Source organism: Bubalus bubalis, chromosome 6 (genome assembly GCF_019923935.1).
Source record: "Bubalus bubalis isolate 160015118507 breed Murrah chromosome 6, NDDB_SH_1, whole genome shotgun sequence".
Lineage (NCBI taxonomy): Eukaryota > Metazoa > Chordata > Mammalia > Artiodactyla > Bovidae > Bubalus > Bubalus bubalis.
This window is the reverse complement of record NC_059162.1, coordinates 9453226-9693673: the sequence shown is the minus strand read 5'-3', so window position 1 is coordinate 9693673 and position 240448 is coordinate 9453226. Positions and strand designations below refer to the sequence as shown.

Sequence of the window (240448 nt, the reverse complement as noted above, 5' to 3'; positions counted from 1 at the left end):
GCCCCGACCCCAGTCCGCGGGCGGGAGGCACAGGAGCTTGGCCAAGTCCCTACAAGCTCCGCAGAGTGCACAGGTGCCCTGCACCGTCTTGCTTTTCTCTGAGAGTTAGATGCTAGGGCCCTGGGATGGGCGAAGTGACTGTGCCTTCGCGTTTAGAACCTGGCTATTTGCTCTGGACCTCTAGTTCTCGCCGCAAATCCTGCTGAAACGGGAAAGGGCGGGATCTAGACGTTGCGGAACTAGGAGGATCTGAACTGAAGGGCACTACCGGCTCCACGGGGTCACTGAAGACCTGTTTGCCACCCCCTGGGGGCAGAACAAGAGGAAGAGAGTTAGGAGGCTGGGCCGTCGGTGCCGTCACTTCCTGGCTGGCAATCCTGGTCAAGTTGCTTAATTTTAACATCCCTCCACTTTTCTTGTTGGCAAATTGAAATGAATGATATCCACCCCAAAGGATTTTTGTGACAACTGAGATAATGTACAGAAGGTGTCTGGCACAGAATACACTAAATACGAGATGCTGCTGCTGCTGCTAAGGCACTGCAGTCGTGTCCGACTCTGTGCGACCCCATGGATGGCAGCCCACCAGGCTCCCCCGTCCCTGGGATTCTGCAGGGAAGAACACTGAAGTGGGTTGCCATTTCCTTCTCCTCTGAAAATGAAAAGTGAAAGTAAAGTCGCTCAGTCATATCTGACTCTTCATGACCCCATGGACTGCAGCCTACCAGGCTCCTCGGTCCATGGGATTTTCCAGGCAAGAGTACTGGAGTGGGGTGCCATTGCCTTCTCCGAAATAGGAGATGCGGGAGGGGTAAATTATTTAAAACGTTTGCTAAGAGATTTAGTTCAGACCTAAAGACGGGGTGATCCTGGGGTTTAGGTGAAGGAGTCTCTAGTTCCAGTGAGGGGAAATGGGTGCTGGAGAAGACTCTTGAGAGACTCTTGGACAGCAAGGAGATCAAACCAGTCAATCCTAGAGGAAATCAACCCTGAATATTCATTGGAAGGACTGATGCTGAAGCTGACACTCCAATACTTTGGCCACCTGATGCGAAGAGCCGACTTATTGAAAAAGACCCTGATGCTGGGAAAGATGGAGGGCAGGAGAAGGGGGCAACAGAGGATGAGATGGTTAGATGGCATCATCAACTCAATGGGAATAAGTTTGAACAAACTCTGGAAGATAATGAAGGACAGGGAAGCGTGGCACACTGCAGGTGCATGGAGTTGCAAAGAATCAGACTCAACTGAGCGACTGAACAACAACAAATACTGCACTGGGAGGGGTGGAGCCTGCCCAGAGGTGGGAGAGTGGGAAAGTCATCTTTCCCAGGTACTCTGTCTTTCTCTGCAGTGGAGAATGTGGGAAGTGGGGAGGAACAGGAAGGGTGGGGCCAGACCAGGAAAAGGGACAACCAGGCCTGCTAAGCTAAGGCTGTCAGAGTGGCCATCCATAGGGGGTGACCCCAAAGGTCATCTAGCACCTTCATCCTCAAACTTTCATCTGTTCCCACTCGTTCCCCCCAACCCTTCCTTTCACTCCTTACTCCCTTTTACAGAGGAGGAAATGGAGGCCCAGAGAGGGGAAGTGGCACAGGCCAGACAACCTTCCATGACTTTGTCTTCTCAGAGTCTGGCACAGAGTCTAGATCAGAGGAGGTGCTCAGTTGAAGCCACATCAGGAACCCTAGAGAGACTGGAGAAATTCTGAGGCAGAATCCTGGGGACCACTGAGGGAACCAGAGGTCCAGCCCCCTGCTCTCAGTACTTCCAGTTCTGCCCCAAGAATAGGGCAGCAGGGTGCCTTTTCCCTCACACTTTATCATATCTACAGCCTGATATCTCCAGACTCATTTTATCTAAACGCATCCACAGGCCAGATTGAGTTATGTGAAAACTGAAATGTGTCAGGAAGCTTTTGGAGAAAAGCCACACTCCCTTTACTTGGGAGTGGAGTGGACATGATGCCTTTCTGATGCTTGAGAGATGAGAGATGTTGCCAAACATCATTATCATCATAGTTGCAATTTATGGGACGTGTTGATCTTAAAGATAACAAGGTCTGAAGCTACAAAAATGAGTTTATCCAGGAATAGCAGAGGAATTACAATTCAAGAGACACAAACTATGCTGAACCATAGGCATGTTGGAGAAGACAAAGAGAAGCTCAGCTTTCATAAGGAAGAGCTTTCATTTTAAGGAGGAAACGAGAGGGCAGATTTCTTTTTCATTTTCTGCAAGTGGTGAACAGCTTGTCATTGCTGAGTCAGAAGGAAACCGTTTTTCCTGTTTGGGTGGGATCTGTAAGCTATAGTGAGTGTTATGTGTGTAAGAGCCCTCTCTTCATGGCTTCCTGACTCCATTTGGACTTAGGTTTCCTTTGTTCATTTTCACATTTTCCCCTTTCGATCAAAATATTTCCTTGAAAGTGTCGTGTTGAGTCAACATTCTATTTGGTGCTTTGTTTCTGCAGAGGTTGGACAGGCAACAGTTGCAAAATCTTTAAATTATACAAAGCAAAATTAAAAGTGGCTTTGTCTGTATGATGCTTTTAAATCATGACCCTAAAGTAGTCAACTGACAAGAGCAAGTATACTTCTTCCCTATCTTGTATAGTTGAGTTTCTCCTTCTCCAGAGGCATTTATCCATGGGCGACAGGTGGTATCTGCTAATGCCACCTTGTTTGGAGTCAAGGCTATTGATTGTCTACAATTACTTTAGCCAGGAATTCAAGTGATCATTGTTAGGCTGCAGAAGCAGCTAGCTCTCCTAACACTAGAAAGTGAAAGTGAAAGTGAAGTCACTCAGTCGTGTCCGACTCTTTGCGACCCCATGGACTGTAGCCTACCAGGCCTCTCTGTCCATGGGATTTTCCAGGCAATAATCCTGGAGTGGATTGCCATTTCCTTCTCTAGGGGATCTTCCCAACCCAGGGATCGAACCCAGGTCTCCCACATTGTAGACAGATGCTTTACCGTCTGAGCCACCAGGGAAGTCCTCCTAACATTAGGGAGAGATTTACATTCATATGCTCATTGGCATTTTGACCCAAGAGGGATAGGCTCTTGCTCAGGAGGTGGGCCCAGAGTCATGTATGGCCCACGTAGCTTCCACTGGAGATGCTTATGAAGGTTTAATGGGGAAAATCAGTAGGAAGCTTCAGATTTATTATAGATATTAAGAGGGATGATTAAATATCCCAATAAACTCTGGCCTCCCATTTACCAGCTGTCCAAATATTCACAAACTCATTGAGAGTTTCATTTACCACAGACAAAGCTAAAGGCAGGTGGTGCACATAAACTTATTAATAGTGCCAATAACTGGAATTTGTCAATTGGTCTTTTAGAGCCAAGAGTCAGTGTGTTTGGGGGATATTTAGGGAGAAACCATTCTGTTCGTAGATTTCATCACTAAAGGCTGCAGAAAAAGGAGGTTTGTTTTGTTACAGCAATCAGACTTAAGATAATACTAGAGGGTCACCACTGACATGGACACATTGAGGTTTCTGGTACAAATCTGACAACTAGAAAGTGTTTCCTCTTTGGCAATGGATTGGGAAGCATGGGTGAGAGCACTGTCTTTCCAAGAAAGAGAGGGAGAAGATAAGGCAAGAAGTAACAGTAGGGGAAAGATGTACAGGCTGGGCATATTGGGAAAGCTGTTCCCTTCATCTATTATATGCTTCAATTCTTGGAAATCTTTACCTTTAGGTAAAGTTGGGGTGTGGGTCCAGTCGGGGTTTGGTGCTTTCTTTAGATGTGACACATGGATCCAAGAGCCTATTCCTTGGGAGTTTCATGGCCCAAGGGTTTGTTAACAGTACTTGATAGTGGCCTTTCCAGTGGCGTTGAAGACAGTCTTTCTGGAGATGGCTTTTCCAGTAGACAGGTTCACCAGGTTGTAAAGTGTGGTGCTTAAGGTCTTCATGCCCCAGGAGCATGCCGTGATTGTTTTAATATATGGTTAACTATAGTTTGTGGGTTCCAAAAGGAGTGTCCCTAAGATTCAGAAGAACCAATGGCAATGCTTTTGGCCAGGGGTCTCTACAAATTTTTTCTTTTTTTGAAACAATTTTTAAATTTATTTGTTTATTATTAGCTGTGCTGGGACTTCATTGCTGCATGGGCTTTCTCTACTCGTGGCCAACAGGGGCTACTGTCTGGCTGCAGGGCCCGGGCTTCTCATTGCGGTGGCTTCTTGTTGCAGAGCAAGGGCTCTAGGGTGTTCGGGCTCAGTAGTTGTGGCTCCCGGGCTCTAGAGCACAGGCTCGGTAGTTGTGGTGCACAGGCTTAGCTGCTTTGCAGAATGTGGGATCCTCCCAGACCCGGGGTCACACCCACGTCTCCTGCATTGGCAGGAGGGGAGCCACCAGGGAAGCCCTCCTATTGTTTTTTTTTTTTTTTTTTTAATTTTTAAAAATTTATTTATTTTTGGTCGTGCTGGGTGTTTATTGCTGTGTGGGCTTTTCTCTATTTCGGGCAGCTACTCTAGTTGCGATTGTGTGGGCTTCTCATTGCGATGGTTTCTCTAGTTGCAGAGCTCTGGGGCGAGAGGGCTTCAATAGTTGTGGCACATGGGCTTAGTTGCTCCTCGGTAGGATCAAACCTGTGTCTCCTGCATTGGCAGGCAGTTTCTTTACCACTGAGCCACCAGGGAAGCCCCTCCTATTGGGTTCTGATGATGCCGTTGGTGCATTTGACTAGTCCTGAAGACTGGGGATGATAAGTGCAGTGAAAATGCTGCAGAACTGGTCAAACAGCACAGACTCCTTGTTGTACTTGACCAGTAAAGTGAGTTCAGCAGTACTAGCAAGTTTGGGGGTGGTTCCCTCAGATAGGAATGATCTTTTCCAATAGGATCTTAGCCACTGAGGAGTCAGAAGTTTATCTACATGGAAAAGCTTCAGTCCAATAAGAAAACATGCAAACCATTGCCAAGACATATTTACACCTGTGAGGTTAGGGTAGCTGTATGAAATCCATTTGCCAAATCTCAAATGGTCCATCAGGCAATTTAAAGTGCCTACAAGCAGTGAGGACATGTTTTTCCTGGATTGTATTTTAGGAATAAACATCAGCCCTGAATCCAACATCTTCCTAGGCAATGCTGCATAATATTGCTCTGATATCATCTGCTAAGAATTCATTACTTGGGAAAGCAACATTAAAGCCTGCCTACTGGTGTTAAAATCCACAATATGTAACACTTTAAACAGCATGTCAACCTGCTCCTTCATTTTGTCATCAGTAGCCTGTTTAAGCATTTTTGATTCAATTTTTTCTTGACTTGTTAAAGTTTATTAGAGTACCCCACTTCTTGAAATGGTTTAGCATTCTGAAGCAGGGGCTGTTTAATAGTAGCTCCAGTAGAAATTCATTTCCAGTCTGGAGAAGGGTTGGGGAAAGCCCCTGTGTTTTCTTAAGTCCCATCACTGGAATGTAGGAAGACACTGAAAAGATTGATTGGGTGACTGAAGACTCCTGAAGTGCTTATAGCAGTCTTTTTTTCAATGTCCTGGCTTCTTACAATAATGACAGGCCAGGAGGATTTTTACTTAAAGGCCTCCATCTGTTGAAGCTGGAGATTAAGGATGTTAATGGTTTTTTTCTTAATATGATCATCTAGGGTGCAGGCTAATCGGTTTGCCAATTTACGTCTGGAATAGACACGGTTTCCTGTTCTGTTCTGGTTCACTTCACCAAGAGAGAAAGGTCCTGGTTTAGCCTACTGATGAACACGGAGTTGAAGGCTACCCAAATGGATTCAACATCCAGAGGTAGATCAAAAATCTCAAAAACATTTGGTGTTGACTCTAAAGAGGGGCTTCCCTGGTAGCTCAGATGATAAAGAATCCTCCTGCAATGCAGGAAACCTGACTTCAATCTCTGGGTAGGGAAGATCCCCTGGAGAAGGAAGTGGCAATCCACACCAGTATTCTTCCCTGGGAAATCCCATGGACAGAGGAGCTTGGTCTACTGTAGCTTGGAGCTACAGTCCATGGGATCGCAGAGTCGGACATGACTTAGCAACCAACACTTTCACAAAGATGTGCATAGATTCATTTGTTTCTGAGTGTAAGCATGAGTCTTATTCCAATTAACAAGTTTGGGGGGCTGCCAAGTGAAGTCATCTAGCAACTGGTGAGTGTGATTCTATAAGGCAGGGGGTAGGTCTCTCTTTCGCAGTTCTAGAGCTTTTTCGGGGTTATTCCAATTAGCTGTGTTCATTTAGTGTTGGGCTTGGCCTTTGCCAACAAGCATGTGAACTAGCTGGCATAAATCTGAGGAACCTGATTGGTAAGTCCAGATAACTGTATTAAATACCTCTGCAAAATCTATAAGGATCTTCAGTAGCTCTAAGAAAATCCTTGACTATGGCTGTAGTTGGGCCTTAGTCTAGAAGACATGAGAAATTAGGGGCTAAGCATTGGGACCCTCAGAGGGACTGATTTTAAAAGAGCAGGTTCTAAGAGGTTCTGATGAGGAGAAAGTAAGAAAGAGTGAGGCTTGGAGTAAAAGGGAAATTCAGTGACAGGGTTGGAATGAGGATGTGGTAGGTACAAAGGAAGTGGGGTACATGCAGAAGAGGAAGAGGACGGAGTCTTCCAATGCCTTTTAATCTTCCTGTGATGGTTTATTCACCTCAGTCAGTTGAGAAAGGTTATTTTGTAAAGCTTCAAGATGTCAATTGAGGACTTTCCTGGTGATCCAGTGGTTAAGAATCCACCTGTCAATGCTGGGGACACAAGTTTGATCCCTGGTCGGGGAAGATCCCACATACTCTGGGGCAACTAACCCCATGCGCCACAACTACTGAGCCTGTGTGCCCTAGAGCCTGTGCTCTGCAACAAGGCAAGCCACCGGAATGAGAAGCTGGTGCACCTCAACCGGAAAGTAGCCCCTGCTCGCCACAACTAGCCCGCATGAGCTGCAGTGAAGACCCAGTGCAGCCTAAATAAATAAATAGGTGTCAACTGAGATAAGCATGCCATTCAGTTTGTTGTATTTCGGAGCCACAATCCTCAAGTTTCGTTCTGAGAGAAACAAACTGGGGAGACTGAAGCTTCGCCACTATGCAATTTGGATAGGTCAGTCCATTAGATTAAAAATGCAAACGCGGAGGGACCATAGTTTTTAAACGCAGAAGGGGCCAGGGTCCCAAAGGAAGGGCCATCCTCAGAGTGTTTTGAGGACTGGGATCCCATAACCTTAATTTAAAAGTTCAGGGGAAAAAAAAGAAAGAAAAAGTACTCACCAAAAGGACAAAAAAACAGATCCTGAATGAAGTCAGAGAATTCAACCAAAAAGAGGGAGCTTAAATCTGAGAAGAAACGTGTGAACCACAAGGAAGAAGGCAGCTCACAGGAGCAGAGAGCACGCTGTTCTAGGGGGCTCATCTCCTTTGGGTCCTTTAATGGTCGCTGTGAAATGTTGACCTTAAAAATGAAACATCAAAAGTGTGTTAGTTGCTCAGTCTTATCGGACTCTGTGACCCCGTGGACTGTAACCCATCAGGCTCCTCTGTCCATGGAATTCTCCAGGCAAGAATACTGGAGTGGGTTGCCATTTCCTTCCCCATGAAATAACAAGGTCTTAAGCTAATCAAATTAACTTTATCCATGAATAGCACAGGAATTGCAGTTCTGGTCATGCAAACTATGATGAACCACAGGCAAATCCAAACAGACAAAGGGAAACTTAAGTTTTACTAGGTTTTAGGAAGAAATGGAGGGCTTCCCAGGTGGCTCAGTGGGTAAAGAATCCAGCTGCAATGCAGGAGATGCAGGAGACTTAAGTTCGATCCCTGGGTCTGGGTCGGGAAGGTCCCCTGGAGGAGGATGTAGCAACCCACTCCAGTATTCTTGCCTGGAGGATCCCATGGACAGAGGAGTGTGGCAAGCTGAAGTCCATAGGCTTGCAAAGAGCTGGACACGGAGGCGACTGAGCATGCACACACACAGGAAGAAATCACAGGGGAGGAAGAGGCTGTGGGCAGGGGATTTTTATTGGCTCCAAGCAGTGGACAGCTTGTTGCTGAGTCAAACGGGAGACTTCCTTCTTGGTGCTGGGGTCTGTAAGCTGTGGTGAGCGATGAATGCATGAGAGCTCTCCCTTCATGGCATCCCGATTCCATTTTGATTCAGGTTTCCTTTGCTCATTTTCACAGATGCCTGCACACTAAAGCCCTTTTGGATATTACTTACAGCCTTTACAGTATGTTGTGCAGATGGTGTCATTTAACTGATGAGAAACCTGAGGTCCAGAGGGGTTAAGCGTTTTGCCCTAGGCCGCACAGCTTTTAAGTGGCTAAGGTGTAACAAGTTCGGGCCTATCTGCCAAAAGCCCCCAGGCAGTGCCCATGGTTGCTACTGCTGCTGTTTTCCCCACTGATCTAGGAGTGGTCATTTTTTATGAAGTCTACTGAAAGAGGAATTTACTGCTCCCTAAGTGGAAGAATCACGAAGGTATAGAATTGAACAGGTTAAAATTTAGGCTTAAGCAACAGAGATATCTGGAGAAGGCAATGGCGCCCCACTCCAGTACTCTTGCCTGGAAAATCCCACGGACGGAGGAGCTTGGTAGGCTGCAGTCCATGGGGTCGCTAAGAGTTGGACACAACTGAGCAACTTCACTTTCATTTTTCATTTTCATGCATTGGAGAAGGAAATGGCAACCCACTCCAGTGTTCTTGCCTGGAGAATCCCAGGGACGGGGGAGCCTGGTGGGCTTCTGTCTGTGGGGTCGCACAGAGTCGGACACGACTGAAGCGACTTCGCAGCAGCAACAGAGATATCAACAGCACCAAACTTTCATCTTATCTGAAACCTGTACATCCTTAGGACTTTGGACCTTTTTAAAGTCTCCCAAGTATTTTAAAACATGGACTTTTTAAAAGCTTAAAAAAAAAAAATCTTCCCATACCCCAGTGTCTTCCCAAGCCTCTCCACCCTATAAACTTTTCATTGAACAAATACCAATTGGAAATAGATAACTGTTAAGGACCTACTGTATAGCACAGGGAACTGTACTTAATACTCTGTAATGACCTAGATGGGGGAAAGAATCTTAAAATAGAGTGGATATATGTATACTTATTCACTTGGATTGATTCACTTTGCTATATAGCAGAAACTAACACAACATTGTAAATCAACTATACTCTAATTAAATTTTTTTCATGGGCATGCTGTGGAAGCATACACACACACACACACACACACACAAATACCAGTTGGGCGACACTTCTTGCTGGGCACTGGAGAGCAGTGGTAAACAGGTGGACATGTTTCCTTTACAGAACATACAGTCAGGCCACGGAGATGTACCATAGCAAGTGATAACCAACCCCCTAGTATGACTGTCACGAGAGGGACACTCAGAAGTAGAGAGCACCGCAGGGCTTGGGGCTGGGAAGAAGCTAAGGGCAGGCAGTCAGTGAGAACTGGGCGGGCCTCCCTGTGGGAACGCGGCCCTGGGAGACCCCCTCTTCTGAAGCCCCTCCCCAGGCTGCGAGTTCCAGAGGCTACCAGTAGGGGGAGCCCATTGCCCAGGCCTGAGTAGCCCCAGTTGCTTATGTAACCTGGAAACCTGGGGGAGGAGAACAAACCGCAGGCAGAGGCGCGTCACACATACAGACACACGCGTGTACCCGGAGAGGCTTCTTACAGAATGACGTCACGTTCCCAACAGAGCGATGCACAGACACGCAGCACGCGCACGTGCTGCAGAGGAGGGATATATCTCGGGGAGTGGAGAGCTTCCCATCTAGTCCATAAAAAATCCAACCAGGCGGACCCAGCACTGAGGCCGATGCCTGCAGTGGGTTGAGCAGAGCAAGGGGGAATGCGGCCTCTCTAGGAGTCTCAGGAGTCTTAAGGGAGGGAGCCAGGGGCTTCCCTGGTGGCTCAGACAGTAAATAATCCGCCTACAATGCGGGAGACCTGGATTCAATCCCTGGGTTGGGAAGATCCCCTGGAGAAGGGAATGGCAACCCGCTCCAGTGTTCTGGCCTGGAGAATTCCGTGGACAAAGGAGCCTGGTGGACTACAGTCCATGGGGTCACAAAGAGTCAGACACAACTGAGTGACTTTCACTTACGGAGGTTGCAGAGACATGAGTGAGCCGGGACACGGTGATCAGTGATCCTGGGGGGCTGTCCTCACTATGCCATCCCCAGCCCGCCAGCTCTCCTTGTACCACCAGGGGTGGGCATACTTCAGGTACCAGGCTCGTGTTTCCCAGGCTTATTTTATTCATTTCCCCTAAGATGAAATATGCACAGGGCACTGAGGCGGCACGGAAGTGTCCCGAGTCCTTGAAATAATTAAGACCCATGCTGTGTCCTGAAAGAGTGTGTTATAACCTTGCTCAGATGTCACACTTTACAGTCACAATTGTGGAGACAGGGTTCTCGGAGAGGCACATTCACGGACGGGGCTGCTGATGTATTTTGACCTCCATCAGGTATGTAATGTGATCTCACCTAATCGTCCCAGGACCCTGTGAGCTTACTGCTGTTATTATCCCCATGAGGAGACCGAGGCCTACAGGAGTTTAGGAACGTGTCTAGGGTTAATGGATTAGTTGCTGTCCAAACTCAGGTTTGAACCCTGGATTGTCTGGTGTGAGGAGTCCGTAACTCTTGTTACACGGCTTCTTTTATTTATTCATTTGGCCACACCACGTGGCAAGTGGAATCTTAGTTCTCCAACCAGGGATTGAGCCTGAGCCCCCTGCAGTGGAAGCACAAAGTCCCAACGATCGGACTGCCAGGGAAGCCTTGTTACGTGGCCTCTTAAAGGCAAACGTGAGGGAGGGAGGTTCAAGAGGGAGGGGACGTATGTATGTCTATGGCTGATTCATGTTGATGTATGGCCGAAAGCAACACCACACTGTAAAGCAATTATCCTTCAATTTAAAATAGATAAATTATATTTTTTTAAAAAAAAGGCAAACATGGAGCAGCATGTATGTGAAACATGTATTCTACTCTGGACCCAGACAGCAGCATGGGGACAGGGTGACAACCACACCCAAGCACAGAGCACACACCCTCCTCCCCCCAGACACTTAGCACACTTAGCCACCAGCACACTTAGCCCTCAGCTCCGTTTCTCTTAAGTGTGTATAAATCCCAGTTTGGTGGGGGCTAAGAATCACACACAAGAATGTCCTGTGATATGTGTGTGTTTATGAAAGCCTTGACCCATACTGCCCCGATGAGCCATGTTTTCCCCTCCTCCCAGAAGGGAACATTCTCTCTGCCCACTTGCTGAGAGGCTCAACTCAAAGAGAAAAGACAGAGATGCTGTCTAAAACCTATCTTTACACAGATGCCCAACTCGTGCAGAGATGAACCAAGACAGGTGTGCCAATCCAGGGACCTGGGTGCCCTGAAAGATAAGCACAGACATCATGCACACCCAAACCCACTCACTCCACCACAAAGCTGTTTCCCACAACCACGCACACTCACGCCAGACCCGCCTTCCTCCCAGCCAGGCATCTGCATCCTCATGGGGAATTGTGTGTGTATCTACTCCCTGTACCCTCCTCTAGCCCTGGCTGGGCCCACACTCCTTCTCAAGTTCTTAAACCCTATGCCAAGTGGGTGGCACATCTGTTCAAGAACAGAGAAGCCACAGCACCACTGCCAGCCTGGCCCTGACTCCTGAGGAGACCCTGCCATCTCACCCGGATTAGTGCCAGCTGCCCCCCACTCTGGAATGCCGTGGAAGGATCCCTCTCTGCTGGAATCCCCTTATCCTCCCCCCGCCCCCTGACAGTCCCTTGTTCCCTAGTCCCACAGGGCTGGGTGCCTGGGCTCCACCCCAAAGGCTCCCCCATCCCTCTACTCCATCCCTAACCAGCTAAGAGGGAGCTGGTGCTGCAGACATATGTCTAGAGGGTGGCACAGGGCTGAGGCAACCCCTGCTGTGTGAGATCACTTCTTCCCCACCCGAACAGCTGGCGTGGGGGAGTGGGGACTGAGTAAGGGCAGAAGATGGCAGCGGTCTGGCTAGACAGATCTGTGGGCTGCATGTTGTAGCTGAGCCTCCGGGGGTGGGGCAGGAGGTGGTTAACTCCAAGTGGCTGCCTCTGAGTCAGTGAGCGCAGATCAGATTTGGAGAACAGGTCGTTCCCAAGTGTGTCAACACCCGGCTCTGAGCAAGGTGAGGAGGAGGCACCAGGAACTGCTGATAGTGAACACCCACTGTGTGTCCGGCACTGCTCTGCAGACCCTGCACACGCGCGCTCTCTCCCTTGGCCCTCGCAACAACCCAGAGGGCTGAGTCCTATCGTTACCTATTTACAGATGGGAGCAGGAGGCCTGGGGAGGATACATCACTTCCCCAAGGTCACCAGGCTAGCAAATGGTAGCACCTGGATGCCAAAGCCAGCTGTTTAACTCCCGAGCTTAAGCCCGTAACATTCCTCTTGCTCCTGCTTTCTTCCTCACACACTTATTCATACACGCACATGTGCGTGCGTGCGTGCAACCACACACTCTCTCCTGGCGTCTGTGCAAACTTTTGAAATAATAGTCTTTTCCCACCAGTGTATTTCCAGCTCCTGACACACAGTGGGTGTTCAATAAATATCTGCTGGATGAATGGAGGCAGTGCTGAAGCTCGGGAAAAGAGGAATCAGTAAGAGGCAGGTGTGTATGTGTGCGGGGGTGGGGTGGGGAGAGAAGAAAGGGTGAGAAGAATTCCATGAGTGCACTTACACAGCCCTCTAGAACTGCTGATGGTATGGAAGGCTTGCGTCTACCTCCGAGGCCCGGCGTTTCCAAGCGCCCTGGATGGGGAAAGGGGATTGAAAGCGGGGTTCACAGGGTTCCCTGAGTGAACAAGGGGCCTTACCTCTTCCCCTCCAATCAGGACAGAGTTTGGGGGGGGTGAGGTAAGGTCTGGGAGGAGGGTAGGGAGCACACAGCCACTTGGGCCATTGCATCCCCTGCTTGTCACTATTCCCTGCCCCTGCGCTTCAAGCTTTCCCCAGTGCCCACCCCCCCCAAAGCCCTGGCCTCCCGCCATCCACACCTGGACTCTCCAGGAACCTGGCACCCCTTAGCTCTCCTGGCCAAAGAGTGGACAAGTCCCCTTTTCCCTAGTCCAACTGAAACAAGGGTGGAATTTTTCCAAAGGCTCTCTGTTGGGAAAGGAAAGGGAAAACAAAGCCAGAAATAAAGATTACAAAAACAAAGAAACAGATGGGTGCAGGATCTCGCCACGGGAGGGAGCGGGCCTGGAGCCCTGATGCCCGTGCAGCCTCCCCCGCTCTCCCAGCACCTGTTCTCAGCCCTTGGATGGTGTTCTCCACTCTGCATTGTCATCCCAGCCTTGGTTTATATCTGCCTCTGCGTCCTGGCTGTGAGCTGCTCAAGGCCACTGTTGGCTCTTCTTGGCTCTGCCCCCAGGCCTAGTACAGTGCCTGGCAAGGAGTAGAAGTGCCAAAGACATGTGCCAAGCAACTGAGGAAGCGAAGGAGCAAGGGGGTGAGTGAGAGAGAAGGAAGCCGGGTTGTTTCTCTCTGGTGACCAGATCGCCTCCATGGTGGGCACCGTTGACCCCTCTGGAGCTTGTCTCACACAGGACACTTCCATCCAGAGCTGACAGAAAGCTTCTCCTCCTATTTCAGAGCCCAAACCTGCCATCCCTCAGCAACAACCCAGCCTGGCTTCCCGGGCAGCCTGGGATGGGCCCAGCTCTGTCCTCTGGGGAGGGACGGGTCCTGCAGATCACATTCAGCTGAGGAACAAATTGCAGTCCTGAGACCAGGACATGGAAAAACAAGAGCAGGAAATCGTAGCAAACATGCATTGAGGATTTGGATTCACCAAACAGCCCTCTGAGTTAGAGCTGATGAGGAAATGAAAGCTCAGAAAAGTTAAACTTTTGGCCAGTGAGTGGTAGATCTAGAGTTTCTTTTCTTTTTTAGTTATGTGGTTTTATTGAGTATGGATTTGGTGGGGCTTCCCTGGTAGCTCAGCTAATAAAGAATCTGCCTGCAATGCAGGAGACCCCGGTTCGATTCCTGGGTTGGGAAGTTCCCCTGATGAAGGGATAGACTACCTACTCCAGTATTCTTGGGTTTCCCTGGTGGCTCAGACAGTAAGAATCCGCCTGCAATGTGGGAGACCTGGGTTCAATCCCTGGATTGGGAAGATCTCCTGGAGGAGGGCATGGCAACCCACTCTGGTATTCTTGTCTGGAGAATACCCCTGGACAGAGGAGCCTGGGGGTCTACAGTTCACGGGGTCAAAGAGTCCGACACGACTGAAGTGACCAAGCACAGCACAGCACTGTGCCCCGAGGCACGTGTGATCTTATTTTCTGTGATCAGATGTTGAATCGGCACCCCCTGCAGTGGGAGCGTGCATGGGTGCTAAGTTGCTTCAGTCGTGTCCAACTCTTTGCAACTCCATGAACTGTAGCCACCAGGCTCCTCTGTCCATGGGATTCTCCAGGAAAGAATACTGAAGTGGGTTGCCGTGGCCTTCTCCAGGAAATCTTCCCAACCCAGGGATCAAACCTGCGTCTCGTACGACTCCTGCATTGCCAGGCAGGCAGGTTCCTTACCACTAGCACCACCTCGGAAGCCTCTGCAGTGGGAGCATGAAGTCTTAACCATTGGACCAGCAGGGAAATCCCAGATCTAGGGTTTCTTATCCAGGCATTCTGACTGCACAGCAGTTCCTGACCGTGTTGCCATTCAGCCTCTGCATGGGACAAACCAGCACACTGAGAAGAGCTGACATCCAGGGGAATGACAGGGGAGCAGGTCCAGCCGGCTAGCAGGACAGGGTGGTAGGAGTCCAGATGTGCAGGACTACCTACTCCAGGGGGTAACAAGGCACTGAGCATGGGCACTTAGGATGCCAGCTCCTGAACCGGATATCCCTGGGGGAAGGCAACCGGACGGAACACACCCCCAAAGTGGGGGATCAAGCCAGTTAGTTACCTTCAGGAGTTCACACACATGAAATAGAACTTCTGTGTTCTCAACACAGTCAAAAATGTCAGGGCTGAGATTCCAGAATCAGACAACAGAGGCCTGGATGCGCCTGGATCTACCAGCTGTGTGGCTTCCATCCCATCCCTGAGTTTCTCTAGCCTTGATTTCACAGTGTGGAATAGGAGAATTAGTATGGTCTTGATCTCTTGTTTTTTTAAGGTTGTTCTGAAAATAAATGAGAATGTAGGAACCACAGTGCCTGGCTATGATCAAAGCTAGGGCTCCTGCGGCAGATCGAGGCAGGAGATTCTTCTTGGTGAACCGTGTCCTTCCCTGGCTCCCACCTACTCTGCTCTCTGTTCCCTGCTTTTTCCTTCCACTTCCTGGACTCCTCTTGAAGAGGGTAACCGCCACCCCTGCTTCAGTTTCCTCACCATGCACTCCTTGCTGCTGCTGCTGCTAAGTTGCTTCAGTCGTGTCTGACTCTGTGCGACCCCATAGACAGCAGCCCACCAGGCTCCCCTGTCCCTGGGATTCTCCAGGCAAGAACACCCTTCACAATTTTATTTGCAAACTCTACCCTCCTGGCTCAGACAGTAGAGAATCTGCCTGCAATGTGGGAGACCTGGGTTTGATCCCTGGGTCAGGAAGATCCCCTGGAGAAGGGAATGGCAACCCACTCCAATATTCTTGCCTGGAGAATTCCATGGACAGAGGAGCCTGGCAGGCAACAGTCCATGGAATTGCAAAGAGTCGGACATGACTGAGCGACTGACACACACACACACACCCTCCATGGAAATGGTTTTCTAAAGGTTACACCAGCAACTTCCAAGTTTCCCCAGTGTGGCCATCTTTCATTTCCCCCTGGCCTTCTGTAGCATCTGAAGCTGCTAGTTTCTTGCCCTTGAAACTTTTTCCTCTGTCGGTTTCCAGGCCTCCTCCTGGGTCTAGTTCCCCATCTCGCTGGCTTGTCTACTTCTCCGTCTTTGGATCCTCCTTCTCTGTGCTGGGTGTGACCCACGTGTCTGCCCACGACCGCTGGCGCTCTCCTCCGCCCTCCTGGTTCAGCGCTCACCTCTGTGCAGGTGACTTCCATGGCCTGTCCTCTCTCCCAAGCGCCAATCCTCATTTCACCACCCCCTGGGCACCTTCACCTGGAAAGCCTGCCAGCAGCATCTCACACTGAACACGCTCCAGGGCAAACATGCACCTTCTCTCCCACACAACCTTCTTTCAGCCATCCTCCGCCTTCTTTTTTGGCTGTACTGGGTCTTTGTTGCAGCACGTGGGCTTCTCAAGTTGTGGCACCAGTTTCTAGAGTGTGGGCTCAGTAGCCGTGGTGCACGGGCTTAGCTGCCCCATGGCATGTGGGATCTTGGTTCCCTGAGCGGGAATGGAACCTTGTCCCCTGCATTGAAAGGGTGGATTCTTTACCACTGGACCACCAGAGAAGTCCCCATAACCTTATGGTAGTTAATTCTGCACTAGCATCCACTTTCATCTTCAGCTCCTTCCTCCCATACAATCAATTGCCAAATCCTGAAATTCTACCTCCCAAAGTCCTTTTCTCTTCATTGTCATTGTGACTCTCTTGCTCCTGACCTTCATACCCCTTGGCTAAATTTTTGCCATAACCTCCTTTCTGTCTCTCCCAGCCCAAGACTCCAGTCCGTGCGCACACACCGCCTGCAATCATTGAACCATCTGAGAACATCCCTCCTCCCTGCTCAAACCTTTGAAGTGGCTCCATGTCGCTTATAATAATATTTTTCAAACTTGCTTGGTGGTAAAAATACTGAATCCCACTCCCCACCCCTGCCCTTATGGATCAGGATTTCTAAGAGATGTGCCTGCTTTTCTGTATTTGTAACAAGCACTCCAAGTGATTATTATCATCAGAGCCTTTAGAATGGCACCTAGCTGGTCTTCAAGGCCCCGCATGAAATGACCCCCACCTCCATTCCCAGTATCAGCTCCTGTGTTTCTTTTCTTTTTTAAAAACATATTTGTGAGCCAAGTCGCTTCAGTCATGTCCAACTCTGCAATCCTATGGACTGTAGCCCACCAGGCCCTTTTGTCCATAGGATTCTTCAGGCAAAAATACTGGAATGGATTGCCATGTTCTCCTCCAGGGGATCTTCCCAACCAAGGATCCAGCCTATGTCTCTTTTGTCTCCTGCATTGGCAGGCGCATTTTGTTTTTTGTTTGTTTTTTCTTCTTACACTAATGCCGTTATTTATTCGGCTGCTCTGTTCTGGGTTTTAGTTGCGGCATGCAAGATCTTTAGTGTGGCCTATGAACTCTTAGTTGCGGCATGTGGAATCCAGTTCCCTGACCCTGAACCCAGGCCCTCTGCATTGGGATCATGGAGTCTTAGCCGTTGGGCCACCATGGAAATCCCTTGGCTCCCATGTTTCTTGGCGCACTGGGAGTTCCAGGCCTGACCGTGGTGTTTCCTCTACTTGGAGCATGCTCTCTCTGGGTCTCTAAGCTAGACCCTACCCATCTGTTGAGGCCCAACTAGAATGCCACCTGCCCCCTGCAAGCCTCCTAATTCTTCCATCTGAGAACCATCTCTTCCTTCACCAAGCTGCCCTCGCCCTCTAAACAGAACAGTGTGCAGCCAGCTGTACTGTTCCTCTCCCGTGTCTTCTGGGGGCACTTCACTCTCACCACTGCAACCTAGAGGTTTCTGCACACATGCTCCTGGGGATAAGAACCCAGAGCAGATCCTTCTCTGCACCCCTGTACTGTGGAAATTACACATTCCGGTTCTAGAAACAAACTGCCTGGGTTTGAATCCCAGCTGCCCTGCTTGGGTTAGCATCTTGGGATCTTGGGGTTTCAGTTTTCCCATCAATAAAAGATTTGTTTGTAATTTAAAAGTTATTAAACTGAGGAACTCATGGAAAGTACACAAGCACTTAGCATGGTGCCTCATTAAGCTGTTAACTCTGATGAGCTAGAGTCCTTAGACATAGTTGGTTCCAACTCTGCCTGCACATTGAATCATCTGGGAGCTTTTAAAAGACACTAATGGCTGGGCCCCATCTCAGACCAGCTAAAACATGATCCTTGGGGTAAGGCCCAGGCATGGAACCTTAATATATGGCTAGGGGTGAGAACCTCTGCGTAGTCCACCCCCTCACTCTATTGATGGGAGGTAAAAGACTTATTCAGGTCCATACCGCTAGCTCATGGTGGAGTGAGTCCTATTCCGCAAGCCTCTGCCCTCCCTCTGGTCTAGCCTCAGTGATGTCTAGGGCTCTGTGGCCTAGCGTCTTTGGGATAGGGGAATTACCCAGGTGGGAAGCAGAGCCTAGGCCCACCCAGTCTCATTCAGCAGAAATGGAGGTGAAGAAGTATGAGGAGCTAGAGGAAATGAGGAGTCCCCAAGGGCTCAGAGCTGCCCTGGGAGCTCAGGTCAAGGGATGCCGTGGAGGGATTTGGAGGCTAAAAGGCCATGAGATTCTGACAAAAGGACCATGAGGTGGCGACCTTGTTCGCCTTGATTGCAACAGTCTATCTAGCACCTGTGTGCAGGGAGCCTGGCACATGGTCAGTGCTCCAGAAAAGCTGGGAGAGTCTGAAGGGGGCGGTGGCCTGACTGGGAACCCGCTCCACTGGCTGAGTCATCTATGGAGGCCTTCATGTTCCCCCAGGGGGAGGGCTGAGAACATCAAGAGAGAGCACAGGGTGAATGGGTCCAGGACTTGCAGAGAGACTGAGGCCCAGGAGAGGCCGAGCTCCATGAGGTCCCAAGGAGAGCTCGTTGTGCAGAGCGAGGCTGCTGCCCTGCGTCTCAGGTGTTTTCAGGGCCTCCTGGCCCATCTGGGAGTCTGGAACGCCTAAGGGGGCAGGAAGACAAACAGAGCTGTGTCCTGGGCCAAGTGGAGGGGGCCTGGTTAGGGGAGGAGGAGGCTGCGGGGGAACCAGGCTGCCTCTTGATAGGGGGAACGGAGAGGCGGGGAGCTCTGGGTCAGATCTCCAGCCAAACCAAACCTGCCCCAGGGGGCTGGGGGCCGCTCCCTCCCTACCCAGATGGAATCAAAGGCAAACAGGAACCCTAGCGGGCCCAGCTGTAACCCCTGCCCCCCACACTCAGCAGGGCCCATTAACCGCATCCTTCCCATTACCCCTCACAGACTTTGCCCAGCCCAAAGAAGCTCTGGAAACAGACCCATCTGGGTTTTATGGGTCAAACGCCAGCCAAGAAATGTTCGGTTTCTCCAACCTCACTCTCAACCTGGCTCTTCTCCCTCAAAGATAGCCAGACCCTTTCCCTTCTCACGAAGGTACTCTGTAAGAAATCAGGGTAGTCTTTGCTCAGACCCTGAGCCCTTCCTTCCCTCTATGCCAAGAGCTGAAGGGATCAGACTCATTTCCGAGAGTCATACTAGTGAACAAAATAGGAGTGCCTGCCCCTTGGATTTCCTTCTGAACCCTGGGCTCCAGGGTTGAACATACAAACACAGGTAATTTTTCCTGTTTACCTGGGTGGAGCCAAGTGCTAAGAAGGAAGTAGCCTGGAATTTGGGGGATCATCAGAGCTGTGAAGACACCTCAGAGATTTTCTAGCTCTGCTCATTATTCAGATGAAGGATGCCCCTTCCCTAAGGTCCCTTGAACGGTTCCACTGGCACCAGCCTCACTGGCCTGACGTGCAGACATGTCCCCTTTGCACTGGACCATGGTCGGGGCTGCAGGTAGGACTGTGCGAAGACAGGCCCGAGCAGATCTGGGCCATCGTGCTTAGCGGGGAGGTTGATGTGCATCTCCCAGACCACACTCTGATCCTTTCCTGCCCCTCCATCTGCCTTCCACCACACTTCCAGGACACAAACATGGAGCCATCCCCACCCAGAGAGCAGCAAAGAGAGCCAAAGAGGTGGGCAGGAGCAGAGGCGGAGAGATTGAGGAAAATTCCTCCAGGCGCTCTGTCTTCTTATCCATTTTCTGAATTCTGTACAATGTGGTTTTACCAATTAAAAGGATAGAATAATCCAGAGGAAAAATTTAAAATGACAGAAGCAAGGAGATGGAAGAGGTTTCTAAGCTGCTTTCTGAGTGGTTTCAAAAGACAAGAAAGAGCACAGAGGCACAGATGTAAACACACAGAGAGAGAGAGAAAACAAATCCAACACAGCCCTTGTGGTCCAGTGGGGGAACTGAGGCAGCAGCAGGGCCTGGACAGGCTCTTTGCAGCTCCGAGCCCAACCTGCCCACCACAAGATCACTGCAACCTGCGAGGAGAGAGGGCTGGAGAGGAGGAGGGAAAAGAGGCACCTTTCTGGGACAGCCCAGGCTTGCCCTGCTCCAGTTCATCCTGTCGCCCAAGACAGCCTCCCAGAGCCAGGAGAGCTTTTTCACTCACTCCCCCAAGAAGGCCCCAGAAGCCTGGCAGTGGTGACAAGACCCTGAAGAGCAATGGGGGGGAAGGAGAGCAGCGGGGAGGGGAGGGAATGACGGAAGGGAGAGGAGAGACTGCCTGGAGCGGGCTGACAGAGGGAGAGGAGGAAGAGCAAGCAGGACCGGCGAGCCAGGGAGGGACTGGGGCAGAGAAGTGGGGTGAGGGGTGGGCGCAGGGCCAGGGGCGGCAGTGACAGCGACTCCCAGTGCTTCCTGCCTCCCACTCGCCCTCCCTCGCGCTCTTTCATGATCTTGAAACAACCTTCAAGTCTGGGCTGGAGGCCCCAGGAGGCCAGTCACTTAGGAAACAAAACTGTTTCTTGGAGACCTTGAAAGCCCATCTGCAGCTGAGCGGCGTCCCCACCCCCTCCCCGTGCACACACACATTCTCCCATGGACTCTCACGTACACCCACCCGACTCCACACCAGCCACACACGCACACCAGGAACACCGGGGGCGGGGTGTTGCCACGCTGACGACACCCTCTCCTCAGGAGTTCACTCGGCTCCTTCCCACAGGCTCTTCCCCACACACAGCAGCCCTCCGTCACGGACTAGCACACGTCTGCACCCACACAAGAATATACCGTCCTCTGCCTGTCTCCTGTCTTGCTCTCACGCACACACCTCCTTCTCAGACCCTCCCATACCAACAGAACACTTGATTCAGGACCACACAGCCTCTCCTTCGTGGGTCTGCTTTCTGATCTAAGACTTTCTCTCAGATCCAGCCCCCGGCCCAGTCCCCCTGGACTTCCGACCTCCTACTTTCAAGTCTTTCTTGCTCTCTGCTTCCCTCTTCTTACCCCAAGGGCATTGGTCCATGCTGGCACCACTGGCTGTGTTCAAAGGAAGCAGGAGCCCAACCAGGCACCCCAGATCAAAAACCAGGTGGCAGCTATTCTGGTTGATGTCCTGGAGTCGGAGGTCTGCAGAAGAGGAGGACGAAGGGGTGACCTCCCAGAGCCTCCACACTGTCCTGGGCAGGGAGGGAGGCCAGGGACACCCTACACAGGTGAGGGACGGGCCCTGGGCCCTGTGCTCCTTTGCTTTGTCTGAGTCCCAGATATGCATGTAGCAGCGCCCTTAGGACTGCGTGTGTGTGTGCACACGCTAAGTTGCTTCAGTCGTGTCTGACTCTGTGCGACCCCGTGGACTGTAGCCTGCAAGGCTCCTCTGTCCATGGATTCGCCAGGCAAGAACGCTGGAGTGGGTGGCCATGCCCTCCTCCAGGGGATCTTTCCCACCCAAGGATCCAACCTACATCTCTTAGGTCTGCTGCATTCTTTACCACTAGCGGCTACAGACTCATCCAACTGCAGGGCTAGGCAGGGACCCTCCCCTCTTCACCAGGTTTGTGTGGGCAGAGAGGAAGGGCACAGCCCCTTCCGGTGTTGGGCCTGGCTACAGGGACCAGGACCTTGGAAGGACTGGGCAGTACTGGGAGGCGCCAGCAGGGATGAGGACGGGGTGTGAAAACCCTGAGAAACCAGTGCTGGAAGCCGGCATGGCCTATCTCACCTTGTGTCCTGCAGAAGATAACCGGGGCACTCTGACCCAGGAACCGATGAGTAGCTGCTTCCTAAATCCCAAGTCATCTCTTGTCCACCCAGGGCAAGGCTGCCCCCTACCTGTAGGTCTCTCTTTCACCGACTTCTTCAGGCGGTCCCTCCTGTTGTCTAACCATGAGCCTTCTTGCTGCATCTTCAATTACTTCTCTCACTCTCCTCTCTACACACCGAGGCTTGAACTTGGATCTGTTTTCTTCTTGTTGTTTCCTCCCACTACCTGATCTCCCCAGGTCCAAAATCAAGGTGGAGGGGCCGGTGCAGAGAAGGGAGTTGCCCCCTTCCACTCACCCTTCCTGCTGTAACCCAGGAAGAGAAGGAAGGCAGATGCTGGGCATGACCTACCGGATCCCTGTAATGGAAAATCCCAACCGCTGGCCCGGAGGGGGTCAGTTATTTGGGGAATTCAAACATGAACCCTGTGCTCTGAGAGTGGACTTGCTGGAGGAGAGGTCGATAATCCCTCTGTGGGGCATTCCCTCTGGGGCCAGCAAGGACCAGTCCCGCCAGCAGACACCTCAGGCCTCCGGCTGGAGGGCCCCACTCCCGCCCTCCTCTCCTAACTTCCTTTGACGCTTATTCGCCAGGGCTCAGACCTGACCCCAGCCCACTGGCTTCCCTCCACCAGGAGAACCCTGTCCTCTGGCAGCCTCCATGAGAAAGCAGGACTTTTTTTCTTTCTGTGCCCCTTCCGGTTTCCCTTTCCTCCTTTGGACCCCAGTTCTTTGGCTCTTTTGACAGATGAGCAGCGACACCACAGCATCCTGTCTTGGTCACCTCCCCTACCCCTGTTTCTGGCTGGTGTCAGCAACCAGAGCCCTCCCCCCTCCCCAGGCACTGCCTCAGTTTCTCCCAGGCTTCCCTGCAGAGAGGTCCCTGTGTGCTACCCGCCATCCTGCCTGCTGCAGACTCGCCTTCCTTTCCCCTCCACCCGCCCCCCAATAAGGAAGCAGCTGCCCTCCTTTCTAGTTCACAAGTCTGGTACTTGTTAGCATGCTGACCTCCACATACCTCTTTGAATCTCCCCATTTGCCTCTCTAGGGGCTTCTCCTCAGGTACCCAACAACCCCAGGCATAGCTTCAGCCCAGAGCTCTTGGTTAGTGACTAAGCGAGTAATGTGTCCCATCTGTAACCAGGGTGAAGGAAATCCAGAAAGACATCTTCTCTGGAAGGCCTACTGGTCTGTCCAGGAGGCCCAGCCTGCCCTTCCACCAGCCGCCTCCCAGATCCTGCGAGTTCTGATGCTCAAACTTTGGAAAGGTGCATCTGGAGGGCTTGGGGAGACTCTCTGTCCTCTGTCTCCAAGCAGACTCCATGCTGCTCCTGACACTGTCTCTGACTCTTGTATCTAAGGGCCGGCCTGGGGCTCCAACGCTACCTTCCCCTGGCTTCGGCCACCCCACCACCTAACAGTGCAGGAAAAAGTCTCCCTTTCTTACTCTGGGAGGTTAGATACAGACTCAGGAGACCTGGGTTCTGATTCTGTTTCATCAGCTCAAACTGTCAGTCTCCCTGGGCCTCAGTTTCCCCATCAGGAAATCAAGAGGAAGATGTCGCACTTCATGGGCTCCGGCCTCTACCAGGCTGAGAGGACTGGTCCCCCGCGCCTGTCCCGAGGGGCGCGTTCCCCTCGGAACACAGGGGCACAGCCTCACCCCCCCCCCCCCGCCCCCAGCCACCCCCCCCCACCCCGCTGCTCTCGGCGGTGGTGCCAGGCCTCGGAGGGTGAGGGGAGCCCAGGGGGAGCACCCAGCGGGACAAATGGACCTTCCACGGGCCAGTTGCTTAAGGGGCGGGAGGGGAGGAGTCCTCAGAGATCCTGTTTCAACAAACGTTTCTTTCCCGAGAAGTGGAAGGCGGGGGAGAGGGGGAGAGGGACCTATTTAAAGCTACCCTGTTGCTCACTGTCTCGGTCTGTCTGCCGGGGTCTCTGGCCACTGCCCCAGACTGGTGATCTGGGCTTGGGTTCCTCCTGGCGACCTCTCCCGTCTAGGTCCCTCAGCCACTCTGCCCCAAGATGGGCCGTGGGGTGAGTATCTCCAAAGAGCAGGGGTCACTCTGGAGGGAGCCGTAGGGCTCTCTGGATGTGAGGGAGGCTGGCGGGAAAGGACGAGGTCAGGATGGGATGTGGAGGGAGGAGCAGTGGAAGAACGAAGAGTCTTCCAGCTAGGCTGTGTGCACAGACCCGCAGCGTTCACCACCCGCTGTGCTCTCCTCCTCCTCCGCGGCAGCAGCCCCCAGCCCAGCCCCGCATCTCCTCCAGCGCTCCCGCCTCCCCGCCTCATCTTTGTCCCTGCGCCTCCCCACCACATCCCCATCATAACCCTCTGGCCTCCCAGCTGCAGGGATCTGTGCCACTGTCAATGCTCCCCACCTTCGCCCCCCGCTGAAACTATCTGTTCCTCTAGGAGTCTCAGCCTGGGGGATGGGGGTCCAAGGTGAGGTGGGAGAGAGGGACAGGGGCCGTCCACTCCTGAGTCACCAAGCAGTTGTGCACACCAGCCCCAGGGGCCCTGAGCTCCCAGGACAGCTGGGAGGAGTGTGTGGAGGAAAGCAAATGTGCCCTGAGTCCCCCTGTCCAGCACCCCTGGGCGTCTCAGGCAGCATTGTCCTCCAGCTCCAAGCCACATTCCCAGAGGCTGGTGAGAGCTGCCGGCACCCCCCTCAGTCCACCCCAGCCTGTGGCATTCTGCAGCACTGAGTATGCCAAGGGGAAGATTAACAACCACCAGGGCAGAGGGGGGCAGGGCCAGGGCTTTGAATTCTTGGAAATGAAATTTCCATATGGAGAAAAGGGATCCAGTCCCTTTACATCCTGCGCCTGGCGGCTTTCCTTTTGTGGAATGCTGGCCGAAGACAGCAGAGAGGGAAAGGGTCTGGGGAACGACAGGGATGGGAGGGTGCTGAGGAAAGAGGGTGCCAGGGGGAACTGTGGGGGCATCTCTGGGGCTGGGAGGGTCAAGCAAGGACGTGGTTTCGCACTAAGTTTAGCAGCTGGGAAAACTCTGAGCTTGGACACCAGGGTTCCTGAGCTGGGGTGGGAGCTATAAATAGAACTGGGGTGTGTGTGTGTGTGTGTGTGTGTGTGTGTGTGTGTGTGTGTGTTGGTGACTCATGCATTCTCCATAGACTGCGGTTGATACAGATATTCCTGGGTGAGCACCTGTGTTTGTGTCTCAGGAGACAATTTTGCAAACGTGCAGGTCTTCGAGCATGAGTGGGCATAGATGTCACCGTGTAGGGGCACGTGAGGGTCTGTGAAGAGCTGTCTCTGACGTGTGGGCTTCACAGAGGAAGAGCTCACAGCCGTGGGAAGATACACTGGGGACTCTCAGCTGCACCTTGACGTCTTTTGCTCCCCGCAGGGAGCGGGAGTCCCCAGCTGAGGCGCAGGATTGCTGACCTCTCCCCTCCTCTGCCTTAGCACAGGGTGGACCCAGCTCAAGAAGTCCTGCTTGAGAAGCGATTTGACCTTGACTTCTTCAGGGGCCTGTGCTTTTCCCCCAGCACCCACGAATTCCCTCCCATCCACCCCCAGTAGCAAGCCAGGGAGTAGGTCTGGTTCTGTTCAGTCTGAGGCTGGGGCCCCTTGGGGCTTGGAGCTTAGAATTCAACCAGCCTTGAGACCCCCGAAGAGGGAAGGCAACCCCATCCACATCCCCTGCTCCCTGCAGAGCAAGAGCTCACTGTCACCACCTCCCCCTGTGTCGTGGAAGGGCAGCGTGGGAGTTGGGGGGAGGGACAGCCGGGTGGGGAGGGAGCCTGCTCCAGCTGCCACGAAGGGCAGTGGTGGGGGGAGCGATGGCTGATTTCCAGCTGCCCCCACTGTGTCCTGGCCCGGGCTCTCTCAGAAAGAACTCTCTGTTCTCCTTCAGCATTCAAGGTCCAGAGAGGGGGACTTGTGGACTTGTGGATGGGGGAGGGAGAAAGGGGGGGTGGTCCTTGCTTCCTCTCTTTCTTTCTTGCCTGAGCAGCCCGCTGGCCCCAGATCTCCGCAGGCTCCTGGCTGCAGAGCCTGAGATCTCTGCCAGGATGGGAGAGGGGACAGGGTAGTGTGTCCCTAGCTCTGTGACCGCCTGCAAGAGAGCAGGGTGGGCACTTGGGGGTTGCTGCTCAGCCATCATCTGTACATGCCAGACGTGCATATGTGGGCTGGCAAATTTTTAAAGCCATACCTTTGATTCCAATTTTCACAAACTTTATTTCATATCTAAGTATGCAGAAATTCTCTAGGCTCTGCTCCTTGGCCCCCAGTCGTAGCCTAATCCTCTGCGCATGCTCAGGCCTCATCCTACCCTAGGAGCTATGGAGGGTCACAGAGAAGTTTGTTTAACCTCGTCTCTTGCCTCTTGGCTCTTCAATGCTTTTCAACCATTCTCAGCCCTGTCCCACCAAGGACAGGATCCAAAGAATTAGATTGGTGAATCAAGGACTTTTCAACACATTCAATTCAATGAGTCCCCCTAAGTCACTGGGGAAAGGAGAGGTACCACTCACAACCCTTCCCCACTCCTTCTGTTGAGCTGCTTCAGTCTCCCCAGGAAGAGAGCCTTCAGGACGCCAAAAGTAGCCCTGATTCATAGATGCTTCACATGAAAACAAATGCAAGATTTACCAGTCATCTTTGCTGAGAAGAGCATTTCTGAGCAACACAGCCTAGGAGAGCTCACATCCTTCTAAACAGATCATTAGGCATTATCTAGGCGATAACGGTGTCCACCTCTCACTGCACTGCTCCCACCCCAGTTCCTGATTTCACTGGTCAGACTTCTATTTCTTCTAATGCTAGAATCTAGGTGCTAGATGCATGATCTCTTGTGATCAGGGCAGCTGTCACATTCCTTGGATTGCTCCTCTTTGATGGGAAAAAATTGTATTATCCTTGAGCACAATGGATTTCTAGGGCAGTAAAACTGCTCTATATACTATAATAGTGGATATATGTCATTATAATGAAAGTGTTAGTCGCTCAATTGTGTCCGACTCTTTGTGACCCTATAGACTGTAGCCCACCAGACTCCTCTGTCCATGGAATTCTCCAGGTAAAAATACTGGAGTGGGTAGCCTTTCCAGGGGATCTTCCCAACCCAAGGATTAATGCCAGGTTCAATGGTGAAGAATTGCAGGTGGATCCTTTGCCTTCTGAGCCACCAGGGAAGCCCATATGTCACTACACATTCATCCAAACCCACAGAATGAGCCCTAATGTAAACTACGGACTTTGAGTGATAATGATATATCCATGTAGGTTCATCCATTGTAACAATGTACCACCGGTGCCAGATGTTGATGGTAGGGGAGGCCATGCACGTGGGGGCAGGAGATATATGGGAACCTGTAATTTCTGCTCAGCTTTGCTGTCAACCTAAAACTCCTCTAAAAGAAAAGGTCTTTTTTTTTTTTAAGCATTATCCTGAAAAAAAAGCGGAGGTGGGGGTGGGGGGACAAAGCCCTTGATGTAAATCCCACCCAAGTATCCTCTCTTTATGGAAAAGAGAGGAGTGTTTCTATACTAGTGTTTCTATAGAAACACTAGTATAGAAACACTAATCCCTGAAGCCTTGGCCCGGCACTTGGGGTCCAGGAGAAGTAGGCGCAGGACAGCAACTGAGCAGCGCCTCGGCGACAAGGACGCCACGGCCTGAAGGAGTTAGGAAAGGAGCCTGGGGAAGAGGGAGCGAGCAGTCACTGGCCACACCACGCCAGGCCTCCTCAGCCCCTCCTGTCCTATCACCCAAGACCCCTTGGAAGGAGAGCTTCCTCACCCTCTCCCCACAAAGTCCCCTGTGAGACCCTGGAAGCCTGGGGGCGATGAGGAGCCCACTGACCCGTAAGAGGAGGGGGAACTGGTGACCTTGGGAAACTCCAGTTAGAATGTCCACCTGACTTCACCAGAGGACCCAGGAATGTCTGGCCCTAAGAGTCCCATGCATCTTCAGTTTCAGATTTATCCTCAGAGATGATCTCTTCTCTATTTAGACAAATAGGGCCCGGTCCTCTCCTCACCCAGTTGTGCTTTGAGGCTTTGTGTCCTATGTATCGCCTTTTACCCCGTCACAGGCAGGCCTGCCCAACAGGACACTCTGAGTGCCCATTTCCTGGAGGCACTGACCCTCCAGCTACTGATTTCTCAGTCTGTGGGCCCTGCCCATCATTTCCACACTCCACCACAACACTAGGGCTCCCCCCTCCTCTAGACACTTCCCTGCCCTGATCCCTGACTCCCCAAAGACTCCTACCCCCCAAATTCCTAACTCTCTCTTCTCCCCTCTGAGTCAAGCAGTCACACGTTGAGACAAAGACATTCCCACAGGGTGCTTCTACCCCCTCGATGAACCCCCCCCAGCCAGTCCCTTCCAGAACTCCAAATAGTGTAAGATGGTGGTTTTTAGCTTTTTGTTTATTTTACTTTAAGGGTTCTTTCAACAAACAAAATCTTAGCAGAAGCCCAGCTACTAAACAGCTAAGGGTGGGCTCCTGAGTCCTGAGCCCCTCAGCCTTTCCTAAAGTTCAAACACAGAGCCCCAGGACTCTGCCAACACTTTGCAAACAGAGAGCCTGGGGTCCCTGCCACCCTGCACCCCCTCTCCTCCCCTGGGATGACCACTGACTTTGAATCCACTGGCCTCCACTCCCAGTGCCTGGGTTCCCAGTCCTTCAGTGGGAATAGAAGCTCCAGCCTCCCTGACTCCCCAGGTCCTCTCTTCCTCCTGCAGGCTGGCCGTGAGTACTCGCCTGCAGCCACCACTGCGGAAAATGGGGGCGGCAAGAAGAAACAGAAAGAGAAGGAGCTGGATGAGCTGAAGAAGGAAGTGGCCATGGTGAGCCCCAGCCTGCCCTGCCAGGCCATGGGAAAATCTCCCACGCTGGGTCTCCCACGTGGGAAAGTCTCCCACGTGGGAAAGTCTCCCATGCAGCCCGTGCACTCCTGGATGCCCGCGCCCAGCCTCGCATGCCCCTTGCTCCCCTGCTGTGCTCTGAGTGCCCTCAGATGCATTCTAGACATGCTCAGCCTTCTTCCTCAAAGCAACTTGCTTTCCCTTCCCCAGGATGACCACAAGCTGTCCTTGGATGAGCTGGGCCGCAAGTACCAAGTGGATCTGTCCAAGGTCAGTGAAGGGGTGTCTAGGGAAGCACCAAAGAGGTGAGACAACCTTTTCCCTGAGAGAGCCTGAGGGAAAAAAGAGCTTTAAAATTCAAATCCAACCCTCTTGATGGCTAAGGAAACCCAAGCCCAGAGATGAGGGACTAGTTGGTGGCAGAGCCAAAACTAGGGTGCAGATCCTCTGCGTCTTAGTCTATAGCTCCTTCCCTGGCTGCCTGGAAGCCAGGGCTCCTTACACCCCAAGGCCCCGGAGGGCCTCTGGGCAGCAGCTCAGCGACACCTCCCCTCGTGGAACTGACATACCTGTGGTGGTGAGGGGACCCAGGACCGCTGTCACAGTAAAGCCCTGGGTGCCCACTATGCACGTAGCACTGGGGTAAGATTACCTACTTTCCTGATTCTTACAACCAGCCAGGTGTGGAGCCCTGTTCATTAAAGCAAGGACACTCAGGGTAACTTTCCTTGATTACGTCAATAGTTGGTGGTACGTCACATTACCAAGCCCATCATTTTGAGAAGTAATAAGTCATTCATCAAAAATGTAGGGCTTCCCTAACTGCCTTTTTGAAAATTCTATGCCCCCTTCCTTTACCTTACCTTATTTTTTAGAATAACATTTTTCACTATTGGGCAGTAATGTCTGTTTATCGTGTATCCCCTCATGAGATCATCAGCTTCACAGGGCAGGGACTTGTGGCTCTTGTCCATCCCTGGAGCCCAGCTCTGACTCGATTGCCTGACGTGTAGGCACTCAGTACACATTTATTGAATAAGCAAGAGGACAGATAGAAAAATAGTTAAGAAATGGCTTCTGCCTTCAAGGAGCTCAAAGTCTAGCAGTCCAGTGCCTTGTGGTGAGTGCAGCCCTAGAATCATGCCTGGGATACAAGGGGACCAGAAAGGGGTTGTCTGGGCCAGCCTTGAGCTCAGGATAAAGGGCCAGGTGAAGCTTTCCGGGGAAAGTGATGAGTGTTGACCAAGCCTGTGTGACATTGATGGTCAATAATGTAGGACCTTCTTGAATCCTTGGTGAAGGGGAGAATCTGAAGGAAGAGAGAGATGAGGCAAGGTGGGGGGCGGGGCCAAGTGAGACGTCTTTTCAGAGAGCCTTATCCAGGCTGCCTCCAGAGGAGATTACTGGGGCCCTAACCAAAATGTGTCTCAACCCAAGGTTGACCAGAGTTGGGGGAGCCACAGCCCATATCCTCAGCCTTCAAAACCTCCAACACCCATTGCAAATGCCACCTCCTCCATGTGGCCTCTCCTGATGACCCCCACCCCTTCCAACCAGGCGGGATTTTTTCCTCCACCTGGACATTATGCCCTGTGAGGTTCCTGGCGGGAAATGGTGAAGGGCCAGGTTGGTTCTGGATGTGAGCTCAGCTCCCTCATCTCTCCTCACCTCCCTCAGGGCCTCACCAACCAGCGGGCCCAGGACATTCTGGCTCGGGATGGACCCAATGCCCTCACCCCACCCCCGACCACCCCTGAGTGGGTCAAGTTCTGTCGTCAGCTTTTCGGGGGCTTCTCCATCCTACTGTGGATTGGGGCCATCCTCTGCTTCCTGGCCTTCGGCATCCAGGCTGCCATGGAGGATGAACCATCCAACGACAATGTAAGCCAGCAAACCTGACCTCTGAACCAGCCTATGACTCTGCCCTGTAGCCCTAAATCTTCAGTACAGTGGGTCGGGGGGAGGCAGGGAGCAAGACCTCTTGTACAATCCTACAGCCCTTCAGCTCTTTGGACTGAAAAGGGGTGAGGCTTCTGAAAGTGAAAGTGTTACTTGCTCAGTCAGGTCTGACTCTGTGACCCCATGGACTGTAGCCTGCCAGGCTCCTCTGTCCATGGGATTCTCCAGGAAAAATACTCAAGTGGGTTGCTGGGACCTCCTCCAGGGGACCTTCCTGCCCAAAGATCAAACCCAGGTCTCCTGACCTCCAGGTGGATTCTTTACCGTTTCAGCCACCAGGAAGCCTTCTATACACATCTAGAAACACCCCCTCCAACACACATACTCATGGTGGAGACAGCCCCTCCCTGTTCCTTCACACTTAAGTGGACTTGTCTGCACCCCCACATCTTTCCCCCCTCAAGAAGCCCTAGACCTGGGAACTTCCTACAATTTCCCCATCCCCTCTAGTCTTAGGTGGCTGGGGATTAGCAGGTTGAGGGGGGGATGGGAGAGAAGGACTTTCTTCCACCACTCTCACTTTCAGACACAAACAAAGGGGGCACTAAACTCTCACCCTGAGTGGCAGCTGTCGCTCTAGGGCTGGGAAAAGTCAGGTCCTTCAAAGCCTGTCTCCTTACCAGCTTTATCTGGGCGTGGTGCTGGCAGCCGTGGTCATCGTCACTGGCTGCTTCTCCTACTACCAGGAGGCCAAGAGCTCCAAGATCATGGATTCCTTCAAGAACATGGTGCCTCAGGTAGATGGCTGGGGGCTGGGCTGTGGGCTGGGCCGTTAGGTTTCTGGGAGAGTCTGGCTTAGCTTTTCTCAAATCCTTGTGCTCAGAGAAGGAGGCTTGGGCAGAAAAGACCCTCCAGTTCTCCACACTGGAACCTATCTTGTTGCTAAGGGTGCCGGGTTTGTCCTTCTCCTTGGTGGGGTTGGAGGTGAGGGGGGGAGACTGGTGCAAGAGGAAGGTTGGGGTAGAGATGAGCACAACTTCCCCGCAGCAAGCCCTTGTGGTGCGAGAAGGAGAGAAGATGCAGATCAACGCGGAGGAGGTGGTGGTGGGCGACCTGGTGGAGGTGAAGGGTGGAGACCGCGTGCCTGCTGACCTCCGGATCATCTCTTCTCACGGCTGCAAGGTGAGAGCGCCATGTCAGAGCCACTGGCGGAGTCTAAAAAGCAAGCTGTCTAAGGCTGCGAGGGGCCAGCTAGAGGCTTAATGTTTGGGAGACTCGGGCCCAGGTGTCAACACCTGCCCCCACAGTGCCCAGCCCCACCTGGTCCTATACTAGAGCTTGCTTGTTGTTTGCTTGTATCTGTGTGCCATGAATGCTCTGCATCCCGGGTGTTTCTTTGAGTTTCTTTGATATCCACTTCATAGCAACAATTTATTGAGTATGTGTCAGGTGCTTTATAGACATTCACACAGGTTATCTAATTTAACTCTGCCAGAGTGGTGTAATCACCCAGGGATGTTACACGTGGCCACACAAGTCATGCCACACACAACCCTAGACAGTGCCATTTTCACAGACTACAGAGTTAGTGGCACCCCCTGTAGCTGTGCAGGGCAGACATTCTGCTTCCATGCCCCATTTAAAGGTGAGTAAAACAGAAGCACTGTTGGTTAAGTAACCAGCCCAAGGTCACAGAAGAAGTCAGTGAGCCCAGATTCCAAACCAGAGCAGGGACAATAGCTGAGTAACACTATAAATATGTGATGAGAGCAAGTGTAATTCTGTCTCCAGTGTCATGGTGACTGAGTGTGGCTGGAGTCAGGACACAGCTGTGTGTGCACGAGCATGTCTGCCCATCTGATGACCCCCACACTGCCTTCCTCCTCAGGTAGACAACTCCTCCCTGACAGGCGAGTCAGAACCCCAGACCCGCTCCCCCGAGTTCACCCACGAGAATCCCCTGGAGACCCGCAATATCTGTTTCTTCTCTACCAACTGCGTGGAAGGTGAGAGACCAGCCTGGTGGGGAGCCCCTGCTTCCAGCAGCAGCTGTGGGAGGAGCCTCAATCGTGGGTCCCCAGGCAGGACTGGGGGCTGTGGCCATGCTTGCTTGTCAAGAGCCTGGCTATGGAGAAGGGAATCAAAGGGTCTGGAGCCCTGAGTATTACAGGAATAATCTCTCCGAGGGCAGCAAATTGGCTGGGGCAGTGTGACCCCATGGAATAGTTACCTCCCCACAGTAAGAGCTCTGTTCTGTCCACCCCAGGACAGAGCGGGTTCCTAAGCCTTCAGATATGAGCCAAGACCACTATACACACGCACACACACACACACACACATTGCCCAAACCAGCCTCAACTCCTAGAAGACTTTGGTTTGACTGATGGCCCCCTTCACTCCTGGTTCTAGGGCTAGTTGCTTCATCTCCTGACTCTTGTTTGACCAGGACCCAGACTGGGGAAGGGGTAAGAAAGCATCCAGTCCAGGTGAACACTCAGGCCTTTCCTCAGGCCACCTCCAGGCCTGGGCTTCACCAAAGGAGCTGTTGATCATGCACAGGCTGCCCGGTGGGCCCTCAGCCCTGGCTTCTAGAGATGACCAAAGGCCAGGAAGAGGCCCCAGAGCTGTCACCGCCGAGTGGCTGGAGTCTAGGCCCACCCGAAACCCTACCCTCTGTGGTTGTGAGCGGTGTCGGGGGCTGAGTCGAGCTGGTGGGAAGAAGTGTCTGACTAGACAATGAGCCTCAGAAAGTGGGTCAAACGGGCCTTGTATCTGCCGCCTCCCCCTCCCCCCCACACACACCTCTCCCTTCTTGTATCTCATTTCTCTGCAGTGTGTTCTGTTTCTCTGGGCTTTTCCCTTCCTTCAGCAAGTTGGATTCACAGCAAAAAATATCACCACACATTGTTTCCTAAAGTTTTAATGTCCTGAGATTCTGAAAGTTGCTCTGCATTTCCCACAATTGATAAAAATGCCTCGTAAAACATGCCACTGATTACCCTGAACTGACTTTGGAGAGAGGAGAGGAAATGAATGGAACTAATGTTTTTGGAGTGCCTACTATGTGCCAGATGCTGCTTTAAGTATATCACAGCACTGTCTCATTTCATTATTAAAATCAGTAGGAAGGAATTCACACAAGGACGCAAACCCAGGTTTGGCAGGTTCCGATGTGCGCTCTTTCCACAACAGTGCACTTTCTCCCCTGAGTGCCCCTGGAATGTCTACCTAAGAGCTAATGGTTGCCTAGCTTCTTCTAGAGAGATTTGTACCTAGTGTCGAGAAACAAAAACTTATGCCTACATGGAAAATCCATAAGTGCTTTACTTACGAATTTACTTATGAACACAATATATTGTGTTCAAAAATATTGTTATATTTTAAAATGATAACAAATGTGAGATTAGGGCTTCCAGGGTGGTGCAGTGGTAGAGAACCTACCTGCCAATGCAACAGACGCAAGAGATGTGGGTTTGATCCTTGGGTCAGGAAGATCCCCTAGAGAAGGAAATGGCAGCTCACTCCGGTATTCTTTCCTGGGAAATCCTATGGACAGAGAAGCCTGGCGGGTGACAGTCCATGGAGTCACAAAGAGTCAGACACGACTGAGCACACACAAGATCTAAGAGATGAGATTGATTTTACTGAAATACCCACAGGCAATACTTTTATTTCATTCACTGAATCTCCTCAATGTGAACTTTGAGTTTATTTGCAAGGATTTGCCCCCCACCCCCATCCCAGGTCCAAGTATAAGAGAGAATAACGTGCTGTTGCACTGAGTTCTGGGATTGGCCATCTGTCCTGGGAGAGGAAGCCAAGGGAGGTAGTCTTCTGGAGGCACCCTCCAGGATGGGAGTCCTTGGCTTATGCACGCTGTGCTGGCTTTCCTTTCCCAGGAAGCAGGAAGGGACTTCAGTTCCTAGGATCCCCAAGGTACCCGACCTGGTATCCCTTCCTGTGTTGCAGGCACTGCCAGGGGCATCGTGATTGCCACGGGTGACCGGACGGTGATGGGGCGTATAGCCACTCTGGCCTCGGGCCTGGAGGTCGGGCGGACGCCTATAGCCATGGAGATTGAGCACTTCATCCAGCTGATCACAGGGGTGGCTGTGTTCCTGGGGGTCTCCTTCTTCGTGCTGTCCCTCATCCTGGGCTACAGCTGGCTGGAGGCGGTCATCTTCCTTATCGGCATCATTGTGGCCAACGTGCCTGAGGGCCTGCTGGCCACCGTCACCGTGAGTGGGTCAGGTTGAAAGGCTACCTGGGGAGGGCTCTACCCCCCTGCCTCAAAAGCAAGAGAGGCTTATAGCTTTTCTGCAGTTTCTTTCACTTCCAGCCCCTACAATCACACATTCAATTTCTCATTACTACATGGCTTAGAATGTGGGTCTGAAAAGGTCCACTTTAGGACCTTGCTCAGAGTTTAAGTAAGAAAAGTCTCAGGTTGGGCTGTGTGTTAGCACTCAGTTTTGCTCCCAGAGCTCTTGCTAGTCACCGTTCCTCACAACCCTCATATTAGTCATCTCTCCACTGCCATCTGGAGCTTGTCCTGGCCAACTCTCCTGTCAAGCCTCTCTCAAAGGTCACCAGTGACTGACTAGCAAATCCAGTGACCTTTCCTCAGCTCCCATCCTTCACTCTGCCGCTGAAATGGATACTGCTGTCCACCTCCCTAGCATTCTCTCCTTCGCGGATGGCTGCGACAGGTTGCCGCCCCGGTTCCCCTCTCCCCTGTTCCCTGCAGCGTCTCCTACTCCCTGCCCCACACTGGTCAGCAGGCCTCAGTGCTCTGTTCATCTCCTAATGCACCCGAGTGAGCTCTTCTCCTCCCAGTTCCTGGTGCCTGTTCCATGTTGATGACACGCACATACCTACACCCTGCTCTGGCCAAACATCTGCAACTCCTTACTGGACATTTCACCTAAATATACACTCATGATCTCAGCTCAACACGTCTAAAGTGGAACACATTCACGACTTACACCTAGGTCCCTCTCCATGTTCATGGAGTAGGATCAAGACAGGAGGGACAGAGCCATGGTCTGGGGTAAGAACAAGGTCATCTCCAGCTCCAGGTGGAGCCCTTTTTACTGCCCACTCTCTCTACCAGGTGTGTCTGACCCTGACAGCCAAGCGCATGGCTCGGAAGAACTGCCTGGTGAAGAACCTGGAGGCGGTGGAGACTCTGGGATCCACATCCACCATCTGCTCCGACAAGACTGGTACCCTCACCCAGAACCGCATGACCGTCGCCCACATGTGGTTCGACAATCAGATCCATGAGGCCGACACCACGGAAGATCAGTCTGGTGACTGGGGGCTCTACCCGAGCGGGGGGGAATGTTCAGAGCACCGGGGTTGGCAGGGCGGGTGTGATGAGATAAGGGCTCTGAAGGGGAGCCAACTTCCTTCTTCTCCCTCCTTTCCTCCCAGGGGCCACTTTTGACAAACGATCCCCGACCTGGACTGCCCTATCCCGGATTGCTGGTCTCTGTAACCGTGCTGTGTTCAAGGCAGGGCAGGAAAACATCTCTGTGTCTAAGGTAAGGTGGAGGGTCCCCGCAGTCTACCCCCTTTCCTGACACACAGCTTCCCCTTTCACACCTTGTGGCTGCCCAGAGGATGGTGTGCTTAGTCCTCCACTGTGACACTGAATTCTGCTTGTTGGCAGCGGGACACAGCAGGTGATGCCTCCGAGTCAGCTCTCCTCAAGTGCATTGAGCTGTCCTGCGGCTCCGTGAGGAAGATGAGGGATAGAAATCCTAAGGTGGCAGAGATCCCTTTCAACTCAACCAATAAGTACCAGGTGGGGTTTGGATGCCGGGTCGGGGGAGAGGAAGGGATGGGAGTGAGGGGCACACAAAGTCAAGGGGGAATCCTCAGGCAGAGAGAGGCCCTCTGAGCGTCAGTTCCTCTCACCCCTGCCTCATCCCCCTGGCAGCATGGATGACCAGACGTCTGGTTGCAACGAACTCCTGTCCCCAGCTCCCAAATCTTTGTTTCTTTACTATAAGCTGCCACCCTCTCAACTCTTCTCCACATCCTCTGGCTCCAGTCCCCCAACAGTTCCATTCCATTCAGTTGAATCATACTTTGGAAATATCCTTAGGGTATCCCCCAGTCTGTCCCTATTAAATGCCAGGAGAGCAGCCTCAGAACCATAGAGGTGGGGCTTCCTTGGTGGTCCAGTGGTTAAAAATCTGCCTGCCAATTCAGGGGACACGGGTTCAGTCCCTGGCCCGGAAGATCCCGCTTGCCTCAAGGCAACTAAGCCCAGGCACCATAACTACTGAGCCCGCCCTCTAAAGCCCAAGAGCTGCAAACTATTGAAGCCCATGTGCTTTAGAGCCCATGCTCCACAGGAGAAGCCACGGCAATGAGAAGCCCACACATCGCAACTAGAGAATAGACCTTGCTCACCGCAACTGGAGAAAGAGCTTGTGCAGCAGCGAAGACCCAGCGCAGCCAATAAATAAATAAATAAAATCTAAAAAGCCATATGGGTAAAGCCCCCTGAACCCAGTGTGGTGATGGGGCATGCTGATGACAGAGCCACTGTCGCCCCTAGCCCAGGGCCTGTCCTAAGTGATCAGAGTAAATATCTGCTGAGTGAATAAATGTCGTGTAGGAAAGTGACCGGCAGGTTGCAGGGTTATGACTATGAGGTCCAAACACCCATCCACACACAGAGACTCTCGCTATGTTGATAGTGGTCAATGGCTCAGGGGTTATCTTATTAAGGGAATTTTACCATCCTCTGCTCTTTCCCAGGCCCCGTGCTGGGCGCTGGAGCTTCTGAGACAAGTCTGGCCCCCTCTGTAACTGCCTATCCTCTCTCCAGCTGTCCATCCACGAGCGAGAAGACAGCCCCCAGAGCCACGTGCTGGTGATGAAGGGGGCCCCTGAGCGCATCCTGGACCGCTGCTCCTCCATCCTGGTGCAGGGCAAGGAGATCCCTCTGGACAAGGAGATGCAAGATGCCTTCCAGAATGCCTACCTGGAGCTGGGAGGGCTCGGGGAGCGCGTCCTGGGTGAGGGGACAGAAGCAGGGAGCAGGGCTCAGGAAGGCCTCCCTGGGATGAGGGGCGCAGGGGAACACCCAAGTGACCACCAGCCTGCTCTCACTCCTCCCATCCGCCCTCTTCAGGCTTCTGTCAACTGAATCTGCCCTCTGCAAAGTTTCCTCGGGGCTTCAAATTTGACACGGATGAACTGAACTTTCCCACGGAGAAGCTCTGCTTCGTGGGGCTCATGTCCATGATTGACCCTCCACGGGCTGCCGTGCCCGACGCTGTGGGCAAGTGCCGGAGTGCAGGCATCAAGGTACTGGCCTCGCTTCGTCCCTCCTCCCAAACACCAAAGGTCCAGGGGATGTGAGGGCTGCTGCCCTGGGGAGACCCGACCACGGGTGGCCTCCTTCCCACTGACCAAGAGGAGAAGTTGTCCATCTGCAAGGAAAGTTTCAGCCCTGCCTTAGACTCTCACTCTGGTCCTTCTGCTCAGAGTAACCAGTCTTCCATGCCCATCCTCTCTCTCTCCAAGGCACAGCTCCTTCCACTCTGATTTCAAGCTGATCAGGCACCCCTGTCTTGGAGATCTGGTTGTTTTCCCCTTCCCAGGCACTGCCCACTCCCTCTCTCTAGCTGTTTGGGATGAGATTAGACCTTCTCAACAACTACTCCCTCTTCTGTGCTACGTGTGTGCTTCATTCAACAAATATTTTATTGTTTACCAAGTATGTACCAGGCACTGTTCAAGGTGCTGGTGTTCAACAAACAAACAAAAGTCCCTTCCATCTTGGTTACTTTCTTGTTTCCAAGATACAGCTCTTTACCACTCTTAGCCTGTCCAGTTGCCAGTTCTGAGGCCATCATTTGTTCTTCCTTTTTCAACATCTCACCTACTCCCAAATCAGCTCAACTCAGTCTGTCTATTGAGGGCTGAACCGGGCACTGGGGATACAAAAACAAATAAGATACAGTGCCTGGCCTCCAGAGTTCATGATCCCTCTGGGGGAAAGATGCCTTAAAATTAATCACAGAGCAACAACAGCTAGGGTCTTTGCGCACCTGCTAAGGGGCAGATACTCTAACAATAAAAAGAGCCCATTGTTTTGTGAGGCTTTATATTGGCGCCAGTGGTAAAGAATCTGCCTGCCGAAGCAGGAGACTCAAGAGACGTGGGTTTGACCCTTGGGTCGGGGAGATTCCTGGAGTAGGAAATGGCAAGCCGCTTCAGTATTCTTGCCTGGAGAAACCCATGGACAGAGGAGCCTGGCGGGCTATAGTCCATGGGGTCGCAAAGAGTTGAATACAACTGAGCAACTAAACAGCAACCACCACCAGAATATGCATCAGGCACTATTCTAAGCACCAAATCAGCATGATCTCATTTGATCTTCACTACAACCCTATAAGTAGGCACTATTATTTTCCCTTTTTTTACAGAAGGGAAACTGAGGCTTAGAGTAACATGTCCAAGGCCTCAGAGTTAGTAAGTGGTAGAGCTGGGATTTGAACCAAGGCATCTGCTATTTTTTAACCATCACACTCAAGCACTTGTGTGTATATATGTACATATATGTGATTTCTGAACCCTGCCACCACTCTTTGTCTGTAAGGTAGGCATCACTACTCCCATTTAAAAATAAAACAAGCTGAGACTCAGAACAGTAAGTAGCTTTCCCAAAATAAAACTGCTATTAAGAGGGAGATTGGCTAGAGGAAGCCTGGCCAGCTCATCTGGAAACCCCATGCTCCCCTTGTCACCTGGCAGCCTGTTGCCACGATCAGAACTGTCGCCAGGCCTGGGAAGGCACGTCCGGGAAACTCAGAGCAGCAGTGAGCAATTAAGTCCACCTTGGAGAACTGGACAGTTTTACAGAGGGCATGATATTTGATCTGGTCTTCGAAGGGTGAAGAGCGTTTGGAAAGGAGGGAGAGAGCGGAAGGCAGGAGCAGGGAACAGCGTGTACCCTGCCGTGGTTGAGCTGTTCAGGGCACATGGGGGTGGCACTGGGAGGTGGCCGCGGAGTGGCTGGGATGGAGACTGGAGCCAAGGCCAGGGCCAGTTGGAAGGACTTGGCTTAAATGCCAGTCTTGGGCTTTATCCCGCGAGCCACTGGGAGTCACAGGTATCACAGGACAGAGCTAGCTCTTAGGAGGCTAGACCCAGATGGAGGAGGGGCTGCACTTGGAGAAGAGTTAACTCGAGTCAGGGAGACAGTGTAAGAAGGTGACACAGTAGCACAGGCAAGGAAATGGCCCAAATGAGGGCAGCGACAAAGGGAGAGGAGGAATTAACACTTGACAGATGTTTTGAGAACTTGGTGGGCAAACTCAAATCGAGAGGCAAGGAAGATCCAGAAAACAGAGGGACTGGATGAACAGAGGGACAGAATCTCAGGTGGGGAGCAAAGAGGGCGGCTCAGTGAGGGTGGTGGGAATAGATCACTAGTTCTACTTGCCCTGACATTGGAAGGGTCTGTAAGATGCCCAGGGGAGATGTTTCTGGGAAAGCAGGAATATGCCTACCAAGGAAGGACAGGGCTTCAAGGAGAGGGTGGTGGACAGTGTCAAACTCCTCAGGGGGTGAAGAAGGATGAGGACTGCAAAGATGCTTCTGTCTTTCAGTTGGGAGGCCCGTATGGCCTTTGGGGGTGGAAGAGAAGGCAGGGGGGCCTGAAGAAGCTTCCTTCTCAGATCTGTGGGTTTCACTCCAAAAACCCCCACATGCAAATGCTGTCCTAAGCCAGCTCTGATGCTTATAAAAGCCTCTTATCCAGCCTCTCAGATGCTAACCACCCACCTCATCCAACTGCATCCATTCTGCAACAGCAGCAATGAACATCATCGCTGTTGAGGCGGGGAACCCCATGGTGAAGGGATGGCAGAGGCAGAGGAGCATGAGACGGAAGGTAGAGGGAGGGCCAGAGGAGGTGTCCCCTTCAATCCCTGCCCAGTCCAGTCGGGATGCCAGCAGCCACCACATTGAGCAGTAAGAAAGCCATGTCCGTCCTGGCTCCTGGGACTTGCAGCAATGAAGGGGCTGCAACCGAAGGGGCTAAAACAGACAGCCGAAGCCTTTAGTTCCTCATCAGTGAGATGAAGGAGCTGTTAAGTCTTTCCAACTCTGACAACCTTGTATCCCATGGAATCCAAACTCCTAAACAATCCTAGAGGCTCCTCTTCCAGGGGACACACATTAACCTCGTTACTCTATCAGAGAGTCTTTCCTGCATTTAGGCAAATGTTCTCTGTATCTCCTGAACACAACCTGCCATCTCTCCCTCTCAAACACACACAGTTCAGTCATTTTGGCTGGGCCCACTTCCAGCCCCACTACCCACTATCCACTGGTCCCACTTCCAGCCCCACTGTCTAGTTGGAAGACTTTGGGGAAGGAATAAAAGGAGAAAAAAAACGTAATGCTGCTTGCCTTTTCTCTTTCCTTCTTCCCGCCAGGTGATCATGGTGACCGGTGACCACCCCATCACAGCCAAGGCCATTGCCAAAGGCGTGGGCATCATCTCAGAAGGCAACGAGACAGTGGAGGACATTGCCGCCCGGCTCAACATTCCTGTTAGCCAAGTCAACCCCAGGTGAGGCTCTGCAGGACCCCTCGCCATCAACTCAGCCTCTCCCACAGGACGCTCGAGCATCCCGGGCTATCTGGTCCTAACCTCTGGTTCCCTAGTCCTGAGTGGGTGACCAGGCTGTGCTGTGTAACCATGAAGACATCACTTTCCCTTCCTGAGCCTCCATTTCCTCAAGATGAGGGTGTCTCTGCGCTACCAGGTTGCTATGGGAGCGAGATACGTGTAACCAGCACATGGCCTGGCACACTGTGCTGATGACCACGGTGACGCCACACGGGGAAGACTGAGCGCCATCCCCTCTAAGAGAGAAGTGGGAAAGGCAGGGCACTGAGCTGTAGAAGGAGAGGAGGACTGAAGCTGTGGGGGAGTCCCTGCAGCAGCGAGGAGGGGCAGGGGGTGCTCTCAGGCTCCAGGGAATCAGTGGGCTCTGCCCCTGCCTCCAGAGAAGCCAAGGCGTGTGTGGTGCACGGCTCTGACCTGAAAGACATGACGTCGGAGCAGCTGGACGAGATCCTCAAGAATCACACGGAGATCGTCTTTGCCCGGACGTCTCCTCAGCAGAAGCTCATCATCGTGGAGGGCTGCCAGAGGCAGGTGGGTGTGGGGGGCAGGGGCCAGGGCCAGGGCCAGGCGTGTGCAAGGGCTGCACCCCCAGCTCTGGCTGTACCCTCTCCCCAGGGAGCCATTGTGGCAGTGACGGGGGATGGGGTGAATGACTCCCCGGCGCTAAAGAAGGCGGACATTGGCATCGCCATGGGCATCGCCGGCTCCGACGTGTCTAAGCAGGCCGCCGACATGATCCTGCTGGATGACAACTTTGCCTCCATCGTCACCGGCGTGGAGGAGGGTGAGGGACTGCACAGGCTGGGGTGGCACCCCGGATTCCGAGCTGGCACAGCTGCTTCCCTGCCTTTTACCTCAATTACAGACTCAACTCAGGGTTTCAGGCATCCGCCTTCTGATTTAGCTCCAATACAAAATCTCCCCCTACTGGGAAGATGGGCAGCCATGCTTGCAGGAGCCAGGGGTGGGCAGGGTCCCTCCAGCCTCCCTGATGCCCTCAGGACCTCCCCACAGGCCGCCTGATCTTTGACAACCTGAAGAAATCCATCGCCTACACCCTGACCAGTAACATCCCCGAGATCACCCCTTTCCTGCTGTTCATCATTGCCAACATCCCCCTGCCTCTGGGCACCGTGACCATCCTCTGCATTGACCTGGGCACTGATATGGTGAGGCCAGGGGTTGAAGGAGGTGGTGGGGCAAGGCAGTCGTGGGCTGCAGTGGGTAGGGATAGGCAGCAGAGGGAAGAAGAGGTGCAGCAGGGGCACCCGAGGAGGCTGGGAGGGTTGCAGAGAAGAGAAGCACAGGCCTGGAGGATGAGCGGGTTTGGGGAACTTACTAAGTGTTTGAATTGTGTCGAAGATTCTTCACTGCTGGTCGTCCTCTGCTCCCACCCCCTCCCTTCAAATGCCCTCCCCCCAACCCATGGCCCCCCTGCACAGGTCCCTGCCATCTCCTTGGCTTACGAGGCAGCTGAGAGTGACATCATGAAGCGGCAGCCGCGAAACCCGCAGACGGACAAGCTGGTGAACGAGAGGCTCATCAGCATGGCCTATGGACAGATCGGTGCGGCCAGACCCCGGGTTCAGGAGGGAACCCCAAGAGGATGCCTTTCCTGGCTTTTGAAGGGATGATCCCCCTGCAAAATTCCAGAACAAGGGCCACCTCCCCAAGGGTCAGCGATGTCCATCTCTGGCCCAGAGGGGCTGGCTCCACCCTGCTACCTGCTCTGACCCAGGCCCTGCCCTTTGTCCTTTGCCCACCTACAGGGATGATCCAGGCTCTGGGTGGCTTCTTCACCTACTTCGTGATCCTGGCAGAGAATGGTTTTCTGCCTTCGCGGCTTCTGGGAATCCGCCTGGACTGGGATGACCGGTCCATGAATGACTTGGAGGACAGCTACGGACAGGAGTGGGTGAGTGGGCCGCGTAAGTGCGGATGCATGTGCATAGGGTGGGGCTGAACGCCTGGCAGGAGTGGTCAGTCGGAGCTGGTGGGATTGGAGGCTAAGGCTGGTGCAGGTGCCCAGCGTTTAACATCCGCCCTGGAGCACAATGAACTCTGGTCCTCTCCTTTCCTCTCACTCTCTCACCTCTCTCTGCCTGCCCCCCGCAGACCTATGAACAGCGGAAGGTGGTGGAGTTCACATGCCACACGGCTTTCTTTGCCAGCATTGTGGTCGTGCAGTGGGCTGACCTCATCATCTGCAAGACCCGCCGCAACTCAGTCTTCCAGCAGGGCATGAAGTGAGCGCCGCCCACCACCTGTTGGCCCCGCCCACCAGCCCCGCCCACCGGGCAGAGCACACGTGGGGTGCACTCATCCACCCATACAGGCCCAGATCTGCTGGAGTCTCAGACGGCAGTTGCCCAGCTATATATCTGTAGCATTGTTGGAAATAGATGAGAGAAGAGGAAGGAGGGCTATGACCATTTCTGATGAGTTTCAATTTGCTTCTAAAATCTCCTTCACGATGGTCTTCCATCTTCCTTTTCATCTTCTCCCCATACCTCTTCTCTCCCTTCCTCCATTCCTTCCATCTTATACTCTGATCCTCACCCATCCTCACCCTTGGGCCAGCCCTAAATACAAGATCTCCTGTGCTCCCCTCCACTTGGCAGGTGGCTCCAGTTTGTAGCACTTGCCTTGTGATGGTGGTGGTATTCTTGCAGGGCAGAAAGTTACTTGGAGTCAAGTTCCGGGCCTTCTACTAGTGTGAGTTACAGGTGCCAGTCACTGTGCTAAGTGATTCACATACATCCTCTGACATGCCTGAGGTCACCCAGCTGGGAATGGCTGAGCCCGCAGCTGTTACACTGGGTGGCTCACCCATCCCAGAGCCTGGAATCCAGGGGGCACTCAGTGATTTCCTCTGCAATTCCAGCCTGGATGGTGATCAGTACTGAAGGTATCACCTCTATTTTCTTTCTTTCCTATTACTGCAAGCAATGGGCACAATCCCCGTGAGTTTTGTCACAATTTCTTACTTTTTTTTTTTTTTTTAATTTCTTACTTTAAGAAGAAAAAAAAGAAAAAAAAAAAAGATGCCAAAACTCTGGTGAAGTTAAGAGCATTAAGATCCTAGGGAGAAGAAGGGGAAGTGTCTGTTAGATAAAGAAAGGTAGCCCAAGAGAAAGAGATTCCACTGAGCTAAAATCACTAATGGGGACAAGGCAGGGAGGAGAGAACAAGGAGCAGAGAGTCCTTACTGTGCAGGGTGCAGCAAGCAGGGAACATAACCATTCTTCATTGAGTATCTACGACCAGCAGCTACCAGGGGCTGCAGAAGACACTGAGAAGGTATAAGACACCCATGGGTCCTGAACTGAAGGGGTTTCCAAAGCATCTTGCTGGGGAGACGACACTTTCAAAGGCCATGTGCCTGGAGCACTAACAAGATTATAAGATGCCTGAGGGCAGGCCCCCATTCTCCAGAAGGAAGCTTCTCCAGCACAGGGCTGTGTAGGCTGTGTATCACCCAACACATAGGAAACATTTCTTCAGTGAATAAACGTATGTGTTATAGACAACAATCGGTGGTGAAACCAGTAAGAAAAAAAAATAAAGACAATCTTTCTTTGGTTACACAGTACTCTTGCTGGGAAAATCCCATGGACGGAGGAGCCTGGTGGGCTGCAGTCCATGGGGTCGCTAAGAGTCGGACACGACTGAGCGACTTCACTTTCACTTTTCACTTTCATGCATTGGAGAAGGAAATGGCAACCCACTCCAGTGTTCTTGCCTGGAGAATCCCAGGGACAGCAGAGCCTGGTGGGCTGCCGTCTATGGGGTCGCACAGAGTTGGACACGACTGAAGCGACTTAGCAGCAGCAGCAGAAGGGAGAAGGCAATGGCACCCCACTCCAGTACTCTTGCCTGGAAAATCCCATGGATGGAGGAGCCTGGTAGGCTGCAGTCCATGGGGTCGCTAAGAGTCGGACACGACTGAGCGACTTCACTTTCACTTTTCACTTTCATGCATTGGAGAAGGAAATGGCAACCCACTCCAGAGTTCTTGCCTGGAGAATCCCAAGGACGGGGGAGCCTGGTGGGCTGCCGTCTATGGGGTCGCACAGAGTCGGACACGACTGAAGCGACTTAGCAGCAGCAGCAGCAGCATCAGAAGAGGGCGTTTGAAGAAGGAGAACATTGTTTGTAGCCTTTCCTCGGCATTTCTTCCCGCCTCTCTCCCTTCCACCACCAAGGGTCACCCTAGATCTCTGCCCCCGCTTCTCGCCCTCCCCTCAAACCCTATTTACCCTCCTTTCTTTGCCTTTCCAGAAACAAGATTCTGATTTTTGGGCTCCTGGAGGAGACAGCACTGGCGGCCTTTCTGTCTTACTGCCCGGGCATGGGTGTGGCTCTCCGAATGTACCCGCTCAAGTGAGTGTCCCCTCGGAAGGGCCCCCCTGCTAGGAGCCAAGTTCTGGAACCTCGGAAGCAACTTCTGATGCCCCTGACACTTCTGTTTCCTTCAGGGTCACCTGGTGGTTCTGCGCCTTCCCCTACAGTCTCCTTATCTTCATCTACGATGAGGTCCGGAAGCTGATCCTGCGGCGATATCCCGGTGGTAAGCACCCCCGTGCCTCACCCCGACCCCGCAAAGTGCAGCCCCCCACTGTCGGCTACCTACCCTCCAGGGCTCTGAACGCGGACTCCACCCTCAATACGGATCCTTGCGCCTTTCCCTCCGGGCCCTCCATCCTGGGCTCCCTGGGCCTTGGAGCCCTGACTCCGCGGAACCTCTTCCTCTCCGATTCCGGTCCCACCTAACTGGTCTCTGAGGCCCTCCACCTTCCACCTGGAATCACAGAACATCGGAACTAGAAGGGCCCTCCGAGGCCATCTAGTCCCACCTCCACATTTTACAGACAAAGAGAGGGGCAGAGGTGAATTGATTCGTTCAGGGTCAAAAACAGAGGAGCCGCAGAACTGGCCCTACAGCCCAGGCCTCCCAAGTCCCAGGCATCAACCAAGTGTTTTTTTTTCCCCCCAACAAGCATTTTTGGTCACTTAGTGGAGGTCGAAAATGGATGGCCTGCAAGCCAAATATGGTCCATAGATATTGTTTGGTTTGGCTGCCCTGTATGGGGCGGGTGTTTTTTGTTTGTTTGTTTTTCAATTGGCCTAATGTCTAAAACTTAGGGGCTTTCACATAAAACCTGAATTTCTGACTTCTCCTGAAAAATCACAGGTGCTGTTGACCCCAGGTCCCATTTCTGCACAGCAGCCATGGACAGCTGCCCTTAAGGAACTCACTTATTACTTGAACAGTCCCTGTTGGCATTTCTATTTTCACCCCCATCCCAGTCTGGGCCCACCGGCCCCTGTGCTAAGAGCGGGTCTCTCCTTCCCCCTAACCCACAGCCCCACTCACTGGAGTCCCCTTCTCCCTTTCCACCTTCCACAGCTGTTTTCCCCTCCCTCCAGGCTTCTGTCCCACCTGGCCTCAGCCACCCAAGCCCCTAGGACATTTATCTCTTGCCTCTTTTTAAGCTCATGCTGCAACCCCACCCCTCATCTCTCTAACAGGCTGGGTGGAGAAGGAGACCTACTACTGAGCCGGTCGGAAAGAAGGAGCAGGCACAGAGAAGATGGGGGGCCCTGGAGGTGTCACCAGGATGGCATTGGGTAGGGGTGGAAAACACTGGGGTGTATTTGGGGGGGAGGGTGAGAGAATGAGGCAACTCAGCAGGCCAAGTTGGGGGAGAGGGTAACTTAGCTTGGGTTGATTGCCCCAGAGGCCTAACTAGGAGCAAGCAGCTTAGACACTACATGTCAGGATCCCCTCCCCAGATCCTGCTTCATTCTACATGCTGTCTTTCTTATCCAAGGAACTGAGGGGTACCCCAACCCTCTGCAGTCCCTGCCCCTTCACCCCCACCTCCCACTAGATTGACACCGAAAGGCAGGGATCTGTCTAAACCGGGGGAGGGGAGCTGTCTCCGATCACCAAGGTCCCTTTATCGCCCCAGCCTCACCCTGCTTCCCACCTTTACCCCTCATTTGCTTCCTGCTCAACTCTGACCCCTGCTTCCCCTTCAGACCTGGAATCCACCTGGTGAGTGCTAGGACCTGAGGCCAGAAAGGGAACAGGTTGGAGAAGCTGGCCTGTCTGCCAGCCAAGGCCATTCAGGAAATGCTAGAGGAGAGCTTCTCGGACAGGTGGGAGGGTCGGGTATGGTGGAGGAGGTGGGCAGGAAGGGAGAGGGGTCGATGACAGGACCTCTGACATAGACATCCTGGCCCCAGCTCTGAGTCCTGCCCTTTAGAGTAGCCTGCCAGCAGACCAAATTCCAGGGTCGCAGAGGCAGAGGCAGGACCAGGAAGCAGTCTGGGGAGCTTCACTGAGGCTGCACGCTCAAGGTGCCCGTGGTGCTCCCCACAGACACTTGCTTTGTGGTCTGTTGGTCCCCAAGGCCCAGGTGTCACAGAAACTCCAGCTCTCTCTGTCAGCATCCTTGGTAATACCCTGGCCTTTAGAATGCCAAGTCCTCAGAAGTTCCACGTGGTGCTGAGAGGGGGAGCTGCCATTCCCCATCATGCCCACCCGGATGAACCTGCACCACTCCCAGGCACTGCCAAGCCAGCCCTGGAAAAGAAGGTCCCAGGCCATGAGCTGGAATTGAGGTGGAGAAGTTTCCAGAAACATCCTGTCTTCCAGGGACACACAGAATGAGCTTAGGTCATGGACGTGGTTAGAACCTCTGGACAACACGAGAGAAAGCATTAGGAGTCTTGCCTTGGTCTCTCAGACGGCAGGGCTGTCCCGCCCAGGCACACGCCCTTCACACTATGATCATTGTGCCCACTTTCCCTTGAGACAGGGAGGTGGTTTCAGGTCCCTACAGGAAGATGCTTTTCCTCCTCAACCTCCTCCCCACCTGCACTCTGCTCTGTTGGCAGCGCTGCCCGTTCTCTAAGCCTGGCTTAGATTAGAAGGCATTGGGAATATCCTGTAGAGAGACACCTAGGTGAACCAAGAGTGTGAGAGACACACCTAAGGAAAATGGAAGACCTAAAGCAGACAGGAAGGAAGCACAACAGATAAACATCAGGCCCGCAAACAACCTCCCAAGGGCTATTACTTCAATACACTGGAATTTTACTTTATCCGAAGTACCTTGAAATAACGAGTCATTGCCTGGGGCTTAGAAAATGAAACAGGAAACCATATTAATTTGGGCCTGATGAATTTGAGATGTATTGACCATGGACACAGGTTTATCTTGCACAATGAATAAAATGGCATTTGTTTAGCAAATTAAGAGCATAAACAATATTGCTAGGGGTGGCACATGTAGTCTCCTAAAACAGTACTTTTTGGACACTTTAGGAATATCCATTTAGAAATAGTGAATGCATGGGCTAATTATCATCTGCTGTGTTTGTTAAAGAAGCATCTGCAAGACCTTTACTTGGTGACCTTTTGCAAGACATTAGTTTGAGGCAGTATGTATGTACTTGAAAACAATAAAGTTGCATTTCTTTATGAAAGAAGTCCCTTCCACAAGTCTGATTTTTATACTTAGCACTTGCCTCCCTCCCAGACTGTGATGTTGAAGTGTGTGCTGTGGCAAGATTTGACTTGTAGAGGAGGCAGTAGGGAGGGCAGGAGGTAAGGATCAGAGGGAAGCAACCTGGGAGCAGATGATGTCAGTGGAGCAAGAGAGAAAGGAAGAAGTTAGGTTGCAGAATGATCCGGAAGAGAATAGAGTGGGGCCATCCTTCCTGATGGCTGAACCCACCCCAAGAGCCATCAAGGCTTTTCTAGGACAGGAAAGAGTCCATGACTCTATAGGCCCTAACCCTGAGGGCCACGTCTGCTTTTTCCATGCCAGACCACAAGCAGGCCACTCTTACTATGAGCAGCAGGGTCGGGATGGCGGGGAGGAGATGGTGGGCTGAAGGACCCTGATTGTCAACACCAGTCAACAGTCTATACTGTTCTAGTTGTTGTTTTGGAGGGGGAAGAATGGAGGGAGAAGCAGATACAATCCTTGAAATTCATCTAAGTAGCGGACATTGGAGGCTTCCCAGGTGGCTCAGTGGTAAAGAATCTGCCTGCAGGTGCAGGAGACACAGGGTCAGGAAAATCCGCTGGAGGAAGAAATGGCAACCCACTCCAGTATTCCTGCCTGGAGAATCCCATGGACAGAGGAGTCTAGTGGGCTACAGTCCATGGGGTCACAAATAGTCGGACACAACTGAGTGACTGAGCCGCAGCAGCGGACATCAGAAATCTTCTCGGACAGGGTGTGATGGGCAGTAAGGAGGGATGCTTCTGTGCTGGGGATGGAGGGGTGCATGGGAGGGTCTGTGTTTTCCCACGAGTCCCTAACAACAGGAGAGAGGAAGACACCAAACTCACAGCCCTGTGCCAGGATCTTGGGATAGCAGTCAGGAGTCAGCTCTTGGCCCCTTTATTGCAACGTAAGCAGTGGTGGTGATGGTGAGTATTGTGATAGAACTTGCAGGAGAACTTAGCGCAGCTCTCTCTGTGCTGTAAGTAGGCCTCACTTTTAGTTGTATGCACGCATGCATGAGGTCGCTCAGTCGTGTCCGACTCTGTGCAACCCCATGGACTGTAGCCTACCAGGCTCCTCCGTCCATGAGATTTTCCAGGCATGAATACTGGAGTGGGGTGCCACTTTAGTTGTATAGTCTCATTTAATCCTGCCTCAGGGCCTTTATTTTTGATGGTCCCTCTGCCAGGAATTGATTTCTCTAGTTCTTCACGTGACTGTCTGCCTCACTTTCTACAGATTGCCCCTTAAACATTACCTCTTCACAAGGTCCTCACAGACCACAGCAAATAAATTAACATTTTTGGCACCTCTTTCCCCATTCTCTCTGTTTTCATTCGTGAACACTACTTCAAATTTACATAGATAGGCGGATATAGGTAGTGTATAAAAATATATAAATATAATTCACACACACACATATATAGTTTTTTGTTTATACAAAAGCAAAAATGTTTGCCTGACTCCTCCAGAATTATTTCCATGTACACAGAAGTATTTCTCTCTTCACCACCTTTATTTATCACCTAAAAAAATGATGCCTGACATGTATTGGGCAATTAATAAATATTGGTTGGATGATGAAAAAAATCCTCTTAATCCAGTGAAATGGAAACTATTGTTTAATTTTCAGATGAGAAAATTAGGGCTTGGAAAGGCAAAATTATGTACTCCGTCTCAAAGATGGTAAGCATCTGAATCAGGATTCAAACCCGAGACCAGCTCCCTTAACCAGCATGCCATACTCATTGGCAACGGTGTGAACAGAAAACCCGTGGGCATGGAGGCAGCCTGATGAGTGCAATGGTTTAACGAACTGGGGAAGCTACAAAGGGATCCAGGAATGCGTGGACAGTGAACATTTGACCAGTAGGGGCTGGGCAGATCCAAGTGATTAGAACCCAAGAAGGGGAGAGGGCATGATGGGTAGGGAGTTAAGAGTCAACCATCTTAGAGGCTGTTACTGAGAAGATGAGAGACTCTTACTATGGGATGTAGTGTAAAAATTAAGGTCAACCTCTGACCCAGGCAGACAGGTTTTCCATGCCTTTTCCTTTTTCCCTACAGAAGAGTAAATATCAAGATTCATCAGAGACAGACAACAAACTAAATACTCATAATGCTAAGAATGCAACACGACATAGGGCAAATGATTAGATCATTTGGTGCTGGTTTCGTGGAATATCCTTCCTAGATTTTGAACGCAACCCCTCCCCCACACCTCTGGGGCACTTCATTAGGTGAAGCCGTGGGTCAGCTGTGTCTCTGATCCCTGATCCCACATTTATTTTAGGGATTAAAGAATGGGGGAAGTAGGAAATAAGGGGCACTCAAAACATTTTCCTAGATCTTTGGCCCCGGGTAGCATTAAAAACAACTGAATGCTGTACCGTCCATGGGGCCTGTGTCTATAAGCTTTCAGCCATCAGCCTGCTCAGAGCACTGAGGAGCAGATAAAATTGCCAACAATTAGAACTCAAAGAACACCCTTATATTATTTCAACTGTACTGCTGCTGCTGCTAAGTCGCTTCAGTCATGTCCGACTCTGTGCGACCCCATAGACAGCAGCCCACCAGGCTCCCCCGTCCCTGGGATTCTCCAGGCAAGAACACTGGAGTGGGTTGCCATTTCCTTCTCCAATGCATGAAAGTGCAAAGTGAAAGTGAAGTCACTCAGTCGTGTCCGACTTTTCGTGACCCCATGGACTACAGCCTACCAGGCTCCTTGGTCCATGGGATTTTTCAGACAAGAGTACTAGAGTGGGGTGCCATTGCCTTAAGACAGAAAAAACTTTTATATTGCTCAGCCTATTTTATGAAACAAATACAGTTTTGATAGAATTTAATAAAATAAACAAATATGTATATTTGTTAATGTATCATCAAATAGTAGATCATTTGACTATCATCAAATAGTAGAATTCAAGGACAGTATATTGTACAGAAACTAACCACTAACATTCACTAGAAAAATGCTTAAATAATTATTTCAAAAGATGTTAGAAGGTTATCAGTGAAATTTAACGTTTATTCCTGATTAAGATGTTTGAGGAAAAAGCATTAAGGAAGATATAATTATGTTCAGAGAAGCGGGGAAGGATGTATGAGTCTAGAAAACTATAATAATAACAACTATAACAAAAGCAATAGCAGCAACATTTGAAATCTTGGATAAGAAGTTTGTATTTATATGGTCTAAATAAAGGGACAAGCTGGAAGAAATAAAAACATAGTTTTTTGGTAACCAATATGGTTAAATACCTAAAAGTATCCAAGGAAGTCAACCAAAAGAAAGCTACAGCAACAACAAAAAAAGTCCTATAAGCAATGATTTCAAAATTAGAGGTACAAGACATTGGTTTTTTAAAAATAAAATTTATCTCTATGTATTAGAAAATACAGTAAAAGAGCTCTCTATTTACAACAGAACCAAAACAAATTACACTCAAGACTTAGCGTTTGTGACATAAGGTACTTATTAAAGAAAATTTAAAAACACAATGAGAATAATTTAAAAAAAATCATAAATGCACGGAAGGCTAAACTTGACTGTTGTTTGGGAAGACAGAATATAGTAAAGATAAAAATAAGTTGCTATAAAAAGCCAATATCATACCAATTAAAAGCCTCACTGTCTTTTTATAAAACATGACATGTTGGTTGTAACATTCAGCTGCAAGAGTCATCAGGTAAGAATATCAGAGGGTTTTTTTAATAAGTAATTTTTAATAAGTAATTATGAAGCAAATGTTCAAGCTGGTTTTAGAAAAGGCAGAGGAACCAGAGATCAAATTGCCAACATCCGCTGGATCATGGAAAAAGCAAGAGAGTTCCAGAAAAACATCTATTTCTGCTTTATTGACTATGCCAAAGCCTTTGACTGTGTGGATCACAATAAACTGTGGAAAATTCTTCAAGAGATGTGAATACCAGACCACCTGACCTGCCTCTTGAGAAACCTATATGCAGGTCAGGAAGCAACAGTTAGAACTGGACATGGAACAACAGACTGGTTCCAAAGGAGTACGTCAAGGCTGTATATTGTCACCCTGCTTATTTAACTTCTATGCAGAGTACATCATGAGAAACGCTCGGCTGGAAGAAGCACAAGCTGGAATCAAGATTGCCAGGAGAAATATCAATAACCTCAGATACGCAGATGACACCACCCTTATGGCAGAAAGTGAAGAGGAACTAAAAAGCTTCTTGATGAAAGTGAAAGAGGAAAGTGAAAAAGCTGGCTTAAAGCTTAACATTCAGAAAATGAAGATCATGGCATCTGGTCCCATCACTTCATGGGGAATAGATGGGGAAACAGTGGAAACAGTGTCAGATTTTATCTTTTTGGGCTCCAAAATCACTGCAGATGGTGATTGCAGCCATGAAATTAAAAGACGCTTACTCCTTGGAAGGAAAGTTATGACCAACCTAGATAGCATATTCAAAAGCAGAGACATTATTTTGCCAACAAAGGTCTGTCTAGTCAAGGCTATGGTTTTTCCAGTGGTCATGTATGGATGTGAGAGTTGGACCATGAAGAAACCTGAGCACCGAAGATGCGTTTGAACTGTGGTGTTGGAGAAGACTCTTGAAAGTCCCTTGGACTGCAAGGAGATCCAACCAGTCCATTCTAAAGGAGATCAGCCCTGGGTGTTCTTTGGAAGGAATGATGCTAAAGCTGAAACTCCAGTACTTTGGCCACCTCATGCAAAGAGTTGACTAATTGGAAGACCCTGATGCTGGGAGGGATTGGGGGAAGGAGGAGAAGGGGATGACAGACGATGAGATGGCTGGATGGCATCACCGACTCCATGGACCTGAGTTTGAGTGAACTCCCGGAGATGGTGATGGACAGGGAGGCATGGCGTGCTGCAGTTCATGGGGTCGCAAAGAATCAGACACAACTGAGCGATTGAACTGAACTGAACTGATGAAGCAAATGAGTAGATAACTGTAACGCTCCATATCAACCCTAACAGGTTTTAAAACATAACAGACAAAAATGATGGGTATCGAACCTTATAATATTTGGATAAAACCTGAAAATTCATTGTCATCAACTTATTTTTAGGAACTGTCTGGGGATGAACCACTCTGTGCTATTCTAGGGGCTTGGTACAGAGCCTAAATAAGCCCAGAAAGGTCCTCATTGTCATGGAGAAACAGAAAACTTAACAAGTCGATGGATAAGCGGCAGGATAATTTCAGAGGTTAAGAAGTGCAGTGAAGCCCACAAGTGATGGATTGAGGACTGCTTGTGAGAGCTGCTATTTTGGATTGGCAATTAGAAAAGGCCTCTCAGAAGAGGTAGACTTTTGAGCTGAGATCTGTGGGACAGAATGGGGTTTTCAAAAATAAATTCACTTGATTTTATTGTCAATAAAGTTGCCTTGAGGGACCTCCTATGTGCAAAGCTGGGCTAAGTGGTGTTGTTATATGGATGATGCCTAGATTAACTTAACAGTTTTAACTTTAATTCTAACCTTGCTCTTTGGGATTTATGATCTACATTAAACACAGAGACTGGGAGAAAATATTTGTAATGTATATGATAAGAGGTTGGAACCCCTTGGAACACATCAATAAGGAAAAGAACAATGGAAAATTGGGCAAATAATGACAATTTAGAAAAAGGAAAATGAAGTCCAGAAAGCCAATAAATATAAGAAAAAGCACTACCTAGAAAATAAAGAAATGGAAATTAAAACTGTAAGATATTAAAGTCTGACAGTTATGATAGAAAAAATGGTCAGGGTCATCCAGTGTAATCAAAGGTGTGGGAAGTGGACATTTCTGTATCTTGTTGGTGGAATATGGGTAAGACAAGCCCTTTTGAAGAGCAATCTGGTAGAAATTTTTTAAGATTTTAAATGAGAGTATCTTATGATTCAGAACAAGAATCAGTTCTATGTAAACTGAAGCTCAAAGGCCTAAAATTACTATATATAAGGATGCTGCTGCAGCAATGTTTTTAATAGTTAAAAAATTAAAAGGCAAATATCCTATAAATCAATTAGTAGTGGGAATGAGTGAATAGACCGCCATCAATACAGAATATGGTATGCCTTGTGGCCATTAAATAAAATCTTTACATAAATGAAAGGGGAGTTGAATGAGTCTGTAAAAAGTGAGAGTCCACCTCCTTATAGATACTATTAGTATAAATGTAGAAAAAAGACTGGAAGGACACACCAGAGCAATGACATCAGCGGCAGGGGGGGGTGTCTAAGTTTAGGGAGAGGGAAGGGGGACTCTCAGTTCCTATTTTGTATGCTTTTAGAAGAGAAGGAAATTTTCAGCCAATCTATTAAAGAAACAAACTATTACTTGTCCTAGCTGGGAAGGGAAAATTTCTATTTCTGAATACTAAAGGAATGTTACATCAGCCCCTAGGTGGATGTTTTCTGATCCAGTCATATTTTTGAAAAGCATGCCAAACCAAAATGCAATTAAATAAATATCCCACCTTAGAAAGGAAAAATGTATGTGACATGCATAACTGAAAAACGTATAAATAATATAAACATTTTGGCCACTTCAGATGGTTTTTTGGACGGGGGCACAACATAATTTTCCATGTAAAATATATATAAAGTTAATACAACCAAACAGCATACCAAGATGTCAATGAAGGTGAATAAAAGAGATAAATATGTCATGAGGAAATACAGGGTATTCACATGGAAAGGGTATTTTCGGTCTCACTGAAAAGAGCTGTACATTAAGCGACAGATAAGACTCATAACATTTAATTTAAGCTATATGTTGAGCACAGGGCTTCCCTGGTGGCTCAGCAGGTAAAGAATTTGCCTGCAATAGAGAAGACCAGGGTTTGATCCTTGCGTTGGGAAGATCCCCTGGAGAAGGAAATGGCAACCCACTCCAGTATTCTTGCCTGGAGAATCTCTTGGACAGAGGAGCCTGGCAGGCTACAGTCCATGGGGTCGCAAAGAGTCAGATACGAGTAGGTGACTTTCACTTCATTTCATTTGTTGAGCACATTCTATGTATATCAGATATGCTTTACATGAAGCACCCCACTTTAATCCTTACTCTTGCCAGCTTACAATGTAGATGGTATCCCCCTCTAGCGATGAGGAAAGAGAGGCACAAAGGGGTTAGGTGACTTAACCAAAGCCACACTCCTCTGGTAAGCAGAGGAGACAGGATTCAAAGCCAGAACTGACTCAAAAGTCCAAAGTCTGACCTAACCTGCTATCTGATCTCCTATAACCAAAAGCTCAAAGTCAATGTCAGTGGGAAGTGCGCTTCTGCAAAAGCACACTCACATACAGACTGCCTACTTTATTTTTTAAGTCAGCTATCTGGGGCACCTCTGAGTCCTGGAAGCTGGCAGGACCAGGCTGGGACCTGGCTCTAGTCTTGCCTTCAGATGACAATTGTCTCTGTGGCAGATCCTGCTCCAATTGTTGCCAAACCCAGAGACTAAGACTTGTGTATTCTGGGTTAGAACTTTGCAGAGGCCTTTGTGACCACTGGCCTGGGCGTTGCCTTGTTGCCACGGGGGCTGGGGCTGGGGGGCTTCCAGCATACCCTGAAGCCCACTGCACTTCCTACCTGCTCAGGGTCCTGTAGCATCTTCAGCACTGAGGCACATAACACCCTCCACGCTTCATTCCATCGGCTCCCTCGCCTCCCTCGCCTTACCCCTTCTCCTTCCTGTGACTTAGGCCTAGGCTCCTCTCACCCCTCCACACCTCCCCCCTCCCCATCCAGGGCTTCCCCACCGCTGCCCTCCCTGCCAGCCTCCCTTGGCCCCCCTTCCATGAGCCGTTCTTCCACTCTCCCCAGTCTCCTCCTTCCTCTGACCCCTCACACTCCTCACTGTCTTTGCTTTCTTCCCATCAGTTGATCTGGGGCAGCCATATCCAGGGAAAACCATGGGGCTTGGAGGGAAAAAAGGGGCCATGACACCTCATGAGCGGAATCCAAACCCAGGACCTACAAACAGTCCTAAGATGAGTAAAAAAAAAATGAAGAGGAAAAAAAAGAAGAAAGATATGGAGGAGCTGAAGAAGGAAGTAGTAATGGTGAGAAGAGCTGAAGAGGGTGCTGGCAAAGTGCCCTCCAAAGTCTCTGTCAACCCTCAGCCTTCTAACATCTTACCCTGAGAATTCATCATGCGGGCCAGAGCCTCCCCTCTTCCCCACAAACGTTTCCCCTGGAAATGACGTGTCACCACCTGACCCTCAGTGGCTCTACTGTCTCCTCAGGATGATCACAAATTAACCTTGGATGAGCTCAGCGCCAAGTACTCTGTGGACCTGACCAGGGTGAGTGGAGGAGTTCCCCGAGGGAGGCAGAGGCTCTCCATCCCCGACCCTGAGGCTCCCAGGACAAAGGCAGAGCTGGAAATCTAGCCGCTGACTTGAAGGTCAATGTTCTGACCCTTAACCTGCACCTAGCCAAGGACACACATTCCGAAAAAGATGATAATGATAACTACTCCAAAGAGAGCTCAGGATTAGAGCAAAGAATAGGATGGACTAGGGCAGCATGTCTCAACCTTTGTCCCGGGGACCCATTCACACTCTTACAGATTTTCAAGGACTCCAAGGACTTTGGCTTATGAGGGTTACATCTAGCAGGCTTCCCCGGTGGCTCAGCCGTAAAGAATACACCTGCAGTGCAGGTATCGCAGGAGACGAGAGTTGGATCCCTGGGTCAAGAAGATCCCCTGAAGGAGGGCATAGCAACCCAGTATTCTTTCCAGGAGAATCCCAGGAACAGAGGAGCCTGGTAGGCTGCAGTCCATGGGGTCGCAAAGAGTTGGACACGACTGAGCAACTAAGCACAGCACACATCTGTCATCTATATTTATCATATTAGAAATTAAAATTAAGATGATTAAAAAGTATTTCCTAATTCATTTGTAAGAGTAAAGCTATTATCTATTAGTACAAATATTTTTATGTCAACTGCTTTTCAAAGCAAAAAAATTCGTGGTATTTTACATTTTTGCAAATCTAACATCTAGCTTTTTAGGAGAAGACTGCTGGATTCTCACATAATTTCAGCATTAACTCTGTTGTAGTATCATGTGACCTGTAGCCTTGGGAAAATGCTACTATATACTCAAGAGAATGAGAGTGAAAAGACAGACAACAATTTAGTGTTATTATGAAAATTGTTTGAGAATTCCTTCATGGTCCAGTGGTTAGAACTCTACTTGTGGCCAAAAGAAAAAAAAAAAATTGTTTGGCTTTGTGGATCCCCTCTGCCCAGAAAGCATCTCAGGACCCTGTAGGTCCCCAGGCCACACTTTGAGAACTGCTGGTTTAACAGCTAAACAGTATATTACCACTGCCATCAATTCACTGCTGCTGCTTCTACTCTAACCACTAATACAATGATCACAAATAAACAAAAGCCCTGGAAATAAAAGTTCCTCTGAGCTCTAGAATCTCTTCATTGGAGGGTCTTAGGGTGACCATCTGGTAACCAGAGATGAGCGTGGGAGACGGGTCCTGTTTTTATTTAAATTGTATTTTTCCAGGGCAGGTTGGGGAGTGGCTGATGGATATTTAAGAGAAGCTGCTTTCTTCTTCTTCTTTTTATTACAATCCTCTAGCAGGTTTTTCTCTCACTGTCACTCAGAGGAAAAAGCACCCAAGCTTATGCACCAGGCTAGAGTGAGGATCTACTTTCATGTATCTAGCTGCTTGTTTGTTTTTTTCTATTTCCAAGTTAAAGAATCAAAGTGTGGATGTCTGTACGTTATAAGCATATGCTTTGTATCTCATCATTCCATTAGCCTGGCACACTGTATGATAAATCGTTTATATGCATCTCCTCACTGGAGGTGGAGTTCCATTAGGCCCAGCATCAGTCTTACTCACTTCAGTACTCTACCGTTGTACCCCTCCCAAGCCAGGGGTTCAAAAGGTTTGTGAATCAACCCATAAACTAAAAATCCTTTCTATGTAGGGAGGCTAAATAATATCCTTCTGTAATGCAAGGTTTAGAACCCCACTTAGGTAGGAAGAACTTCCAGGCTGACCTTCGGAGAACTTCACTGGTCTCTCAACTTATCCTGGGGCTATAAACGGAAGATCTGTGCTCTGAAGCCAGGTTCTCCTTTGTGACAGCTACTTTCTTCTCATGGTTCTCCCTTCCTCCCTATTCCTTCTCCACACAGGGCCATAGCCCTGAAAAGGCGCAGGAAATCCTGGCTCGAGATGGACCCAATGCACTGACTCCTCCCTCTACCACTCCAGAATGGGTCAAATTCTGCAAGCAGCTATTCAGCGGCTTCTCCCTCCTGCTGTGGACTGGTGCCATTCTTTGCTTCGTGGCCTTCGGCATCCAGTTGTATTTCAATGAGGACACCACCAAAGACAACGTGAGTCTGTTCAACCACGGCTGCCCAGTCTCTGCTCAGCCCCTGCTGCTCTTCTGCTCGGCAGCCTAGCACTCCTGAAGTCTTCAGGTCCAAATCAATATACTCCCAGGGGTTGCTAAGAGAGCTTTGGTCCTTCCTGGTTTCCCTTTTATCTAGAAAGCCTCTTTAAAAAAAAAAATCTTGGAAATGCCCTGCAGTCCAGTGGTCAGGACTCCGCTGCACTGCATTGCTTCCACTGCAGGGGGCACGAGTTTGATCCCTGGTCAAGAAACTAAGATCCTGCCAGCCATGTGGTGTGGCCCAAAAAAGAAAAAGAAAGCGTCTGACTCAGCTCCCTGAGATACAGAGTTCTCTCTAGAAACTTGTTCTCCTTTCATTATCCTCCCGACTGATCATCAAAGCACATTGCTATCCATTCTCTTTCGCAGAATTTTAATCTCTCTCCTTCCTGTCCATCTCCCTCACGAGCCCCCTCCCGCTGTGAGTAGCCTTTCTGGAGAGGAAAAGATGGCGCTTCTCGGATCTGGAGTTTTGCTGGCTCCAAACTGTAGCTCGGGGTTGAAGCTGAAAGAGCCAGGCTGTCTCAGACTCTGCTCAACCGTGTGCTCTGCCACCAAGTCCCATGGGTTCCTCCACTCAGTGAAATGGCTATTACCCTTGCAAACTGACTTTCTGAGGATGAAGAGGGAGGAAAGAACCTATTGACGAGCCCTTGGTTTCCCTACCCGCAGCTGTACCTGGGCGTTGTGCTAACTGTCGTGGTCATCATCACCGGCTGCTTCTCCTATTACCAGGACGCCAAGAGCTCCAAGATCATGGAATCTTTTAAGAACATGGTACCTCAGGTAGGATTCATATGGAAGGATCTAGTGAGAGAATGTGTTAGAATGTAACCGAATATATGACCTTTATGTCCCTTGAAGAATTGTACTCTACCATGAGTGGACTGTGTGAGGCTGATAATGACGGTGAATTCATTTAAATTTTGTCCTGTCTCAGCTTAAAAGTACCCTGAGAAAAACACATCACTTTTGAAGTTGTCTGGTCTGAAATGCATAATCTGAATCTTAATGAGCGTAATGAAAGTGAGAGTGTTAGTTACTCAGTGGTTTCTGACTCTGCGAACCCACGGGCTGCAGCCGGCCAGCTCCTCTGTCCATGGAATTCTCCAGGCCAGAATACTGGAGTGGGTTGCCATTCCCTTCTCCAGGAAATCTTCCCCACACAGGGATCTAATCTAGGTCTCCCTCATTGCAGGTGGATTCTTTACTGTCTGAGCCACCAGGGAAGTCCAATGAGCATAATACGAAACCTCAAATCTATTGGGTTCTATCCCCCCAAAAGTAAGGTGGAGGCACAGGGGATTGGGGAAGGCAGATTCTTCAAATGTCGATGTTTTTAAAGACAGAGAACAGATATGGAAGTGATGCAGATTGCTGCCGCTGCTAAGTCGCTTCAGTCGTGTCCGACTCTATGCGACCCCATAGACGGCAGCCCACCAGGCTCCCCCGTCCCTGAGATTCTCCAGGCAAGAGCACTGGAGTGGGTTGCCGTTTCCTTCTCCAATGCATGAAGGTGAAAAGTGAAAGTGAAGTTGCTCAGTCGTGTCCGACTCTTAGCGACCCCATGGACTGCAGCCCACCAGGCTCCTCCGTCCATGGGATTTTCCAGGCAAGAGTACTGGAGTGGGGTGCCATTGCCTTCTCCAGTGATGCAGATTAAAGGAGGCTAAATGGACATGACAGCTAAATGCAGTATCTGACCCTAGACCAAATCCTATGCTGGAGCAGAAAATAATGTCGTAAAGGATATGTTGGGCCAATTGATAAAATTGGAATGCAGACAGCAGATGAAAGTATTGTGTCTATGTGAAATTTACTGAGTTTGATGACCATTTTATGGTTATTTAACACCCTAATTCTTATGCTTGCATGCTTAGTCACTAAGTCATGTCTGGCTCTTTGCAAGCCCATGGACTACTGTAGCCCACCAGGCTCCTCTATCCATGGAATTTTCCAGGCAAGAATACTGGAGTGGGTTTCCATTTCCTTCACCTAATTCCTGGGAAATGCACCTTGAAGTATGTATGATAAAAGATCATGACTTATTGGGGACTTCCCTGGCAGTCAGTGGTTAAAACCTCAGCTTCCAGTGTAGGGGGTGTGGTTCGATCCCTGGTCAGCGAACTAAGATCCCACATGCATTACAGTCAAAAAAAACAAAATGTAAAACAGAAGCAATATTGTAACAAATTCAATAAAGACTTTAAAAATGGTCCACATCAAAAAAGATAATTTTTTTAAAAAAGATCATGATGTATGTAACTTGCCCTCAAATAGTTTGGGGGAAAAAAGAATGCACATACACACATGTAGAGACAGAGAACAAATCACAAAGCGGATAGGGTAAAATGTTAACAGATGAGTCTGGGTAAAGGTTATATAGGTGTTCTTGGTACAATTTTTATTCTTGCAACTCTTCTGAAAGTTTAGATTATTTTCAGATAAAACCTTTCTAGAGAACTTGGAAAACAGGACGGCAGAAGGACATTCCTAGGCACAGGGCTGGAAACTTGAAGAGGGACAGGCTCCAGATTTTCCCAATGACATGGTCATGTTCCAGGCTTTTAGCCCAGGATCTTCTCCCTTTGATGTCAACAGAACTTAATTCCTTCCTTGGGTAAGAGTGCAGGGGAGAATGTTTTGGTAGAAGGAAGTAGGAGTTTGGAGCCTATCAGTGTCTGCTGCCTAGCAAGCCACCCTAAAAACACCGTGGCTCAAAACGACAAATATCGTACTTCTCACTGTGGCTCGGCTGATCTGATCTGGGCTGAGCTTAGCTGGTGCTGGATGGTCTTAGATGACCTCATTCACGTATCTGGGGTCTCAGATGAGATGTCATGGACATCTGGACCTTTCTCCTTATAATCTCTCTTCCTCCAGGAGGCTAGCTTGAGCCTGTTCAATATGGTGACAGAGGGCAAGCCCCAGTGTGCAAGCATTTTTTAAGTATCTGCTTGCATTACATTTGCTAATGTCCTATGGGCCAAAGCAAGCCATATGTTCAAATCTAAGTATAGAAATTAAGAGATAAACCCCATTCCTACATGGGGTATAAGTGAGAGGAGCATCAAAGGGCCCTGCAGACAGTGATGGTAAGAATTTGCAATCTACCAAAGTGATCTGCACAAAGGATGTGGTAACCGTGGGAATCAGAGGACAGGAGACCAGGAACTGGATGGGAAAGAGAAAAGAGCTTTGGAAATGACCCTACACTGTCTTCCCACAGCAAGCTCTGGTCATTCGAGGTGGAGAGAAGTTTCAGATCCCTGTACACGAAGTGGTGGTAGGCGACCTGGTAGAAGTGAAGGCTGGGGACCGGATCCCCGCTGACATCCGGCTTATCTCTTCACAAGGATGTAAGGTGAGGGGTGTGAAACGCTGCGGAAGGAGGCCGAGTGCAGTCTTCGAGCACCTCGGTGACCTGGGCTCAGTTAATGAAATTACCATCTTATTCGGAACCGTGAGAAGTCACAAGAGCAATTTGAGGTTGCAGCGGTGTGCAAGTTTATGTTTCTGTCTGCGTGTCGATAATGATGCTGCTGCAGAAAAAGATATGTCATCTGTGTGAATCTTTTTTTCCATTCTCGATTTATGACCCTCCTCTCTCCCATCCCAGGTGGACAACTCATCCTTGACAGGAGAGTCAGAGCCCCAGTCCCGCTCCACTGAGTTCACCAATGAGAACCCTCTGGAGACCCAAAATATCTGCTTCTTCTCCACCAACTGTGTGGAAGGTGAATGTCGACTCATAAGTAGCCTAGATTCAAAAGTAAAGATTGATGGTGGTCACCTAGGGTGCTCCGGTGGTTAGGACTCCGACAGTCCACTGCAGGGGGCACAAGTTAGATCTCTAGTTGGGGAGTTAAGATCTTGTGTGCCAAAAAAAAGAAGCAAAGGTTGAAACAAAGATTTCTAGAACTCTCTATCATCTAAAGGTAGTAGGGAATGTAATAGCTAGTAAATAGGGTACCTTCTTTGTCACTCGTGAGCTGTACGATCTTAAATTAAAGGTCAAAGCCATCATTTCCACATTTGAACAATGACGATACTGAAAGTCACTGGTCCATAAATTTTTATGTGGGTTAAAGAAGATAATACATATAAAATGCTTAGCACAAGGCCTAACACATTTTAAGTGCCCTGTAATTGTAGCTATTTTTATTCTGTGTAGTGAATGGACTGTGCTCTATGAGCTGAAAATAGCATAGAAGGGAAGAAAATTATTCAGCCCTGCTAATTCATTCTTCTCCTGAAGTAAGCCCTAACTTCTCCTCAGCATTCCAAGAGAGGGTACTGACTTTAGAAATTTGAACTTGCCCCAGAGCAAACAGCTAATACGTTGACAAGTTGAACTTTCAGGCATGAGTCTTTCTGATTAAAAAATAAGAGCTATCTCTATAATATGTCGCTTTTCTGGGTGATTCTGACTGTAACTTTAATGGTAGGAATTTCAGTCATTGTGGTAAGGCAGGAAGAATTATTGTAAGCAAAGAACTTTGTGGGGCCCTTCATTTCAAGCCGCATGCCTGAGTGTTCTACATCCTGTGTGTGAAGTTTGCCTCCTGACTTAGGGCCCAGAAGCCCCACTTGTTATGGCCTGTGCCAGCCAGCAGGGGTCAGACTGGCTCCAGCCAGCAAAGCAGGGAGGGGGCTCCAGGCAGAGCGCTACTGCCACCTGGGCAGCGTTCTTGCTGGTAGGGGAAGGAGGGCTGTCCTCTGAGTGTCAGGATGTCTGGCAGCACCCTGCTTTCTGGCCATTAGGTGCCAGTAGCAACCCCTCCCATCTCGGTCTCAACTCAGATGCTGCCAGATGAGTCCTGGGGAGCAAATTGAGAAGCCCTGGGTTAGAGGATGGGGAGTTTGGGAACGCTGGATTCCAGCAGAAGGGTAACCACTATTCCTGGGGCTCAGGAAACTCTTCAGCTGCCGAGGACAAAATGAGAAACATGCAGGCAACAGGAGATATTTAGATTAAGTGCAACAAAGACGAAGATGGTGAAGGCGATTAGGCAATAAAATTGGCTATCTCTGGAGAACTGTGGAATCTGAGATTTTTCAGACTAGGAGCCCCTCACTTGTACAAACGAAACGTAAAGAGAGCAGAACGTAATAACCTCTCAGAGACCCTTGTTTTTGACCAGTGACAGTTTTCTCTGTGTAGGAACCAAATCCAACAGCCTTCTGGATTCAGACTTCCCCCTTCATCCACAGGCTCAGCCCAAGGTATCGTGATTGCCACCGGAGACTCCACCGTGATGGGCCGTATAGCCTCACTGACCTCCGGTCTGGCAGTGGGCAAGACCCCCATTGCTATTGAGCTCGAACACTTCATCCATCTGATCACAGGGGTGGCCGTCTTCCTGGGTGTCACTTTCTTTGGGCTCTCGCTTATCTTGGGCTACACCTGGCTGGAGGCTGTCATTTTCCTTATCGGCATCATTGTGGCCAACGTGCCTGAGGGACTGCTGGCCACCGTCACAGTGAGTAACCAGGGTGTTGGGTGGCTCCAAGGCAGACAAACTGCCCCCAAGGAAGTGAAATCACTTGTATGTTCTTTTGTGGCTAAGCCTCTCAAGTGCAGAGTACTCCAATGCATACACAGATGTCAAATCATTTAGTTCCCAGATTACGCTGACTTCCTCCACCCGTATTTTCTGGTGCCTTCTCTCTTTAATGAGAAAAGAAGTGAGTTATGATGCAGAAAGCATTAGATTATAAATCACCCGGAGTGAGTTCCAGTCCTGGGTGTACTGGCTGGTGAACCCGGCCAACTCGCTGCACCCCAGGGCCTCAATTTATTAGGATTATAGCATCTTACTGGTAAGGACTTCAGAGTTCACAGAAATTCAACCTTTCAACCAATGCCGAATATCCTGTATAAAATCTGCAGGAGATGATGATGATTTCTAGTAATGGGAAGCCCACCCCACTTTTATCTGACTTCATTTCATTGCTGAGTTGCTCTGCTGCTGCTGCTAAGTTGCTTCAGTTGTGTCCGACTCTGTGCGACCCCAGAGACGGCAGCTTGCCAGGCTCCCCCGGCCCTGGGATTCTCCAGGCAAGAACACTGGCGTGGGTTGCCATTTCCTTCTCCAACGCATGAAAGTGAAAAGTGAAAGTGAAGTCGCTCAGTCGTGTCTGACTCCCAGCAACCCCATGGACTGCAGCCTACCAGGCTCCTCCATCCATGGGATTTTCCAGGCAAGAGTACTGGAGTGGGGTGCCATTGCCTTTTCTGTGAGTTGCTCTAGTTAGATTTCATTATGTTGAATAGACATATGATTCTCTGTTTTATCCTAGTTTTCTTATCTGAAGGAACACAAAATAAGTCAATTCTCTCCTACAAATCTACCCTTTAATTTTTTTTGCAGTAGCCATTATATCCCCTCAAACTCTCCAAGTGGGGGAGGTCAAAGAATCCCTTTTCCCTTAGCCCTTCTTTCTGTGACATGATCTTCAGACACCTGTTTGGAGCATGTGCTTCTTTATCAATATCCTTCTTAAAATGGAAATGAGAACAATATCCAGGGAGTGGCTGGACTAGCACAGAAACATCAGGACTCATGATGTTATGTAAATAAAAGTTCCACAGTTCAAATTCTGTACATAACCACAGCCTACGAATTTATTTGCTTTTAAAATAACCTTGCCGCATGCCTGGTTTTCACTTGAATTATGGTTAACAAACATCTTCTGTTTTAAGTGATTTCTCAAGTCCTTTTCGGCGCTGCAACAGTCCTTCTCAGTTTCATCATTCTCTCCTCTTCATTCTTCCCTTAAACTATTGGGGCAACCCTCCTCCGCCCCCAGCATCTTATACCACAGTCAAAGGTTAGTCATCAACGTGGTCCTTGCAAAGACTGGGCTTGAGAAAGAGGTGTGGCCTGAACTTGAATGGAGAAGAGGCTGTGGAAGAAAAAAGATGAAAGGATCACGGGGGAGAGGAATATTCCAGAAGGAATAGGAGATCATTCTCTACAATACCCTGGTAAAGGAATGCACTCTTTTTTTGAAACTCTGCCATAAAGTACAAACCAAAATCATTTTCCTAATTTCCTTTACTGTGGCCACAGATGAGATTTCTAAAGACTAGGTGACAACAAAAGGGAAATAAGTGCCAAAAATTAAAAGAGCAATAAAAATGATCAGGTTTCCGAAACCACAGAGAGCTGTGAATAGCAGAGGTCTCCTCTTCATTTAAACCCCTCTCCCCTCCTCCTGGCCTTAGGTGTGCCTGACCCTGACAGCCAAGCGCATGGCTCGGAAGAACTGCCTGGTGAAGAACCTGGAGGCGGTGGAGACTCTGGGCTCCACCTCCACCATCTGCTCCGACAAGACGGGCACCCTCACCCAGAACCGCATGACCGTCGCCCACCTGTGGTTCGACAAGACCATCTATGAGGCGGACACCACTGAAGAACAGACTGGTGACTGGTGGTGTTGGTGGTCAGAGAGTGGAAGGATGTGGGAGATGTGATGGGTAGCTGAGAGGGCGTGCTAAGTCCAGACACTGAGGAGAGAGCTGGAGAGGGAGAGGAGAGCCAGGAGGCCTGGAGAAGAGGCGGCCTCTCTGAGGAGTGTCTGGATGCTGAACGGGAGGCAAATAACCCCCTGCTTCAAACTCTCCTGTCCCCCCACTCCCTGCTCACAATTCTGTTCTCTCCTCAGGGAATCCATTTGCCAAGGGCTCTGACACCTGGTTTATCCTGGCCCGAATCGCTGGCCTCTGCAACCGGGCTGATTTTAAGGCGAATGAGGAGAGCCTTCCCATAGCTAAGGTGTCAGGCCCAAGCGGGTAGAGGGGATTTCAGTGTCCAGCATATAAGCCTAAATCTGTCTTTCCTGGCCCCGGGTGATGCCCCCCAGCAGCCCTCCCCATTCTGCCCCTCTCCTTGTTACCGTCGGCAAACCCAGGTGCCATGCCTCCCAGGCTTATTACACCAACCCCATCCTGGCAGCGGGCAACAACAGGAGATGCTTCGGAGTCAGCGCTCCTCAAGTTCATCGAGCAGTCCTACAGCTCTGTGAAGGAGATGAGAGAGAAAAGCCCCAAGGTGGCAGAGATTCCCTTCAATTCTACCAACAAGTACCAGGTACAGAACCGACCAAAGTAGGAGATAGCGGTGGGGGACGGGCTCATCCTCTGCAGGACGGGGGAGCTTTACCTTTGCCTTTATGTCCGAGCTGCAGAACAAGATACAGTGTGTAACCGGCACCCCAGTTAGGAGGCAGGCTCACCCGAAGGGAAAGTGCGTGCATGTTAGCGTGCAAGTTGCTTCAGTCCTGTCCGACTCTGCGCCCCTGTGGACTGTAGCCCGCCAGGCTCCTCTGTGCACGCGATTCTCCAGGCAAGAATACTGGAGTGTGTTGCCAGGCCCTCCTCCAAGAGATCTTCTCAACCCTGGGATTGAACCCGAGTCTCCTGCGGCTCCTGCACTGCAGGCAGATTCTTTACCACTGAGCCACCAGGGAAGCCCAAGGGAAAGTGGTAAACAGAAAAAGGCAGACATAGATGATAAAGGAAGAGGCGTTCAGCCCTAAGCAGTCTTGAGGCTACATCACTATGCAGAGAGCTAGTCACGAAGTACTCTCTGAAATGTCCACAGGCAGCAAGGGCTGGCTGGGTGTCTCTGTGTTGCTGCTGCAGAATATGTTAGATCTGTCAGTCACTTCCTTGAGTACCTTATCTCACAAGTCATCAAATATTTCTTTTCGTTCCATGCCCGCAGTTCTAGCAGCTGCCATCAGGTAGGCGGTCAGGGCTCTCCTGACTGTTTGTGAAGCTGCTTTTCCAGGGTCATTTTGTGCGTGATCCAGGGAGATGTGACCAGAGGAGGAGAAATGCTGCGGCAGGGACAGTGGTGGCCCTCACAGTAAAATTCATGAGAGGGACAGGAAACCCAGTACTTCCCTCCTATGTGGGAAACACTGGCACACTTTTAGGAGGGGTTCTGGGGGAAAGGAGGGGACAGCGGCATTACTGTTGGGGTGGGAGCTCTAGCAGCTAAGGGTTGATTTGCTTAGAATAGTGAAATTCTCTAAATTCATACAATACCGAAAGGTCATTCAGGTGTGGATAACAGAAAAGAAATGAGACTCCCAAAAGTCAGTTTGGGTTTTGAGTCTTAAGAACACGTAACAGGGCTCACTTCACAACACATGTACTGAAACTAGAATAATACAGAGATTACTATAGCCCCCAGATGACAGGCAAATTCGTGAAGCGGTCCATACTTTTACATTTGAAAGTTGCTTAAAAGAATAGATCTTAAAAGTTTTCGTCACAAGAAAAACATTTTTGTAACTAAAAATAACAACAACATAATAAAAGCTATATAGATCTTTTTAAAACAAAATACCTACACTTTCACATTGAATGTTGAACAAGTGAAAGCTTAAGAAACAGACCTGAAGGTTTTTTGTCTCAACTGGCTTTTCGTCAGTGAAATAAGATAGGTCCCCTAGGCCCAGACTGCAAACCTATTTCCATTTTTTCCTGATGCTTAGTGGCCTCACTAACCAGACAGGAATTTTGTGCTTGGCAAGGCCCAATTAAAGCCTTCAACTGGAAAGAATTAGGTACCTCTCCTTCCACAAGATTCAAAATAAAAGCAAAACATAGTTATGATATTTGTTGGGATGTCCAAAAAAATAGCAATCTTTCCCCTAGATGACTGTTGGATGCCTTTTCTGAGCTATTGAATATCAAGTTCAAACAGCAAAATCCTCCTCTACACCAAGTGTGCTTGACCAGTCTGCAAGCCGCCAACTCTTGTGGGGCTTGCCTGGGGCCCCAAGAAAACCCCTCTGACTCATTTCTTTCCCTACCCATAAACAAGCTGCTTTATTGGCTTGCTCTCTGCTCTCGGGGCAGTCAGAGGCCCTGATATGCAAGGGACATACATCTTAGCCTGTTGATCGTTTGCAAGGCCTGGTCTCTCTCCCCTCTCTGAGACTGAAATGAAAGGAAGAAGCTTCTCAGTTCTGACATTTCCAGTTTCTTCCATCTTTTTCATCTGTAATTTTCTATCAAGGTGTGATTTGTGTGTGTGTGACTAAATTACCAGCTTAAGCAGGTAAGACTTGCTGTCATCTCCAATAATCTCCTATTGGAGATAGTCAGCAAAGGGGGTTTTTTAAGTGCTCAGAAAATTAAGCTTTTAAATTGTTTTTTACAGCTTTCTGCTTACGTGAGTTAAGGTTTTCCCTTTTAACTGCTTAAGCATATTTTGAATGAAATAGTTTTTGGAAAGTCTCCTGAGGAGCGGTTGTAACTACATTTTACACCCAGGTTTCGCATCTGGCTTCTCCCTGGGCCAGTGCGGTCTGGCTCCCTCAGCACCACAGGCTCAGTTCCTCCCAATGTGCTGATTTTGTTCCCCGACAGGTTATGTAGCAGGAATTTCCTGTCGATCATTAGAGGAACATCAGAAATAGCTCCTTTGCTCAGATCAGATCACAGAAAAATGAAAACTGAAACTGATCTTCTCTGTCCTTCAGGCTCCCTTCATGACTATGCCCTCTGCTCCACGACTGAGCCACAGGGATCCCCAGTCCCCTCTCAGGGGACTCGTCATGTTTCCAGGAGATTGGCCAGGGGGCTAGAATGGCTAACCATTGTACTTCACGGTTTTCAATATATTCTTTTTTTTTGGTTTGGAGATGTGTTCTGTTTATTGGTTAAAAAAAAATTCATAAACACAAAATAATAGTACATTCAACATATAAATAAAATTTCCAAAGATGCGATTATACAAATTTTACTGGCAACATGTGGAAATTAGTTTATCATTCCCAAAAATGAACATAAGAATAGTCTAAGCCACCACCCCTCACTAGATCTGACTCAGATTCATTCCTTCTTATGGCTGAGTAATATTCCATTGTATGTGTGTACACAGCTTCTTTATCCATTCATGTGTCGAGGGGCATCTAGGTTGCTTCCGCGTCCTGACTGTTGTGAATAGTCCTGCAGTGAACATTGAGGCACATATGCCTTTTAGAATGGTTTTCTCAGGATACATGCCCAGTAGTGGGGCTGTTGGGTCACGTGGTAGGTTTATTTCTAGTTTTTAAAGAAATCTCCATATTGTTTCGGAGAAGGCGATGGCACCCCACTCCAGTACTCTTGCCTGGAAAATCCCATGGACAGAGGAGCCTGGTAGGTTGCAGTCCATGGGGTCGCTAAGAGTCGGACATGACTGAGCGACTTCACTTTCACTTTTCACTTTCATGCATTGGAGAAGGCAATGGCACCCCACTCCAGTGTTCTTGCCTGGAGAATCCCAGGGACGGGGGAGCCTGGTGGGCTGCCGTCTCTGGGGTCGCACAGAGTCGGACACGACTGAAGCGACTTAGCAGCAAAAAAATCAGAATGCTTGAAGAGTTTGGTAACTCAAAGTGAATAGATACCCTTATTCTTTTAGGAAAAAAATAAAGATAGTATTAATAAAAATGAAGCCACAATCATAAATATTAAATAGACTATCACCAAATACGCGATGACAGAGTTAACAAAGAATTTAGAACATGGACTGGTTAAGAGAGCATGTTCTAAAGTCAGTCCACTTGGATTCTTCCCTTGATTGCTTCTACCTTCTAGCTATGTGAGTCTGGACACAGCTTAAGCTCAGTTTTGTCATCTATAAAACAAAGAACTTTATAGTGCCTACCTCAGAGGGAAGTAGCTGGAGGATTAAAATGACGATTCACGTAAAGCACTTGGAACAATGCCTGGCACATAGTACGTGCTCAATAAATGCTACTATTATTACTCACCCTAATCCCATCCTTCAGGCTCAACCAATCATGGTAAAGAACTGTCAATGCTTTTCAATATATTCTTCATTAATACTCTCTCTCTATAAAAGCCAAATGAAGTGGGCATCGCAGATCTTTGACATTTTCTCAAAGGAGCTAAGGTTTGCCGAGGTTAAATGGACAGACCCGAGGTCATAAAGCTAAGAAAGCCTTCCTGTTGCTCCTAGAACACAGGTATTCGACTCTAAGCTTTCTTTCTTGTTCACTCTGCTGTCTCTGCTCACTAGCCACTCAGGCAGAGAGGAAGCCAGGGGGACAAAGTGCCTGGGCTGCCCTTAGCTCCAAGTATGGCTAAGAAGATAGCAGAGATTTGTGTGCAACAGGCTGTGGGGTCCTACAAAGGAGGAAGGGGCTCGACCAAAGAGCAGATATGACTGCAGGGAGAAGGGCTGTGTTGGGTCAGGGAACAAAGGAAATGGAGGTAGACACAGCTTAACTTTGCTTCTCTGACCCAACCCTCGCGCTCTCCTCCTTCCATCGAAGCTTCCTTTCCTCTCCCTAGGTGTCCATCCACCTGCGGGAAGACAGCTCCCAGGCCCACGTCCTGATGATGAAGGGGGCACCCGAGAGGATCTTAGAGTTTTGCTCTACTTACCTTCTGAAAGGGCAGGAGTACCCAATAGATGATGAAATGAAGGACGCCTTCCAAAAATCCTACTTGAATCTGGGAGGTCTGGGGGAACGTGTGCTAGGTGAGGCGGCTGTGGGAGAAGCCTCTGCAGAGTGACGTCAAAACTGTCGTTATTTGCAGGGTGAAGGGTCTAGGAGGTTGGGGCAAGCGGGTAGAGATATAGTGGAATGACTACTGGTCCCCTCTTCTGTCCCTCTCCAGGGTTCTGCTTCTTGAATCTGCCTAACACTTATCCCAAGGGATTCAAGTTTAACACCGATGAAATCAACTTTCCCATAAATAACCTTTGTTTCGTGGGGCTCATCTCCATGATTGACCCTCCCCGAGCTGCCGTGCCCGATGCTGTGGGCAAGTGCCGGAGTGCTGGGATTAAGGTAAGTGCCTGAGCAATCCAGACACCCTTCACCTATCCTAACCTGGATCAACTGTAGGAAACCTTGGACAGAGTAGGTTCTTCATTTAATTGAGCTGATTTCTGCTTCCTTGAGCTTATAAGTTTTAGTCTAAAGAGAGAACTTTATACTGTGCCCTCTGTAGTTAGAATCCTGTCTTGAATTAGAATCACCAGGGGATGAACACAACATTGTAAATCAACTATACTTCAATAAAATTAAAAAATAAAATAAAATGGGATCCCCAGGGGAGCTTTAAAACTCTGACGCCTTGGCCACGTTCCAGACCCCTTCAAGTTTCTGATTGGGAGCCAGGTATCTATATTTTTCAAAAGTCTCCTAGAGATTCCAGTGTGCAAACAGGTTTGAGAACCTAAGCCCTAGGAGAGTGCTTCTCAAACTGATGTACACTTAATAGCCTGGGGCTTTTATTGGAATGCAAATCCGTTTTCAGTAAGTCCAGAGACCCCAAGATTCTGTATTTCTGACAAGCTCCCAGGTGATGCCATTGCTGCTGGTGCCAGGCCACACTGGAAATAGCGAAGTGCTAGAAGATGTCATAAAAATGTACTGCTGAGTGGGTTGTCAAAAGGGTGAAGCCAAGTGGGCTGGGGTCCTGGGGCAGCACTTGTGAGAATGAGAGACTGAGAGCTGGGGCCCTCGATGGGTCTGACTCAGGGTGAGCAGCTGCCATAACAGGTATATGTCCAGGGGCAAAGGCTAGAAGCTTAAAATGAAGTGGTCCGAGAGCAAACCCAGAAATGGGAACTTCCCTCCAGTCGGAAGAGGACTTTGGACTTCATGGAATAGCAGCAGTAAAATTCCTCTAATTCCGAGATGTGCTGTATTCCACTTTCCCAGGCCAGATTCTACCACTTGTTGCTGCTTGTTTGTTTGTTTTTGTATTTTGGCTGGCATGCGGGATGGTTCCCCGACCAGGGATCCAACCCAGGGCTCTGCAGTGCAAGTACCAAATCCTAACCAAGAGGCCACCAGGGAACTCCCTCCAAGGTCAAATTCTAAGACTCCTACACATCTTCATAGATTAGGTATTGTCAGCTCTCTGCTCACACTTGATATTCTGGAATATTTAGGACAGCAGGTTGCAGTTGGGTGGGGCTGGAAGTATTTAAGGAGAACTGGATGCTCTGTGTCAGAGTTGACTTCATCTTGACCTTTAACCATTGGCAGTTTTTCCCTGAGCAGTCGGGGTCACGCTAAGTACAATGATTGGTCACTATAGTGGGAACCGAGGAATGCATAGAGGAAACTATTCTGAGTGAATTCCCTGATTACTACAGGATGTTTTGGGGTGCAACAGTTCTTCATTATAACACATCTGCACAGGGTAACCATACATCTTGATAGTCCTCCACAGATCTACAACATCATGCTATGGTAGCTAAATGGAGAAGGGGTTCATTTGCATTTTCTCAGCTTCCAGGTGGGCTGCTGGGATGAGAAGTATAGATACTATGGAGGTAGTCGAAAGTTTACTTCATCGGGGAGTTTATGGATCTCTTTAGCAAGAAGGAGAGCTATAACTGTGTCCACAGGCGGGGAGGCCCACCCAGGAGACAAAGAAGTGATCTGAGTCAGGGTGCCTGCCGGCGCAGGACACGCTCATAGCCTGAGAGGCAGAGTGAGCTGTGATAAGTAACGGTCCGCAGGGCACTCGGGCGGGTCTGGAGCTGGCACCTGAAGCACAAAGGCTGGTGCTTCCTGGGCCTGTTCTTGTTCTGGGCACAGGTTTACACTTTAATTACTTACCTCTTCTGGACCTGAAGCTGACAGAAACTTGGCTGGCTTGGTGAGGAATTCTGCATCACTCCCTTTTTTCCCTACAGGGGAGTTTAAGATGTACACAGGAGGCCATCCTTCAAGGAGGATGAAGTGTAGTGGCTAAACAGGGGGTTGGGTTTCCCAGGTGACTCAGTGGTAAAGGAACTGACTGCCCATGCAGGAGACACAGCAGACTCAGGTTTGACCCCTGGGTCGAGAAGATCCTCTAGAGGAGGAAAGTGCAATCCAATCCAGTATTCTTGCCTGGAAAATCCCATGGACAGAGGAGCCCGACGGGCTACAGTCCATGGGGTTACAGGGGGTGGGACATGACTGAGCACACACATACAGAGCGTTGCCCCAGCAGTGAGAACCTTCCAAGGTTAACTCCAAAGTGGTGTTGATGCGGAGCTGACGGATGTGATGAAGCTGTTGAAAGAGGCTGGATAACAGCTGCGTGGCAGCAAAAATTTTTTTTTTACAATTGACAGTGGAACTGGTGTTTCTCAGATAGTCATGTGTTCAGGCCTTAGGAATGAATGATTTTAAAAAACTAAAAATAAGGGACTTCCTTGATGGTCCAATAGTTAAGACTCCACACTTCCAATGCAGGGGGTGTGGGTTCGATTCCTTGGGGAACTAAGATCCCACATGCTGTGTGTGGCATGGCCAAAAAAAAAAAGAAAACTGAAATGAAATTATCCCATTATGGCAGGGGAGTCAGCGGGGAATGGATACATGTATATATATGGCTGAGTCTCTTGGCTGTCCACCTGAAACTGTCAGAACATTATTAACTGGCTATGTTGTTCTTTAGTCGCTCAGTCCTGTCCAACTCTTTTGCAAGCCCATGGCCTGTGGCCTGCCAGGATCCTTTGTCCATGGGATTCTCCAGGCAAGAATACTGGAGTGGGTAACCATGCCCTTCTCCAGGAGATTTTCCTGACACAGGGATCAAACCCACATCTCTTATGTCTCCTGCATTGGCAGGCAGGTTCTTTACCACTGAGCTACCTGGGAAGCCAACTGGCTCTACTCCAATATAAAATGAAAAGTTTTTTTTTTTTAAATAAAGAATACCAAATCATTAAAAATAAAATTACCCCATCGTATTTGCCACTACCTGAGGCCCTTAGCAGTATGAGGCTACTTGGCCCTGGCTATGAATTCAGCGTCCTCTAAGAACTGCAGCTGAGCAGCAAGCACCTGAAGTTAAGGTCACCAGCTCTGGAAGCTCTCTCTCAATGGGTCTGATCTGGGAGAAGAGGGCCCAAAGGAACAAGGAAGGCAGCTTGCAAGAGTACGTGGGAACAGCAGAGGTACAGTCAGCATCAAGAAGTGAGACATGAAATTCCTTTAGTACTTGACGAATTCCAGAAACTACCAAATGCCTTTTATTTTGAAGGGAGCCATTCTCTTCTGTTATGTGAATGCATCTCAATGTTCTGTGAAATTGTGTCCTAGGAACTCACTCTTGGGGTGACTGACTTTGTTTTTATTTCTCCGGGCTGGCATGGAGGTGGTACTTCCAGAAACTGCTGTAGAACAGTAGTTCTGGTCCGGCAGGCCTAGGTACGACAACTGTCCTACATGTCATTATTAATGAGCTACTGGGAAATGTGCAGGGCATGGTAAGCCTAAAAAGCCATCGCTGAGGGCTCAGTCTGAACCACACCTGGAATCTTTGGTGCGGTTCCCTCCTAGATCCACAGGCCCAGCTTTGTGAGGCCCCAGCGCCCACAACCGAGCCAGGGCATTGGAGACCAATGATGGGGGGAACTGCTCATAGCACACCTTGCCTGAGTCCCTGGTAATCCCGGCTTAGTTAGCACTTCATCCAGCAAGCTAGCAGTGCCAGTATGGAATGAGGAGGGCTCATGGGAAAACCCCTTCAAGGCTTATTTCCACGCTCTGGGAGTGAACAGACTGACCTTTCCAGGACCTCTGTTCTTAGTTCAGCCACAGTCAGACAGTTCCCTTCTCCCTCCCACCAAAGCCTGAGAATTATGTGCTTAGAGGGCACTTGGGAACCATGGGCAGCGGTTCCCAGGAAGCGATCCTGCCTTCATTCTATAATTGCTTGTTGATGGATTACTCTGTGCTAGGAATTATGCTAAGCTGGAAACTTAACATGAATCACAGGCATGGCCCCATGCTTTCAGAGTTCTCAGTCCAGCAGAGGAGAGAGACAGACAAGCCATCACACACAGACAATGTGAGGAGGGTTAGGAGAACAGAAGGCTAGAAGACCACACACATGGGCACCTGATCTTTGGGGAGGAAAGGGATAGGTCTAGGGCTGGGCCCAGGTACCCGGAAAAGGGCCAGAACCCAGGGGCGCAAGGAGGCAGTGGGAAGAAGAGGGGTAGAGTGAGGATCAGAATGCACTTGGCTCTGGATGACATTTTGCTAGGCAGATGGATTCTTCCAGACGTTCCTTTACTGCCATTGTTCTAATGGTAGGTGCTTCTGTCTTTGAGCTTAAAAAGGCAGTATAGCACTATGGAGAATAGTATGGAGATTCCTTTAAAAACTAGGAGTAAAACCACCATATGACCCAGCAATCCTACTACTGGGCATATACCCTGAGAAAGCCATAATTCAAAAAGACACAGGTACGCCAAAGTTCGTTGCAGCACCATTTACAACAGGCGGGACATAGAAGCAACCGAGATGTCCATCACCAATGAATGGATAAAGAAGTTGTGGTCCATACATATAATGGAATATTACTCAGTCATTAAAAGGAGCAAATTTAAGTTAGTGCTAGTGAGGTGGATGAATCTAGAGCCTGTGATACCGAGTGAAGTAAGTCAGAAAGAGAAAAACAAATATTGCATATTAACACATACATTTGGAACCTAGAAACATGATACTGATGAACCTGTTTGCAGAACAAGAATAGAGACGCAGACACAGAGAACAGAATTAGAGACACAATAGGGGAAGGAAAGGGGGCAAATTGAGAGAGTGGCACTGAAGCAGCTACATCACCATACATAAAACTAGTGGGCAGCTGCTGTTTAACACAGGAAGCTCGACCTGGCGCTCCATGACAACCTGGAGGAGGGGGATGGGGTGGGAGGTGGGATGGAGATTCAAGAGGGAGGGAGTATACGTACACTTATGGCTGATTTGGGTTGTTGTAAGGCAAAAACCAACACAACATTGTAAAGCAATTATCCTCCAATTAAAAAGATAAAATAATATTTTTTTTAAAAAAAGAGGCAGAATAGCTTCTGGAGCGATACATGAAATTCTGAATATAGTGTGCTTGTGAGTGCCGAGTCACGTCAGACTCTTTGCAACCCCGTGGACTATAGCCTGCCAGGCTCCTCTGTCCATTGGCTTTTTCAGGCAGGAATGCAAGAGTGGGTTGCCATTTCCTTCTCCATCTGAATATAGTAAATACACTCAAATCCCTGATTTATTCATGGGCAACCAGAGTCCAATTTGTCCTATGTTTTATGGTCTGATGGCCTTGACCCCCTCCCAAGGGTTGAAGCTAGCATAGCAAGATTTTCGACTGACAGCCCAAGTTCTTGGGAGTGGAATGGCAGCAGTGATCTCTTAGCTCTTGGAGAGAGAGGTGAAGGACCGGGGACCTCTCTGAAGATGACTCTGCTCTCTTTCCCTCCCCTCCCAACCCAGGTGATTATGGTAACAGGGGATCATCCCATCACAGCCAAGGCCATTGCCAAGGGTGTGGGCATCATCTCAGAGGGCTCTGAGACAGCAGAGGACATTGCTGCCCGGCTCAAGATCCCTATCAGCAAGGTCAATCCTAGGTGAGACCCCCTAAAGAATTCAGATATACCATTTTTTCCCCTCCATCCTTAGCTTGCTCCACCAACTAAAGTTTTCGGAGGTTCTTTCTGTAGGTAGGACATGCATGGTTTACTTACTGAAAAGTAAAACATAATAGGAAATGACCAAGCGACTATGTCAGTAGGCTTTCAGATGAAGGTGGGCCGAAGAAGAAGGCAGAGAAGAGGGAGGAAGAGGTGGGGGGTGGGGATACAGTGTGCCAGTCATGGCTGGGGACAAGTTGAGGAGATGGGGGTGAAAGGAGAAACAAGCAGGTTATAGCAAAGATGAGTTTGAGGGTACCAGGATGCCTGGTGAATTCTCAATACCTGGAACTAACCTTTAGAAATTCCTCTTCCTCAGGGACGCCCAAGCCATTGTGGTGCATGGCTCTGAACTAAAGAATATGAACTCTGAGCAGCTTGATGAGATCCTCCAAAACCACACTGAGATTGTGTTCGCTCGGACCTCGCCCCAGCAGAAGCTCATCATTGTAGAGGGATGTCAGAGGCTGGTAAGGGAGACCAAGGAGGCTTGGGAAGTCACCCAGCCCCAAACCAAGCAGAGGAACATGTGGGATGGGCTGGAGGAGGAGCCAGAGAACATCCGATTGTGAACCTCTGAGACCGGCATCTATCTGGGGGCTCCCTGATAGTTTTGCTATCTCAGAAGGTGCAGGAGAAGGAAGGGCCAAGAAGCTATAGCAAGAAACAAGGGATGATGAAATCAAGCTGACCTTTGGGACGGGTCCTGAACCTGACACAGTAATTATTTCACTCCCTCTGTGCTTCCTCCAGGGAGCCATTGTGGCAGTGACAGGGGATGGGGTGAACGACTCCCCGGCGCTGAAGAAGGCGGACATCGGCATCGCCATGGGCATCGCAGGCTCCGACGTGTCTAAGCAGGCCGCCGACATGATCCTACTGGATGACAACTTTGCTTCCATTGTCACGGGTGTGGAGGAGGGTGAGGAAGCTGGGTAACCAGGGTAGGGACTTACTTGGCCCTCAGACTCAGGTGAGAGTTGATGCACATTATTCTCATTTCCTTTGCCCATCTTCCAACCTCCTGTACACACTGGGAAAAACCAATGTAAGTCACAATTTTGCAAATTGGATTCAGCTGGTCCTTGGACCATCTCTACGTGGAACCCTTATGTGATTGGAGGAAAGTCCAGATTGTCTAGGCGGCTCTAGTGCAGCATAGTTTGTTTGCTTCTCTCATGGAGATTCAGGAGATCCTACTTGAATCTGCTGTAGGTTTCTACTGTGGGATTCTACTGTAGGTTTCAGGGTGTAGCCATACCCATAAGACTACTCTGTACTTCACAGTCTCAGGAGGACTTTCAGGCAACCTGTTGTCTGAATGATGTTGACATATCAAGGTCATTTGGAGTCTGACTGAATGAGCCAAATCAGGTCCCCTCTTTCACGGAGACAATTCCCATTGGTGAAGCCCAGATTTCTGCTTCCTGGGCTCCCTGATTTCTGTCTGGAGCTATGAATTAAAACCTATTACAATCCACGTACTAATAATGGTTAACATTATATTGAAACCATGAATGATCCTCAGTATTGAGACCTTGTATAATCCTCAGTATTGTATGTCCACTCAATTCAATAAACTTTTGAGCATCAACTGTGTATCAGGCACCATTCTAGATGCTGGGGATTCAACAACAGGGAGTAAAAAGACACCTCCTTGCTCTCAGGCAACTTAATTTCTAGTGAATTAAGATAGATAGTAAATCAACTGAACAGTGTAATAAAAGAAGACAAGTGCAATGGAAAAAAATACGTAAAGCAGGGAGTGGAAGGAGGGGTGACACTTTTTTAAAAGGTTGTCAGGGAAGGATTCAAGCCATCTTGCAATGCAGGAGGAATGAAGCTCAGAGAGGTGAGGGGTGCCCAAGATCACAAGTTAGTTATGGCAGAAAATCCAACTGGAACCCACGCCCAGGCTCTTTCCATTTCAGCCTTAATTTTTTTTTAATTGAAGTATAATTGATTTACCACATTGTGTTAGTCTCTGGTGTATAGTGAAGTGATTCAGTTTTATATATAAGTAATTTTCCCCTTTGATAATCATAAGTTTAGTTTTCCATGTCTGTGAGTCTGTGTTCTGGAAATAAGTTCATTTGTGTCATATTTTAGATTTTACATATAGGTGATGTCATATGATATTTGTCTTTGTCTGACTTACTTCACTTAGTATGATAATCTCTAGTTCCATCCATGTTGCCGCAAATCCAGCCTTAATCTTCTTAGGGCTTTTATACTGGCATTCTCAGACATCTCAAAGTATTAACCAGGCCCCAGCCTGCTTAATTTTCAGAGATCAGATGATAGTAGCCACGTTGAATCCAAGAACACAGAGTATACAAATTTGACATGCTTAAATCATGGCTTTAACTAACAGTCACACAATTTAGAAACAACACTGGGGCTGCCACGGCCCAAGACCCTTTCACGGACTGTGTGACACGGCTTTGAGTGGCCTCTCTGCCCAGGAGCTGGTTTGTGGGAGGTGCGATGTCTCTGTGCTGCTCACAGAAGGTTGACCATCCTTCCCAGGCCGCCTGATCTTTGACAACCTGAAGAAATCCATCGCCTACACCCTGACCAGCAACATCCCTGAGATCACCCCCTTCCTGATGTTCATCATCCTCGGCATCCCCCTGCCTCTGGGCACCATAACCATCCTCTGCATTGACCTGGGCACTGACATGGTGAGGACCCAGATGGGACCCAGCTCGTGGAACTCCTGTGAAATGGACTGAGTTGGGACAATCTAGGTCAGGCAGAGGGGCAGAGCTTGAGGGACTTCTCTGAGTTTCCTTCTGAGCTGTGTGTCCCCTGTTGCTTCCACCCTCCATCCTCCAGGTCCCTGCTATCTCCCTGGCTTATGAGTCAGCTGAGAGTGACATCATGAAGAGGGCTCCACGGAACTCAAAGACTGATAAGCTGGTGAATCACCGTCTCATTGGCATGGCCTACGGACAGATTGGTGCGGCTGCAGGAATGAGGGGTGGAAGGGAGTGGGGAGAGGCTGCCCCAGAAGGGTCATGAGGCCAGTCTTGGTTTGGAAGTTCAAGGAGCTATCTTAATTATGAACTGTGCTAGGCTCTAGCACAAAAAACCCACTGATCTCTGATCTGCTCTTAAGGATCCAGTCGGAAAGGCGCAAACACACATGAAAGAATGGCAGGTTGTTTTCCAAGTGCCATATATTGAGGACAGATAGGACACACTACAGGAGTACAAGGCAGGAGTCGCCAATCTTGCGGACAGAGAGGCCTTGTGGAGGAAACATGGCTTAGACTTGGGGCTGGAAGATAGCGCTCAGCTAATGAATGGATGGTCAGACAGTGGCCAGATGATACCTGGCTGTTGAAGAGTGAATACATGAAGTTGGTGGAGTGCTTATTCCTGATAAAGAAGTAGTGGGGAATGAGGCTGTGGACACAGGTAGTATTTATAGTGGGTCCAAGTCTTGAAAGACACTTCTTTGTTCTTGAGTAGCCAGGTACAACGGGGGTACAGGCAAGAGATATGGACAGAGGAGACAATATCTATTTAGAGATGGAAACACATAGAAAAGGCACAGATTTAGGAGCCATATCTATGTTTGAATCTCAGTATCACAACTGACTACCTGTACAACTCTGGATAATGACTGAATCTTTTTCATGCTTCAGTTTTCCCACTTATGAAGTGTAAATGACAATTCAGAATTGCTGTGAGAATCACCATGTACAGGTACCTACAAACAGTGCCAGCTCTGTGGTCAGTAGGCAAACATTAGCATCAGCCACGGCTATGGTTCCCAGGCATGGGGGATGGAGGTTTTGACCAAGGGAGAGGCATGGAGCAGATGGGAGAATGTGAGGGAAAGAGAGGACTTGATGAGTGTCCTGGTGTCAGAGGAAATGGAGAGGAGGAGTCCAGCATTCACTTGGAGAGAGAGAGAATAAACCCCCTCTCAGGTCCTTTCCAGTTTTACGGTTATATGACCCTGGGTTACAGCTTAGAAACCAGTGTCAGACTTTGGAGGCGAGTCCAACAGAGGTGGCAGGGTCAGATCACTGATGGCATGAATCTTCAACATTACAGCTCAGACATACATCAACCCTGCTAGAAGCAAGTCCCAGGCACCACCTCTTCCGTGCTCTGCCTTTTGAGATCCTCCTGTGAGTGAGGTTCCCCTGACCTCTAACTATCACTGATAGGGATGATCCAGGCTCTGGCAGGATTCTTCACCTACTTTGTGATCTTGGCTGAGAATGGTTTTAAGCCTCCTGATCTGCTGGGCATCCGCGTCAACTGGGAAAATCGATACATCAATGACCTGGAGGACAGCTATGGACAGCAGTGGGTGAGTGAAAGGCAAGATAGTAAATGGTGGCCAATAAGAGTGAAGAAGTAACCAGGAGAAATGGGTTTAGCAAGTTTCTGAAGACACCAGGCAGACAGAGACGATCCTCATCTCCAGTCCTACAGGAGCCTTCTAACACTTGACCTCAACCTCCGATCACATCAGCAAACATTCTTCTCTTTGTTTACAATGACTTCATTTCTGTTAATTACTACTGTCTGTTGCCTGTTCATATCTTCCTGGGTCTTTCTGGCTTTCTTGGACCTGGAAATCATCTCTGTCAGTTAACTTTTGGGAGGCTGATTTCCAGGTTCTAATCATCATTGCCCCAGAAATGAGTGCTGGATCCTCTTTCTCCTGTTATTCTCCTTTTCCTGTGGGAGTTCAAAGAATAGGATTTTAAATCTGAAAACTTATTTTCTTTGTATATTTTCTTCCTTGTCATTCTAAACTGTTTAAACTTAGAGGATGCCTCTCTGTATTAGTCATTCCTAACACCCAAGATAAATGAGGTCTAAACTTAAGCCCTCTATCCAAAAATATGTATTTAAGAATTTTAGTAAGTATGTATTTGTGAACACTTCCATCCCAATTTCTGAGACAGTGGGAGACATGACACCAATTTTTGCTAGAATCATAGGACCAGAGACTTCACATACAGTCCATGGAGGACAAGATGGCCTATTCTTTAGCCTACAAAGGAGGAATCTGAATCTGGAAAGGTTTAGTGACTTATTCAAAGCCCCACAGTGAACCCGTACAAGAGCTGGACTAGAATTCTGGATTGATTCCTGCCCAGCACTTTCCCATGTCACCATGATGCCTCCAAACCAAGCTAACCACAGGGTTCTCAAAAGTATGTTAAAATCAAGATAATTGTTGGAATGCTGGCCCGCACACACAGTTCAGTTCAGTTTAGTCACTCAGTCGTGTTCGACTCTTTGTGACCCCATGGACTGCAGCATGCCAGGCCTCCCTGTCCATCACCAACTCCGAGAGTTGCTCAAATTCATGTCCATAGAGTTGGTGATGCCATCCAACCATCTCATCCTCTGTCGTCCCCTTCTCCTCCTGCCTTCAATCTTTCCCAGCACCAATGAGTCAGTTCTTCGCATCAGGTGGCCAAAGTACTGGAGTTTCAGCTTCAGCATCAGTCCTTCCAATGAATATTCAGGCCTGATCTCCTTTAGGATGAACTGGTTTGATCTCCTTACAGTCCAAGGGACTCTCAAGAGTCTTCTCCAACAGATTTCCACTATCTGAGCCTCTCGAGGCCGACAGATGTCAATGTTCCCAGCTAGCAAAGTCCAAAGATCACAGAGTCCTCACTGCTGTGTACCTTGTCAACATCTCAATCCTCGGATCAAGCCCCTTGTTAGTTTTATATCTTGAAACCATCTCCCTGCTACTAAGATGAAGCTTGTCATATGTTTATTTACAATCAACTAATGATAGTTAAAATTAATTTGAATTAATATCAAATTGTATCAGCAACATCTTAAGATATTGCAAAACAGATTGAGAACAACTGCCCTGCCAAATAAATGCCATAAAGGCAAGGTCTATGCCTCTTCCACTGCTGTAATCTTCAGATTATCAAGTATAGAGCTTCTTCCCTAGGAGTTACCCTACATACTGCTAATACCTCTGGCAGTAATTCAATTGATCACCGTTCATTCATTTAGCGAATACTTGTTGAGCATCTTCTATGCACTGGAGACTGTTTTGTCCCTGGGATATGGTAGTGAACAAAAATAGCCAAGAGACTGCCCTTGTAGAGGTTATATTCTAGTTAGGGGCACAGGGTGGGAAGGGAGAAAGATAATAGCCGAATAGATAACATACTGGGTCCATAGATTGTAAGCCCAAGAGGAGTTCAAAGAAGTGTTGGAATTGGGATGCTAAAGTAGGTGAGATTGAAAGATGAAGATGGTGAACAGAGAGAAAAGAGGTGCTTGAAAACTGAAATCACAGAAAAAATGTGGCTACTGAAAAAGACATCTGGAGTTTAATCATGGGAGCAAGCAATCAGGTGGGGAAGGGAGTATACCATTGGAGTAGATGAAGATACTCTGAGACCACGGTATGGGAAGGATTATCAACATGGATATTTTAATCTCCAAAAATGAGGACAGGCGCCGTTAGAATGACAGTGAGTCAGAAACTAAAATTTTCAAGGGATGATGGGAGTGGTTTGGTTTCGGTAGCTGGCTGCAGAGGACAGGGGTGGCATGATCTGACGCACAGAAATGTGCTGACTGGTCTCATTCTAAGTTCAGTGCTTGGCTCATCAATTTCTAGCTTTTGTTTTCTATTGTTTTGGGCTCTGTGGTGGTGGTGGTAGTTTAGTTTCTAAGTCGAGTCCAACATTTGCAACCCCATGCACTATAGCCCTCTAGGTTCCTCTGTCCATAGGATTTCCAGGCAAGAATATTGGAGCAGGGTGCCATTTCCTTCTCCAGGAGATCTTCCCAACCCAGGGATTGACCCTGCATCTCTTGCACTGTAGGCAGATTCTTTATCACTGAACCACCAGGGAAGCCCTTAGGGTTCTGTATTTCCCTCCAAGTACAACTTTGACCACATCCCATGAGGTTCTATCTGTAGTATCTCATTACTGTTCGGTCCTATACATTTTCAAATTTTTTATTCGAGCTACAAGTTATTTATAAACATGCTATTTTTAAAAAAGATTTTGTTTGATGTTGACCACTTTTTAAAGTCTTTATTGAGTTTGTTACAATATTGCTTCTCTTGTTTTTTGTTTTGGTTTTTCGGCCATGAGGCACGTGGAATCTTAGCTCCCCAACCAGAAATCGAACCCATACCCCCATGCATTGGAAGGTTAAGTCTTAACCACTGGGTAGTCAAGGAAGTCCCCCAAACATGCTGTTGTTTTTTAATGGGCTCTTCCTCCAATCTAATTTAAATGCACCTCTTCTGTGTTTGCACATCTGCGATGTCCCTCTTATAACCAACCTACTGTGCCGACATAGCATATTTATCTTCCCCACTGGACTCTAACTTCTTTCTGTGCAAAATGTGAATGAAAGAATGAATGAACGGTTGAGTGAATGCCTCCCATCTGGGACCACTCTTCGAGTATCGCTTCCCCTCTGCATGCAGATTCCCTACAGTCCCGTCTTCCTTACCTGTTTCCTCAGACCCTGCTTTCCTCTTGAGTCCACCTTCTTTTACACCACTCTTCTTATTAACTTAGTAAATATTTATGAGCCATCCTCCCTGCCACTCACTGAACAAAGCATGGGGAGGGAGGACACAGATAAATATGACGAGGTGCTTGCCCTTGAGGGGCTCTCAGTCAGATAAGGAAAACATATACGCAAAACACAAAGTGAAAAGCGCTATGACAGAGATATGTGAGAAGGGCTGTGGGAATCTAAAGAGGTCCCCTAAATCAGCCTTGGGGTCTGGGAAGGCAGGAGAAAGCTGCAGCCTTTGAGGCATAGCTGAATCCCTCCTGACGCTGATGGCTCCCCTCTGCCCGTCCTTCCCTAGACCTATGAGCAGCGGAAGGTGCTGGAGTTCACGTGCCAAACGGCCTTCTTCGTCAGCATCGTGATCGTGCAGTGGGCTGACCTCATCATCTGTAAGACCCGCCGCAACTCAATCTTCCAGCAGGGCATGAAGTGAGCGCCGCCCCCCAGCCTCAGCCCCGCCCCAAACTGCACCCCCTGCCCCTCCCTGATCACCTCCTTCACCCCATAAACATCTCTCAGAAACAAGATCCTCATATTTGGGATCCTGGAGGAGACAATCCTGGCCGCTTTTCTGTCCTACACTCCAGGCATGGACGTAGCTCTGCGAATGTACCCACTCAAGTGAGTAAGGGGACGGGCGGGGGGCGGGGCAGGGGGGCAAGGCAAGGCAAGGCAAGGCAACCTTCTCTGGGCACAGGAGAAGCATATGGGAGGAAGTGCGGTTGCGTGGGAAGTCGAGCGAGCAGGGCGGCACTCAGTGATGTAGAGAGGACCGCCTGTGCTCCCATAAACACATCTTATTTGAGGAGGGATTAGGGATGAGTGATTGCACTCACCAGACATGCAAATTTAGTGGATTCACCAGTGCTTAACAGAGTGGTTTCTTTTCTATAATAATGCATGGTATAGCTGTCCCAGGCTACATATTGCTCGGAACTGATGCAATCATAAAATAGCCTAATCTATGCAAGGCTAATTTTGCTGTACTTCTGCAAATATGTTTTCATATGTATGTATGTGAGTGGGCACACTTAAATTTTTACTATCTGGTACCTTGTTTGGTTCAAGTCCTATGTTTTCGTTTTTTATATTAGTATATGCTTATGAAATTTTTTCATTTAACTCCCATTTCACTCCCCCTTCCCCCAACTCTGTATTGGTAGCCTCTATGAATGATTTAGTGTGTATCCTCCCAGCTGATTTTCTACGTGTTTATTTTGCTCACCTTTCTGTCCCTTGCAGTGTTTTACACAATGTTTTACATTCTGTAGCTGCTAAATTAATGTTTACTAAGACATTGGCACCGCCCTTAGATGCTGGCAATTCCAGATTTGAATTTCAACTGTACTATATATTATTCTATGATCTTGGACAAGTTGGTAACCTCTCTGAGCCTCAGCTTCATGGCAAAGTCTTGATAACACACATCTGGCAGACCTGAGAATTACATGTAGAGATGCATATAACACGTGGAGCATGGCACTTGGGCCCTGGGGGGCACTTTGCTAATAGTAGCTCAGCTGATGTTGCTATTAATGTCAACATACAAATGCTAGTAAATGTGGTTGGGCATTAACCATGCTCCCAAACACTGCGTGTAAACCTTGACCATAAAACTCATCACCTAATACTGTGATTATTTTGTGTGTTTCTGTTTTCTCCAATCACTTGAGCATCTTGAGATCAAAGACCATCATGTCTTCAGTTTTATTTCCCCAGGACCTAGCACACAGAGTAGACATATGATAACCGTTGTTGAATGGCTGCATGACTGTGTGTATGTAACTGCTCATATTGGCTGAAGGGTATGTGCGTGCACACATAATGAACCATGGCCTAGGCCTGCTCTGTCCAACATGGTAGCCACCATCCTTATGCAACGATTGAACTCTTGAAACATGGCTAGTGAGATTGAGAAACTGAATTTATAATTTTAGTTTACTCAAAGTTAAAAACTAAAGCACTGTCAAATATTTTTCTATTAAATACAACTTTATTGTTTTGGTTGGACTACATTTTCCACCAAATATTTAGTGTCTTACTTGAGACACACTGTCAATGTAAAATACTCACTGGATTTCAAGGACTGGGGATACAAAAAGGAGGTAAAATAACTAATTATGTTTATATTGATTATGTGTTGAAACAACAATCTTTTGGATATTTGGGACTAAGTAAAATATTAAAATAACTTCACTTGTTTCTTTTTCATGTGGCTACTAGAAAATATAAATTTCACATGTGGCTTACAGTATATTTCTATCAGACGGTGCTGGTCTAGGCCATCTCTCTATCATCCAAGGGACAAATGTGGTCCTGACCCAACCCCTCTCTGGAGTCAGCTCCTTGGTCTATTGAAGAGATTCAGGAAGAAAAAGATTTCCCCACCTGTGCAATATGGAGGAGTATTTATATTCCCTGGCAAGATATCCCCCACATCTAGTCTCAGACGGACCACCCTGCTTTCGGTTGCAAGAGCTAGAGGACCCGGAAAGCAAAGGGGGGTCTCCCTCAGTGACTCCATGAAAGCCAGTATATAATCTCCATGAACAATGTATGTACCTCTTACATGGCATTTATCCCACTCTGTCCTCATTGGCTTTTTAATGTTCCTGTCCTGGGCCCTCCACCCTCACTCTCCAGGCTCTGGCCTCCTCAAAAGGTAGGAATCAACCTTCCACACTGAAGCAAAGTTACACGGCTCAAAATAGCATGGAGTTAAAACTCCCCTCGGGTCCTCCCCACCATTCTATGCAAAACAAAGAACTCTCTCACCGGAAGAAAAAAATGGACATTAAGGTTGATTACCCCAGCTCCCAGCCGGTCCAGCCTCTGGCCGATCTCCAGAATTCCTTGCCCCAGCCATTTAAGAGATAACTACTCCAAACAACCTTGGAGAAGAACACGCCCCCTTAAGACAGTAGATTTCCACATATATGCCTATATATACTTACTCTTCTCTTGGGTTAGTGCAGTAGCTCACTAATCTGACTGCTGCCCCTTCTCGCCTCATTAAAGGTGATCTGTTCCTGTAAAGTGCCGGTCTCATTCTTTTTCTAAACCTTGCCTTCTCTAGCTCCCTTACCCTACACACACAATAAACAAAACAATTCCCAGCCACGCTCTCCTCCTCTGCTGACCAGCTTTTGCTCTCTTCAGGATAACCTGGTGGTTCTGTGCCACCCCCTACAGCCTCCTCATCTTTGTGTATGATGAAATAAGAAGACTCCTCATTCGTCGTTATCCCGGCGGTGAGGCTCCCCCACACCTTGGCCTGAGAGGTCGCTAGGCTTCTGACTGGCTGTCCCATTGCAGATGGTTCCTGCAGCCCCATGGCCCCTCTCCCCAGGTCACTGCCTGGCCTGTGCAGTGCCTGGAGCCTGCCCTCTAGTCCTTGACCCCACCACGCTGCTCCTTCCAATCCTTGGGGCCCTGCCTTCCCTGCTCAGGCCTCCCACCCTGTCCTGGCTCATCTTTCTGTTTTTCTCCCCTTGATGCCTTCCCCAGTTCACTCTGGTCTCTTCTCTTCCACAGGCTGGGTGGAGAAGGAGACCTACTACTAACCTCAAGAGAGGAGGAGCTCACACGACATTGGGCTGTTCTGAGGGCCAGGTGGGGGAGGTTTAGAGGCAATGAGCTTGGGAAAACATCTGAGAGAGCATATTAGTTGGGGCAGAGAGGTACCATGAGGAAGAACCTTGGATAAGAGAGACAGGCGGTTCTAGGGCTGGGTTGATGGCACCATGGGTAGGAGATGAGGTGGGGGTGAGGGGAAGCCCAGGTTGTGTCTTCCTGGAGCCCAGTGAGGGGCTCAGTAACCAGTCAAGAGAGTAAACATTTGCAACAGCCCTCAGCTCCTGGATGTGTCGCATTTGGTTTTCAGAGATGCTCTCTCCCTAGATCTTCATTCATGGTAGCCAGGCAGAGGGCGTCTTTCAGGGGCCCGGCTCGGAAGGGATCAGAATCAAGCATCCTTGCCCGCTGAGGGTATCCCCTCAAAGTTACTCTCCAACTCAATTGATAGCAAGGACAGGACAAGTCAAGCTGGGATCAGAGAAATGGAGGGGATGAGAGAGGGGCGGGAAGCCACACCTTACAGCGGGGCCACAGCACCCGCTCAGGTCCTCAGATAATGTACAGACTTGTAGAATCTTCATGCTAGAAGACACCTCATTTCATCAGGAAGGACAGGAGGTCCAGAGAGGTTAAAAGATTTGGAAGGGGCCACGTGGTGAAAGGTGGAGGCTGCTACCCCACCTCCGAGGATGATCTGGTGTCCCTGACCTCAGCCCTAGTCATCAGGGCATCTCGACCCCATCCCATCCCTTGGCCGTTTTCCCTGGTGTAGCCTTGCAGCAGAGACTGAAACAATGCTGTCTGGATGCCTGTAGCCTTTGCTTCAGGCATAGCACCCGCCCCCTCATGCTCCAGCTCAACATAGGTGATGGCCGTTCCCCAAAGCCTGGCCTCTGAGCCTGGCACTTGCTGCATCTCAGGTCACTGTGGAGTCCCCAGGAGCTTTCTCTCCTGCCCACCCTCGGCGGCAGCTCTTCCTTCCTCTTCACCCACTAGCTGGCTTTTGCTTTGTGAGCTGCTCTACTCTGCCCTGTGGATCAGTTCACTCTCAGGCTTTTTTTAGAGGAGAGTTGGCTATGCCAAAAAGCATAGAAAGAGAGAGAGAGAAATGCTGAGAAAAGCTGGGGGAAATCGTAGACTGTCACCAAAAACAAAGCACATGTGTTAAGTGACTGCACATTATGTCTGGCAGTGGACAAAGGCCTTAGTCACATCATCCATTAATCTGTACAACAAACACATTCTTACCACCCGACCGGGTTTTTTAGATGATTCTGATTCCAGAACTTGTGCCCTTAACCACTTTTCAGGCTAGTCTTACAATAAAGGCTGGGCCAAAAATCAACAAATGCGTAATGAAAAAGGAGTCTGGCGGATAAGAGGCTGTGGGCTAGCAAAGAGAAGGCCTGTCTGTAAGGGACACCAGCCACTTTCCCCCTACACCGGGCACGCCCTCCTCGGAGGTCTCTCTCCCACCTGCTCCCCTCCTCCTCCAGCACAAGGTCTCCTGGGGACAGGGCTGTACCAGTCTGGGGTCCTTCCCTGCTGCTGACAGGGCTGAACCAGACCCTGGGAGACAGAGGGGGCCAGGTTGTGTGTGTGTGTGTGTGTGTGTGAGCTTGGGAGAGGGGAGTGTGAAACCAGCTACTCAGGTTTCAGCAGCAGGAGCTTCGGGTGTCTGGTGGGTTAAAAATACAGAGGCCCCAACTTAGGGTCATTTGATACCAGTGGCTGAGCCTGAAGGCAGGGGCCTAGAGGGAAAGGACCGAGTAGAAAGTAGAGAGGAAAGCATCAGAAAGGAGGACAGGGAGGACAGGAGGGCTGCAGCTGCTGGAAAGGCTCTGGTGTCTCTGGAGAGCCAGGGGCGAGGAGAGGGAGCAGGACAGGATGAAGCAGCCTGGTAACTGCAGGAAAGGAGGGGAGAATGGAGCGGGCCTGGGGCACTTTTTCCTCCCATCTCACACCCGGAGGTACGAAAGGTCAGATTCAGGATGAACTGAGTCTAATGTCCCAGTGTCTCTGTCTCGATGTCCCCCACCCCCCACCCACAGAGTGCGCACGGCAGGAGGAGTCAGGGCTGGACATCATCTGGTCGTGGACGTCTGGGTGGGTCTGCCCTTCTCTCCCGCAGTCTTTGTGCCAATGGTACAGCGCGTTGTTTGGCCTCCCTGACTCCAGGAGATGGGTTCTGGGGTGTCTCCAGCTCCAACATGCCCTGCTTAGCTACATCTGGCCTCTCCTGCTCCGACAGCTGCCTCTCTTGGACGCACTCCTGCCACGTTCCTGAGATATTTTCCTGGCCTTCCTTGCTTAGCTGTGTAAGGTCTGCCCCACGGGAGAGGGGAAAAATTCCTCCTCTAACATAATTTCATGGTGCAAAACACATGCTTGCTCGCCAACATCAGAGATACCTCCGGGCAGGGATGGAGGCTTCTGACTTCCATCTAGCTAGCCTCTCTCTGGCCTCCCTTGTGCCTCAGCTTACCTGTGCATGAGCCCTGGGTGGTGGTGGGGCCATGAAAAGGGTCCTTCCTTCAAGGTACCCAGAGTTGAACTCATCCACTCTGCCCTCACCCCCAAGCTGGGATCCAGGAAGCGAGAGGCCCATCCTCCCAGCTCTGCTTTGACGCTTAGTGCACAGGATTAATCAACATCCTTGGTTCAGGGCCCCACCTCCTTATGTTTCCCCAGTGTTAATTTTTTCCCCTTATTCTTTATACCTGGTCCTTTTTGTCTTGTCAAAGATGTAGGAATGAGTAGTCGCAACTTGCTTTCCTCGGAATCATTCATCCTGGGGAAGCCTCCTTTCCACCGTGCCCTAGAAAACCAGTCCCATAGGATCAGAGCAGAGAGTACCAGCAGGAGGCCGCAGCCGAATGACTCTCTCCTTCTCATCTCAGGGCTGTGGGCAGAGAAGCCCCAGATCCGCATCTCCCAGGGTGGCTGTGGGCCAGCACTTCACGCCCCACGCCCCGTCCTTCCCCTGCATTCTCCAGTTAGGAATGTTGAGTGAAGCAAAGGAAACTGGCTGGAGCTGAGCCAGGGCGCCGGTCCTGGACACGGCTCCATCTTTTATTCGGGGAATGATCTCATCCTTGGTCTTGGTTCTTTAAAGGGAAGTGCAGGGGGTCTCTTTCCTGCAGCCTGGATTGCATTTGTTCTCCCCGCCTTCCTCCACAGGATCAAACAGACAGACTTGACCCGGAGGAGAGCCCCAGGTTTTAGGACTCAGAGGCAATACCGCACTTGTCCCTCCTTTACGAATGTATCACCAGTCCAACCTCTGACCCGGAATACAGCCCAGTTTCCCTCTCTCCGAGTACCCTCGCCCTCCCTCAACTCTCCCTAATTACCCCAAGCCTTCCCTCCCCCAGCCCCAGCTTCATTTACCTCCGACTCATCTCATCTTATTTTTAGCTCCAGCTTTTTCCTTTCTTAATATGGTGATGAGCTCTTAGGCCAGTGTGGGGACAGGGGCTGAGGAGCCCTGGACATGGGGTGCGGGGGAGGGGAAGGAGGCTCTGGGAGCCTGGGTGAGAGGTGGTGGAGGTAGGAGGATCCCGGCCCTTGTGGAGCGCCCTGGCCTCAGAAGGTTATCCGTCTCCCCTGTCAATCCTGGAGACATATTTAGACGGGACCAGGTGGGGGCCGAGGGGTGCCAACCTCAGGGGCAGCTCCGGTTCCCTCCCCGCCCCCTGCTCCTATCCCTCCTCTGGCCCTTTTTCTCTTGGCTCTGTCGGCAGTTTCTCCAGGGCCGGCAGGGTCCTCTGTCCACTGCTCTGGGCCATTCCCCACCCCACCCCCACTGTGAGCCCCCAACTCAGGATTTGGGACCCAGGGGCCCCTCCCTACTCCAGCTAACCTCTTCTAGACGAGACGCTCCGACTCAGACCCCACTACCTCCATGAGCGCTGCAGACAGGATGGGGGCCAGAGCTGTGCCCGGCCTGCGGCTGGCACTGCTGTTCCTGATGGTGCTAGGGACACCCAAGTCAGGGGTGCAGGGGGAGGAAGGGCTCGACTTCCCTGAGTACGATGGTGTGGACCGTGTGGTCAATGTCAACGCAAAGAACTACAAAAATGTGTTCAAGAAGTATGAGGTGCTGGCGCTGCTCTACCACGAACCACCCGAGGATGACAAGGCCTCACAAAAACAGTTTGAGATGGAGGAGCTGATCCTGGAGGTGAGTGACGGGGTCTGCAGGCTGGCAGAGCAGGCCCAGCCCCTCTCTGGACCCCTCTCTCCTACAACGCCACGTGGATCTTTGAGGGTGGGACTGGGGGGACCGGCAGTGCAGCAGGATCCTGCTTCCACTAACAGGACACAAGTGGCATATGACCTTGGCCAAAAGAGAGAGAGATTCAGGAACCCCAAAGTACCCCTGTAGCCAGGCAATGTTAGCAAAGAGGGGAGCTGCAGGGAGAATCCTCCGTGCTAGAGGAGGCTGGCAGTACTAGGTTTGGCTAGGAATGGGGTGACCTTGGGGGCACCCCAAGGCGGGTGCAAAAAAGGAAAAGAGAGTTTCTTCGTGGGAAGGAGAGGAATTGCAGTGCGCCCCCAAATCTACCGTCCTAGCCAGAACGTGCCCGTTCTCTATACACTTTAGGGGCTGCACTCCAGAGAGTTCCAAATGGTATAAATATAAATGTCATTGACATTTTATTTGCATGTTGTTGTTTAGTTGCTAAGTTGTGTCTGACTCTTTTGTGACCCCATGGACTGTAGCCCAGCAGCCTCCTCTGTCCATAGGATTTCCCAGGCAAGATAATGGAGTAGGTTGTCATTTCCTTCTCCAGAGGACCTTCCCGACCCAGGGATGGAACCCACATCTCCTGCTTGGCAGGCAGATTCTTTACCACTGAGCCATCTGGGAAGCCTGCATGTCACTGATTTCATAGCTAAAGGTGTAATGGAGCCCACCATGCCTCCCACTGGTCTCTCAGGCCCCTCTCTCCTCCCCCATCCCATCTGCCCCTACTGGATCAAGCTGGGCACGCCGACTGGAAAATTTTTGTGTTTGGAGGCGGCTTCACCATGCCTTCCCCAAATTGTCTTTGTGGGAAGACTCTCCTCACCCGCTAGCTGACCTCAGGCATAAAGGAGAGAGGGCCTATTGTTACAAGGAAAAAAGCCCGTGTTCATAAATGATTGGAGACTTGGTCACACAGCCCTCCAGGAGCCGGGATGTGTTGGAGGCTCCTTGTCCAAGCTGCTGCAGCCCCTCCTCTAGCTTGGCAGCACAGAGAGGCCCCAGCTTGCCCAGAGCTTGGAGTATTTCAGGGCAAGACACCAGGATTGCAGGCTCTCATTTCTGTGTGCCCCTGCCGCATGCTGGAACCTGCCATCTGATTAATGAGCTGAGTATTTTTATCCTGAGTGCTCAGCATCCCTGGCCATCCACCTGCCAACCGTCTCCCTGCCCTGTCCTCCTGAGAATCTGAGCACAGACTCGGGCACTCAGATGGGTAAAGGTGGGGGGTAAAGCTGCAAACTGCCCAGCGCAGAGCACATCAGGGTCAAGAGACTGGCAGGAGGGGGTGCGTGGGGCACAGGGACAGGGGCCTGGGGCTGACGCTCCACAGCGTAAGGACAGGCTGAAGTAGACGGTGAAAAGCCAAGTCCCACTCCATTGAGGAAAGCCGGGCCTACTTCACCTCTAGTCTCTCTGTTGGTCTCTTTGCCTCTGCGGGTAACCAGCGTTTCTCCCAGTGACCTCTGCTGTCAGCTCTCCATCTCTCCCCGCTCCTCAGCAACATGAACAGACCCATTACCACCCTCTCTCTCTCCAAAATTCTCCCCACTGGGAGTCACTCAGAAGAATCCAAGGGACGCAGAACATCACCCCCACACTGAGTATGGCCTTCGTATGGAGGACAGGGCTCAGCTCTGAAGGAGGGAAGGGCCTCAGGCATTCTGAAGATCCCTCAGTATCCCTAAGGAACCCATACGCACATGCACAGTGCCTTCAAGTTCAACGTACTAAGCACATTGCAAATGAGCAATGGGCTTCCCAGGTAACTCAACGGTAAAGAATCCACCTGCCAAGCAGGAGACGCAGATTTGACCCCTGGGTGGGGAAGATCCTCTGGAGAAAGAAATGGCAACCCACTCCAGTATTCTTGCCTGGGAAATCCCATGGACAGAGGAGCCTGGTGGGCTACAGTTCATGGGGTCCTAGAGTCAGACATGACTTAGTGCCTAAACAACAATAAATGAGCAGTAAGTGTTCAAGGATTAAATTTGAACCAAAGACCAAAAAAAAAAAAAAAAAAAAAAAAAAATGGCCGGCGCAGGGGTGGGTGGCGGGTAGAAGGTAAAGTAGAGATATCTTGGATCCTGGAACAGTGTCAAGGTCTCATAGTCCCAGAATCCCAAATGACCCAACTCAAAAGAACGAGATGGGAACTAGTGGTTATTAAGACTTTCAGGGGCTGATTTTAACTCTAACTCTCCCTTCAGTTGGCAGCCCAAGTGCTAGAAGACAAGGGTGTTGGCTTCGGGATGGTGGACTCTGAGAAGGACGCGGCTGTAGCCAAGAAGCTAGGTAAGGGTAGGAGGAGCAGGAAGCGGAAGGTGGCAAGTGAGGAAAGGCTCAAATTTGCAGGGGTATGGCTGGGGGTTCCAGGGTCTCCGTTATTCCTTACAGAGAACCATGCTCAAATCTCAGAGAGAGGTGGAACTGGCCTTCTTTGTACGCACCCAAAAAACAGGGCTACGTGCTGGAGGAAGGGGGGGATCAGGGAACACAAGTGCGGCTGGAGAAGCCTCCGCAAGCTCCTCTTCCAACCCCTCCCCCACCCGCAGAGCTGCGGGCCGGATGTTACAGCACCAGACGCCAGGGGGCAGCACAGGCCGGAGACCGGACTCCGGATGTGGATGGGGGAGGGGTGGTCCGTAATGAAGTCATCCGGTCAGTAATAGCAGAAGGTTAAAGGGCCCGGGCTGGGAATTAGCAACCTGAGTTCTCAGAGGCGGTAAAAGAAATATCTGTCCTTGGTTATGGCAGATAGAGAAAGGGAGACATCTTGCTAGAGTCTTTATCTCCCTTTGTCCTCCCCTAGCATCCTCTGGAGAGCCCCTGGGGCCAGACTAGCCACTTAGGCTAAATCCAGGGGGCTGGACCTTAGGGATGTAGGGGCTAAGAGGCAGTAGAGGTGAGCAGGGCCGGGGGCAGGGGAGGTGAAGGATGGGAGAGAGGGTCCAGTGGGATTATGGAATGGGCTGTGATCCTGGATTTGGACCCTCGGATCTGTGGGAAGGCTGGAATCATGGCCTACCTCTGGCTCCCTGCCTAGGACTGACAGAAGAGGACAGCGTTTATGTTTTCAAGGGGGATGAAGTCATTGAGTACGATGGCGAGTTTTCTGCTGACACCCTGGTGGAGTTTCTGCTTGATGTGAGGACCCCTTGGACCTAATGGCCTTGCTTAAAGACCTCATGCCCATCCGACCAACTCCAGCCTCACACACAAACACACACACAAAGGCAACAGAGAGCCCTTCCTCCCCAACAGAGAGCCCCTTTCTCCCTGATCCCTCTCCCTGTCTTTGCCACTGAGTTCAGAGATTCACTCTCATTCCTTCAATGTCCTTGCTCTTCCAGGTCCTAGAGGACCCTGTGGAATTGATTGACGGTGAACGAGAGCTGCAGGCATTTGAGAATATTGAAGATGATAACAAACTTATTGGCTACTTCAAGAACAAAGACTCAGAGCGTGGGTAACCCTTAGACTCCACTGCCCCCCCACCCCCCACTTCATCTGCCCTCCTCCCTCTCCACCTCACCCACTGGCTCAGACCCCTGCCCCATCACCCCTCTTGCAAGGGTGGGTCCAGCGACTGCTCTGATCTCCCTGCACTCTTTGAGTTTCCCATACAGGCACCAAGGCATTTCCCTTCCCCGCCCCCTCACCACTCTATCTACTCTCAGAAAGCTAGAGGGAGTGGGTCTCAGAATGAACCCATTTGCCAAAGAACTGGGGAGACAGAGCGGAGGCGGAGGTGGCTCCCTGGCAGCCCCTGGTTGCCCCAGAGACTGACTCTGCATTCCCTCCTCAGATTACAAAGCCTATGAGGACGCCGCGGAGGAGTTCCACCCCTACATCCCCTTCTTCGCCACCTTCGACAGCAAGGTTCTCCTCCCTGTGGCCACCCTGAGTCTCCCTCACTCCTGTCATCTGCCCTCCAGACCCCCTCCCAGAATCGATGGGGGACCTCCTCCCTCCTTACACACCGGTATTCCCCACCCCACCCCACGCCGGCTTCCTCCACTCCACCGATTTCAGAGGATCTAAGCCCTCTCAGGTTCAACCGAAGCCCAGAGAAGTTAACACATGTGTCCAGTGTCACAATGGCAGTGACAAGGGCCCAGGTTGTCTGACTCCCTGTTTGATACCGGCTCCCCACCAACACTCTCCATTAATACTGCTTCTCCCCCTGACTGCGTGTCCCCTGCTCCAATCCCCCATCCCCTTCCCCAAAAGGTGGCAAAGAAGCTGACCCTAAAGCTGAATGAAATTGATTTCTACGAGGCCTTCATGGAGGAGCCTGTGACCATCCCAGACAAGCCCAACAGCGAAGAGGAGATCGTCAACTTCGTGGAGGCACACAAGAGGTAGGGCATGGGGGCAAGCCCCTGAGCAGGGCGGGCTCCTCCTCAGGAGCATGTCTGAGAGATGGGCTGGGGGAAAGGCAGCTGAGCAGGAGCCTGGTCTCCCCTGGAGACGAATACGTCTCTGGGGACTAGTGCTTCCTGATGCACTGATGGTTTTGCACAGTATTTTGCACCCCAGCACTCAGCCAGAGCCTTACACACAGAAGGTGCCACATAAACCTGTACAGTTCACTGTGATGTGGCCTGAGACCAGTGTTGAGTGCCTGTGGTCTGCTAGGAACGCTGAAGTGCTCTCTTTCTTATTCTATTTAATCCTTTAACAACCTCAGTTAAAGAGAGTCCACAAGGAGTGTGAGAACAGGGATCCTCAGCCAGGTGTGACCCGTGTTCTTTCTCACACATGGCCTACACCAGTGGTTCTCAACAGGGCTGGAGGGCGTGGGGAGGTAGGGGGCGGTTCCGTCTTCCAGGGGATGTTTGGCAATGTCTAGAGACACTTTCGGTTGGAGAGAGTGCTACTGGTGTTTAGGGGGTGGAGAACAGGGATGCTGCTTACTATCCCAAAGTGCACAGGGCAGCCTTCCCACAACAAAGAATTATCCGGCCCCAAATGTCAAATGCTGAGTCTGAGAAACCCTGCCCTACACTCACACAGAATTCTCTTCCTTCACAGTCCTCCACCACTGGGAACACCCATTCATCACTGAGAACACTATTTAACGTCACCCTCCCCCTCTAGATTACGGTTCTCTCCCTCAGGGCAGGAATATGCTGGCCTCGCTCAATTCTGTCTGCACAGCACCTAGCACAGCGTTTAGAACATCTCCAGCACTCAATTTGTGGATGAATGAATGAACATCCAGATGTCCAGTTCTTTCTCCCAAAAGTCTCTTTTCCAGTCCCCTTGCCCACCCTCTGCTCTCCCACCTGCTTTAACCATGCAATGACCTGGGCCTAGTGCCCGGAGCTTGGTCTTTTCCCGATGGCTTGGTTCTGGGCTACAAGCTGTCTGTGCCCTAGGCGTGACCCTGTGGCAGCCTCTGCTTACAGGGATCTGCTGGAGCCAAGGGTGTCCTTCTCGCCCGCTGAGTAGTGCCTTTTTCTCTCTTCTAGATCAACCCTGAGGAAGCTGAAGCCTGAGAGTATGTATGAGACTTGGGTGAGTGCCCCTGGATGGGGCCAGGCCCTGGGCGAGCATGGGAAAATTCAAGTCCTGGGAACATCTAGTCCTGCTGCTCCTCATGTCTTGTTTGTGGTTTTACAGTGCACCAGCCAAGGTTGAGGGTTTCTGTTCTGAGGAATGTGTCAGGAGCTGGGGACACACGTAACTTGATGACGATGACAAAGGCGGAGCCCTAAGCTCTGGGGCTGAAGGGTTTGCTAGAGGAGTGTGGGTGACAAGAACATACCTGCTTTAGAAGCTAGACTGCCACAAGACTCAGGTCCAGGGAAGATCTAGGGTCTGTTCTGGGCTCTCTAACTTCAGGGAGTATAGCTAAGGTCTTCCTCCCCACATCCCTCAACAGGAGGACGATCTGGATGGAATCCATATTGTGGCCTTTGCAGAGGAAACTGATCCTGGTGAGGAAGGAATACTGGGTTGGATTTGGGAGGCGGGGGCACTGGTGAGATGGGGAGATGGGGTATTAATTAGAGCGTAGGCTTTTACAACGCAAGATGTGTTTTCTCAGAGCACAGTTTACAAGCTAGACATGTGGAGCTATGGGACGCGGGAACAGAGGGCTGGACTCCAGTTTCCTCTGTGCCCCGTCACACCCTTATCACCTGTGTTCCCTCCAAGATGGCTATGAGTTCTTAGAGACACTCAAGGCCGTGGCGCAAGACAACACGGACAATCCTGATCTGAGCATCATCTGGATTGACCCTGATGACTTCCCCCTGGTAAGAATCGTCACTGGGCACTGCTGTCCTTGGCAGGGCCTTAGCCTGGAGCATGTCCTGAGGGGGTCTGTTTCAGAGTTCCTATTCCCATCTCCTAGTGGAGGACCCTACTGCATGCTCAGGGGCACTAAGGGCATCCTCAGAAAGAGGACACAGATTGGGACGTGTGGGAACAACAGGATTCCCAGAGCAGAGGCTGAGCAGGAGCTCAGGTGCCCAGGGGCACCTTTCTCTTTCTAGAGAAATCCAGAGTTTGGGGGAGCAGGGGGCACATTAACCCTGCGTGTGGGTGTACATAATCACAGAATCAAAGCACAGAGACTCCATGTCTCAGGGCATGGCTCTGTTAGCAGCAGAATCCCCAACACCTAACCTTCTTTGTTGAAAAGAGAACTAGATAAACAAACAGAAGTGTGAGGACCAATGGCAGTCACTGATTATAACTACCTTAGAGATGCAGGAACTGAGGGCCAGGGAGAAGTGACTTGCCCTGATTCACAAAGTCAATCAGTAGCAGATCCAGGATCACAGCAGGCTTCCTATCTATCAGTAGTTTTCTTCAGAAGGAAGTGGCCAGTGTCCCCAGCTGACGCTCCTGATACTCTCCTTTTGGTGTATCTACTCTTTCTTCAACTGCTTAGTTCTGCCCATTCCCTTCAGGGACTGTAGCTGGACCCATTGCCCACCCCCCACGGGCTCACAGTGTCCTCTGTCTCCCCCTTGCTGGCCCTCACATGCACCCTCCTGGACTCAGGTATTCCTAGCCTCCATTAAGTTTTACCATATGTGGTCTCTCCACAGCTGGTTCCATACTGGGAGAAGACATTTAACATCGACTTGTCAGCCCCACAAATAGGAGTCGTCAATGTTACTGACGTGAGTTTCCTTCCATCATCCCTGGCTGACCTCCACCTCTGCTTCCCAGCATAGCTATTTCTCTGCTTTGCTAACTAGGAATTGAGGGCCCTTCCCAGAGGAATCAGACCTGCCCAGTCTAATGGCTGGAAAGAGGGAAAGATTCCTGCCCTGAACACACTCCTGCTTCTATCTGTTGGAATTTGGCTGCTCGTCCTTCAAAGCCCAGTTCAAATCCTCTCTTCTCCATGAAGTCTTTCCAGATCTCCCATCTGGAATCATTTTCTTTCTCCCAGAGCCCGTTTGGCATTGAGAACATGACTTTTATATGGCTATTATGTATCATGTGTGCCTCTTCCAGTAGTCTTTGAGCTTTTAGAAGGCAGAAATCTTCTCTTTCACATACATCAGATGCTTTAACATTTGTTGAGTTGAATAGCTCATGGTCTGCTTTCATGTAGTTCTCAGTCTAAGTGGTGAAGTAGGTATTCCATTAACCACCAGGCCAGATCTGATAAACTCTATAACAGAGACACAAATAAAATGCCAGGAAAGCACAGAAATCGGTGACCTCTACCTGTGAGTCAGAGTGGGTTTATAAGGAGTAGAGTTTAAAGTGGAGATTGCTGTAAATCAATCATACTTCAATTTTTTAAAATAAAGAATAAATTATTTAAATGTAAAAAATTTAAATACACTGAAGTTCTGTGAGTGAAAATTATGAGACGTTATTTCCAAACTGATGGAAAAGTTACTGCAGAAGGTCAAAAAGAAGGAAAATCAGTATCACGCCTGGGAAAAGGCAAGTCGGATTTTATGGCTTGAGAGTCCGGAGATCTCTGAGGATGATGCCAGAGAAGCAGGTTTTGGAAAGTCTGGAATGCTAGAGGTCTTCTGACTTGATTCTCCAAGCCATGAAGAGTCACCAGTGGTCTTGCATCAAGGGCACTATAGAGAGGTCTGTTTTGTGAAGCTCAGCACAGCAAGAGCTAGTAAGAAAGACCAAAGGGAGAAGGTCTACTTGCTGACCCAGCTGTTCTTTCTATTCCCACTGTCACTGTTCCAACCTAGACCTTCATCTGGACACTTTTCCTGCCCAGGGACAGATGCAGAGAAGGGGACAGAGGATGTACAGAGTCCAGAGAGTGGGAGGACAGGTCTAGAGACCTGAGTCAGGCTTAGTTCTGATCCCGTCTGTGCCGTGTCCTAGGCGGACAGCATATGGATGGAAATGGATGATGAGGAGGACCTGCCCTCTGCCGAGGAGCTGGAGGACTGGCTGGAGGACGTGCTGGAGGGCGAGATCAACACAGAGGACGACGACGAAGACGACTAGTTACCGTGGCAGCCGTCTTCCGGCCCCACCCGCTCCCCTCCTGCTCCCCTCTCCTTCCCTGAGCTCCTCCAGGGACACTAGGTCATCCTCCGCCATGGGGCTTGTTGGGGTCTGTATGCTAGGTGCTGAGATTTCCCGAAACACCAGCTCAGCTGTCTTCTCTCTGGCTCCTGTTCCCTGTCCCACTGCATCCCTGTATCAATTGTTTCTTCCGTCACTCCTTTCATGCTTTCTTGTGACTCCCCCCTTGCCATATCCATGGGTCCCCATCTCTTCTGTTCCCCCTACCTGAGCAACTCTTCCTTACTCTCTCAAGTCCTCTGTCCTTCTGATTGTCCTATCCCTGGCCAGAGGGATGGGAGAGTACTGTGTTTGGGGCTGAACTTTAGCAATCTCTTGTTGATGTATTTGGGTCAAATGAGACCTCAATAAAGGATCTGGGGCAACATTAGCAAGTGTCTGCTGATGAGGTCTCACCCCTACGGCAGGAGGAAGGCAGCTAGAGGGTGGGGGATTTAGGTGTGGGTACCTTCTTAGGGGACTGTGATCACAAGGGGGTGGGGCTCTTCCCTGCGGACAGTCATCCCGGAGAAGTTTGGGTTATTTATCTGCTGCAAGTCAACAACGCTTTTCTGAACACATGGTGTTCCTCCAGCACCGCTGTCAGGCTCTGGGAGAACAGAGAGTGCTGGGCCTGTCCCTGCTCTCCAGCTGATTAGTCTCACTGGGAAGTCAAGACAAGCACACTAAACAATTGAAGAAAAATACAAAGCAATATATAATTAAGTGATTATGTGCCACTTGATAGCATCCTCCCTTGCAGCTCTTATTTGAACAGCAAGATTGAGCCCAAATAACACTTCCTCGGTGAGGCCTTCCCAGAGGTGGCCCTTCCTGCAGCTCCCTCCTCTGGGTTCCCACCACACTCTCTCCATCCACCTCCTTCCACCTGTATTCTAGTGTCTGTCCTTCCCACCAGACTGTGAGCCCTTGAAGGAAGGAAGGACCCCAGGCTTTTTCTCTGTGTCTACAGGGTTTGGTACACAAAAAGTCCTTAGTAAATGTTTGTTGAAAGAAGGAACAAATGAATAGAAAAGACTCAAAAAAGAGAGATGAGAATGGGTTTTGATGACTTCATAAAGGAAATGAGTATTTTCTAGGTCTTAAATGAAGAGTGGAATTTGGGGCAAAGGAGTTGGGGAGGAGACATTTCAAGTGGTGAAAACATCAAACGCACTGGCAGAATGTGTGTGCCATGCTAGGGGTACAGAGAGGAGACCACACAGACAAGAAGAGTTCAAATGGTGGCTGTGAGGTTGGTGTGCATCCAGGGCTAGGTCGCAGAGGTGTCCTGTGAGCTAGGGAGGAAGAGCAACATGTAATCTGGCAGTGATGAGCAGGATGGATAGGGGGAAGGAAGCTGATGGAGATACCAGAGGCAGGGAGTCCAACTCTTACCAGACTGTTACAGTCATCAAGTAGAGTTGGGAGAATGTGGGCTGGAGCAGTGGTCAAGGGAATACAGAGGAGACCTTTTATTTTGTACAACGGGGATTCCCCCAGACCTGGGGGCCCACTGGCAATCCTGGCAGGAAGGACCCACATTCTCTCCAGCACAGGCCCAGGCTGGGGTAAGTGTAATGGAGTCAGGAGTAGGCGTGAAGGACAAGCAACTGAACAAGCCCATAACTAACGGATGTTACAGTTTTCATAGTCGGAGTATAAAGGCATTGCTGGACAACTTAAGAGGATGTCTGAGCATGGATGAAGGAGACCTAAGGTGAGAGAAGTTTTCACCCTCCACAGACAAATCCAGGAAGTCTTCCTGGAGATGGCAGCAGAAGCATAAAGTAGAAACCACCTATTCATCCAACTTGTACCCATCTGCTACTGCTACTGCTAAGTCACTTCAGTCGTGTCCAACTCTGTGCGACCCCATAGACGGCAGCCCACCAGGCTCCCCCGTCCCTGGGATTCTCCAGGCAAGAATACTGGAGTGGGTTGCCATTTCCTTCTCCAATGCATGAAAGTGAAAAGTGAAAGTGAAGTCGCTCAGTCATGTCCGACTCTTAGAGACCATGGACTGCAGCCTACCAGGCTCCTCCATCCATGGGATTTTCCAGGCAAAGTGGGGTGCCATTGCCTTCTCCGTGTACCCATCTAATAAATGTTTAATACATGGTGCGGGCACTAGGCTGATACAAAAACACTGCAGAACCTACTCTCTAGCATAGGTCAGTGGAAAGCCCCAGACTGAATGATAGCTCCCATGTTTTAAGCATCTATCTGTGCTAGTCACTAAGGACTTACGATTTCTAAATCTCACAAGAACCCTGTGAGACAGACATCAGCGTTCCCATCTTACGCACAAGGACACTGAGGCTCTGAGGCACAACCTGCCCAGGAGAGGAGCAGAGCCAGCATGAGGCCTGAGCCCCCTCACCTGGCTGCCTCTGAAAGACCTGGACCTTTCACTGACTGTAGACAAGTCATTCAGTTTTTCTCAGTCTCAGAGGTGGGTCAACTAAACAGGTTTTGGCCCTACAACTTAGAACAAAGGAGACTAATGCAAAAGCAAATTAGACTATGTTACTACCACAGGGGCAGTGACAGGGCACCCTGGGGAGAGGATGCCATAGCAGAGAGAAGGGCTGTGAGGCCCGAAGCAGCCAGCCTGAGCCTCTTCTAGGGGAAGTGTAGTCTCAAGAAAGGAGGGGCTGACCTGAGGCTTCCTGAGGGGTCCCCTGCTGGAGCCCAGGTGAAGGAACCGAGGCTGGTACTGAGGTGAAGCCGGGGCATTCCCGGAGGTGACACAGAGACTGATGGGGCTCAGACCTCAGCAGCAGGCTCTGCCGGAGTTGAGGACAGACCCTTCAGGCTGGAGAGGAAAACAGGCTTTTCTAACTTCTTCCTTCCCCCTTGCAGTCTGCCTGAGAATCTGAGGGAGGAAAGTCCCCAGGGTCGAGGGAAGTGAGAGCTGCCATGCTGGGCCTGGGCAGAGGGGTAAGGCAAAGAGACAGAGGGAAGCACGGCTCTGCAAGTTGTCTATATTTGCATGCTGAGCTCATTGCTGCTCTTTTTCTCCCCAGAAAATAAAATTACATCACGATGCAGTGGGGAGGGGGAAGGCTGGAGGGTGGTATATTTGGGAAAGGTGAGAGGAACACAAGGGGGCGGCCGGCATCATCCTGGAGAGAGAAGATCTGTAAGTCCAGGACAGGCGAAGAAAGCCCCCACTTTGCTTCTGGACTCCACTCCTCCCCCCTCTCCCGCCTTCAAGGTGGATAAATCTGAGTGGTCATTTACTACGGCTCCCCTGACCCATAAAGGGAAGAAAAAGGTTTTTTCAAACACAGAGACAAGCAGCTAAAAGGATCCAGAGGCCAAAGGCCTTCCAAACTCTAACTTACTCTTTGCCGTCCAGGGTCCCAGCCACTGTGGTCACCGAAAGGTCTAAGGGGAGGTGTGTGTTCCTTTGGGAATAATTAAATCTGAGAATGGGGGTTCGCTGCTTAGGGGAAGAGGCAACGTCACTAGTCCAGTCCTCCCTTACTTCTGCCCCCATCCGGAGTCTTCCAGAACCCCAGCCCCCTCCTGCCTCCCCTCCCCCTCTCCCGCCCCTCCCCGCCCCCCGCCCCTCCCCGGCTCTGACATCACGGGCCGGCCGGGTGGGGTGAGGCGGCGCCGGGCTCGGGCTCAGGCTCCGCGGGCGGAAGAGGCGGCGGCGGCGGCGGCAGAAGCGGCGGCGGCGGCGGCGGGAGCCGAGGAGGAGGCTCCGGACGCTGCTCAGGAACCGGGGACGCCCGAGTGCCCGCTCCCCGAGCGCTCAGCCCCGGAGGCGGTGAGAGGGCCGCGCGGGGACGTGTCGCGGGGAGGGGCGGATCTAGGGTCTGGGCTTGGAGGGGCGTCGATCCGGGACGCCTGGGGGCAGATGCGGAGCGTGGGGGCCCCGGACGGGTTCGCTCCGTGTCAGGCCCCACGGGCTCCGTCTCTGTTGGTGTGCTCGAGCGCTGAGTGCCTGCTGGAGGCGGCGTGGCTCCGGCCGCACGTTCCACGATGAACGGCAGTTTGGGAGTCGGACCGGGGCCTGGGGATTGGGATGCAGCCTGCTTCCCGCCCAGCCGACTCGACTGGGCCGCCAGCTCCCGCCCCTCCCTCCCCTTCTCTGGCTTCGGACTCGCCTCGGCTGGCGGTCTCCCTGCCCAGCCCTGCCTCAGTTCCGCCAGCAGCCGCCCCTACTCTGAGGGCTTAAACCCGGCAGCTGGCACCACGTGCCTTCATCCAGTCTCTGCACCTGGGAAGAGGTGGGGTTGTCGAAGGCTAGTCCAGAGGGAAGGAATCGGGAGCTGGAGGGTGTAGAGGAGTGGAGTAGCTAACGTAAAACCTATTAATTTCATATAATCCGTGTCAAAACTGTCAGGGACACACACACACCTACAAGAGACACGCCAACACACACGGTGACACACACGCATGTGACTCTTACACACATCAACTGCACACAGCAAATCACAAACAGCCAGCCCTGCACTTGGGCATCCAAGCCCCCACCTCATCCTCACTGCCTCCCATGTGCGAGTCTCCTGGAAGAACATCAGTCTAACAGGACAGCTGAAGTCCACCCTGATTTTCTGGGCATTTTCTCCCAGCCCTAGGTTTCGGATTGCCCCTCTTTAAAACGGTGAAAAAAAAAAAAAAAAATGTAGAAAATCCTGGTCGCATTCCAGGACAGGGAGACAGGATCTTGAGGGTGAGTGAGGCTGCTACTTTGAAACTGGGTGAGTAGTGAGGGTAGGGGCTGCTGGTGGCCTCTCTTGCTGGGTCCATTTGGAGCTTAGGGTGCTGGGAGTGGCTGGCTTCTGGGCTTCTGAGTGGCCAAGGGACGGAGGAGGGGGTGGAAGAAAGGGAGAGGGAGAAAAAGAAGAAATGAGTATGAGTCAGCCAAGGATGGAGCCCAAGTCAGAGAGAGAGAATGAGGGGAATGTGTGTGACAGGCAGACGACATCGAGAGAGGGACACAGGGACAGAGATACAGTCAGGGAACTGGGAGAGGAAGGAAGTGAGAGGCAGAGATGGTCAGAAGGGTGGGGAGAGTGCTGGGGAATGGACTACAGAGGCCCAGAAATTAGGGAGGATGAAAGCAGGGTGGTGGTGGGACCACTGGGAGTTAGGGGAAACATGCTGAATCTGTGTTTTGTTTCCCTGTGTGTCTGGCCTCCAGGCTGTCAGAGCGATTAGCTTTAATTGCTCTTCCCTTTGTGGTTAAACACTCCATTGGGGAAATTGCCAGAGATGCCCTAGGCTGCTGGCTGCCCTGGTTGCCTACTTCCTCACTTCCCTGACACCTGTGCCCATCATGTGTGCATGTATTGTCAAGCACGTATAGGACCAGAGTTACACCCTGTCGTGCCATCCCCTCACTCTCTTAACAGCATCACCCACTGTGCAGTGGCAGACATCACTAACCTGTGTGCAAACTTATTTTCTTTATAGCAGGGACACTCACTCCTTCCTAGTATAGCTATAATAGTACAGTAGCTCTGTGTATTAAAATGAGGACACCAAGTCACAGAACCCAGGAATACTAAGGTATTCTTGGCTACCACCAGGTAGGATAGGATGAAAGCCCATTTAAAGACCAGGGACAGACATAATAGATGAGGAAGAGATAGAGATGGGAGAGAAATACAAGTAGAAAGAGATAGAACCAGATGATTAGAGAACAGCACAGCCCCACTCCCTCTCTCCTGCCCTGCCTGATCCAATGCCTGGTATCTCCTCTTGCTCTCATCTTGGGTCCAGGCTTTCTTCTCTTAGACTAAGGGCAGGAAGCTTCACCCCTTGTCTCTGTGCTCAGGCGTAACCCATTTTGCTTCTTGCACTGAGCATTGGGAGGTTGAGGTGTCCTACCTCACCCCCTCATTCCGAGGCTGGCTCTGGAGTCTTAGAATCCTCTTCTTCCTACTTTATAGAATAAATGCATCCCCTGCGCCCCACAAAAAGTTGAATAGAAGCTAAGGGGAGAAGTCAGTTGTGTATGACTGTAAAGGGATAATTAGGGATGGACAACAGGACTGCTTGAATTTGGGGCCCAGATCAGGCTTCACCTGGCACTTTCCCACCCCAGCCCTCTGCTTTGCGGTGATTACCACCCTCTCAAGCCCAGGCAGTAGGACTGACAGACCTGAGTGCCTACAAGCCCCCTTCTGCCTGCTGCAGGGATCTCCAGGTCCTTGCAGCTCCCCTCAGCTTAGGCAGCTGCAGCAGATGTGAGGGAGGGAGGGGGAGCAGCCCCTAATCCCAAGGCTTCTTAAATTTACTGAGGATTTGGAACCAAATGCTAGGGAGTGGGGATGATCATGAATTAACGTCCAAATGCATAGAATTTCTTGGGGTGCTGCCACCTCCTCCAAAGGACGTTTTACCCCAATTTGCCAGACTTCTCCAAGTGCCCCCAGGGCCTGCCTCTCCCTCCCCAGTGCCCATGGAGCACCCACCTGTCATGTTCCCGACCACTACCATCCTAGAAGGTCAGAATCTAACCCTTACCTCTTGCTCCTCTCCCTCAGCATCCTCAGTTGGTTTGACTTTTGTCAGGGCCCCACCTGCAGCCAGCTCAGGAGGAGAGGGAGGCAGGAAGGAAGGTGTGAGGAAGCGGTGAGCAGAGCACAGAATGATCTGGGAGGGAAGGGGACTGACTTCCTGGCAGCCTCAGCTCCGGTTCCCGGTTCCTGCCTGAGTATCCTGTCCCAAGAATGGCCTCCACCCAGGCCGCCTGGTGTTCCCCTGGGCAGCCTCTGCCCTGTTCCAGAGATCAGGAGGACTTTCTGAGCTATGGGGACAGGAGAATTCTCTATAGGCCCTTTGGAATTCTCAATCTTGGGTGAGAAAAGCAACATGGAGAGTGAAGGAGCCAAGCTTCTGCCAAGGCGCACCCATCATGGCCAGACTACCACTGAATAATGGTTGACCAGGCAGACTTGAAAACCGAGTAAGGAAACTCCCCCCACACTTCCCTACTGTGGCACCTGCTGCCACACCCAGGCCTGGGCAGATGGCTGTCTCCAGGGAGGCAGGCAACCAGGCTGCCTTTCCCAGCTCCCTCACGGGGCCTTTCCCCTATCCTTTCTGTCTCTTCTTACTCACCATTCCCCACATCCCTCCCATCCAGTGGTGTCATTGTCCTGACAACTCGGGGGGACCAGAACTGAGGTTGCCATGGTAACCGCTGAGCTCAGGGCTGCAGCCTTCTCATTGTGGACTCTGTGCTCCCTGTCCCCTTCACCGCTGCTGCAGGATTCCTCATTTGCAGCCTCAGTCTCTCCCTCTCCCAACCCGTTTGCTTCCTCTGTACTGTAGGCCCCCTCTTACCCTTCCTCTTTTCTCTGGATGTAAGCTTGTGATTATCTGCCTGCTTTCACATACTCTCAGCTGGTCAGACACACACACACACTAGACCACATACACTCAGAACCACTCATCCAATGTTGGCACATACACATCCGTTACCAGAACATCCACACACACCCACAGATAGCAGCACCGCCTCCTCCCTGCGCCTGTGCCCACACTCAGAGCAGCACCCACATAGGGTTCTGGCGCATACACCTTCCCACCCCATTTCTCTTAGGGGCCTCCTCGCTTCCATTCCACCCTCACAGAAAGGTCCTACCCGCCGCCCCCAGGCTTAATACACATTAATCCCTTCCCACCTACCTCCCCTGTTAAGTCTGCACACACACACACACACTCCCTCCTCCCTTCCAGGAGCTACACACACCACACACACACACACACCTCCCTCCCAGGAGCTACACACACACAAACTCCCTCCCCCCTCCCAGGAACTATACACACTACCTCCTCCCTCCCAGGAACTACACACACACACACACAGACATACCTCTCACACACACACACACACACACACACACACACCCCTCCCTCCCAGGAGCTACACACACACACACACACAGACACACCCTCCCTCCCAGGAGCTACACACACACACCCACACCCACCTACATCTCCCTCCCAGGAGCTACACACACACACACACACACACACACCCTCCCTCCCAGGAGCTACACACACACACCCACACCCACCTACATCTCCCTCCCAGGAGCTACACACACACACACACACACACACACACCCTCCCTCCCAGGAGCTACACACACACACCCACAACCACCTACATCTCCCTCCCAGGAGCTACACACACACACACACACCCCCACCCACACACACACACACACCCCCACCCACCCCTCTCCCCCCCAGGAGCTATACACACACACACACACACCTCCCTCCCAGGAGCTACACACACCACACACACACACACACACACCCCTCCCTCCCAGGAGCTACACACACACCCCCTCCCTCCCAGGAACTGCCTCCCCCCGCCCCCCCCCCACACCCCTCTCCCTCCCAGGAGCTATACACACACACACACACACACACGCCTCCCTCCCAGGAGCTATACACACGCACACACTCCCTCCTCCCACAGTATCTCTCATTTACAAACTCGTCTTCGATGTGAAAGCAGGGCGCTGTGATCTTAAAGTCTGTCCCATTTTCTAGCTGAGGGCTTGGTCCCAGAGTCTCCTCAGTGGGGGCAGTCTTCTTGAGGGCCTCCCTCCCACGCTGCCCTTTTCCTTTCTGCTCTTTTCATCCCCCCCTTCCTTCTTATCCCCTTCTCTGAACCCTGTCCCCGTCATTCCCTTGTCTCTGCACCCCTCCTCCTGTCCTTGGATTATCAGTGCAGGGGGCGGGGGCTGAGCTCCAGAGCCTGCTGCTGTGACCTAGTTTTCAGGGCGGAGACGGTCCTGGTGCTGACAGTCGGAGAGCACTGCTGCTGGCCCAGCCTGGCAGGGCCACCGCTGGGCCCTTCTGTCTGGTTGCACCTGGGTGTGCAAGTGAGCATGCGTGCAAGTGCCTGCTTCTCTGGGGGTCATGCTGGCCCTGCCGCCTGGCTTATTGTGTGTTTGTGTCACGGTGCCTGCCACCAAGGGAGGCTTGTTTGTTCTGGTCCAAGCAGGGGGCTGGGAATGGGGCCTGCTGGGTCCACACCCCTTACTATATGGTGGCCATGCTTCTCCACCTCAGCTTTCCTTCATATAAACAGAAATAAGGAAAATGGGCTGTGTCAGCCAGCCCCTTTCTGCAGTATTCCTAGCCCATTCTTGGAGAGATTTGTGGGCAGTTTCGTACAAGGTCATCTCCCTCCTTGCTCCACCTCTTGGTCTAGCTACAGACTGTTTACGGCATAACTTATTTTTGTAAATGCTTTACTTTTCTAATTACAAAAGAAATATAGTCCTGGGGGGAAAATCCCCTTTTTAAAAACCTACCACTCGAGTTGTGTATTTTATCAAATCCAGAAAGTTCATTCTAAGGTCTGGCCTTTCTTCTTTCTGTCTTAGCCATAGTCCCTATCTTAGTGGAAGGAGGGTCTTTGATGTCCTCTCCCTTTTCACCCAAGAATCATGAAAGGGGCATGGGGTGAAGGCCTAAATGAGATCCAGCCTTCCCAGCTTTGGGGAGGTCATGTTGAAGGTAGTGCCAGCCGGATGTTGATGGAAGCATAAGTGGCAGCCCCTTCCTGCCAGACTTTCCCAAAGCAGCATCTGAACCCCTTCCCCCTGCCACCCAGCCAGCCTGAGAACTGGGCAGGGGGCCAGAGCCAGCCGCTTGGTATTCTTGGGCGCGGGGGCTGTAGGCATAGCACAAAGGCTAGGAGAGAGGGTTGTGTGGAGGCCTGGCAGCCATCAAGGGAGAAAATGGGCTCTACAAAGGTGGGGCTGTGGCCCATTGCTTTACCCTCCCCACCCCCACCCCGATGACTGAATACAGGGCTGAGCTCGGAGGGGCCAGGGGACCATTGGACCAGGCAACTAGGCATCTATCCAAAAATGAGGCACTAGTAGGGTAGTGGGGAGTTGAACTGAGGGACCCCGTTTGCTTCTGGAAAAGAATAGGAGCTAGAACATGAGCCCCCCAACCAACCCCAGCCCCCTTTTGTTAACCTTCTTACTGCCACAGCAAGCCTTTCCCTGGTGGTAGTTTTGGAGTGTTTTGTTTTTTGACAGGGGGAGGGGTTGCAGGTGGGTGGGGCGATCTGGGTGAGAAAGTCAGGAGCAGGTTGCTATGGTAACCGCCTCCTCAGTCAGGGAGCCGTTGCCAGGGTTACTGTTACAGGGAGGAAAAGGAAGAAAAAAGATGGTGGGAGAAGGAGGTGTGATTTTTCACTCTTGACTTGAGCCTGGTCCCTAGCTTTCCAGTTACTTCCTGTCTGCTCCTATCTCCCTTGGGGTCTTCCTTTTCTCCCTCCAGCCCTGGCCTCCCCAGCCTGAGTTCTGGGCACATGCCTGGCAGGGCTGAGGAAGTGGGCAGTGCCAGTGAGTGAACCAGATCCTGAAACTCAAGTTCAGCGTCCTGTCTCCTTGTTCCCCCAACTCCAGTCATGGCCGAGTACGGGACCCTCCTCCAGGACCTGACCAACAACATTACCCTTGAAGATCTGGAGCAGCTCAAGTCAGCCTGCAAGGAGGACATCCCCAGTGAGAAGAGTGAGGAGATCACTACTGGCAGTGCCTGGTTTAGCTTCCTGGAGAGCCACAACAAGCTGGACAAAGGTGGGGGAGGGGGCCACAGGCATCTGGCCGTCAGCCTCTCAGGCTCAGCTCATGCAAGTAGAAATCAGACCTCCTGTACAAAGACCTCCTCTCTGACAAGGCAGGATGAGAGGAATGCTCGAGGAGAGGAGATCGGCTCTAGGGCAGTGGTCTTTACATTCTTCATGGTTCCCTTGTCAGTAAAAATATTAATTCAGTAGATGTTACTCAGATCCTACTGTGCTGTGCTATTATCACATATATAATAGAACATTAAAGTAGAAGTTAAAAGCGATAAAAGTTTAAAACCACAAGTTCTATCATTTTCTTGTCTACTTTTAGAGACCACTGCCCTGGAAAGGGCTTTGGGGAGGAACTGGTGTTTAAGATGGCCCTGAAGGGCAAGAGGGATTTCAAAGGTAGGGTCCAAAGGAAGACCTGCTAGGCAGAGGGACACAGTATGTTTAGAAGTGGCTGGAAAGGTGAGTTGAGACTGTGCTGTGGAGGGCCTTGAGTGATGCAGCATTTGATAGGTGAGGTCAATGACCTGAGGGCCCTTTCAGAGATGCACCTGTAGCGTGGAATATAGGGAGGCTGGAGGAGGACATGCAGCACTCAGGAGACTACTGCAGTGGAGGCAAGGAGCCAGGCAAGAAGGCCTCGGCAGTCTCCTAGAACTGGCCAACTCACACCATCCCTCTGGTCGTGTCCGTACCTTCTTGTTCACAATTACCCTTCTCACTAGGCCCAGAAATCTCTCCCAGGTTGTCTCAGATCCCACCCTTTCAGTCCCACTTGGGCTGCGAGGAAATTCTGAGGCATGTTGTGGTTTTGTCGCTAAGTCATGTCCTCTGTCCCTGGGATTTCCCAGGCAAGAATACTGCAAGGGGTTTGCCATTTCCTTCTCTGGGATCTTCCAAGTCCAGGGATCGAACCTGAGTCTCCTGCATTGGCAGGCGGATTCTTTACCACTGAGCCACCAACCAGCAAAGCCCCCATTCTGATGCTTACTTGGAGGAAAAGTGGAAGAGGGACAGGGTGGATGATGGGTATTTGGAAGGCCAGTTCATTTTCTCTGCTCCCCTCCCCTCCCGTGTGGAACCTGGTATTTCACCTAAATCTCACATTCTAAATCTGTAATCTTGAAAGTTAACTGATCAATGATCTGTCCTTCCCGGGAATAGTCAGTCCTCTGTACTGTTTTTCGCCCTGGCTTTCTGTTCCTGGCTTAGTTAACCCTCGTCTTCCAGGGAGGCCTCACTCTTCTGGTGGAAGTGCTCAGTCTCCGTTCTTGAAGCCCAGTCCAGTAGTGTAGGGGAAGCCAAGAGCTACGGTCTAGCTCTGACCCTGTCTCCTGCCTTCCTCTAGACAACCTCTCTTATATCGAGCACATCTTTGAGATCTCCCGCCGTCCTGACCTCCTCACTATGGTGGTTGACTACAGAACCCGTGTTCTGAAGATCTCTGAGGAAGATGAGCTGGACACCAAGCTAACCCGTATCCCCAGTGCCAAGAAGTACAAAGGTAAGAGGCCATGCCTTTAATGTGCACCTCCGCCCCTCCCACGGACTACCTGTGGAATACTTGAATTTGGGGAGGACAGAGGCTCTGTTAGCCTGTCTGCTGTCTCCCATGACTTCTGTCCCTGGACATGTGCCTTTTTGCCCTCAGACATTATCCGGCAGCCCTCTGAGGAAGAGATCATCAAATTGGCTCCTCCACCGAAGAAAGCCTGAGCAAGGGGGAGGAAGAGGAGGAAGGTTGGACCTTCATCAGACTACTCTTTCCCCATCCTGCAGGGGAGGGGCAAGGGCAGCCCTCCCCCATCTACCCACTTACTAACCTGGTCCTAACCCCTTGCTGTGCGCGTGTGTGTGCGTGTGCGCACGCTCTGGCTGTCTGTCTACATGTCTAGCTCATCTAGTTCCTCCTCCTTGCGAGGGGATGGGGGTCAGGGGCTGGGGGTGGTGGTGGGGCTCAGTTTCCCCACTCCAGGGGTAGTTGGGGGCTATTTCTATGCAAATAGAAATAGACACATTCTCTTACTTCCCTTTCCTCCACTCTTCCCCCACCTCCAAGTGTGGGAGCAGAAAGGACCTGTGTTTTCCTACATTGAGGAGGCAAGGCAAGAGTGAGGCATGGGAGAGTTGGGTGAATCTAATGAAAAGCAGTGAGAGGGAATATGAAGAGGCCACCCAACCCCCACCTGGCAGGGGCAAAGAGAAGCCAGAGTTTGTGTTTGTACCCCAATGCTGGACTGGCTGAGGAGTCCTGTTTCCGACTGTTCCTCAGGTTAGAGGGCCTGGGCACCAGCAGGTCCCCTTTTGCTCCCCTTTCATAGGCCTAGGGTGGGTGTGAGCCAGGGACCTGAAGAGAGAGATCACTGGATCCTTCCCTGGTCCCCAAGTTCAAACCCCATGAGAACCCAGCACTAGATTCCACCCCCATCCCCCACCTCTGGAGAGACTATGCTGGGAACAGGCCCCCACCACTGAGCCTGAGGGGATGAAGGCAGAGAGGAGTCCTCTTTTCTACTCCTTTATTCCTACTCAGACTGTTGCACATACTAGCCTTGGGAGTTCCTAGAATAGAAATCCTTAGGTTTTAATTCCAGTCCTATTTCCACCTACAGAGTCCCAACGTGGTTATTGCAGGCAACCTTCCCTCTCTCCGTGGTCTAGAAGCCCCTCCCCCAAGGTAGAAAGAAGGGAAGAAGCGAACTCCAGTGTTTCCGTTGCACTGATCCCCAGTTCAGTCCAGGAGGGGGCTTGGTAACCCCTCTCCCTCAATATCCTGGCGCCTTGGGCTTGTGAACGCCTCCTAGCCAAATCACTAGAGTACAGTGACCCCAGCCTCCTGCCTGTCCCGAGTGAGCCCTCCCCACCCTGACCGTGCTAACTGTGTGTACATATATATTCTACATATATGTATATTAAACCCGCACTGCCATGTGTACCCTTTTTCTGTGGTGTCTAGCATTAACTTATTGTCAAGGCCCGGGCGGGGGTGGAAGGAGAATGCCACAGTGAAGGGAGTGGCAGAGTCAAATTGCTATATAGTCGAAAAAGAAAACTTTTTTAAACTTTAATTTCACATGCAATCTCAAGAGACTATTTAGAGAGTTTAAGTGAGGTGGGGAGCTTTTGGGATGTTGGGAACAAAACTTCAGTGGGAGGGAAGGGCTGGCTGTTGGAGAGGGAAGAAGCCAGCCTGGCTGGAGAGCACCCTCTACCAGCCCAGCCCAGCCTGTCCCCTCTGGCCACTGCTGCGGACACCTGCCTTAAAACATACACCTCGAGTACTCCACAGTTTTGCCTTAAAGGACCTTCCCAAGTTTCCCCAGCCCTGTCTGGCTTTCTCCCTCAAGGAGAGAGAGATACTTGTAGAATTGGGAGGTGGAAAATGAGCATGAATTGTCCTTCCAAGCCAGAATACGTTACGTGAGATAGAGTTTGAGAAAGAGAGAGAGAGAGAGAGAGAGAGGGAATAAAGAGGCTCTTCAAAGCGAGGCTTCCATTGGAGGGGAGAGGATGAGATGAGAGAAGGGAGACAGGGTTCATTTTCAGCGGAGTGTAGTAAATTTCTCTGTAAGGCAAAATAATCTAAAAAGACTAACCTGCCCTCCTATCCCCATACTGCTGTGAGACTGCCCCATTCTCTGCTCCTCTGTCTGCAGTGTGCACGGCCTTGTTCTAACCCTGGAATAAAGGTGATTGATTGTACTGTACCTAACTGATTTTAGAATCTCTCTGAATGACCAAGATTTTGGAGACTTTGGATGACTGGGAAGGGAGGGAGAGCAAAATTTACCCCCAAATCCTTAACTGCAGCCTGGAACAGAGGTCAGGAAAATACCCCTAAGTAGTATCTCTCCCTTCCCTCATCTTCGAAGTATCACTGAACTGTGAGGCCTATTCCACTTACACAGTCTCCAGCTGGAGCCCAACTGCTGGAAACATGGATATACCAAGCTGGACTTCCTAAAATTGTAAAACTAAGGTCAGGCACCATACTGAAAGGAGCAAAAATGGACCATCACAAGTGAATGGCTCACATATCACACACAGAGCAGCAGTGAGGAAAAACAAAAAAAAGCTTTACTGAGAGAAAATACACAACAAATTCCAGAGTGCATGGTTTCAGCCCACTCCATCACCCTACCAGCAATAAGAACACAGACCACTCACAGCCACCACACATTCCCTACCTCTGGAAGGAAGTGCAGCAGCTAACATCTGGTCTGAGAGCTGCTAGGAAAAGGGACAGGAGGAAGGAGTGTCTGGGAATTCCATCCTTTCACTCTTCCCTTCCTTCCTGGCCTGTTCTAGTGGAATCTGACTGTCCCAGGATGCAGAATTCCTAGCTGGGAACAAACAAATAGCAGCAAAAGCATTTAAGGGCAAGAATTCAACTGGGACTTTCCTATTTATTGACCACTGACACAACAGATGTCTGAGCCCCAGCCACCTTAATCACTCCTTAGATTAATGCCTTGTCCGTCAATCCCAAGATATGGGAAGGTGGACAAGGTAGAAAGTCAAACCCAGGAGGTCTTTCCCTATAGTCTTCCATTAGGAAGGGAGCTGGTGTGAAGCTGGATAGCTTAAAGAATCAAGCAGATAAAGGTCAGAGTGAGTGTGTCTTCTATCACACACGGTACTAGGAGAAATGGTCTGCAGTGGCAGGACCCTTCCTGAAGTCATAGTTCAGTCAAGTTTTAAAGATAAGCCAGTCTCTGGCTAGAAGAGCCATCCTAGGAACCCTTACAAGACTTAAGGAGAGGTAGGATATCTGGGGCAAAAAGCTGAAAGGGGTTTTCCTCAACCCTGAAACCATGGTGGGAAAGCATGGAAGGGCAGAATTCAGGATCCTTCCCATTCCTGAGCCTCCAAAAACCTAAAGAGTTAAGCCCCAGTCTCCAATGGCCATGCACAGAGGGTAGGCTGACCCCAGGTGACCCCTCCACACCATTACTCTCACTCACTCTCTCCTGGAAGTCCCTTTATTGCAGTCATAGAGAATATATAGGTATTTAAACTTTGACAATAATTTTAACGGGATACATCCAATTTTGAGTTGCTTTTTAATATATTTATAGATATAAAATTAGGCCTCTAACAGTGATAGGGACAGGGAGATTGCTGCCACCAAACAACTTTTTTTTTAAAGTAAGAGAAGAGGTAACATCCTTCCTATGCTTCCACTTCTGCCCCTCCTCCCACCTCCCCCCAACCTCCCTCACCAGACCTACTGAGGGGATGATGGGATAAAGAAGAAAGTGAAGGATACATAATCAAGTGCAAAACACTGTGATAAGTTCAGAGAATGAATGGGGTGGAAAGGAAAGTGAAGAGTGTAGGATGGTTAGGGACTCTTATTAAAAAGACTTCCCAGAAAGACAGGATCCTGGGATGGGGTTGCTCGGGGGCGGGGGGCAGGCGGGTGGAGAAAAAACAATGCAACTGTCACAGACTTTTAAAAAATAAAAGAAAATAAAGTCAAAAACCTAAACCAAAGAGAGTGTGGCATTTCTACCACCCCCAGTCTGGCCCCTCGGTACTGAACAGCCAGTTATCCCCCCACCCGCCACCCAAGAAACAAGGGAGACCAAAGAAAAGGAAACCCCATTCCCTACCCCAAACCAGTTAATAAAATAGGCTCTCCCTTCCCCCCCAAAAAGGGTTTGGGGAGAAGCCATTTCTGCTGAGTCCTATGCACCTCTCCATGGAGCCCCATTCCAGGGCTCAACTCCCACTCCTAGACACTCTCTGTAGGTTCACTCCCCTCTGGCTTGTCCTCCTGGGATGTCTTTTTTTTTTTTAAATCTAAAGCAAAAAAGTCCAAAGTGCGTTTCTGCTGAATGTTAGGGCCTGGCACAGGAAAGGGCTGCCCAGGCAGGATCGGGTTGGCAGCCCCAGCCCACCCCTCCTGGGTATGAGGCCTCAGGATGGCATGCACTGCACCCGGTCAGGACCCTCCTCCTCGTCCGATGTGTCTGAGGAGCTGGGAGACTCATCAGAGTCGGCGTCTGTGGCCCCAACCCCAGGTTCTCGCCAGCGCTGTAGGATGGGAAAGGCTTATTAGTAATTTCCTTGGAACAAGGTCAAGCCTGTTAGGCCTTAGCTACAATTTATATGCTCTAGCCCAGGGGTCAGCAGAATTTTTCTTAAAGGGCCAGATGGTAAATATTTTAGACTCATGGGCCATATCTCTGTCACAACTATTCAACTCTGCTTTCCCGTTGTAGCATGAAAGCAGCCAGACAATACATAAATGAATGGGGGTGGCTATCTTCTAACGATACTTTATTTACAAAAAGCAGGCATTTGCCAAAACTGCCGGTTTGCTAAACCCTACCCTAGGGTCTCTTCTGGCATGAGAGAAAAAAAACAGAAGACAGCCTGAGCTTTATTATTTCTTCTCAACCCCTTCCCCACCCTCATGTGTTTGCCTTTTTGAAGACACCCTGGCGCGTGCATGGTGATGGAAAACACAAAGCAGACACCATCTATTTCCGCTAGTGGCTTGTCCAAGGCTACATGAAGGCTCTGATGGGGATGGGGAATAATGGATAGGAAACCCAACCAACTTCACCTGATTCCTCCTAAAGCAATGAGGAAGTATTCACTGGAATGTTTCACCCTGTTGAGAGGGTCACTGCCCTTGGGAGCTCACTTCCCACTCCCGCTTACCCGGTGATGGCGTCTCTGTCTCAGGTGGTGCATGAGGAACCAGAGCATGTGGCTATCAAACAGGTCAGTGTGGTGCAAGCTATCTTCATCCCGTTCCCGCTTGTTCTTCTTAATCACCTGGAACCGAAGAGGGTGAGGGGATTGGGCGATGAATATAAACCCTAGACTTGATCAGAAAAGGCTGGAGTTCCAGCCCAGTAAAATCTTCCCTTAGAAACTTAATAAGCTGGAGTGAGCTAGATGAGATTAAGAAAGGACGCTCCAAGTCCATCCATTGAGGTGGATAATTTTTCCTAACGATGTCCCCACCCCCACTCTACCATTAACCAGAGGCACTTCAAAGCTGTGCCATGGACCCCTGGCCTGGGACTATTCCTAGAGACGCAATGACAGGCATGTGGGGGGATGGTGTTAGGGCAGCGCCTTTAAAAAATTGTACAGCAAGTTATTCCTTCCTATAACAATGAAAACTCCTAACAGTATTTTGATAAGCAGAAAGAAGAAATCCTTAGTCAGTTACTTACATCCTTTAACCCTGTAAGTTCAGTGGAAGTTTCAGCTGTGGGTGCCCAGATTTTGACATCATGGTCTAGGCCACTGGTTGCCAGCACAGGCAGGTGAGGGTGGGGCTCAAGACAGTTTACCTGGTCAGGAGAAGAGGAAAACATAGGCATAGGGGTACGTGGGAATAGTCTAAAAATCACTTCTCATTTTGCACCAATAACTGTCCTTGATAAAAGTTAAGGTAGCTGCTGGGAGGACATGCCCACCCATCATGAGCCTAGGCCAAAGGGTCCTGGACACAGACTGGGTATAAGATCAGGCCTATCTCTCATTTCCCATGTTCAGGTAGGGGTGGCCTCATCCCCAGACATAGCTCTAGGGGTGGGCGGGTGACTGGCCAAGCGTATGCTGCCTTCACAAAAAAGCAATGAGGTCCAGATGACCTCATTCTCTCCAGATTCCAAAGCTCCAGCTCGCCCAAGGCTGGAAAAAACATCTCAGTGGCTTTTACCAAGTGGCAAATAAATTTTTCAAAATGAAGGAAACAGCAGCAGCTGCTGAGCCCCTAGAGAAGGCTCAGAGAACAATTACATTCACTTGGCACTGTTTACTAGACCTGGAAGAAGGCATGGGCTGGGAAGAGGCTGAGCCTGAACACTGGTGGGGGTAGAGGAGACCCACGTCTGCTTGAGACCCCTGCACACCCCAGGAGACGGCACCCTGCTGCCTGCCGTGAAAGCATAACAGGCTCAGCTGCAGGACAGCAGAGTACAGCAAGGCAGTTTCCTGGGGCACCAACTGCCTCAAGCTCTGCCACCCTCCGGATATTATTCACTGAGCAGGAGGAAGGAGTTTCAGAAGCTGAGACGAAGGCCTTCTGGCTTAGGCAGCCTCCTATCCAAAGGCACCCATGCCCCCTGCTGTCTGACTTGGAAACATCAGCCTTCCTCAGGAGAGCAGGGCAGCTACCATCCCCACCAGAAGACCTGGTCCTAGTCTAGTTGCTAAAGAATTCTTGGGCTTTTAGTCAGACGAGGAATAGACAGCAAAAGTATCCAGAAGGAAGACGGTGTGGCCCCGTCCACTCCTCACCTCACCCCACCCCACCCTGTCTTGCAGCTGCCATGCAGTCCAAGAAAACAACCCTTGGCAAACAGCCTCTTAGTTCTCTATGGACCAACCTCTGCCTCCCCTGCACATGCAGAGTGGCTGACAGGAGGCCAAGGTCAGCATGGAAAACTGACATACAGATTTCTAATATTTGTCTTCCATTTTATAAGTAAACAAATTCTGAGAATAGACTGACGCTAAGCCTGAGTGTAAAAGTAAAACAGAAACCACATTTCCCTGTCTCCTTTTATTCCACGTATCAGCTCATTGCAAAGTTTATATCTGAGCTCCTTTAGGAAGTGTGGAAGAAGCTCCACCACCTGGAGCAGAGAAGGCACCAAATAGAAAAACTCCAATGCCAGAAATATTATCAAGATATGTGATAACTTAACACATAGAAACCTGAACTCATTCATCCATCTCCAGATAAGCCCTTGCTACTCTTCTAAAACTCTGACCTAGCTTTGCTAGACAAGTCAGTAAAATAAAAAAGCACAGGAGAGAAACTCCTTGGAACTTGAGACTTATGGACAAAGTCAGTAACAAGAGAACAAGACAGTAAGTTACATATAGTACCTGAGTTGGAGCTTGCAGAGGGAGCCGACAGAGAGCTTCTGGGCCAGAAGACCTGGTCGTTTCACCTGACCTACCTGAAGGTCAGGGCTTATCCTGTCAATAATGCCTGAGCAGAAAAAAGAGCTCTGGCCTTAGATGACTGAGTTAGGGGATGCAGAGGATGGGATAAAGGAGCAAAGTGCTTTTGGGAAACTAAGGATTGTCCTGTGACAACCCTTGGCCCTGAGTGAAAACAGTAAAAGGCCTAGATTTTGAGCCAAATACAAAATCAAGAGACTTGGGCAAGGTGGATGAGAATTTCAAAGATCCCTATCTACTTTATGATATATTCCGCATTCAGGCTGGTGGTGTGACCTCACTGCTGGGAAGTTAGCACAAGTAGTCAGAAGGAGCCACATGAGGACCGCACGGATCATTTAGCTTACACAGAGGCAAGAAAAAAGCAGGAATCTTACTGCAGGGTGCAGTCTTCATACCTCCTGTTCTGGTGCTTCACTCTTATGACCACTAAAACTCAGGCTGGGGCCCACCCATCCAAAGCAAATGCCCTCCCCATCTGAGCACCTGGATTAATCACTTAACCCTGACACTGGCTGAGCTGGCAAGAGCTTGGCCTGTGGAGTGATCTGGGCAAAAGACAAGTACTGGCCTGTGAGGAGGGCATTTAGCCCTGTATTTCTCTAGAACAGAATGCAAGACAATAGTTTATGAAGAAAAGATTCACTGGCTTCCTTTGACTTCCTTATGGCTACATGCCCACTACAGAATTCTCATTAAGACCACAGTGTTCTGGGTCTGCTCACTACACATGGAAGAGGGCCTATGGAAGAGCAGGAAATGAGGCAGGCAACAGTGACACATCCCTTTAAGTTCTAGACTCTTCCCTGCTTATATTCAAGCCATAAAAGCCCTGGATCTATACTGGTTCCAGGTCCCCCACATTTAGTGGAAACCAGGAAAGTCTGAAATAGCCTCGCACCACGATCAGAGACACACAAGAAGAAATGGGAACCCAACTGCAATGAACCATTCTAAATTTTAATACCGCTCTCAATAAAGCTCATCAAGGGATGGCTGGGTTCTCTTACAGCTCCTCAGCCATCCCTGAGATGCTCTTAACCAGACTATCTTGGGTAGTCAGGACAATGCAGCTGCCCCAACTGCCTCTTTCTTACTGTCTGCAGTCTGAAAACCTTATAATAGAAAGCTACTGAATCCTTCCTGACTCTAGGTCTCAAAGGAGGAAAAAAAAATTATGGTTAGCTAGATATATCTTAGGAGGTGACCACCTTTCACTCCCCAACTCAAGATCCTCAGGCTTCCTTTTTTGTCTTATCTCTATGGAGGTTGTCTGTAGAACTCAAAGGACAGGCAGCTATGATATGATAATGGGTTGTACAGCAGTCCCCAAAAAAAAAAAAAAGGTGGTCGGGCAGGAGGTGCATATTTTCTCTTTTCTATATATATCATGTGTGTTTGTATCAGTGTACAGACTATATCCTGATTTTCTCAACTGTCAGAAAAAAAAATTCTCCTCCTAGCTTGTATCTGCTAATCCAGGATGTCATCAAGATTACTACTAAGCTACTTACTACACTGTGTAGGATGGTGTGCCCTTAACTCTAATGCTTTTGTTCTGGAAAAAGTCTACACCTAAAGATATCTCAGTCAGGCCAGAGATTCTTCCCTAAAATCCCTCTCTCTTCTTAATAAACCATGCTGTAGAGTTACAGAAGACAGGAAAAGGAAAATAATTTCATTAAAACCTCAGCATCCCCATCCCATAGTATAAAAAGACTGTACTGTCTTTTTATTTAGCTGGCTAGACCTCTAAGACATGGTATTATGTTGTCAAAGTAAGAATTCAGCGGCCCTGCTAAAACCTACCTTAATGACTGGAGAGAGTAGGGAGTCAGCCAGCCCAGCAAACCATACTCACCACGCCTCCCTTGTCCCCCTCCATGAACTGAATGATCTGGCAGGATGATTTCTCCCAGAGGAAGATGTGCCCACAGTCACTACCGCTCACCACAAACTCACTCTTGGGGCCATAGAAATTGACGCCTTTTACTGTAATGATAAATGAGGGAATAAACCGCATGAGAGCTGGCATGAGGCCTAAATATTTACCTCACAGGAAATTTATTCACAAATCTAAATCAGCTAAGAGCCAAGAATTTCTTTCACTTTCACAAAACAAATCGAGGGATTATGCATGTAAAATAGATAGAATAAGAATCATCATACCAAGTCCTAGAGACGATTTATAGTCTCCCAAAGAGGTCCACGGAGCTGAGCGGTGTACAGTCCTCAGCAACAGCCTCTATGGAGCAGTCACCAGCCTTACCGATGCCTCACCTGTCCCAGCCTGAATGGCCCCAGACTGCTCACTCTAAAGCAGCACTGTCCTATGCCCTACAATTATCCTTGGTATCTGTGATTCACTGGTACCCTGTCTGTGCTTCCTGGGTCATTAGATGACCTAAGACAGGTGGAAGTTTATGCTACAACGGCCTAAAGCACCTGAGGTGGGCTTGCTACCAAGACTGAACAACAGGACTCCACCTTCTGAAATTAGTAAGAGAATCCAGGAGTCCCAACTGCTATGTCTAGTACCATATCCATCATAAAACTGGAACACTTCCTTCTGTATGCCCATGGACCAAGATTAAATATAGCATTTCCCCTCTCTTCTCACAGTTCAAGAGAAAAAGGAAAACTAACTGCTCTCTCCCAGTCAACATTATAACAGACATCTGTTATGAGCACTAATAACAACCAAGAGCAGTGATTTCAACTTGTCTATACAAGAATCAAACAGGTAGCTTTTTAAAACTCCTAATCAAGTTGTACCCTATACCAATTAAGTCAGAATGGATGGGTATGGGAGCCGGCTTCAGGTGACTTCATCGTATAGCAAGTTTGGGAACCACAGACAGAACAAAAAAGGCCAATCACCACTGCAAACCTGGGTGAGGTGCTACCGCATTCCTCCTCTTCTGTCTCATGCAGACGAGTTATTTCTTCCTCGTCCTTAGAAGTACAAGCTCACCCCCTATTTTAGGCAATTAGTCTTAGTACCACTAACTAAGGAGGGCTCTCCCAAACTCCCTAGTAAGTCTTTTAATCCTGAAGTTACCTGAAATCATAAGTTTGCATATATATATATGTATATATATTTTATATAGTCAGTCTAGTTTCCTTACACCCAAACCAAGTATAACATCACTGTCATCATGAGAAATGCTCCCGAGCCCTCTCTCCTCTAGCACAGGAGGGCCGATGAAAACTCCAGCCCACTTAGGCCTGTCCCTTGGTGATGGGTAGCCTACTCCTTTAGGTAATTCTTATTTGCACAACCTAAATGAGATACTGTGGTTCTTCAAATCAACAGGCTTGGGGTACAGAAACCTAGAAAGACAGCCTCACCTGTGGCATTATTTCTGTGGCCCTTATATCTCTTAATATACTGGGCCCCATCACTGTGAGAGGAGTTGAAGAGGTAAATGTCTTCATCATTGTAACTGGCCAGGAGCTCTGCCAAGAACAAGCACACAGCAGTGAAGGCAAAGGCTGAAAAAAGCTAGGACTAGGAGTTGGGGGTTGGGGTGGGGCTTCTTGCCAGTAGTGCCCCCTCCTAACACCCAGGTATAGCGCCCATCTTACTCAGTTGGAACAGCAAGCAATTCAGGTGTCTAGGGTAGACTAGGAACACGCTGCCAACTCAGGGGTAGCAGAATGCTCAGGAAGATCATACCCATTAATTCAGGAATGAGTCAAAGGCGTAAGAACCTGCTCAAGCAAGTAGCCCGGCCTTCAGGACAGGCCCTGCCAAGTATCAGCTGTGGCATTCTGCGAGTGCCTGGCATCTCCAAGGGTCATCTGCTGCATCCTCCCACTGTGTGCTCACCGTCAGCGACTACTCCCCACGGCTCCACTTGGAGCTACAGCACAGTGGTGAGCACGGGAGGGCACATGCCTCGCTGGCTCAGCAGCTCCCTAGACAGAGGGGGCATGCCAGCCTAGGAGCTGGGCCCTGCTCACGTACCTGTGCCGTCGTGGCTGTACACAAGACAGGTGATGTTTGCTTTGGACTCACTGTTCACCTGCAATAAGGAGCAGATACTGACTGATGCCCCACCCCCCCATTTATTACACCACCTTCAGGAAATAGGTTTTCCTTCAAACTCCCCTGTATCTTCTCCCAGAGTCTGAGAGAGAGAGAGAGAGACAGAGAGAGGCAGAGAGGCAGATAGACAGGAGCACAACTGAGGAAACTTGACCAAATTAGGGGGAGAGGGCTTTCTACCGGTTGTCTTCTGTGTGCGAGCCATTTCATACGCACATTATCTTGTTAGGCTTTACCACTGTGGTACAAGGCAGTTATCTGTATCTCTTTTTGTTGGTAGGAATATTGACGCTAAAGGAGGTAGGGTGACTGCCCAAGATCACAAAACTGCTAAATGGTAGAGCCAGGATTCAAATCCAGGTGTCTTTTGACTCCAAAGTCCAAGCTCTTCCCACTATGTCAACAAGTCTGGTGGCAGGCTTGGGGTTGAGTCAGGGAAGCCTGGAGCCACTGGCCCTTCATGAATCTTACCAGGTGATGAGGGCAGAATTTCTTGAGTACTCCATTGTTTTCATTCTCATCAATCTTCCTCTGGTCATAAATCCTACAGAAGAAGCAATGAAAATGTCAAAACTTACAAACAACACTTGAAGAACCAAAGTTCAATGTAATGACTAGAACAGCAGTCAGCTGGATGTCAGAACAGATAAAAGACATTCCCCAATTCAGCTTCTGGCTTAGGCTTTTCCTCAAAAATCTTCTCCTACCCCTCTTCCAAACAAAACTCTTTTATCCAGGTACTTCTCATTTCAAGTAGTAATCTTAAATTACATTATTTTGAAGTGGCTTATCTCTTCTCTCAGCTTTTGTATCACTTACGATTTATCTGCCCTAAAATAACATTACAGATCCTTTTCTGTGTATGCTGCTTCCCCAGTACGGTTTATTACTCATGGGCAGAGACCATGCTTTTTGTAAGTCAGGGAGTCCTCAATCCCAATCCCTCCCTGAAATTTTATTTGGCTAGTTTTCCCCCTAGTTCTCCCCACAACTATTACAAGCTACCACCTATATCTCAAGACTCCATCTATTCTTCCATCTTTTCCATCAAGCACCAAACTACCTTCACCTTCCCTCATCTTTCCAATCCAAACTTTAATCATCTGTGCAACCATTTATGACACATAGATTAGGTGCCAAGTATTATACCAAGTGCTAGAAATACAGTGAGGAGCAGGCCAGATCTAGTCACTGTCCTTGCACATCAGTGTCCCCCAATCTCCAGCATCTCATCCCTCCAAGGACCCTGTTTAAATCCTTCCACTGACCTTTCCTACTCTTGCTTTTTCTGTCCCCCCACTTCCCCACCACGCCATCAGTTAAATTACGGAAAAGAGCAATCTGCTTTTAACATTTTCATTCCCTCACCCCCTATTCATTTCTCAATCCATTCTAATCTAGCTTTGGCTTTCAATTCACTACCGAAACTTCTCTGGCTAAAGTCATCAGTAACCTAAGCACCAATGCCAACAAGATACTTTTTTAGGTCTTTCTCTCTTCTTGACATTATTCATTATTCCTTCCCTGAAATATTTTCCTTCCTTGATATCCAACCACAAGCACATGGGCTTGTGCTTCTTTGTTTACCCCTTAAATGCTAATGTTGTTCAAAGGTCCAGTCTTAAGTTCTCCTCTGACTCTATATAAGGAAATTTTAAAACCTAGAGTTCAAGTATATGTGAATGCCCAGAAACTGTGCTTACATGTATTTTTCCAAGGAGACGGGATCATAGTTCTCGTACTCGCAAAGAGGCCAGAGACTCAAAAGGGAGGAAGAATTCTGCACTATACTTTCTTCTGGTGATCAAATTCCATTACCAACATTTTAACTACCACCTATATGTAGATACATGTCTCTTAGATCTGTGTCTCCAGCCCACACTTGTTCGGAGTGATCTCTACATTTATAGCCACATGCCAAATGAATGTTGTAATGGAATGCCCAAAACAAAATCATTCTCCTTAAGATCATTCAAGATCTACCCTTTCCCCCAAATCTTTGTTAATGACACCATCCTAAATTCAGGTGGCCAAACCAAAAATCAGGTCCTTTCTTCTCCTATATTTCTTTCCTGTCAACAATTTGACCTCCTGGGTGTATTTCTTCACTATATCTGCTTTCTCCACTCTTATTCATTCTTTGCCTACATTATTTGTAGTAACCTTCTGATTTCCTTGCTCATACTGTCACCAGAATTACATCTAACATGAAAAATTTAATGTAAATTCCATAATTAAATGTCTCAGTGATTTTGTACTTTTAGTAAATAAGGTTCAGACTACTCAATATGGCTGCCTACCACTCCCAAAGATCCTATACATTACACACACACACAGCTATGCTTTCTTAAATATACCATGTCTCATCTTGTTATCCTAATACAATTGTTCCCTTTACCTGAAATATTTCCCATTTGTCTTTAATTTTCTTTTGTGAGAAAGAACAGCATAGTTAATGGTTTCCACCATATTGAAGGAATCTGAACTGAGTTCAGATACTATGCTACTTACTAGATGAGTAATATTGGGTAAGTTACTTAATATTTTTAATCCTTATATACCTGTTTCTTCAGAATCCTCCTTGAAGGCAGAAACTGTATCTAGTCCACTGTGTATCTAGCACACAGCAAATGCTCAGTAAATGCTAGGTGAATAAACAAATGAATCAATGTATGTTTGTATTCTCCACAGTTCATTAACAAATACCCTGCATAAACAGACTATCCAGGAAACGTTTTTTAAATGAACGAATAAAAAAAGAAAACAAATAGGAGACTGCTATACTATCAATTACTACTCTTCAGCAAATATAGCTGCTAACAATCAGATTTGTTTCCCTCTAAGTCTAAATCAACAGCTTTCAAGTATCACTAGGTCATCATTATGTTCCCAAGTCATCAAATTAGTAAAAAAAAAAATTTTAATTAAGTATTTAATATTCTGGTGTATGGAACATTCTGTGTTCCTCAATATCTAAAGCTCTTTGCCCTTCTTTTATCTTCCTCTTTCTTCCATAAGTATTTATTTAGAACCTACTATATTCTAGATATGATGCTTGAGACTGCTGCTGCTGCTGCTTAGTCGCTTCAGTCGTGTCTGACTCTGTGCGACCCCATAGACGGCAGCCCACCAGGCTGCCCCGTCCCTGGGATTCTCCAGGCAAGAACACTGGAGTGGGTTGCCATTTCCTTCTCCAATGCATGAAAGTGAAAAGTGAAAGTGAAGTCGCTCAGTCGTGTCCGACTCTTAGCGACCCCATGGACTGCAGCTCACCAGGCTCCTCCGTCCATGGGACTTTCCTTGCTTGAGACTAGGGGTTGGCAAATTTTTTTCTTAAACGGCAAGGCAGTAATTATTTTAAGCTGGCAGGGCCATCCAGTCTCTGTCACAGTAACAAATGACTATGGCTATGTTCTAATAAAACTTTATTTACAAAAACAGTGTAGACTGCTAACCCCTGTGCTAGAAAGTGGTGATACAAAATTACAAAAAATTCTCTTATTATCTGAGCATAGGACAGAAGCTTGTCATTTAAAAAAATTTTTTTTTACTTATAATACTTTACTTTATTAAGCAGTTTAAGGTATATAACAAAACAGAGAGCTGTATAGATGTTTTCCACACACTCCCTGCCCTCACACATGTACAGCCTCTCCCATTATCTAAATCACTCACCAAAATGGTAGTTTTTTAAAAAACCTACACTGACATACCATAATCACTCAAAATCTACAGAGTTTACTCTACATTCTACAGGTTTGGATAAATGTATAATGACATATCCATCATTAACATCACGGAGTATTTCCACTGCCATAAAAAATCCACTGCCTATTCCTCTCTCTTGCCCCACCCCACCCCTGGCTATCACTGATCCTATTTCCACAGTTTTGCCTTTTCCAGAATGTCATACTGTTGGAACATATAGTATGAAGTCCTTACATACTGGCTTTTTTTCCCACTCAGTAATATGCATTAAGATTCCTCCATGTCTTTTCATGACATGATAGCTCATTTCTTTCTAGTGGTGAATAATGTTCCATTGTCTAGATATACCACCATTTCACATACTGAAGAACATGTCGGTTGCTTCCAAAGTTTGGCAATTATGAATAAGGCTATAGACATCCATGTATAGGTTTCTGTATAGACATATGTTTTCAACTTGTTTAAGTAAATACCAAGGAGCTTAACTGCTGGATCACAGGGTGCCAGTTCTGGAGACACTGTCAAACTGCCTTCCAAAGCAGCTGTTATTATTTTGCACTGTATGCATTTTCCTGATGGTCATCTTTCCATTCAGTTATCTGAATATCTGAAGTGAGGTGTCTGTTAAGGTCTTTAGCTCATTTTTGATTGGGTTTTTTTTTTGCTATTGAGATTTAAGAGTTATTTTTGTATTTTGAATAACAGTCCTTCATCAGATGTGCCTTTTGCAAGTATCTTCTTAGTCTGTGGCCTATCTTCTAATTCTCTTGAAAGATACTGTCACAGAGCAGAAGTTTTTAATTTTAATGAAATCTAACCTATCAATTTTTTCTTTCATGGATGTCTTTATAATGCAAGGTCTTCTAGGTTTTCTCCTATGTTATCTTCTAGGAGTTTCATAGCTTTGGGTTTTACTTTCAGACTATGTCTAGATTCAGTTTTTACATGTCAATGTCCAGTTATTTCAGCACCATATACTGCAGAGACTATCGTTTCTCCATTTTTTGCCTTTGCATCTTTGTCAAAGATAGCTCAACTATATTTACGGGGGTCTACTTCTGGGCTCTCTATTCTGTCCCTTTGATCTATTTGTCTCTTTCACCAATATAATGCTGTCTGAATTACTGTAGCTTTATAGTAAGTCTTGAAGTTGGGTAGTATCAGACCTCCAACTTTGTCCTTCTCCCTCAATATGGTGTTGATCTTTAGTCTCACCTCACAAACTTTAGGATCAGTTTGTTGATATACATAAAATATCTTGCTGGAATTTTGACTGGAACTGCACTGAATCAACAACTCAAGTTGAGAAGAACTGACATCTCCACATTATTGAGTCTTCCTGTGCCCCTGACATTTTAAATCAAATGAAGAATAGCGCCGGCACTGTCTCAACACCCTCACTGCATGTCTCTGCACAGGCCTCCAGGCCCTCACTGACTTTAAGCGCCTCTCTTCCCTCCTCACCTCCTCTTCCTGCCATGCGCCTTTAACCTAGTGTTCTCTCAGTGTCACTGATAACAACAGGGAAGCAAAGGACTACTTACTGACTCTGTTTTATAAATCTGGGCCTATTCCAAATCCTTTAGCAATAAATTTACATGTCAACCAATCACACAGCCAAATCTATCACCACACGATTCATTTATCTGATATAGTCTCCTTTCCTTCACTCCTGTAAATTCTTACACCAACCCAAGCAGGATTTAGTAGCAGAGACTCAAAGTGCTATCACCCTTCACCTGCCTACCTTTTTTCTTTCTCCCTACCCATCCCCACTTTTTGATCATATTCCAAAAAGCATGGCTCTCTAAGGTTTCCCTTAAATGCTCCTTCACAATCCAAAACTAAAATTCAGTATTTACGATGCAAAAGCCTTGAGGATAAATAAGCGATTTCTCTGTACTCCCTTAGAGGTTTTCCTTCAGGCTAGTGAAAGCTAATAGTGCTATGATATAAAATATTCAGCAAAAATATTTTCAGATTCATACTGTAAGGTGAGCCTACAGTTTCGTCAAAGAAAGAATCAGAAAGGAGGAATTCCAATATACTCAATGAATGAAGAGGTGCCAGAGAAATTGAGGATGATGAGAGACGAGCTAGGGTGTTGGAAGGGCCGTCTGCTCATAGGCAATCAGTTCAGTTCAGTCACTCAGTCGTGTCTGACTCTTTGCAACCCCATGGACAGCAGCTCGCCAGGCTTCCCTGTCCATTACCAACTGTGCCTCAAAATCTACACGTGCTTCTGTCACGTGAACAGCCTATGACATGCTGAGAATTTGGCATGCAAAAAGGGATAAAGAACACTGAGGCTGATAAGAGTCAGAAGATCTGAGTATTTCTCCTTGTGTCGAAACACTGAAACAAATTTCCAGCCCCATTCTAACCCTCAGAAAGTATCAGCTTTGGATAAAGGCATTATCAATTGCAGTTATCAATACAGACAATGCCTCTATTTTCCTCCAAACATCAAGGTCCTTGTGGTTGAATTATCTGAATTCACAGACTTTTCAATGAATCCAGAGCTCAAGCAGGAAATCCAAATTAGAAATTTCAGTAAATGCTTTTTTTGGAGGAAGTAGCACTTGAAAGTTCCAACAACTAAACCCTTTTTCGGATCAACAGCTTCGTATCTTTAAAAAAAAAACAAACAAACTACTGCTACACATTTGCTATTGGTCAATAGAGGAAAGGAACTTAGAAGGCAATGAAAACAGGGGAAGAAGAGAGTAATAAAGTTTCCCAATTCTCTTGTAGGGCTCTCAGGGATTTCTAAAAATTTAGTCCATCCCTGATTCTTAATAAAATTAATTATAGAATAAACTTATATAAACGGAGAAGGCAATGGCAACCCAGTCCAGTACTCTTGCCTGGAAAATCCCATGGACAGAGGAGCCTGGTAGGCTGCAGTCCATGGGGTCGCAAAGAGTCGGACACGACTGAAGGACTTCACTTTCACTTTTCACTTTCATGCATTGGAGAAGGAAATGGCAACCCACTCCAGTGTTCTTGCCTGGAGAATCCTATCCCAGGGACGGCGGAGCCTGGTGGGCTGCCGTCTATGGGGTCGCACAGAGTCGGACATGACTGAAGTGACTTAGCAGCAGCAGCAGTTATAAAAAGTACCCTCTCATTTAAAAAGGAAGATCATGTATTTCACCACTATCAGAAAAACATAAAGTCATTCATTTTTCTATAAACCTCTTTCCTCCCTTTCAAACTGACGATCCCTTGGCAACTAAAAAAATATACTTGAGACAGACCAACTGGGTAGGGATGGGATATAACTGTGACAAAGGGTCAAGGAAACTAACTGCAGTCACGTGTAGTCATGGACTGAATCCATAAACTCTGTTTCCCTTAGGATATGCCCCAATAGACAATGTTACAAGAAATGTTCAAAACAAAAATATCACTAAGGATAAAGAAAAGTGGTTCAGGATACTAGGAGCCAAAACCTCTAAGTTCACAATGAGAATTTCCAAGTCAAATAAATCATTTCTGAATCTGAAACCAGTATTCAAAATTTCTAGTGCATGTTAACTTACGTATGAAAAATGGTGGAAAGTATTTACTAACTAGAGCACTTGGTAGTAAACCTGGGTTTACGCTAACTACTAGGTGGAGACCTCGGTCAATTCATTAAACTTCCTTAAACCTGATAATATCCGCAACATGTCAAGCCATCCCTCAGGGAATGTTAATTACAGAACAGAATATATCACAGAAGTTTAAACTCTTTGGAAGATGGCAAAAAATGGAAGATGGTGGTTAATGGATTTCTAGGCAATTCATACCTTTCCAAAAGGGACAGCTGGTAGGACACAATGCATCACAATCTCAAACTCTCAAAGACACAAAACAGCCACAGACTCACCTTACAAACTGGTCTCGTCCACCCACTGCAAACTGGTGGGTGTTGGCAGGATTCACATAGATTGTATACAGCCCCACCTTCTTCTCCTTTTCTTTTGTCACCACCAGTTTCCTTCAAGAGTAGAAAAGTACAAACGTTATATTCTCCCAAAGATTCAGACAGTCATGGCAAGGGAAAACAGAGTAATGCAGACACAGCTAATAAGAAATCAAACAGATTTTCATTTGGAAAGAAAGAAAAAAGTGGTTTTGTTTGTACATTGCAACAAGAAAAGAAAAATATAACCCACTGCCATATATATTTACTAAGTGCTACTTTGGAAATGGAATAAAACATGTAGTACTTTTATGGTGTTCCTCAAGAAGTATAAAATTAAAGGTATATGAAAGTATCACTCCCCAGAGTCTCAGCCTGAGTCCAATATGATGATAACCAACCAACCATTAAAGAGACAATACCCACATTTTCCCACCTTTCACTTACAAATATATCTTTCCAATCATCTGGGAGCAGGGAGTGAGAGGAGGATGAAATCATAGGAACAGTGGACAGAAAAGACTTTAAGGTCAGAATCTACCTCCCAGATTTCAGAAAAGCATCATTTAAAACACAGTTTTAAAATGCACAAAGAAAAATGGCAAGCAACAGTTAATCCAAAGGGAAACAATATTAGTGTTCCCTTATTTGAAGAAAACTAGGAGAGGAGATTCTTATGAAGACAGCTATTTATAAGGCTGAAAATAATTTCTGAATTATTCTTCTGGTTGTACTACAAAACAGGTGATTCTGAAGAGGGCATGGGACCCCAAGGAAACCTTATAAAATTTCCATAATTTGTCCCACCTTAAGGGTGGCCCTATGACTACTCTTTCTAGATTGAAGTGTCCAACCTATGAAATATGACATCATAAGGATTAGTAAATTTATAGAAGACAGGAAAGGAAGGGTTGGACTTGTTTTTTTTTTTTTAGTGCCAAATAATATTCTATTATCTGGGTCTAGCATAGTTTATCCATTCACCTACTGAAGTACATCTTGGCTGCTTCCAAGTTTTGGCAATTATGAAGAAGAGTTTTCATTTTTAATTCTAAGCTTTTGTTCATTTCTGGTGCTTAGAGAAAGAACTATAATTATGACAAGTTTCTTTGTAAATGATGTTAGCATCCTCTCTACATGGTCAAAGTCACTCCAACCTAAACTGTTCTAGGCAAAGAGGAGAAATTTTATTAATATTTAATTTTAAAATCTCTGTAGTTTTCCATTAAAAGAATAGTGTATAGAGGTCATTAAAAATAAATGTTATTAGGGAAAACATAAATACACATGTACCCAACCCTCAAAAACACAAGGCAGAAAACAAATCAAAAAAGAGTTTCAGGAACAAAATTAGCAATGGAGAAGAGGCAGCTCTGAGTTTTAGATAAGGAAGAGGAAGAGGAGTAGACGCTGCTCTTTTCCAGAGTATTGTCTCATTTCCTAAGCAATCTGGATTTTTTCAGAGGGAGAGGGTTTCAGACAAACATACAGTTTACCATGCAGAAGCAAAATGAGGAAATCGAGGTGAAAGATTATGAAGTTATTATGACAGCTCAACTGTCATCTAATCCTGACAAAGAACTCAATCTTTCCATGCCTCCATATATTCACCTAAAACAAACACTTCTCTCTCCCAATATGTAAATACACGGAGTACCTTGAGCTCTCCATGGAAAACGCAGAGGTATAAATATGATTAATAATGGTAGCAGGGGGAAAAAAGGTTTGACACCAGAGCAAGGCAGCAGACAAAATCATATGAAACAAATTTACCAAATTTTGCCTTAAAACTTGCAGTTTTAATGAGCAGGTATGCTCTAAGAAAAAGGGAAATTATGGATCAAACCACAGGATTCTTTTGAAGAATATCTCAAACCAGTTTTCACTAGCTAAAGGAATATCCCCCCTACAGCTCTAAATCTCTTTTCCTATGACATTAGCCAATTTCACCAGCTTCCAGAGAGTCAGCTATTATGGATACAAAAAGGAAATATTCCCCTATGTCAATCTCATACAAAAATGCCTAGCATATAAGCGGATGTTAAGGCACCAGCTTAAGATATTCTAGCCATGACCTTCACATTCAGTCCTCCAACCTCATTCCAGCCTTTCATTAATTCAACCCCTAAAGCAAAAACTTCTTGAATACCCACTGTATCTTATTTTCCCAGCTCAGAATCTGGACCCCCTCCTACTATAAGTTCCTCTTACGTTCCCCCATTTCATTTCTATCCCATCTATTACTGCTCGCATCTAGATTCACTGGTCAACTCTCAGTCAGATTTTCTGCCTACAACATTTCATCACACATTCCATTATCTGCCAAAGTCATGTGCTCTGCCCATTACTTGAACCAGATTCCCAATTTCTTGTGGGTTAGTAGTAGTGTTCCTCTGAATCTGATTCAGAGGATCTCGTTCTGCTTCACAACTCTCTACCAGAGCAGACCAAACAAACTCCTATCATGTTTTCCATCTTTGCCCTTCCCACTCCTCTCTGGAAAACTTGCTAATGTTTCATAATTATCACAGAACCACAGAACTTTAGAATTGAAAATAACAAACATCATTCAGTTTAAGAGGTTAAATGATTTCTCAAAGGCAGATAACTACATGCTAGGACTGAAGGTAGCACCTTTATCACCCAGGCCTGTTCCCTTTCCAGAAGTCCATTCATTCTCTCTCAACCTTCATCCTCTTGAAGTTTTACATAAATAACCAACATATCCTTTCCACAAGCCGAAAACACTTCCATCCTTTAACCAGTTATTTTAAATTCTTCCACTTTGTAGACAACTTTTTCTATACTAATTCTCTAAAAGTCTGATAATAATCAGCTGTTTATATCACCTAATTAACATATATTTTACTTGTACGCTTTGTAAAAATCAGTAATACCCCTTACTCAGTATTGGTATTCACTTATAAGATTTAAGATAATTTTTAAGGGGGGAAAAGATCTGTAAAGTTGAATACTCTGTGGTCCCATAGTAGACTTCCAGTATGCCATATTAAATATATGAAAGTGAAAGTGAAGTCGCTCAGTCGTATCCGACTCTGCAACCCCAGGGACTGTAGCCTATCAGGCTCCTCCGTCCATGGGATTTTCCAGGCAAGAGTGCTGGAGTAGATTGCCATTTCCTTCTCCAGGGGATCTTCCTGACCCAGGAATCGAACCCGGGTCTCCCGCCTTGCAGGCAGACGCTTTACCATCTGAGGCACCAGGGAAACCTGCGTCTATGTTATGTTCTTGCAATTTGCCTTTTTCACATTATAATGCATTTTGGAGATATTTCTACGTCAGACCAAAAAGGCCTACCTCATTTTTAACCATGACATATATATCGTAACATTGGTGTACCACAGTTTGTTTAATGATGACCTGGGTGATAGATTATCTAGATTATTTACTGTATTGTTTGTTTTAAAAAAATTATATATATTGTTTGTTTGTTTTAAATTATATATATAATTTTTAAAACAAACAATACAGTAAATAATCTAGATAATCTATCACCCAGGTCATCATTAAACAAACTGTGGTACACCAATGTTACGATATATATGTCATGGTTAAAAATGAGGTAGGCCTTTTTGGTCTGACGTAGAAATATCTCCAAAATGCATTATAATGTGAAAAAGGCAAATTGCAAGAACATAACATAGACGCAAGTTTATATATACATACAATTATCCCACACTGGAGGGAAAAGCGTATATGTATATAGTAAAGATACGTAAATGTACATAAAAAGGACTGAAAAGGCACTCAAAATTTTTAACAATAGTTATCAACAGCTAGAAAAGTGGGAGGCGGGGGAGGTACACATGAGGTCGCATTTACATTTTGTCCATGTGCTTCATTACTGCATCCATACATGTTTTCTTACAAGCACAATAAAAATGAAAAAAGTAAACTAATTAGCAGCTACAATTTAACCAGGTATAACCACGGTGCCAGGCTTCCCTGGTGGCTCGAGTGGTAAAGAATTCACCGGACAGCGTGAAGACACAGGTTTGACCCCTGACCCAGGAAGAGCCCACATGCCACAGAGCAACTAAGCCCAGGCGCCACAATTATTGAGCCTGTGCTCTAGAGCCCAGGAACCTAACTACCAGGCCCTCGGACACAACAACTGAAGCCACGTGCCACAGAGCCTACGGTCCACAGCAAGAAAAGCTACACAAACAGAAGCCTGCACACGCAACCAGAGAGCAGCCCCCGCTCACTGCAACTAGAGAAAAACCAGCGCAGCAACGACGACACGGTGCAGTCAAAAAAGAAAGAAAGCCACCACGCTGCCACACACTATGCTGAGGTATCAAACACATTTATCAGTAATCCTCACAGAAACCAGAGAGAGAGAGAATGAGACTGGCTGACTATATCCACAGCGAGGCTGAAGAACCTGAACTTCAGAAAGGTTACATGGGTCACTACTAGTCATGCCCAAATTAATATCTGACCTAGGTCTGCCTGGATACAAACAAGACGCTATGCTCTTTCTATGGTATCACACAGCTAAAAGCAGATATAATTTACCCATTAGTCTCAGATTCATGTAAAAATGAGCTATGATATGATGAGTTCTACTACAACTACCAATATTTTTAAGAATCACCATTTAATTTTTATGTTTCTATACATAACTGAAGTGAAAATTACACATGAGCATATCTCTAAGCTGCCAGTAATGTGCTTCTTGTGGGGAAACTCAGCGGCACCCAAATAAACTAGAAGATCATCCAGTTATTACAGCCCACAATATAATAAGATAACTGAACTCTGCTTTAGAAATGAAGCTAAGCTGAATAGTACTTTATTGCTGAGAAACAGATAAACAACAAAGTAAGGAATTTCCCTAAACTAATCCATATCTTATTATAAACACAAAGGAACTATTCTTTGTGTTTAGTTGAGAATTATCCAGGACATGTGCAATATCTTTAAAACCTAGGACAATCCTTTCAAGGTCAAGAAATTAAAATTCTGTAAAAATACTATTGCTATACTTACGAAGCTGGTCGGTCTTGTCTGAGGTCAATGGTGAAGACAACTGCATCTTCACCGGCAGACAGGAACGTACAGGGAGAATCTGGTTCCAGGGCTAGCTGAAGGAGAAAAGAGAGAAAGGATAAGGTTTCTAAAAGATTAAAACTAAAGGTTGTCTAGTTCATTCCTTTATATTTATGAAGGACTGCATTTAACATGTCTCAGCAAGACAAATACCTAGCTTTTTTTGTTGTAAAATCTCAGGAAAGAAGGTAATTTAATAAGCCCATTGTCTCTTGTGTGTGAATTACGTACAGCTTGTTTATTCTATACAAGTCAAAAGCACAGGTGATTTGCTACTTTAACTAAGTCTCCAGGGGATTTGAACAGTGACACCAAAGGAAAACACTGCCATTAGGGCTTATTCTCAAATCAATTCCACACCCTCAGGTGGGGAGAGAAATGGCACTCAAGTTTCATTCTCTAGAGCTTAGTTCTAAAAGTTAGTTGTCTAACTAGTAGTCTTAAGAATCAAAGAAATAGGTAATTTTCACATTTCTTGAGTAATTTGGGCAAGAAAAGCTATATATTTTATATATATTCAGGTCCACCTATATATTTGTGTAGGGTTTATAAAAAGAGAGGATGATCTTTTCATGGCATGGAAGAAAACAGTGCCTACTCTGAGACTAGGCAGTTCTTGGCTCCTCACTGCCTGCCACCATGACTATTTGGCCTATATTCCCAGCTCTAAATAGGGCTTCCAGAAATAGTGCTGTTTATGCACTGAGTGTTGTGGACAGGGAAGTTGGAGCTCTCACATATGAGAAGCCAACAGCTTGCACCTTTGAACTGTTAAAATGTTCCAAATACAGTAAGGGCAAATTTTAAATGCTTGGGAGGCAAAGGGGGCCTCGAGGATCTCCAAACCAACCATGGCTCAGCTTAGGAGTTAAGGATAATCAGGTGAATGCTGCATGTGCACGATTCTGAGAAGTTTTGGGAGACTGCTTTTTCTCCAGTCTTATCTACAAGTCTTAGGACTGGAAGAAGTGACGCAGGTATCCATAACAAAGGGGACACAATGGACAGAAATACTGGAGGGCCTTGGCTGAGATCCACGAAGAGCTAAAATGTACAACCTTTGGGACCAGGGCTTACTTACCTTGTGGGATGCTCCCTTGTGCTGGGCCACACGCTTTGTGTTCTTGCAGCACTGTGTAGCAGACAGCTCTGCTACCCGAACCTGTCCATCACGGGCACACATGGCCAGGGTGGAATCACCACTGTTAGGAAGGAACTTGGCCTGGATGTTAATTAAAAAACAGGACAAGAGAAATGGAAGGAGTGAATCTGAGAGGTAAAAACATGATGACAACCCCAAACCATCCCCTTTTGCTATACAACAGCTGGAAACTTAGACCTCCTGCTCTCGTACAGCTGGCTCAAGTTCAATTTCTTCCGAGGGTTAAAGGAGAAGAGAAAGAATTTCTAATATGAGAGCATTTCTGTTGATTCTGGAAGGTTGAACTGGTTTAGGTTAAGTACTCAGGTGAACTAGGACTAACCCAGTAAGAAAGAAAGGTAAGGGAAAAACAGAGAAGAATCTTCCTTGATTCAAGAAGTCAACAAAAATTTGCTACAAAGATAAAGGAAACCAGAGGGGATACTGGGAAAGGAAAGAGAACATGCTTAGGGATAAAGGTCTAGTACTATATGATGGATGTGCTGATAAGTAAAACTTCCAGAGAATAAAAATGTTAACTTTATCTATCAATGATTTATTAAGTACCAGGCACGGTTCTAACTGCTTAGCTTCTATTGTTATTTAATCTTCATAACCCTGTACGTTATCAGTCCTAAATTAAAGGCAAATAAACTGAAAGACAGAAGTTAAATAAACTTGCCCATAATGACACAGCTAGTTAAGGGTTTGGGCCAAGATTTAAACTCAGTAGTCTGGTTCAAGAGCCTCTTTCTGTTCTTATATTATATGCCTCCAAGCACGGCATTAGTGCCTTCCTGATGATTTCCAAACACCCTTCCTATATAACGAGGCTTCTAACAGTTTCTGTGCTCAAGGAAACAAAAGATCACCATGAGTCTTTCAGTGTATTTAACTCTTCTAAGTCATTATGGGAGCCAAGGTATGACCAACTCCTGATATCTAATTCCTACCACAACTCACTATCACTCTTACTTCAGCAGCAGCTCAGGTCTAACTCATGCCTGATTTTCTCAATTGCCAATCTGTTCCCTTGCCTCACCTGGAAGACATTGCTCTTGTGGCCGCTCTCAAAGTCCAATACTGGCTGCCGCCGCACCCAGTCCCAAACCACCACTTTCAGGTCATCGCTGCCACTGGCCAGCCAGGTGCCGCGTTGGTTAAAGTGCAGAGTATTGACACAGCCAGTATGGCCTTCAAGCCCATGCTGCAGGCGGAAACGCTGCACAAAGACTCTTGCCCCACAAGCCTCATACACAAAGCGGGCACTTGAGCCCAGCTCCCGCTCCCGAAGGGCAGGAAGGGCTTGCCAGCGAGGTCGGGGCAGGGCTGATGTCTCTGAGGACACCCAGTCTTCCAGGGCCCGCTCATCGTCTGATGAGTCCTGGTCACGATTGGCCCGCTTGCGCTGCACACGACGACGAGGATGCTCCTCCTCCTCCTCCTCTTCCTCCTCCGAGCGGTCATGGACTTGGCTCTCGTCATTGACCGAGTAATGGCCGGTGTCCTCCATGCTGTCAGAGTCCTTGTCTTCACCTGAGCTCTCTGTATCTGTGCCTCGACTCTCTGTGCTGGTGCGGTTGGGGCCACCATCGTCCCCGGTCAAGCTCAAGCTCAGGTCTGAAGCCTCCACTTCAATGCCTGAGGATGTCTCCCTCCCCTCCTCAGCACCAGACATCTCCTCTGGACTGCTAGACAGGCTTCCTGCATGTTAGTAAGGAATGGGTAGGTGAGGGGGCAAAATAAGGAAATAAGATAGTGACCAGAAGGATTTCCTCTCCGTAAGTCTAAAAAAATCATCACATCATGAGACCCATAAGCCAACACTGGTCAAAAATGTTTTCATTACAAATGCTTATAAAGAGTACCTTCTAAGAGGGAATCCCGAAAAGATTAAAGCCAGAGATACCCACAAAGAACTGCAAGACATACAAATGAGAACTGCAGGACAACCAAAGATTATATAAATTCTCAAGACGCAAAGCACTGGCAGATTTTATTAAAGTATGCCTGAGCCTAACTACCTTAGGCTCTGTTTTGCTAGATGGGCATCCATTAGTTATAGCAATTAAACTGAATATAAGGAAAAAGAACAGCCATCCCCAGCATGAGTTGGCTCGAAAAGAAAAGTTTATCACATTCTAGGTCTGCCATACTGGTAGTTATACAGTAACTGGGTCACTTTGAGCAATATAATTCCCAACAGTCAGATACTGAATTCTCCTATCTAACAGCCAAATTATATACCAGTGAACACTCAGGCACTGTTCTGGAGCCCACAGGGCTACAACTTTCAAACTAAGGTCAAGGTGTAAAGAAAGGAGGGGGCAAATGAGAATTTTAAACACTGCTTATGGCCTCTTTTCCTCAGATGACTACAAATTTTATCCTGCCAGAAGTACAGGCTATGAGGAAAGGCTGACCAGCCATGCGTGACCCTGGGATAGCTATTCAACCCCAGTACCACACTGATGGTCTAAGGGTTCAAAACGGGAGTGTCTTCTTGCTTAGTCATCTGGGTAAGAGCAGTGATTTCTGAAGCTCTTTGAAGCAATGACATCTCTTCTCAATGAACTCTTAGACAAAGTCTATTACGGAAAACAGATAAACACATATGTTTTTGGTTCAAGTAGTGACGAAAGGCTGGAAGACACATAAACATCTGTTTTCAAAAAGCACTTCAACTAGAGTACAGTGTGAAAACGGCTAGGAACTGGAAGGAGGAAAAGTGCAGCAATTTGCTTCTAGGAACTACATTTGCTGAGGCTCCTGTGTGCAGTGAGAAAGATTAATACATGTAGTTTTTGAAATGAAACTGCGTTTGAGATTGGGAGTAGTGACAAAGCATAAAATTTCACACCCATCACTTCTGGGGAGAAGAAAAAAAATAATACATCAAACTTCCTAGCACATATTGTTAAAATTATGATTAACAAACAAAGATGACTTTGGGGGCCTTACCACTTTAAGATAAGGGCCAGAGCATATCACAAGCTCAGTAAGAGGCTAACAGTCAATGACCAGATACAGCTAAGAGTTGGCAATTTTTTTCTATAAAAGGCCCAATAAAAATTTTAGGCTTCACGGGCACAAGTACTCAACTCCATGTTGTAGCACAAAAGCTACCATAAATACTATGTAAATAAATGGGGCATGACTGAATTCCAATAAACTACAAAAAAAGCAGTCTGCAGGCCATAATTTGCAATCCCTGATCTAGCTAATGGCCAAACTCCAATTCTGCATCTCAAGCCCCTCTAGAATCCTGTGTCTTTCAACCAAGCCCAGTGACAAATCTTAATCACTCTTCTTTACAGAAAATAAGTGAGCAGCAGTGTTAAGAAAAGAACAAAAGGGGTAGAAAAACAGCATGTTGAAAATCTCCCGTTCCCTTACTCAACACTTCACTGCTCTATCAATTACATCAACTAGAATTTAGCCTTTAATCCTAACCTACAAGGTGCTAAGGAATACTGGACTCTGTACTGCCCAACTGTAACTATTCTGAAGGACTTTCTCTAGCTTGGAAGTTGGCTCCGAGTTGATGCACTGGTCAAATGACCCAGTGGTAGCTATATTCTATTAGAATATTGATATTCTACCTTCAAATATGCCCTAGACCCAGTGATTTAATAGTTTTTCCTAAGAAAAGAAAAAGAAATGAAGAAAAAGGAAGAAAGAAAAAAAGCCCTAATCCCAGTTATTTATAACCATCTCTTATCTAATCTATTGAACTATGATCTACCATGGAAAGAGACCTCTCCTTATAACCGGGGAGGTCTTGCCTTCCCAACAACTACCTTGGTTCCACCACCAATTAGATCTTCTTTTCCTCCTTTATTAACAGCATCTCCTAGGTTTTGTCCACCCTTACAAACTTTCAGAATTCCAAACCACTTGACCTCTTAGAGGCACAACTCCATTACTGATCTTCTGAAAACAATCAAGATAAAAGTTGAAGGAATAAAAGTACCAGAAACAAAAAGGTGTTTCCTATGTACTTTCAACACTCAAAACAGCACAGGAAGAGTTCACTCCCTCCCTTAAAATCCAGGTCTCCATTCTCTTTTCAGTCGACAGCAAAAATAGCTTCACCTTCGTTCTGGTCCCTTACCATTAGCTAAGTCTGTTCTGCCATCTGTGCTGCTCCCTTTGCTGGACATCTTGAATGATATTTACTGTAGCCAGCCTGGATTGAGGAGAGGAAGAAAATGAAAAAATTAGGAAACAATCTGGGAAAGATGATAAAAGGACCAGGACATTTAGCGATGTACAGCCTTTGTCATTTCTATAATAATGATTTTTTGATGTGTGCTCAACAGGGCTTCTCAGTTGCTGAAAATTATGTCAGATAGTATCCCCCCATGTCTAAATTCCATAAAGGGATGTCTCTTTGGCAGGCCAACTGCCATCTCTTTACCTTAACAAGTAACTGGCAGTGATTTTTCAGATGGGGAAGACGAACTGAAATAAATCTTGGAACAGCAGGTCTATATCAAGTGACAGGTATTGCAAGCAAGCAGTCTTAATACAAAGAAAGTTAGCTTCAGCACTACCCTCTTAGGCAAAAATCTTGTTGTAAATATTCACCGTATGTATCCACAAAGTTTATAAAACATTTGTCTTCACAACATGAAGAGGAGGGTCAGAATGAGTATCCTTTTACATACAAAACAGCCGAGATAGAAGAGACTGAGCTTTTGGTATAACACCTTGAGCTTTATGGCTATTCAGATGCCTAGTTTCAAACTTACAGGCACAGATACAAACTAAGGATTATAAAAAAGAGTCAAATTAGAACCCAGGAGCACCCTACCCCTAAAAAAGAACCTAAAAGTTTTTTCTTTCCCTTACGACTAGTCAGTCATCAAATGCAAAGCTGGAGAAGAAAAGAGCAACATTTCCATTAAAACCATCTCAGTCCATTTCATAAAATGGCAAACACTATTTCACCTAGTTCCACCAACTTTCACCAAATTTGTCTGTTTAGCAAGGCCCTAACTAGGAACTGGGGTACCTAACTTTATTCCTTTTATATTCCTTTAATACAGTCATTATTTTTTCAGGGCCTCACTCCCACCTCAAGCAAATTCCAAAGAGCAAAGAATATTATTCAGACCAGAATTCTGTAAAGCCCTTTCAGTGCCCTGGACAAAAGGCACTGGTAAAAGACAAAGTATGATTATGATTCCAGTCCTTGTACCCAGGCACACTGGCCTCTAATCTTTCAACAGCCCTTTCATTCCCATAACAATTATCCCAGAAGCAGCCCCATCCTTATCCTTACCCCCTACTCTCTCTACAGAAATCCAAGTTGCTTCAAAGAAAAAAAAAGTATCCTCTGCCAAGAGACAGCTGCCCAAAACTTGCTCACATTAGGCCAGGATGAGGCAGTAGAAATAATCCAAGAGCAGGACTGAGGCTGAATTTGAAGGAGGGACACCTGGAAGGGTGATGATGAAAGACAATGTCAACAAAAAACAGATCTGTGAAGCCACATAAAGAAAAACAGAAGAGCTATTTGCAGAACAGGCTGTTTTATTCCTCCTACTTCAATGATGTATTTTTGTACAGTGTTCTCCTCACACAACACTTGTTTTTTCCTCTCCGTTGTCCCTGTGTATATTCTTTGGTAACTCAGCAGTATCCTCTTCCCTACCTAGGGCTTAAATTAATTACATTAATGGCAAAAGTCTATGGAGCAGGGAAAAATAGTTGTACTACTTTAAGATTAAAACCTAAGGTCATCGACATACCTTATGGTCAACTGCTAACAGAGCTGTTTTTTCATTTCAAGAATCAAAACTGTCAACCACACCTTACTTCCCACCTCACTAATATCCACTCCTAGGAAAGTAGTAAAGCAGCTCCAGAGACCCTTATCTCAAAACTCAATCTCATCAACTTCTACAGAAGCCCAGACTGCTTGAACTTCAGTCTCATAATGGCTCTAGAAAACATGTGCTGGGCCGGAGGAGCCAAATGCCTAATGCTTACCTAGCTCTGAGAACCACCTCTCAGAAAAGGAGAGCCATGGGGTTTAACCTATACCCAGAAGTTGCAGAGAACGTCTGCCTTTTGGGAAATTGGTTTAAGGTTCTTGCAAGGAGGGATCTTTTCTTTGAAGAAAAAAGCTGACAGAATTTACTCCTAAATTCAGAACAGAACATAGTCTATGTCAACTCTGTTTAATCACTGAGCTGATAGCTTCTAAAGGTCACATTTTAGGGGCCACAGAGTCTAGTGAAACTAGTCATAGGCAGAAAATCAGAAGTGCAGGGTTCTAGTACTAGCTAAGTTTATTAACAAACTTTGTGACATGACTTTGGATGTGCTGGTTAATCTTCTCTGGGCTTCATTTTCTTCTTTTGTAAAACAGTAATTACAGAGATGGTACAATTAAGCAGAATTATATGTTAAAACTTCAGCAGAGGATGTTCTTACAGCAGTGATCTCAAAACTTATTATGAACGTCTATCATTGAAAACTCTGTGCATGAACCCACATTTAATCAATTCACATTAATTATTGAGCTTGATTTTTCTAGGAAAAAAAAACAAAGATTTCAATGTTCTTTCCCTATACACCACTGGATCATCTTCCATACCCCATGTGAAGTGAAGTGAGTTAGTCGTGTCCGACTCTTTGTGGCCCCATGAATTATACAGTCCATCGAATTCTCCAGGCCGGAATCCTGGAGTGAGTAGCCTTTCCCTTCTTCAGGGGATCTTCCCAACCCAGGGATGGAACCCAGGTCTCCCACATTGCAGGCGGATTCTTTACCAGCTGAGCCACAAGGGAAGCCCTCCATACCCCATGGGGTACATACATTCCCCTTCTGGGCGACTGCTTCTCTAAACAGCCAAGAAATGACGACAGTGATAAAACTACAATTACTTTTGGGATGAGTTGTTATTATATAACTGTCTGTCAAAATGAAACTTAAAACCATCTCAACACTATGGCAGAAATTAGAGTAAGTGCCCAAATTAAAGCAGGCTGAAGTGCTATGACTGTTCCCTAGGTCTTAGGTATACGAGTCACGCTAGAATTTCTACCATCACCAAAAAATGCAATCTTATTTTATGATCTGAGTTTGGGAACCATATCTGACCCAAACATAAATATTACTTTTATTCTTTAATGTGCTCCATTCCCAACAAATCCACTGTTTTTACCTTGATCATTTTCCATGTAAAATCCAGTCCAGAGCAAACCAATCTGAGTTTGGAAGAGCTCACTGGCCCAGGTAGCTGGGAGAGTTAATCAGACTAGCTCTACTGCCTGTGCTCTAAAAATAACCATAACCCCTGCCGAAGGGAAGGTTAAAGAGGAAACTATGGGGGATGGTGAAAAAGACCCAGGTGTCATTTTAATTTCTACTCAAGAAATTCTAATGACTGAGATTTTTCCTGTCTTAAAAAGGCATTAAATTTTTGACCAAATACATGATAAAATATTAGCTAAAAATCAAGAAGAGGAGGAGTTAAACTAGGATGTAAGAGGAGTCTATGCAAGAAGCACCAAACAGCTCTTGTTTAAAACCACTGGGGCTGCTTTCTTATTCTAACACTGAAGCAAGAGCTATACAAGAGACCAGGTATACTAGAACAACAGGACATCCAAATGTAAAAAAAGAAACTCAATTTGTACACTGAACGATATACAAAAGCTAACTCAAAATGAATCACAGACCTAAATGTAAAAGCTAAAACAAAACAACTTCCAGAAGAAAACAAAGTAGATAACCTTTGTGACATCGGGGTAGGCAAATATTTCTTAAGACAGGGCAAAAAAGCACAAGCCATGAAAAAAAAGGTTAATTAACTGGATATATCAAAATTAAAAAGCTACTCTTCAAGAGACACTGTTAAAAAATGAAAAGATGAGCTAAGGACTGGAAGAAAATACCTGCAAAAGACATGTTTGACAGCAACAGGAACATATTTAGAGTCTCACACCTAAATAACAATCACTTGAAAAAGATGATCAACATTATGAGTCATTAGGAAAATTCAAATTAAAACCACAATGAGAATCCTCTACACACCTATTAAAATAGCTGAAATTTTAAAAATAATAATAATGAAAGTCTTCTTTATCAAGTGCTAACAAAGGGTAGAGTAACTCAACTCTCACACACTGCACAGAGAAATGTAAAACGGTAGTTAGTTGCTTTGGAAAATGGTTGGTTTGGCAGTTTTTAAAAATAAAGTTAAACATACACTTACCATACAACCCAGGAATCCTACCCAGGTACGTACTAAAGAAAAATGAAACTAAGAATGAAAAGATCCATCTAAAAATCTAAATGTAAATGTTTTAAGTGACTTTACTTAGATCCATCAAAAACTAAAAAGTGTTTTTGAGAGCTAGGTCATGGATAAACAAACTATGGTCCATCACACAATAGGCTACATCTGAGCAATAAAAAGAATGAACTACTGATACACAACATGACTGGATCCCAAATGTGTTATGCTATGTGAAAGAAGCAAGACTCAGTTACATAGTATTACTTCATTTACAGGACAGTCTGGAAAAGATAAACCACAGGGACAGAGAGTCATTGCTGGGATTTGGGGAAAAGGAACTAACAACAAACAGGCATGAGAAAACCTCTTGGAAAGATGAGAATGTTCTGCGCCTTCATCGCAGTGGTGTCACGTGACCATGCATTTGTTACAATTCACAGAATAGGTCAATGAAACAAAGGGCAAATTTTACTGTATGTAAATTATCAATCAATCTGGCCAGAAAAGAGAAACGGGGTGAGGGGGAGGAGATTCATGCAAAGTGTTAAATGACAAGATACAACCCAACAATTAAAAATACTAGACTCTAGAGCTTGCGATTACTAATAGAAGCTACCTAATAGTGGTCAGTAGGTCACAATAAATGAGAACAAAATGTCAGGTCTTCTTGCCTGAAAATTAAAACATGGAAGAATTTTTGTTGCAAACAAAGCTGCCGTATCAGAACCCCATTAAATGTAAGATAAATCCTGAACTCATAAAAGTCTTCAACCCTAGTCTAGGTGACAGCTAAGAATATCAGAAGCTTAAAGTAGTTCAAAGCAGTTAGAGTAGTTGTACTATTAATTTGTATACATATGCCTTCTACCTTGAGAGAAATTTCAAAAATTTCTCTTTCAAGTTCACTTTAATCCATTTGGAGTCTAGGGTCTATGGAAAACGGTCTGATAACTCTACTCTACCTCAGTTTCCATTTCTAAATAATATTACTGTTCCTGATCCCTTTACTAAGACTTGAACTTAGGTTCAGTGAGTTCTCTTGAGTTACATAATCCCAGCATTCTCTTGGGTCCATCCAGCTGTCTCATGTGGCATGTCTTATTCTGCAACTTAAGTTCCCAAGTTTCTTACATAGACACCCATGTTTAAATGAGACAAGGTCTCAGAACTTCCTCTGAAAGTGAAAGGTGACAGTAGAAACTACTTCAATTATTAGTAAGACAGATATCTGAGAGCCACACAATCCCTAGTTCCTCTTGGGAGGACAGATGTCCCATACCACTCATGACTGAACAGCTGTTCAGGGTTGATCTCCATCCAAAGTACAAATTTGCTTTTCAGTCTTGGGTCCCCACAGTCCATCTGGAATCAACCAGTACTACTCTTTCTCCATACCCAGTTTTTGCTTTCAAACTGAAATGACTCATTTAAATTCATTCTCCTTACCTTACTACTCTTCTACTTTACAGTAAACACTTCTCCAAGCCAGCCTTCCCAACCCCAGCTGCCAGCCCGACTCTAATAGTACAGTGTTTATTAATCAGACAGAGAACCTTAGGGTCTGAAATTCAAAGAATGACTCCAAGGAAGCTGAAACTCATACTATATAAAATATGTTTATAGCGAGGCAAGCCTTTAGTTCTGGGCTACTCTCTATTAAAGTAGTTGGAGGTGTTATTAATAAATACACTATACTGTCTCCTCTGGTAAGCTGGAATGAGGAGTAGAAACTATAAATGTTTCTGGGATCAGGGAAATTAATCTCTATTCCTATCCTGCAGAATAAGCAACAGCACCGGCTAACCATACAGCAGCTCGAGCCTCCCTTTTTAATCTAAATTATAAGCCTCTGGCACCACCCAGTGGCCCATTTGTACTGAGACATGCTAGTAATGCAACAATGTACAAGGCAAGATAGGAGCTACAAATACAAACAAGGCAGTCATAATACCTTTTGTAGCCAATACTCAATTAGGAAAAACAGGTATACAACTATGATATAAGAGACACAAGTGTTAGTACCATTAAAAAAAAAAAAAGATAGGAAATTCCATGGTGGTCCAGTGGTTAGGACTTTGCTCTTTCACTACCATAGCCCAGGTTCAATTTCTGGTTGGGGAACTAAAATCCCACAAGCCACGTGGTGCAGCCAAAAAATGGGAAAAAAAGAAAGAAAAAAATGAAAAAAAAGAAAGAAAAAGAAAAGATAAATAGAATATTGTTATAGTTCAACAGAATAAGGATTATATTGTTTCAGGGGGAAATAGTTCATCAGTTAAGAAGTGTGTGTGTGTGTGTATGTGTTATGCATCAGGAAGATTTGGTTAGAATGATAAGATGGACAGAAGAGGGAGAAACAAGTTTAAAAGACTTCCCTGGTAGCACAGTGGAAGAATGAGTGAGTGAGGGAGTGTGTGTGTGTGTGTTAGGCATCAGGAAGATTTGGTTAAGAATAATAAGATAGACAGAAAGGGAGAAACCAGTTTAAAAGCTATCACAGGACTTCCCTGGTAGCACAGTGGATAAGAATCAGCCTGCCAATGCAGGCGACACAGGTTCGATCCCCAATCAAGGAAGATTCCACATGCTGGTGCACAATTAAGTCTGTGTGCTACCATCTCAGCCTGCGCGCCTAGAACCTGTGCTCTGCCACAGGAAGCCCTCGCACCGCAGCAGAGTAACCCCTACAGAAATGCTCACATGCGGCAACATGCGGCAACCAAGACCCAGTGTAATTAAACATTGTAACAAATAATTCTTAAAAAGACACACATGAAATATTTTTTTAAAAAGCTATCACAAAGTTGCCAAAGTTAGAAGCAATGAGACCCTGTATCCGGCGGATGGCAGAAGACATGAACAGAAGGGGACCAATGTGAGCAGCACTGTACAGGGGCGGGACTGACAGTCTGGCTCAATGAGCAGCCGCTTCTCTGTGGGATCACCTCAGGAACTGAGGGAAAATGCTGGTTTTCTCCCTATTCAAGTATCATAAGATTCAGCTATCTTTTCAGTTAAGTCCATTAACATTATTTCCATAAAAAACTTATTAGATTACCAATTAATGATAATCTGAGATCTGTGTGTCAACAATCAAAAAATGTTTTCATTCATATTATCATTTGGACAGACCTTTTATACTTTAAATACACTTTTATAAGCAGCATTGAATTCTACCTTTCAGCTCAAGTTGCTTCATCACTTGGCATTGAAGAGCCCTGGTTCTTAAAGACAGCATATGGTATAATGAAAAGAAAAGGGCTTTGGTGTTACTCAGACTTGGGTTTGAATTTTACTTCTACCATCCACCTGTGAGTTTGTTTCTCTTTTTATAAAATGGGACAATACCATTATCCTGAAGAAATGGTTTAGAGGATTAAACATGGTATTTGCAATTGGCTGTCTATACGTGTCAGGCATTTATATTATTTTTCTAGCTTCTCATCTCTGGTTCCAGACTGCATTTTCTAAAGAAGCCTAGGCATCTTCACCACTCAACAATGATCCTCCAAACACTGTACACAAATTAAGACATAGTTCCAAGTCTATGAAATCTGCTTACCTGCTATATCACTGGTCTTTTAAAGTATTCAGAGAATACTATTCTCTGAATTTTCTGAATTCTATTCAGAGAGGGACTTCCCTGGTGGTTCAGTGGTTAAGACTCTGGGCTCCCAATGCAAGGGGCACAAGTTCGATCCCTGGTAAGGGAACTAGATCCTACATACCACAACTAAGAATTTGCATGCCATGACTAAGACTGGCACAGCCAAATTAAAAAAAAAAAAAAAAAAAGAATTCAGAGAGCTCTGTTACCTTCCTTTGAGCACATTCATGTTCTACGAACTAGGGTAAAGCAGTACACCCAAGAGCCCACCACATTAAGTCTCTTTAAGTTCTCCTGCCTTTGAAGTGTCAGAAGATAGCCAAGGTGAAAACTTCAAAGCAATCATCACAAATGATGAGGGGGAACATAAGTCCTACATCAACTATACTAAAAACAAGGAACTCTGCTCCTCCACTGGAATGAATGCCTTCTCTCCCTGTTGGTAACACCAAGTGCCCTGTGTTTATAGTTTATTGACTTTAATTCTACTAACAGTATTTCAGGGTATGTTAGGAATGTGCTAAGTGCTATCTCCAGCAGCAGCAAGAGCTAAGGAACTTTTTATAATAACATTCACCTCAATTTAAATAATTTTAAGGAAAATCACTTAGGAAATTTCATTGTGTTTCTATGAAATGTTTTATATTTAAACATTTGTTACTAACACTATTAAACATAGTGTTACTATGAAATGATTTGTATTTACATCAGAATCCAGTCCCCATTACCTGTTTTTGCCTTTCACATTTCAAATTTTTCTTAAAATTGTTCAAAAGTATACCAGAGAGATAAAAGGGTACAACTTAAAACAATAAGGAGAGGCTAAAAACATCAAGACGTGCCCTCCAATCTGAATGAAACTAGAGGCGAGAGTATAATGTGGGTCCTGAGTAAGGTTACAAATATACCTGAAAATGTGGCAATGCTTAAACACCAGAGGAATATAGCCTCTTGGCTACCACTAGAGGTAAATCCTATAATAGCTTTCCAGATGGCTAACTTAAAAAAAAAAAAAAGACACGTGAGGCAACGTGGATGCTTCACATTAGAACTTGCCCAGACCTCCTTAAATAGTATCCTCAGAGGATAAGAGCAAATATTTAACCTCTTAGATACGATGAAACTTTGTGCAATAACCCAATCCATTAGACATACTACATTTCATTAATAAGATGTCATCTTTGTCAAATTAATCACTTATCATGCCCTATTTGCAAATTCAGGATGGCTTTAGTTCATTGGCTTATCTTGGGCATATACCTTCTTTGGATAAAGGTAATACTTGAGAAACTGAGCTTCTGGCCCAGAAACTATGTTCTGTAGAGGCAGAAATTTTTTTTAAATGTTATATAAAGAAGTGACAAATTCATAAAATGCATCACATTCTAATCTTTAAAGACCTTTCAAGACTTTCTTCTCACTCTAAGAATAACTGAATCAGTAAACAAGAACAGGTAACCCCTTTTTCTGACCAATTTTAAGAGTGATGAAGTTTACTCATGAAAATGAAAGATGAAAAGTTTTCAGTATTACTATAAAGCTAATCTAAAATCCCTGCCTTTGGGCTCTGAAACTAAAATATGCACAGTCATTACTTCCATGACTGCCGCTGATTCAATTCCTTCAGTTGCCTGGGTTCCAAATGGGTGAGGGTAAATAACAGATTATCTTGGCTCACCAATAATCTGCTTTAAAAAAAAATTAATTCAATCTTAAAAACTAACTCTAACACCACTGGGATGCAATAAAAAGCTGTTTGGATAACTCTTTTATAGAAACTCTGAACATTTACTAGACATGTTTAGAGTAACTTTTCCACAGTAGAAATAATCCAGAAATAAACCTATCTACTGCAAACAAAGGTCAACCAGTCACTTCATTATTTAAAAGCCTTTAACTCATCTGATAGAACACAGGACCTAGAGCATGAAACTTTGAAGACCTCAGTCTCCCACAACAGGGCACACTTCTATAGAATGTCTTCTACTAGAGTATGTCTGCTTTTGAAATGCCAGTACTGTTTTTAAAAGGTAATAAAAAGACATTTCTTTTTTCTCTGAAGACACGATTCTGTCTTAGGTTGATCCTAATCAAAACTAAAGGTCACGGAGACTGATTCTCACACATTTAATAAGTTGCAGTATAAAATGCCCTGTCAGGTTGGTGGTGGGAACTAAGATCATAAGCATAACTAGCCTCCTACTGCAGCCACAGAAGGAAATACTTCCTAGCAAGATGCAACAATTCTTATGCAAGTTCCTGAAATATAAAATATCCTCAGAAATACATGAATTTTAGAATTGTGGTCCAGAGACTACAAATACTGCTTCACTGTACACACAGGTGTCACCTGGAGCATAAAATGTGAAGCCCTTCCTGGTAGTGGTGATGGTGGGCGGAGGCTCTTACCCAGCACATCCAGTAACAAGGAACAAAGTTAGGGCTCTTTCAACATAGTTCCTTTTCTCCTCCCACACCCGCTCCTGCCCTACTCAACACAGAACTCTAGATCTCAAAAAAAAACCCAAAACACAAATAATAAAGTGCACGTTACTATCCTTCACCCCAAGAGTTTTTACCTTTCAAGAGAGAGTATTTAGACCCTAGATGGTAGTAATGAAAGTTGGTTAACTTTAAGTTGATCATTGGCTTGAATGAATACAGTTGCTTTCATCGCAATGTTATCAACATTTTCTTAATTTTCATGTGCCCTTACCTCCCTCAAAGATATATGTCATGTCAATGTATGGCAAAACCAATACAATATTGTAAAGTAATTAGCCTCCAATTAAAATAAATAAATAAAAAAAATAAAAATTCTGACAAAATTTCAAAAAAAAAAAAAGTGAAATGAAAGCCAACAAGAGAAGGTTAAAAACTTTTCATCTCTGCTGTTATATTAAGATGGCCAAGTTGGGGAGATGAAATAAACACTGCATTCCTGACTTCCTAGCCCAGATTCACTTCAAAAAGAAAGGAGACTTTTTCATGGTCCAGGGTTGTTTTTTTGGCCATGGGGATCCTAGTTCCCTGACCAGGGATCAAACCCATACTCCCTGCAATGGAAGCGCAGTCTTAACCACTGGACCACCAGGAAGTCCCTCATGGTCTAGTCCTTTGATAAGCTATTGATGAGGATCACTGCAAAGCCCAACGGCTTGGAAAAAAATGTATTCTTTCTGTGGCAAAAACAAAAAGGCATAAGCGGTAGCTGGAGCTGAGGTGGTGAGCAACACTGAATCAGGAAGGGAAGGAATTATATAAACTCTGATTAGGTGTGCTAAAAGGGAGACCAAGAGGTAGGAGCAAAGAATAAAGGAAAGTTACTGATGCTTAGTTTAAGAATGAATTTAGAAAGACATGTACATCAACATCTAATATTCCTGCTTTTCTCTGGTCTTGAACTCCCACCAGAATGACCTGAATCACAATCAAAAGGCAACCTTAGGTGGGCACCTACAAAGAACACATCTAAGCTGGCCAATTAAAAATGAATCTGAAAAAATGACCAGGAAAACACGTTCAAAAGTAAAATGCCAAGAAGAGGACACTAACATACAACTTATTTAAAGCTGTATCAATGATGTGTAAAGAAAAATTTTTTAGTGTCTATCTTGTGCTAGGCATAATATAAGACCTTTATATGAGTTTTCTCACACAATACTGACAATGACTCTAGGACATAGGCTGTATTATTCCACTTATAGAGAGGTGGAAATTAAGAAAGGACTCAGAAAACTTTAAGTGACTTGCCCAAGGTCACATGGCCAATAAATCTTAGTACAGTATTTACACCCAGACCTATCAAGTTCTAAAGACTGTATTTTTCTTTTATTTTATTGATACACACACATACTGCCAATGACCTTATTTCAGCTCCTAATAAGCAATTTCTACACAGAACACCATGTGGAAAACAACTCACCAGTGTCACACTCAACCTCTTCCTACTACAAATCATAAACATATTAACAATCAGCCAGGTGTACCTTCCAGAGCCACTCAACTCTTCCATCACATTCCATGAAACTCAACCATAGTACTATTCTCTGCTACCAGGAATCCAAAATATTTACAAAAATTACATTTACCAGTAGTATGTCCTAACTACCTCTGTGGCACTGGCCCATGCTGCTGAATGCATAGGATGATTCCTCTGCTAAATAAGAATTCTTCAGACCAGATATAAAAGAGCACCACTGTTTTGTAGGGTCTTTTTTCCACTCAAAACTTATCTCTAAGTCCTGAAACCAGAATTCTGAGGTGGATGAACTTAGACACCAACTAAAGGCAGTATCACTCAGGTTCACTAGCTTTTAGTTAAAAGCAGCTAAATGTTCCCCTAAATAGCAAGAAATGACAATCCAAAGCCCTAAGAGGCAAAGAGAATTGATTTGACAAAGGGCTAAAGAGAACTCTGGCAAACTAATTCCCAGCTTTTAACAGTGTAAGAAACACGATCTGCACAAAGGCAAAACGCAAGGCAAATGAATAAAGAGGAAGATACATTCACTTCTAGGCTTAACTGGAGTCATGTGAAGGTAGGCAGCAACCATTTAGGACAGAAAGTGAAGATAGGCAGCAACCATTTAGGACAGAAAGTCAAGAAGCCTAGAGTCAATTAAACTTGCAAAAGTAATTTTACCAAAGGTGGAACAAAGCTAAGAACAACACCCCAACTCTTTGGAAACAGTAGCAGGAATTTTATGACTTTAGTGGTCAGCACTTGAGCACCAGAGTAGGGTATGTCTCGAACTCAGGAATTTAAATGCCTTCAACTCCTACTCACCTTTCCTCCTTTATCACTGAAGTAGAGTCAGGCTGAGCTCCTGAGAAAATAGGTCTGCAGATTCACTGAAGGACTGAGAAAAGTTAAAGTTTAAATGGCAAAGGTGTCTCTTCTACTAAACATAATAAAAAATTGTAATATAATAAAAAAGTATTAATACATGCTAGTATTTTTCAGACTTCCTCGAACTATTTAGAACCACAGAAATTTATCTGACTACTAAAGAAGTAACTTTCAAACATTGTTACAGAAATGAAACGAACCAGGCAAGTAATCTCCTAGTTCTGCTAAAATGTAAAACTCATTGGAAAGTAAAACCTGAAGCTTTTCAAAGCTAACCCATAAGCAAACCTCTCAACAAGCAGCCACAGAGCAGGGGGGAAATCCCGCAGAGAGCGTGATCGCGCTGGTGCCGGTTTGTTTACAGACTCCAGCAGCAATCGCATGAGTCAGAAATTCAAACCACCAGATGCTTTCCAACTAACAGGGACCAAACGGCACCGTTCTAGGGTGTCCTCAAAGATTTAGGGGTGAAGGGAGGCAGACTACGAGAATTACATTACAAACCGGACAGGAAAAGACGGCAACAACTGACTCCCGGGTTCTTGAACCTCGGCCTTCCGTACAAGGTGCTGGGCCCGAGAACTCGAGATGGGGGAGGGGGCACACTGCGCGGTGGCCTCGAGGTTACAGGGAAACTCGAGGGGAGCCGCGTCCCTCAATCTAAAGGTGGGGGTGGGGTGGGGAGCGCACACAAATGAGTCACCCGACGAAGCAAGAGGTCCTGCAGATTGTGGGGCAGGATCCTAGGGGCAACCCTGGGGCTGACCTGAGGGAAGGGCAGCCAGTCCTCCCAGCGGTGACTCGGGTCATGGGGAAAAGACCTGAGCCCTGGGAGCTTGGGAAAGGAGTCAAACCCATCCTGAAGGGGTTTGGGCCAGGGGAGAAGGGGTCAGGCCAAGCCGGAACGAGACACGGACCGGGTAGGTCAAGGGGGAGGGGGGGATGTCCGGCTGGGGCAGTTACAAGCACGGGAGCCGGCGAGGCTCAGCAGCCCGCTTCCCGTCTTGGGTCATCCTTCTGCCAGCGGCTGCTCCAACTGTTCCGGGCCCAGCCGCCCCGTCCACTGCCGCCACCAACGCCGCCGCCATCTTACACTGGCCAGCGGCCGCCACCACCACCGCCTCCGCTCTCTGCGCTTGCGCCTGCGCCGCCACGCTTTCCGGCCCCTTTGCGACGCTGTGCTGGAGAAGGTTGGGGGAAAGTGGTCGCGCGAGCTCTCGGCTCCCAGCCCTCCTCGAAGGACGCATAGAGGGCGGGGCTTAAAGTCAACGGAAAACGGAGCGAGGGGCGCGTGCGCATTACTGAGGAGGGAAAGTTGGCTTTTGGTAGTTTTGCTGGGGGTTCACTTTGCTCGTGATACTCAGAAGATAGACGGCCTCCCAGAATTGTGGTGGAAATCAACTTCATTTCTAACAGGCTGGCAGGCAACCTTCTGAACGACTTCCGTTTTCCCCCGTTTTTGAATACTTGGAACAAGCAGCTGTCTCTAGATTTCTTCTGAAAGCCCATTTCCTTTGAGGACCTTGTTAAGTGGTTTCTATACCTCTGAGAGCTATTTACCCCTGGGAGCCTCCATTTTTTAAGAAGCCTGAGATGTAGCTAAGCTATTCAAGAGGCTCTCTGAAGCAGGGTAGTGCGTTGAAGACTCCCAAGGATGGGACTGGAGGTATTCACTCTGCCTACTTCTGACACCTGAAGGAAGCGTGCAGAAGACCCGTGAAAAGGTTACACCTAGCTGTCAGGCCGGGGGTGGAGGGGTTGGGGGCGGGGGTGACCAGAAGGCCAGGGTGCAAGGCTCCTTGTCATCTCTTCTACCGCTATATTCCTATTGTAAGTCATTATTATAATACCTGGACTATTGCAACAGATGCCAAGCTGGTTTGTCTACTTCCATTATTGCCCAACTAGTTAAATAAGGGCAGTCAGATTGACCTTTTAAAATGTAAGCCAGATCACTCGCTCAAAAGCTTCCCATCACACAATAAAAATCAAAATGTTCAAAAGGGCCTCCAAGGAAAGCCCTACATGATACTGCTCCTATTTCTCTGATACTACTTAGCTTTAACCCTGCTCTAGCCCTTTGGCCTTCTTGTTGTCACTCTTGACCAAAGTATGAAGAGCCCCAGGGCTTTTGCACTTGTTCCCTCTTCTTGGAATGTTCACCTACCAGATCTTTACTAGACTTGTTCTGTCCACTTAATCAGATCTCTACTCAAATACTCCTTCCTCAGAGAGACAACTCTTAACCATGCCAGCCATAATAGTATCCTGCAACAAAGGTCCGTCTAGTCAAGGCTATGGTTTTTCCTGTGGTCATGTGTGGATGTGAGAGTTGGACTGTGAAGAAGGCTGAGCGCCGAAGAATTGATGCTTTTGAACTGTGGTGTTGGAGAAGACTCTTGAGAGTCCCTTGGACTGCATGGAGATCCAACCAGTCCATTCTGAAGGAGATCAGCCCTGGGATTTCTTTGGAAGGAATGATGCTAAAGCTGAAACTCCAGTACTTTGGCCACCTCATGCAAAGAGTTGACTCATTGGAAAAGACTCTGATGCTGGGAGGGATTGGGGGCAGGAGGAGAAGGGGACGACAGAGGATGAGATGGCTGGATGGCATCACTGACTCGATGGACGTGAGTCTGAGTGAACTCTGGGAGTTGGTGATGGACAGGGAGGCTTGGCATGCTGCGATTCATGGGGTCACAAAGAGTAGGACACGACTGAGCGACTGAACTGAACTGAACACTATCATCATTCTTTGTTCTTTCACTTTGCATTTTATACAATTTTTGAACATATAATATTTAACCTCTAATTATATATTTGTAATCTATACTACTAGAATATAAGCTCTATAAGGGCAATGGCTATGTCTTTTTCATCTTTATAACCCCATCACCTAAGAGGACTTTAGAACACAGTTAACTACCTAATGCCTTAACGTTCTATTCATTCATTCATTCATTCCATCAACGACTATTGAATTCCTGCTACATGTAAGGCCTCTTCTAGGTACTGGGGCTGCAGTAGTGAATAAAACAAACCAAGATTCCAACATTCATGGAACTTATTAGTGCAGGGGTTGGGAGTGTAGGGGGAGAAGAGGGCCATGCAGACAATATTAAATATTAAATGTAAAGAAAAATAAAGCGGGGTAAAAGTGGGTTACCTAAGTAGGTGTGTTCTTTTACATATGTGGTTACGGAAGGCACCTCTGCTGAGGTGACATTTAATAGAGATGAGGGCTTCCCTTATAGCTCAGTTGGTATAGAATCCGCCTGCAATACAGGAGACCCCAGATCGATTCCTGAGTCAGGAAGATTTGCTGGAGAAGGGATAGGCTACCCACTGCAGTGTTCTTGGGTTTCCCTTGTGGCTGAGCTGGTAAAGAATCTGCCTGCAATGCAGGAGACCTGGTTTCGATCTCTGGGTTGGGAAGATCCCCTGGAGAAGGGAAAGGCTACCCACTCGAGGATTCTGGCCTGGAGAATTCCATGAACTGTATAGTCCATGGGGTTGCAAACAATTGGACATGACTGAGCAACTTTTACTTCACTTCACTTCAAACTACTATCCACATAATGATGACTCCCATGTATTTATTTCCAAACTAGGCTTCTCCTTCAAGCTTTAGACTGACACATCTGAGAGCCAATGCACTTTTTAAAAAACAGCTTTATTGAGATGAAATTCACTTACCATACAATTCACTCATTTAAAGCGTTCAGTTGAATGGCTTTGGGTACATTCACAGATATGTGCAACCATAACCACAGTCAATTTTCAATAATCTTCATCCACTAAAAAAACCCCACAAAAACCCAGTTTCCTTTAGGTATCACCTCCCACCCCCATCTCCCACCCCTCTCCAAGAAACCACTAATCTATTTTATCCCTATAGATTTCTCTATTCTGGACTTTCATATGAATGGAATCATATAGTATGTGGCCTTTTGTGACTGGCTTATTTCACTTAGCATGCTTCCAAAATTCACCCATTGTATAGAATGAACTGTAGTGTTGGAGAAGACTCTTGAGAGTCCCTTGGACTGCAAGGAGATCCAACCAGTCCATTCTGAAGGAGATCAGCCCTGGGATTTCTTTGGAAGGAATGACGCTAAAGCTGAAACTCCAGTACTTTGGCCACCTCATGCGAAGAGTTGACTCATTAGAAAAGACTCTGTTGCTGGGAGGAACTGGGGGCAGGAGGAGAAGGGGACGACAGAGGATGAGATGGCTGGATGGCATCACTGACTCGATGGACGTGAGTCTGAGTGAACTCTGGGAGTTGGTGATGGACAGGGAGGCCTGGCGTGCTGCGATTCATGGGGTCACAAAGAGTCGGACACGACTGAGTGACTGAACTGAACTGAACTGACTGCTAGAATGTAACAGTACTTCTTTTAAAACAAATATTCGATTGTATACGTTCAACCATTCATCTGTTGATGGACGTTAGTGTTGTTTCTACCTTTCAGCTATTGCAAAAAATGCTGCTATAAAAATGTATATACAAGTTTTTGTTTGGACATATGTTTCATTTCTTTGGGGCATATACTTAGGAATTAAATTGCTGGGTCATATGGTTAACTCTATGTTTAATCATTTGAGGAACTGACAGAGAGCTTTTGAAGCTGTTGTACCATTTACTTTCACACCAGCAATGTATAAAGGTTCCAGTTTTTTCCCATCTTTACCAATGTTTAATAACTTTCTGATTCCAGACATCCTAATGGGTTTGATTTTTGATTTGCACTTCCCTGATGACTAACAACGTCAAGCATCTTTTCATGTGTTTATTGCTCATTTTTGTTTCTTTTGGAGAAATGTCTATTCAAGTCCTCTGCTCACTTTTTAAAATTATAGGTTGTTTTTCTTTTAAAAACCCACTCCAGTATTCTTGGGCTTCCCTGGTAGCTCAGCTGGTAAAGAATCCACCTGCAATGTGGGAGACCTGGGTTCGATCTCTGGGTTGGGAAGATCCCTTGGAGAAGGGAAAGGCTACCCACTCCAGTATTCTAGCCTGGAGAATTCCATGGACTACAGTCCATGGGGCGCAAAGAGTCGGACACAACCAAGGGACTTTCACTTTTCTTTTAAAAATTTTTATTTATGGCTGTGCTGAGTCTTCCTTGCCGTGCAGGCTTTTCTGTAGTTGCGGCAAGTAGGGCCTAGTCACTAGTTGTGATGTGCAGGCTTCTCATTGCAGTGATGCAATGGCTTCTCTTGTTGCACTGCACAGGCTCTACGGCTCTTGGGATTCAGTAGTTGCGGCACATGGGCTCAGTAGTTGCAGCTTCCAGGCTCCGGAGCACAGGCTCAATAGTTGTGGTACACAGGCTTAATTGCTCTGCAGCATGTGGGATCTTCCTGGATCAGCGATTGAACCCCTGTCTCCAGTACTGGAAGATGGATTCTTAACCACTGTGCCTCCAGGGAAGCCCTCCTTTGCTCATTTTTAAATTGGGTTACTTGTCTTCTTATTATGGAGTTATAAGAGTACATAGTTTTTCTAGATAGAAATCCTTCATCAGTTATGTGATTTAAATATTTTCTCCCATTCGGTGAGCTGTCTTTGCCCTTTTTTGATGGTGTCCTTTGAAGCACAAACTTTAATTTTGATGAGGTCCAATTTATCTTTTTCTTTCATTGCTCATGCTTTTGGGGTCCTATATAATTCTTGGGTTTCCCTGGTAGCTCAGACAGTAAAGAATCTGCCTACTATGCATGAGACCTGGATTGGATCCCTGGGTTGGGAAGATGCCCTGGAGAAGGGAATGGCTACCACTCCAGTACTTTTGCCTGGAGAATCCCATGGACACAGTTATTACTTTTAGCTGTTTATTTTGAGTTAAGTTTTTTATATGGGGTGAGGTAAGGATTGAACGTATTATTTTGCATGTGGCTATCTAGTTGTCCCGGGGCAATTGTTGAAAAGACTGTTCTTTCTCATTGGATGGTTTTGGCCCCTTTGTAAAATAAATCAGTTAACCACAGATATATAGATTTACTTTGGAGTCTTAATTCTACTCCACTTGTATCTATGTCTTTTCTATGTGCCATCACCACATTTTTAAGATTTGGTTTTTTGTTGCACTGGGTTTTTGTCGCTGCCTGCAGGCTTTCTCTCATTGTAGAGAGCACAGGTTCTAGGTGCTCAGGCTCAGTAGTTGTGGCACACAGGCCTAGTTGCCCCATGGCATGTAGGATCTTCCTGGACCAGGGACTGAACCTGTGTCCCCTGCCCTGGCAGGTGGATTCTTACCCACTGAGCACCACAGAAGCCCTCACCACATTGTTTTGATTATCATTGCTTTGTAGGATGTTTTTAAAGATTATTTTCTTCTTTTGAGTCCACTGTGATGCCATATGAATTTTAGGAATAGTTAGTCAATTTCCACAAAGCAAGCTGGGATTCTGATAGAGATTGCATTGAATATGGAGATTAGGGAGCAGAACAGTTCCCAACTGACAATGGTTCAGCTTACGATTTTTTTACTTTATGGTGGTGTGTAAGAGATAAACGTTCTGTAAAAACTGTACTTTGACTTTTGATCTTTTCCTGGGCTAGGGATATGTGGTAGGATATTCTTTCAGGACACTGGGCAGCAACAGTGAGCCACAGCTCCCAATGAGCCACACAGTCATGAGGGTAAACAACCAATACACTTAAAATCATTCTTTTTCACTTTCAGTACAGTATCAATAAATTACATGAGATATGCAACACTTTATTATAAAACAGGCTTTGTATTAGATGGTTTTGCCCAACTGCAGGCTAATATTAAGTGTTCTGAGCATGTTTAAAGTAGACTAGGCTAACCTATGAGTTTGGTAGGTTAGTGTATTAAATGTATTGGCTTAGGACATTTTCAGCTTACAATGGGTTTATCAGGACATAACCCCACGGTAAATCGAGGATGATCTGTAGTGACATTTTAACAATGTGCTCCATGAACATTATTTAGATCTTTCTTAACAATATTTTCTAGTTTTAACAGTACTTCTTTTGTTAAATTTATTCTTAAGTATTCTTCTCCCTTAATCCCAAGTATTCTTTTTGATGCTTTTGTGAATGGAATTGTTTTCTTAGTCTCACTTTTCTGGACTGTTCACTGCAAATCATAAAAATATAACTGATTTCTGTATATTGAACTTAAGTCCTGCAACCTTGCTGAACTCAGTAGTTCTAATAGTTTTTTAGTGGATTCCTTAAGGCTTCCTATATCTGCAAATACAGTTTTATTTTTCCTTTCCAATCTCAATGTCTTTTCTTTTTCTTGCTTAATTGCCCCGACTAAAACCTCTGACTAAAGCCAAAGCTTTACTGTGTGGATCACGATAAACTGTGGAAAATTCTCAAAGAGATGGGAATACCAGACCACCTGACCTGCTTCTTGAGAAACCTATATGCAGGTCAGGAAGCAACAGTTAGAACTGGACATGGAACAACAGACTGGTTCCAAACAGGAAAAGGAGTACGTCAAGGCTGTATATTGTCACCCTGTTTATTTAACTTATGTGCAGAGTACATAATGAGAAACGCTGGACTGGAAGAAGCACAAGCTGGAATCAAGATTGCCGGGAGAAATATCAATAACCTCAAATATGCAGATGACATCACCTTTGTGGCAGAAAGTGAAGAACTAAAGAGCCTCTTGATAAGTGAAAGAGGAGAGTGAAAAAGCTGGCTTAAAGCTCAACATTCAGAAAGCGAAGATCATGGCATCTGGTCCCATCACTTCATGGCAAATAGATGGGGAAACAATGGAAACAGTGGCTGACTTTATTTTTCTGGGCTCCAAAATTACTGCAGATGGTGATTGCAGCCATGAAATTTAAAAGACGCTTACTCCTTGGAAGGAAAGTTATGACCAACCTAGACAGCATATTCCAAAGCAGAGACATTACTTTGTCAACAAAGGTCCATCTAGTCAAGGCTATGGTTTTTCCAGTGGTCATGTATGGATCTGAGAGTTGGACTATAAAGAAAGCTGAGCACCGAAGAATTGATGCTTTTGAACTGTGGTATTGGAGAAGACTCTTGAGAGTCCCTTGGACTGCAAGGAGATCCAACCAGTCCATCCTAAAGGAGATCAGTTCTGAGTGTTCATTGGAAGGACTGATGTTGAAGCTGAAACTCCAATACTTTGGCCACCTGATGCAAAGAGCCAACTCATATGAAAAGACCCTGATGCTAGGAAAGATTGAGGGCAGGAGGAGAAGGGGACGACAGAGGATGAGATGGTTGGATGGCATCACTGACTCAATGGACATGGGTTTGGGTGTACTCTGGGAGTTGGTGATGGATAGGGAGGCCTGGCGTGCTGTGGTTCATGGGGTTGCAAAGAACTGGACACGACTGAGTGACCGAACTGAACTGAAAACCTCTGGCAAAATATTGACTAGAAGTGGTTACAGCTGATATCCTTGTATTGTTCCTGATCCTTAAGTATGATGTTAGCTGTATATTTTTTGTGTAGTTGTACTTTACCAGATTGAGGATGTTCTCTTCTATTCCACCAATGGCACCTTAACCTTCCCAAACTGAACTCAACACTTGCTCTTTGCTCTACTTCTGTCACACTCAAATCTCTCAGTTGACACTGTTATCTCCTGTCTTAGGTTGGAGTCCCTAGAAGCAGAGTCCAAGAAAGGGATTCTGTGCAAGTGGTTTATTGAGGGAGTGCTCTCAAGTAAAACCTATAATGGAGTGAGTGAAGCAAGATAGGACAAGAGGAAAAGTTAGGCAAAGATATAGGTTCAGCTGGTAAGTTTAGCCTCCACTGGGAGCTCTTGGCACATAAATGGCTCACCTTGAGGAAAGCAACAAGGAATTTTGTACCTTAGTATCATTTGCTGACAACACAATTACTAATTACATATCATCACTGATAATGCAATCCCTATCAGAATCCTGACTGACTTCTGAACAGGAACTAATATCATACCATCGACTGTGGTGTTATCCCTGGGAAGGACCAACCTTCCAGGGATCTCCACAAGTGGCTTTTGTTGGCAGAGACTGATTCCCAAGAAGATGCAGCAGTGAGCCATTAGCAGCCAACACTCACTTCCTGGTAAAGAGGTTCTGGACAGAGTACCAACAATGTCTACTATATTGGGGCAATTTGTGTTATAAAGTTCTCTATATCTAAGCAGTTTATCCATAAGTCAAGTTAGTCACAATTTCTGGAAACACAAGAGGGTTTGCAATTGGTCCAGAAATTGCAGATGACACTCATCATCTTCCTTCAATGACACCTATTTCAGATTCATCTTCCTGCTGACTACAATTTTTGTTAGTCTAGATAGCTTACTTCTGGGGTGATCCAGATCTTCATCCCTGAGGGTTCTTGGCCCCTGGAGATCATGCCCTACCAGGCCATAAGTGTTTAGTTATTTACAGTTAAAATTGAGTACAGGAGAACTAAAAGTTAACCCAGGGATCACATGTGCATCAAACACTTTTCTGTTTGTATTCATAATGTAAAAGTGATCCTAACTCCTCATAACGGAGTTAATTATCCCAGACAGTATGGCAAGTTTTCTGCCTGATAATTTGCTGGCATTAGGAGCCCAAAGTGACCAGATGGCAGCCATACCTTTAAGTTTATTAAGATTCTTATGCTGTGCCTGGTAGAAGCATCTCCACTCTAGGAAACAGGATCTCCAGACCCACAGAATTTAAAGTTGCAAGGACAGGAAGTATAAATGCTTCAAGTGGCTCACGGAAGTGATATTGAATAGGGTCATGCCTATCTCCACCCCTTGGTTCCAGAACCCATGAATTCTACCTTTTGTGGATAAAGCACCCTATTATGGTCATGTAGGTTTATACTGTATTGTGAAGGACAGCACTCCATCCTTAATGGCACCACAGATGCACCTTCAAAAGGCCATCCCACTACTCTATCAGGTCAGAAGCTTCTGGTAAAAAGGTATTTTTAGGAGCAGTGGGCCCCACTGTCATGTGCCCATTACTGTACTTGCTTTGCCATTAACTGAGAACCTTGTTCCATGGCATTCTTACGTAGGGCCCAATTGCCAGCAAATGGCTCAGGCACTTACAGGCAAAGCAAAATATATCAGTCCTGATCAGAATCTTAAACTGTTATTTTTTCCAGAATGGAAAAGGTTTGATGTGATCAACTTGGCACCAAATGGTGAGCTGTTCTCATTGAACAGTGGTACTTAACAAGGGGATCAGCACTGCTCTTTGATGCCGACAAGACAGACATTTAGAAACAGCAGAGCTCAGCCTGGGTAAGAAAGGAGTTCATGTTAACAGGCTGAAAAACAGGCTCCATTTCTGCCACCAGGGAGATTCTATTTATAACTACACTATGCATGAACCAGGATAGCTGAAATTGTCCCAACTAAATTATCCTATCCATACAGTTTATTTATTTAGTAAATACAAGTCCCACTTCTGGGGAATACAAGTCTCACTCTCACAGATCCACCTAAACACTCTTTACCAGACCCCATTTTCTGATCTTGCTCCTTTTGGGTCCTTGACCAACCAGCCCACTGACTCTGAGTTCATGTATATCCTTGCCTCCAGCCACTTCTTTCTCCAAAGTGGATGGTCAACTAAACTGCCTGAAGTCCTACTCATTGAGAGAATTTCCCCTCATCACTGTCTCTCAGGATTCAGGACCACTCAGGAAAAGGCTATTGAGAAGCAGCAGTTCCTTACTTGGCTTAGTTTGCCCTAACATGATCAAGCTAAGCCATCCACAAACAAGACTTGGACTTTTTCCTCTGTCAAATGGTTGAAGGAATTCTTATGTTGCCATAGGTATGAGCTACAAGAAAGGTTTTAGTGCAACAGATATAGGTAATATGAAGGCCTGGGGCCCTTTGTTTAATTTGCTTGTGCCAAGTTTGCTTGGGCTTCTTCCAAAGTGAACAATTTCCACTGTAAAATATATTGTTATTGTATCCACCGAATCTTATGACTTGGCATGTCTGACAATAACACGCTGTTTATATGGGCAACTGGTCACATAGTCACTTGATATTTTGTGGTCAGACAACTGAATTTCTTTCAGGACCTAACAGTATGCCAGGAGATGCTTTGCAATGGTGAAACTTTCTCTACTGCAGAAACAACCACTTAACTCCAGAACCCTGGAGATCTGTGCTGGAATTCTCCTACTGTGGATTGCCAGACAATTCACACATCTTTTCTTACCACAGGTACCTCTAGAACTATGGAACTTTCCAGGTGTTATGACCCAAGCAGCAGGACTGCTTGTATGGTAGCCTGGACCTGCTGTGAAGGCCAGTATTGTATTCCCAAGCTCAGACTATGCTGCCTCCAAAACTGTAATATGCCTACCAAGGCACTGTGCTTCTTAGGGTAAAAGGCACAAGATACAATAACTTACATTTACCTTAGAAAGGATCATTGGACACGTAGAAACTTAACCAACATGGCAGGGCCCTGCGTCTTTTGAAGAATTTATCTTCTACCCTCTGGAGTGTATGTGTCTCAACAAGGAATCCAGAATAATTGACAGTTTGTTCATCAGATCTGATTAGCACATCCTCAATACCTGAGTAGCATAAGCTTAATAAAGCAAACAAATGGGATATATTACAGAATATCCAGATTCTTTTGGACTGTACTGTGACAGGGAGAGGAAGAACTAACATAACTATATTAAAACCAAAACATAAAAAAAAACAAACAAAAAAAAACATATATTGTTGACCATCAACTGCAGCTCCAACTACTTCTGATACTTCTTCGTGATTAATATTGAAAGAACATACTCACTAGATTGGGAAAATTTCTGTTAAAAAAAAAAGGCCAAATAGTACAAATTAAGAGGCACATACCTGTATCAGAGGCTGTGTCATTCTCCAGTAAATGTGTCCAGCCTCTTATGAGATGGGCCACAAGGGAGTGTGTTTCTCTCATCAACTCAACATGTGTTTGTAGGTGAAGACTCTTGTTATCTACACAAGCCAGAGATGAAGCTCATCCAATGTAAGATTTGTTGTGTTCAACCAGAATATCAAGTCTAGATGTAAGGGCCAGAACAGGACTACTAACTGCACAAGTTTACAGCAGTCCATCTTAGTCGGTGTTTGCAAGGGCCAGATGGTGAGACTAAACAAGGATATGATGGGGACCAACACCCTGTGCCCTTTTTAACTCTGAAAGAGTATAACTAATTGCTGCCATTTCCCCCAGAATGCAATAGTACTTATTTACTATTCTTGGCAGAGGTGGGGGTGTAGTTTTAGGGGTTCTACTTGGGCTTTCTGCCAACTGCCAAATATGTCCATTTGGATTACCTATGGCAACTGGAAAAATGACTATAGATTTTTGGACCCACTGTGAGACAGACTTGGGCAAGCACTCCATTTATTATCTGATCCCATATTTTCCTACGGTAATTGGGTTGGGGTGGGAGGGTGCAGGGATAGGAGGTGTGTGGCAGTGCTCTAAGTCCCTGGGTTTCAGTGTCAACTCAGACCCTGTATCCTTGTATTCCAACTGAAAAAATGTGGACAGTCTTCTTTCCTGAGTGTGTGGTTAACTAAGTAAATGATGTGGTCAACTGAGGAGTTTAGTCTGAAAATTGTCTCAAGCCTAGAAACTGGGCAAGGAATTGTAACCTTTCATTGAAGTTACTGACCTCAGTCTTCTGTTCAACCATTGTTGGTTACTCTTAATTATATGTAAATTGATTTATCCTCCTTGACTGTCTATCTATGGCCTCTAGGACTCACTTTCCATTAGTCTCCTCCTCTTTGACCATGCTGCCCTTATGGAAATTCATTCACTCTGCTTCTGAGAGTGAAGTGTTGCCATTTGGTCTCTGCTTTCAGAGGCAAATGCTAGGATCCTATCATCCCCACCACTACCAGGGAAACCAGTTCTTAAATAACATCCTCTTCCATCAGCCTCCACCCAAAGACAACCCTTCTTAACTTCTCAATCATGCTGGTGACCCCTTCATCAGGGCCTTTCCTTTATAAAAAAATTTCCCAAGGCCTTCCTGAGAAACAGTCAGCAGGTGGATTTTCCAGTGAAATATACATTCATTCTTGCATGCACACTTCCGCTAAGACTTTTGATCACTTCTCATATGGTCTGTCATTTCTACCTGATTTACTGTAGGCCATCATTTCTCCTAAGCTCCCAAAAAGCCATCTCAATAGCGTAAGTGCCTCATGGGATCCTTGGGCTGTGGGTTCGATCCCTGAGTCAGGAAGATACCCTGGAAGAGGGCATGGCAACCCAGTCCAGCATTCTTGTGCCTGGTGAATCCTATGGACAGAGGAGCCTGGCAGGCTACAATCCATGGGGTCGCAAAGAGTTAGACACGACTGAGGCGACTTAGTACACACACATGGGGCCCTTATCAGGATGTTCCAAAAATCATAGGAAATTGACCCCATTATCACAGTATTAACTTGATTCTTAATTCATTAAACCATCTAAACAACCAAGAATTTGTTTTCTAATGTACAGAATTTTGGAACAAGGGGGCATTTCCTTTAAAGTCTGACAGTAGCATAAACCGGAGAAGGCAATGGCACCCCACTCCAGTACTCCTGCCTGGAAAATCCCATGGATGGAGGAGCCTGGTAGGCTGCAGTCCATGGGGTCGCGAAGAGTCGGACATGACTGAGCGACTTCACTTTCACTTTTCCCTTTCATGCACTGGAGAAGAAAATGGCAACCCACTCGTGTTCCTGTCTGGAGAATCCCAGGGATGGTGGAGCCTGGTGGGCTGCCGTCTATGGGGTCGCACAGAGTCGGACATGACTGAAGCGACTTAGCAGCAGCAGCAGCCTAAACACTTCATGCACAACTGAAAACTAAGCTTTGTAATGGTTATTTTAAGTAGCAAAAGGAAGGCTAGAAAAACATTCGAAACTTCCTTACAGTGACACATTCTTGCTAAAGAAAAAGTTCATTAAAAGCAACACTCACATGGAACAAGTATAGAAATGTATCTATTTGGCTGATGCAGCTGTGGAGAGACTGAGGAGGGCCCCAGAGCACAGCTACTCAGGTAGTTGGAAATTTGTACTGATCTGTGAGTAGTTTACCACTCTGTGACAAGACGAGTTAGAAATTCAGTTTTTAGAAACTTTTTAGCATTTTTTCATATTTATTCATTTAGCCTGTGCCTTGTGGCATGTGGGATCTTAAATCCTCGACTAGGGATCAAACTGGTGCCCTATTCATTGGGAGCATCGAGCCTTAACCACTGGACTGTCAGTGAAGTCCCTAGCATTCCGACATTGCTATAATATCTGAATGCATAAGGAGTGGCTTTATCAGGCAGAAGGGATTTGGTCAATTTGGTGCTGTCAAACTTTTATGGTGGGTCGCCCACAATACGAACTGTGCATACGGAAAACATACTGGTGGGCAAAGGACAGGACACTTGTAAAACAACACCTGGTCTTTTACCAAAGGACCTTTACCAGTCTGAGAAAGACTGCTCTATCTTTCCATGAGCCCTAGAAGAGTTCAAATAGTATTTTTGGAACAGACAGTAACCTGAGGCCAATCAAATCATGTTCAATCAAAATGAAAATGAAAATGAATGTCTCAGGAACAAAACTAAGGTGGTACCTGTTTAGGTTCCTGGAGTAAGTCCTGGCCAGGCTGGCAGAAGTGAGAATGTATAAAAGAAAACTGGTACATGGATCAAGGGGCAGGGCCCTTCTGTCCTGCCCACTCTTCCCATCCTCGTTCAGTTTTTGGCTAGAGCTATGAGGAGACAATTTTGGCCACTCATGTCCTGTGACCACCATCACAGGTCTGCTTGTCCTTTCCCATCTCTTGCAGAGGCGAGGAGTCTCAGACTCAGGCCTGGGCTCTTCCCTACTCTAAGGTACAATAGCTGGACCTTCCTAAACAGCCTGAGGTCTTAAAAATATTTCCTTCTTCACCAATACCACAGAACGTGTAGGGGATCTAAAGGGGTGAAAAGTCTTAACCCAAGGGAGTGTCATGTCAAGTGATCAGAGTGCCACAAATGGAAAGTACAAATTTGCTCTGGTAGTTATTTTCTGAGTGCTGAACCAGGACAGCCAGCTGGTCTGAACCAGAGTATCCACCAACATGTGGTACCCAAGATCTACAGATCCACTGGCTCCCATAGTGAAAGGCAAGGTCAGCTCCAACAAAAACAATTTAGAAAACATGTTAACAATACATTACTAACGTTAACATAATAATGTAAAATGTTAAAATACAATACCAATTTAAAGGCTTCAAAAACAGAGAAAATGAGGAAAGATGGTCGGTCATTCAGTCTGCTCTACCAACTGAGGTACCGACTGAGCTGGGAAGAGACGTGATGGTAGAACCCAGCAGTGTTAAGCTAACACACCTCACGCGGCAGCATAGAGAAGCTGAGGAAGATTAGAAAAAGAGTTGGATGAAATACAGGCTACCGTCCTCACTCAGAATATTTATTCATCAGGAAAAAGGGCGCAGGCTGCATCCCACCTCCCTTTTCCCAAGCTACCTCCCTGAATCAATGGGCAGCAGTCAAAGAAATCAGAAGTGTGAGTGTGTAAAAGAAAACGGTATGCAACTGAGGAAGAGCAGTCATTCACTTCCTAGACATGACACTATAATTACACGCTTGCCAGCGAGACAGCCGGGCTGGTGAGAGTGGTGGATGGACTAGAACAGGGGAAACAGGACAGGACTTTTTCCTCACAGTTTGGGCTCAGAGAAGGGTTGGAATGAAGAGGTATTTAAAGTAGAGAGATGAGAGGAGAGGTAAGGGGTAAAGGAAGGTCAAGGGCTGAGTTCACCCAGATCACATAGCATTATAGAAAGAACCAGGGCAGCTGCTTGAGTTCTCAGGCTGGACAGGGAGCTGAGGACTCTGTACCTGGAGAGAGGAGAATTCCAGGGCTTCTCTTTCAACCTGTGATTAGATGCAAAAGCCCTCCACTTACTTTGGAGAATTCACAACAGTCTGAAGGCAAGAGGGTGTGGTGACAGACCTATGGCCCCAGCCCAGGCTAAGTTTCTTTGCACTCATTCCCAAAGGCCCTGCTTAAGAGAAGTACAGAAATACAGAGTCTTAGGACGCTGTCCCTGCTCCCCAGGTCCAAGAGAGGGAGGAGAGACAAGGCACGAAGACCCGGGGTACAAAAGTGAACATCAGTGTGGCCCTGTGTAACATTACTTTGGGAGAGGGAAAAAGGTGCCTGCCCCAAAAGAGTTGCCTTCCTTCACTTGGAAGGTAGCTGGGCCTTTGCTAGCAGCAGAAACCACAATGGAAAGGGTTCACAGTAACGATCTGCAGAACAGGCCTTATTCCTACAAAGAGAAAAAGCCTCAGCTGGTATGGCACAATCTTGGGTGGGATGACAGATGGCAGTGGGCAGCCACTCCGGTAGACGACACTCCTGCCTCAGTTCTCAGTGCTTCTTCTGACTCCAGACGTTCCCCCACGGCTGGGAATCAGGGAAGAAAGCGTGCTGTGTTTCACATGATCAGACACTGTTCGCCATTGGCACCTGGTGGGCCCGATAGATTAAGGGCATCCAGGTCAAAGTTGAGGCCAGGAGGCTGGAGAAGAGATGAAGGGACTCAGATAACTCCTCCCATTTCAAAAAGTTAGAGCTTTTGAAGGTCTATCCCCTGCAGCCACTATTATTACCTTAGGTGGAATCACTAAAGGTTACAGAATAATGGAAACCTAGGCTCAGATTAAAGTATATGAGATGGTATACTCACCATCTCCCCAGCAAGCTCTTTTGGAGGATGGCCCAAATCTTGTAGCTGGAAAATAAAGGAAGAGGAACACGAGATAAGCCCATGCTTTGTGGCCTCCCCTGTGCTCCCTCCTCCACTTTGGTTTGGCAGTGTGGCCTCCTTTCAGGATCCGCCTGCAATGAACACTCAAGCAGACAGAAGCAGCAGGCAGACAGCAAATGGAGGCCTTACCTGCTGCATAAGATCCAGCACCACCTCAAAACGAGCCTTCTGAGTGGCCTCACTGTCTGTGGGGGTCTCTGCCTCAAACTGCTCACATATTTTGCCCATGACACTATGTTGTTCCTGATATTTTTCAAATTGCTCTGGAGGTAGAGAGTCTCGGTGAGCCTGCAACCATTCTGGATACTAAGTAAACAGAGAATGGGTGGTGAAGAATTAAGTGAACAATGCATAAGTAAGGGTCATAAAATATGAAGAACACGAAGGGGCCAGAAACAGAGGAGAAGGAAAAACTAAATAAGCAAGTTTAGCATGAGAAGCAGCACTGACTTCAATCAGATCACCTGGCTATGCTAGCCTTTATGGTCACCATTTATGACAAACTTTTTCTGTGACGAGCCAGACAGTCAATATTTGAGGCTTTAAGGGCCACATATGGTTTCAGTCACATATTCCTTCTTTTGTGTTTAACAACTTTTAAAAGTCTCTCCAGTAACACTATAAACTCTTTGATGGCAGAGACCATCATTTAAACTACTCTTAAAATTGTTCACAGCATAAAGTCAGTAAACCATCAGTGACATCTTGTTGGAGAAATGAATGAAATTGGAAATGCAAGAAGGAGTTGATCAGACAACAACAGAGTCTTAGACTAGTTTATAGAAAACTATTAATAGAGCTGAAGGATTTCCCTTTCTACCTTAAATATCCTCAGTAAAGTAGCTTTACTCTCTTGGAGACACAACTCCTCCCTAACTCTCCCCCTCCAAATAAATAAACAAAGGAGAAAACAACAGATGAACTTGTACACTTGAGTTACTCTGTCTTTATAGTCTCTAAATAGACAAAGTAGCCCATGGGAGTTGATACAATAAGGAATAAGGAGGAAAAGCATAAACAGAAGTTCACAAACCTTTTCTGTGATTTCCTTCAGTGACGGGTACAGCACATCCTTGGACAGTAGGTTCTGCATGATACTCTGCATGATGGGGAGGATGGTCCCTTCCCCATCCCCTTCATCCATGCCCAGCCCTTCCATGGCCTTGGTCAGTTCCTCTTCTGACATGCCAGAGTTCTGGAAAGGACAGAAGAGAAATGAGCAAGTATACCACCTTCTTGGGACATTTACCAACTTTTCAGGTGGGAAAGAACTATTTAAACATGCCTGTAGCAAAATAGTGAGGCAAGAACAGACTTGAGATGATAGCCAAGAGAGTCTGTCTTTTGAGACTGCTGGTGAAGTCTCTGTGAGTGGGACCCTTGTGGTTCCCTATCTCTTCCCCCTCACCTGAAGGTCAGTGGCATTCTTGGCTAGTCCACTCAACGTCTCCTTTAGGCAAGAGGTGAATTCTTGTTGCGAAGTCGCATCACTGCCTAGGAGAGAGTAAAAGAGCCTATGTCATTTAGGATTTTAACTGGTTGCTTGCTTAGACTGACCTGGTTACCAGCTTGGACATGGAGCATTTACTAGTGAATTACTACACTCCAAATCTTTGAATACTCTACATTTATCTTCATAGTTATTTTCACAAATCTACATGGACTGCGTCTCAGTTTGTTCTCTACAATGACACCCACATTAACACTGATCCTTAAAATTATCCCTTTTCAATAATCTTTTCTGTTACTTTCCAACCTATCTCACCCCTTTCATTAAACAGGGTCTCCTTTTTCCTTCCATCTCCTCCCCCATCCCATGGCAGTGGTATCATAATTGCTGTCAACTTTTACAAAAAATTTCGGTGTTGTCAAGGGACAATAACCCAAGAAGTTTGTTCAGGTATTTCCCACTGTTTCCCCTCCTTACCTACTCTCCCAGCAGCCTCTGAAAGCTTTTGGAACTGCTCTACCAGGTGGGGCTCTTCCTCAGCCAACTCCTTCATTGCTTTCTCAAACTCTGCAGTGGCTTGGGAAGCCAGCTCGCTGTCAAACAGTTCCTGGAAAAACTTCTCCTGGGAGGCGAAGAGGGCATCCTGCAGGCGAGAATGTGGCCAAAGTACATCTCTTACTTGGCGCCCCACTGTACATGGTTTCTGACAGAAGCCACAGGCAGTGGCTCTGGGAGATGCAGTGCTTCCCTCCTACCCACCTCAATTGGACATTCTGACTACTTCTCTTTATGAGAACAGCAAAAAGGCATCCGGCCACTGAGGGAAGGCTATGGGCTGGCATTCCCAATCCAACCATTTAAATCTGTTCTTTGAGATCCCTCTACTTAATCTCAAGTCCCTGTTTCACAAGGACTGAGGCCTGCAAGAGCACTCAGCAATGTGAGGCCAAGGCACCCTTCCCGACTCCCCTCTGGCCCACAAGGGCCTGCCCCATCTCTGCTTGGAGCTGCACGCCCATCCCCTCCCCATCCCTTAAGTGGGTAGAATTTATACTTTGGCAGTGTCTCCTGGCGATCTCTTCTGGGGCCCTGAAGCATCAGGGGCCGTGGTGGTAGGAGTGGGTGCTGGGGAGGGTTTGGCCTTATCGAAATCATCAAGAGCACCTTCAGAGACAAGAGACACAGTGTATGTGTTGGTGATGGATGAGAATGCAAGGCTAGAGGGGTTTCTGAGCAAAGCATTAAGAAAACAATCTTTCAAGCTGCCAACCTTCCTAAAATGCTCTCCTTTTTTGAGTCTCCCTCTCCTGACCCACTCCTCAATAAGCTTCTCCCTCCCCCTCCCCATTACCTAATGTATTGTAATCATAGAGGAAGAAATCTCTTAAGGTGGAAAAAACATCTCTCAAAGCTGTAAGACAACAGTTCATCTACATGATGCCTCTTTGCCATACTTTAATGGTTCCTAGAAATCCCATACAGATATTCAAGGGGAACAGAGAACACAGATGTCCTTAACCCCCCCTAGAACTCACTCTGGAGCCCTACAAGGAATAATCTTTGGCAAGAGAGCAGAAGCCTTAAGATGTTTCACCCAGCTTCCCATGGGTCCTGGTACAAACTGAGGGACTCCATATTATACTCCACCGGAGGGCCCTGAACTCTCTTTTCTCTTTCAATTTAGGTCTCCCTCCCCAGAGTTGCTAGAGCTCCCTGTGGCCTCATCTCTGCAGACTCACACAGTCACTTAGCACTTCTCACCATTTCTGTTTATCTTTCCACCTGCCCACTCTGTGCCTGAGCAAGAGACAAAATGTATTCACCTCTACCCTGAAAAACCTGTGTTCTCACCACCACTATATTTGCCAGGCCTAGGGGTAAGACACCAGCCCCACCCTGGACAAGAAACCAAACCAGAGAGGAGTGGATGGCAGGGCTGAGAAGGAAAAGTACAGCCACCTCCTTTCAAAAGAGAACTGTCTTCCCCTGAGGCTGTCTCACCCTGTTTTTCAAAATAATGGGAAGGGTTTGAGCTCTGACATGATGAAAGAACTGCAAAGGGGCCTGGTGGATGAAAGGACTGGGAGAAAGAAAAGAGTGTCTTTTCTGTAAAGGAGGGCAGGAGAGTGCACAGAAGAACGCACTACAGGCTTGCTAATAGTTAATGGAAGCAATCCGTGGTTGTTCGGTTCGCTGCCCCCCGAGGACCAAATGCTGCTGCTGGTGGGGAGAAAGTCAAGACTTCACAACTTACTAATCTAAAGTAAGGGGAGTTTGGAGAGGGAGCGTGAAACGTCCTCTGGGTTAGTTTCCCCTCCGGCAGGGCGATCAACAGTGTGGGCCGTTCAGGGACTCAGAGAGAACTCCTCAACTACCGCTGCAGAGGAAGGAGAGGGTGACCCAGAGATTTTCTCGAGGGTCGCAGTCAGACTCTCCGCCCCCGTCCAGCCTTTGGACAGCCTTTCTTGCTCCGCCCCAAACATCGCAGGTCTACCTACCCCCCTGAATGGACCCTTACATCCGCCCTCTTTGGGGCTTTCCCATGACGGGCTCTTACTTTCCAGAAGCTCTTCCAATTCCCGGTCAGCTTCGGCCCGGACACCACCGTCCCCCTCAGCCGCGGCCATCTTGCCACCTCTGACTTGCCGTAGGAGGTGGGACTCCGCGGCTCCGCTCGCCCCTCCCCTGAGCCCGCCCCCTCTGCTCGCGCAACCAATGGTATTGTTGGTCCGTGCCAGGCCGCCATTTTTAAAGGGACAGGAGGCTCCAATTCCCAGCCCCCCGCCACCCCTCTTCTTTCTACTGGCACGTTGACCTAACAGAGGTGAGTTTACTCTTACCTTCTGCCAGGTTTTTTTTTTTTTTTTTTTCTTTTACTGGCCTGGCTTCCTTTCTTTCAACTTCCCACATTACCCGGCTTCCTTATTATTTTTTCCAGAGCTGTGGGTATGCCAAACTGAGACAAACTGCCTACGAGCCAGCAGAAGCTGTGCATTTGTAATCAGTAAGGCAGTTGCAGTTACGGCATACCCAACATGGTAGTTTTCTCCCACTTCAGTATTTTACTCACATGTCATCTTCTCTGAAATGCCTTCTTTGGCCTCACTAAATAAAACTGCAACCCCTCCCACACACATACGTATACAAATCCTGCCCACTTTCCCTCCATTTTTCTCAACCCTTACCTCTATCTGACATACTATATGTTTCACTTATTTATCATTTCTATCTCCCCTTAAGCCCTTTGCAATTTAAGCACGATGATGGCAAGGATTTTCATCTGTCATCTTCAGTGCTGCACCCCTAGCTCCTGGGCTAGAGATTAAAACTTAGGCATTCATTCTCTACTCTTTGCTCTCTCAGATCCTAAAGAGGCATGTTTCTCTGCAGAATCTACTGGCTATCTCACATTTCCTGTACCCCATTGAAACTATCACAGGGCCAAGAACTTAGAACTCGATATTAGTCTAATCAAATCGGGTAGAAAAGTGACTCTTGGACTTTGGATTAAGCAAAAAGGCTACTGTAGAGTTCCCTTCCCTGAACAGAAAAACATCTACTTGTGCGTTATTGACTATGCCAAAGCCTTTGACTCTGTGGTTCACAACAAACTGTGGAAAATTCTTCAAGAGATGAGAATACCAGACCACCTGATCTGCCTCATGAGAAATCTGTATGCAGGTCAAGAAGCAACAGTTAGAACAGGACATGGAACAACAGACTGGTTCCAAATCGGGAAAGGAATCCACCAAGGCTATATATTGTCACCCTGCTTATTTAACTTATATGCAAAGTACATCATGAGAAATGCTGGGCTGGATGAAACACAAGCTGAAAACAAGATTGCTGGAAGAAATATCAATAACCTCAGGCATGAAGATGACACCACCCTTATGGCAGAAAGTGACGAAGAACTAAAGAGCCTCTTGATGAAAGTGAAAGAGGAGAGTGAAAAAGTTGGCTTAAAACTCAATGTTAAGAAAGCTAAGATAATGCATCTGATCCCATCACTTCATGGCAAATAGATGGGAAACAATGGAAACAGTGAGAGAATTTATTTTCTTGGGCTCCAGGATCATTGCAGATGGTGACTGCAGCCATGAAATTAAAAGACACTTGCTCCTTGGAAGAAAAGCTATCACCAACCTAGATAGCATTTTAAAAAGCAGAGACATTACTTTACCACAAAGTTCTATCTAGTCAAAGCTATGGTTTTCCCAGAAGTCATGTATGGATATGAAAGTTGGAGTATAAAGAAAGCTGAGCATTGAGGAATTGATGCTTTTGAACTGTGGTGTTGGAGAAGACTCTTGAGAGTCCCTTGGACTGCAAGGAGATCCAACCAGTCCATTCTAAAGGAGATCAGTCCTGGGTATTCATTGGAAGGACTGATGCTGAAGCTGAAACTCCAATACTTTGGCCACCTGATAGAACTGACTCCTTGGAAAAGACCCTGATGCTGGGAAAGATTGAAGGCAGGGGGAAGAGGGGACGACAGAGGATGACATGGTTGGATACATCACCGACTCAATGGACATGAGTTTGAGCAAGCTTCTGGAGTTGGTGATGGACAGGGAAGACTGGCGTGCTGCAGTCCATGGGGTCACAAACAATTGGACATGACTGAGTGACTGAACTGAACTTCCCTGACCTATAGCCTTTTCTCTATACCGAAGTCAATCATGTGTAGTTGGGGGAGACTCAGATCAAGACAACTCCAGACATCCCTTCCCTTCTCTGGAATTGTTCTATTTAGATCTGCCAGAATGCATCAACTGCCTTAGACAAACCTACTTTACCACTTAGAGGGCATCTGCTGTTGTTCAAGATCCTATGTGGGGCACCATGGAGGACAGAGAGATAAATCAGGACCAGCCCTTGCTGTTAAGGTAGGTGTCTGGGCATTAGGCTGGAGGTGGGTATAGACATAGACACAGCAAGTATGGCCAAGGTCATTGTCTTATAAGAATTCAGGATAAAGTATCATAAAGTTTAAAAGGGAGAAACCACATCTAAATGAAAAAAGTCACTTCCTGACTTTCATCCTTAGCTTCCTAAACACACTTGAGTAGTATGTCAAGCACCAGATTAGGTACTTACTCTTTCCTTGACATATAAGACACATACTTTTAAAGTCATACCTGTGCAAAACCTGCTGTGATCGTCCAAGCACACGTACTGTAACTTGGGAAAAACACTCTGAACTAGAAGTCAGAAGACCTAAATGCTAGTCTCAACTCTGTTATTAAATTGCTTTGTTCAAAACCTTTCTCCATTCTAGGACTCTATTACAAATATGATTAAAAAAAAACAAACAAACATGAAAGTTGAAACTCTAAGGTTGTTTTCACATCTAAACTTCCATAATCTAATTCTTCCCTGATTAATCTTTCTCCCCAATAGCTGCAACATCTATTCCAGGTTAACTCCAAACTGCTTACATGTGTCTCTCTAATACAACTGTACTCATAACAAGCTCATGTTACAGGTATTTCTAGTGGCTTCACATTAATATAGTACTATAAGTATGCTAATAAGGAAAGTATCAGATAGTAATTGAATGAAGATGGAGTTGAAAATAGGCATGGTTGTTCTATTTCTTAAACTCGCTTTACTGTTTTTTATGCATTTGTTTACTGGTTGCACGGGGTCTTTGTTGGTGTACGCACTTTCTTTAGTTATGGAGAGCAGGGGGCTGCGCTTCAGTTGCGGTGCATGGCTTCTCGTTGTGGAGCACACGCTGTAGGTGTGCAGGTTCAATAGTTGTGGTGCATGGGCTTAATTGTTCCGTGGCATGTGCAGTCTTCCCAGACCAGGGATTGACCCCGTGTCGCCTGCATTGGCAGGTGGATTCCTATCCACTGTACCACCAGGGAAGTCCATTAAACTTGCTTTACTACTGAAACGCCTAACACCTCATCTCAGTATTTACTCATCTCCTACCTTTCATGTATAGTGAACATTGCTGCAAGAGTATTTTACAGCCTTTTCTTTGTATCACTCTCTTGATTAAGGACATTTTTGGTTCTCCATTGTTTATTCAGTTCAGTTCAGTTCAGTTCAGTCGCTCAGTCATGTCCGACTCTGCATCCTCATGAACTACAGCACGCCAGGCCTCCCTGTCCATCACCAACTTCCAGAGTTCACCCAAACTCATGTCCATTGAGTTGGTGATGCCATCCAGCCATCTCATCCTCTATCGTCCCCTTCTCCTCCTGCCCCCAATCCCTCCCAGCATCAGGGTCTTTTTCAGTGAGTCAACTCTTCGCATCAGGTGGCCAAAGTATTGGAATTTCAGCTTCAGCATCAGTCCTTCCAATGAACACCCAGGGCTGATCTCCTTTAGGATGGACTAGTTGGATCTCCTTGCAGTCCAACGGACTCTCAAGAGTCTTCTCTAATACCACAGTTCAAAAGCATCAATTCTTTGGCATTCAGCTTTCTTCACAGTCCAACTCTCACATCCATACATGACCACTGGAAAAACTATAGCCTTGACTAGATGGATCTTTGTTGGCAAAGCAATCAGAACACTGCTGCAAGAGTATTTTACAGCCTTTTCTTTGTATTACTCTCTTGATTAAGGACATTTTTGGTTCTCCACTGTTTATTAACCAGCTTCAAATTCTTGTCTGGTATTCAATTATTTCACATTTATCCATTTTGTTTTCCAGTTGGTGATGGACAGGGGGGCCTCGCGTGCTGCAGTCCATGGGATGGCAAAGAGTCGGACACGACTCAGCTGAACTAAGATTATGTAAGCTTCATGAGGATTGTCCACTTTTTTCATATCCCTTAGTTCATTATGTTTATATTGATAATGCAAAATTAATTTTATAATTTAAGTTTTAAACTGAAAAAACTTTTACCAAAATAATCAACTTGCCTCGGTTACAGTAAGAATGTTTATAACTTGAGAAACTGTTATGAAATTAGTATGCAAATTCTTTGAAAAGGCAGACTTATTTTGGGGATACTATGTTTAAGAAAGCATCTTTTTAAAAAAATTTTTTTAAATGTGAGATCTTAGTTCCCCAACTAGGGATTGAACCTGTGCCTCATAGAGTGGAAGTACAGTCTTAACCACTGGACCAAGGAGGTACCAAGAAAGCATCTTTTAAAGCTAAAAAGATACACAGGCCTGCACTCTTTGATGTAGGAAACACACAATTCTAGGAGTTTATCCTCCAGGCTCACTTTCCCCACCTGTACAATGTATGTTCAAGATGTTCACTGCACCACTGTTTATAATAGTCAAATATCAATCAATAAGTATATCCATCAATAAAAAGGCAACTTAAAATCCTTAAGTAGTATGCTTCCATTTAGATACAATAGGGGGGATAGGGAAGAACACATTGACATCTGCTTGTATATACATTTAAAAAAAAACCTCTGGCAGGATTTAAGGAAGCTAACAACGGCAGTTACCTGTTTTGGGGAAGGTGATAGGAACTGGGTGGCTGAGGGAAAGCAGAGGAGGAAGACATCACTGAATAGCTTTCTAAATTTATTGATTTGTGAACTAAATGTACTGTTTATTGAAAACATGAATTTGAAATGACAGTACATATTTTAATCAAAGGCGCATTATATCACTCTACCAAATTAATCTTATTACATGACAAGCAAAATATGTTGTACTATATACAGTGTATTACTAATTAGCAATAGATGGAAGGTTACAGTCAACAATGGAATAGGGAACTACTTGCTTTCTACCATTCTCACAGCAGTTTACTTTAAAAAAATCAATGGGTATTTACTACCTTTGTAATTAAAAATAATTATTGAAGGAAAGATATCTGCTTGGATGGGGCAGCTACATGAAGTAAGGAGGAAAGTGAGAGTGTCCAGGAAATAAATGACAAGCCACAAAACTCTCATAAAAATCTACTTTATTTCGTATGAGAAACAAAATACAAGAACAATCTTTGGAAAGAATAAATCAACAAAAAGTGATATGCATTTCTGGGAAAACAGTTTCTTCTCAGACTTTAAGTTTCTGGGCACAGAGAGGCTATATCTGCCTAGGAGTTTAAATGCCCAAGGAAAATGGGGATGGCTAAGAGCTTGGTATGACTGAGTTAAAGATGCTATCTTATTTATTACATCTCATTCCTTTCTAACAAAAGGTACACATGGGGTGGAAAGGTAAAGGATAAATATTGAAGGAATTTACTACTTAAATGTTCATCACCAATGTTCTTTGAAAGATCTAGGCTGGGAAGGCAAGGCTAAGTGTGACCACAACTGTAAGTCACCTTGAGAAGATGCGAGGTTCTCAGAGGCAAAAAAAAAAAGTCAAGTTTAGATTTGATTAGCCATACAAGAAGAGAAAAGGACATTAGATTTTAGGGCAGGGAGAACCAGACACCAACACGAAGAGTAGTTAAGGAAGAAGGAGCTAGAAGAATATAAAGACTGGCTCTCTGCGGGAAACATGGTATTTGACCCTACACACAGAAAGCGGCCTCAGCGAAACTGCAGAGGGCTGATCCTCAAACCGATCACGTCTTTGCCAATCTCTGTCACCTGTGGAAGAAGAAAAAAGATTAGGGGTTTTTGAGGGTGAGAAGCCTAGAGAGTCTACTCCCTGCCCTCCTAGTGAGCACAGGAGAGTGCTTTGTTATGGTTACTGATTGGTAAGGAGTGGTGGGGAGACGTTCTACCTTTCTCCAATGTCATTACCTTAAGGTGTGAGGCGGGAATACAGGAAACAAAAGGACCAATATGCCTTCTTTCCCCTCCCCTCAATACTCTAGATTCATTTCTCAAGGACAGTACTTACCGTAGTGACCTTGCAGATCTGACCCTTAAACTCAGGGGAATAGCAGGCCCCACTGAGCGGACACTTCTCCACTGGCTTTCCACGGTAGATGGGCCGATAAGATGCAGCACAGATGTCGAAAGGGTTGTGCATGTCATAATTGAGCTGATAGGCATCTGTGGGGTTTTTCTCACAGGCAGACAGGATTTTGCGGGTCTAAGGGAGGGAAGGAATGTTTTATTTAAAAGGACTGAAAACCGCACACCACAACTCAAATGACCTCAACACCATGGTTTAGCAGTTTCTTTGATGCAAGAAGCAACTGTACTGAGTGAATACAGAATATGTCCTCCACACAGGTCATATGAAGGAATAATAACTGCCATTCCTATTGTATCAGGGTTTTTCCTTTTCTATCCCAAAGTGGCCCTATGGAACTAGACCCATAGTGAAGTGAAGTGAAAGTCGCTCAGTCATGTCCAACTCTGCGACCCCATGGACTATACAGTCCATGGAATTCTCCAGGCCAGAATACTGGAGTAGGTAGCCTTTCCCTTGTCCAGGGGAATCTTCCCAATCCAGCGATCGAACCCAGGTCTCCCGCACTGCAGGTGGATTCTTTTACCAGCTGAGCCACAGGGGAAGGCCAACTAGACCCATACTTCTCCACTAAGTCTGAGAATTGTCATGGTTAGCCAGGAAAGGGTTAAAACTGGCTTTCACTGCCCAAATAAAAAAGCTTACAGAAAGCACAAGTAATGGGACATGTATATATATGGAGGTAACTGGTGTTGGTAAGGAGAAACCTAGAACTTAAGGACAGTGCGGGGCTGACTTTCAGCTACAGAGGAGCTATTTGATGTCACAGGTCACACTCTCACAGTGGAGCCATGTCTGAGTAAGGTATTTGCTTAGTTTCCAGGAATAAAAGGGGGTCCTCATGCCATACAGAGGTCCTCATCCTCTGTATGTAAACAGAGGATGGCATCTTGTTGGCTCTCTTGTTGAATGCTGTAATACAGCACTTTGTTTCTGAGACAAGAACCTTGGTCTTCGACCCCCTCCATGTAAGAGGAGATCCAGTTCTCCTATGCTCACTGAAGGAGTTCCCATATACCTGTTGAGCCACCTCCGGCTTGGGCCCGAGTTCCAACAGGCGCCGAGCAAAGGCGGCAGCAGTCTTGAAGTTCTTGAGCTTGAAGAAGAGGTTGAGGGCTGTACGCAACACCAGGATCATGTGCACTGGCTGCAGGTTTGAGTGGGTGAAATAGGCTGCCATCTGGTGGACAGAAGGAGGAACATGTCAGGCTGATGCTAAAGCTAGGATAGATCATTTATAAGTTGTTGCACATGCATTAAAAACACAACAAAACAATCAAATAAAAACCGGACTGGCTATAAAACAGAGAAAGCTTCTGCCTCCTAGTTATAGAGAACTTATGGGATGAGGAAGAAGGGTGGAGAAATACATTCTATTGTCACAGAAACAGGCCCAAATTTCTCTTACTCCCCATATTGAGACCTAAAGAATTCAGACTCCACAGAGGCTTCCCAGGTGGCACTAGCGGTAAAGAACCCACCTGCCAGGGCAGGAGAGGTAAGAGACCCTGGTTCGATCCCTGGGTGGGGAAGATCCCCTGGACATGGAAATGGCAACCCACTCCAGTATTCTTGCCTGGAGAATCCCATGGACAGAGGAGCCTGGCGGGCTGCAGTCCAGAGGGTCGCAGAGTCGGACACGACTGAAGTGACTTACTATTCATTCATTCAGAGGGTATAAGGGAGGATGCCTCTGTACTGCTCAGAGGTCTTACCTCACAGATGCGCTTCTGCTGTTCTAGAGTTTCTTTGGGCAGTTTCTTCCTTTCTATCTCCATGGACAAACCCACAATGTACTCACGGCAAATGGTGATAAGCTGCTGAGCCTGGAGAGAGGGGACAAAAGGTCACGGTACAGATGCACGACTAGGGGGGGTGCCTAGCACTATGACAAGCAGCTAGACTGCTCTCACCTCTGCAATCTCTTGTTTATTGTCTACAACAAGAAGTGGCACGCTGAGTAAAATGGACCGGAATTTTTCCACAGCCTCCTCAAACTTGCCAACTGTGGTGAGCTGGTAGCACAGCTGCAACCGCTGGATGAGGTCATTAAGCTTCAGGCCCACAGCTGGTACACCGTTCTTCAGCCCTGCATCCTTCCTGAAAGAGAAAAGTAGAAAGAAGACAGGATGATTAGGAGCCCACCTCAACCTAACTTCTTCTGGAAACATGATCACAACAGCCTACAGTGAAAAAAGCCAGGGAAAAGTGGCAAGCCAAAGATTTTTTCCTACTAGGAAACATCAGCTCTGGGACAATGCTGATATTCCCTGAGGCTACCATCTGAAATATCTACCACAAGCTGGAACAGAGAGAAGCAAGGGGCCTTACCAATTGCGATTAGGATAGCCATACATGGAGGGCAGGCAGGGCAGAGCCTGATAGGTGGTGCGGCCTCGGGCATAGGTCTGCAGGAACAGTTGCTTGTAGGGGCCAAACTGGGTTACCCCTACTTGGTCGTGAAGGAGCTGGAATACAAGAGGAAGAAAACATAAGGATCTGAGCTCTGCTACTTAAAAACTAGTTGACCCTGGGCAAGGTATTTAAGTTCTCTCTACTTGGTTCCTCATCAATAAATTATATTTAATTATAGGACCTACTTCATTTAATAATACCCATAAAGCATTCATGGTAGTGACTGGCCAACAGTCAACATTAGATGTTAGTGGTTGCTGCAGCTGCTGGTACTGTTATTGCTACCACAGCACACGGCTTAGTGTTCAAAACACACACCTGTTCATGAAGGGGTGAAGGGGTGCTGACTTCATTGATGTGAGCCAGAAAGCAGGCTATAAACCAGTGGAAAATGGCTGGACGAATCCTCTTTAAGAGATTACTAAGCCGTACTGAAAGCAGATGAGAGGTGATACATATACACCTCTGCCCTTGTGGGTATAATAATTTCCATCTGGTTAAGATGAGTCAGCCATCCCCCTGGGACCCCAGGCACATTCAGTGAAAGCCAAGGTAACTTTAAGACTCACTCGCATGGCTGTTTCAAAAGAGCCGGCCAGGATGTGATCAACTGGAAGCTGAGAGTTATTACACCAGATCTAACAAGGAACAGAAAACCCAAGACAAGTGAACTTTTGCTCCTTCTCTTCCCAACAATCCTACTCTGTATCTGTAACAGAAGAGTGTCAATATTCTTTACACATGTAATCAAGTACAGCCACCTCACAAACATTTATCCCTCCAGGGCTGTATTTCTCTGCTTACCTGAGTTGGGCTGGTTCCCTTGGTTGGGGGCACAAAGAACCCATCCTCAGCTCCACCAGCTGCCCCGGGGGGTATATCCTAGAGAAAAAGAGAAATGAGTCATTTTTTAAGGCATTCACGCAATTTGTCCTGAGTTCGGTTCAGTCGCACAGCAGCATCCGACTCCACAGTAGTAGTGGCCCCAGGGACCGCAGCACACCAGGCCTCCCTGTCCATCACCAACTCCCTGTCCACTCAAACTCATGCCCAGTGAGTCGGTGATGCCATCCAACATCTCATCCTCTGTCGTCCCCTTCTCCTCCCACCTTCAATCTTTTCCCAGCATCAGGGTCTTTTCCAATGAGTCAGCTCTTCACATCAGGTGGCCAAAGTATTGGAGTTTCAGCTTCAGCATCATTCCTTCCAATGAATACTCAGGATTGATTTCCTTTAGAATGGACTGGTTGGATCTCCTTGCAGTCCAACGGACTCTCAAGAGTCTTCTCCAACACCACAGTTCAAAAGCATCAATTCTTCAATTGATGCTTCAAAAGCATCAATTTGTCCTGATAAATCTAAACAAAACTCTATCTTATTCCCAGCCTCTGCTGGTGAGGGGCGGTGGTTGTGGAAGATGATTCTCAAAATAGTAGAAATTTCAGTAGTTGTAACAAAAGCTATATACCAAAAGTTCCAATTCAGACAAAAAAGCTTGCTGCCTTTTCATAAGCTGCCACTGCACAACCCTAGTTATGTTCTTCTACCTTTCAAGTGGGAGATAAAGAGCAGATTAGGAGGATCTAGATCTCCGCCCTTTTGGGGTCCTTAGGACAGGGGTCGGGGGGTGACAAGGCTGTTGACCTCCACAGGGGGAAATGGAGAGAACCATACAAGGGTGAGAATTCCACTTACCAGCTCAGGAGGAAGCTCCAGATCTTCTTCCACGTCCCAGCCACCTCCTTCTTCTTGTCCCTTGCCAAGAGCATCATCCCCCAAACCTTCTGTAGCCTCCACAAACCCATCTGTAAGGAAAATCCAGGCACAAAATAGATTTGCAACATGACAATTTTAGCCAAAGGCAAGAAAAATGTTGGGATCCCATGGTCCAGGACCCTGCAGAACTGCCCACAGCCCAGTCCAAGGAGCCCATCTGCCCAGTACAGCCCGAGATGAGCATCTTACCTTCATCCAGCTGCAGCTCGGCATCCTCTCCCCAGCCCTCAGTACCAACAGTGTCAATGTCAATGTCAGCAGCCAGCGCACCTCCCTTCCCTACAGCGGGAAGGGACAGAAAGGAGCTGGTTACAGTCGGTTAACTCTGAGATCCGGCCTCCTCTGCAGGCAAGATGTATCCCTACAGAAGCAGGTACCAATGCTTTGTCTACTTACTGTTTGTGTTTATTATTTGTTTTTGTGGTATCTATGTCATGCTAACTTGCAGGTTAGCACAGGTTTCACAGAATGAAGGAATAGAAAAGAGATGAAAACAACTGACCTTCCTGCTACCAAAAACTGCCTCTTAAACAATCTTTTACTAACCAGCCTTCGGTACCAATTCTTGGCATTTCTTGCTGAGATCTTTGCTAAGTTAGCACCACTACTGTGTAAACAGGGCGTGAGGACAAAGGTTAGAGGGGAGGATATGGAGGAAAGAGCAGCGCTGGGTACAAAATGCCCAAGGTCTATTTAAGTAGGCTCTTAGTTGCCAAGAAACTCGGAAGAAACAAATTAGTATACTCACATGACAGAACTGAGGCAGCTGAGGTTTGTATCTTAAGATTGTATGTCATGAATGATAAAACACAGAATGGAGAGTATGACTACATATATGGTAAAAGCTAAGAAAATACACCAAAAGTTAACAGTGGTTGTTAGAAGCATGACCTAAGAGACCTCTTTCCCTCCTATTTTCTGAATTTTCATGATCTCAGCATGATTTTATTCAGTTTTTAAAACGCTGTACAGTAACTCTGACTGGCATTTCAGTGCTCCATGAGGCGTCGCACAGAAAAAAGAACAGATGGAAAGGACATTATGGCTAAGGGTACTCTCTAGAACAGTTTCTCACACAACAAGCACACAATAAAAATGTTATGGAAGAAGTGGACATTTACCTTTGCTGGCAATGGAGCCCTCAAAGAACCCTTTGGACACAGTCAATAAAGGCCAGTTGGTATCCAATGGCATGATAGGTGCAGGTGGCTGAAGCAACTTGGCATTAGGGTCAATGTCTGGGATCTGGAAGGCAAAAGAAGGTTAAAAGCAAACAGCTCTCAGGAACATTGTAGGGGAGGTTGTGGAGCTTCTTTTGATCTCAGTGGGAGTGACATTTGTAAGTTTGAAAGTGAAAGTGAAGTTGCTCAGTCATGTCCGACTCTTTGTGACCCCATGGACTGTAGCCCACCAGGCTCCTCCGCCCATGGGATTCTCCAGGCAAGAATACTGGAGTGGGTTTGCCATTTCCTTCTCCAGGGGATCTTCCTGACCCAGGGATCGAACCCAGGTCTCCCGCATTGCAGGCAGTCGCTTTAACTTCTGAGCCACCAGGGAAGCCCCTTGTAAGTTTAAATAGTCCCAAGATATCAGAGTTAATCCTGTAATCAGAGACGCTTTACATAAAGACTCACTGTCTCCTTCTCTGGGTCAAATGTCTCCTTCAGGCTCTCAGCTTCTTCGTCTAAGCCGTGGGTAGCAGCTGTGAGATAGGCCAGTGACTCTGTGAAGAAAACAGACTTTGTGATAAAGGTACATTTCCAAGTGTACCCCCATCAGCGTCCTGATGTCAGCCTCCTGGTATTCAAGTCCTGGCATAATCCGCTCCCCTTAAGTGTGGGCTGGACTTACGGACTCACTTCTAATGAACAGCACGTGGGAGAAATGATGGGATGTCATTTGTGAAATTAGGATACAAAGACATGGCTTAATCTGAGGTGCCCCCACCTGCTCTAAGGGAAACCAGCTGCCATACTGTGAACCGCCCTATGGAAAAGCCTACATAGCAGAAAACTGACGTCTTCCAGCAAATAGCCAGTGAGGACCCAAGGCTTGCCCACAGCCACACGGTGAACGGGGGAGTGGATCCTCCTCCACTTGAGCCTTGAGAAGTCTGCAGTCTTGGCTAACACCTTGATTGCAGCCTAATGAAAGCTAGTGAGCCAGAGGCTCTCAGCTAAGTCACATTGCAAACTGAGATAATCAATGTTTATTGTTTTAAAAATTTGGGTAACTAGCTATACAGTGATAAATAACTAAAACAGTTGCTTATCCTTAAGATCTATCAGTGTTAACAAGAACCTTGAACTCATTCCTTTCTCTTCTCTTTCACATCCCACATCAGTCCCCTTCAACAAATTATGTTGGTTCAACCTTTAAAACATATGCCAAATCTGACCATTGCTCAGCTGTTCACAGGCAGCACCTTGGTCCAAACCACATCTTTCACTTTTCTTATTCCCTAATGTATCTCAAGTGCTAGTGTGATGCTTGGTATATACGGTGGATTCTAAAAAATATCCCTTAAATATAAAATAAATATATGAGTAAAACCCCCAGACTTAAAGTAAATAATAAAACTCTAATGGCATTCAACCAACTACATTTACTATAGTATCTGCTCCAGGACCTTTTAAAACCCACTTTCCCCATGATATTAGCTATTTTCCTACCAGTGTCTAGAGAGACTATATTTTCTGGCTGTCCCTCCATTTGGCTTTGAAGAAAGTCTTCTGAGCATGGTAGGAGCATGCGGTCTCTTCTGAAAAATGTGCAATGAAGGAAAACCCCTCACCACTATACATGAATAACTTGCCATAAAGAAAGTACTTCCTGAGGGCACCCCCCACCCCACGTGAGTTCTGGATACTTACTCTGCCCACAGTTCTTCAGGATCCGCACCCGCTCGGACACATCTCCCAGGTAAAGGGCATTCTGATAATGGCCACTCATGTCCTTTCGTATCTCAGCTGCACCAAGACAGGAAGAGGCACTAAGTTAGGTCTTCTCTCTCAAGTTCTCTCTTGCCTCTATTTGCCGTCTTCCTCCCCACAAGAACCTCTCTTCCCATCCTTAGTTTCTGGGGTCTTACCAATCTTCATCATCTTGCGAAGTTTCTCTAGGTTGCCAGTGATAAGGTACAAGAAGGAAAGTTTGTCAAAGTTTTTGGTGCGCTGATAACACATTTCCACAATCTGGTGGTTCCCCTGTAGTAAGGCCACCTCTCCCAGCTTTTCCCAGCAGTTCTTGTCATCCAGTGCTTTGGCTGCTTCCAGAGCAATCTAAAGAATCCCCAGGATTAGAGTTAACAAGTTGGAGGTTATTATGACTGAAAACCAGGGTCTGCAGACAAAATGTCCATCTCTAAATAAATCTCCCAAGCAACTCTTTATACTTCATTCCACCTAGCTTTGCTTTCAGTAATTCTACTGAAAATTCAATCAACAAATAGGATCCCTTAGGATCCATGGATTGAAGTATCAGATCACATTATCCTCCTCCTCAGAAATTTACAACAAAATCATCTTCTAGCAGTTGCTGATTTCATACAGTCAATTCTTGCTTAGCTATCATATTTCCTGTCTGACGAACAATGTGGCTCCTCAGAAGAAGTAATGGAAGAAGGAAGTTCAGAACTATTTCCACCCACTTAAAAATAATGTTTACAGACTCTACACCTCAACATTTAGTAAGTGTTCCTTCATCCAAGCAGCCAATCAGCAAATCAATGTCAAGGAAATAATGAGATTTTTCAAATTCTATGCTATCATGCTTCTGTTGTAAAAGTTACTGAATTCAGACTAACTCAGAATGACAACAACAGTAGAAATGCTGTGGCAGAAGCAAAAATGGGCAAATACGCAACAGGAAGATGGCTCAACAACTTAAAAAATCCTAAAATTCATTACATTGGCTGAAGAAGCAAGCCCAGAATGTCTTCCCAAGGCCACCGTAATCCCCTCGCCTGCTCTGCAACAATATGGGGCTTATAACCCTACTTCTCTCACCTCAATGTTTCCACACTCCAGTGCCAGACTAAAGCGAGTTTTTTCATCCTTGACGAAATGCAGTGCCACTTCAGGATATCCCTTCTTCTGAAGATAAGCAATGATAGACTGGCCTACAAGTTTTGCATTCCTCACCATGTGTAGCACCTAGACATTTGGGGTGGGGTAGGCAGGAGATAGAGATCATTTCTAGGAAAAAAGGAGCACTGCCCCTCTCAGTACTCCTAATATGCTTCCTCATTTCATACCTCGTCATATTTTCTGTTGATCAGGGCCAGTTTGAACTTGAACTCAGTGGGATCAATGGTGAGCACCCGAGGACGACACTCCCTGTCCAGGCAATATACATTGTTGCCCTTCACCCGAGTGACGTAGATAGGTAAATCCAGAGTTCGGATGATCCCATAGTCCCTGAGAATAAGAGTTCAAGAGCACAATTTTCAGCAAATGCATGGGTAAATCCAGCCTATAAGGAAGTAAGACAAGTCTAGGACCTAGTCTTTTATCTTATTACCCCTTTCTCAAGTGCCATTTGAACAATGGTATAGATGCGAAGTGAGTCAAAAAACAGCAGAACTAAATGCCAGACGTACTTATTTTATTCTCTTGTGTGAAGTGGGAAAAGGTGGGGCAGATGGTATGATTTCTCTTTATAAGCTAATACTCTACAATCTAAGAAACACAGCTATCAGAACCAGACCTGAAAGTTAAAAACCTTAAGTTCTGATATATAATTACTAGCCCACTGCTGCTACTGCTTAGTCACTTCAGTTGTGTCGACTCTCTGATGCTAGGGACTGTAGCCTGTCAGGCTCCTCTGTCCATGGGATTCTCTAGGGAAGAGTACTGGATTGGGTTGGCATGCCCTCCTCCAGGGAATCTTCTGGACCCAGGGATTGAACCCAGGTCTCCTGCACTGCAGGCAGATTCTTTTACTGCTGAGCCACCAGGGAAGCACCACTAGACCACTATGAACAGCTAAATCCTTCCTTATAAGCTATAAGTGAAAGTAGAAGACAGGTACATGTGAAGACTTCTGACATACAAAGAAATGATGCAAAGCATGTAATGTTTTAAACTAAACGAAAATTAAAAGTTTACAAATGAAAACTTATGACTATAGCTAACACAATACTTGAAGGATAATTTATAGTGTTAAGTACACACATATTAGAAGAATACTCAAAAATTAATGAGCTCTATATGTTTAATATTAGGAGAAAGACTAAAAATTAATAAGTATCCATCTCAAAGACTTTTTTGTTCTTTTAAAAGTTAAAACAAAGAATATACTTGGAAGGAAAAAAATAAAGCCAATAGTAGAAATTAAGAAATAGAAAACAAAAATACAATAGAGAAGTCCAAATTATTTGAAAATAGCCTAATAAACTAAAAATAAAGTGGAAAAGATTTGTGGACCTACTATGGCAACCCACTCCAATATTCTTGCCTGGAGAATTCCATGGACAGAGGAGCCTGGGGGCTATAGTCCCCAGAGTCACAAACAGTCAGACACAACTGAGAGACTAACACTTTCACTTTCTTTTACCAGATGTAAAGACTTACAAAACTATAACACTCAAGACAGTGCAGAATTCGATCGCAGATAGACAAAAGACCACAAGAAAACAGATCTTTGCATTTCTGTAAACGTGATTCATATATCACAAAGATGGCTCTGTAGAACTATGGGGAAAAGTTGGTATTTTTCAATACACGATGCTGCTGCTGCTGCTAAGTCGCTTCAGTCATGTCCGACTCTTTGCGACCCCATAGACAGCAGCCCACCAGGCTCCCCCATCCCTGGGATTCTCCAGGCAAGGACACTGGAGTGGGTTGCCATTTCCTTCTCCAAAGCATGAAAGTGAAAAGTGAAAGTGAAGTCGTTCAGTCATGTCCGACTCTTAGCGACCCCATGGACTGCAGCCTACCAGGCTCCTCCATCCATGGGATTTTCCAGGCAAGAGTACTGGAGTGGGGTGCCATTGCCTTCTCCCTGAGTGTCCTTATGAAAAAGTAAAGCTGAGCCCACTACACCTTATACCATATACAAAAATCAACTTCAGGTAGATTATAGACCTAGATGCAAAAGGCAAAACTATAAAGTTGTCATAGGAAAGGTAAAAGAATGTTCTTTTGATCTTGGAGTCAATAAAGAGTTCTTAACTAGGACACAAAACTTGATATCCATAAATGATAAGATGCATAAACTCAACTACATTAAGAACTTCTGTTCATTAAAGGATCTCAAAAGAATAAAAAAATATGTAGCAGAATGGGAGGTGATATTAGTACTTGCAATACACTGCCGTCACAAAGGACTGATGTTCAGATAAATAAAGAACTCCTATAATAAAAGAACAAGGATAACTTATTTAAACGAAAGATAAAAGCCTTGAACAAAATTCGTAAGAAAGGAAATACTGATGGATGGCTAAATAAAAAAGGTTGTCCAATCTCCTTGGGAATCAGATAATAGCAACGTAAAATTACAAAATACATCACATATCTGCCAGTCAAAAATGAGTCTGACAAAGGCAAGTGCCCGCCAGGGTGACAAGCAAGGAAACTTTTATACAATGCTGGGGGGGGATGCAAATTGCTAATACCACTCTTTCACATTAGTGAGCAAATGTGAAGATAAGCATGTTCTATGACCCAGCAATTCTGCTCGCGGGAAACGCCCTAGAGCAATGTATGTGCATATGAACCAGAGTACATATAAGAATGTTTAAAAGAACATTGTTCCTAATAGCCAAAACCTAGAAATGGCCCAACTATCGGTCTAGCATAGAACTGATAAACTGTGCTATATTCATATAACAGAGTATTATACAACAATGAAAACAAATAAATTAGAGCTATAACATGGATGAATCTTACAAACAATATATTGAGCAAAACAAGCAAAATATGAAATAATATATTCAGCATGATTTAATTAATATGAAGTTCAAAAGCAGGCAAAATTAAATCATTATTTTATTGATAAAATAATGGTGGTAAAATTGCAAAGAAAAGCAAGGAGGAAATTATCATAAAAGTCAGAATAACGTTTTCTTTGTGTGGTGAAGAGAGAGGGTTGTGATCAATAGGGACCACATGGCAAAGGGAAATGTTCTATTTCTTACCTCGGGTGGCAGTTACACAGATGTTCATTATATAACTGTTTGCTATTTCATATATTTATAACCTATATAATTTTCTATATTTGTGTCATATTTCACACAATTTTAAAACGGCTGAAAAAAGAATGTTCTGATCTCTCCAGCACATATATGCCAAACAATGCTTTTCCATAAAGACAGTTCAAAGAGGACTTCAGTATGTCTCTTGAGACAGGATAGTGATTTTAAGAAGCCACTTTCTCCCATTCTGTATTTCAGATAATTAACTTACCCAGTGGTGACAGCATATTTGATGTGGTTGCTTGTGGTATAGATAAATACCCCACTCTCATCCCAGGCCCCACTCTTGACACGAATGTTCTCATGAATGTTACACAGAGCCTCCAGTTTGCGGTTACAGATCACAATGGCTGTAAGAGGCATAGGACATGAGTGCTCTGCTGGACAGGGTGAGTGAAGTAGACTGGCAGGGACGGGGAGGGAGGGGCTGGTCGCAAATCAGGGTGGATATAATCAAGACTTACCATGTTTGGCCAGTAGTGCTACATGGGACATGTCTGCCGACCAGATAACATATTTCACCTTGGAAATCTTCACAGATGCCAGAGTCCTGGGATAGAGAGAAGGGCAAACATGAGTGGGTCTGATCCCCTTGTTCCAGGTTATGCCTTACCTCCTCTTCATCTTCAAATTAATGTAAACCCTAATTTCTCTCTTTTTTTTTTTGGCATTTAATTAATTTTTTTAACACCAAAAACATATTGTACTATGGTATACCTGATTGACAATGCTGTGGCAGTTTCAAGTGAACAGCAAAGGGACTCAGCCATAGATACATATGTATCCATTCTCCCCCTAACTTCTTAACACCAAATAAGCATTTTTGTATTACAGTTTGGTGACAAATATTTTGGCTCACACTGTACACTTCCACCTTCCTCAACTCCCTGACCCTCATTCCCATGTGTTATTAGGAACTTGTGTATGTCTATTTTCACCACTGCCCCATAAGCTCTGTTAAGTACAGGAACTATGCCATTCATTCCTGTGATCCTATTATTCTAAGTCCCAAGAGCAATCTTTGTTTAGATAAATGCTCTGAAAACAAATTAACAAGCCCCTTGTAACGCTTGTGTGTGTGTGTACAGGATGGAGGGTGATCACAGAGGGAAAAAAGTGATGAGAAAGAGCCTTGGAATTATAGCACAAAAATTGGCCAAGCCACAAGTCAAACCCACTTGGGGAAAAAAGCTCCCACTAAAGATTTCCACTCTCCCCCACTATAAACCTGTCTGCTTAGGGATATCTGACATGTTACCGCTTCTGCTGTACATCAAAGAGCGTGATGGATTCTGCATCTCGAAGCAGGAGGTTGCCTGTGCCAGCATAAAAAATCTCATCGCAGTTAGGCACCTGTACCTTTTTGGTGATCTCATTCTTTAGATTCTTGATCAGAAGCTGAAATGAGTATAAAAGGTGGGGTTAAGAGGAATATATGTTAGATGACGACAGGTGACAATGTCCCTCAGCAATCATTCCTCAGCTTTGATAAACCATTTTTTTTTTCTGGCTGTCCAGGTCAATCACCACTATACGTAGACCACTCTAGCTAAGATCCTCTTGATAGGGTCTTAATAGCCCTTCTTTTTTCTTCAATTGAAATATCCTAAGAAGTCTAACTAAAATCTGAATTCCTTAATCAACCAGAGAGAGAACAGAGCACTTCTGGGGCTTAAATTTTTGTTAAATATTTTCTTGAGAGAGCTTTGCTTAACTCTTTTAGAATCCATTATATTTTAAATACCAATGGATGTAGTAGGATAAGGCAGAGGATCTACTCCTTATCCAGCTCACCTATTTGGGGCGGGGCAGGGGGACAAGTCCAAGCTGCACGGCTTGCAGGATCTTAGTTCTCTGACCAGGGACTGAACTCTGGCCCCGGCAGTAAAAGCACTAAGTCCTAACCACTGGACCGCCAGGGACTTCCCAGCTCACCAATTTCAAATTTGATGTTTCTTTGGCTCCTGTGTTATCAAGAGTGAGTTTAGCTTGGTTCTTAAGCCCAGAGCCACAGTGATCCTCCACCCAATCAAATCAATTTTAAGGCCTTTTTTCCCCAAGGGGTATGGGGTAGAACTAAGGAGAAAGAGGGTTTCCCTGGTGGCTCAGATGGTAAAGAATCTGCCTGCAGTACAGAAGACCTGGGTTCAATCCCTGGGTCGGAAAGACCCCCTGGAGAAGGGAAAGGTTACCTACTCCTACTTCTTGCTTGGAGAATCCCATGGACAGAGATCCCTGGCAGGCTGCAGTCCGTGGGGTCGCAAAGGGGACTAACACTTTGTTGTGTCCGTGGGGACACAACTAAGGGACCAACACTTTCACTTTTTTTAGGAGAAAGAAGCCAATACACAAGGAAAACAGCTTCCCAAGGGAGAATAAGAGAAAAATCACGCTCTTTATTTTGCAATACAGAGGTCACTGCCACCACACTCCCCAAATTAATTTCCCTTTTTAGTCTTAACTCACCGAATGCATCCGATCTAGGACAGCAAACCGATTTCGAGCAACCCAAACAGCTGTCAGGCCTGAGGATCGTTTCCCTTCAGGAGCTAAGAAGAACAAAACCAAAGGGCAGGAGCATGTGGTAAGCTACTGGCAGGTGACACAGTCAGGTGCCATGAAGCTGCCAGTCCTGCTGGCTGCCATGCTGACTTTGCCAGTTCAGCTGCTTCCTAACTAATTCAGCCATAACCTGAGGCTATTGTCAGGGACTTTTCCCCACCAGTCCCCTCCAAACTCCAACCTCTACCCCTGCCAAGCTTCTTCTCTCTAGGCCAAGTGATTTGAGCCAACACCATATACTGGCAGAGAAGGACCACCCATCTTGGGAGACAGCACACTCCATCAAGTTAACGAGCAGGGCCTCTCTGGCCAAGCTGTGGCACAAAGCAAGCAGCCTGTGAGTATCTTGGACCTCCTGTCTCAACAAGCTAGAGGAGAGACACAGCTCTCTCTCCAGGACCCAGCTGCTCTGCTGCTTTTAACATGCAAATACAGACCTCCTAGTAGAGCAGGGTGGGGCACAGAGTTCCTAACTAAATCCAGGCAGCTCTATGCTGGGCAGAATTTTGCACCAAGTTGTTGCTCCATTAATGTCAATCAATCATTCTTAATACCAGGAAGAAAGTTACAAAATGCTTCTCAGTTTCCAAGTATTTCACTGACTAATTAGAATTCTAAATAGGCACTCCACCCTCTGGGAAACTTCAAAGGGGATACACAGAAGGATGCACTAAATAAATACTCTTATCTATCAGTATCAGCAGGACACTGGACAATACACACTGGCCAGCCTTGCCAGGCCACCCCTTGACAACCAGAGGTCTCAGGCAATTTTAACAAAATTAATTATTATCACAACCAACAGTCCCATTTTCCAGGGGCTGGAGAACCACATTATTCCAGCTTTTGCTCTTTCTCTTCCTCTATGTTCCCTATCATTGGACTGTATCTTTATTCCTTTAATAATTATCATCTCCCTCATAAAATGGAAAGGAGAAAACAAAAGTGGTTTTAAGAGAAAGCAAAAATATTTTAGACTCTATTAACTGTAAACAGATGGGGAAAGGAAGCAAGGGGATGGATAAGCAGGGACCAGATAAAAAAAATTGGTCAGAAATGGCTCAACTGATTAATTTATAAGGGAGACTTTTCATTTATGGATACCAAAGACATATAGGTTTTCTCTTCTCACCATGACCACACTTACAGAACAGTGATCATATTAGCAGCAATAATGACACAGGAGCACCCACAATAGGGCAGAACTAGCAAAATATCTGTCAGACTCTGTTGATGGGGTCTAAAATATCATGAAAGTATGCTGTTAAGAGTAGGGACCTGAGGTGGAAGCCTCTGACCTACAAATCAGCTGGAGGAAGTACACTAAAGGAAGCATAAACGAGACTCAAATCTATTCTGAGAATGTTTTGTCAGCAAGTGCTAATGGTAAGGACATTAACAAGGGATGGTGGTGATGGAAGAGGTAGGCAGGGTCTCAGCTGGATCCTGGGATCCCTGGTGGGGTGTGGGGCTGTTAACAGCCTCCTCGTTTTGACATGCAAAAGGAAGCAAATCGGATCTGGATATGGATGGGAGAGCATAAATCCCTAGTCCCAGGATGAGACATTGCAAGATTGGAACCACATTTTTAAATAAATGAAACTACCAGGGTGAAAGTCATATCAGCTGACAATAAACTAGGATAACATGCTGTGCTGAAAGAGAAAATGGAGAGTGTCTAATAACCAAATTATAAAATATATATATCTAGCTGGAGTAATAAAATGGAGGAGGAACATGAATATTTCACACCATGGTCGCCTCTGATGCAATTGGCAGCAGCACCTGCCAACGACATGAGTGATGTGGCCATGGCCTGGGGATGGAATGAAAAACTTGAAGAGAAGAGATGATTCGGGTGAGGAGAGCTAGGAGCAGAGCTGGGTACACAAAGAGAATGCCTACCATCGGGATTCTGGGAGTCGGCATCCTTGGGGATGGTATACAAGTCATAGGTACTATTTTCTAAATTGCTGGCTCTCTGTAGAGGAATGGGAGAAATTAAATTGTTAGTAGGAGTCCCCCAGATACCAGTTTATTCTGACATAGAAAACAGCATCATTACACAGATAGCAATCTGAAACTATACTCTTCACACCCTTTACTCAGAGGACATTTGGACGCTTCTACAGCTAAAACTTATAGGGCTCTTTGCCAGAGAACTCAGCATTCACATAAGTTTTGTTGCTGTTGTTGGAGTCGCTAAGTCATGTCCAAATCTTTGCAACTTTTCCTTTTATCTTCCAAAGACATGGTTTCTGAATGAAAGCAAGGACTGCTCTCTATTCCACAAATTAACAGATTAAGAAACCAATATTCCAATGCCCCCCTGAGTAAACTCATCAGCTTAAAGTCTGTTTGAAGGAAAAAAAAAGACATTAAAGAAAATTGCCAGGAGGAAAATATGGGACAGTTAGATATTGAAAAAGGACTCGGATCAGAAACTAGAAGTCCTATTGGGAAAAATAAGTTTTCATTCTTCTGATTTGGCAACCAGGGCACTAAAATTAGGATGTTGTTTCTTTTTTTAAAAAATTGTATGGCAAGAAATGAGGCCCCAAGCTAACAATAACGAAAGGAATGCCTCTCAAAATCAGCTCTACTATTTTCACCCAAATAGAGAGATCAAGATAAGCATCTCCTTTGCACAGGATACAGTCCCAAACATACTTTCAAATTACTTTTAGTGATTTGGGTGATTTGACTTGATGCTCCATTAAGTTTAGAAGTTGTCAACCTTATGACAGATATAAGTACACAAACCCTGAACATGAGAACGGAAGTCTACCTGGTTTGAGCCTTTGTTTACTATTTCAGCTCTCCCAAAATGACCATTAAATAGTTTCTAAGAAGCCATCAGAGATCCTCTACGGGCATGAGAAACAGACCTATGGGAAATGAAGAAATGCCAGGAGGTTTACTTACTGTACACAGTAGGACTGCGTTTTCTGCTGGATTGTACGACATACTGAACACTGGAAACTTGGAACCACTAGAGATATGTATACCAAGAAAAGAGAAATTTAGGAAAGAGATATAATGAAAACAGGAAAAAAGGAATTACTCCTGTACTTCCTTCTTATCTAATCTTTACACATATACTTATCACTTTTATAATCAAGAATAAAAAATTAATGAATAATGCATCTATTTCTTCCTTCCTTTAAGACTTAGGGACTCCCCTATTTCAGCTTTGAGTGAAGTGTTTTTAAAAAGCTCACCTAGTACAAGTCTACTTATTCAACAGAAGGTATGGTGAGCACTCACTGTAGTGAGTGGGATTGGTTCTTCCTGGGTACAAATTCCTACACATAATTGCAGTGGACACCACAGAGTAACATGATGTGATTTGCTTCGGGCTAGTTTCTCCTGGCCCTTGGAATATTAACATAAACCCATCTTTTTATTGTAGTAATGCTGGAGAGTGACTGTCAAACCCCTTATGCCAAAGCTTGCTACCATGAATGTTTCAGCATGCTAATACAGCTGGCTTTCCAAGAGGATAGCTCCTTTTCCCAGGCACCCCAGAGGTTATCATATCTTCAGAGTTAAGAGTTTCCAGAGACATATATTCTGGTTTAGAGTTCTGTGCATTTTGCTGAAAAGCAAAGCAAGAGTTATAGAAAAGAAATGCCAAATAAAAGCAAGTTGGGCTACTCTCAACCAGGAAACTTTCTCCAGTTTTCAAGACACCTGCCAAACTGGCTGTATGATTTCCTTTCCTCAGGATCTCTAACATTCTTAACAGGGGTGCTCCCATTCGTCTCATGACCTTGCCCAACATGCTCCTGGGGATTCTATCTGTGACAGGAGATGAGATCCAAAATGTTGTTAAAAGAACAAGAGTCCAGTTTGCAGGTACTGTATCATGGTAACAGATGAGACAATTTGGAGGGAAGAAATTAGTCTACTTTACCTCCGCAACTGCATCACAGCTACATCTTTGGAGCTGTTGAAATCCAACTGACGTAAGAATCGGTCCTTGACATAATGGAGCATATTGCCATGAACAGCATAGGCTGGCCGTTCTCGTTCCAGTTTAAATACAATCATGCCACCATCATGGCCTGGGCCACAGGGAAAGGGAAGAAGAATTAGCTGCAGGTAAGAAAGAAAACTGGAAACAGCAGATACATGAAGATAATGACTGTGTATGTATGCTACAAACAAAGTTAAGATATTTAAATGCAATCTTTATTTGTCTGAATGCCCACAATTCTTGGAATCTTTATTCAAGTGAACACCTGTAAATCCTTCCCCAATACTCACTCTATCATACTGGCACATTAGACAAGTCCTCCTTCGTGTTCTAACAGCCCGTACAAACCTCCATCATAGCACTTATCTTGCACTGTAATTGTTTAGGTATATCACCCCCACTATACACTGAGCTCCCTGAAAGCATAAATTACAATAATTTCCATCATTCCCCAGTCACTATCATATAATAAACATAAAAGGTATGTGCTGAATAAATGAATATTAGTTTAAAAAGACTTCCTGATTCTGTTTTTAAAAAATGTTTCACTTTTCTCTACCAGCATTATCCATCCTTCAGAAAAACTTTCAATCTTTGTCCTCCAAGTGTGCACTCCACACATAAACCAGATCATGTCACTTCCCTACCCAATACCTTCCAATGGCTTTCCATTCATTCAGGATAAAATCTTAAATTCGAATGGCCTACAAGGCAAAGTCCATTCTGCTTTGGTCTTACCTTCTATTACTTCACCTATCATTGGCCACTGTGATGTTCCTCAACATGTTAAACATCTCTCACATCATGGTCTTTGTATTTGCTGTTCCTATTGTCAATGCATATGTCATTCCTCTTCACTTTTCCAAAGCGGCAGTCCCACACTCTTCCCTCTCTATCCTACCTACTTTTGCTTAACTCTCCTTTAAAGCAGTTTTCACCATACAATGTTTCACATATTCATTGTTTTATGGGTCTATTTCCCTTCACTACAAACAGAAGTTCCAGGGCCTCAGGCACAGTGCTCCCCAGGGACTTCCCAGGCCCATTTCCAGCCCCAGCCACCCCACCAAGACGCCACCGGCCCACACTCCCCAGGGCCTATGCCTGCCCATGTGCACTCCAGCTCCAGCCAGCCTGCCGAAGTGCCAGGTGCGGTCTACACAGGAGATGCTCTCACACAAGGCCACTCTGTGAAGACCAGGAGAGGTAGCTGTTTTGCTTAAATCCATAGAAACAAATACCAAAAGTCATTCAAAATGAAGAGACAAGATGTTCCAAACAAAACAAACCCCAGAAAAAACCCTAATGAAAGAGGTAAGTAATCCACCTGATAAAGAGTTCAAAGAAGCAATCATAATAATGCCCACCAAACTTGAGAGAAGAATGGAAGAACTCAGTGATAACTTCGACAAAGACTTAGAAAATATAAGAAAACCAATCACAAGTGAAGAATACAATAACTGAAAAATTACGCTAGAGGGAATCAACAAATTAGATGAAATAGAAGAACAGATATGCGATCTGTAAGACAGAAGTGTGGAAATCAATCGGAATAGCAAAATTTTTTTAAGTGAGGAGACTTAAGGGACTTCTGGGACAATATCAAACATACTAACTTTTGCATTATAGGATTCCCAAAGGAGAGAAAGGAACAGAAACTTTATTTGAATAATAATGACTGAAAATTTCCCTAACCTGCAGAAACAGATATCAAGGGCCAGGAAGCAGAGATTCCCAAATAAGATGAACCCAAAGAGATCATCACCATGACATATTTTAATTAAAATGGCAAGAGTAAAGTGCTGAAAGGAAAAGACATACTACTTATCCAGCAAAACTATCATTCAGAATTGGAGAGTTTCTCAGACGAGCGAAACCTTAACAGAATTCATCACAACTAAAGCAGCCTTACAAGAAATGTTAAGGTGTCCTTTAAGCAGAAAAGGCCACAACTAGAAACAAGAAAATACATGAAAGGAAAAATCTTACTAGTAAAATCAAACACATAGTAAAAGCAGTGGATCAACCACTTAAAAAGCTAATATGAAGGTTAAAGACAGGGAGAACAGCTGACCCTTAAACAATATGGGTTTTAACTGCACTGGCTCACTTACATGCAGTTCTCTTTCACTAAGTATGTATGATACTACTACATAATCCATGCTTGGTTGAATCTTCAAATATGGAACCCCACATCTAGAGATTCAACTTTAAACTTATACACAGGTTTTAGATTGCACAGACAGTCAGTGCCCCCAATTTCCACACTGTTCAATGGTCAGGTGTAGTACAATCAACTATAATAAATAGTTAAGGGAGGGCCTTCTCTTTGTGGTCCAGTGGTTAAGAATCTGCCTTCCACTGCAAGGGATGTGGGTTCAGTCCCTGGTCGGAGAGCTAAGATGCCACATGCAGGGTGTGAGATCTAAGCCCCCAAGCCACAACTACTGAACCTGAATATCACAAGTAGAGAGAAGCCTGCACACTGCAACGAAAGATCCTGTGTGCTGCAACTAAGTCCCAACACAGCAATAAATAAATAAAAATTAAAAAAAAAAAATAGTTAAGGGATACACAAAATAAAAATATGACATCAAAAACAAATGAGGTGTGTGTTAAAAATGGAGCGCTTCTAGAATCTCTTTGAACTTAAGTGACTATCAGCTTAAAATAGACATATATATATACAGTTCAATATATATGAACCTTATGGTAACAACAAACAACGGACAGACAAAAAATAAAGAGAAACAAATCCACACGTACTAACACTAAAGGAATCCATCAAACTGCAAGGGAGGAAACCAAGAGAACAAGACAGAAACAGAGAAGAACTACAAAAACAACCAGAAAAAAATTAACGTAATGTCAATAAGCACATGCCATGCTGTGCTCTGCTAGGTCACTTCAGTCGTGTCTGACTCTTTGCGATCCTATGGCCTATAGCTCTCCAGTCTCCTCCTCTGTCCATGACATTCTCCAGGCAACTGGAGTGGACTGCTATGCCCTCCTCCAATAAGCAAATAGTTATCAATAATTATTTTAAATGTAAATGGACTAAATGTGTCAACCAAAATACTTAGGGTGGCTGAATGGATTAAAAAAAAAAATGAGATCTATCTATATGCTGCCTACAAGAGACTCACTTCAGATTTAAAGACACACAGACTGAAAGTGAAGGAATGGAAAAAGATATTTCATGCAAATGTAAAAGAAAAGAAAATTGGGACATTTCTCATATTAGACAAAATAGATTTCAAAACAAAGATCATATCAAAAGACAAAGGGCATTACATAATGATAAAGGGGTCAATCCAACAAGAGGATATAATATTTGCAAACATTTAACCACACAACACAGGAAAACCTAAATATATAAAGCAAACATTAATAGAAATAAAGGGAGAAACTGACATAAAGGGAGAAACTGACAACACAATAATAGTAAAGGACATTATATTCACCAACATCAATGAACAGGTCACATACAGACAGAAAATCAATAGGGAAACACTGATCTTAAATGACACATTCCCAGACAGAATTAATAGAGAACATTCCATCCAAAAGCAACAGAATACATTCTTTTCCATCCGGGAGTTGGTGATGGACAGGGAAGCCTGGCATGCTGCAGTCCATGGGGTTGCAAAGAGTAGGACACGACTGAGCGACTGAACTGAACTGAACATTTTTTTCAAGTGCACACTGAACATTCTCCAGGACAGATCACAAGCTAGGCCACAAAACAAGGCTCAATACATTTAAGACTGAAATAATTTCAACTTTTGTGGTTGACTTATTCAACCACAAAAGTATGAATCTAGAAATCAACTACAAGAAGAAATCTATATAAAACACAAACACATAGAGACTAAACTATAAGCTACAAACAACAGGTAGGTCAACAAAAATAACAAAGAAGAAATAAATACCTGGAAAAAGATGAAAATGGAAACAAAATCTATAGGACACAGCAAAAGCAGCTCTAAGAGGAAGTTCACAGTGAAACAGGTCTATTCCCAAGAAACAAGAAAAATCTCAAGCAATCTAAATGTATTAAAAAACCCAGAAAATGAAGAATGAGCAAAGGTCAGTGAGTATGAAGAAGAAACGATAAAGATTAGAACAGAAATAAATAGAAACCAAAAAAAAGGAAGGAAAAAAATTAAGAATTGGCTCTCTGAAAGATAAAATCTACAAACTCTTAGCCAGACTCATCACAAAAAAAGAAAGCCCAAATAAAATTAGAAATGAAAGAGGAAAAATTACAACTTATACCACAGAAATACAAAGGATTATAAGAGAATACGACAATGATATGCCAACAAATTAGACAACCTAGGGAAAAAAAAGGATAAATTCCTTGAAACATACAATTTTCCAAGCCCGAGTCATGTAGAAACAGAAAACCTGAATAGACCAAATACTACTAACAAAATTGAATCAGTAATCCACAAACTCCCCAAAAACAAAAGTCCAGGTCCAGATGATTTCACTGGTAAATTCTACCAACATTGAGAGTTAATACCTATCCTTCTCAAATTATTCCAAAGACTGAAGTGGAAAGAACACTTCCTAACTCATTTAATGAGGAAAACATTGCTTTGATACTAAAAAATTGACAAAGACCATAAGAAGCCAAAAACAGGCCAATATCCTTGATGAGCATAGACGCAAAAGTCCTTAACAAAATATTAACAAACCAAATACAATATATTAAATTATTATAACTCAAAAAGTTCCATAAAGTAAGGGACATTGTTTTATACACTGCTAGAATATCAGCACCCAGACTAGGGCTGATACTCAGTATGCATCTGCTAAATTGATGAGTAACACTCAGCTTCTAGCTCCTCAGTCTGAGAACCTCAAGTGTCCGGTATTAGTCTCTAAGTCTCCTAATTAAAAAGGAACTAAGGAACTAATCAAGGAGAATGGGCTGTAGAATTCCCTGGCAGTCCAGTAGTTAGGACCCAGTGCTTTTACTGCCAAGGGCCCAGGTTCAGTCCCTGGTCAGGAAACTAAGATCCCACAAGCCACATGGTATGACCCCCCCGCCCCACACTCCCCACAAAAAAAAAGAGAGAGAGAATGAGCTTCATTATTAAATGAATTTTGGAGGAAAAAGAACACTGTGCCAAGAAGATATAGGGGGGAAAAGGAGAAAAGCTTCAACTACATGGCTCTTAGACTTTTACTTTTCCGTGTCATCCTACTATATACTTACTGGAGACAAAGTTAATGGAGAATCACTCTCAAGTCTTAAAAACTGAACCAAAGGGAAAAAGAGAAGAAATGGCCCTTACCTGCTGCAAAGAGGTTAAGGTTAGGGTGGGCAGCTAAGACCCAGAAACGATCATGGTCCCTGCGGAATGTCTGAACTCCAGTGCTAGGAAAGCAAAAGGTATACAAAGAAAAATATTAATTTCCAAGAAAACTTCAGTCTATCACATACAAGACTATTGAGTGGGAGGCCAACACACTGATAAAAAGTAAACCAAGTATAGTGAAGGGGCACATTTTAAATAAAGACAGGACAAATTCTACCAAAGAACAGAAAGAGGACTTTAAACCGACTCTATGGCTTTGGTATTAAGACTTCCCCACTCATCATAATTTTCTACCATACTGTTTTCATTTAATATTCCTTATTTCTGTAGCTACAGAAGAAACTGCTTAAATATAAAGCAGAAAAAGAACACAAGCAGGAATTTCTATTTGATGGAAAATTTGTAAATGATGCTTGCTAATCTCTGGGTCCCTTTGACAGGCTGTTGTTGAATCACACACAGACACCAGGATTTTTGGCCCCCGGAGGAGAAGAAATCAAGCTGGGGCGAGAAACGAGGCTTGATTGCTCAGAGCTTTTGAGTAATGAAGTTTTATTAAAGTATAAAGGAGATAGAGAAAGCTTTTGACATAGGCATCAGAAGGGGGCAGAAAGAGTACCCCCCTGTTAGTCTTCAGCTGGATGTTATAACACTAGCAGTCTGTTAATAAAAGAAAGGAATGTCTTAAAACTCAGAATGGCACCAGGCCCCTCACCCATAAGATGCACTTTGGGATAATCTTGGCACCAAATGGTTCATCCTGGGCCATAAAATGATTAACTTGAATCTTGCAGAAGGACAGGTTACCATACAAATAGTTTCATTTACATAGATTAGGGCAACAATATCTGAGTATAACATACTGGTTTGTCAAGTAGGTTCTGAGCTATTAGGCAGGACCAACTTGAAGACAGTTTGGGGTAAATGTATAGTATATTAGCATAGCTTAAGATAAACATTTCCATTAAAAATGCATTGGTTATCTCAAGGTTTGGGAATAGTTAACTTCAGGTGAAATCAGGTGTCATTATGGCAACACAGTATTTTAAGAGAAACCTCCTTTTAAATTTGTATAGAGAAGGAAAAAAATATCGCTAGTTTGTTTCCTCCTGCAGCTTAAGAGAGATAAAAATGTCTGACACTTGCAGGCTATTTCCTCTGTTTGGAGACCCCTGGCCTTCCTGCCTGTTACCCTCTCACCTTCAAGTTTTCATAAAATATAATTTGATTTTTCTATATGCAGAGGATGATAAGAAACACAAATTATTAATCTGATTTTTTAAAAAACAGAATAAAAGAGAGAAAGGGGCTTTCTCCTGGGTTTGGTCACACACCACTGTAACCCCCTTACCGCTTAGACATGTCCCAGACTCGGATACTCTTGTCCTCAGAATTGCTGAGGATCAACTCTTGACGAGGGTGGAAGACAGCACAAGATACATTGTTGTAATGGCCTCGGCAGGTATCAACTTCCCATGCCTTTGATTCTGAAAGACAAAAAAGAATTAGGTCACCACAATTCCCTACTACTATAAGTTTGGGATTTTGAATTATGACATCCTTTAATCAAATGCTGCTGCTGCTGCTGCTAAGTCGCTTTAGTCATGTCCGACTCTGTGAGACCCCATAGACGGCAGCCCACCAGAGTCCCCCGTCCCTGGGATTCTCCAGGAAAGAACACTGGAGTGGGTTGCCATTTCCTTCTCCAAGGCATGAAAGTGAAAAGTGAAAGTGAAGTCGCTCAGTCGTGTCCGACTCTTAGCGACCCCACGGACTGCAGCCTACCAGGCTCCTCCATCCGTGGCATTTTCCAGGCAAGAGTACTGGAGTGGGGTGCCAACCAAATGCTAGATACTACAAAATCTTAAGTAGTATCCCACTTCTTTCTAATAGGTCAATTTCCTTCATTTATGACTCTGAATCTAAGTATTTCTTTATTTCATTCTGACTGGCCTATCAACTATAGCACCTCTTCTCTGTCATTCTTCATCTCCTTACCCTGCCTTGTCACCAGCTTCCATTATAAAAGCTTCATGCGGCAGGAATGTTATCTGGTTTAGTCATATTGTATCTTCAGAGCCTTGAACAATGGTTAGTACAAAGTAGGTACTCAATAAGTAGCTGTTGAATAAATGGAATTCTTATTTAAAATTACATTCATACCCCTCCAAATCAGGATACCATCAAATGAAAAAGAGGGAATAGAGCAACTGTCATGTTCCCAGGATAAGCGTAAAACCTAAGGTAGAAAAATGCGTCACTAAATCCAGAACACTTGACTTTTTCAGCTTGCTGGTCAGCAGCCAATATTTTAGGTATGATAACACTGTTACTTCACTCACCATTCATACGCCAGATCTTCACTTGACGGTCATCTGCCCCAGATACAATGAGTGGCATAGTAGGGTGAAATGCAGCCCAGTTAACTCCACGATCATGACCCTGTACCAAAAAAAAGTGGTTTGCAAAACCAAAAAAAGTGATTCTTCATATCCGTTACTCAAAGCAATGGACCAGTGGACCATGCTCATGGTCATAAAAGATGTCTCTGATTTTCACTCCATGTGAAAAAGACTCAAGGGACTGCTGCTGTAAGATTTGACCATGAGAGTGACTAACTACATCAGTCTATCCAATACTATTCCCAAACTCTCATGGGAATTCCCAAATCCTTTCTCCTCTAAATTCAGCTTCATTTGCATTTGGGATATACTGTCTTGCTTTGTTTCTGGCCAATTATATTGTATTTCTCCAACCAGCTATTAGAATCTCAAAAATAAAGACCAATTTAATAACTTAATGAAGAAATTCCCAAAGTGCGGTCAAGAAACTCTATCCCCAAGAACTTTTTAGGAAACCCCAGCAATGTTAAAAATTACTTTCATAATAATACTAAAATGCTATTTACCCTTTTCACTCTTATTCTCCCATGAGTATAAAGTTTTACAGAGGTTACATGACATGTGATGATGTCATTGCTTTGATGGCTAATAGCCTATATCCTTATATATCTCACATTTTTTAAAGTTCTTGGTTTCAATTTCAAATATGGTAAAAACTGACAGATATAATGCACATAAAAACTCTCTGGGGTCCTCAATAAGTTTTAAGAGTATAAAAAGGTTCTCAGACCAAAAAGTTTAAGAACTGCTGATTTTAAGATATCTTTTATAAGATATCTTATAAACCTATTTATAAGTTTATACTCTGTATCGGAATCACAGATAAAGTAGTGTCAAATTAGCAGTATTTTTAAGGTACCATACTGTGGTGAAAAACACCTGGGTTTTGGAGTCAGACACAAATTCAAAATTCAGTTCTTCAATTTACTAGACACGTGTGTGTGTGTGTGTTAGTCACTCAGTTGTGTCCAACTCTTTGCAACCCCATGGACTGTAGCCTGCCAGGTTCCTCTGTCCATGAAATTCTCCAGGCAAGAATACTTGAATGGGTTGCCATTTCCTTCTTCAAGACACATGTAGATTTTGGTAAATAACTTACTTTCTCTAAACCTCAAATTTTTCATCTGCAAAAGGAAGTTAATAGTATCTCTACCTGCAGACAGCTGTAAAGATTAGATACTTTAAAAAATCTAGTTTCTTTCCCTTATGCCTTTCTATTTTCCCACCATGCAAACAAGTTACTTACACATGACTGGTTCTCAATAACTTTGATTAACTATCCTCCCCTTTCCCAAGAGGCTTGGCAATGGACTCTGCTTTGGGATGGTGATGGAGCCTATGCCAACTTTCTCCCTCTCTACCCAGTGGGTTTAAAAGGTAACATGATTCTTGCTCAGGTAGCACTTAAACTTCAATTGTCTACTGGCTCACCTACCATTCTATTTTCAGTGCCTCAAATGGCACCTGGCACTCAATAAGCCCTGCATAAGCTTTGTTGAAGGAATGAACACATGAACAGCATACTGTCACTGCTTCCCTGGAGAAAAGCCCATATCCAGCCACTGGCTAGAGAGATAAGTACCTCTAGTACATGCTTCACCACTGCATCCGTAGTTCCAAAGAGATCAACCCCCGTTATTCCTCTCACATCCGACTCCACTGCACCAGGGGACAGGTTTTTTTTCCTTAGACCTTTGAAGGGGTGAGGAGTGGGATGAAAGATGTAAACATAATGTTACCAAAAAGAGCACAGTAATCGAAGCACCCAAAGGTACAGTGATACACCAAAATTAAGGAAAAAGAAGGGAAAAAGAAATTTAAGGAGACTGAAGAAAGATGCAAGAGCTCTTATGTATCTCAAATATAAAACAGTTTATTTGGTGGATGATATTGTAAAACTATAAACTGCAAAAAGTGTACTCTCATTTCCTTCTTGACTCTTGGTCAGTGGACAAAATGATTAAAACTCTCATTATTCCTTTAAACACTTGCTCAAGAGACTGGTTATAGATCTGAATATATGTATTTTGTCATTAAAATTTTCAGAGGCTACAGGGAGAAATCAGCCTGTAATTCGAAAACAACAGAAAAAAGACACCAGGATAAGGTCAGTCTTATGTGTATAGGACCAACACCTATGGCTCAACAACAATCTGTCTTTAAAATTTGAATTATCTGTGCTATAGTCAGAACCCAAATTACAACACTACTACCTTACAGGTGAAAAGCACCTTGCAGTTTTCAAAGTTGATCTGATTAACAACCCTCTGAGGTAGGCAAGCAGGTATAATAATACCAGTTTATAGATGAGAAAATGCAATTGGGACTAAAATCCTATCTTCTGGAGTATTTGGAAGGTGGGGAGAAGAAAATGAAACTACTTGGCATTTACAAAATTAAAAAGCCAAATATCTGTAATAGAAGGGGGAAAAAGCTATCATTGGAAACAAAACCTAAAGTAGTTTTAAGTCTAAATGTTGGCACCTGTAAGAAAGTACAAAAAATTTAAGTTCAATGACTGTATTTATCTTCACTGTTTTAAAATTACAAAATAACTTTTCTATTATAATGGCATATAAACATCAGCATTAGAGAAGCAAGTGCTTAAAAGGGCACAACAGTTTTACTTATCTTGCACCCTGTCCATGATAAGCATTTAGCCAACTGATAGACAGAAATAAGGCCAATGCTTAAAAAAATAAAATAAGCATTCTTCCAAGGCTTCATAAATACATTATCACAGGGATGCCTCCTTTCACTTATTTCACTTTATCCCTTTAATGGGATCTGTCAACTTTTTCTAATGAGTCTGATGCATGAAACAGATTCAAAGGAAGATACAAAGACAGCTGTGAGGAACTTCACCTCCAATAAGCTTCAACAAACACATTAAAAGGAAAGCTGTATGACAGAATGGAAGCCTTTGTTGTGATTGCTTGTAACGATCCAGGAAAAGGGGAAGAGCAAAAACAGACAGATGAATAGTGACAGGCAGTGAAAAGATACTTTGAGAAGAAATATTTGAGCCTTCAACAAGCTACTCACTAGGACTGAACGACAGATGGAAAATTTCTACAGCAGCTACTCAAATCCAGAGGGAAGGGAGGACACTCTCAGAATGGACCAGTTTGATGCACACTTCCCAATGGGAACCAGGGGAAGTAGTAAAAAGAGAGGCATAAGCACAGGATTTGGCAGCAAATTAATACTTTTTTAGTAGTCATTTCAAAGATTAAGCCTGGCTTGACATGCAAAAGTATAAGCACATTAAAATAATTTCACTGTCAGTTTACTTGGAAGCTCAAGCTAAAAAAATAACATTTTTAAAATCTAGGTTGTAAATATATCCCCTTTTAAACAAATATTTTTTGCCAGGCTAATACAAAAGATCAGGTTACGCTAAACCCCCTGGCTTAATCCTCATGGGAGAGGTATCTAGAACACAGGTTTTCCTTAAAGATCTCTGTTTTCTTATTATTTACTTAGTGCAGAGAGTATCCCTCTTCAAAGAGAGGTACTCAGAAAGATTAGAATTTTAACCAGTCCTCTAGATTTGAGGGTTTTTGTCTTCTGACTCAGAACTAAATTTTTCCTCTTGGAAATACTGTCAATATTAGCTCTAGTTCCTAACGAAGCTGACTGCTAATTTCTCTTCCTGTGTTCAGATTTATTTGAACCAAGGCAAAAGAACCCTGCTAAAAAGAGTATGCTGACTTCTAGAGGAGGAAGAATGTGTAAGTCTATCCCAAAGGCTCCTTCCACTTGGTTAAATACCAAAGCATCTCCTTCCACTCTGGTTAAGGGGTTACTGGAAATCAAGAGAGTTATGAGTACAGAAAAACACTTAGAAATGGTGAAGAGAGCATTAACATTAGTAACATTAGTACAAAATTTTCAGTACCACACATACTAAGTATAGCAATTATAATGTTATTATACAGTAATCCATGCACTTTACACATTCAAGAGCAAGCATAAACCCCAACTGGGGTCAAAATTTCTCCCTCTCTTCTCTGATTTAGGGCGTTTGATTCTGATGCAAATGTTTTCCTACGAAAGTGAAGAAAATGATTTCTTACCCTGGGCATTTCATGATGACCAAAGAGAATCCATTTACCTAAGGACCCCAAATTGCTTTAGCTAGGTCACAAGGAAACTGCCCTGCCAGCTTCAGGTGGCATAAACACTACTCTTAAAGAGTGGAGCAGTATAAGGCCCTCCTCATCCCCATGCTCTAGGAAAGATTTAAGCTCCAGTGGTCTAAGGATCAGTTTATTCATATAACAAATTCACTTCTCTGTGATCTAGAATGGCAGTACTTGTACACCATTCTTAGAACTTTCTCTGAGAAAACAGTCACTAAAAAGTGTCTTAGTAGCAGGTAACTCTCTCACAGATCCCCAGCTGAGAAAGGCTATTCTAAGTAACTGCTCCTGGTCAGCTGAAACAGCATAAACTGGGATCCAGCCCCATTTGGCTCCTAAATGCTGAGACAGAGAGGGCTTTGAAAGTGTGCACAGTTAAAAACTATTAAAAGTCAAAGCTTGGTTACTGGAGGAGTGAATAACAAGCTCCCTGGTACTAGCAGTGAGGAGAGGGCACAGGATCCACAGTGCCTGTGCCTACCTCTTCCTGCTGGCATGGCTGGTCACATCTGGGTGTACTTCAAAAAACCTAGCTAGTCTGACGAAAAACTGCAATGGCAGAAGCCCTTAGGAGAACAGAGTAGGACTGCCCTATCTCCAATACAATCTTGTTTCTACCACTTCTTTCTTGATTCTGAACCTTTGAAAACTGCAGAGCATGATGCACAGCTTTTACTTTCCAACTGTCCTCATCTTCCCCTTGGCTTGTTTCCATACTACATGAATCTTAACTGCTATTACAACATTCCAAATGTTGCGCCCAGGAATCCAAATTTTCAACTTGCTGTTTATTAATGGTTAGAACAGCAAGTATTAATATCATACTGCTCCAGCCCACCACGACACAAGGAGCTGGGAAAAGTTATCAACTTTCTTTGTTACCACAAAGAACCAGGTAAAGACCTACGAGGAGTCCTTTTCACAAAATGGAAACAGTGCTCTGTGGACTAGCCATGGACTTTTCAGAGTCCAATCTCTAAGAGTTTTTAAGGCAACAAACAAGTAGAAACAATTTAGCAACTGCTAAATAAATCTAACTGGGCAGAGAACTATAGCATTTAGTTTCATTTCCCTACTGCATTTCTCAACAAAGCACTTCCATTTTTCCAGTATGTCAATCTCATAGGTACAACCCTTTCTCTGCATTTAAATTCTCAATTCTCCTCTATACAGTCCTAAAAATTTAAATTCTTATCCCCAAATTAAGATACTGTATATAAACTATGAAAGGAGGAATTATCCCAACTACTCAAAATCTACAAGTTATTTAATTTTTCATCCTAGAAGTCTGCCTGTTAAAAGGTTTTCTGGACATGAAAATCCTTCCTCCAACCCTCATTCTCTTTACAGTAGATGGTATATAATAGAAGGATTTTCCTATTTCTAAATGAAGCCACAGGATCTAAAAGCCCTGTTTCCCTGTACTAATCTATTCCCCAACTTCATTTCTGTCAAAGATTTTTCTTATTTTAGTGGAAAGCTTGATTCTTAAATACTCCCAACAGTACAAAGACTGATCTAACTAAAAAGTGGAATTTTCTTAAAATTAAATTCTCTAGAGCAACCACTTTCCTTAGAATACTTCTAACGTGAACCATGAAAGCACATTTAATATCCTCAGAAACAAAGACACTATTACATGAAAACAGAATACTCTAAATTTTTCTGTTCCAACTCAACTACCCTCACTATTTTAAGCAATTGCAGTTTTGCGCCAGACACAACTAGGCTGTCCCCTGAACTTGGGCAGCTCACCAGAAATATCCCAAACGCGCACAGTCTGGTCCAGGCTGGCTGACACGACCAGGTCTTCTGAAGGGTGGAACTGAGCGCACATGACGTAATGATTGTGCCCTGTTAACACACTGCAAGAGGGAAAGAAAGACAATACCAAATCAGAGGCAGGAACCAACAGGCTCCCACATGTCAAACGCCATATTCCACACTGAACAGGTGCACGTCCAAATACACTCTTTTGGAGGCCAAGGCAAGTCATCCTAACAATTCTGAATTAACAATAATAAGCAGAGTCGGCTGTTTCAAGCTTGGCTCTCTTCTCGCTTGTAATGTTTCAGTGTTTATTACTAGTTTCAAAAGAACTGAGACTGCACAGCATTCCTCTCATTAAAGATGCATTAAACTATCAAAATAAATGAAATCTTATTCATACTAAAACTATCTGTTAGCTTTTAAGGGGGTATCCCTTTTAAAGGACGTCACTAAATGGTCCTTACATACTTATAAAAAGCTCTATAACCAAACACGAGGCAGGACAGAGGTCTAGACCCTGACTCAAGTTTCTCGGAAACAACTGAAAACCAGCTAAAAATTTTGTCCCAAAAGCCTAGCTATATGACTTCTTTCCCCTGGAAAGAAATGATCAGAAAATCCAGGTTCACATATTACTAATGACACTGCTTCTGTATTTATCTTTTTATATACAAGAGTGTCTTACAATCAGTGATTAATCAGCAGACATAGCCCATTAGGGACAGGAGATGATTGTTCTAAAGAGAAGCTGATTATGAGAAAACTAGAAATGAAGGTTTTTTTGAGCTCTCTGTCTCCTGCTTTACCAGACACAGGTTCTGGACTGCCAATTCCACACTCGGATGGTCTGATCATCTGAGGCACTCAGAATCCAAGGATATTCCTGAAAAATATTCCAGACAAAGGGTTTGAACATTAACAGACGTGTTCTTCCAGGTTCCATTTCTCTCTTTGGGGGAAATACTTCATTGTCTGACATCTCAGCTAGTCTCTAACCGATTCTGAGTTACCAGGCTAGTGGTCTATTCCTCCTCACCATGCTACCAGCTCTTCCCAACTTCGGTACTTTCAACTATAAGGTTTAAGAGTGGAAGCAAGACCATAATAGATTCTCAGAGACAAATAGTATAATATATATTTACAATTACTTTTACATATGTGCTTATATATATGTGATTTATATTTATAAAGTTAATCCTGTAAATCAAGATCCTGTGAAAGGATCTCTATTTAACTCTAAGATTGGAATATTGTTTTAAAGTCTGACTTGTCCCTGCCAGACCATCCAGTCTCAAAAAATTTCAGAGTCTCAGAGAAGAAAGCAGAAAGTAACATGTAAAAACAATTCATCCCTTTTACACTCTTTAAACTTTTTAAGAGAAGGAAGTATTTCTTAGTCACAGTTGTCTCTCCAGTGTTTAGCAAAGAACTTAACGAGCACAAGGTACACACACACTTACTAAACTGAAAAAAATAAAAGGAAATAAGTTTTTCCTAAGTTTCCAGCTGAATGGTAACTTGTTCTGGGCAGGAGTCTTCAGTGAGCCCTTCATGGCAATGACAAAGAGTTCCTTCTAAATAAGCTACCTATTGAATGGTTGTCATTCTCAACTATTTCAGCTATAATTTTCACATTCATCTTCTCCTATTCTACCCTAATTCTTTTTAATTTTAAAAAAGGAAATAGAGTGTAATTAGCCCAGAATTTATTGTTTATTTTGTTATACTTTTTCTTACTTAATTCAAGAGACTTAAGTTTACTAAGAGTCATGAAATAGTACAAGTTAATTCTAACAGCATATATTAATAATTATAGAGAAATCCAGTCAGGATGGGATGAGATTAAGAGGCTGGGAGTCTTAATCTTTAACTCAGTATCTGTCTGCTATGAAACCTAAAAATCAAAAAAGGTAGTAAGCTCGGCACAGGGAACAGCCTCTACCAGACCCTAAAGTCCTAGGATAAAAGCACATGATTATCAATGCTTCAAAACATTGGTTAGCGTCAAAATGGCATCTTATCTTGACATTCCTCCAAGAAACACCTACTTAGTAACACCCCACATGTGATTAGCCTGCAAACTTCTGTTTGCCAGTTCAGCAAATTTAAAATCAAATCTCTACTTCTCCCTACAGAGAATCAATGCCTTCCTCATAAAGGCCACTGAATCCAATTAAATTTAAACATAACCCCGAGTGCTTCCTCTTACAGAAGCAAACAAAGCAGAGAGGCCAACACTCCACAGATCCTAGAAGAATCAATAATGTGATTCTGTCATCAAAAGCATTCTTCAGGAGCATGGAGAAGATTCCTACAGGGAAACTGAAGAATGCTCCAAAGCTAGAGCCACAACAGTTACTTACATGATGAAAAAATGTAGTGCGGATGTAGTCTAAGTGCCCAAGCAATGTGAAGAGACAGCGCCGAAGCTTGTAATTCCACACCTGCAAAGACAAAAATTCAACTAAAGGAATAAGGACATAAAGTTGTGAGCCTCCATAAGGCCCAGGTTTCTCAATAAACAAGCTGGGATTTATCTTTTGGCATCTTTAAATAGGCAGAAATCTTGACAGGAAATCTTGTTTAAGGTTGGAGGGGAAAAGACTACGAATGAAAACGTAGGTCAGCTACACACGTGTGGGGAGAGGAAAAAGCAAGGCTAAGGAAACCTAAAAGATAAAATGATGGAAAGGTTTTTCTTTTTTTCTGGGAAGAAATCATGTCTATTTAATAAGACAAAATGTTTATCTAAGGCTCAGCTTGAAACTGTTCTACTGAATAATTGTGTTCTTAGCTTGAATACAGACCCCTTACTTGGTGCTTACCTATCACCTTAATTGTGGGTAAAAAAAAAGTAGGACGGATATGACTTCAAAGGAAACAATAATATAACATATAGCATCATCTTTTGTTAGGCTTGATGGCAAATGATGCCCATACATTCATGGTCTGTACTCACCTATCATGCAAATATACTTTAACTCAACACTATGGAAAATACAACATTGCTCAGATAGACTGAGCTAAGCAGAAAAATATCATATTTAGATAAGAAGTTAAGACAGTTATCCAAGTATCAGGCATCGATGGACACAATTGAGAAAGACGCTGAAACCAAGACCATAAATGTAAGACAGCTCACACTTCCCATCCAGAAAAACTCCCAAAAGTATAAAAAGAAAACAGACGCCTTTTTTCCTTCTATAAAATTTAATGCTTCTTCCGTCTATGGGGTTGCACAGAGTCAGACACGACTGAAGCGACTTAGCAGCAGCAGCAGCATAATCTATCCAGGCCAGCCTATTACTATTTTTAACTATTTTTACTTAAAAATTGTTTTCTTTCATAAATCACAAATGATCCATTTCCTGTAACAAATTTGAATAACCCCAAATCCAGCATTTCCAAACAAGAATGTAAGCTCCCTAAAGGCAGGGTCCTTGTCCATCTTGCTCAACACTACACCCCCAGCATCTAATGTAGCAGCTAACACTTAGTAGGTGCACAAAAGGGATGTGCAGCAGAAATGAGAAAAGATAAACAACACAAAAAGTGAAAATATTAGAATATCCTCACCTTCATCTGTTGAGTCATCTATAAATACACATGCATACAGTGGAGTTTGACTTTCACACAAAAATTAGACTATACCATAAATACTATTGTGTTAACTAGCTTTTTCCCCCTTATAGAGTTCAGTTTTTTAAACCTCCATTATTTCTTGCTTCAAATCATCTTGATTCCTTTATAGGCCTCTATCAAGTTCCAGAACTATGAATTCTGAAAGACCTATAGGGTTTTTAGACCTGAGCCATTTGTGATTCCTATCTTACTCTTTGTAAATCAGGATTACACTAATGCTACATTTATCTGGGTGTAGCAAAAAATATGATGGTCCACAAATATGACTTTTCAAGATGATCCTACTTTCATCAGAGAAATATAAATCCCAGCATGACAGCACTACATACCCATCAATTAGCTAATTTCTTTATTTAATAACATCTTTCAGATATAATTCAAATCCCATATAATTCACCCATTCTAGAATTCAGTAGTTCTTAATACATAGTTATTTAACCATTAGCACAATCAATTTTAGAACATTTCATTACCACCAAATGAAAACTATACCCATTAGGAGTCATTCCTCATTTTCTCCCAATCCCCTCAACCTCCAGACAACCATTAATCAACTGTCTCTACTGATTTGCTCTACTGATCTGAACACTGCAAGTAAATGAAAGATAATTCATTTTCAAAAGTACTAATGACTTTGGGAAAAAATTGTTCTCTTAAATGTCACTCAGTGTTTGTCTTAAACAGATCATGAAGAACCCAAGTTAACCATGCGTAATACTCAGTGGTCATCACTTTTCTAGAAATATGACCAAGGAGAGACAGCCTGAGGAGCTCCTGAGGCCCATCAGGTGGTCCAAGCTTCCACTGCCTGCCCCCAGGATCAGTGCCTAAAATCTAGGAAGGGAGCTGTGCTCCCTATCATTCTAATGCACATTTTCTCTACAGGTAGCTGTCACTCCTCATGCCTGTTACATAAGTCCTACTGTGTAATTTGTAGCTTCCTAAGGTAGCTTCTGAAAAAGATTATTTTTTTCCATGAAGAAAATTTCTCTGGTGTGGTTGGATACGTCATTTCCTCTGCATTTTTAATGTCACGGCCGAAGCTCACGCTCTGTCCCTTTCGCACATGGACTTTTGCAATGGTCTCCTAACTAGTATCTGCCTCCAGTCTTGCCTGAGTCATCCAATCTTCTCTCTATATTGCCATTTAAGTAACCTTTTTTATTTTAAAAGTGTGAACCTGGGGGCTTCCCTGGTGACTCAGTGGTGAGAAACGGCCTGCCAATACAGGAGACACAGGTCTGATTCCTGGTCCGGGAAGATCCCACATGTCACGGAAGAACTACACCTGTGCACACACTCAACTCCTGAGCCCGTGCACTATAGAGCCTGTGCCCCACAGCAAGAGAAGAAACCACAATGAGAAGCCTGCACGTAGCAATGAGAGAGTAGCCCCCACTCACGCAACCAGAGAAAAGCTTGTACAGCTACAAAGACCCAGTCCCGCCAAATAAATAAGTACGTAAACGTGAATCTAGTATCACCCCTCTATTTAAACTCCTTTAATGGTTCCTTGTTATTTGTATGATAACATCCAAACTTCTGAGTACTACAGAGAGGTCCTCCATAATCCGGCCCTTCTCATCTTCTGCTCCTCTCACTTCTTCCAGATTTTATCCAAAACTAATTATAGTTTCTCAAATGTATCCAGCTATGTCATGCTTTTTGTTCTTGTACTTAGATTGTCCTTACCCATTTCACTTTGTTTATCTATGGTATATTCACTAATCTGTACATGTCATTATTAGGGTGTATATTTAACTCCTCCACTAGAATAAAAGCTCCTTGAGAACAGAGACCATTTCTTACTTACTTTTGAATTCTAAAAATAAAAAACAGCATCTGCAACATAGTAAGCATTCAATAAATGTTCACTGGATGCTCTGGATAATGTCAAAAGCCTGAGCTCTATACAAATGAGACATCTGGCTTTTCAGTCCCTTCTGTGATTCCCAAACTTCACATTGCCTGTCCTTTACTCGAAGTCATGACAAGCCTGCTATACCTTAATCTTATAGTCATCTCCTCCAGAGACAAACAGTGGCTGCTGCTTATGGAAGTCAATGCCTCGTACTGGACCTAGGGAAGAAAGCAGGCAATACATGTTAAAAAGACAGTTATGCTCCGAGTCTCCAAGGTGATTCTTATTCAGAATTTTCCAGTTCTATCCCTCCCATGTTCTTTAATCCTAAAGAAAGCTTAAACTACTTCAGAAAATAATACTTATATTTCTTTTAGCTTCTTCCTAGAAACTGTTATCTTACCATCATGCTCATCAAACTTGTCAATGAGGGTACACATCCGATAGTCCCATAACTGGATGACTCCATTGTGTAAACTGGTCAGGATCCAGGGTCTTTTGGGGTGAAAGCTGAGTCCTGGATTAAAAAAACAAAAAACAAAAAAAAGACAATGATCCAATGAGCAAAGTAAGCCCCACAATGTCACCTCCTGCCAACTGTGATAAGAAAATGGGACAGCTAAGTAAAAACTGGGTTCATATATTCATTCACTGGATGCCACACATTGTGACTTATATGGTATCATGTGTTGGATTTTTTTGTTATATTACCTTAAATACTGCTGGGCTCTGATTTAGGATGCAGTCACTTGGAATTAGTTGATCCTTTTAAGGCTTGCTTTTTAAGTTTTGGATGGGTCCACAGCAGCCTTTAGCCTAGATCTGATCTGGCATCACTGTTAAAGCAATACCCTTTTGAGATTTCTATATGATGCCCTATAGTATTAGGAGGTCTATACTGGCCAGTGGGAACACAAATTATTCCCAGCTCTATGTGAGCTCCACGGATAGTTCTGCCTTCTCCTCTCCAGTGGTTCTTTCCCAGGCCTTGGTTTATTTCCTCACATGCATTAGTACTCGGACAAAGGCCTGACAGGATCCCCTGCAGAACTTCAAGTTCCTCTGTGCAGTTCCTCTTCCTTCTCTAGTATTTTGTCCAGCAAATTCTAGCTATCTTGGCTTCCCCGAACTCTAAACTCTGTCTTCTCAGTGAGACCACAGGGCTCTTCTCCTCCTCCCTGTACTTCAGCCTGGAAACTCTCTCCAGGTAACAAGCTAACACAATCATAGGATTCATCTTGATTTTTTTTTTTAAGAAATTTTACTTATTTATTTATGGCTGTGCTGGGTCTTTGGGGCTGTGCAGGTTCTTCTCGAGTTGCGGTGAGCAAGGGCTGCTCTTCATTGCAGTGTGCAGGCTTCTCATTGCAGTGACTTCTCTTGTTGTGGAGCACAGGCTCCTGGGCACGCGAGCTTCAGTACTGAGGCACATAGGCTCAGTAGTTGCGGCTCCCAAGTCCTAGAGCACGAGCTCAACAGTTGTTAAGCCTCACGGGCTTAGCTGCTCTGTGGTATGTGGGATCTTCTCAGACTAGGGACTGAACCCGTCTTCTGCATTGGCAGGCATTCTTTACTACAGAGCCATGAGGGAAGCCGGACTCATCTTGTTTATTTCCCTTTTCTCAAGAGTCATTCCCATGGAGTAAGAAATGGCAACCCATTCCAGTATTCTTACCTGGAAAATTCCACGGACAAAGGAGTCTGGTGAGTTACAGTCCATCCGGGTCAAAAAAGAGTTGGGACACGACTGAGTGACTGAACAAGCAAGAATCACTCTCCTGCACTGCCTGTTTTCCAATGTCTGAAAAGCTTTTGTTTCACACGTTTTGTTCAGTTGTGCAGGTATTTAAGGTGGGACGATAAACCTGGTCTCTGTTACTCCATTATGACTGGAAATGGGAGTCCACAGAAGTTTGGAGAGTATACTTTCAGGTTTTTAATGCAATACATATTGTTTTATGAAAATGGAGATAACATTTTAATATTTTACAAACTTGTTTTCACTTAACTACATATAATGTATCTCATAACATTTTAAGTACATCTAGACTTAGCCTCTTTCGTTTTAATGACTGCAATGTACAAATATACCACTTTTTAAACTATTCTACTAATGGGCATTTAAGTTTTTTCCCTTTTTATCTACCAGAAAAGATGATCCAATGAAGATGTTTCCACACATAATCCAGTCTGTTTGTATTATTACTGATTTACACTAAAGACTAGAAATGAGATTTGTTCAGGAACAGGGTATGTACATTTAACATTTTGGTAGATACTATTTGATTGCAAAAAGACTGTATCAACATCAAGTCTGACCAAGTTTCTGAAGGTACTGAGAATGGGATGTTATCAGTTATTTGTTATTTTGTTTTAGTACTCTAACATCACTTCTTTCATTACTAGTGAGGTTAAGAATATTTTCATTTATTTATTTAACACTTTTATTTCTTCTTCTAAGCTGTCCGTTTTTCATTAGGTTGCACATTCCCCACTCTCATTCCCATTATATACAGGAACATTCATTAATAGATATTAACTCTCAAATATCTTGATATTCCCTCCCTGGCCAATTTTCTTCCCTATGCCCAATAAGGAAATTAGGAGCAGAAGAGAAAGCTTCAGGATTATAAAGACACATTTCAACCATCCAGGAATTCTTAATGGCACTCTTCTTTATGATCAAGATTCCCAAGAGACATAGAAACTTCTCAAAACTTATTCTCCCGTTAACAATGGCCTCCAGTTTTTGAGCTATTGAGTCTACACCAGTCATCTTTTATATACTTTCTCATTTTAATTCTAAAAAAGAATGTTAATTATTCATGTATTACAGATAAGGAAATAGATTTAGAAATGTTAAGTTGCCCAAAGTCCTGCAGTTCATTACTGCTGCGGCTGCTGCTAAGTTGCTTCAGTTGTGTCTGACTCGGTGTGACCCCACAGGCGGTAGCCCATCAGGCTCTGCCGTCCTTGGGATTCTCCAGGCAAGAACACTGGAGTGGGTTGCCATTTCCTTCTCCAATGCATGGAAGTGAAAAGTGAAAGTGAAGTCACTCAGTCGTGTCTGACTCTTAGGGACTCCAGGGACTGCAGCCTACCAGACTCCTCCATCCATGGGATTTTTCAGGGAAGAGTACTGGAGTGGGTTGTCATTGCCTTCTCCAAGTTCATTACTGAATGTTTCAGAATTCCAAAGTAAGCCCATATGACTCCAAATAGCAAGTTTCTAACCACTTTGTTATGCTGCATCTTTTATAAAAAAATTTTGTATTAGTAAAGAGTCAAGGTACAAATATTTTCCCCAAATCTCTGCCTCTGCCATTCTAACATTCTAAGAGACTACTATTGCAATATCAGTTGTTTGCAATCCACCTACATTCAGTGACGCACAAGTTTTAGAGCTGTCATATTCAGGAAATAAAAATAAAAGACGTCCCATTAAATTTGAATTTCAGATAACCAACAATACTAAAATGTTACTTGCTTTTTATCTGAAATTCAAATCCAATTCAGTTCAGTTCAGTTGCTCACAGTTGCTCAAGAGTCTTCTCCACCACCACAGTTCAAAAGCATCTATTCATTGGCGCTCAGCTTTCTTCACAGTCCAACTCTCACATCCACACATGACCACTGGAAAAACCATAGTCTTGACTAGACAGACCTTTGTTGGCAAAGTAATGTCTCTGCTTTTTAATATGCTATCTAGGTTGGTTATAACTTCTTCCAAGGAGTAAGTGTCTTTAAATTTCATGGCTGCAATCACCATATGCAGTGATTTTGGAGCTCTCCCCCCCCCCACCAAAAAAAAGTCTGACACTGTTTCCACTGTTTCCCCATCTATTTCCCATGAAGTGATGCGACCAGATGCCATGATATTCGTTTTCTGAATGTTGAGCTTTAAGGCAACTTTTTCACTCTCCTCTTTCACTTTCCTCAAGAAGCTTTTTAGTTCCTCTTCACTTTCTGCCATAAGGGTGGTGTCATCTGCATATCTGAGGTTATTGATATTTCTCCCAGCAATCTTAGTTCCAGCTTGTGCTTCTTCCAGCCCACCATTTCTCATGATGTACTCTGCGTATAAGTTAAATAAGCAGGGTGACAATATACAGCCTTGGCATACTCCTTTTCCTATTTGGAACCAGTCTGTTGTTCCATGTCCAGTTCTAACTGTTGCTTCCTGACCTGCATATAGGTTTCTCAAGAGGCAGGTCACGTGGTCTGGTATTCCCATCTCTTTCAGAATTTTGCAGTTTATTGTGATACACACAGTCAAAGGTTTTGGCATAGTTGATAAAGCAGAAATACATGTTTTTCTGGAACTCTCTTGCTTTTTTGATGATCCAGCAGATGTTAGCAATTTGATCTCTGGTTCCTCTGCCTTTTCTAAAACCAGCTTGAACATCTGGAAGTTCAAGGTTCACGTATTGCTGAAGCCTGGCTTGGAGAATTTTGAGCATTACTTTACTAGCGTGTGAGATGAGTGCAATTCTGCGGTAGTTTGAGCATTCTTTGGCATTGCCTTTCTTTGGGATTGGAATGAAAACTGACCTTTTCCAGTCCTGTGGCCACTGCTGAGTTTTCCAAATTTGCTGGCATATTGAGTGCAGCACTTTCACAGCATCATCTTTCAGGATTTGAAATAGCTCCACTGGAATTCCATCACCTCCACTAGCTTTGTTCATAGTGATGCTCTCTAAGGCCCACTTGACTTCACATTCCAGGATGTCTGGCTCTAGGTCAGTGATTACACCATCGTGATTATCTGGGTCATGAAGATCTTTTTTGTACAGTTCTTCTGTGTATTCTTGCCACCTCTTCTTAATATCTTCTGCTTCTGTTAGGTCCATACCATTTCTGTCCTTTATCAAGCCCATCTTTGCATGAAATGTTCCCTTGGTATCTCTAATTTTCTTGAAGAGATCTCTAGTCTTTCCCATTCTGTTGTTTTCCTCTATCTCTTTGCACTGATCGCTGAGGAAGGCTTTCTTATCTCTCCTTGCTATTCTTTGGAACTCTGCATTCAGATGCTTCTAGCTTTCCTTTTCTCCTTTGCTTTTCACTCCTCTTCACAGCTATTTGTAAGGCCTCCTCAGACAGCCATTTTGCTTTTTTGCATTTCTTTTCCATGGGGATGGTCTTGATCCCTGTCTCCTGTACAATGTCACGAACCTCCGTCCATAGTTCATCAGGCACTCTGTCTATCAAGTCTAGTCCCTTAAATCTACTTCTCACTTCCATTGTATAATCATAAGGGGTTTGATTTAGGTCATACCTGAATGGTCTAGCGGTTATCCCTACTTTCTCCAATTTTAGTCTGAATTTGGCAAGAAGGAGTTCATGATCTGAGCCACAGTCAGCTCCCGGTCCTGTTTTTGCTGACTGTATAGAGCTTTGAGATGAGAATAAAAGTAGCAGTACAGCACCCAGGAGAGGGGAGGAGAAAGAAACAGGGGGCGAGCCAAACGAACCTCCCGCGGTGCGTTAACCACTACAGTTAAACCAAATCCCAAGGGCACACTAAAGGCGACCGGACTGCAGGTGAATCGCCCGCCAGGCCTAATAGCCTCCCTCTGTCTCAGGTTCCTCTAGGTTCGTACGGTGGGCCCAATTCAGCCCGTTAAATCTTCCCTCTCTCTTCCCCAGTGACAGGGCTGCCCCTGACATCCAACCTCCGCGGTCCCTCTTTTAATCTCCATTACCTTTAACCCGCGCACTCTTGGTCTCAAATTTGGTTAGCATCCTTCAGGCTCCGAGCTGTTAATCCGAGTCCTGACACTCCCTGCCGCCCTATGGTCGCCTCCACGTCAGCGTCCCTCCGCATCGACTCCCGGAAGTTCCATGGATACGAACTTCCGGCCCCAGAGCTCCGGGTCATAGAGACGGAACCAGGGTTGGCCTAGAGAGGCCACTGCCTGAGAAGGTGGGAATTGAGGTTTCCGCTCAGCTGAGAGGCAAGATGGCCACCGCTGGGGGCAGCTGTGTGGCTGACCCGGGAAGTAGGAGTCTTCTTCGCCTTCTGTCTTTCTGCGTCCTACTGGCAGGTGAGGCCTCCCCTGCCCGTGAGCTCCAGTCTGTAAGGAGAACCCTCCGGATCTGCCCAGCCGCGAGCGCTGCCGTCTCCCATCTGGTCCCCGCAGCCCCTCCGTCCCCCCACCCTGTAAATCCTCTCTTTTTCGTTCCTACGACAAAAGTTCCCCCTTTGCCTGGACCTGAGGGGCCCCTTCTCCCCCGCGGCAGGTCAAGTCTCTTTCCTCTTCCAGGCCTCTTCTTGAACTTCCAGCTCAACTCTCTCCCACTTTGCCGGGATACCTCGTTTCCCCCACGGCCCAGCCACCCCACTCAAAATCAGAAAGGACAAGTGTTAAGAGTTCAGCTTTCTTTCCAATGCGTTTAGACTTTTAAGATGAAAGCGCCTGGTTCTGTGGGTGCATTGCGGCGCGAAGGAAGGTAGATGCCTTATTTCTTTCTCGTTTTATTCCATCGTAAACCCGCGTCCCTGTGCTTCCCCTCCGTTTGTCCCATTAATAAAGTGAGACTAAGGTAAGATATTAGTTCTCTTAACTGTTTATGCTGTGAAATAATGACTCAAGGAACTTTAGGCATTTATAATGTGCACAGGTGTTTACCTACACGCATTTACTTTCTGGTATATGAGGGCCTAAAATGCAAACATGCCTGTTTATAGACATGATGATACCTTCCCCCAAATTGAGATTGTTTGTTTTAAAGATCTCCAAAGGAGAAACTGGGCTTCCCTGGTGGCTCAGTGGTGATGAATCCGCCTGCTAATGCAGGAGACGCTGATTAGATCCCCTGGGTCGGTAAAGATCCCTGGGGAAGGAAATGGCAACCCATTCCAGTATTCTTGCCTAGGAAATCCCATGGACAGAGGATCCTGGGGGACTACAGTCCATGGGGTCACAAAAGAGTGGCACTGGACTTAGTGACTAAACAACAACAACAAAGGGAAAACTAGCTGCCCCACACTGTGGGCACACACAAATTACTTACTAATAATAGATTAACTGACAGGGTATATGGCATAAGTTTTCTCCCAGTTCTGTTCAGATTCCTGGAAAAATGTCTCAGGGAGACTTTTGTTGTTCTTGTAATCTATATTCTTAGACTTGGCACCAGTTTATTAACTAATTAGTGATGTATATACAGAGTAGAAGAATGGAAGTGTGGTTGAGTATGCAACCAGAATCAGGTACATCTAATGTTAAATGCCTTTGCTTTGATGAATCAAGTGTTTTCTCATTAAGCTTCAGTGTCTGTCGCTTTATGATTTGTAGCAACCCTCTGTAGTACATAGCTGAGTGCATTTATTTATTCCAGTAATGTTCCTAGGAGGTGAGAAGGGTAGACATCAGTCCCATTTTGGGAAGTATGATATACCCAAAACCTTTCAACCTAGTTGTGGTATGACAGAGGCTAGCACCAATGTCTTCCAATTTCTTCTTACATTTTTTATCTTCTGATCAGGTTTGTGTGAAGGAAACTCAGTGGAGAGGAAGATCTACATCCCCTTAAATAAAACAGCTCCTTGTGTCCGTCTGCTTAATGCTACTCATCAGATTGGCTGCCAGTGTGAGTTGAGATTGGGAACTGTGTTCGTGGCCGTTGACATTTCAGTCTGTGCCCTGGGTGTAATGATTCAAGTCTTGTAGGTAACCTCAACACAAACTAGGCGATGAGGGTAGTAGGTGGTAGAGAACCATTTGTCAAATCAGGTGAGGTAATTAATAAGAACAAACACTGAGGAAATACTACATACTAAACTTCTTATGTGTGCATATCATTTAACCATCACAACAACCTCATGAAGTAGCCCCTGTTATTACCCCCCATCTTACCAATATGAAACAGAGACTTAGAGAAGTGAGTAACTTCCAAGATTGCCCTGCTGGTCAGTGATAAAGCTTGGATTTGGTGGTCTAAGTTCTAATCTAGGACTCTTAACCACCCAGTAAGTTAGGTAGAAAGCCATACTCTTTCTTAGGAGAAGAAGCCTCATACTCTATGAAGTCCAGTCATCATCTGCACTCTGAATGCTCTTTTTGGAACCAAAATGAGCTTCTTTAAGGCAGTGAACCCTTTGAAGAAGAAGACATTGAGAAAGCCAAATAGTTGCAAGAGGAAATAATAAAGCATTTAAATTGTCTTTATGTTTTGTAAATGTGTCCCATGTCAACCTGATATGGTTATAAAACTATGAGGGAAAAAAGTTGTAATCAAAAGGCCGAATTCTCCAGTTCCTTGCTACTTCACCTGTTGTCTTCAGATTTTGTTTGTTGGATAGTAGCTTTGGTAGAATGTAGTTTTTTACAGGGAAGCAGGAAACTTAGAGTCAGATCGTGGCTTCTTCATCAAATTGGTTCCCTCTGAATCTGTTCATTCCCGTAAAAATGGTTAGAATATAAGTGCACAAAGCTGAAAGTCAGAGCACCTTTAATAGATGTTTATTGGTGATGCTAAGTGCCATCTCAGCAGTACTTTGTAGTTGTCTGAAACCTCGTTCGGTTGTAAAAAACTAGACACTGGAAGTGAAGGACTTGCTCAAGGTGGCAATTACTGTTTTTCTACCCACCCATCCCCTGGCTATATCCTGTGTTAATTATCCATGTCCTTGTTACAGCAAGTACTGGGAGTGCGTTAACTCCCAAACAGTTCCAATTAAAATTTTTGTCGGACCTTGTTCTTAAATTAGGCTTGTGAGGAGAAGGGAGCCAGGTCCAGTGTGGACTGAGATCAGACTGTACTGCTGATCTTGCTGGAACTCCACTTTAGTGCAAAAAGCGAGGCTCCCATCCTCTTGAAGCTGAGCTCTACAATATCCCCTCTGGGACTGAGTCGTTCTGCTACATGTCCTTTGAGCAGCCCTGTGGGAAGCAAAGCAGTAGCCTGTAGAGATAAAGCCTGGAGCCAATATGGAGGGGCAAGAGAGGAGGGGCTGGTCTCTGGCCACTTCCTCATTAGGATCTTGTTTCCTTTCCAGCCTACTTATTTCTAAATCTTACTTCATATCTGTCCATCCTGAGCAAGCTACACCCTCTTAAATTTGGAGTTAAAGACCTAGATTTGATTTTCTGTTTCTAATGCTCTGTTTCAATTGGACCCTTTTAAAAGTGCTCAGAAGGGGTAATCTATAGCTTTCTTTCCTTTCCTTTTCTTTAACTCTTTCCCTATAGTATGAGATACTTCCAAGTTATCTGTAAAGCATCCTGGGGTAATATATGTGTCTGCTCCTGGCCTGGAGCAGCCTAACTCTTTGAACAGCCTAAGCTCTTTGAAGATGCTTGGTCCCCAGAAATGAGAGGACTTTAATATCAGCACATCTAATCTCTTTGAGGACCATAATTTGGGAAGTTCTGTTCTACAGATCTCCTTGAACCTCTTGATTTAACCTTACCCAAAACTGACCAAAAGCAAGTGAAGTCTTACCCAAATAGGGCAAAGGAATGGAGATCCATGGAGGCTATGAGGGCACGGAAATCTGCACAAAGGAAGATTTAGTGCTGGAACTCCAGGCTTGACATCTAGAGCCTGCCATTTTCTGGAGAAAACACATATTTAAAAACTTTGGTGTCTACTGCTACAGAATCTCGTATATAAGCCTTAGTGAGGTTGAGGGAAGAGGACAAGAAAATGAAGATCACAGAGCCTTTCTGACATTTAACAAGCAAGGCCTGTAGTAAGACTTCTGAGCTCCTTTGTCCTCCATTCTTTCCTAGTAATCTTCAGATGGAACCAGGGCAGTTCTGCCCTTCAGTTTCACTCTAGAGTTGGCTGCATTAACCCAATGTCTTGTGACATTTTGGAAGTGGGGTGGGGGGGGCAGTGATGGTGGTGAATAATCTGCAGAATCAGTGAGGCAAAGTCAGAATTGTTAGCTGTGGATGCTTTAATTTGACTCATTCTATCCTGGCAGCTTCCATTAGTGGGGACACAGGGGTTATCCACGTAGTAGAGAAGGAAGAGGACCTGCAGTGGGTGTTGACTGATGGCCCTAACCCCCCTTACGTGGTTCTGCTAGAGGGCACACTCTTTACCAGGTAAGAACTCGGTGTTCCTGCTGGGGAAATGCATCCAGAGAAGGGGAGAGTCAGGGAACAGTCTTCCAGCTTGTGAGTGTAAACTGCCCTCGGCTTCCCTGGTCCTGCCAGGCAGGGGGTGGGTTGGTGCTCAGAGCAAAAGATGTGCCATCAAAAGGAGTCTCGGTGACCTTGTAAGTAGAACTCTGGGTGTGTAAGGACCCCAGGAAGGAAAGGGATGTACAGAGAGGGGTAGATGAGATGAAGCCTTGAGCTCAGATTAGGTCATAGTTTTCGTTCAGAAGCTAAAAGACCGAAAAGACAAGAAATGAGTCAGCAGTGGTGATTCCCCTAATTCCGCATTTGTTTCCACCCTAGAGGGCAGGATGTCAGGCTGCCTGATAATCTCCCTGCCTTCGTTCATGGCATTGTTGCCCCATTCCAGGGATGTGATGGAGAAGCTGAAGGGGAGATCCGGCCGAATTGCTGGTCTTGCAGTGTCTTTAGCCAAGCCCAGTCCTGCCTCAGGCTTCTCTCCCAGTGTGCAGTGTCCCAATGATGGGTTTGGTAAGAGCCCCAGTGGGTCAGGGCAGACTGCTGTCACCCAGGGCTCATCGTTGCTTCGTTCTCTGGGGGGTGGAGGTTGTGAAGGAGTACATGTTTGTGTGTACTGTGAGCAACTGCCTCCCAAACAAGATTTCTTTGTCTTTGCCTCTCATCTCTTCTGTCTCCTGCTCCCCCATCCTCTGTTTACCTTCCATTCTCCCTTTCTGTCACATGTTCAGATCCCCAACTGGCTAGCCTAGGGGTCCCTGATACAGTGTCTGTTTTACTGTAGGTGATGAGAAGTTGATGCTTGCTTCTTTTTGAGTCACTCCCTCTGGAACTCTTAGTCCCAACCCTGTGATAGCCTAGCCCTCCTCCCTTACCTGGTTTCTAAGTGCTTGGTGTCCCAACATCCTATCCCCTGTCCTCCCTTTCAGGTATTTATTCCAACTCTTATGGGTCACAGTTTGCTCACTGCAGAGCCTTTCAGTGGAACAAGGTGGGCGATGGCTTGGCTTATGAAGACTTCAGTTTCCCCATCTTTCTTCTTGAAGATGAAAATGAAACTAATGTCATTAAGCAGGTAATGACTCTGCCAGCTCTTAGCACTTCTTACTTAGAATTATTTGTCAGGCTCTCCTCCTGTTTGGAGGGAGCCTCATTGTACTAGTCTACCCTCTGAAAGGCCATTGCTCCAAGAAGAGCCAAGAGGTTTATTTTTTTCATATTCCCCTCTCCTATTTCTCTTCTGCCTTAAAGTATAACATTAAAGGCTTTTAGACTAGAACAAAACATAAAGAATGTTTAATATGAGATAAGCTGTAGAGCCATGATTAAGAACACTTTGTATGGTAAGAAAGAGCATTGGACTAGGAATTGAAAGATTCAGTTTAGTAATTTCTGAAGTTCTTTTTAGCTCTAGTGTTCTCTAATTCTAAGCTAATGTTCTCTAATTTTGATACACAGAGCAGTTAAGAGGTTTGTGCAAAAGTTTCATGGTGAGTTGATGTCCAGGGTGTCTTGAATTTGCTTTTTCATCTCCCAGTTTGGTGCTCTTTACAGCAAATCACATTAGAAACAGTGACCAAAGCTCCATATTGAACCAGGCCATTTGGTATAGGGTAATTTCATCAGCCCCCGCTAAGTCGTTGAGTCTGTGACCCTTGGCACCTCTTGGTGACTTGTTCTTTTTGACCTTATAGCCCCTGTGGTTGTACCAGACAGGGTACAGGCCTGTAGCTCAGGGACAGATGTGGGAGCGGCTGAAGGATGGAGCCGGGCCCTCCTCCTTTTGTTGGGTGTGGGAGGGACGCTACAGCTCCAGCCTCACTAGGGTCCTCCTCCCCTTGTAGTGCTACCGAGATCACAACCTGAGTCCGAACGGCTCGGCGCCGGCCTTCCCGCTGTGCGCCATGCAGCTCTTCTCACACATGCACGCTGTCGTCAGCACCGTCACCTGCATGCGGCGCAGCCTCATCCAGAGCTCATTCAGCATCAGCCCAGGTGGGGCACGTTGGGGTGAGCTGGCTGCCCGGGGTGGGCTGAAGGGGCTGCCAGCGAGCGTGGTTGAGACCACTGTAGGGGCAGGGTGGGCCCAGAAGGGGGCGCTGGTCAGAGCAGGGAGCAGTGGGTGGGCAGAAGAGGCGGCCAGCGAGCGTGGCTGAGACCACTGTAGGGGCAGAGTGGGCCCAGCAGGGGCACTGGCCAGAGCAGGGAGCACCCGGTAGGCAGAAGGGGCGGCCAGTGAGCGTGGCTGAGACCACTGTAGGGGCAGAGTGGGCCCAGCAGGGGCACTGGCCAGAGCAGGGAGCACCCGGTGGGCAGAAGGGGCGGCCAGCGAGCGTGGCTGAGACCGCTGTAGGGGCAGGGTAGGCTCAGCAGGGGGCGCTGGGCAGAGCAGGGAGCATAGGGCTGAAGAAGCGGGACCAGTTCCACACAAATCGAGGTAGGTTGTCTCCAGCGGCAGAGAAAGCAACGTGGAAGAACGGAGCCGGAGAAGTGACTCGCAGAGTCCGTGGGCCCTGGTCAGAGGCTGCCTCCATAGCCGCCTTCTCCCTGTGTCCTGTTCAGAAATCGTCTGCGACCCCCTGTCCGACTACAACGTGTGGAGCCTGCTGAAGCCTATAAACACATCTGGAACGCTGGAGCCCGACGACAGGGTGGTGGTGGCTGCCACCCGAGTGAGTGTTGGCCCGATCAGGGCGGGCAGGACTGCCACAGAGAGGACAGGCTTATCAGGCCTCTAGGTTGCTACTGTGGGGAGCCTCAGACGGAGCAGGATCTGGACTGTGGGTGTCTAGCCATTGCTCCAGGATATGGATGTTTTCTTGGCCAGAGCAGGGGAAGGGGGGACTAGGATCTGGCCCGAGTTTCCATTTTCAAAGTGCACCCCCTCTGCCTTGTCTGCTGCATTCAGCTGGACAGCCGTTCTTTTTTCTGGAACGTGGCCCCAGGGGCTGAAAGCGCCGTGGCCTCCTTCGTCACGCAGCTGGCCGCAGCCGAAGCCCTACAGAAGGCGCCTGATGCGGACACCCTGCCCCGCAACGTCATGTTTGTCTTCTTCCAAGGGGTGAGCGCTCTTTCGCTGGGGTGGGATGGCGGGAAGAAGCAGGTGGTAAAGGTGGGAGGGGCTGTGGTGTGGGAAGATCTCAGCCCTTGGCCCAGTTGCTATTCAGCTTCTGGAAAGTCTCCGTGTCTCCCCTTCAGGCTCCCTCATCACAGGAAGCATTTGCACCCTGACCCAGAATTGCTAAACTGCCGACTCCCTCACTCCCCCACTGCTGCAGTCTATTTATTTTATTCTGTGGACCCTTCCCCTGCCTCCTTCACCCAGGAGCCCTGAGGCTCCCGCCTCTTCCTGCCGCCACCACAGCCCGGCCATGGAGTAGGGGAACCAGCAACTGTGGCTGAGTGGGTGGAGGTGAGGGGAGATGCAAGAAGCAGGCACATAACAGCTGGTGTCTGCCTTGGGCCTATGCACTGTTGCTCTCCCCATGTCTGGGCTCAGGAAGTCCTGTGACACACACATGTGAGGAGGCGGTGTCGGGAGGAGGGCAGGGTCGTGTGACTCGGCTGGCCAGCAGTTGAGATAACGCAGACAGTAGTAGCCTTTGTGCCAAGAGCTCTGAGGATCTGGCCCCGGGTCACTGAGGCTGCCCTCATGCTTTGGGATCTCTGTTCCCTTTCCCACTTGTCTGTGCCCCTCAGGAAACTTTTGACTACATTGGCAGCTCGAGAATGGTCTACGACATGGAGAATGGCAAGTTTCCTGTGCAGCTAGAAAACATCGACTCGTTTGTGGAGCTGGGACAGGTGTGTGGCATGTCTCCTCCCGCCTCTTCCTTGCCTCCTCAAAGCTTTCCCTCAGCTATTCCCTCATCCTCACTGAAGGTGCTGCCACCTCTTCCCTTGACTTCTGCTCCCACTCCTTTCTTCCTGGTATGGGCCAGAAGGGGAGACTAATTATAAACGTTGCTCCTTCATCTTACCTCCAGGTGGCCTTAAGAAACTCACTAGAGCTTTGGATGCACACCGACCCCATGTCTCAGAAAAATGAAACTGTACTAAACCAGGTAACCTGAGCATCTCTCCCCCTCACTTCCTGTTTCAGCAGCTCAAAATATGGGCTTGCCCTGGCCTTATCCCCACCGGCCTCCAGGGCGTGTGAGACAGGACCTTAGGTTGGGTGTTGACTAAAAGGGTGAACTCCCCACCTGTTCCAGTTCCCTGGGAAAACCATAAGCTCAGCTCTTGTCACTATTCCCTGGGATGGGTTCTCTGATCATTCGGTACCTAGCGAACTATCACAGCCCACTTAGAACAGGGTGTGGGTGTCTCCTTTCTTCCCTGCTACCCCAGGGACCCGGCTGTCCTGCTTACCCTGCCCCATTCCTGGCTGTGTCAGACTCCCTACCCAAACTGTTTTCCACTTCCCTCACTCCTTGTTCAAGACCCTCCCTCCCTCAAAGTACAGCTATAGCTCTGTTTTATCCCTGAGGTCCTCTTCCTGCCAGCCCAGCTTCACTATCACCCTTGCCTCTTACAGCCTAGACTGGACTACTGGTATGGCACGCAGCACTGTTTTGTATTATTTTTTGCTCCTCCAGTTCTGCACAGTAAATAATTAGTAAGACATCGGCTAAGACAATGTCCTGAGGGCAGTTGGGTTTACCTATAAATATGGGAAAAAAAAAACAACAACCACTGATCTCTTCCTTCTTTGTGTGGTGATTTAAACAGGATAGTAGACGCTGCAGGAAAATCCAGAGAGGCTTGATCCCAAAAGGCTTGCAGGATTTAGACCCAGGCGGATTTAGGGCTGCTTTGAAAGTTGGGGAGCAGTTCAGGACTGAGGGACCTCCTGCTTCCTCCCCTCGCAGCCTCCGTCAGCTCATGCCCCTCCTCTCCCAGGTGGAGGCGCTCCTGAGCACCCTGGAGCAGAGTGGCGCTGGTGTCCCCACCGTGGTCCTCAGGAGGCTGAATCAGTCCCAGCCTCTGCCACCGTCTTCTCTGCAGCGATTTCTTCGAGCGCGAAACGTCTCTGGCGTTGTTCTTGCTGACCACTCTGATTCCTTCCATAACCTGTAAGCGTTGCCCAGCCCGCCTCCTTGTCATTCCTGAAGAGGGTCTGTTCTGCAGTCTGAGGCCCGCAGAGGGACAGTGTCCCTGTGTCAAGAGGAACCCCTGCCCGCCCCTGTCCCCATGCCGCCCTCTCCAGAACTGCAGGCCAATCTGTGTTCTTTGCTCAGTGTCCTGTTCTCATCTCACACGATCCTCTCGCTGGACGAGATGTTCATTTTAGAAAACAGTCCTCAGCTGAGTCCCTTTGTAGCTCGGTACTCCTCATCCGTGGTTCCACCTCTCCACACTCTCCAGGGGCCCGAGTTCCCCAGGGCTGCCAGCAGAGGGCATCGTTACAAACGCACAGTAGAGTGGTGATGGGGAACCTGTGGCCGGAGGACATGGAGCTGTCCCTGCCCGGGGCTGGCCAGCGGGGGACACAGACGGTACTCACCCTGAAATGTCACAAGTTCTTACTGTGTGGCAACTGCGTGTGGTTCAGTGTGGGTGTGAAAATGTTCCTGCAGCTGAGGGGGCTCCAGAGATACTGGGCAAGGCCATGCTAGTCACTTCTCTGCCAGTCCTGACACCCCTAAACTGCCCCTAACTCGATGGCTAGGGCCATGAGATTTTACTCAGGCTGGATTGCTAGGCCCCCAGCCTCCCTTCCCTTCTTCCAACAGGCCAAGTGAGTTTCTTTTTTTTTTTTTTTAACTTACTTATTTTTTTTTTGGTGGTACTGGGTCTTTGTTGCCCTGCAGGCTTTTCTCTAGCTGTAGCGAGTGGGGACCGCTCTAGTTGCAGTGCATGGGCTTTTCATTGTGTTGTGGAGCACGGGCTCGAGGCTCGAGGGCTTCAGTAGCTGTGGTGTGTGGTCTCAGTAGTTGGGGCTCCTGGGCTGTAGAGCACAGGCTCAGTAGTTGTGGTGCAGGGGCTTAGTTGGTGCATGGTATGTAGTATCTTCCTGGACCAGGGATCGAGTCCACGTCTCCTGCATTGGCAGGCAGATTCTTGACCACGGAGCCACCAGGGAAGCCCCCAAGTGAGTTTCTGAGTCAAAATGCATAAGCTCTGGTTCTCCAGCCTCTGCCCAGTAGCACCTTCTCATTTATTTGGGGTGGTGACAGTTCCAGTATGTAAGGTCAGCTCTCTTCTCCAAACCTATCTTCTGTACTGCTGTGTGGTGAGAGGTGATCCATCATTTGAACACACGTTGGACTTGACCATGTGATTGACTTGATTCCTTGTGGGGCAGGCTATTCAGTGATGGTAGAGGCTGGGAGCTCTCTCCTCCTACCTTCTCTTCTGAGATCTGCCTCCTTGGGGCTCCAATGAGTATTGAGGTGGTTTGACCTTGTGTAGTGTTACATGTCTGTGGGCAGGCCTGCTCGTCACCCTCTGCTCCCAAGCCACCTTCACTATGAATGTGCGTTGAAACGATCATACGATTGCTCTGATAATGCGTGGTAGGGTTCTCTCAGCCACCCTCCTGTATCTCTGACCCAAATGACACAGAAGTGTTGCTGATGTTTTAGGACCTCCCAGGAAGGCGCAGATTCTGCATTTTGGTCTCATTTGCCTCCTCTGTCTTATCGGTCACACAAGTCTTTGTATTCAAGCACTCCCACCTGCGCTCATACTTCCCCATTCTCTGTTCCTTCTTCAATATGGGATCCTGATTTTCTCTCTTCCCTCATCCTCGGATGAGGAAAAATGAGACCCCCGAGTTCGTACAGGAGGGACAGTGGAGGGAGGAAAGGGCTGGGCCCTGGCTGAGTGCAGCCAAGGCTCATTCTGGCTTTCCTGGCAGCTATTACCAAAGCATTTACGACACTGCTGAGAACATTAATGTGACCTACCCTGCAGGGCAGAGCCCTGAAGAGGACCTGAACTTTGTGACAGACACTGCCAAGGTAGCACCGGGCTGGGGGGAGCACGGGGACCACAGTGCACGAGGCTTACGTGTTAGTGTTGGGGGTCAGGGGTCTGGGCCACTCAGCCCCTCTTCTCCTCCTGCAGGCTCTGGCAGGTGTGGCCACGGTGCTGGCACGCGCCCTGTACCGGCTCGCAGGAGGAGCCAGCTTCAATGACACCATACAGGCTGATCCCCACACGGTAGGAGCAAGTGGGCCCCTGTTCCTTTCTGTCTGTCTTCCCTGGTGCCTCAGACGGTAAGGCGTCTGCCTGCAATGGAGGACCTCTGGGTTGGGAAGATCCCCTGGAGAAGGAAATGGCACCCCATTCCAGTACTCTTGCCTGGAAAATTCCATGGATGGAGAAGCCTGGTGGGCTACAGTCCATGGGGTCGCAAAGACCTGGACACGACTGAGCGACTTCCCTGGCACACAGTGGGCTACCGCATCCTTTATCCTGGCCCCTGCCTGGTCTCCCGCACCTTGGCATCTAGCAGGCCTGGATGTGCGGGTGAGGACCGCTGATGCCCTGGGCATTCCCCCAGCGGGCCTCGTCTGTGTCTTCTCACCAGCCACCATTTTCCCTACCCCAGTGTCTGGCCAATCTGGTTCCTACCCCATGACAGAAATCTCTACTAATAAAACTTTGCTTGGGCTCCCCCATATCCCCATCCTAGGTTACCCGCCTGCTCTATGGGTTCCTGGTTAGAGCCAACAACTCATGGTTCCAGTCTATCCTCAGGCCGGACCTCAGGTCCTACCTGGGTGAGTACCTGGCGTGGGGTGGAGTCCTTAACCAAGGGAAGGGATACAGAAAAAGTCATCATTTTGATTTAATCTTTACTTCTTTCTTTTTCCTATTTTCTTGTCCCCCGTTTTCCTCTCCTCCTCCTGAAATTTGTTGGATTCTCTTCTCTTGACTTTCTCTTCTCTGGCTGCTGCCAATCTTGGGCTCTCTCTGGCCCTGCCCATCTGCGCCTCACCACCGCCCCACCCGCCACCCACTGAATCCCCCCTTTCCGTGTGGTCTCCGCCCAGGTGATGGGCCTCTTCAGCATTACATCGCCGTCTCCAGCCCCACCAACGCCACTTACGTTGTACAGTATGCCTTGGCCAACTTGACTGGCAAGGTGATGGACCTTACCCGAGAGCAGTGCCAGGACCCGAGTCAAGTCCCCAATGAAAACAAGGATGTGAGTGGTAGTGGACATCAGAGGTGACCCCAGGGCCCCCTCCACCCCCCTTCCACTGGGAAGGTTGCTGGATCTCCTAGGCTTGGACCCAAGGGATTGGGGTGGAGAGGTGGAGGGATGCAGCCCATTGAACTCGAATACTGAAGAGGCAGCAGCCTGGGTCAAAACGGACTAACCAGATGGTAAAGGGAGTGGGTGAGAGAGGTCTGCGTCAGCCTCTTGCTGTGGCCTGTGTCCTGTGCAGCTGTACGAGTACACCTGGGTTCAGGGCCCTTTGAACGCCAATGAGACGGACCGACTCCCCCACTGTGTGCGTTCCACGGCACGCCTGGCCAGGGCCTTGTCCCCTGCCTTTGAACTGAAGCAGTGGGGCTCTACCGAATACTCGACGTGGACCGAGAGCCGCTGGAAAGACATCCGCGCCCGGATATTTCTGATAGCCAGCAAAGAGCTGGAGGTGAGATGGGGAGGGTGGGTGGCAGAGGTCTCTTTGACCTCTCTCTATTGCCTCTTGTCTCTTACCCCTGCTAGCTCTCATTTGCCCCCCAAACCTGCTGCACATCTGTCCCTGGTCAGCCAGCACGCACCGTTAGGAAGCCTGTCCTCACGGACAGTTTGTGTATGTGTTCGTCCTGGCCGTGTGCACCTGTGGAGACCCAAGGGGACAGTATGAGCCCTTCCCCAGCTCCACTACTGCCCGGCACACCCACCTACCGGAGCTAGAATGTTGCTCTAATGCTTATTGAGCCCCGGTCACAATCACGTTATTGGCCACCAGAGAATCAAGGTCATGGCCCTGCCTTCAGGATGCTTAAAATCTAAGTAAAAAAATGCAAAGCAAGGACAGAGGTATTTTACTCCTCTTTCCAAATGGGGAGGCTGAGTCCCCAGACTGGGGAGATGCTGCCTGTGATGGTTCAGTACTTGGCGCTTAGAGCCAGCTCCAGCAGTCTAGTGCCCTGCCTCCCCGCCCCGAGCAGTTACCACAGCTGCCTGGAGTTCTGAGAACACCTTTCTCCTCCCCTGCCCACCCCTCCTGCAGTTTATCACCCTGATAGTGGGCTTCGGCATCCTCGTCTTCTCTCTCATCGTCACCTACTGCATCAATGCCAAAGCCGATGTCCTTTTCATCACTCCCCGGGAACCAGGATCTGTGTCTTACTGAAGAGGACCCCAGCTTTTCCCGCCAGCTCTGCAGTTCGCTTCCTAGATCATCTGTCCCACTGGGACATAAACCACTAGTTTGTCATGGAACCTCTCTGGGTCTGGCTCAGACTTGACGTTGACATAAAGCGGAACTGCCCAAAAGAGACCGTGAGAGAGAATCGAGTCACCCACCGCCCGCATCTCCCCTTTCCTGTCTGCTCTTCCCTGTTCCTTCTTCCTTGCCCCTGCCTGATCCTGGGATGACGAATAGAAGCTTCCTGCTCCTGTTTGACTCCTGCCCCATGGTGGTTCAGAGCTGCCTGCCCTAACTTCCCCTTCTTCAGTGTCTGTTTTCTCTCTCCTTCCTGCTTGTACCTCCCCATGCTCCCTGCTCCCCCCTCTCCCTTCCTGACCAGGAAGGACATGAAGGGTTGAATGCCAGGAACAAATGACAAGGAAGCCCTCAGGAGGACAGGGCCATCTGTGGGCTGAGCCTTCTGTCTCCCTCCAGCTGTCCCGTCTCCAGGCCCTTAGATGGCACATCAGGGGGGTGTGCTGCCGGGTGGGTATCCCACCTCCAGCTCACAGTACTCAGTTGTAATTTTTATTATGCTGTAATATCTATTTTTGTTTCCTTTTTTTTCTTTGTGTGTATGTATGTGTGTGTGTTTGTAAATATATAAATAGCGAGTTTCATTAAAACAGACTGCCCCACACAACCCGTACCATTACCTATTTTTTTCCCCAGCCCCCTTGTTCAGTGACCCTAGATTAGAGACGTAGAATTGCAACCTCCCGTGCTCTCTTCTCAGTCCCCAGAGGGCCCCAGGAGTATGACTGTCAAAAACCACAGACACTCTAGCAGAAGAGTTAGTTCCCTTCTGGCCCCTGGTTTTCCTCTCGTGAGTGTGATGTGAACAGTTTCTTGCGACTCTCCATTTGACAGACATTTCTTTTCCTATCTGATACCCAAGCTGGGGTACAGAGATGAAGGGAGTACAGCAAGCAGCCCTGACCCTTGAGTAACTCACATCTGGGGTGA

General features: G+C 46.4%; 8 protein-coding genes and 2 long non-coding RNA genes across 21 annotated transcripts; 5 read left to right on the top strand and 5 right to left on the bottom strand.

Moving 5' to 3' along the window:
- Positions 1 to 11004: 11004 nt before the first annotated feature.
- LOC123334219 lies at positions 11005 to 21477 on the bottom strand. The gene is made up of 3 exons (XR_006552050.1): positions 21185 to 21477; positions 12734 to 12804; positions 11005 to 11396 (listed from the first exon to the last, which is right to left on the bottom strand). It is a non-coding gene; the product is annotated as an uncharacterized LOC123334219 (long non-coding RNA).
- Positions 21478 to 23820: 2343 nt separating this feature from the next.
- Positions 23821 to 48848, top strand: ATP1A2 (ATPase Na+/K+ transporting subunit alpha 2). The gene is made up of 23 exons (XM_006060483.3): positions 23821 to 23976; positions 28664 to 28768; positions 28997 to 29056; positions 30464 to 30667; positions 31369 to 31482; positions 31733 to 31867; positions 32574 to 32691; positions 34655 to 34923; positions 35799 to 35997; positions 36122 to 36231; positions 36360 to 36494; positions 37530 to 37719; positions 37836 to 38011; positions 41152 to 41288; positions 41729 to 41879; positions 41964 to 42132; positions 42363 to 42517; positions 42791 to 42914; positions 43118 to 43263; positions 43464 to 43594; positions 45630 to 45731; positions 45827 to 45918; positions 46881 to 48848. Exons 1-23 carry the CDS (start codon positions 23965 to 23967, stop codon positions 46907 to 46909), a joined length of 3063 nt encoding a protein of 1020 aa, XP_006060545.1. The 5' UTR covers positions 23821 to 23964; the 3' UTR covers positions 46910 to 48848.
- Positions 48849 to 56426: 7578 nt separating this feature from the next.
- Positions 56427 to 92219, top strand: ATP1A4 (ATPase Na+/K+ transporting subunit alpha 4). Of its 2 annotated transcripts, XM_044944140.1 has the most exons (22): positions 56427 to 56925; positions 57109 to 57168; positions 59034 to 59237; positions 59969 to 60082; positions 62526 to 62660; positions 62916 to 63033; positions 64511 to 64779; positions 66528 to 66726; positions 66968 to 67077; positions 67258 to 67392; positions 71622 to 71811; positions 71952 to 72124; positions 77576 to 77712; positions 78095 to 78245; positions 78529 to 78697; positions 80305 to 80459; positions 80614 to 80737; positions 81960 to 82105; positions 85625 to 85755; positions 85846 to 85947; positions 88486 to 88577; positions 88861 to 89034. In XM_044944140.1, exons 1-22 carry the CDS (start codon positions 56776 to 56778, stop codon positions 88887 to 88889), a joined length of 3093 nt encoding a protein of 1030 aa, XP_044800075.1. In that variant the 5' UTR covers positions 56427 to 56775; the 3' UTR covers positions 88890 to 89034. The 2 variants fall into 2 exon arrangements, with proteins under 2 accessions (XP_044800075.1, XP_044800074.1); XM_044944139.1 differs by lacking the exons at positions 56427 to 56925; positions 57109 to 57168; positions 59034 to 59237; ... (12 more) ...; positions 80305 to 80459; positions 80614 to 80737 and adding an exon at positions 92083 to 92219 and having other exon boundaries at positions 81962 to 82105; positions 88861 to 88938.
- Positions 81497 to 92083, bottom strand: LOC112585526. Its single transcript, XR_003109887.2, has 2 exons — positions 91623 to 92083; positions 81497 to 82479 (listed from the first exon to the last, which is right to left on the bottom strand). It is a non-coding gene; the product is annotated as an uncharacterized LOC112585526 (long non-coding RNA).
- Positions 92220 to 92715: 496 nt separating the features above from the next.
- On the top strand, positions 92716 to 102059 carry CASQ1 (calsequestrin 1). The gene is made up of 11 exons (XM_006060484.3): positions 92716 to 93085; positions 95362 to 95446; positions 96198 to 96298; positions 96505 to 96616; positions 96960 to 97033; positions 97385 to 97515; positions 98629 to 98674; positions 99042 to 99096; positions 99317 to 99417; positions 100219 to 100293; positions 101483 to 102059. The coding sequence occupies exons 1-11, from the start codon at positions 92807 to 92809 to the stop codon at positions 101606 to 101608; spliced, it is 1185 nt and encodes a 394-aa protein (XP_006060546.3). The 5' UTR covers positions 92716 to 92806; the 3' UTR covers positions 101609 to 102059.
- Positions 102060 to 105292: 3233 nt separating this feature from the next.
- On the top strand, positions 105293 to 115963 carry PEA15 (proliferation and apoptosis adaptor protein 15). The gene is made up of 4 exons (XM_006060488.4): positions 105293 to 105449; positions 112084 to 112257; positions 113605 to 113760; positions 113908 to 115963. The coding sequence occupies exons 2-4, from the start codon at positions 112086 to 112088 to the stop codon at positions 113970 to 113972; spliced, it is 393 nt and encodes a 130-aa protein (XP_006060550.1). The 5' UTR covers positions 105293 to 105449; positions 112084 to 112085; the 3' UTR covers positions 113973 to 115963.
- A 348-nt stretch (positions 115964 to 116311) lies between these two features.
- On the bottom strand, positions 116312 to 157029 carry DCAF8 (DDB1 and CUL4 associated factor 8). Of its 8 annotated transcripts, none has more exons than XM_025287536.3 (15): positions 156714 to 156855; positions 156292 to 156456; positions 155734 to 155806; positions 143197 to 143271; positions 140125 to 140786; positions 139023 to 139163; positions 137882 to 137976; positions 132830 to 132940; positions 125719 to 125791; positions 125167 to 125224; positions 124548 to 124655; positions 123058 to 123188; positions 119453 to 119572; positions 118929 to 119045; positions 116312 to 118295 (listed from the first exon to the last, which is right to left on the bottom strand). In XM_025287536.3, the coding sequence occupies exons 4-15, from the start codon at positions 143243 to 143245 to the stop codon at positions 118179 to 118181; spliced, it is 1782 nt and encodes a 593-aa protein (XP_025143321.1). In that variant the 5' UTR covers positions 143246 to 143271; positions 155734 to 155806; positions 156292 to 156456; positions 156714 to 156855; the 3' UTR covers positions 116312 to 118178. The 8 variants fall into 8 exon arrangements, 7 of the variants coding, with proteins under 7 accessions (XP_025143321.1, XP_025143319.1, XP_025143320.1 ...); XM_025287534.3 differs by having other exon boundaries at positions 156301 to 156456; XM_025287535.3 differs by lacking the exons at positions 156292 to 156456; positions 156714 to 156855 and adding an exon at positions 156890 to 157029.
- A 14199-nt stretch (positions 157030 to 171228) lies between these two features.
- On the bottom strand, positions 171229 to 176769 carry PEX19 (peroxisomal biogenesis factor 19). The gene is made up of 8 exons (XM_006060489.4): positions 176623 to 176769; positions 175120 to 175229; positions 174543 to 174708; positions 174024 to 174109; positions 173649 to 173810; positions 172745 to 172921; positions 172535 to 172579; positions 171229 to 172366 (listed from the first exon to the last, which is right to left on the bottom strand). The coding sequence occupies exons 1-8, from the start codon at positions 176690 to 176692 to the stop codon at positions 172283 to 172285; spliced, it is 900 nt and encodes a 299-aa protein (XP_006060551.1). The 5' UTR covers positions 176693 to 176769; the 3' UTR covers positions 171229 to 172282.
- A 5177-nt stretch (positions 176770 to 181946) lies between these two features.
- Positions 181947 to 225871, bottom strand: COPA (COPI coat complex subunit alpha). Of its 2 annotated transcripts, none has more exons than XM_044944134.2 (33): positions 225714 to 225871; positions 220415 to 220528; positions 220156 to 220229; positions 216872 to 216952; positions 215315 to 215391; positions 214494 to 214603; positions 210176 to 210285; positions 208534 to 208633; positions 207543 to 207678; positions 206168 to 206250; positions 200799 to 200949; positions 199808 to 199874; positions 198788 to 198863; positions 196787 to 196869; positions 195579 to 195718; positions 194785 to 194870; positions 194532 to 194697; positions 191381 to 191543; positions 191133 to 191279; positions 190217 to 190406; positions 189999 to 190094; positions 188760 to 188848; positions 188247 to 188370; positions 187315 to 187404; positions 187045 to 187154; positions 186154 to 186231; positions 185919 to 185987; positions 185266 to 185402; positions 184848 to 185034; positions 184650 to 184760; positions 183953 to 184114; positions 182857 to 183051; positions 181947 to 182600 (listed from the first exon to the last, which is right to left on the bottom strand). In XM_044944134.2, the coding sequence occupies exons 1-33, from the start codon at positions 225751 to 225753 to the stop codon at positions 182541 to 182543; spliced, it is 3702 nt and encodes a 1233-aa protein (XP_044800069.1). In that variant the 5' UTR covers positions 225754 to 225871; the 3' UTR covers positions 181947 to 182540. The 2 variants fall into 2 exon arrangements, with proteins under 2 accessions (XP_044800069.1, XP_006060555.1); XM_006060493.4 differs by having other exon boundaries at positions 194532 to 194670.
- Positions 225872 to 225898: 27 nt separating this feature from the next.
- NCSTN (nicastrin) lies at positions 225899 to 240125 on the top strand. 3 transcript variants are annotated; one of them, XM_006060491.4, is made up of 17 exons: positions 225899 to 226055; positions 227500 to 227604; positions 229946 to 230069; positions 230494 to 230615; positions 231032 to 231177; positions 231947 to 232097; positions 232665 to 232774; positions 233011 to 233163; positions 233802 to 233906; positions 234089 to 234166; positions 235005 to 235177; positions 236965 to 237067; positions 237174 to 237269; positions 237745 to 237832; positions 238106 to 238260; positions 238505 to 238717; positions 239303 to 240125. In XM_006060491.4, exons 1-17 carry the CDS (start codon positions 225971 to 225973, stop codon positions 239423 to 239425), a joined length of 2130 nt encoding a protein of 709 aa, XP_006060553.3. In that variant the 5' UTR covers positions 225899 to 225970; the 3' UTR covers positions 239426 to 240125. The 3 variants fall into 3 exon arrangements, with proteins under 3 accessions (XP_006060553.3, XP_025143316.2, XP_044800070.1); XM_025287531.3 differs by lacking the exon at positions 227500 to 227604 and having other exon boundaries at positions 225909 to 226055; XM_044944135.2 differs by lacking the exons at positions 227500 to 227604; positions 229946 to 230069; positions 230494 to 230615 and having other exon boundaries at positions 225913 to 226055.
- The last annotated feature ends 323 nt before the right edge of the window (positions 240126 to 240448 follow it).

Excerpts from the sequence above, each read along its gene's own strand:
- ATP1A2 (XM_006060483.3), top strand. Across the intron at positions 30,668-31,368 it reads ATGAACCATCCAACGACAAT|CTTTATCTGGGCGTGGTGCT; the intron begins GTAAGCCAGCAA and ends TCTCCTTACCAG. Across the intron at positions 42,133-42,362 it reads CGTCACCGGCGTGGAGGAGG|GCCGCCTGATCTTTGACAAC; the intron begins GTGAGGGACTGC and ends ACCTCCCCACAG.
- DCAF8 (XM_025287535.3), bottom strand. The coding sequence starts at position 143,245 with ATGTCCAGCAAAGGGAGCAGCACAGATGGCAGAACAGACTTAGCTAAT. Across the intron at positions 139,164-140,124 it reads ACAAGAGCAATGTCTTCCAG|GCCAAGTTCCTTCCTAACAG; the intron begins GTGAGGCAAGGG and ends ATTAACATCCAG. Across the intron at positions 137,977-139,022 it reads ACAAGGGAGCATCCCACAAG|CTAGCCCTGGAACCAGATTC; the intron begins GTAAGTAAGCCC and ends TTTCTCCTTCAG.
- ATP1A4 (XM_044944140.1), top strand. The coding sequence starts at position 56,776 with ATGGGGCTTGGAGGGAAAAAAGGGGCCATGACACCTCATGAGCGGAAT. Across the intron at positions 59,238-59,968 it reads AGGACACCACCAAAGACAAC|CTGTACCTGGGCGTTGTGCT; the intron begins GTGAGTCTGTTC and ends CCCTACCCGCAG. Across the intron at positions 85,948-88,485 it reads CTGCGAATGTACCCACTCAA|GATAACCTGGTGGTTCTGTG; the intron begins GTGAGTAAGGGG and ends TGCTCTCTTCAG.
- PEX19 (XM_006060489.4), bottom strand. The coding sequence starts at position 176,692 with ATGGCCGCGGCTGAGGGGGACGGTGGTGTCCGGGCCGAAGCTGACCGG. Across the intron at positions 174,709-175,119 it reads CGCCAGGAGACACTGCCAAA|GATGCCCTCTTCGCCTCCCA; the intron begins GTATAAATTCTA and ends TCTCGCCTGCAG. Across the intron at positions 173,811-174,023 it reads AGAATGCCACTGACCTTCAG|AACTCTGGCATGTCAGAAGA; the intron begins GTGAGGGGGAAG and ends TGTCCTTTCCAG.
- PEA15 (XM_006060488.4), top strand. The coding sequence starts at position 112,086 with ATGGCCGAGTACGGGACCCTCCTCCAGGACCTGACCAACAACATTACC. Across the intron at positions 112,258-113,604 it reads CCACAACAAGCTGGACAAAG|ACAACCTCTCTTATATCGAG; the intron begins GTGGGGGAGGGG and ends GCCTTCCTCTAG. Across the intron at positions 113,761-113,907 it reads CAGTGCCAAGAAGTACAAAG|ACATTATCCGGCAGCCCTCT; the intron begins GTAAGAGGCCAT and ends TTTTGCCCTCAG.
- NCSTN (XM_006060491.4), top strand. The coding sequence starts at position 225,971 with ATGGCCACCGCTGGGGGCAGCTGTGTGGCTGACCCGGGAAGTAGGAGT. Across the intron at positions 237,270-237,744 it reads TACAGGCTGATCCCCACACG|GTTACCCGCCTGCTCTATGG; the intron begins GTAGGAGCAAGT and ends TCCCCATCCTAG. Across the intron at positions 238,718-239,302 it reads TAGCCAGCAAAGAGCTGGAG|TTTATCACCCTGATAGTGGG; the intron begins GTGAGATGGGGA and ends CCCCTCCTGCAG.
- CASQ1 (XM_006060484.3), top strand. The coding sequence starts at position 92,807 with ATGAGCGCTGCAGACAGGATGGGGGCCAGAGCTGTGCCCGGCCTGCGG. Across the intron at positions 97,516-98,628 it reads TTCGTGGAGGCACACAAGAG|ATCAACCCTGAGGAAGCTGA; the intron begins GTAGGGCATGGG and ends TCTCTCTTCTAG. Across the intron at positions 100,294-101,482 it reads GAGTCGTCAATGTTACTGAC|GCGGACAGCATATGGATGGA; the intron begins GTGAGTTTCCTT and ends GCCGTGTCCTAG.
- COPA (XM_044944134.2), bottom strand. The coding sequence starts at position 225,753 with ATGCTAACCAAATTTGAGACCAAGAGTGCGCGGGTTAAAG. Across the intron at positions 216,953-220,155 it reads GAGATGACTATAAGATTAAG|GTGTGGAATTACAAGCTTCG; the intron begins GTATAGCAGGCT and ends TTGTCTTTGCAG. Across the intron at positions 187,405-188,246 it reads GGGCTCCATTGCCAGCAAAG|GGAAGGGAGGTGCGCTGGCT; the intron begins GTAAATGTCCAC and ends TTCCCGCTGTAG.